Source organism: Falco biarmicus, chromosome 2 (assembly GCF_023638135.1).
Source record: "Falco biarmicus isolate bFalBia1 chromosome 2, bFalBia1.pri, whole genome shotgun sequence".
NCBI classification, from domain to species: Eukaryota; Metazoa; Chordata; class Aves; order Falconiformes; family Falconidae; genus Falco; species Falco biarmicus.
In genome coordinates, this window is record NC_079289.1 from 119,892,496 (window position 1) to 120,180,853 (window position 288,358).

At 43.1% G+C, this 288,358-nt stretch overlaps 2 protein-coding genes across 5 annotated transcripts; one reads left to right on the top strand and one right to left on the bottom strand.

The window, feature by feature from the left end:
* Nucleotides 1–263: 263 nt before the first annotated feature.
* Nucleotides 264–125,205, bottom strand: ALCAM (activated leukocyte cell adhesion molecule). Of its 3 annotated transcripts, none has more exons than XM_056328691.1 (16): nt 124,808–125,205; nt 37,799–37,899; nt 34,866–35,085; nt 30,481–30,545; nt 29,986–30,073; nt 28,957–29,139; nt 23,984–24,111; nt 22,123–22,252; nt 15,515–15,627; nt 14,498–14,633; nt 14,289–14,422; nt 12,680–12,812; nt 11,940–11,978; nt 11,512–11,629; nt 4,400–4,514; nt 264–2,627 (listed from the first exon to the last, which is right to left on the bottom strand). In XM_056328691.1, exons 2-15 carry the CDS (start codon nt 37,850–37,852, stop codon nt 4,427–4,429), a joined length of 1,629 nt encoding a protein of 542 aa, XP_056184666.1. In that variant the 5' UTR covers nt 37,853–37,899; nt 124,808–125,205; the 3' UTR covers nt 264–2,627; nt 4,400–4,426. The 3 variants fall into 3 exon arrangements, with proteins under 3 accessions (XP_056184666.1, XP_056184667.1, XP_056184668.1); XM_056328692.1 differs by having other exon boundaries at nt 12,680–12,808; nt 14,285–14,422; nt 124,808–125,203; XM_056328693.1 differs by lacking the exon at nt 124,808–125,205 and adding an exon at nt 122,103–122,123 and having other exon boundaries at nt 12,680–12,808; nt 14,285–14,422.
* On the top strand, nt 39,228–50,994 carry LOC130144663 (uncharacterized). Of its 2 annotated transcripts, none has more exons than XR_008820203.1 (2): nt 39,228–39,532; nt 40,532–47,855. XR_008820203.1 is itself a non-coding variant. In XM_056328694.1 (2 exons), the coding sequence occupies exons 1-2, from the start codon at nt 39,357–39,359 to the stop codon at nt 49,308–49,310; spliced, it is 708 nt and encodes a 235-aa protein (XP_056184669.1). In that variant the 5' UTR covers nt 39,228–39,356; the 3' UTR covers nt 49,311–50,994. The 2 variants fall into 2 exon arrangements, 1 of the variants encoding a protein (XP_056184669.1); XM_056328694.1 differs by lacking the exon at nt 40,532–47,855 and adding an exon at nt 48,779–50,994.
* Nucleotides 125,206–288,358: the final 163,153 nt, after the last annotated feature.

The window sequence follows — 288,358 nt, forward strand, 5'->3', positions numbered from 1 at the left end:
CCCCCCCGCCCCCGATTCATTGCCAAGTTGTTTTGTTAACCAGGTCGCAAGGAGACACCTGCATGAGGAACTCCTGGAAGGCTTCACGTGCCTGCTGGGCACGTGCTTTGCTCCGAGTGCTTGTGCTCCCCAGGTCCTGAGCCCCCGGCGCAGGAGACAGCCCCTACCCTCCGCCCACCCCCACGGAGCTGCACCAGCGGTAGGTACGTGCCCTCCCTCCTGCTCACACATGCTCTTGCAAACTGAGATTTCAGACAAGCGAGTGAAGACATACTTCGGTTTTATTGTTGTTTAGGCATGGATAGAAACATTAATTCTTTTGCGCTCTTGGTTCTTGAAACGTGCCTATCGTGAACTCGGAGCAGTGAAAAAGCCAGCTCCTAGGACTGACGATTTAAAGTGCATAGGAGATCTAGCAGAATCCCAAAAGGCGAGGAGCTGGGTTTATTCCTTTTTCGTAGCTGTGGAAGTTGAAGGACTTTCTTTTTTTTCTTTTTTTTTTTCATATTTCTCCTCCTCTCCCCTGTATTCCCCAGACAGTGGTATGAAAATTTGCAGCCCTTCCCTATGCTTTCCCTTATGATCCTGGGAGGTTTTCTCTCTGTATTTAAGAACTATCTGTAGTGTTACAAACAAAGACAGGTGATGTTTGCACGCTCCTGCGCAGGACTCTGTTACAACTTTGCCTGTTTAGAGTCGTGCCCACTGCAGTTTGGGTTTTTTGTGTGGTTTTTTTTTAAAAACGTGTATCACTTGGCAGTGTTCTCGCACTAAAAGAAAAAGATATATTTGTATATAAAGTAACTCTTTTGTGTGTTCACGTTTTATTTTGGAAAAACAGGTGTTTAAAAATTTTAGAATTTTTTTAACAAAATTCTAAAAAGAAAAAAATCACAATATTTACAGAGATAACAGAATGGCTTAGCCATGCAAAACAAATTACTTTGGTTTTTTTCCCCCCATTTTACTTTGGTTTAAATATTGACCAAGATTATAATTATTTTTTTTCCTTTTTGCCAAATAAACCAGTAACAAATCAAAGTTTAGAGGCATGTAACAGGATTTCCCTCGAATATTTTATACAGCATAGAGTTTATAGGACATCTTATGTATTTAATCCATGCCAATGCACTACAGGAAGCTTTTATTAAGACATCAGTCACTACTGCCCAGACATTTAACATTTTACAAATTTACAAGTAACAGTGTTTTCTTCCCCCTAAATAATGCAAAAGTGGCAAAATACATTTCCTAACGTCCATCTTTTTCTTCTTTTTATTTATTTATTTATTTATTTATTTATTTTTGCCTACCGGTCTATAAAAACTTACTTTTTCCCTGGATATTTGTAAATGGAAACCTGATGTTCTGCTTGCTCTACCGTCCCTCTCCCTCAAAGCCGCCTGCTACCTTCTTCCCGAAACTAACCTTCCGCGTAAGATGCAACTTCTCTCCCCTAAGTACAACCTTCTGTTGGCCATTTACCCTAAAACGTTTCCTTATCAGTACCATTCTAAAAATTCCCTCAAGCATAAAACATGTTTATAAAGTTACAAACTTGAATGTAACTAAAGATACATAGACATTTCATTGTTACAATTATATGTACTGTTTGATAAATTAGGTACCAGTTAAAAACACTAAAATTATCTCAAGGTGCATTCAATATCTGTAGCATAGTTAACAAAAACACACAAAAAATATATATATATTCTATTTTTGTGGAAAAAAAAATGCAGCTTTGATATGACCACTTTTTAAAAAAAGTTTCCAATTCTGACTGATATCTTTTTGAAATGAAGAAAAGGTACAGTACTTTAAGGCAGCGGATAACATAAAGGAGTTAAAATTAATCCAGAATTCCAGTTCCTTATCCTAATTCTAACATGAAAGACAGCCGATAATGAAATGTGTGTCTTGCTTTAGAAGAAGAGGATTATCAGCCACCTCTGCAGGTAGGCTAGGAATTTCTCATTGTGTTCCTTGCTCAATAGCCAGACTTCTTCCTGGAAACTCTTGAGTCCCTCTCTGGCTGTTGCGCTTTGCATGGTTTTTAAAATGTTCGCTTTTGTTAACAATTTAGTTTATTTCTGTCACAGCTGTCACGCTTTCTCTTTACTGTGATATCAAAGGAGGAGAAAGGGAGTTTGACGTTTTCCTTTAAGACAATCTCACACTCTAGGTACTTGCTACAAAGCAGAGGCTTCACTGATAACAATCAGAATTAGACATGTACCTGCTCAAAGGGTGTCATAAAAACAATGGAAATAAAACCATTACACTATACATCAGATTAACAGCAACTCCCAGAACAAAGCCTTACAGTGTATAAAAATAGCTACGTAAAAAATTTACATAAAGGCAAACAAAAAGAAATCTTCAGTGCAGACATTTACAAAAAAATATTTCAAACAGAACACAACATGGTGACCTATTATCATGGCTGTTGCCAAAATTAGTTTGTGGTGGTGTTTGTTTTTTTTTCAGCTTGAGATAACTGTGTCTAAAATCCTTTGAAAACTTGGTAGTATGATCTGTTTAATACTTGAACCATGAATAGCTGTCACTTCTTTGTATATGTTTAAATACAATCCACGTTCATGCTTCAGTTGGTCTATATGTATTCTCTGAAAACAGGAAAGATAAAGCCAGTTAAAACATTTTAAAATATGTTGCCCAACAGAAGTACTTGGTGTCTAACCTTCCAGCAGCTACCCCAACAGTACTCTGTGCTGCCCTGCCACAGTGAGAATGCTTTCTTTCGTAAGAACAGCCGTGGCAGTATTGTTCCCGGTAAACCCAGTAAGCTTATCTGGTAAGGAATGGATTTATGTCCATTTCATTTATGTAGAGCTGCTGATCTGAAGAAATAAAGTAATTAGAGTAAAAGATTGCACTGGGGGCACACGGTGTTATTTGAACTCCTGTGGCCCGTAAATACCCCCCGCTAACTTCAGCTCCATCTCATCAACCCAATGCTGCAATGTTGCAGAAGGTACCAGGTCCAGGAAAAACCCCACACAAAACAAGCCCCAACCAAAAATATTACATAACTTTCCCATAGAATCAGAGTAGAAATGCTAGGTATTTACCCTGCAACTTTTTCAAAATCTAAATTTACTTATTTTCCACTTTGAAATCATACAGAGGGTATAATTTTGATATTCCCAACTGCATTTTCCAAACTGGTAAAACAGTGATAGTGCTATCAAAGGGCATACAGCAATGCGGCATCTCTTCATATATAATACTATCCCTCTAAATAATTCAGTGACTTCTGAATATCCAGTGCAAAAATGGTGCCTTGTACTTCAAAATCTCAAGACAACACTAACATATTGAAATTATTAATAAGGACAGCTGTCTTCATTTCTATTAGAAACTTTTTAATCTAAATATGGAATGTCATAATTCCACTATATGCCTTAGACCCCTGCTGCCTCAAGTAGGTAGCAATGCTATTTATTTGAGATCACTGAAAGTCAGGTCTGCCTGCGGCTTCCCTCCGGAGGAACCCCCAGCGCAGCTCCGCGGAACACGCGCTCCTCTCGGTTTTAGGAACAGCTGATGGCCAACGCAAGACACCCCTGTACGGTTGGCTGGATTTCATGCTCTTGTGCTACCACAGCGTTGCTGTAAAATGGCCTTCGTTGGGCAGAGAAATGGGCTCAGCCCTACTTTGGGTGCTAAGGGGAGACACGGCAGTGGTGCAAGTCTGTGTGAACACCGGGTGGTGCTCTTGGTGCTTTGTACGGCTCCTCTGGTGCCTCACAGGACTTCTGCCTCCAGCCAGCGAATAGGATGCTGTGTATTTTATACGAGGTAGCAGTCGGGGAAACTTTCATACCGGTTACTAGCTTCAAATACAGTGTCTCTTTCCAGGCTATATTCAATAATAGTGTAAGTATGTGAAATCTTGAGTATAAGAATGATTTTATTCTAAGGAAGGTTCCATGCAGCAATGAATAAAGCTGACCAAGGACTTGGAAACTGTTGCTTTCAGTAAGGGAAGAAGGTTTGTGTGAACATTGCAAGTCATAGCTGAAAACCTTCTAAACTACACCTAAACTTACTCTTCATATACATACATACATGCACACATACACCACAGTGATATATTATACAAATTGGTATTTTCATTTCCCCAAGTACATGGATAAAAATACAGCCAAGTGCTAAGTTATGTCTAAATGTCAGGCTTTTTTAATACGTGCATACGCAGGTACGAATTCTTAACTGGCCAGGGACTTGAGCCTGCCTGTCCTAATATTGCAGCTCTCAAAATCATCCCACTGCCTGCCCCCTGGAAGGTGAGCAACAGACTCGGGGCTAGCACTGCCAGCACCAGAGGGAAGCGGTGGACAAAGGGATGTTACATGCTGCAATATGAAACACTCACCTGGAATGACGACTGACACATTTTCTCTTAAGTTTCAGATTTATGATTGTTTTCTTCTAGTTTTTTGTTTTCTTCTATATTTCCAAGATCTTTGTCTACATGTTTTGATGCTGTCCTATAATGAAAAAAATAAGGTCATTTTTGCACATCTACAGCGATTTGTTCCGGCCTCACATTAACGACACCATCTCCTCCCCTCTCAGAAAGACAGAAAACCCTTACAGCCCTGTTGGGAGTGGAGCAATAGGTTTGCATATGTCTGTGAACAGGCCAACAGCACCAGTTCCCCCACTGGCGTGAGTACCGCAGCGCGCATTGCAGTAGGGCTACGTACATTTGATTTACCTCTTGAGGAATTCGGAATTATTCTGGGCTAGTGGACACCTAGTAAGGTTAAACCAGTTGTGCAGATCGATGTTTCTTGACAAATTGTGCAGCTTGTTTCAAAAAACAAGAGTTTGCTTTAAGGCATGCTAAAATGCTACAGGTGTGGCTAAAGTGTCTCCACGTACATGGCAACCTTTTGTGTGCTTGTAGTAATTGAGTCTCAGAGCCCGTGCCAAAGGGAAGCTCTTTAAATGCAAAGAAATTAATGAAAATTCTGGCAACACCAAAAAAACCCCAACCCCACTCTGCTTCAGATTTGTGCTGGCTATGACTGACAGGCTTTGGGTAAAGAAGAAATTGTGTAAATGTGGGGGGGGGGAGGGAGGGGGGGGGGCGATGCGGGGCGGGGAAATAGAGGTATGCCTCATTTAAAATAGTACGTCTACCTTAATGCAAGTAGTAGAGATGAATTAATGAGTTAAGTGCTTAGTTTAGCTTAGCACAATTTCATTTAACGTGCGAGAAGCCTTGCTGTCTGCCAAGGTGAAAGATTCCTGCAGCGCTGCGATAACATTTTGAAGGCCGCAATTTTTAAAATGTAAATGGGCAAATGTGTTTGAGTGGGACAAAGTAAATCCCTTGTGTCAAAGCAGATTATCATAGACGCGTTTTCTCCATGGATAATTTGTTTCCCCTACAGAAAAGGAATGTCTGTTGTGACAGATCCATGCATATGCTCACCCTTGCTTCAGGGTAAAGACCCGCAGTGACGCTGACTTGCAAAATACAACGAGGACACAGGTTAGCGAGATAGTGTGACATGTCACGCTGACACCATGCAGGTACGTACCTCCCCAAACACCCGACCTGGATTTTTCCTAGTGGAGTGTTGTGCCGTGCGCATCCTCCATCTGAGCAAAGGCCCTGGCAGCGGCGGAGCACCGCCTGTTGCCCGGGGCTGAGGCAGCCCTGAGCGGCTCGGGTAAGAGAGTACAGCTTAGCCCTTGTGTCAGGGGAGCTCCCGAGGGGGTGCCACGGCACCCGCCGCCCCTTGCAGCCCTGCTGAATCTCTGCGCTGGAGGCTGAGGGTGGGACCATGGGCCCCACAACCCATGGATTGCACTGGACGGGACCATTCCAAAACCCTTCTGGCGTTAGAGGAGGTCATTTCCTGATGGCTCGTAAGTTTTAATGCTTCAAAGCTGCATTTACTGTCGGGTTTAGACTGCCTCTGTCACCTCTGTGTGGCTGATGGGGCGACACCTGTGCTGAAAACCCACTAACTGCAAAGAGCTGATCTCTTGCTTACAGCAGGTAAATTTCATTTTGAAAATGCTGAGATTGTATCACGAAGTAACTTGTTCGACAGGGGTAAATTTCTATTGTACAGTAACCTTCTCTTTTTCTTCTGGTAATCAAAACCTGAAACACGTGACGTGCATAGAAGCAAAGGATATGAGATGCAATGAAGAAGAAAACCCAATGCTTTGGTAGAGATTGACCTGTGATCTTCATAACCTTTTGCAAATCTCTTTAATCCTAGTAAAAAAAAGAAGCAACTGCCCCAAACAAATAAATACCTTAAAAAATAAAAAAATGTAAAAAAAAAAAAAAAGAAATAGGTTTAAGTAGAGCACAACATTTGGCTCATCATGTGGGTAATGAGTCTGTTCCATAAATAAGTCTTACAGAATTGGAGGCAGTAGGGAAAGAGATGAAAGGCTGAGAGAACCAGGACTTGGGCAGTTAGCTGAGCCAGAGGTGAGAAAGCAGCACGGCACACGTCTGCCCCACGTAACTGCTCACGCCTGCTTCTGGAGACAGCAGAGCGGGCTGATAGACCACTGGCATGGCCCCACGATCCTTTTCTGGTCTCTTACGAAGAGTTTTAGAGTGCCCCAAGCAGCCTGAGTCCCACGTGAGCTGGCGCTTGCCAGGCAGGGCGCTGTCACCAGCGGCGCCGGCCTTTGTTCCATGGCTGAGGCAGCTCCATGGCCGAAGGAGGCCCTGCGGCGCCAGCAGGCTGCAGTTGTAGTGTGCTGTTTCAGTTCTGCCTTCGGTGAAACTCTTCCCCTCACTAAATGTCACCTCTGGCTTCCTAAAGCCAGAATGGGTGAAAACGGGAGATTTAAAAGGCAGCACCGTGACTTTGAAGGAGGCAGGCGATCCAGCGCTCGCTCTTTCAGAGGATGGTATATATCGCTTGCTCGAAATGAGAGCAGCAGCCGTTCCTCACGTCTGACAAGCAGATGGATTTAGATTCTCCGTGCCTGAGACTGAAATACAGCAGCTTAATTCTGGTGGTTCAGTGATCTTGCTGGAATTTTTCTTTTTGTTTTGCTTTTTTTTGTTTTGTTTTGTTCCCCAAGTACTGATACCTGGGCAGGTTCACCACCTCCTCAGCACAGCCATACTGCTGCCTATTTTAGTGCTCTCTAACTAGTGTCATTAAGAGACAGAAGAGCAGTTTTGCAGTGAGCTGCAGCGGTGTGACCTGCTGGTAAAGCGCTGCCAGCAGCCAGGGAACCACCGACCCTGGCACGGCACCAGCCCTCGGCGTCTGACAGGGATGGCCTTTGTAGCAGAGAAATAGCTCAGAACATGATTTCCATTCCTTCCTGAGGTGACTTGAGGCACAGGACAAAGGGTCCTTTGCCAGCTTAATGCTCAGCAACAATTGTTCCTTGCTGTTTTTTGGTGTGTTAACTCTATTTGCAATTCAGGAGTGACTTCTCGATGATATCTGAGCAACTGGGCAGCGTGGTCCGACTGGGCAGAGACATTCCCCAGGATTTGCCCAAAAGGGCTAAAGAGCCCACACTTTGCCCAGGCCATCTCACACGCTTCAACATTATCTCCAGCTCCACAAAGGCCGGCCCTTAGCACGCTCTGGCCACCTTGTTCTGAAGAGGGAGAAGCTGGCTGTATGGATACGAGTTTACTTTTGTCCCTCAACTGTTGGTTGCTTTGGTTTTTTTATAATAATAATTCATTTGTAAAACATGGATCATTCTGAACTCTTTCTAAAATTATGACTCATATTTTACATTTATTTATGCTTGCTCTTCAGGAAAATAATTATCCTCAGGGAATCCTAATCAAAACCTCTCTGTAAGCACTGCCCCAGTGAGGTTTTTAGTTTTCTTTAGAGTATGTGCATGTGTGCTGAGGGGCTGTTATTGTCATAGATTCAGTTGTGATACTGTTGGTAGCGTTGTTTTTAATACAAGACACCATCTTCCATCTGAGTGTTTTGCCTGCTGTACAGTAAATACAAGCTGTACATGGATGACCCAGAAATTGTTGGGCTTTAATTCCTGATTTCTTTCAATCTCACCAGCCTAGGCCTCACCCTCTTGAACACTGTTCAAGGGAGAAAACCTGCAGTGCTCGTTGCCCTTGTTACCCAAGCTTGCCATAATGATGGGAAAGAAAATACACATCAGTGCAGTTCTGAGTGCTGAAGCCTGAGCCATGGATGCCATTAAAGCTTGCATTACGTTTGAAAGGCACGTTAGACACTCAAATGCGCTGTTGCAAAAGATTTTCTAGGAACTAATGGTTTTATGCATCCAAATCTGGACTATCTGCAACCTCGTTCCATTCACCCAAATCTTGCCTTCCACGTCCTTCAATTGTTCTCAAGTATCCATCAGAAGGAAAAAAGGCAGAGATATTAGAAAAAGATTCCAGTCATCGAGAAACGACGATTGAGTTGAGTGATCATTTTTTAATTTGTGCCACTTCCATAGCAGATCTGGGACCTGAACTGACACTTTCAGAGATGTCTGTAACTTTGCCTTTTCTCTGGAAGGGAACTGCACAAAAACCAACACAAATGCTGAGTCTTGTTCAAAACATGCAGCAAGTGTCCCACACACCTGGCCTGCCATGTTTGGATTCGTATGCTTATTTCCCATAAAGCATCAGAAAAGCAGAATTGTTATGCTTCAAGTGTTCAGTTTCAGAGATACTAGCAACATTCTTGATTACCGTGACCCAAGAAGAATTTCAAGAGTTTGGTGTGCTCTGAGTATGAATAATCTTTAAGACTGCTGCTGCGCCTCCATTTGCCCAGCTGAATTTTCCTTCACTGCATTTTAAACCACTTTAACCTTGATCTAGCCTCACGTGACTCAAGATCTATGCACCTCCAAACCCAAGGAGAAAAAATGGGATGAAGGTCTAATATACCTACAAAGCTTCAATGCCTAGAGAACGGGAGATAAAGGGTGCTGGGTGCGTTATTTTCTTTCTAAACCTTTAATTTCTGCTGTACTCTCAGCTGTTTCTGGCAAGGTGAAAATTTCCTATATGACAGATTAACTGAAGACAGGTGGCCTAGAATCACTCAGCTGAGGTCTGAAGCAAAAATTTAAGAAGATTCTGAAGTGCTAAGTTATATTCTGCTCGGTGCAAATTAATTTTAAATACCCTGTTTGGAAAAAGGAGAAATCTGTAGAAAACCAGTCTTTGGCCTTCTGCTCAGATGAAGGAGAAACATGGCATGCTGGGGTAGGCAGCCACAACTCTTTACTTGAGGGGGCTGGCTGCAGGATGTGGAATACAGATGAGTCTCTGATTTATGGGGTAATATTCATAGTGAAAAGAATATGTGGCAATAATCAGCTTTTGCATCAAGTGGAGCTGAGGCAGTGAATAACTATGTAAGTGATTTACTGTGAATATATTCCAAGGCTACAAGTATAATTCCTACTTAGTGTGGATGACAAGACAATAGAAGATTATACAAACCACAACACCAACAATGAAAAAAAAGTAATGATTTTCTTGCCTCGGCAGACCTGGAAAGCTCTGTGCTGCTGCCTTCTCAGACTTTCCTTTGGCGTCACTTTGGGGATAGAGATGAGGTGAGTTACCGTTCAAGGGTGGGTTCAAAAAATAACTACTAACTGGTGGCCTGTAGGGGGATGTTGTGATTGGACAGGGGTTGTGTCTAAAGGTGCGAGGTCCTTTTTGCAAGGTCCACGTTGATTTCTAGGCTCTAATTTGTAATGAAAACTTTTGTCAGAATAGGCACTGACGCTCTGCTTGCTCTTGCAAGTATGGCATGCAGGCAGCAGGGAGGGTAACAACGGATCAACTCATACATATACTGAGAACAGAGGATTGTCAAGGAATGATGCATCAATTCAGAGACCAGCAACCATGTGTCAAATATGGAGGCTATTTAACTATAAAGGGATTTTCATTTTGTTCCCAGTGAACCTAATCAATTCTAGCTCTAATTTTTACTCTAAACTTGTAGAAGAGAGGCTGAGCATGAGGAAAAGAAGTGTTGCCTGTTTAGAATATGCTTTGTCCTATCTTTGAAGCTGAAAACATTACCTTAAGTCATGAACTCATCTCAGCAAAGGACATGCTACGTCCTACAATTCTTGCTAGTTCTCCCCACGCTACACAACGGTACAAGAAAGGATACGTTACCTTCTCTGTCCGTCTAATACCCAAACCACCTCTTCCAAAAAAACCCCAAACCCAAACCAATGAATGAGTTTCATGATTCCACATTCTCATATTTAAAAAGGAAAGACAAAAGAAAATTATTCTAGACATTACTTACTATGCTAGTAGCAAAGTGTGGGAGGAGCTTAACATTATTATTACTTTTTAATTTCTACCAAAAGAAGCATAAGCTTTGCAAAAAGTATTTTCTTTTTCCCACGTAATATCTTAATGTGATTCTGTGCTTGGGTAATTTATAGCAATTCTTTCTTTGAAAAACTTCCAAAACCTGCTCAGTTATGGCTGTAGTAAAATCCTTATGTATTACCCAAAAAGAGTATTTTGAAACAGATGGAGGATTCCTTGTTGTACTTTCACATCAATGAAACACGTTTTGTTCATAGTAAAATCCCACTGGTATATTTTAGTCTCATTTGATCTAATTTTAATGAAAGGTCACAGAAAGAACAACTGAACTTTAAGATTGCTTCTGTACCTGTATTGATTTGTGCATGTTACGTGTGACTACCTTAATCTTCCCTGTCACGAAGCAGCTGTAAGGAACCCCTAAGAGAGAAGCCTGCCCTCAGTTCTCCCTGGAGACAAATGTGTGAGGATAAGGCCACATGGCATACAGTCATGGACACCTCTAAAAGGATGGGAAATCATGCTTTCCTTTTGAGATCATCCAGTTTCTTTTCTAAAGTGAGCCTGTGTGACCATAAAGAAACTTGAAAGCAAGCAGCTCTCACTGGCAAACCCCATTCTACGCCTGGTGTGGCTAAAACATGCCAATCGGGATGATAGCTCCTAGGGTTTGCAGCAGCCCAGGACTACCTTTATCGATTTCACTTCAGAGATCTCAAAGCATGTATGAACAAATGAATTAAGGATCTCTCTTCTCCCTGAGATAGTTGACTTATTCTGCAATTTATTCCATGTTTACAGCACACGAGCTACCCTAAACGAAGGCAGTTTCTAGTAAAGCCACACAGACCTAACGCCCCACAATGAAGTAGCAGGTGCTATATTTAAATGCAAGAATCAGCACAGGCTTAGCTGTCAGGGAGGAGAACCTCATGACAGGTGATGATCTATGAAGCCTTGGAAGCCCACCTCCAGGAGATGTGTCCTGTTAAGCATGAGGACAAGCCCACCAGAGGTACCAAGTTTCCTTTCTCTATCAAATGCCCCTACTGCAACAACCTTTCCCCACTCAAACTACGGGAATGCTGCATGAAGAAAAACAGGTGAACATACATTTCTGCTTATTATTAATATTTTTTCCATTTAGTGTCAAGTTTTACATAAATGCTTACTTTGATTTCTTCACATAGAGCCAGTAGACCACGCCTGCAACCAGAGCAGCCAGCAGAAGACCAACCACAATCCCCACTATTAGCTTTGCCTGGTCATTAACCTTTTCGCTATTGTCATCTGAAGCAAAGAAGAAAAGTTAATGAGGTGACCTATGATAAAGTAAAGCATTAAAACATTTCTAAAAAATTTCTATCAGAAACAAGAAAAGAGTCAGAAAGTCAAAATTTTTAAAAAATAAAAAGGAGGCATTGTCCTTAAAAACACATTTAAAGCTTCAAGAAGATCACATTCTTACTCAATCGTGGCACCAGCTACTTCAAATTAAGTCCCGCTTTGAGGGACTGTGGCAATTGTTCAGTGACACTACAGAGGTCTTGAACTGAGACAATCAACAGCAAGGGTTATGGAGACAGAAAACCATACATACCGTTTCTATCCTCTGGCTCATCGTATTCTGGAATACTTACTGAAATGAAAAACGTTAAAATTAAAGACAAAACGTGTTATACCTGAACATCACCTTTAATCGCAACAAGGCAATTAACCTTATCTTTAAGCAGAAGTCTTTCCTTTGTAACTATAATATATCCAGTTGAAGGTTCCTATTCAAAGCCTGTAATAATACTCTCAGAAATGTTTCTGACTGAGTATTCCTGTGCTACCCTTCCACAAATCGTAGTTTCTCACCACCTTTCATCATTGAAAAGCGACATCCAATTAAAGCCCAGTATGGCTCATTTCTGTCCTGAGACAAGTCCTACCAGTGATAATCAATGGGAATCTTGAGGCTGAAAAATAATGTTAATTTAGTAATAAATAAAGACTTTTGCCTCGTAAAGAATGTATTATTTTGCAATGGTTTTGTACTATTATGCTGTAATGTTACTCTGTAATATTATTTACTTCTGTAAACAATATAAAGCGTACATGAGCTAGCTAACCAAGAAAGCCATGAAGACTAAGTGACATCACCCAGAAAGCTATAAATAAATTTTATGTATTCTGATCCAGAATGGATTTACAGTTGCTTAACTTAAGATAAAAAAAGGTTAAATATCTTAGTATCAACGTTACTATGCAGACTACTCTTCATATGAGTGTGAAGTGTATCGGATGCTTTATATAAGACTATAACTTTTAAGAAAATGGGCTTTAGAAGGCACTCACTAGCAGAGACATTCAGGGAGGTCACAGTCCTTTCTAGCTGATTTTCTGCAATGCAAGTTAAAGTCACATTTTCCTCAGGAGCAATTACAATTTTACTGGAAAATTTCCCATTAACATATTTCGTCTCCTCTGTCTGAAAAGGTAAAAAATGAGTATTAGTCTCCTTGAAAAATGCAAAGAACAATACATGCATCACCCATATTACGCACTGAAACTGCTCAGAGGGAAATAACTTTCAACCAATATTTCAGGTTTCCAAACAATAGCAATAGAAATAATGCATTATTTTATTAAATGGTCATTTGAAAGAAAACACTTCGGCCAAGGCATCCAGTTACAGCTACGTTTTGTACAGTGCGCACTGTCAGACCACTGACAAAGAGGCATTTTTAAGAAAGTCACCCACATGCTGTATTTGCTTCTGTTTCTTTCTACTATTTCAAAAATATTCCAAGTGACCAAATTCTTAAAGAAAAAGCCAAAATCAAAACTCCTACGGTCTCATTTTTTCCCATCTTGCTGTTTTTCATTTATGTCTTTGTAAGGAAAACAATCACTGGAAGTTTTCCACTTTCTAGCTTTTCCAAGCTGTTTCCACACTACGTGTTATTTTGCCAAACTGCTTGTATTTAGTACCTGCAGCACCTGCACTGCAAAAATAGTGATGTGAAGGTGTTCCTTACGTTTGCTGTACATCATTCTTAGATTAATACAATGCCTAGAGAAAATTATTTTCAATCATTTATATAGCTTCAAGACAATTCCTGCGCTATAGCTTGGAGTAAATAAGACAAATTTTGACAGCTATACGTAATTTCTGTAGGCTTAAAGCAAAACCGAATGGAGTAACGAAATCTACAGGAGCACTGTGCATTGTACTTCCAGTCTCTGACTGTATGTATGTCTCATTTATTTTTCCTGCCAAGGCAAAACGTGGCAATGCCTTGCATGTGATTTGGTAATCAATATGAAAATACTGCAGTTTGTTTATTTTCCAGATATTTTTCCTGCTGCATATGGGTACTCCTCATTTCTCCCCCAGGATGACTGCATTATGCTACTGTTGCCAGTGAGAAACTACAGGTATAACCATACAAAAGCAACTATAAAAATTAGGATGAAAACTGCAAAGCCCATAAGGAACTGCATTGTCTGTATTTTCTGTCTTGTACTTGCCACATTTCATTACATTTCACCCAGTTAATGCCTACATCAAGTACCCATTTGCTTTCTAATGCAGGTTCTATAGTTAAATCATTATTTGTAAATTCTTTATGCAATGGGAAAATCACCATATTACCCAGATAAGATGACTAAGTGCCTTAGCTTAAAAATGCGTATTTCATTTGTAAACTTTGCTTTTTCCTTCCAGCTTCGGCTTGTAGCCAGCGGGTGTTCTGTGCCTTCCCCTGCTCTATTCAAAAGACCTTTATCATCAGAAATCATCCATGTGAGTACTATGTAGCATCAGCTACCACTTAACCTTCGCTTAGGTAAATGAAAAGGCTTAGTTTCTTCAGTCTCACTACCTGGAAAACGTTTCTTGATTTTAAATTGTACCTCCTATGCACTATCTTTTGGTGAATAAAGGAGTAAGGTAGATACTTGCTTTATTTATGATGCTTCCAGTGCCGGTAACTGTCCATTGCACTGCTGGTTTGGGGAAACCTTCCACATGGCAGATAATTGTTTTAGACATTTTATTTGTGTTGGTTTTCTTTGTCATTTTGATTTGAGGTTTTCCTACAAGAACAATATTAGTGTTAACCATTTTGTTTGAAAAGGACAATTAATAATCATAGCTATCTGCTCCCTTACCTTCCACAATAAGTTTAAGTGTCTTTCTTTTCTTTAACCCTTCAACCTCCTGTAGAGTAGTTTCGCAGATGTAGTTTCCAGCATCTTGATACTGAAGGCTTGAAAATGATGGACTTGTTTGCATTCTGGTATTGTCCTGATAAAGTAAGGAGTTAACGCCTGTGAATCCTAACTCAGAATACATTAACTGCTAAATTACAAACATGACTGCTATCAACAGAATTTTTCATGTGCTTGGGTAGATTAAAGCCTAATTCTTAAAGTGTTCCCTCCTTAGTAACTACATTGGAGTAGCTGACTGCAATGTAACGGCGTGAGAAGTGGGAACTACCAGAGATTTATAAAAGCCACCTCTCTACTTCTCGAACAACGTCACTGGCAGATCAAGGACATGGATGGGAGCAGTTATTAGTTCTGAGCTTTTATAGTAGGCTGGCCAAAACCCCTGATGGTACAAACTGCTTGAGACACAACCTGTTCTCTAGGACACGCTTTTGAGATCAACATATGCTACTGAATGCCCATCAGGTATCGCTATTTTTCATTAATTGAAATCTACCATCTGTGATAGCTACCTTCGCCACCAGCCACTGAACACCGATTGCTAATACCTGATCGCTCAGCCTGCCTTGCCCTTTTATTATGTTTATGGGACCCAAGACCAAGCTTGCCTCTGAGAAAACATCTCAGGGATCCGAATTCCACCAAAGCGGCTTTCCTTCTCAGAGGGACCTGATTCCCAAAGGGCCTGGTACAGACCTTTTCAAAAGTTTTATTTGTGTTACACTAGGCATTACTTCTCTCCCTTTGAACAACTGAGTCGGTAATTACAGTAACTGATTTTCAGTCATCAGCTGGAGTCAGTAGCTCTCATTTTAGCCATGTGCTAAATGCGTTTTAACAATATTCTGTAAAAAGCCCATCGAAGGACTTCATCCCTTCCTAAGCAGTGAGGCAGCAGCAGTAATAAGCAGAGGCGAACACTCAGTTGAAGTGTGAAGTAGATGAATTACCAACCTTTATCCAAAACACAGTTGCATTTCTACTAGAAGAAATCGTGCACGATACAGGCAGGGCCTCTCCGATCTGTTTTGTGACTTCTCCACTAGGAGTAAGCTGCAAATCCAAATCTGGGATAGAAAGAACATTTGTCAAAAGTTAATCTCAGAAAGCCTGGCCCATTTCAAAGGCTTACCGAGGAAAGAAAATGTGACTAATTGCACTCATTAAATTCAAGATACCATTTCTTCATTAAAATGTAAGTCGATTTCACAAGTAAGGGAGAAGAGAGAATTATTCTACAACAGGCACTGCAGAACATCAACGTTTTTGCTGTAATTCTAGGCTAAAAGGAAAAGCACAAACTCACAAACCACGAAGCAAATGGGTAATTTTTTTTTCACCTTGTATTGCGGAAAGAAGGATAGAGGAGGTACAAGAAGCCGCAGGAGAACTTCATGTAGCACCATGTGCATCTTGGTGCATCTTGCAGGGGGAAGCACAGGCTGCTACGGTGGCAGCTCGCTACGGGCCAGGCAGAACTGTATCTGCAGGGGAGGGCTTGTGCGGGGGGGCAGATTAACCTGAAATCCATGTGTGGAGAAGCAGACAGGAGGACAAGGGGTAACTCCTAGAATCTGATAAACCAAGTTGATGTTTAACCCCAGCATCTAAAGAGGATAAGGACAGTCAAATACAGGGTGTGTATTATATATATTAAATAAATCATATATATCTCTCAAATAAATAAATAAATAAATAAATAAATAAAATTTTATATATAGATATCTCAATTACAGGCATGATACTGACTGAAGGGGTGAGAAGTCTGAATTGTAGGGTTGGAGGGGCCACACATGAGGCCCTTTGATTTATTTTTTTCATTCGTAACTTCAAAAGCCATTTTTGTGTAACTCGGAGTCCAGGCTTTGCCTGACCTGTTTTGGCTCCAGGGGAATTGCAGTCCGCGATGGCTGCGTTTGACACCAGGCAGGGTGACAGCCGCTAACAGAAAGATCAGGAAACACTGCTCTAGATTTTGTAACTATATAGATTTGGCAGGCTACTGATTTCTTTTTTTTAAAAAAAAAAAAAAAAAAAGAAGAAAAAAAGATCCTACACTAAGAAAGAAGCAGTTTGCCAAGTTAAACCTCTCTTTTGCTTCCCCTCTGAGCGCCTTGCTTGTACGCCAAGTTGCCTGGTCGAATGCCTACCCCAGATGCACCCACGCACACGCTTTCAAACAGCAAGTGCACATCATTTTATCACAAATATAGTACTTGCTCGGAAAGTACTGTAAAACATCCTTTCAGCTTTTTAGCAGTGTTTAAAAAAAGCTTGAGGCAAAGCCACAGTCAGTAGAGGACAGGGCAAAGTGTGAGTCTTCCTTAACAAAACAGGGAACTCGGCTCCCGGCTGCATTCAGTGGTTGCCCTGGGAACACCGTTGTACTTAAAGGCAGAACCCAGGGAGCTACTGGGGTCCATCCTGTACTGTTAGCCTGCACTATTATCTGTGGTACAAGCCTAATGCCTCGTCCCAGAGCTCACACGGACTGTAATTTCATCTCTGCATGCGTAAAGCAAAGTTCTTACCAAAGAGATAAAATGGCATTTTGTTTCTGTATGCCTACAGGGATTTCTTCCCCTGCCTCCCCAAAGTCGAAAATGCAACCAAACTAACAAGGTTCCCCAGATTTTACCATTGCTTAAAAAAAAAGAAAGAAAAACAAAAAGAAAAACGAAAAAGAAAAAAACAAAAACAAAACAAAAAAAAGAAATAGAAGACTCAACCAGTGAGCATTTGTATCATGCTGGTTTTGGCTGGGGTAGAATTAATGTTTTTTCACAGTAGCTGGTACAGGGCTATGTTTTAGATTTGTGCTGGAAACAGTGTGGGTAAGTCAGGGATGTTTTCATAACTGCTGATCAGAGCCTGCACGGAGCCTCTTCTGCCTTTCCTCCCCAGCAGCGAGCCGGCCGGGGGGCACAAGGGGCTGGGGGGCACGGCCGGGACAGCTGCCCCCCGCTGCCCAAGGGGATATCCCAGACCATGTAACACCACGCTCCGCACATAAAGCTGGGCAAGCAGGAGGGGGGACACGCTGGGAGCGATGGCGTTTGCCTTCCCCAGCCCCGTCCCGCGTGCTGAGCCCTGCTGCCCTGGGGGGGCTGAGCCCCTGCCTGCCGTGGCAGGGGGAAGGGATTCCTCGGGTGGCTCTGCTTGGGCACGCCGCTTTGGCTTTGCCCGTTGAACTGTCCTTATCCCAGCCCACGAGTTTTCTCATTTACCCTTCCCTTTCTCTCCCCATCCCACCCAGGGCAAGCGAGCGGCTGGGGGGGCTGAGCCGCCGGCTGTTATACAGATTCAGATGGTGTATGGGATGTTTCTTCTTGCTCTGTTACTCTAGAGCACAATACTACCAAGGCAGAGAGGTGGCTGAAGAAGAAGCTAAGATTTTATTTTATTTTTTTCCTCAGGGTGACCTTCCTTTATCATCTACTTAAAATTGTTGTTCTCTGAAGCAAGATTGCACCTCAGACCCCAGAAATCACCAAAGACCCTACAGGAGGGATTTCTCTCACATATGCCCCAGGAAGCAGAAACTCATTAAATTTTTGGCCTTCATCTCGGTCAAGACTGACACTGAGCCCAGAGCGATGCTCCAGCCCAGCCTGCCTCCAGGGCAGCACGCCTGTGCCCCCCTCCCCTTGCCGTGGTGTCACTGAGGCTGATCCCTCTCACACTGCGGTCCGGGTTGTTATAGAAGTTCAGGAATATTTACAGTATGCGAGATGAACTGCACAGCTCAGAGCAGTATTTGCAAGGTGATTTATAAAGCAAGTACCAAATTAAGCTACTGCTTAACACGGCATCCCCTCTAGGAACTTTACATAGAGCAATTTGATTGGGATTCATATTCTGCCAGTTTATCTGTAGTGTCCACAAAGAAATGCGATGTAGCTACTTTTACCTCTTGACTTATATGCTCCGTTAGTAAATAATTTCTTCTTGGTACAGAAGTATAAGGAGAAAATATTTCCTGCATACGGAAAACTGTCAGAATTAATTTTCCTTGCCATTGAAAGAAAAATTTTGTTGCAAGAATTTCCCACACATTTCCTGTTTGGCTTTGAAATGATCTTCATAAACAAACTTTTCATCAGGCACCATTTTCAATATGTGCTAGCTCTTCATGTGGTCTCACTTGAAGCCTTGCATTGATTTCAGTGCTGTCTTTGCATACCAAGTAGCACAGGGAAGAGACAAAGAGCGCGTTCTGCATGTATTACCACATCATGTGAGAAAGGTATGGAATTAATGTGGGGAAGACTTGAGCAAAGGTTTCCATTTTGAAACCCTATTGCACATACAAGGACAGGCTCTCGGCATTTCAAGGAGGCCTCCAATGGAATACTGGGCTACAACTGGGAGAACTATGCACAGCTCCTGCCTGTAGTCTGAACTGCCTAAAGATACTGGCAGAAAATCAGAAACTTCTCCTGGTATAATGAGAATAGATTATTTTTTCTATGCAACATTCAAAAGGTGATTTTCCCCGTATTTGCAATGAGGCTGTAGCACAAGGAAAGGCTACAAAAAAAAACCCCTAAATACATAAAATGCTAAACTTCTAAAACCTTTAATTCACTCGAAGGTTTGCAAACCTATCTCCCCAGAAAACACGTTTTAGCAGAAAAGAAAGCATCACCAAGAGGAAGTCCCACAGCCCTACTCCACGCTGGGTTTTACGTGCGGAAATAATTTTAGCAAGGGACAAAGGAAAGGGGACGTGGGCTGAACCAGCCGCCTGCTCCTTCCTAGCTGAGGGAAGCAGCGCCCGTCCTCCACTGCCAGTCGCTCTCCTTGCCTCGCTCAGGGTGTGCTTCTCCAGCAGTTTAAGCGCTTGTAAACAAGGTTTTGCTCCGGCTCGCTCGCTTTTCCTTCCTGGCCCTGATCCTTGCTAATCTGGTCCTCGGCCAGCTCACTCAAGGAACAGTGCTGGCAGAAAATTAACAACCTAGTGTAAAAAACCCCCAAAGCCACAACACAAATCGTGTTGGGTCTCTCCTGCTGTCGAGGGGCAGATCACGCCTGCCGTGAGCACTCGGTTCTGCCGCTTCCAGCCGGGACCCTGCGCACGGAGCTGGAGCTGGAGCTGCCCTGAGGGGCCAGGGCTCCGCTTCTCCCTGGTGCCCGGCGGGGAACGGGGCGCCTCTCTCCTTCCCCCTCAACTTGCTTTACAAATCATTTCCCTAAACATTATGGGTAACTTGGATGCTTTAAAGTCAACTTCCAGCTCTCTGAGACTCTCATAATTTACATTCATCTCAAAAAAAAAAAAAAAAAAAAGCTTGGTCTTGAGCCAGAGTACTTTGTTGCAAATATATTTAAGGGCTATAATGTGTGCTATAATGTGCTAATGAATTTTCATACCAGCAAGAAGCTTTCCCTACCTAGACACTGAAAGGAACCAGTGTAATTATAATGCTCAATAAAATCTGTTTGGGAAAAAAAAGCACTACAGTCGAAGTGTAAATTAAATAGTTTCACAAATTTAAACTAAAATTATTATATTGCCTGTTTCTTGTTGTGTTTTTGTGGTTGTTTGTTTTGTTTTGTTTTGTTTTGTTTTTTTTAATGAAAATAATAAAAAGCCAAAAGCTAAAGTTCCAAGACTAGATGTCAAGAAGCGAAAAGCCCGGACTCAGAATGAAGGCTTCTTCAGTGTAACAGCATAGACAGGAATGTTCATCCGTATGTGAAAAGGTAAGCAATAAAAATAAGAGGGAGGTAAAAATAGGATTTGATAGGCATCAATAAATATTTGAAGGACAAAAAACATCATGGAGGCATAATAAAAACCCAAAAATATAAAGTACACGAGAAGGAGAAAGCACTAAAAATTACTGAGTTATGCTGGAAAATTAATATAAAGTTAGCAATTGAGAGATGAAAGAGGACATTATAAAGCATCTGTGAGTTTTATAACTTTTTGAGAGGAGTCCTCACAAGAAAACACATTACAGAAATGCTTTAGCCCAGCATAAGGCAAGGCATCGAAGTAGCTAAAAAGCCAGGGCATGGCCCGGGCATTTCAGAACTGCTCCCAGCCACCGCACCTCACTCGGGCAAAGGCTTTATCGCAGACGGAGGTGGGGTGTAAGAGAAACAAACCAAAGCAACGTGAACCCCAAGGGAAGCAAAGCAGCAAGGTACTAGATTGTACCTATGAGTTCTGAGTAGGTGCACCAGCCGCCAACCCTGGAAAGCCTTCTGTCAAGAAAACACATGCTTCTCTTGTGTAGTAAAGCTCTTCTCACATGCAGACAAAATAGCAAAGAAAGGAAAACTGGTTGTTATATATAACTTGGAGCTGAGGAAGCCATTCTTTAGAGTAACTATTTATGGAAGTACAAGAGACACGCAATCCACTTGGAGCAAAATAAAAGGGTCAGTTATACCACAGCATTCTACCAGCAAGCTACCTTTGATACTGGGCAGCTAGTGGCAGCAGCACAGAGCTCTCTTCAGATCTTACATACCCTAATCTTGGCAAAGAGAAGGGATGGGCAGGAAAACAGCAAATGAACTTATTAAATGAAAATTATTCATTAAATGCGATAGTGTAATTATTCGTGTACAGGTATATTCTGCATGCATTGTACCCTTTCCAAGAAAAAAAATATTATCAAAACCAAGCATTCAAACACGAAGTCTCTTTTCATGTGCGGTATAACTCCTGTGCAAGCCTTTAAATTTCATTATCCATCATGTCCCTCTGAATGTGTAAACTCTTAAGGGTATTTATGCTACTCGGAAGACTAGGGACCATCGGTGCTTTTAGGGGAAAGCTGATCCCACTGGCCTGAGTCCCCTTTCGCAGCCTGCGGTGGTACAGCGAAGTCCGAAAGAGTTTCTGCTCTTGTCTTCTCACATAAAGACGTTAAAAGCAACCACTGAAAAGCAGCCATTGCTTCAATGGTTCAACCAATTAAATGGCTGATTTTAAAGTGTTGCTGATAAAAGTGTGAGTAAATACTCCTGGTATCCAGCTAAAGCCACTTTACTGCACTCTGCAGCTCTCGTGATTCTGGGTGAAGTTAAAAGGAGCAACCCCTCTGATGTGGACATAAGGAATCCCTAAGGCTCTTCCCTAGGCTCCGTACACATCAACCTCGCTGAGATAAGATGAAAGGATATTAGACTAATGTGAATTTGACTGTGAAGAATGACCTTCAGTGATAGCACTGTTGGCCAGCTTGCGTGTTTGAATATGTTCTAAGGCACAGCTGGAGGAGAATAATTTGCCACATACGTCCACGAGTGAAACGTAAAATACCAGTTTTCACTGTATGCAACAGTGCAATAATATTGTATACTGTACAAAGGTTGCATAAAGTGAATCTTTATCTAAGCCAGTGAATTGAGAAAGTTAAAGTTTTCAAACAGAAATACATTAGAAAAACCAAAAATGACCCGACAGTGCTTCAAACCAACCCCACCGCCCCGTTCTGCCATAGGTTGACTGGACTGATCTGCCCAAGTGAGGCAGAGAGGGACCACCCCAGAGCGTCCAAGCCAGGCTTGTACCTTAACCAGCAGTGCAAAATGCAGTGACTCACAGTGCACGGTGATGGTGGTCGAGTCCATCATGCTTTTGTCAGTCAGAGAGCACTTGTATTCCCCTGTCGCATTTCGCCTCACATCTGTCATTACATAGGTATCTGAGCTTCTTATACCTTCTGTTTCTCCCTGGGGATGGAAAACAAAACATTTATTGTATACGGGCCTGCTGAAAACATGAGTTTTTGATGAGACTGTTTTTTTAAAAAATTATTATAAGGATGGTAAAATACTCCAAAATAGGTATAGACACAGCATCGCCTAAGTGTAATTACCTATTAATAGCACTAAGATTTATTTTCTGCATAACACCATAGTTTTAAAACCACCTACAATTACTCCTTTAACTGAATGACTCACTTGTTTGAAGCAGATATTAAAAATCAAAATTTGAAAGTTTAGCAGAAAAAGGGAGAAAACAAAAGACTGAAACAGTCTACGAATAAGAGTGTTGCAGCAAAACAAATCTTGTTTCTGAATCTGCATCTGGAACGATGCATTCCGTTTAGGAACAACCATGACATGACGTGTGCTGCATTACACACCTCTGAACAGCACCAGCAAACCTTGCTCTGTCCACAGCATGGTATGGAGCCTGTTAGGGTATAGGCTATCTTATACACAGTTATCCATGGAAACTGGTGTGTTGAATTAGCCACCCAGCATTGCTTTCTGGCTGCCCAGTTCCCCAGTTTCCCTGGGGTTACAACCAACTCACTTAGATCAGCTTTGAAGCAAGCACAGAAGGAAACCCTAACTGGTATCTCTGAATCCAGCAAGAGATTGATGATACCCACGAGCCTTGCAAAGAAATCACTAATTCCAGCACTCCTTGAGAGAAAGGACCAGTATCAGGAAGCAGGGAGACTGGAGATAAGACAAACCCAGGTGTTTAGCTGGCTCGCTGTGATAGGGGAGCGGGGACAGACACCACAGACTTTTTCCCTGGCATCTAGTGCGTTCCTAGGATGACTCGCTGAATCTAAATGGCTGTTCCGAGATAAGAGGACTTCAGCTCCCACTTTCTCTGGCTGCTTCTTCAGCAATTGAGACATGCCAGGAGCCACCCAAAGCAGATGAGGATTACGTTCAAAGGGCAACATGCAGTTTTTGAAATAACTGAAAGCATGCCACTGCTTTTGGCCTCTCTCAAGATCAGCTCTGCTCACGACTGCAGCAGGAACAAAAAAAATGGGATGTGACATAGAAGAGACAAGCAGGACTGGGAATCTTGGACTATAAAACCACATCTGTCTGTGGATTTGACCAATACTAAGATTAATGGTACCCAAGACTTTATTTTTCTCAATCTGCATCCTATGCGTTTGACAGATTTGTTCTACGCTTTCTCCTGTGCTGTCACACTTGTTCTTTTTTGTGTTGTTATGCCATTAAACAATTAATTAACTAAAGAAAAGAAATTGCACAAAATGTTTCATCTGTGAAGTCAAGAAAATGGCTGCATTAATTTCCTGTACTTTCACTGCTAGATCTTTGACTGTTATGACAACATATGAGATGGTTTTATTCAAGACACTAAACTGGTTTAGTCAAAACTGCTTCCTATCAAAATATCTGATGACGGGAAATGAAACCTGGCAATTTTTAGTAGGTCCTAACCCCAGAAAACTTGAGGTGGGGTGGGGGAAAGAAGAGTTTCTTTCTCAAAACATTTTGCCAGCTCAGGTGAGGCGCCCTCGGAGTCTGACATGATGGCTGATGTCTGCCCTCAGGTTTAGTCGCATCGAATCGCTTCCTTCATCTGTTACAAAATCACGGCTACACTGACATGTAGCAATGTCTGCGGGAAGGGATGATACAGAATATTTCACCGTGCAGTGACAGCAAGGCAGGCCTTACCGGAATGTAGAACAGGAACTCCTGCGGAGGAGGGTTGCCGTTCCCCAAGCACTTCAGAGTGATGTTATCACCTTCTTTAATGGTACTGCTTTGTGGCAGCACTTGAATGGTCACCTTCTCTGTTGGATCTGTGAAAATAACGTATATGTTCAATAGCTTCTGCCAAAACCCCACACAGTAACACTATGCATATGTATGCATGGCTGAAGAGTATGTGATGTTATCATCAAGCAGGTGAAGGTATTTGCATGCACAGATCTTTTAATAAAAGAACTGAAGTTAATCACACTTTCTACATTTTTTTCAATGAAGTGCAAAGAATCCATATGGTATAAAATTCATTCTTCTTCACCAAAATACCTGTAGCTGAAACAGCAATGAGTACAACCACGTCACGTGCTTAAAAAAACCCAACCTGATCAGTATGAAGAGTTTCATGGTGCGATTTCATTATGACGGATTAACTTGTCCTCTGCAAAGCTCACTGTTTGGAGGACTGCAGCAATCAGAAAAATAACTGAAGCTGTCAACGCTTCGCATTAGTACTAGATAATAGCCGCCTTGCATTAAAAAGAAAGAAATACGAACTAAGCGACTACGTTCAGCCTATTCTATATGCTGATCACTACAGGCTTTCAGAAAGATGAATTTGGTGAACATAATGGGACCCTTAACATAGTCAACAGAACTGTAAATGTAACATACTTCTGTCATGTTCAGTGAAGTTGAACTATAACTTATATTTTACTTTGGTGATTTTTTTTAAGGTGAAGACAGAGTGTACTTTAATAGATGCTATTCTTTCTAAGTAGAAGCCTAAATATAATTTTTCAAAAACAAAGTGAAATGAACAAAATTAAAGGAAATAATATGGGCAGATAACTCTCACTGTTTTAATTTCAATGAATAAATAAAATTCCATCAAAGATGCCAGTCTTGCATTAAGACACAGTACAGTGCACCTTATTAGACACTAAAAAAATCTACACGGCAGAGAAACCCTTGCCCGACAGTTGATTTTGTGTGTTTAGCGAAGCGTGTGCTCTACAGCCCTTCCAGCCCTCAAGGCATTCATCATCTCTGTCTTCTGCGACAAGATTTCTCAATCACAGGAGCTGCATTCTGCTGTGGCCTCTCGGTGTCTGAGAGCCCTATCACAGCACCTCGCTCCTCCTTGTTGGAGGAGGGGTACTGGGCTTCAACAAGCCCCCTCCTCCCTCCTCAGATGCACCAGCCTCGGCTCCCTCCCACCTCCGAACAGCTCCCATCTCCGTAGCTTCAGAGCTGAAGCACAACTTTGCTGGCCTAGGAAATGGAAGCCCAGCATCGCTGCTGGTGTGGGATGCCACGGATGCGATGAAGCAGCTGGCCAGGAAGCACACGCATGCCTCTTGGCTGCTGCTGCGCCACAAAAAAAAACATTTTCAGGGGCTTTGTGGAGAGCGAGCCTACTGCAGAAACCCATCTCTACTTCTCTTGAGTTTATGTGAAGACCAAATGCAAAAAAGTTATCATAAAGGATGTCTAGATATACCCTGGCATTGCTTAGGCTTTGTCTCAAGACTGAAGAGGGATGAATTATAATGAGGAAGCCTTTAGGACTTTCATTTGGAACAGGTTTTTACCACAGAGATGAACAGAACTGGATTAAAAATGGACACAGTTAAACAAGAATGACGCTCCTGCAAACCCTCAGTCTCATGTCGGAATACCTTACCCTTTTATCTACTGCAATCAACCAGAAGCAAATTTTTAGTATCATTCTCTAAACTGGGGAGGGGGGCGGGAAATAAAATCCACAGCAGTAAATAGCAAAAGACTAATTACATTGTTCTCCAAGGTGAAGAGGTCACCCTTCTGAGGAAGACATGACCTGATGACAGGAAGACACAGCATTCAGTGCAAGGCTGCGCGCTGCTCGGCGTGCAGAATGCGCTCCCCTGCCATCGCCAATACGGGGAGCAGCACAGAGAAGGTGTATCTTCCCTCTCAGGGGCACACATCCCTGGCTTGGCCCATCCTACCTTCAGTCAGCCTGAGATTCTGTTTTCTGCAAGAGTAAAATCCTGGCAGCCAGCACCAAAAGGCTGCTACTCAGTAAACCTGCTATCCCAGACCCAGCCATGACTGCGTCGTTTCAAGGAAAACACCACTGCTGGAAGAAGCATGAGTACAAACTGGTTTTGACTCTAACCTGTTACGAAAAGAAGTTTATCCATGACGAGACAGAGACTTCACAACAGGGCGCAACTGGGAATTCTGCCTCACAGACATGACCTGGGATCGCTGATCCATGCTGAGCAGAACCCGGCATAACAGGTTCTAAATAACTTAGATATCTGAGATCTACCTAACTGCCCAGCTCCAAGCATCCTCCTGTCTTACTCCTGCTACTCTTTGTAGTTTGCTTGCTACAGCTGCAACGCAGAGCTGGTAACTACCGCTAGCTGAGCTAGAGTTATCCAATTCCAACTAGCATCCAGCTCTTCTCACACTAGGTTACAGCAGCTGGCTGCTTCCACAACGTCAGCTAGCTGTTAAACACCTCGGTACTACAGACTGCACCAACCCAGAGCTGACCCCCACCAAACAGTCAAACTGAATAGGTGTATCTTCAAAAAATACCTTGTGCAGGCATAGTTTTAAACATGCTCTCCCCATTTCTTTAAGACAAATGGGTAAGTTGCAAAGAATGAACAGCAGGTCTTCTTTATGATTTTTTTTCTACTTGCTTCACAGATACAAAACACAATAGTTTTGACAGACAACCTGAAAAAAAAGGCGGAAAAACTTCCATTTCTTAGAGTTAGAGTCTGGTGGTTTTTTTTCATCTCCATTATATTTGACTCATTAAAAAATCACATTTATTAAGAAAGAAACTAATTAGGACCACTCAACTAAATTAAAACCCAAAACCAAATCAGACATGTTGTTATCATCAACTAACATCAATCACAAAATTCATCTGTCGAAGCTCTGGACGTCTGCTAATAAAGAGTTTCACAAATTCATTTGGAGAGGCATTTGAGCAGAGTAAGGAATTGAAGTTACTGCAAATGAAAATACTCAGAAGGGAAATTGGGTTAGCCCGTACTCGACAGGCGAAGTTCACACTGGAGGACTCTTCAGCACTGAGGGTGTGCCTGTCCCCCGGCGCTGCCAGAGCAGCAGCACAAGGATACTGCCTGTCTCTGGAGGAAGAACGGTCTTAATTAAGTTGTTACTAGACCAGGCTTAAAAGAACCAGTCTAGCAATCATTAAGTCTTTAACACGGAGCGCACATGCTATCTGGTGCGATTCTGCAGTGCTGTGCAACCTTCTTCTTCCCTCGCATTGGGCAGTCCACGACCGCAGGTGCACGAAGTACGTGCATCACAGAAATCTGCAAGAGCCACATCCTCAGCAGGTGAAGTAGCCGAATGCGTGAAATGAGGACAGCAAAGCATCTCTCAGCAAGTGATAGCAAAAAATGCTTTCTGGTCATTACACTTCTTCCCTGTGAACATCTGCCATACACAGCAGGAGTTATTCATGGCCATGGGGCTCCACAGATGACAGAAAAAAGAAAAGAAACGCAACAGTGATATTTGGTACCCAACTTTAAACTAAAAAAAAAAAATAAAAAAATCTCTAGCTTTAAAGTCCACAGGCTTGAAATCTGTATGTTATTTCCAAGGATAATGGCTGCTGTTCCAAAGGTTTTCTTCCCCATTAGGAGTGACAGTTGTCATTCTGGAGAAACAGCTAGTGAAAAGAAGACCTTCATTTACTCCAGCTTCTCCAGGTGAAACCAAGGAGCAGCTGCTCCAAGGTTTGATTTCATCTGACCAAGGTCAAAACCGATCCCCTGTTCTGCAGCCCAACAAACATTACCTGTGAAGAAGCAAGCAACCACCTAGGTAGAGCATACCCTGCCACTGCAAGCCAGAGGATTTAATTTTCAAGCCCATGGGGCACATGTGCTAGCTGGAGAAATCCATTGCCTTAGCAATCTTTTTTGTTTTCAGCTGGATCACAGAGCTGTCACACCATGTCTATTAAAACCCTATTAGATGCCCAACTGTATACTTAGAGCCTATCACTCCCAAAACAGAGGCTTTTCTGTTGTAAGCTGAGGTAATACCTGAAGTGTGCAGAACGAGAACATGGGGCTGGCCATATTGCCTATCTCCTCTGCATTCCACTGTGACCTTCTGCCTCCTACAGTCCTTCACAAGCATCATTTGACAAGACTGAAATGCTTCTTCCCCCCTTTCTCCCTGCTACCACCCCCTTTCCCTGCCCCCTGCCTGTTGTGGCCACTCAAAGGAGAATTACGATTTTCACATTTTCACATGGGTCAATAGCACAGTAAGGAAGTTCCTTTAAGGCTTAGGCCAGTTGGAAGGAATTATTTACAGAAACACTCTGCTTAAAAGTCTACCAATACTCCAATGATACATTTTAAATGTAAAAATCTGCACCTTACAGCTGTAGAGAAGGTGCTGTGCTCTGCGCAAGGCAGCCTGCCGGCATTAGCTGTTTGGTGCTGACTTGGGAAAAATGAAAAACATTTGACTGTACTGAAACCTGCGTTGTGTGTTCATTGCATATTTCAGGGGGCACAGGAAGTCAACTCGGTCAACCACTCTAACTTCTGTTTGAGTTCTGAAAAGCCCCTTGCACTGCAACTTTTTGTGGTTACCCCCTTCCCCTTGCCAATGTAATCTCAACATTCAGTGTTTGACTGTTAGAAAGAAAGAAATCGCAGGTAAATCTGAAGATTCAAATTTAAAATTACACAGACAACGTACTCTGACCATCTTGCTGCAAATGAGCTCTGAAGAAACCAGCTTGGCAGCCAAGCAGCAATGTCTCTGTAATTTTTTAAACTGTCTCCGATTTTGGTCTGTGTGTCCCCGTCCCTGTCCCCCCCCCCCCCCCCGCCCTGCGGCAGACCTCCTACAGCAATAGATGCTTTTTAATAACTTACAGTGAACGTCAAAGACAACTGGTTCAGACTGTATTGTCTTCTGGCCTGACGGTCCGTAATACGTCACAATGCAAGAAAACTTGGCATTTGCATCTTCCTTTGTGGGCATGTACTGAAGAGATGATGTCATGGTGAAGAGCCCAGTTGCTTTGTCCACAATCTTTTGCAAATTTATGACCACAACTGAAAAGGAAATACTGGTTCAGCGTCACACAGGCAGAATTTGCAACCTTTTTCCAACATTTTGTTGCCTGCTCTGCATTTGTTATCAGGCTGCAAACACGCAAGCAACATGACAAATTACCCAAGAGACTGCACAAACAGTTTTCCTTTAGTATTGCCACGGACATATACCAGCAACGTTTTAGCAACAACATACCCCTAACATACTGTACATTTTAAATCAACTCAAAACAAAAAACTAATTGCAAACTAGTGTTTTTTTAAATACAAATCGCAGCTTAATTTGTAAGACAGAAAGAAGGCCTCAAAGACGCTGGCAAAAAAAATTTGTAGGATTGTATTTATGACTTAACTTTGTAAGCATTCTCTGGTTTATAGACGGTAAAATACTGTGGTCTGATCAGCCTGTCAAAATGAAAGGTGAAAGGGAGGGAAAAACACAGTTCTTAAATATCCTGGAGAAAATATACCTGTATAAGGAGATGATGAATACATGATCCACAACACAATACCGGACAGGTACGAAACCGAGACAGCTAATACACGAGCAGAAGCTGGAAATCAGATACAGGTTTCCACTAGCTACACAGACTCGAGAAGAGCTTTGCACTAGCACCACCAAAGGCACCCCTCCTCCCCATGATGCGGTTGTAAAGCTGGAACTGAAAGAGGTGATACGGCATAGCTTGGGTGCTCCTCAAAGCCCCAAACTTTCCTTCCAGTTTCATCTTTCCACGTGAGTAGTTTCCTCAATGGAACAACACCTCTGACCAAAGTAGAGCAGCCCCTCTGAACACAGCTCTTGGGGCATACCCCTGCCTGTGCCTGGCCACTACAGAAACGTACCTTCATCCACAGGCTGCAGAACTCTCCCATTTTTGTACCATGTAACATTGCCTTCAGGATAACTGTCCCTTGCAACGCACTCTCCGAGCTGCAAAACAGAAAGGAATTGCTCTTTTTCTCCACTATGTTTTAATATAATTCTATTTTCGTTTATGCTGCTTTGGGTAAAAATTGCCAGAAAGTTCAAATCCTTAACCCCAATTGTTTTTCTTAAATAGGACACATCCCACCAGCGAGGCTCAGGCATGCTTTGGAAGAGGGTTCAGTGGTGGCTCTAAGCCCAGGACGGCCGTTGTTTGCAGAGCCGGGCAGGGCTAACGCAGCAGCAGCAAGGGAGCTGCTGTGCTCAGCCTGGCCACGGACCACAGCCGCGCAGAGGCAGGTGGGCACGCAGCACACGCACCCCCCGAGCCTCAGCCCGCCGCCTCTCTGTCTTGGCTGTGAACTTCAGGCAACCATCAGGCACGTAACTCGGGAGGAGAATGCTGCTCTTACCATTTGTAGCTTCTCTGTTTCTAAGAAGTCTGCTTGATGTAAGATTTCTGGTTGAGAGGGTTGTTCTAAAACACAAACAGGATAAAAGTACTAGTGAAGGGAGCACAGACAGCTGTTTGAAAAGCAGAAAGTTACTACAAGATACATAGACCTTGAGGCTAAATGGTACCATCTGGCCTGGCATAGTCTTACCTACGCTTTGCCACTAAAAGAAGAAAAAGCGAGATACTTCTACCTCAATATTAGCAAATGGATTGAAAAGGAAAAGCCATCACCTTAAAATGTGTCATACCTCCTGTCATGAGTTCCATGAGTTCCATGCATTCTGACAATACGTATTTTAGCCAGGCAGACTAGTTCAGCAGCTGGGATGAGAGAACCTGATCTGATCTATCTGATTTATGTGATACACATGCTGGAGGAGGAACCAGTGGTACAGAAACTATAGCAACAGAAAAGCGGCCTTACTGTGGGTAGTACTGTGGCTGAGCTGCCACATATAAAGGAACAAAATCAACCTAATCATTCTTCTAATGTTTATTTTTCCTAACTGGGATTGTTACGTTTCAGAAATCCAGATGATAGAGATAAGTGTAATTACTTCAACTGATTCTGAGTTAGTTATGACTCTCTTAAAAAAAAATATTTTTTTCTTCAGTGTCAGTATGTCTTCTTGTTTACCTTTATTATGGTAGATGGACCTCTTAGCTTGCCAAAGTGGAGGATCTATCAGTGTTTCCATCATAAAAGGCTACTTTCTAGAGACTATATAACTTGTCTGTTAAAATAGTTTGGCCTGAAGCCCGGAATGCAAATCTTCATCTCCAAAAGAGACAGTTTTCCCCACACTTTTAAAAGAAGAGCGGAAGAGTGTGTGGGGGGAATCAATGTTTATACAGCCAAAGAAGCCTCTCCACCCTAGCTATACTGCTTAAGTAAGTGTACTTTATACTTTTACAGACTGAAACATCCTTAACCATGCCAGCTTACAGGACCTTTTTCCCAAATCAAGCTCCCTATGAAATAATGTGCTGGGATGTCAGTAACCCCAGCCCAAAGCCAACTTCACGCTATCTGGCCAAGATCTCCGCACCCTGCTGAAGTTGCTAACGCACAGGTGCACCACGCCAGCTGCGGCAGGGGTGGCAAGCCTCCCGTTTCCAAAAGAATCCCTTTGCTCTGTGCGCATCTGCAGGTATGTGTATGTGTCGGGATATGTGCGAATGCACAGATATTCTTCGCTTGGAAGATTATGCCACGATGCAGCAACAACAGCTCAAAAGGGAAATGAAAGGCAACAAAAGCCATTCATTCGACATTTGCAAACAACTTTGCTTGTGGCAAAAATCAAAAAGAAACAAAAGAAATAGCCAAAGCTATACACCAAAACCATTGCAATTTCTTCAAAGGGCTAATAAAGGGTATTTGTTTTTTTAAAGATATGTGCATTTTTATTTGTCCTTTGTTAGTTTTAAAGGAAAAAGGGTAACCTATTTTCTCTAAGAACCTGTCCAGGGCAAATAATTTCTTGTCAATTCAAGCAAATGTGGTTTTACAAGACCATTAACAGGCCCCTCTGGTTCAGATCTTTGGGTCGCATAAACAGGCACAGTTGGCTGCCTGTCACACTCACCCACTGATCGAAACCACAAACCACACCACCATCCTCCCCCCTCCTCTGCTTTGCTTCCTTTCCCTCCCTTCATCTCCCCCAGGACTGGTTTGAGAACACAGACCTTTCGGTGCTGGGGACCCCCTGCAGGGCTGTGACCAACGGGAGGACCCCCAGCTCCATGGTCCCTGTGTGGTTTTTTGCATGCTGTGGTGACGATGCCGCAGTTGGGAGCTCACCACCTGCTCTCCCAGAGCCGCTCTGAAGGGAACCGCCTGCTGCCAGACCCCCTGGCCACAGCAGGGGCTCCAAGGTAATTTACTACAAAAGACATATCTGGCATTTACTAGCTCTGCGAGAAGAAATTGTAAACTTGGCAGCAGTGGAGCTCACTTTGGTGGGTTTGCAGCTTCAGCACACTGCTTGTCTCTCAGCTTAAGGGCTTGCCAAAGTACTTTGCAACTCCATATAGGCCCTACAATACAGAGGAATAGAGCTCACTGCCTGCAAAAGCCAGGCATCGGTGTGGCTGGACCACAGCTCCTGTCCGCTGGGCTGCTCCACGCTGGAAACTAGCCATTGATTTTCAGCAAAAAGATGCTGACAGGATCCATCTGGAAAGCTGGTAGAGCTTGTTTGAGTGGTCCGGTGAGTGAGACTAGCAGGTGGTACCTGTGCAATGAGCCATTGCAGCTCGTTAGTTCTGAGTTAATCAGGTAGCACAGCTGAGGACATGGCAAGCTCCAGCGAAACAGAGCCTCCCTCACCACTTCGGGGATGCAGCTGAGTTTCAGGGGCGCAAGACTTTGGTTTATGAGGGTTCACACCTGCTGCAGCCCTGCTCTCTACCTGTGCTTCAACAAGTTAAATAAACTCCACAGGTTAAATAGACAAAGCTTGCAGGCTGCTCTGAACTCTTTTGTAATTAGAACAAGCAAAAAAAAACCCCAAGAAAACCCAAAAAGCAGGCTCAAGGAAGTTAAATGCGAAGAAATGTTCAGAGAACCCTACATAATGTTGTGAATTCAAAATGAAGAACTGCAAAGGTAACCTCTTCTTGCAGTGCTCAGCTGGCCTGTAAGGAGCAGCTGGGGGAGCTGGGGGTGCTCAGCCCAGGGAAAAGGGGGCTCAGGGGGGACCTTCTCGCTCCCTACAGCTGCCTGACAGGAGGTGGTGGCGAGGGGGGGTTGGTCTCTTCTACCACGTAAAGAAGCAACAAGACAAGAGGAACCAGGGGAGGTTTATGTTGGATATTAGGAACGTCTTCACCGAAAGGGTGGCCAGGCACTGGCACAAGCTGCCCAGGGAGGTGGCGTCTTAGGTGGCGGAGTCACGTCCCCGCCATGCAGCCATGGCACTCAGGGACATGGTTCAGTGGTGGCCTTGGCAGTGCCGGGTTAACAGCTGGACTTGATGGTCTTAAAGGTCTTTTCCAATCAAATCAATTCTATGATATTGCATGTGTGGCATCCTCCATTCTTATCTTCCTCAGTAAACAGAAGCTTTCTCTATTAGTATTAATGCATAAAATAAAATATACAAGCTGTGCTCCACGGCTGAGTTAGCACTGTGTTAATATTTAGTACAGTACACAGTAATTCAAGCAGTTAGCATTTCATTTCACCATATACCACTGTCTCATCTACATATTTACTGCTGTGCAATAAGTAAACATGATAATTCTTTATCATTTCCTCCGAAGCACTGTGTTTACTATGCGTGCTCCCAGCACACTCCTCCCTGTTGTCACTAATTCGATTGTTCTTGCAGACAAATTGAAAGTGAAAAGAGGGAAAGGAATTACTGTTGACTCCTAATCTAGCTTCAAACTCATTTCTGCCACTGACAGACTCCTGCCGTGACACCACCGATGGCTCCCTGACACCTTCTCCCCGGGAAAAGCGTAGGGCTGCCCTTCCAAAGCGTGCAGCCGGGTTTTCCAAGCACAAATGTGGTCTCTGAAATGCCCAACCCTGCAGTCAGCACGTTCCCACCACAAAGGCTTACTTTGACTGCGTAAACCAGCATCTGAAGAGTGACAAAGGCCAAAAAAAAAAAAAAAAAAAAAAAAAAAAGACATATAAAACAATCAAGCTGAAGAAGACAGCCACTGCCGTCACTGGGCAGCATCAGTGCTAGCCAAGGGCTGAGGGCCACCTCTGCGAGGGGCTGCATCTCTGCTCGGAAGTGGCCAGGTTTGTCCACGTTTCCATCGCATCGCCTCGAACGCCACTAAACTTTGCCGCGGATTGCTGTTCCTCCTGGTGGTTCAAGCAGGGGACAACATCAACATTTGGCGCTGGCAACTGGTTTGCCAGCCCCTCGCTGCCTCCCTCCCCGCTCATACTGCTGCATACTGGCTGCTCGGAGATGCTTTAAACCTCGCCTCGATCTAATCCTGCAGACCGCACACAGTTAATGCTTCCCTCCTGCAGAAAAATTCGCTCGGAGAACAAATGGAAAATAATCAGTGCTAATTTTACATTTTTCATTTCCAAGGCCAAATGACATCACATAAGTGAGTCATTATCAAAGCCTAAAATTCTCTTTGAGCCAGCACTTATCATGAATAAACTGCAAGTGCAGGCAGTCCTGTTACACAAATGCCACCAGTAGATTACATTTTTGAAAGCCGCAGAAATTGCTAGTCTTAGTAATTTACTCAGCCAAACTTACTTTCTTGGCTTTAATCTTTCCCTTAAACAAAAGTTCCTGTAATTTACGATTCAGATGCTGATGAATGTTAACAGTAATAACAACTAGATTTACTTACTGAAGACTTTGACTATCGTTGGCTCTTCAGAAACATCATCTTCTGTAACTAGCATACACACAAATCTCTTTTCATCGCTGATCCGTGCGTTCCTGATGGATAATGTATAGTTTTCTGAGAGACTCAACCTGTCTTTGTAGTCTGGTACATCATCATACTGTACATTTTTTTTTGTTGATGATCTGAAGGCAATAAATACTGGAGATCCATTTGGCATTTCCTATAATAAAAGGATAAACACCTCTGTTTTGCATAAATATTCATTTACAAGTTCCTGAAGATCTGCAATTGGTACGAGCCCATAATTAAAACAAAATCTGAAAACTACATCAGATGGTGGGGTTTTTTCCTGATTAATTTCTGCTGCACAAACAAGAAATACAGTGTAATACGAGAGGTAGTTTAAGACTGCCGTGGCACATATTGAGAACATCATCAATAGAAATAATTTCAATCCTTTGGCTCAATCTCAGCATAGCACAAGACTTTCTCTGATGAAGGCTGGTAGTTCTGGCACCACATGCCTCTGTCTTTATGAAAAAGTGTTTGAAACAGAAGCATCTGTGATCTAGGCTCAAAAGCCTCAGTTCCCTATTTTTTTCCCATCATTGTTTTACATATTCATATTGTTTGTCTGGGATATTCCGACTTCATTCCAAATGCAAGATTTAATCAGGCATAACTGCCTATTTCATTCTAAATTAGTTTTAAGATTCTTTTTCTCCCCTTTGTTTTTAAAGGACCCAAGAGTTTGTGGCATAGGAATATACATACAATCAAATATTGTTATTTATGCATGTCAGGATAATCTGCAAAATATTTTCTAGACAACCTCCTTATATTAATCAGTGTGCAGGTGCCATCCTAAGAAGGAATACAAAGCTGATGGCCTCACACACACCTCCCGCAGCTAAAATTTGTATTTACGAGAGACAAAGTTATGGGTGGAGTTCTGTGGGACTTGGTTCCCCACTCCTTACACACACCCGCAGCAGGGACAGGCAGTGCTTGCCTTTGTTTAAAGTGAGGTGAAAGGCTGGCTCCACCTTCACCTTCAGTGTTGTGCTGGGGGCTGGAAGGGGGTTTCATTCCCTTTCATCCCCTGCACCTCGCAGCACTGATGCGAGCAGTGTTCCCAGCACAATACTGCAGCTTGACTGTGGAGCCCACAAAAAGCATGATGATGCTGTGACAAGAGATGAGTGGTGTTAGAGCTGGGCAGAGAGCAGGAGGCAACAGCTAACGTGCAGTTTAAATTCCCTTATAGTATTTCTCCTTCTCGCACTTTTAACTCTTGGATTACTCTAGATGTCCGTCACACAGGAAAGAAAGCGTTGCCTTGGCTCGATACACAAGAAGTCGGATGTCAAGTGCAAACCAGCCCTTAACTCCGTGGGGTTATGCCTGCTCCTGCCATGGGGGGCAAGCCTCCCAGTACCCCTGGGCTCCCTGCCAGGAACCCCAACCATACTCCCAAGGCAGCAGAGCAGACCATAGAGTGCCTCCTTCCAATAAAATAATCACCCAATGAAAAAAACCAACCCCTAAACCAACCCTCCTTCCCCCAGTACAAACAAGCATTGCTATGCTGGGGGCTCTCCTGGGAGAACGAGTATCACTTCTTGTGTAGGCTGTGTCAACAATTTCATACAACAGCAACTACACAGGGGTTTTTTTTGCATGTTAGCTTTTGTGTCCCTTTCCAGTTAGAAGAAGCTGTAACACCTCCATTTGCTGCTTGGTACTTGTCTGAGATGAGCAATCCAAATGAACGAGGAAGAGATAATGCATTTCTTTTTCCCAAAACAGCTTTGCATCTTCATAGAGATGGACTTGTGTCTTTCCAAGAAAAGTCAGCAGCCTGCACACTGCACAATGTAGGGACTGCATCTTCTGAACGCTTATGTGACACAGTTTCGCCTTCCCTTTTTGAAGAAACGTTCTCTGCAGACTTCTGAGTTCATTTCCCAAAGCATGTTTGTGGAGGAGGAACTCCTGAGCAGACGAGGGCTGCAAAAGCTGCGAACCTCCAGGTACGAAGGAAGGAGCTGAGTGGGATTACGGACCCTCCCAGAAGCAGACCCACCGGCTGTAGGCTGGTGCATGCCATTTACAGAGAGAGAGAGAACTACATATTTTTTAATCCACTGTTGTAGTAACAATCACCTGCTATTGCTGGTAACGTTTTGGTTTGAGGATGAGAGAAGGTTTAGATCAACTTCACAGAAACAGGCAAACCAGCTGTCCCGATGGCAGTCTAAGAAGCAAAAGGGTTTTGACGTTGCAGTGGGTTTTTTCCATGTATGTTTGCAGGTTTCATTTGACTTTGATATGTTTATTCCCCTTTTGGCCTGGGATACGGATGGCATACAGAAGTGGCACATCCCACGGTGTTTCTCCCACAGGCTGACCAAGGCGACCAGGCGAGCACCCAAGTTTCTGCCTTTGTTCTCTGAGCGCCGGAAATATCAGAGAGAAACCACCAGCAACTCTGTTCAGGTCAGCTCTGCCCTCTTCTTCGGGGTGTGTTAAACACAGCGACGCACAAAACGCTGCCGAATGACTGACAGAACTCAGGGACGGTGCCTGCCCGGGGATGGAGGCAGCCCACTGCAGAAGTACGCACACGTACAAGGACAGCTCTGTCCAGTCAGCCAGGCACCGCCGGGTAACATGCCAGGTCCCTAATACCGGTTGGCAGAGAACTCCCGGATAATTATTTCTCTTAAACAATGAGATTAATTCCTCAAACCTCTAATCTAGGCTTGGCAGAAATTATGCGGATTGGGATCTTGCAGTTTTACAAACACAGGAATAAAAGCCTTTGTATCTGAAGCAGAAATCCTACCGATCGGAATCTGACAATCTCATACACAAAAAATACATACCTTCTTATACCAGCTCTAATGAATGTAAAGATAAGCTATACTTACATATTTCCATTTTCCAAACATAAGACCATCTGGTACTTCTAGACGACAAGGCATAGTGATGGTATCTCCATATACCGCGTTTACTGTGTACAATCCCAGAGCTAGAGCAGAAAGGGAAAGAGAGGGAACAATTGTAAGTGTTTGCTTGAATTCCCGAGTGCCAGCTAATGTTTGGTTCACAGCTGTTACAAAAGAAGAGCCACCACCCTTGCCAGGGGTTATTTCACAGCACGCAGGATTTATCCCCAAACCTCGGACAAAACAGGATCCTGCCACTGCACTTGTGCACTCCAACATTGTGACCTTTCTGGACCCACGTTTCCCACAGCAGGCAACAGGAGCCTGGTGGATTTCCCAACTTGGATTGCACTCACTCAGCTGGATGACCACGTACCCTACAATCAGTATCCACATCTATTGTCTCACAACTTGTGAAGAAAAATCCCTAAACCTTTATTTTCTTCATCCACAAAACCAGCAGCATCTGCCTGGAGAGATTACACTGCAGTGCAATACTGCGAGGAGGCCAGCAGGCAAGCCATGTCCTGACCGCTGCACGACATTAAAAAACTTAGAGAAGAAAGAAAGAAAAACGAATGTTATCTAAATGCTGGGTTCCCTTAAACTTGGGAAACAAACTAGTCTGCACATTCAGAATTTGGAAAAATGAAGTCAAATGCTTCTATGAATTATTTAAGAACAGCTTTTTTGGAAACCTCAGCACAATGTTGTTGTGCTAATGCATACAGATTTACAGAATAAAACTGACCCACTTATTTTTGGTATCCAAAACATGTGAACTGAACAAAAACAACAGACCCTAAAGTGATGAAATGTTAAAACAGAAGAAAGTTTAAAGGAGAAGATGCTACAAGTTGGTGCATTCGCTATAACGCAACTTTGCTTTGCTCCTGTTTTCCCTAGTTGCCCCTGCTCCAGGTGATGCTCACTGCTCCTTACACCAGAGGGATGTTTGCCCTCTGGTGCTTGCCCAGCACCACTGAGCGAGCGTGCTGGCTGCCTGCTCTCACTCACATGCCTGCGGCTCTTGCCAGGGTTTTCTGCCCAGAGGCTCAGCATCTCCCCCTTCATTTGCAACTGGAGCTGCAACATCAAGGGCTTGCTGCCAAGGAAGCCTTACTTAGGAGAGCACAGGATGCTGGTGATGTAGCCAGGGCCGCAGAAACACCCACTCCTAGAGACATTCATTTTTCTGGAGAGTCAGACTTTCCTGCTAGAGCTGGAGAAAGCAAACCTGTTCCCACATGCCCCCGAAGACCTGAGCCACAGACCCCTTAACCTTTTCCAAGTCCTGAGGCAGCCGCTGGCGTGACTGACAATGCCATTGAGTGTATATGTGCACTATATAAGGAGGTTTTCCCAAGGGATTTTATTTTTTTTTAAAAAAACAAAATCATGTCTTTTCAAAGAGCCAGACACTGAATTCCTTGCCTACAATTTCAATTAGAAAGACTCCAGAGCGTTTTCCTCAGGTGAGGACTTTGGAGCCCACTGTTTGCACCAGCTCGTATTTATCATTTGTACCACACAGCGACAAATGAGGCTGTGCCTTGGGCTGTGTGGTACTGCACCAAGAAAAAGTAGTCCCAAATCGTTCCACAGGGATGCTTCCAGCCTGGATGACATCACATGGCAAGGCAGAGAAGCAGGCAAGCAGGCTGGAGCTCAGTGGACCAAAGGAGCGCAGGAGATAACAAGCAGCACAACCCACAGGTATCTTCAACATCCTTTCTTTTTCACCGCTCCTTTTCAACTGAACAACTGCTAATCTTCTTCTCTTCTGTTACAGAGTCACAAACGTACTTTAGGTACATTATTCACACTATAAGGACTGCACGCTCTAGTTTGCTGCATGGGTTATGAAGACCAGCTCTTTTCTAAATGACAATAGCAGCTGGTCCACTAGATGGTGCTGAGGAAGTGCAAGCTTCAAAAATTAAACTTTTTTTTTTTTTTTTTTAAGAAATGGGTAAACTTCAATTTTCTAGAAATAGGACCAATGTTTTAATAAATCAAACTATAAACAAAAGTAAAATTCAAAGCTGGAACAAATTTTCCCCTTGGCCCTCTCTTGCACTGATCCTCATTCCGACCTCCAGGAGAGGGATAACACAACTTTGGCTTTGCAGGTTGGATCCTAATTTCCATTTCTGCTAGAGCTCAGTCCTTTTGGGGTCCTCCCTCCCATCGGTTCAAAACTGCAAGAAACCTGCGAATATATATTCAATTAGCAAGCTGGTTAGTAGCCATTAAAATTCCAGTCAAATGTCATTTAGTAATTTGAAATTCTGTAATGGTATTTGGCATTGCACATGGAAAACCAGAAACTGCTGCTCCAGCTAGGAGATACTCCTTGTCATTAGTATCTGGTAGCTACTAGTATTAGCAGAAACCAAAATGACCCTGGGGGAACTGTAACGTTATGCTGTCTAGACACCAGTTTAACCCCTGCAAGTCACTACGGTAGCAATCTACACTTCCAAAGACCTGACAAATAGCCTCATGAGGGTGCACGAAACTCTTTCTGGAAAGGATTTTACATTTATAGCATTCAGAGCAGGTAATCAATGAATGGCCTGACAAAAGGAAAGACCAGCCTCTGATTTTAAAAGAACTCTTTCATCTCAAAGGCGTTCCTTCAGTTGGACAAACCAACCCAAAATCATGTATTGCCACAAATTCTGCCTAAACTAAAATCATTCCTTTTTCTAGGGATTTGTTAACACAGAACCAGAAAGATGCAGGTTTTATTTAGATACAGATAAGTGGTCCTCAGAAGAATACAAAAGGTCCTGCTGTAATATTTTCTCTTCCTACTTCTGGAGCAACAAATCTAGGAGGTTTAAGGAGTGCAAACTGGTTGAGTAACTGAAAACTTTCACTGTGGGAACTGCAGTAATCTCCACAAAACAACTCTGCAAACCTATCCATTTAAGAAACAAGCAAACAAACCACCACCTCAACAAATTTGGGAACTCCTCTCTCTGTTACTATTAGACATATTTGTAGAATGGTGGGATGAAATAGAAAATAGAAGAAAATGATTGCTTAATGATATGACAGTGCTTATTACCATCAACCACTGTTTTCTGAGAGCCCTGTACATAGTTTCCAGCTCATTTTAACAAAAAGAAAATGAAAGCAGGATCTACAAATACATAACAAATCGCTCCATGTCCTAACACAACCCAGGGTCAATGTCAAGGCCCTTGTATCTCATTAACTGCGGGAGGGCACAAAGACAACAGTAGGGAATAACGCTACAAGAAGTCATGGGATGGCACGCCCTGCCTTGCTGTATTCCTGATGCATTTTCTGTAGCTAATTAAGAGCTCAGCCAGCCCCCCTGCATGGCTCTCAGATGTCACCTTCTCAAGCCGAGCCAGCGCTGTTAATAACAACGCTAATTCAGGGGCAGGATCTTGCCCCGCGGACGCCGGGAGAAGCTCTGCTTGAAGTAGCTGCGAATTGCACCTACATCCCAGGTTAATCCAGCTCACTCTGCTTCCACGTCTTTACGTGCAAGTCCGAGCAGCTGGAGGTTTAACTCATTTCCCCCTCCTTCATCCAGCGCTAACGGAATTCTGAGCCAGATGAAACCTTTCCACTGATGTCTGGACACCGAGGAAGAAAGCAGCAGCAGCGGGAGGTGACGACACAGAGAGATGCCAGCAGGACAGTGCTAAACTGAGATGATGTTTGCTGTTGATGGTTTTAATTACAGGACTTTCCACATGCCCACGGCAGTGCTAACAGGCATCCTTCTTTCCCCCGCTCTTTGCCTGTATCTCACATGGGAAGAACCAAACAGTACCCACATATTTGGGTGACAAAACAAAACAAAACAAAAGTAATCTGACTACTTGATCAGAGGCTTAAAGGCAGAGGAGGTGCTGTTGTTAGGTCCTCACCAAGACTATGTGATGCAGGTCATAATTTAGACTAATTATTTTTAAATCAATGGGATCACAGAAGAGGAATGGATAGAAGGTGAGTATCTAAAATTCAGGAAGCTGATGTTTCTCCAAGGAACTAACAAAAGCTGTAGGAAGTGTGTGGAAAGCAGCCCTGTTTTCTACCTCTGCCTTCCATTTGAAACACTGAATATTCTTCATGTTGCAAACACCCTTTTTAAGTGCCTAAGAGTAACACTTTCGTGACAAATGTAGAACAGAACAAGGGCTGTTCAAGCACCCTTTAGATGCAAGATCCAGGGGATACTATGACCCTGTATCTGAAAAGTATGACTAGCAGAGGTACTGCCTGAAACCCACCCTCGGTGCTCGCCCAGCTGCTCCCTCCAATTCCTAAAGCAGCGGAAAACCAGGTGGCCGAACCTGCCTCCATACCCTGCAGTTGGCTCATTTAAATTATGTTTCACACCTATGAAGATGTCCTGTACTTCCCTTCTGCACTGAATTTTTTACTGCTGATGCCCGTGCCCCGGCAGATTCAGCAATGATGCTTCCTATTACGCTTCCTGGACCCACGGAGCAAGGTCTCGTTACCAGGGAGCAGCGGGACGCGCTGGCTGCCACAGTTCTTTGCAGCAATCAGCAGCAGCAAGCCGGGGAGGTCAATTAGCAGCTTCTGGAATGGAAGTATACAAACCCAAGAGCTATTATGTCTATTTAGCACCTACTTCAGAAACTGTAGTTAAGTACTTTGGAAACCCTAAGTTAGGATGAGCACTTCAAATCTTTACTTGAAGTTTCTGGTCCTCCCATTTGATGTCCAGGTAGCCAAGATCAGGTTGTACTTAACACGGTGCGGGAGGTTAAAAAGCTTTGCCTCATGAAATAAACGTATTAATAAGCTGCTTGCTATTAGCCCTGAAGTATCAACAGGTGCATTTTCCTTTCTGCCCTCCACTTCCTACAGGGATTTCAGCTATATAGGTACACACATAGATCCTCTTGAGCATCTGCTTACGTATCAGCTTAAATTATTTCCTTTAGGAAACACCAGTATTTGACAAACCCAAAAATTACATGTTCTTAAGATCAGGAAGTTGCTTTTTAGAATCATACAATCATTTATGTTGGAAAAGACCCTCAAGACCATCGAGTCCAACTGTTAACCCAGGACTGCCAAGCCCACCACTTAACTACATACCTAAGCACCCATAGGTGATTTTTTTTTTTTTAAACAGCAGACCTTTTTTAACCACCTCCAGGGATGCTGATGCCACCACCTGCCTGGGCAGCCTGTGCCGATGCTTCACCACCCTTTCAGGGAAGAAATTTTTCCTAATATCCAACTAAATCTCCCCTGGTGCAACCTGAGGCTGGCTCCTCTCATCCTGCCGCTTGTTATCTGGGAGCAGAGACCAACCGCCCCCTCACCACCACCTCCTGTCAGGTGGCTGTAGGGAGTGAGAAGTTTCCTGCTGAGTCTCCTCTCCACGCTAAACACCCCCAGCTCCCCCTCACAGGGCTTGTTCTCCAGACCCTTCACCAGCTTTTCCACTCCTCACTGGTCATGCTTTTATTAAAAGTAACTTTTTTTATTTATTTTTTAAAGACAAAGCAGTACATGAATGACAGCTGGGTGTAGGTACAATGCAAAACACATTAGTAAAAACCTCCTGCTTTGAACAAGAATTGACAGCAAGTACTTACTGTCCTAGCTGTTGATATTGATACGCCTTAAAGTGGATTTTAACACTGACAAGTAATTTCCATTAATTAAAAGCACTATTCAGAGAAAAAATTAAGAGAGTTCACAGGCTCACACGAGGGTTGAGGTTGGAAGGGAGATCTGGACATCACCTGGTCCAGCCCCTGCTCCAGCAGGGCCATCTACAGCCAGGTGCCCAGGTCCATGGCCAGATGGCTTTTGTCTATCCCCAGGGATGGAGACTCCACCACCTCTCTGGGCAACCTGTGCCAGGGCTCGGTCACCCTCACAGGAAAAAGTGTTTCCTGATGTTCGGAGTTATGTCTTGCATTGCATTTTGTGCCAACCGAATCTCGTCCTATTGCTGGGCACCACTGAGACGAGCCTCGCTCCATCTTCTTTGCATCCTCCATCAGCCATTTGTACACATTGATGGGATCCCCCCGAGCCTTCTCTTCTCCAGACTGAACAGTTCCAGCTCAGTCAGCTTCTCCTTATAGGAAAGATGCTCCCACCCATCATCTTCACGGCACTTCACTGGACTCTCTCCAACATGCCCATGTCTCTCTCGTAGTGAGGAGCCCATGAATGGACACTCTGCTCCAGACTGGCCTCCCCAGTGTTGACTAGAAGGGAAGGATCATCTCATTCAACCTGCTGGCAACACCCTCCCTGCTGCAGCCCGGGCTACCATTAGCCTTCTCTGCTGCAAGGGCACTGCTGGCTCACCTTCAGCTTGGTCTCCAGCAGGACCCCCAGGACCTTTTCTCCAAAGCCGCTTCCCCGCTGGCTGTCCCCCTGCCGTGCTGCATGGAAGCTGGGCTCCTCAGACAGGAGTCAACATTTAACTGCTGCTTCTCCCTCTCTTTTCCTTGCCCGGCAGAAAGTTGCTTTTTCAATGAGATGCTTAGTAGGCTTTCAAGACTTCCACAACACTGAACACGGGTGCAGAGAGAGCAAACACAGCAAACTTGTCATGAATCTCATGTTTCCCCACTTGGGCCCGACAGTCAGCTGAAAGGGAACGCCAAGTCCTGTATGGACAGAACGAGCCTTTAATCATCCTTTTTGCTGAGCCACCACAGCCTGGGAGCCAAACACGGCTCCGTCTCAAGTCTGCGGAGCTCTGCAACAGAGGCCCCGGTGCCATTTCTCCAACGATCCCACCCTGCGATCCCGCTTGCTCTGCTGAAAACAAGGCTCTTCACACCTGCTGCAACGGGCACTCTTAGCACAGCTCACACAAGCCGCGCCAGGGACACTCATCTTCTGACACAGCACAAGAAAATACAAGGCACACTTCAGGATGCCCCAAAAGGCTGGTTAAAGCAAGCGAAAAAACAAGGCTTGTGCTATCAAAATTCATGCACGTGATAGCCCCCATTTCGGTTTGGTGCCTACAGTGATTCCTGGTTTCATATGCTGGGCATCAAAATAGGGAAGCAGGGCAAACACTTCCAAGAAAAATCAAACATTGATTAGCGTCATTGTACAAATATGATTAAAAACAAAGGACTGTGTGTTTGTGGATATGTTATATGATACAGGTTCTATAAACAGTATATTGTTTCTTATCTCCACCTGTTTAAATAGAGAAGTGAATCCACATGTGGGTGACTAAGACTTTAAAAGGACTATTAGTTACAAAAGCACCATCAGCATTATCCAAGAGGGAAAATAACTGCAGATAAACATATCCAACACTATTTAGTATTACAAACACTTGTAAAACAACATAACAGAACTTGCTGAAGGATTTCTTATACTTTGTCACAGTATCCCTTCAGTGAATTTTAAAACCTGAATAATATCAGAGCCCAGGCAATTTTAACACCCAAGGAAAAAACAATCCTTTATCCTCTTATAAGCACTGACACAGTGGACAGCAATTACCCTTTGGAATCATTGCTGCTAACTTGAGCTCTTTGAAGATGTGAAGTAACTGAATGGGAATGCACATTTGGGGTTGGTTGGGGGTTTTTGTTCTGGTTTTGGTTTTTTTGTTTTTCTTAAGACCCAATTAAAAGCATGTTTACGACTCTGGAAGATGCTGAGGTCCATTTGACAAGTTGGTCAAAGAAACACCTACTTAACTCCAAAGACACAAGCAGCCAAACCCACACATGCAGGAGCACTTGTGTGTTTAACTCTGACTTGGGCAAGTACTCAGGCAGGTTAGGGACACGGGGCTTGGCACCCAGCAGCGACGAGGCATCAGGCAGTGTGCATCAGGAAACAGGCAGGGCATTTAAAGCTACAGAGATACTGCAAACACCAGAGAGCAGGTATTAAATGCCAGTAGAATTCAGCTATCACTACCCTACATGAAGCGTTATGCTTGTTTAAAACACACGGCTTTCCTTTAAGAATGAGGAAAAAATCCTGGAGGAAACAAGTCAGCACTTCAGAAATCCTCTCTCCTACGAACACTAACAACTTATATGCTCCTACTCCTTTCGAACTCCATATAAATCAAATTTTTGCTTTACAGTACAAAGAAATGAGCTATAATTAGAAATCAGCTGAGACAACTTGTCCCATCTGGCCAGGGCTGCAGGGGCTCCACCACCTAATCAATACAGGAGCCCTGAGCCCCCTCCTGCACAGGGGCCGAGGTCACTGCAAGCATCTCCCCGGAGCTCTGCCCTGTAGTTCAGCCATGCACGGCACGGGACGTCCAGCTCTCCAACACGTGCACATCGCTTGGCTTTCTGTGTAACCCTAAGTGTGACTCAAGGTTGGGACCTCCACACATTTGGGTCCAAAACCCCACGGAGCACTTCAGCCACAGTCTTCAAAGCCCTACAACGTGACCAAATAAAACTCCGGGTGCTGTGTGCCTGCTTGCAAGCCAGACTACTCAACTGCCATCCGTTTCACTGACGGCTATTTCTGCTTCAAGATTTCAAAACATCCAGCTGTTGCAGTATTTTGGTGGTTATTTTCCCTGCTTCCCGCAGCAGAACACAACTTTTGCATCTGTACGCTTCCCTCCTGTAAGCTTTGCTTGTAGCTTGATTTCAGACGATTTTAGCACAAGCTTTTGAAAAGACTGAAGGAAATTTCAGCCTGCAAGACAGAAGTCTTAGAAAGTTATGTCCTTCCAAGAGCAGGTGGGGTTGTGCTACAGGGTGTAGTTTACAGGGGTTATCAGCACTGTAAGCTTTACCCTAGGGAGGTTTCACACCAAGCATTTCTCCGAACATTTTCTATCACCGTCATTGCTAAAGCAGTACACAGGAGAGCATGCAGAAGAAAAGCAGCATCAGTCTGAAGGTACCAAAACACCTACACAGCATCTGAATAACAGCAACAACCTTTTGTCAGAGTAGGAACTTCAAACGTTATGTCTAAAGCAATAATCATTACAGTAACCATAACCATCAAAAGTTTCTAGAATTTCTGATAGGTATGCAAAAGGAATTTGTACATAGCCATGCTGCTCTAAAATTTGACTGTCCACCATTAAATACATTACGGTGGTCACAAAATAAAATGGAGAGCGCTTTCCAAGTCAGCAAAGCTTTCAAACTACATAAAAAAGCTGTTCCCAGCATTAGCTTCTGCAAAGCTTAAGACCAAATAAGCAGTTCAAAGCTCAGTAACTGATACAAAACGCTACCACAAAATAAGTTGCTTGTGTCAGCACATCAACCTTCCCACCTCCCCACCTCAGCCTCTGTTCCAACACCTGGTTCCAAGAAGACAAAGGAAACCACTAAGACCAATAGCTCTGAAGCAGGACCAGCAAAGCTCTGGTTTGCTTGGCAGCAGCAAGCGCGTCTCTGCTCTGTGATCTGGTCCCTTTCAAATCAGGAAGGCTGCAAAATCTGCTGGAAGGAAAACCCATGAAAGCCACCAGTGCCTTTGTGCTGCACAGGTTTTGTTATTGCAGCGTTTCCCTTCAAAGGGAAAGCCCTAAGCTTCTTTCCACAAGCCACCACCCCAAAACATCACCTGTGATCTCAATGGCCTCCTAATCACGCTATTTTATGGAAAGCCTAGCTTTTGGCTCAGAATGACGTAACTCTGTTTCTGGATTCAGTGCTAATCCAAAAACAGTCAGATTCGCATTGCAGGCTGATTTGTGGGTTTAAATTTTTAAGACCTTTGAGTAAATCTTACTGCTTTTAAAAAGTTACATATGCAGCGGTGCTGTTCTAAGTAAGAAAAAATGTAGAGTAATTCCATGCAAATATCTAAAAATAGGACTTAGGGGGAAAAAAAAAATCCACCTCCTTAAAAATGCTTGAATTAGTATAAGACTAGTAGAGACAATGTTTCCTCAAGATATGAGTGGAACCACATCAGAAGACACGTCCAATATTGGCAAGCTGCGGTCAGCATCCGAAAACCCAGCCATGACTTTTATGAGTGCCGTACAGTGGGAAAAGGCTCTTTCCCACAGTTGATGCTGCAATTGAAAGGCCGCTGTTAGTGATTTACTTTGGTGCAAATTTTTACAAAACATTGCTTAGGATAGTACTCATAATTCAGAGTAGGAGCTAAGATGGCTAGCATATCTTCTTATAAATGCTTCTGTTCAAGATGTAGCCATGACTAAAGGAACTATGATTAACTTCTTTTTTAACATACTAGAAAACTGAAAATAACTTATTAAAATAGTTACCAACATATGATGAGATTTTTTTCACAAGTGGTCTGGCACATCTGCCAGGGAAGTGAGTGGTAGCTCACACATCATAGTTTGACAATACAAGCTATTGCCAAGAGATGAGCAGCAAATGTGGGAAAACAGTGTCTGAGTCAGTACTGCAATGAGTTTCAGCTTTAAAGGGTATATACCTAATTAGGCAAAATGGCATCAACAAAGCCTTTGTAGCTTGGTGAACTGCTCACCCTGGCTGAGGTTAGCCTCTCGCTGCTCCTGCACCATACTTCTGTTACGCTTCCCGGTTGCCCTTCCAAAGCACTTTGCCATTTGCTAGAACAGCTCCAATTGTTTTTTATCTTCTCATTATGCTAGTCAGTATCCAATAGCTTAAAGGGACTTAAACATTTCTATTAAGTCAAATAAAACCCGTAGCTCAAAAATAATTATCTAAAATCCCCTATTATATTTTGCTACAAATCTCTTTTTTCCTTTTTCTTTTTCTTTTTTTTTTGTTTAAAAAAAAAGTCAATAGACAGCATGCTAAAAAAAGAGCTGGCTCTCTTGCTTTTTCATAACTTGATATTGACAGTGTGGATCAATATACCCCACAGGCTAATAGTGCAGAAAAAACACGTAATTTATACATAAATGCTGAATAAAAGACTCAATAGTGTATGTTTTTGATATCAGAACTATGACAGATTCTGTTTTGGTTCTCTGAGCAGAGTATACTGCCCCGCCAGCCTAGATCTGAAGCCAATGCCAAGCTGGCAGAGCATCACGGGAGAAGCCTTCCCGACAAAGGAGGATGAACTTGTGCCGCTTGTGTCCCTCCCCTTGCAAGGGAGCCCTGGGACACCGGGCTGCACCCATGCTGGCATCACAGCGGAGATGACTGTGGGGACCCGAACCTGTTGGCTCCTTTCAGGGCACCAAGAAGCGAATGGACTGTTTCCTACCCCAGCCACGAACCTCTTCTCACCAGCCTGCACGGAGTTAAACCAACGAGAAACCAGAGGCGAGGTGACAGGGAGGAGGGAGGTCGATGCATCCCACTTGGTCGGCTGCGGTTTCTGGGGAGGCACAACCACAGCATCATGGAAAAGTTCACTGTTATCACCGTTTCATAAAAAAAGAGTCGCACACCTCTGCCCCTGCCACAGGGTGCTCCTCTCCAACTATGGAAAACACAGGGGAAACTCCAAGTTTTCCTTCACACACATTATGATCCACATACGCCAGCAAAGTACGCGCTAGCTTGGCTATATACACGTGTCCCTTCTAAGCACATCCCTTTAGGTTTTGGTCTGTGAGGATCCACAAGCAGGTTAAGGGGACAGGGAGCAGACGGACCTTCCACATACATTTTTAGGAGCTGGGCACTACCCAAGAAATGTAGTTTTGATCTATGTTTGAATCTATTGATCAATGCTCTAACACACGTGTCAAAACAAAGGAAAAATAGTTCAAGCAAGCCCCTAGCTTTGGAAAAGCGGCTGGTAAAGCAGCGTCTGCTTCCCTCTGGCATCGGCCAGATGCAAGGACACGCACAGAAAGAGACCACGGCATCACAGGAGGGTCTGACTCTGAACCCAGCTGCTCCCACTCTAACACACGGAGGGGCTCTGCGGCCACGTGGGCAGAGCCAGCAGCAGCATTGAAGCTACCTGGGTTTCCTCACCTGCCTTCTGCACCTTTCCTACTTCCAGTTACTGCAAATTGTGTGCTTAGCGTGCCTAAGTATAGTAACAGATAGGAATTATCCACACCTCCCACTGCAAAGGTAAGCAAAAAACCCACTGAATTTCTTGGTAAATGAAAACTTAGTATATTTTACAAAAGCTGTACTTCCCAAAATGCATATGGATTCCTTACATTTCTTTAAGCATGAAGGAGTCTCAAGAGAAAAATCAAGGTACAAGCAAATCAGAGGATCATTTTGCAAAGTGGGGGAAAGAAATAAAAAATATCACCGATCATTCTAGTTAAAAGTAAATAAGCGCAGTGGAAAAAAAAAAAATCAGCAATTAGGAAAAACAAGGTAATGCAAAAACAATTTTTTTTTTTCAGAAAAAGAAACTAACGTAGTTAAATCAATGCCACCGCAGCCTCCTGTGCAAAGGAATCTCAACAGCAGACACCGCTCTAACCCCTTCCCTCTGGGGAGCGTGCCCGCACGCTGCCTGCAGCCCTCTCTGCAGGGGCGGCACTGCCCCCCTGCCTGGCAGGACCCTTCTAACTCGAAAATTAGTGCCTGACAATTTCTGCATCATGTAATTTTTTGAACCGTGCTGCTTGTTTTTCTACTTTGAATCGTGATCTGCTCTGTCAAGAAATCCTAAAACAAAGAAAAAGCCTCGCTCCCTACTGCTGAGCGTGCTCAAAGCCCCTTCGCCCAGGCACTTGCTTTCTCATGCAAAACCATCGTGGGGTTCAGCTCCCCAGCTCCTGCCACAGCCTCGCTACCCACCACCAGCACCCCCCACTGCAGCCACCAGGCTTTCCAGCAAGCAGGGAGGAATCCGTGGGGAGAAGGTGTCATTTCGCTTCTCTTTCTGTATCAGTGCTCTGGAACAGCTGCAAGAAGCCCCAGCCGTGTTCCTGTACCGACCCCGTACACCCCAGTAAGTGACAAAGGAAGTGTTTAGTGGATGCCAGTTTGATGGGTGACTCGGAGAAGTGGGCAAAGCAGCTTCCAAGGCACTCTGCTGAGAGGGGGCACCCGAAACCTGCATCCAGTGGTGCAGCACAGAACCGTGCTTTTCCCACCTGCCCCTCGCCACGGCACCCACAGCCCCGTCCTGCCCCGCTGCCATGCTGCACACACCTGCCGCCTCCAGCAGCATTTGTTCCCAAAGAAAGCAGCTACATTCCAACAACGGAGCAAATCCCAGCCTCGGACTGTAACAGGTATAGTGTGTACAGAATATTATTTTCAGTGAATGAGCTTCATTTACTTGTGGGGAAAACCATGTGCTAATCACCTCAGAAAACAAAACAAAACAAAAAAAAGCCTTACAGAAGATACAACTCTGAAGGGCACAGATGAAGGGCAGATATAGCCTTCTGTAATGCCAAGTAGGTGGAAAAATGCTTTCAGCAGAAAACATCCAGCCGTTCTAAGTTAGGGAAGGGGGCTGGTACAGGGAAACCCCCAGCCTGACGAACCGTCAGGCGGCTCTGGCTGGCTGGACACCCCCCATGGACACCCCCCAGCCGGTGACTGCTTTGGGTGCTCCATTTTCCAGCAGCCTTCTCTACTGGTAAGGGAGAGGACAAAGTGAGGGAGGTGAGATGAATGCAGCCTCCCCAAATCATCGACAGGTCTTTGTTACCTGGAGACAAGACCCACCATTTCACTGACAGCACAACAGCACAGGTGTGAGGGGGGGAAGCTCTTTGGAAGCATAATGCTATACATCCTTATGATTTATGCTAAAATAAGTGACTGACAGCTCCTCTGAGGCTCTCTTGAGATTTAATGGGTCCTCGCAGACATGGCTTTTTAAATTTCAGCCCTGGTAGCCGCACCTGTCTCCTGCTGCAGGAGGATGCCCTGAAGCAGCTGTGCGCCTCCACCAGCGGGAGAAACCAGCACCACCTTTGCTTCGGAGAGTTTCATCTCTGCCTGCCTCCCTTCAGCAGCACGCTGAAAACGAACAGGTGTGCCAGCAGCACAAGCTGCACACTACCTGTAAGAAGAGTTAACGTTACAGAGACTCTGATTCAGCGGTGAAACCTAGCTACATGATATGGAAATAGGTACGGCTGGTGTGACTTCAGCGCCCATCATTTCTACTCGTGGATATCACTGACATGTGCAACGGTGTGAAACGCTGCCAGATATCCGGCTCTGTTTCCACCTTGTATGCATTTACATATGCATGTGCATACATAAGCTAGCATCGGATATGCTATTACTTTTCTTTGCATGAATTCTTTAACGTTTTTACAAAAATAATTGCTTAAAATAATGTTGCATATATAAAACAATGCTGGAAAGGACCATACAGCTGCAGCTCAAATCTGGTGGATGGGCTCCCGGTTACAATGATTTTCCAATATAACACCAGACCATATAGGTACCGTGCAGTTATTGAGCACATTGCTGTAAGTCTCAGCTGCCCTCTGGAAAAAAACATGGAGGGTTAGAATATGCAAAGTACAGTTCCTATTCAGTTTTTAATTGAACATACACCTTACTTCCTAGAGTTTTAAACTGTAGGCATTGCTCTCTGCAAATACAGTGCTGCTATAAAGTTTAACAGCAGCAGCATATATTGTAAGGCCTCTCTACAGTCCCCAAAAGGGAACCACAGTTACCGCAAGCGTGTGCAAAGAGAAGCAATACATAAGTTCAATCTTTCAAACATTTATGCACATAATTTATCTTCAAGAACAAACAGTCCCACAGCAGGAGGGCACAAAACATCAGCATTACTACTAGAAGACAGTTATGCTGACCCAGGCATCCCTCCCTGTCACACATATTGCGGTAGCTCCCTGGCAGTCCAGGACCCCATTTATCAGGTAATAACGAGGCACGATCAACCGACTGCCCAGGGACTGAGCCCAGCCCACCCTCAGGGGAGCACTTCAGGACTCCTGCAGTGCCCCCCCTGCCCCGTGAGCCCCCCGACTCCAGGCACGCAGCACGCACCTCTGCCAGGAACAAAACCCGGCACCTGCTTTGCAGGAACAGAGAAAGTTTGACCCCCCGGCTAACACAGCATGCCGGCTTTAAGGGAAGGCAGGCGCGACATGCCGCTTGTCCCGACAGCCCTGAACGGCAGCATCAGGAATGACAGCAGCCGCACGGACCCACGTGCTTGCAAGTTCAGATGTCGAGGTGAACGGCCGAGTGCACAGCGATTCCTTTGAGCAGCCCGCCCCAGTTAGATGCGCGGCTCCCAGCGCAGTGGCCGCAGTCACGCTGTCATTGGAACTCCGCAAACATGTATCTTAGCATCCCCTTATACCCATCAGAAACACTCTGCGGAGAAGGCTTTAGCTAGCGTGACAGCTTCTGCAGCACGTTATGCTACTGTAAACTGCATTAATGCCCAGCTGCACTTTTAAGTGCAGTTCAACACGCTGTTTTGACCTATCTATTTGCGCCATAACTACCCATTTCCTTATCTAGGTGCTGCTGCTGCCTGCATTGCCGCTTCTCCCCGAGCAGGAACACAGCAGACGGGCTCCCCCGTTGTTCTGATTTGTGGCAGGAGCTTTTACCTGTACGCGGCTAGTTACCTGTTTTCTGACACTAACCACCTACTCAGAGCATTAGTGTTTTGCAACAGCCATCGAAGACGAGGCATTTGCCATGCAGCCCACACACTGGCCAAGCAGGCAAGCTACTGCCAGGCTGAAGCAGAGCAGCGAGGGAAGGGCAGAGGCTTCGTGAGCATCCTTATACCGCAGCACCGCAAAGTAAACAAGAGGGACCTTCTTTCCTAAGAGCCATCTTGTGTTTTTTGCAGAAACAGCATTCACACAGCACCCAGCGAGGTGCCACTTAGCTTTTGGTGAGCACAAACCATCCCCCAGTCAGTCTGGCACAAGCTGTCCCGTTGTGCTGTGGCTCTCGGAGCCATCGCTGCCCCCAGCCCCCCCTGGTCACTGCTCTGCACCAAGAGGGACGTGACCACGCCGGGTACCTGGCAAGAGACACTTCCAAAAGGCCAAAACAACCTCTCAGCAACTTCAGGCCACCCCTTACCCTCAGGAGGGGCGCGAGGATGGCTCAGTGGGGCAAAAGATCTGGCCCCCAAAGGCAAAAACTTGTTCTGTCTTGTGAGGAAGCAGACGGTTTTTAAAGTGTCTCCAGTTTCTGTAAAAACTTGCACTAATTAGCACACATATTTTTAAAAACGCTCCTATGCCCAATTATTCTAAAGAACGCCTGAAACCTAATTATTAGTTCTGGAATCCTTTTTCTATCTTGGAGCCAGATGGTGCCCTTCCTAAAATACCAAGGCTAGAGAATTATTTATGTGAGCTTTGACCACGTCTGAACAGCTCTGGGAATGATGTATGTTTTTAATGCCCTGATACTGACAACAAGCCTTTTTACTCTAAATTAATGGGAAACAAGTGTTGCCCAGTAAAGATAAAAGTGACTTTGCAAAGTTTTATTCTTTAGAAGTTGCCTTTTTTAGGAGACCCGTGTCCTTGAGAAACATCAGCATTGGCTTGCCTGCCAGAACAGAGGGATGCCACGGCACGCATGTGCGCCCACGCCGCGTGGGACGGGCTGTCTGCGTGGGGGGAATCAATGGTGTTTGGGATAGTGCATCTCATTTTAGGCTGGACTTAATCGGGTCTTGCAGAAAACCAAAAAACCATCAAACCCAGCCCCACCACATACGCATGCAGACAAAACCCCAGAGTAACCTGTGCCACCCTCCTGCAAAGCAGCAGCTGCCTTTGGCTCCTCATGGGTACAAATCTGCTTTTTAGGCTGACTGGCTTTGTTTAATGTTTATGTGCTTTTCTTTTTCTGACATGCATTCAATAAGCAAAGTCAGTCTGGAAAATAGATGTTCACAGCCTAAACCGAGCTACAGAAGAGGGAAGGGGCTGGGTTTTGAGACCCGATGCGGATGTCAGGTGTAGCCCCCCACCCCGAAGAGGGCTTCAGCGCTCCCCCCGCTCACCAGCCAGTCCCCTGTCACTCCTTCCTGGGAAGAGCAGGATGGGTCCCTCTGAGCAGGAGCCTGCAGCTCCTGCACATGAGGGCTGTGAACCTGGACCTTCAGAAGCAGCGCTCAAAAGTATCTTTTAAAAAGAAGGCACTCAGAGCCTAGAAATTCCAAGCCTTCCCCTTTCAGACTGCTGTTTTCACCAGCGAATCGCAATGCATTTTCCCATGGACATGACTGCTTTTATTCTTGCTTTAAACCAGCACAAAAGAAAGGTCTGCAGGCATGCAACGCCTTGCTCACTATAGTGTGGAAGGCTGCCAGCTGCAGCAGAGCCAGAATGGGTAAAAAGAAGCGATGACATTTGGCAGGAAGAAACTTTGAATGGGGTGACAGACCACCAGGCTGCAGGGCTGTAAGAGGGTTTCTGCAGCACCATTCACGTTACACCCTTGGCGCTACCCTAAAGCACCGTTTAATAAGCATCATGCCTCTGCTCTGAGGCTGAAGCACCAACAAGTCCCTAAAAGTAGCTTCACACCTGAACCTGCCTTCTGTGCACCAACAGCTGCTCCAAGAATTAATTTTTCCTCTCTCGACAGTCCATATAAGTACCTGAAATTGGCTGCTGCAAAATTGAAATGAGTCCAACATAAAATTAATACCCATCATAGCTATTTAAAAAAAAAAAAAAGCCCCTCAACATATTAACTACTTTACAATCAAAACAAGGACACCTTAAGTCAAGCTGAATGCATCTGAGTAGGTTTTCATTATCTTGATTTATCTTAGGTACATGTCATTTCTTTCTCATTAAATTGCAATGTGAGCCATTTTGTATATAAAAAATAATAAAACATATTTTCTTCTCCAAATGACTAAAATGTGGTAAAAGCCCACACAATACTTCCCTTGCCTTGATGTTTTCCAGAGTACCATATGGCTTGTCTGAATCCCTCAGCAAGAGTTTTCCTGAATTCAAAACTAATTTGATTTGGCAGCTTCTTCTTTAGAAAATGTAAATTCCCATAACATATTTTAAATTATATTCTATTTAACAAAACATTGTTTTCTTGTCATAAGTATGAGCAAGCTTTTACACATTTTTCATTTTCATTGTAAAGGTAAATGCTTCAGCTTTTAAGAACTGGCAGTAGTGTTATTTCCAAACAGTTCCTCTGCACATTACTAATAAAGGGATATTTTATAGCGGAGGCACGGAGGCACATACATCTCACAAATTAGGCACCCCAAAGATCTGGAGTACGTGGTAATCTCTTGCTTAAATAGCTGTGCAATCTAAGAAAGAAAGAAAAACAAAGGAAAAGAGCCTTATTGAGAACCCTTTTCTTCTGCAGGCAAGCTGCAGCACCAGGCTCCACTTCCAGCAGGGGCAAGGTGATCAGTCTGGGCTGGGCTCGCCCAAGTCCTGCTACAGAACAACAGCCTTCCTACGACTTGTCTCACAAACCAACCGAAGTAAGAATATCAACAACTAAAGGCTTTCTGAAGCTTATGGGCCGAAGTGAAATGCAGTAAAATATTCTGGTTTTGCCTTGGATTTCACACCAGGCTGAAATCACTCCTTTATTTCTCAGGACGGATACAATAGCTACAAGAGAAATTGCTTTCAGAGAATGAAACAGTTTGTCATCATAGAGTGCTTCTGTACTCCTAAAAGTAACGGGCACACAGTTAGTACGATACACCCTCTTCAGAGCTGTGTTAGAGGCTTTTCTTCCCACCTCAGGCAGAGGAAGCTCAGGCGCTCATGCTGCTGACGGGGTCCCCGCAGGAAGGCAGCGCGTTACCAACTCGACAATTTCCATTAAAGTTTCACAGGGAAATACGAGCCATCCAGCAGCATCGTGAAGTTGGGGAGAACAAAGGGGGAGAAAACCAACCCAAAAAGAAAGAAACAACCAAAAAGGTTGTTTCTCAGCGGCCAGCTGAGAAAAACTCCCCAAAACAAGCTTACATTGACAGGCTGCCAGAGCATCCCTCCCGGAGCAGCTCGCAGGGCTCCCGGGAGAGGACAAGCTCCCACGGGAACCTCCACTGGCTCCAGAGGACACACTGATGGGCACGAAGCCGCAGCAAAAGCAGCCGTTATTAGCTCCACTGCCCCTCATTTCCTTAATTACCTCCCCACACTCCCGTGCCCAACCGTTTCTGTGCAGAAGGGTAAGCTGGCTGCTGGCGCGGGGCTGCTCAGCACCAGCTCTTGGGAGGCAGGCACCCGGCAGCATCGGTCCCAGCAGGATGCAGACAGCGGGAGAGCACAGGGGAGCATCACCCCCCTCCCTGGCATTTGAAGAAGACGTCCAGCTGAAATGATCCTCAACAGACAGGGTGAGCTACGACTGTAGACCTGTTTTTTCTAGCCCCAGCTATTACGGGATAAGACAGCGGCATCCTGTTCTAGCAGCAGCATCGCTTCATTAATGCTATTATTTGAAAAGCAGGAAAACAACAGGAAAAAAGGTCTTCAACCCCAAAACTGACATCCAGGGAATTCAGCGGGTGCAGCAGCCTTGGTGTATCAAGGCACAATCCCAACCAATCTTGCAGAAGCAATTCTAATTAGGCAGGAAATGAAGAAGGGTTCCTTTCAGGCTGGCTGAAAGAACGGTGGATTGATTTAAATCAAATCACTGATTTTAATCATGGATTTAAATCAACGAAGCAGGACACCTTGATTTAGCTCATCAACTTTAATCTTGTACTTTTTACTTTTTTCCTAATGAAAGCTCATTCATTTTGTTAAGATAATGTGGGGAGTTGTAAAAAGCACACACTTCATGTTGAAATGGATTAAAATTTTTATTCTCACTCAACATTGATGACTTGTGACTACAAAGCCTGAGCTAATTTTTTAACAGTTAAAAAGCATCACTTTTAAAAATCATTCAAATTTGAATGCTCGCACATGAAACACATTGCAAATTATTTTAGAGACTGTAATAAATCTCGGCCTTGATAAATACAAAGGATTTCTGCTTAGTTTTCTTCTAAAGCCACATAGGTAAAACCTCCAACTTGCAACAGCCTAGACTTCAATCTGTTTGTGTCAAAGAACATTAGAGCCCAGTAAAAGTAATGCATTGCGTTATTTAGGGACACCTACTGATAGTATGAAACCTGATATTACTCATATATTACTCATATAACTGATATTTAAAAAAGCTGTCAGGATACTACTGCAGCCTCCATTAATTAAAAAAAAAAAAAAAAAAAAGGGAGAGGAATGTGATGGTGGTGCTATCACAAATACTTCAAATATGAGAGAAATTCTGTCTAGAAGCTACCCAGAAAAAAAGCAAAAAAAAAAAAGGCAAAAAAAAAAAGCTTTGTAACATATGAGAAAAATAATCCAAAGCAAGTGTCAGCAAAAGGAAGAGGACATGTACAGACAGTACTTGTGCTGGAAAAGAGCTGAGGGTGACAGAAGACCAGAGTGCATTTGGTGTGCAGATACTTGTAATCCAGCGTGGCAGCTGTGTAGGGAACAACCAAGTTATTCATAAGAAGGAAAAAACCAGACTTTAAAATAATTTAAGGGATGTCTCAGGAGAGTGGGCTGACAGACACGTTGTATCTGGCACACCCAAGCATTACCTGTGTACGGCGTTAAGGTTTCATTTAATATTTTTTGCCTTTTTTCCTTTATTTAGAGTCTTGACAGAGCCAAAAGTTGTGGAAAACACTCACTTTGTGCTGGCACGCAGCAAGACATACTTCTTTGTATAACGCTCTGCAAACAAGGTACCAAGTTCCACGAGCTAGATAAAAGCGCACAAATCTTGTCGCCGAGCAATATCTCATTTTAATTGTATGTACAATGCTGGCTGGTTTTATTAGCGAAAAGCTCCCGATGAAAAATACCAACTCTTAAGCCTTGTGAGCTACTATTTAAATCTCCACCAAAGTGCTAAGGCTCTGCTAAAAATGAGCCAGCAAAACCCGGGGAGGCTTTACTCAGCAGCCCTGCCCTCCACAGGCACCCGGAGCTGCCGTTTCCCACGTCCATGTCCCAGGTGCCTTCCCCCACCCCGCCCAGCTCTGCAAAGCGTCGCAGAGAGACAGGGATGGAGCCCGTCCTGACTCATTCCGAGCCAAAGCAAACCTACACAGAACTTACAATCCACCCCCAGAAGATTAAGTATGTTTGATTTGCTCAGCCATATTCTACCTCAGCAATCTCTGAGGATAATTTTTTTCCCCTTTTATTGACAGTGTTTTTGAATAAGAAAAGATTTACATTTCGATTTGAAATGTTCAGGTACTTTTCCTTAGAAACTATGGGAACCCAAAGCACTAAGTGGCAATCTGCTAACCAAGACAGATACAGTCATTCCACCTATTTTTTTTCTCCTCCTCCTTTTGACACAGGAAAGAAAAGAAGGATTCTTTAAACACCACTTGAAAGCACACAAGTGATAAGAACAGTCAACCCAGAAGGAACATTCAGAAGAAGAAAAAACCCCAGCTATGGTGGGTAAATGATGGAGATTTAACAAAACCTCCAGATTGTTGGCCTTCGGAGAGTATGGGTCAGATAAAGTACAGCTTAAACGGTAACGCAGAATTTCTTCTGCTTTACGATTAGGAGATTCAGCTATTCTGTTTTGTGTATTTGCTCGGGAGACAATTTTCTGAGGGCTGAGCTACATACTCTATGCGCTAGCAGGACTCTGAGTAATTGAAGTTGTCTACTTGCAGCTCCAAGAGGTTAACAGCACACCGCTGCGGGATGGCTTGCTGGGTACCACGGCCTCGGAGCGCTGGAGACGATGCGGATGTGCAGCAGCCTTTGCAACGTCTTGGCCTGGCCTTTCACATAGCAGCAGCACGTAACTGCGGCACAAGAAACATGCTCCAAAATCACGGGCGCAAGGCCAGTTACGAGTGGAAGCGGTGGCATCAGGAGGTAAAACAGGCTGTGTAACTACGGACAGTGCTAGTGTATCAGCCTGCACACGTCTTTTGCAACGCTATCTCCCCTCCCACGCATCCCAGCAGGATCAGATAGAGCAGTTTACACCACGGAGCAGACATATTTTTCAATATTGGATTTGTTTACGTCACCCTCCAAAGTCATACACCAAAGCTGATGTAATTCGGTGTGGCTCATTCAACCTTGGTTTCCCCTTCCAGCAGATGGGAGGGAGAGGAGGCAGAAAAGCACTCTCAGTGTCAGCACTTCACTTTCTCCTCTCAGTCTTCACATCTGCATCTTTTAAAATTACGGGTTTCAACTGCAAGTAAATCCTCAATGCATTCCAAATCTTGAAAAACCCCACATGCTATCTATCAAGAGAGAGCTTCCATAAATCACGCTATTAGAGCAGGACAATGAAATTGGTTCAACTGCTGTTTCTCAGAGCATTGAAGATGCCTCATGGGATACTCTATCATCTCATCTTAAACACAAATTTATCATACAAATGAGAAGAAAAATAACAGTCAGCATGCACATCCACACCGCTTGCGAACCTCCGCCTGCAGCAGCTCCTCTGATAGCAGGACAGCTGCACAGCCTTATAGCCCACGAATGCATCTTTTAGCCCCTGTGTTTATTTTTTGAAAATCATTAAGCTTGCTAAAATTATCTACTACAGAGAAAAAACATTAAACCTTTTGGTAACCGATAAAGCTCCAAAAGATAAAAAGCATCTATTCAGTGAAATAATCGCTGCTCCATCCGGTTTGGGCATCCCCAGTGGATGCTCCTGTATCTGCTCGCTGCTGTACTCAGCACAAACCAAGGACAGACTTTTCCCGGTTTTCCATCACAGCCAGAACCACTATGCATAGTCACTTATCATAACAGAAACACATGCTTAGGAATAATTACTTAAAAACACCTTACTCTGTACTTTTCACCAGATATTACTTTGCAGATTAATTCGAAGCAGAAAAGCTAATGATAAGATAAACTAGGGACTTTGCCGTTTTCCCTTGGGAAGGAGGCTCACTGTGTGCTGACACACCTGCTCCTGCCTCTTCCTCATTTCTTCTACTCATCTGCCCCAGGAACAAACCCACCTTCTCCTCCAGATGCAGCCACTGGAGAGGAGCCAAGCATATTAGCACGCAGCCTCGTGGCCCGGCCGCATTCAAAGGAGCAATGCGCCAAGGACCACACGCGCACCATTTTCTTTTCTACCTCACTTCACATTGTAATAGCAGCAACGATCACATGTAAACAGGTATCTTCGGTCCTATGGCTTTTTAATCCTAGGTGGTGGTTTGTTTTGTTGTTGGGGGTTTTTTTATATGTCTTCTTGTTTATGCCTTAGTACCTGAAGCTAAGAAAACAAAACAAAAAGCTTCTGAATAATACTTTCCTCAGAATTATGGTTCATCACCTTAGCTGGCAGTCTGCCTTTCACCAAACACAGAATGCAGCAGTTCTTATCTTCATCATCTATAGAGGATACGCCATCTTAAAGAGTTTACACTCTCCCGTGATAACAGTTGCTTTTAAACAAGTGGATAAAATTGTTTCCATTTATAACTAGTTTCGCTGATATGAAAAAAAAAAAAAAAAAAAAAAGGAAAAATCCACATGAAAGAAGCTGTATAAATGTGAAATTATGTTAAAGCACTCATTATTCCTAGCAGGAAAAACAAAAACAAACCCAAAAGAAAAATTCAACTAGAGCTTATTAGTGTTACACTGAATATTTTAGGCCAAATAATGGATTTTTAATAGTTGATTGCCTAAAGAAAAATATTTCAAATATTTTTTTTTTAATTGTAAGATTTACACATTCAGTGTTAAAAGAAATGCATGTGTAATCTTTTTCAGACATTGAAGTTCTAGCTATCATCTTTCTGGAGGGATAACTTTAAAATTTATAAGTGGTATGAGCTGAAGCCAACAAACCTTATTTTAAAATAAACTCACATTGCAAATAATAAGTTCAACATTTCACAGATACATATGACATATTCCCAGATGCTGAATGATTTAAATACGCATGCCATTAAGTGTACTCTTCCTTCCCTGGTTACAACATTTTATAAGCTTACTATCCTGGGGAGAAAAAACAAAAACAAAACAAAAAAAAAAGTGTTGCAAAGACTTGAAAATCTACTTTTTGGCATATTTTGGTACTTGTGGGCTGGAAACCTACCGGCACTTACAGGTATTCTGTAACTTGCTTTTGCTGCTGTTGAAAAAACCCGTTGGTGACCAGGTTGTGACTTCTCCCCTCCCTGTCACCAGTCTAAAACAACAAAGGGATCCACTTCAGCTGGTCCAAGGCAACCAGTCACCAGTCCGGCAAGTGGAAATCCGGACTTACAGAGAACTTTGTGCAGTTCTGCAGAAACCTACGTGTAACTAGGCAGATGCCTATGACGATGTCAAATCTGTGGTCTACTAGGATTTAGCCTCTGCATTATTCTATCAGGTACAAATTCCTGTAAGATATCATGGAAGAAGGAACAAATAATATGAAATATTGACACCAGCAGATGAAGATGGGAGTCTTCAAAATATTACAAAGCTGTTATATGCGCTCAACTGAAGAAAAAAAAAATAGCTGGAGATTTTCTATTTAGGATTTCTAGAAAAAGTGGGTTAAATGTAGGTTATGTACGTAAATGTAGGATATGTATGTACCTACACACTGTTTATGTATATATACAATCACACCATAAATATGGACTGATTTCACTGGAAATTTTCTTTTCTACCTCACACTCACGTATTACTGAAGCTCCAAATACAATTTAAAAAAAAAAAAAGGAACACATTAGTGTACTCATTACCATTTCTTCAGATTTCAGCCTTCAAGTTTCCCCTCCTTAAATGCACGAAGAAAAGATGAAATGCAGCAGTTGTGGCTTGGCTTCTGATTTTGGTTGCAGCTGCATAAATCGCTGAAATTTAAGAGTTATTCCAGGTCCATCCTAGAATAACTAAGATCAGGCTCGACATTTTGAATGTTGTCATGGTTGTTTTTAAAATCATAGTGGAAAACTTTGTTATGGTCACCAAAACAAAACATTAAAAGCCAATTATCTCAAATCCATATGTCCTTGCCCCACTCCCTGCTCTAACCAGTCAACCCAACCCAGCATTATCTTTCATGCTGCTTTTAAATTAATTCTTTTAAACGCGCCAGTCAGTTTTCATGTATAGCAAGGCAAAAAGACTTTATGTAAGCTGGATACCTTAATTTAAAAGATTTACTGCCAGGAAAATTGTGTGTTCCATATCTAAAGTAACAAGCAGAGCATCAACAGAAAGCCACATCCAATCTATGAATACTACAGAAAGGAAGGTCTTTTGGCTAAGGATCTGAGCAAGGAACAAGGGCACTAGTGTTTTTATTTTTTGGTGGCAGAACAAGATATTGTGCATGCAGCACTTGGGGAAAATTGGCAAATTGCTTGCAAACCTTTTTTTTCTTTTTTTTTTTCCTTCTTTTTAACCAACTGTAGAATTTTTGATTAAATAATAATAATACATTCTATTAAAAATCATTATTCTGTTAGCACAGTAAAATGATCTAATGCTTGATTACTGATATGCTGTTCAGGTTTTAATGCAAGATCTAGTTTGAAACTCTGCTAGGTTAAACACTGAGGTTGCATACCCTATAAATGATGACTACCTCTATTCTGGCATAAGGGCAAACACTCGTGTTTCATTAATGTAAAACAAATTATTTTCTAAATCATTAGAGTCTCAGTATTAAACTATAAAAACAACTCTTAACAAAACATCCATAAAGTAGACCCAAGTTAGCATGCAGAAAACAACACATCCCCCCCAAAAAAAGCTTAGCAGTAGTAGTTTTGTGCTACAAAAAATGAAGGAGAAATAAAAAAAAAAAAAACCAACCAAAAAAACCACCACCAAAAATAAGTGTCATATGTGAGAATGTTTTAATAGGATTAGGGAAAATGGTGAAGCTCCTCAACAGGGAATCTCTGCTCTACATTTAAGAAAACAACTTTTTAATTGCTATCCGTGCAGAGTTTGCTGCAGCTCAGTACATCGGCCTAATGGAGTCACCTGTGCCTTGGGTCTGCCTGCACGCGCCCCCGGGGAGGGGGGCAGCCAGGGGGGCAGCCCGTTGTACAGCCCTCCAGGCTCCCACCACTGCACCTCAGGGGTTAAAACTCAAGATCTTCCTTCACAGCTTGCTTTAGTTACCCAAACAACATATGGAGTTAAAAGACTACTCAGCTGTATAACGAAAAAAAAAAAAACAAAAAACCCAACAAAAACCAAAAAACAAACCACTACATTTTTTACAATAAGAAATTAGGTGAACCAAGACACAGAACCAATTTTATTTACCGTATGAGTATTTCTAAAATACAGCTAAAATTCACACAGATAACTCTGCCTTCATATGGCTATTTGATTATTATTTTTTTTTAATTATACTAATCCCTAACCCAGGTGCCAAGTTAGAAGATGGAAGGTGGACAGAAGTTATCTGACATTTTCCTCAGACATATATAGTGCACTTACATATATTTATTGGTTGCTGAGTGTCAGCTTTACCTATAGATCACGGAGCAGGTTGGACCTGTCCTGTAACATCCTTGAAGATCAAAATGAACTCTATAATAGGCCGGGTTTAAAACATAATGTCTACCTAAACTTACACCAATAAATAACTTGCTCATGCCCACGTGCTTTGGGAACAAAAGAAACCTGGACAAACCCATGTGGTTTTGCCCAAAAGTTTCTCTTCTCATGCCCTCAGTCGTCACCAAGCACCTCCCATACCCTCCGTCCAGCCCCTTTCAGAGTAACGCACCGCTGGCTTCACCACAAACTAAAAGAGATATAAGGGATTCGGTTGACTTTTACCAAAACACGCCAACACCCCCAGGTTTAAGACGGACCAACGCAGGAGGCAATGTCAGAGGCCCAGGGCCACCCAGGCACATCAAGCTTCACCCACCCCTTCGCTGCGGGATTACAGCACACGCGCTCCTGGGGCCGACCCTCCTGCCACCCTAGGGATGGATGCTACCCGAGCAGCCGCCTCGGGAGTAACCGCAAAGCACGGTATTTAATCCAGCTCCAACCGGCGTTGCAAAATAACCTCCTGTCAATGCACAGTTAATATTAAAATTCACCAACTACCACAGAAAAATCTGATAGTGATGACTCCGTGAGATTTTCTGGGGTTTTATGACATGTCAGCATTATATATCTGGGGAATAAATAAACTGAACAAACAGGATAATAATTTTTTGAGTGATTCTTTAAGTCATTCTATATGCATTATAAGTTGAAATACGGATTTATAAACTGCTTCTGAGATTCTAGCCTCTAGGTTTAATTGCAATCAGTGGGGAAAAAATATTGTTATAATTTGGTGCCCAACTGTGAAAACAAAATGCCATTTTCTGTTTTGGAAAAACAAAAGAGATTTTGCTTTCAGCTCATTCTTCATGAAACATGAAGTCGGAAGAAGCAGCTTTAAACCGTTGCTTGTAAGTGTCACTTGGAAGCATGGCTACTTAGAAAATTAAACCCATAATATATTATATTACAAATGCAATTCCAGGTCCCCTAGGTATTAACCCCATGTTCTAAAGACAATTTAATTTGATTGGGCTGCCTGTCACAAAACTATGGAAAGCAAGATTTCATAACTTTTCCACACTGATCAGTTCTTCCAACAACTTAACTGCTATTCCACTTACACATAAAATCGCTGTGTGCAAATATCAGAATTACTCCTTTTCAGTCGCTTTTATATTTTCTGTTCAAAAATTATGTGACAGCAAAAAGCAGTCAGCAGAGTAAGCATTAAAACACACGTATAATCTACTTAATTTTACAGAGATGTCTTTTTTTTTATCTGGTATCACAGATTTGCAATCTTCCACACTGCTCAGATAAAAGACAGTCCCATTTCTCTCTGCGTTTCAAACGCCGGCATCAGTAGGAATGTCTATTCTAGTGGGACGAAGCAACGTGAAGACTCAGCCTCCAGCGCACGCGCAGCTCCAGGGCAGACTGCCACATCACCTTGCTAACAGCACAGGGGAGAGATGAAGGTAAGACATTGCTCTTGCCATCTCTCCTCCTCATTGCCCTTAGAGCAGCTGTGGGAAGTGGCATCCAGCGGGCACTGGAAGCGGGAATGGCATGCCACGTGCCACCGTGCTGGGGCTCCTCTGTGTGCCCAGGGACCTCCGGTGGCACACGTGCCACTGCACAGGAGGTGTCACCTGCAGAGAGGAAGCTGGAAACCTCACTCTACAGTGGTCTTCCTCATGAAATTCCAGAAAGGGGCAAATCCACCTACTAAAAGGGGCCAAAGACTGAAATCACCTTCTCCAGCAAGACTAACCCAGGGGAGGTGGTAAGAGCCAAGAGATGGGAAGGGGTAAGAGCCAAGAGATGGGAAGGGGTAAGAGCCAAGAGATGGGAAGGGGTAAGAGCCAAGAGATGGGAAGGGGTAAGAGCCAAGAGATGGGAAGGGGTAAGAGCCAAGAGATGGGAAGGGGTAAGAGCCAAGAGATGGGAAGGGGTAAGAGCCAAGAGATGGGAAGGGGTAAGAGCCAAGAGATGGGAAGGGGTAAGAGCCAAGAGATGGGAAGGGGTAAGAGCCAAGAGATGGGAAGGGGTAAGAGCCAAGAGATGGGAAGGGGTAAGAGCCAAGAGATGGGAAGGGGTAAGAGCCAAGAGATGGGAAGGGGTAAGAGCCAAGAGATGGGAAGGGGTAAGAGCCAAGAGATGGGAAGGGGTAAGAGCCAAGAGATGGGAAGGGGTAAGAGCCAAGAGATGGGAAGGGGTAAGAGCCAAGAGATGGGAAGGGGTAAGAGCCAAGAGATGGGAAGGGGTAAGAGCCAAGAGATGGGAAGGGGTAAGAGCCAAGAGATGGGAAGGGGTAAGAGCCAAGAGATGGGAAGGGGTAAGAGCCAAGAGATGGGAAGGGGTAAGAGCCAAGAGATGGGAAGGGGTAAGAGCCAAGAGATGGGAAGGGGTAAGAGCCAAGAGATGGGAAGGGGTAAGAGCCAAGAGATGGGAAGGGGTAAGAGCCAAGGACAGCTTTCTACTTCGGGACAGCACATTTCACAGATTCAAAAAATCCTGAACCCCTTCACATCCAGAGTTTGCAGCAACCAGCCAGAAGCCAGCGCTGGAAGAGTCTGGTCAGAGAAAAGAGACACCAAGAGACACAGCATATTTCATGCTTCTCTGGGTCTAGCTTACACCAATGAACCCCCCCTGCAAGGTCTCCTGTTAGCAAAGCCCCACCGATGTTACCACCACGCTGCAGAAAAATGAAGCGTTAGGAAGGATGCCCGGTCTGTATCCTCTGGTGCGGGATGATCAGCCATAAGCAAGCGATCCCACTGAACACCCAGTGACGTGCTGTTTTGCTCAAAAGGTCCAAAGACTTACCAAAGTCTTTTTTCTCCTTTTCTACTACAAAGCTGCTTTTAGGCCACATTTGTCTCACCTTTGGGCTTTCCATCAGAAAAGTGTACAAAAAAGCAGCACAGCTGGTAAAGCTGTTCCTAGACAATAACTGTATTATTTTTTAATAGAGAGGAATAAATAAAAAGTAGCAGAAACTATGGAACAGTAAGCCTTAATAAGCCATAGATATATTTTAGTTCAGCTCATTGTTAACAATGAACATTTATAAATCAGACTCGTCAAAATGGCAATTCAATCAGAGATGTTTTCTGTACGAGCATGACAGCACAGCCACTACTATAAATTTTGGAAGTTAGTATTACTTTTTGGGTGATCAAAGTGACATATAATGGAGAAATCTCATTTCCTGCAGTTGCCCCTCAATCCCACTGAGAAGGTCCAGCTCAGCATCCCAAGGCTAAGCACAACCAATTGCATAGCTACTTAGGATTATTATGTCCCCACGCAATAGAACCTCCCTCAAAATTCTGTTCTCATGGATAAGTGATATTCTGCAATTTGGTGCAAACTCCTAGAATCCTCTATTAATTAAAAGTTGCAATTAATGTGTTTAGAGAAAGGAAAAAACCACACCCAACGAACCAAACCAAGATCCACCCCAACTCAGTAAATTCAAAGCTGCAATTGTCAAAATAATAATAATAAAAAAAACACAACAAAAAACCAAAACATCTCTTTCTCACTATAAGAAGATATCTTTTCCTTATTATATGATATAGGATATTCCTAGAGAGAAAAGAAAACCTTTCTACACATTTAAAAATTCCATTTTTGGAATCAAAACTTTTGAACACGGATTTGCGATAAGATACTGAAAACACAGATTAACCTTAGCTGTGGATTTCTTCAGCTTGCTCCAGGGATTCAGGCCCCTCACCTCAGAACACGAGGCGACGGGAGCCAGCTGGAGGGCACAGCCCTGCGGGACTCTGCCAGGCAGACACACGTGCTGTAATTCAAGAGCATTTTCCCCAGCCTTGGTAAGGTGTCCTCGGGGAATTCCCCACCCACTGCGGGATCCCCAAGACAAGTTGTTGATGGCTCCAGTCCCCACCGTTCTCTCACTCTCTTTTTTCCTGCCCGGTTGTGGAAAACTGCAGAGCACCAAGTGTTCCCTCTTTGTGTACATAAACCAGGAGCTGAGGATGCAACTCAGCCCCCATTTCTCCAGCTACAATCAAACTGGGACCAGACTCCTCTCTGTCTGGAAGGAACACGTGACATTAGCAGGGGGAAAAAAGCACAGGGGACTCATTACAGACCCAACCCATGTGCTTCTTCATTAATATCAGCCTCCCCACATCTCACTGCACTCTAAAAACAGCGTTAGAAACATAAGCTATATAAATACATATATTGTTTTTTGCTGTTAAACATGCCTGAAGTCCTCTGTGACATAATAAACAGTCTTACTAAGGCCCACCACACAATTTTTAAAAAGAGCAAAGCAATGAATTATTTCTTTACTTCACTTAGCTGTACTGTCACGTCTGTCAGGAGCTCCATTGATGCTCCCAGTGCTCCTTTGGTTTTCTGCTTGTTGCTCACAGGCCTAAAACACTAACAGTAAGGAGCTCCGAAAAGCTAGCTCTTGCCAAGTACAGAAGCAGCACTCCCAGTTCCTCTGGTGTGCATCACCTACGACTTTGTTTTATCCTGAACTTTTTGGAAGAGGTGGGAATACAAAGAAACATGAGCAGAAAGTCAGTCCAAGATGCACCTTTGGGGTTAGGCAGCTCTGGGTGCAGCCATACCCGCTGTGCACCTGAGGATACTGCAGCATCACGGACCCGTAGAAAAATCTGGGTTGAAGGGACCTTTGGAGATCATCAAGCCCCTTCTGTTCAAAGGAGGGCCCAGGTGATGTTATTCACGGCCCTGTGAAACCAATTCTTAAATATTTATAGTGAAATACTACGTTTTTATCTAATTCTCCTTTTCAAATTAGGTAACAAGTGTAAGAACATTCAAACACCAGATGGGTGTTGACTTTAATGGAGACCTTTCATTTGCACTGATTTTCATTTATTAAGTCTTTTCACTTAATAAATGAAACGAATTTACTTCTAGCATAATTTCAAAACAGAAAGTAAAAGCAAGGTTAAAAAGTTGCTTCAAACCCACCCAGTACCTCCCTGCTCTACAGTTTTACAGTAGCGTGCAGATAACAGTGCCAATGAAGACACGGCTGTAGAGACCTGAGCAAAGCATCCCAGAGACCCGGTGTTCCAGGTGCCATATGCTGCAGAACCCAAGCCACCGCACTGTTTTCCCACTGGGGACAGAAAGTAGCTGCTGAGCTGTTTGATAATTATTGTGAGACGGCAGAGACGGAACTCGAATACCTCTTTTGTGTTAGACTTGGGTCTGCCTAAAGCTTGCTGCCATCAATCAGGTTCAATGAGCGCTGGATCACATCCACACCTGAGAATTTAAGCAATTTAATTAAGGCTTTGTCAATCTCAGAGTTTGCTCAAGAAGCAGCTGGCCATTAACTGCAGAGGACAGGTTGTTCTTTTACACTTGTAAGGCTCTCCCTCCAGGACACCAGAACAAACATTTTAGGTCCTTAATCTACAGTTAAGGTTAATCTGTTTTAACAATTTCCTAATCAGCTAAGATGCGCCGGGTATCGATGAGAACAGAAGCAGAACACAGCCTTGATTAACTGAAGGGCAAATTAACTTTTCATCTGAATCCCGGGACACTAGAAAAAGAACAGTTGGTAGAAGTGGGAAAATTTGCCTCCCAAAGAGTAAGGAAAGATCTGAACCGCCAACTCTGAGCAGAACAAACAACTACAGGAAAGGCACTTGGAAAGAGAAGAATTACAACCAATCAAGGCTGGAAGGCTCAAGGGGTGGTTCCATTAAGAAACTCAATGTCAGATTAAGACCACGGGGAAGAAAGATCTTCTGAATGTCAGTTTTGTTAAAAAGAGTATTTTAGGGAAAAAAAAAAAAAGAGACCAGAAAGAAATGTGACTTCAAGTTGTGAAAGAAGGCTTTTTTTTCCCCCTGAACTCTGCACCTGATTGCTGAAATAGGTGCTATTTGCACTTTAAGTAGCCACCTCCACAGGTTTTATCAAAGCCTTTTAGTGGAAAACCAGGTTCACCATCTACTTGTTAGGAAGAATTATGCCAGTAGTGTAAGAGATGCCTGGACACGTGAGCAACAGCTGGGAGGGCCTTGCATCTGCTCAGGTTGTGATTAACTATGCTGAGCTTGATGCTGGGGAGCAAGAGAAAAAGACACTGCAGCCAAAAGATGAAGTCAAGAACATAACACTTGATCATGAAAGAAATTGTTCTGTAGCATGTACACAGGCAGGATGCAACCTATACCATCAGGTGTGTATGAAGAAATGCCTCACTCCGTTGGTGTCGTAACCTGCCACCAGCCACAGCATCTATTATACTGACAAGCAGCATTTCTTGTAACATGATCTGCAACAAATCAAATGGAACATCTCCAGAATAATTATGAGGGGGGAAAAAAATGCTGATTCACTATTTAAGTCATGTCACTCTAGAGCAATCTGAAATTTGCTGTTCTTGTTACTGAAGGTTCCTCTCATAAATACCACTGAAAGAAGCAGACACGAGTATAGCATTGGCAAGAAAAATGTCAGTACAAAAGCTGAGGAAGTAGAAGCAACTGAATAACAAGAGGTTAGATGGCAAAAAAAAATCCTTCAAATGATGAATTTTTAACTGAATGTGATTCGATACCAAACACTAGCAAAATTAACAGAAGCCATGAAAAATTGTTTCATGCTATAAAATAAAATTTCAAGGAACACTGGAAAAGCTTAAGAACCCTAATTTCTTCTCACTGTATTAAAATTGCTAAATATTTGGAGGATTTTAGGCTCCCTAATCTTTAAAGAGACTTCTGGGTACTGTAAGTCATTACAAAATTCTGTATTAAGTTTTTTTAAGAAAATTCTTGAGACCAGCATCTTTCGCGTATCTACTGAAACTGTGGTTTAGTAAGTTGAGTTTTGTGAATGTTGTTGCCTGTGTGTCTTAGCAATCTCAAAATCCTCTTTTTTTTTTAGTGTACAAATTAATTCTGATTCATGAACAGTCGTCTTGAGCCATACAAATAAGTTGTTTCTACCAGCATCTGACGCATACAGAAAATCTACAACAAAAATGCAGCTGAACACACTACCACTCTTGCTGTTTTTATTCACGTCGTAAAATTACCATTTCAGCTCCTCAAAAACTGCTTTAAGCTACACTTTTCTCACTTTAAAAGGTAAGTATTAACAGGGCATTTAAAAAATCCATTGATTTTTCAATATGCCGATATGGAGTTTACCAACTAGTTTGTCATTAAAACAGAGTCATGAACTCATAAACTCAGGATATTTATCACACTGTATTTTTGTAACCCCCAACAGAACCATCAACAACCATTTTTCTATTCTAACAAAATTAATAGAGCAGTAATCTCAGGTACGACTAATCTCACCTAACTGTCATTACCTTCAATACGGGCTTTTACACCACTCCAGTATCACCTTTGAGCTCAGATGAGACAAAAACAGACTTCTAGGGAGCTAATAATGAACTGCCTTCCTTACAGCGACTGGTGCCCTCTTTGCTGTGAGCAAACACTCTTCAGACAGAGCTGCCTCAGATGACACGTCCCCAAGCGGTCCCATAAATCCCCCTGACTACTCTACTCAAACCATTTGTAAAAAACCCAACAACCCCCCCGAAACAGACAACAGTCACGCAGTGACTTATAAAGCAGTGCTCAACAGGAGCTAACAGCCGAATACACCGTGTGTAAGCTAGCCGCTCCTCCCAGCCCTGCCTCGCACGGTGACACTTGCACGCCCGAGGCTCCCACAAGCCCTCCCCAAGAGCATCTCTAAGCCATCCCTGAGTAGCTACGCAGCACATCCACGCTCGCCACTGCTACTCAGGCACCAGATCTCCCTCAGCGTGACACCAAGTGACTCTGGGCATCCCGGGAGGTCCACGTACACAGAACGACAGCACAGTACTACGGAGCCTGAAATATTGCTCACGTATTTACCACTTTTTGGTTCACATGCTTATAAAAATGCATCCTCACTTCTATCACACTGGTACAAATAAGATGATTTTGTACGGTCACTTGTTTGCAAGCTGAAATGCTGAATACGCAGTTTCATTATTTTGCAATTTTTGCAGAGAAAAAATAAAGGTTTCCAGTAAAAATGCTGTTAACTTGCTGCAAGCACTATCAATATCTTTAAAGTTATACAACTAGAAAAAGAAAAAAAAAACCCCAAACATTTGCTAAATCATGTAATAGATCAGTGTTGAGAATATTACTTTTCACAAAAAAATTAAGTGATGGATTTCTTTCCCTAAAGACCAGCAGGTATTTCACAGCTGTTGGATACAGAAGAAAGCACTACACACGCATCTCAACTAGTCCGTGGTATTAAAACATTTATGTCATTGAGACATCCATATATAGCAAACTATAAAGATTCTCTAGATAAGTTAAAGATCTCTACGTAATTTTTGAAATATATTGTTACTGTAAATCACCAAGATTAAAAAAAACAAAACATGCAATGGTTTATGTTGCTGCTTCTAATTAATTTAATAGCTTCAATTAATAATAACTAGAATTAGTAACACAATTTTGCTGTTAGAAAATACCAAAGAAATTTCCCAGTGAACTTTTGTGACCCTGCAGATTTGGCCCTTATAATACGTAAATAAACGTTGTAAAGTAAATGAGGAAAAAAAAAATCTGTTTACAGTTTTAAGACTGCAATAATTACATACTTATAAATGGCTGATTTTGCAATTTCTTCATGATCTTCTCTTCCTGATCTAAGCTCTCTTTCCGCTACACGTGATTTTAAAAATTTGCTAGCATTTCTTAAAGAAAAAAAACAAACAAAAAACCATCACCCAAACTGATCCTGACTGAAGACTATCTCCCAAAGTGGTGAAGCGCTGAGGGAACTTGCTTTGAGACACAGCCAAGAAACCTCCAGTTCCAGCATTTGTTCCGCTAGTGAATTGGCGGTACTTGGATCAGTATCCATTCTCTGCCCTTTGGCAGGGGGGCAGATCTGCATTATTTACTACCCAGCTATTCTGCCCCCCCCCCCCCCCCCCCCCCCATCATCAAGATCAGGTATTTGGATGGATGCAGATTCGCAGTACTGAACAGGGGAATCAGCCGTTCCCCACTAATTTGGGGGACGCTTCAGGAATTTCATTTTCTCACACATCCGCACAGACTGAATGATTGTTGTCACTGATATCAGTAACTTGATGAACTTGATTAACCAATATGTGACCCTTCACATGGAAGGGTAAGTGCTGCCATTCTTTTTCTTTCGGGAGCTGTGGTGGGTTGGTCCTGGCTGGGAGACAGGTGCCCACCCAGCCGCTCAGTCACTGCCCTCCTCTAGCGGGATTGGTGGGGGGAAGAAAATAAGATGGAAAAAATAACTTGTGGGTCAAGATAAAGGCAGTTTAACAAAGCAACAGCAAAGGTCACACATGCAGAAGTGAAGGAAAACAAAAGATGTTATTCCCTACTTCCCATCAGCAGGTGATGCTTGGCCACTCCCCGGGAAGCGGGGCTTCAGCACACGTAGTGGTTGCTCCAGAAGACAAATGTAAATAACAAAAGCCCCCCCCCGCCCTTCCTCCTCCTTCCCCTAAGCTTTTATATCTGAGCTTGCATCATACAGTACACAATATGCCTTTGGTCTCTTGGGGCCAGCTGTCCTGGCTGTGCCCCCTCCCGAGACCTTGCCCCCCAGCCCACTGGTGATGGGGGAAGGCTGGAGACAGCCCTTGCCATGCGAGCGCTGCCCAGCCGCAGCCAGCGCCCTGCCGTGCTGCTGGCACCTTCCCTGCTGCCAGCGCGAGCACCGCACCGCCAGGGCTGCGGGGGGCTCGGCCAGACCCCACACAGGAGGTCACAAAAGTAACATATAGAAATTATCGTCTTTCTCCCCCATATAACCATGGATAACTTCTGTGGTACCACACATTTTCACTCTGTTTAACCTGATGGTAGGGAATAATACCGATGATATGAAAATGGAGACCCTGACCTACACCTGCATTTTCCTCCTACAGCAGAAGAAGGAACAACTGAACATGATTATTTAAGCATAATCTGTACTGCCTTCCAAGAATCAAGGCTGGGAAAAAAGCAGAGCCGGTGCAGATGACATCAACGTGCTGTATTAAGTTTGCTGGACATGTACTCCCTCCAGAGTTTTATTTCCCTCTGCCCTATACTGTTGCAGTCATTTTGGGAGAGCTGCGCGTAAGCCAAGAGCAAACAAATCCTTGTTATGGCCATTGTATTTCACATCCCTCCTGCACTATGAAAGCTGTCCCTGTCAGGTACATGACAACAGACTGTAAAGGTTTGGGGCGTGACTTTACCCTGGATGTCTTCCACCGCCACATTCGGACATTAAACTTGGTAGCCGAGTTGCAGCATAAAAGCAGTTTCTCCCAGAAGGGCTGGATGCGTGGAGAGGAGTTGGCTTTTTCTTCCGTGTCTTGGACAAAACCCGAGTGCACGACAGAAGGCAATCACAAAGCCAATAGGCTGCGATACAAAGGGTTTGCATAGGATTTTATTTTTTTATTTGGGTAGATATTTCTTTTGTAGCCAATTCTTTGTGTCATTAAAATGAAACATCCTATTTCAAAATCAAGATCTGTGCTCTTGAACACGAAATGGGAGCAAACAGACCAGGAGCTGCCTCTGTCACCCCCCTGCCCTTCCATTCCAGTTGATGGGAAATGCTTCAAGAAGTCAGAGGGGAGAAGAGACAGGACTTTATGGAGACTCAGGACACAGCTGACTTCCCTTGTAAGAACTCTGGACTAGAAAGAAGTTAACTTTGTGCGGCAATTAAAAAAAAAATTTAAAAAAATGTTTGGGGGCAATTTTAAGTGCACTGGTTGCACCTTGAGAGATGCCAAAAAAGCAGATTAAGACAAAACATAGCATACTTACTGGCTCACTAGTATGTCACCTGGTCAGAATTAATTTTCTTATGCAGTGGGGCTGCCTAAGAGATGAATTCCCAAAGAGACAGCTGTCCAAAAGCCCAAAGAGTCTCCTGCTGGTGAACTTTAAAAGCATGAACTAATCCCCACCCTGGTTCTGGCCAGGACACCTCCCAGCTCTGTCTGGCAGGAGACAGAGGCAAAGCTCCAGGTCACAGAAGCATCAAGAGCTTCAGCAGGGAGTCCTTTGTTCCCAGTCTTGCTTTCCAACACTGTACATCATATCAAACTGACCGCTACCTCTTCTCTTCTCTGTAGGTGAGCCCAGACCGTACTTCCTCACTATCAAGTTTCCAAAACTAAAGTGGGAAAGGGAAGGAACCCAGACAGCACAGCCAGCCACATGTTGCTCTTTCTCCTGCCCTTTGCCCTCCCCAAGCAACAAACTAGATGCTCTGTACAAAATGAATGCCAACGAGCTTTCTGTAGATGCATCTGTTCCACCCACCAAAAGTGGATACGCACAGTCATAGCAGAGGACAAGACCAGAGGTTTCACCTGATCTGGAAACTAGCTATGGAGAGATATATATTAATTAATTACACCCTGCTTTATAAATCCAGCAGACAGCATGACACGTGCTACGCTGGTTTCGACGATGCTGGAGAAAAACAAATTAGCTGACAAAGGGAAAAAATTGCCTTTTCATCCTTTTTTCTATTTGAAATTAATTGCAAAACATGTACCAGTGTATTGCAAAAGTGCTTAAGTCAATATAAAAATTTGCACATGTAAGGACCCCCATGTATTTGATATATATTTCATACCATTTTATTTTTTAAATAATAAAAATCTTTTGAATGAATCTGTTTACAGGCATTTTTGCTACATCTATATAAGCTACCTAGAAAGAGCAATATTACCATTTCTATTTTTTAAGCGTAGAAGCTGAACAAAATAAAAAAGAAAAACGAACTGTTCAGCAGAGGTTTGAGCTTCGAGAGTCTGGACTTCATACCCAGCAGTGATGAACTTGCTGGAATAAGAATATGGAATGTTCAAGGTCACATGAGACCACAGTTCAGGGTGTTCATGCACAGGGTCACCAGCCTGACAGACACATAAACACTTCTGCAAACATCTTAGGTCGCCAGCCCGACATCCGTGGGACCAGCAGGTGGGAGCGGGAGGGGAGGTGTGACCAAGGCCCACGCCACAGGAAGGCAGCACCTCCCGCAGCCGAGGTAGCCCCAGCTCTTCTCATTTCCAGAGTAGCTGGAAAAGCAATGCAAATACTGACTCCCTCTGTTTGTAATTAACAAAAGCTAAGTGTTAAGGATGTTACTTAACAGACTGAAACTCACAAGGTGAAGGTAATGGGACCTGACCTCCCTGCGTTAATTCCAGCAGTTATCAGGTCCTTCAACTTCACGCTCCATTTCAGACCTAGCGAGCCATCCATTGCTTTCTGAAGAGGCACAACAGGCAGCCCAGGGTGTGCAACACTTCATTTCAAAAAGGAGAAACAAAATGACAACCCAGAATATTTAGTTAATACATTCAGATCACATAATCCCTAGATTAAAGCCCACAAATTTGAGAACACAGACATATTTATGATAAACTACAGATCTCTGAAAGCAAGGTGTAAGACTCTCTGGACTATAGGTGTCCATGTGGCAATAAATCTATTTACAGTGCCAAATAATTTTTCCAATTTACACTGCTGAGCCCTCGGGAAAATCTTGCTCCAGTTATTCCAAATCATCATGACCCAGCTTTGGCAGATGTTTAGGAATTAAGTACAACGCTCGTTATCTTATTTTGATGTTGAATCCAGATGAAAGTGGGATATAGCAACCGAAATACAGAACTTCTTCAAAGTAACACCACTGAACAATGAAATAAAAATTACTGGCATATTTAGAGAATGTTGAGCACTATTGTCTTTAGTGATGATATTTGTTCTTGTGATTGCCAACAACTTCTCAGGAAAATCCTGACATAACAAAAATTTCAGGAGTGGGAACAGAACATTTGCAAAATTACAAATTTGCAAGTAAGACCTATCAAGCTTCCTAGCATAAAGACTTTCAAACTCTATACTCTGAATCATTTTTTCCCAAAGAAGCGAAGTCCAAAGACAGAAATCTCTGGTCACAAGCCCACAGGAAAAAAAAAAAAAGAAACAAAAAAAACCCCAGACAATTCACTATACTCTTTGCTCCCCCTGCCCCCCCACCCTGGAAGGACAAAGCGCACAATACCTGCCAGCATAATGGCTTATTTCAATGCAACCACTTAGACAGTCTATTTGTCAGTGAAAGTAAGGGCTTTTAAAGACCCCTACAAACTAAATACATCAAAAGGTGTACACTGTTTTGCTTATATTGATGTTTTCATACAACGTTGTTGGAGGGAGGCACAAAGAACTCATGGCCGGCTAGGAGCGACAACCTTAAGATTACACATTGCTATGTAAAATAGAGGCCACGCTGGAAAATCATCAACAATTTAGAGCATTCTCCTGACAAAACACAACTGTCCAACATAGTATATAAGTATATACAGTATGCAGGAATTCTCCACCTTGTCTGCTTTAAACGATTCAAGTGACCTGGCTGAAGTCATTCCTCTTCTGAAAAACACACAACTGAGAAATGGTTCCCAGTAAACAGGGGGGAGGAAACGCTGAACGTCACGTTCCAGTGCTTTGCATTGTCGTTCGTACCAAACGGCCTCGTTATTATGAACGTAGGCTTGTCTATACCGAGCACTCAAGAGTCACGTTACCGCTCCCTGCACAGAGGGCACCCTTGGAGGTTTGATTTCAAAAGCCAGGCACCACAGTGTGTATTCCCTGCTGACAAGAAGTCAGTCAGAGCCTATTACATGACTCCTCAAAGAGTGGTAAAGCAAATGCAGGAAAACCCCCAAAGTGATCAGATAAAGGATTTTGTTTGTTAGTTTGGCACCAGTGTGTCTGGTACCGAACGCTGACAATACGCAACCTACCGACTACACAGTATCTGATTCCTCCTGTTTTGTGTCAACAAGAAACGTCTGCCGTGACACAGGCACACTTGGTAGTAAAGTATGGTAGAAGAGAGAAAGTCGGGGGGAATGCAACACATTTCCCAAAGGCATAAGGGAACCCCTGAGCTGTGCCGGGATTGCACATGGCCAGCAGGCTGCCGCTCGGAACAGAAAGTCACAGCTCAGACCAGCTCCGAGTGTATCACCCTGCACCAGCATAACCTAGTTTTCAAACACAACTTGTCAGACAACCCCCCAAACCAGGGCTTCTTCAAAAAGTCTTTTTCTCCCTTACAATACATTTCACATAATCTTCACATATATCCAATATCAAGACTACGAATGAAGAAGGGAAGCAAAGAAAGGAAAATAATCCAGAGATTAACCTATTTCACAGAATCATCCCAGAGTAGTTCAGGGTGGACAGGATCCCAGGAGGTCTCCAGCCCAGCTCCCTGCTCAAAGCAGGGCCAGCCAGGAGATCAAAGCAGGCTACTCAAGGTCCTACTCAGGCAGAAGCCTCCAAGGATGGAGCCCGCACAATCTCTCCAGGCAACCCGCTCCTTCCCAGTGAAACTTTCCTACCCTCCCAGTGAAAGTATTTGTTGTCTTTGCTGCCCCATTTCAATTTAAGACCGCTGCCTCTCATTCGGCCCCTCGGCACCTCAGTGCTGAGCCCAGCTGCCTTGTCTGCAACCTCCCCGTCGGGAGGCTGCTGCCGGGTGCCCCAAAGCCCCCTCTCCTGTGCCCCGGGGCTGTACGAGCCCCACTCCCTCGCTCACACACACACCCCCCGACCGCTCCAGTTTATCCATGTCTGTCCTGTACCAGCAGGTCCAAACTCAGGCGCAGTATTGTAGGCGTAGCCTAGTGAGGACCAGGTGAAGGGAACCAGCACTTCACTTGACCTGGTGCTGTTCTCCTGTTACTGCAGCCCAGGACACCACCCTCTGCTTCAGGGGTGCAGCTTGTGGTCAGCTTCTCTGTCAAGATCTCTGAGAGATCCTGGTGAAAACTGAGGGAAAGAAGGCTTTGGGGACTTATTGTGCCTGACGACTTCTTATCTGTGTCCATTAACTTCTCCTTTGCAGCCTGCCCCTTCCCCCACCTCCCCAGCACCACCCTTTCAAACTGAAACCCTGATGTGATCTACCTACTTGTTTCCCTGAATAACTGGTAGAAGCATTTTCATGCTTGTAGGAGGAGGTGTGGGGGAAGGGAACATCAGTTTAAGGACCTGTTAAGGTCACTTGAGATCCCCTCAAGATCTTGAGCTCCATCACGTCGTGGTTGCTACAGTCACCGATTACATCACCAGTCAGTTTCCCCTTGCTCATGAGCACTATTACCCCAGCTGGTCCATTAGCATCCACATTAACAGAGAAAAGTAATTCTAAGTCTACTTCAATACCAATTTTAGAATTTTAGGGTATTAAATCTTGTGTAAACAATGGATTTTGTGAAAAATGCATTTAAGCTGCCTTTAGACATTAAAGTCTTTTAGTATTTGGAGTGATTTGTTTTAGCTACTTTGCTCAGTCATATACTTGGGGCCATAAGAATTCAGATACAGAGCTGCACTCGATAGCAGTGGTCACTGTATCCAGACTTACGGCAGTAATGAGCCTTTCAACATCTTGAGATTAGTCCACGTATTAGAAAAATAATGTAATATGAACTTCCAGACTAAGAAACACTTTGGTATCGAAGCTCGTGGCAAAGCACAGGGAAATAAAGACTAAGCTGGAAAATACTATCATCGGTATTTCACCTCTTTTTCTTTAGTTTATCTAAAGCAACCAGATGCATACCATGAATAAAAAAAGGCTATTTTGCAGCATTTCAGTGAGTATTAGAAAAATATACACTTGAGCCCACAAATAAAATATAGGCAGAGGAATCCGGCGTTTGAATATATGGTAGTTTTGTAGGTCACACTAAACCCCTAAGAACACAAAAAGTGTCTGAGTCTTCTTCCTTATATTAATAGCACACTTGGGAATGAGGAAGGGTAAAGGAGACTATTTCCTTCACAGTTAAAACATTCTATAACTAGATTACTATTAGCAAAAGGCTTTTAGCCCCCCACCCCCCACCCCAGACAGCATTGTTTTTTGTGTGACAGAGAGCAACCTTCCCACCCAGCCCAAACTAACCATCAGGTAGAAGCAATAACACTGCTCTTTTATAGTGGTGCCGTCCTCGATACTTTTTTTGGATGAGGCTTCCATTCAACATATTCAGCTGTACCTGATGTAGATGACTGTCTGTTAGGACAACGGCAGATGACCCCTCTCTTTTACCCTGCGATGGGGCTGCATCGATTCTGCAATACCACCTTAGCACAGTTTCAGTTCACAGCCTGGCATTTTTGTCAGTACTGCCACTTCTCATTCTCTTTATCGTCCCACTGGATGAAAGCCACAATGGGTTTTGCTCATCTACAACAAACACTGTCATATATGGAGCCTGGTGTCCTATGGAAACAAAGCTTATGGAATCACACTGAGCCGTGTACCTGTCCATCCGTCATCTGAGCTTTAATTTGGACTGAAAGCATCTCAGAGTTGAGACACAGCTACCAGCCTCAAGGATCTTACGTACATACAATCTTCTCACTAACAGAGGACTATATTAAGCCCATATACATTTTAATTTGTTCCCCTTCAGAGAAATTAAGTCACATCTGGCTGATTCTACTTGGAAGTGGGTCAGGGTTATCATGGAGAGGACTGCAGGGCTTCAGCGGCTGGAGGAGGCAGAAGCGGGGTGTAGGACAGAGAATATGAAGGTGTTTGAAAAGAGACTACATTCTGCCTACAGATGAACATGTTGAATTGGGAATACACATTAACTAGCATATTCTAACCAACACGACCAAGATCTACAGCAGCATGTCCTGAGTTGTATCTTCTGGGAAAGATCACCCTTAACAAATGATCAGAAAGTTTTTGTAAGAGAACTCCATGGAAGAACACATGGGAAGGGGAAGTGATACTTATTTATCAGATCTCCAAGTTGTTCTTACCTGCTCCATTCTCCTATAGATTTCGTCCACTTACGCTCTTGCAATCGAAGACTTGGAAGCACCAAAGCACATGTGCCCAAGCGCTCTGGGCAGCACCTCTTGTGCGCAACACCAATCTGAACGCACTCTCATGTAAGTGGCTGGGGTCAACATGTGCTATGGCACCATCCTTTGTTTCAAAGTGTTGCTTGCTTCAGCCTCCATAAATCTTAGGACTGGTTGTTGTTCACTAGTCGTTTCTTCTTGTTTGTTTGAAATATGTTTGGTTTTCATGATTAATAGAAAAGAAAAATCACATAGGTGATAGGCTGCAACCTCATCGTCATCTTCCTCTTGCCAGCAGAAGACACTGTGTTCTAAGTAGTTCTCTGTACTGTGCTCCTAGCAGAATGCAAGCCTTCTGGTCTCAATAGAAACCATATGTTCTTCAATTTTACTACTAGAAATGGTGTCCTGGGTAGAGTACCCTCACACTGGCTCCATTGTCACCCAGATACAGCCCTCGTCCTGCTCCTTCTTCTGGCAGTTTCACAGAAACACAAACATGTGCATACAGCGCTTCCACTCATGCTTCATTCATCCAATCTTCATAAATTTGACTAAATTCAAAGCATTAAGACTTGAATGCGCAGTTCTCCTTCCATGTTCACCTAACTGTTACAAAGTAATCAAGACTTGTCACTTTTGAAACCAGTATTTGTTACAATCGTGGTATTTTGAGGGTCTGAATAAGAAAGTAGGCATAAAATCCCAGAACCAGCCTCTTCACTCTCGCCCAGACATCCCTGGAAGAACTTCAAAATCTCTTTCACACAGGGGCACATACAAAGACCCCACACCCAAAATGCCTCAGTAGCTGTCTTTACTGTAATCACCCGCAGCGCCAGGTAGCTTTTCTGTGTCTAGAAATGGTAAAAATCAAGCCTCCCATTGTACAGTGTTAATGAACTATACAACTATTATGACATAACTGATTTCACTTTGGTCTTTACCCTTGTACTGGTACTCCATAAACATGTGATCATCAGTACACTTGAAAAGACTTATGATAACGGTTAAGGCACAAAACCTTTCCACTATTTATACGACACACCGTTTCCATGTTTTTTGTCCACTTTTTAGAATTGCCCCTAGACCTTGCACCTAGACCCTAAAAGGCTAATTAGTTCAATTAAGCTAATAAAGAAGAAAAAAAAAAAATAAAGCCTATCTCAACCTTCACTTGACATTAACGAAAGTGTTTACATGGCACAGCTCCTGGCTTTCCTAGCCAGCAGAGCCTCTGCAACACAACCGATTAATTAAACAGTGCTGAGAAGTTAACACCGAGGGTTACTAATTAATTGTATGTTAGAGCTGTCTAATCAAGTACCCAAGGCACTAAACAAATACAAAGATAAATTATACACTGATTAACACAATTATTTATAGTTTTATTTTTAACTGCTTGCTTGCCACATAGTAGACTTCAACCTGAATAAACAAGCGGGGAGGGTGATCAGGATCACTTACTGTACTTCCCAGCCGGCTATTATGTCTGTTTTCCCTTGAAGTGAAATATATTATTATAAATCCTACTTTGTGCATGGCCATCACATATGCATATACGCTGCATAAGCAGCCATACCCCATTCATTTATCACGTATTTTTGAGTACTACTGCTTGCTAATGCATGTCTCCAAGGGCTTAAATTCCGCATTGCAAACAGCTGCTAGCCTTCATTAAGAGAAAGCAAGCAATCTCCTCTAAACACTACAGCCTTATAAGAGGACAAGATTCAGACCCAGAGATGATCAACAGCTTTTTCTTTAATTCACAAGCTCTCCTGTCTAACAGTGAATCTCTCGTTTCCAGGATCTTCGCTTCAGTGTTTGAATTTCCAGTCCCAGAACTGCAACACTTCTCCATCTGGTAAGGCTATTTTCATAGCGTCCTCTAAACCATCACGTAACTCCTTTCTCCATTTGACAATACCAAGAGATGAATACTAAACTGTGCCATCACTCCATGGCCTCTGTGTTGTCCTTATACACCACAAAATAAATCTTTTTACTTGTAAGCACTGCGACAAGTTTATTCACCCTTATCATGGTTCAGACAGGTCTTTTGAAGAAAATGTTTCAGGAAAGGCTCTGAAAGAAGGAAGTTGCAGAATCATTATTTTCCCCCCATGTCACTGAAAACAGAAGTTTGACTCCGGCAGATGCATCATCAGTTCTCCCAGATCTGCCAACCCTGTCTGACTCAAGAGGCCAAGGAGAAGGCTCTGCCCCTTCTGTGTCCAGCACCCACCTCTCTCCTCTGACAGGGAGGGGAAATAAATCTGTGCCTCACAAAAGACAACAGTTACTCAGAAAGTCCAATGGCTTTTACCCATCCCCTAGTACTTTCCCTGGGATATCCACTGTTTCATAGAAAGATTTATTAGTCATTTTAATGGGGGAAGCCCTTTGTCAGTCTGTTCTTAATACAGTCAGCACAACCACCCAAGTACAAACGTTTATTCTTGTCCTGTACTTCTCTTTTCTTATAAGCCCCCGTATAGCCAATGTGACCACAATCAAACCGCCCATTAAACTTCTTAACAGTGAGACAGTTCAAGCCTTCCTTCTGCATCTAAACAGACCCGTTTCCCACCTATATTGTGCTAGTTTTAAAGGACTCCCTGCCACAAGACCGGTTTCAGAGGCTCAAGCACATTGTGGCAGGCAGCCCTGTGTCCTCCAACAAGACCCGCAGCGAACTATGCGTCGCCTTTTTTCCCCGTAGAGCTGGTATGCATGAGATTAACAGCTCCAGCACGCTCGCTTCCCCTACCCTCACATAACTACTATTTGAAGCTGCTCGGGGGGGGGGGGGCAAAAATACGACAGCCTCAGGAAGAGTGGATCAGCATGAAGTAAAAGAGAAGGTCAATGGCTGATTGATGTCACCACCGAACATTGTAATACAATATTAAGATTTTGTCAATTTACATTGATAAAAGTCATGAATGTCATAATAGTGCCACGGTCTATTTTTTCTTCATGTTAAAATTACCTTTAGAATTCATCTTTGCCCTTTTTTTTTTCTTTTTTAAATCTGGTTGCAATTACAATCAATTGAGAACAAACAACCCCATCCCTTATCTCCTGAATTATGGATTCTGTGACATCAGTGTAAATTATACATTCAAAAAATCTGTCTTTCCTTGTTTCCAAAAGTGGTTAATTATACAACATTGGAGAACTGTCTTTTGGAAGGCTAATTTTCATAAGAATCTTTAAATGCGCAATAGCTTGTGTCGTTTAGAAAGCAATTTTCACACAGCAGAACAGTGGGAACATCCAAAGAACACTCAGCTTCGTGCATGTATTTACCACCCCTGTACAGATGGAGCTCACACTCACGTACCACCACCATTTCTCCAGCCACACACTCCCAACCCCCGTGAGCACAGCTCTCTCCGGCACCCTGCATTTCCAAGCATTACACGAGTGTGTGCCCTCCCATGAAATTTTAGATTCAACTTTAACCTGTAACGCTTGTTCTGCACATGCTAACATACATGCAACATGCTGAATGCAGGCCGCCCACCTTCAAGAGCTGCTACCGCTCTCCAAAAGCCCCATATTTAATTCACCAAAAGGCAGGCAGCAGCTACTTGTAAAAGATGTTGGGTGGCCATCACTGTTACAACAGAAATGTGTCAATCCTCTGCCATTAAGAAAAAATAAACGTCTCATTGTGTATTTGCTTTATGTCCAGATGAAGAGATTATATAGGGGGGGTTCTAACTTTTTCTCCTAGACTGGTTTAGCATAGGTATTTATTGTCTCACACTGTTAGTGTCACGGCTGCAAGTTTAACTGGTTTCCTTCATTTTGACACAGAAAGGTAAGCTAATTTTATGGTAATCCAACACATTTGTGCCTTCCTTTAATCACATAGCACCTTTTATTCCACTTCTTTAAAACACACTAAGGAAAAAAGAACATTGTTACTTATCTTCCAGGTTTCTGTGGCTAATAATGCTCTCTACCACCTTCTCCCATTTTCCACACGATGCTGTGTTGCAACACCACAGATCTCCCATGTAGCTTTCTGCTTAATTTGTCACAGTGTATTTCCAAAAGCTAAAAGTAAATGGCCTTCAGGTCATCATTTAAACTGTTTGTGCGACCAAGGCACTTTTAAAAGCCTATGCGGATTTGCCCTGCGGCTGATGACAGCCCTGGCAGCACACATGCCCAACCAAGAGCATCACAGAGCAGCCAGGTAAATGCTCCCAGCTGCAGCCAACAACACCCAGGCACTGCAGAAGGGCACAACCTGCAGCCAGGAGACTAAGTTTAGAGCAGAGCTCTTTCCTCCGTCAGTACAGCCCCTGGAAAATGTGTCAGATCATGTGTCATTCCTATTTCAAATGCCTTTCAAATGCTCCATGGTTTCAAAACACTTTTTAAGGGCTTATTTCCCAGGGGCTGCTGCTCTCCCGGAAAAAATACAGTGAAACAACTGAACGAGTGCACTTGATACAGACAACTGCAAACCTCCACGTATTTTTCCCATTCTGGGGTAAGGAATGACTCCGAGCTCTTTAGCTAACCCGCTCAACTGACTTGCCGTAAATTTCCCCCGCAAACCTGCCTGGACAAGCCTTTAACAAGAAACAAGTTGTGTGCACGTTTTACGATGCCATGAGTCAGAGCTGTGCTGTAAGCGTTAAGCAGCTATACATTGCTTCTTGACTAAGTGTCTGAAAAGGTTATTACCCCTGTAGCACATCAGGAGGGGGAAAAAAAAAGGAAGGTAAAATAATCCCCTGCTTAGGGGTTTGTATGAAGGCGGCAGCCTGGTATTTAAGCAGCAACACAAGGCACACAGCATAAGTAACCTAACAATCTTCACAGCACACACAGGCTCTTCCCAATCCTCATTTGAGGGACAGCTATGAAGCTGTCACTGCTCTTCACCAAAGCCATACCTTCTTAAGAGTCTCCAACAGCAAAGCCCAAATATTAAATCCAAAAAACATTCATATGGATCAAAAGGCAGAATTTTGCATAAGGCTGTTTATGCTAAAGCATTTAAGTTTTGACGTTTCCACGCAGGAATTTCATAAGAGCGTATCTGTGGGTGGTTTTTGATGGATTATGTATCATAAAGAGCAGAGTTATTAAGAAAAAGCTACAGGTGAGCTCAAGATTTGTGTTTTTCATTAACCAAAAATGACCTGAAACTTAAAATTATTGAATTCAGCATACTGCAACCTGGCACTACCCTCACAACCTTCCTCCTACAATAACAGATCTAATTACATGTCTTGCTATGAAATTTAGTTACAATACCCTTTGAACACAAAATTAGCTTCATTGTTATCCTTATTGTATCATCGCTAAATTGCACCTGTGCAAGTGCCCAAGTGCTCTGACTGAAGGTTTATAGGATGAATGCCTCGGAAAGTAACTGCCTGAACTACATAAAGATGATTGGGGCAATTATTCTTGGGTAAAAGTGTTTAACACAATGTCAAAATCATACAGCATTTGTGCATTTAAGTACGCCGTCCCTGCTGTTGCCTACAACTGTCTTCCATCCAAACAGTGAGGTTATTGTCAGGGAAAACAAAGTCTTCTAGCTTTCCTAGCTTTTTTTTTTTTTTTTTTTTTTTTGCCCCCTCCCCTTCTTTTCATGCTGGTGCTAGACTCTCACTACAAGTTAGTAGGCACTTGCAATTTGCAAAATAACTTGTAAACAGGACTTGCAAAAAAATAAAAAAAGCACGGCACCTTCTGTAATGGAGAGCTGAAATTGTAGCAAAAATCCTGCTATTCCAAATAAAATTTGCTTTGGTTTGAACTTTGAACTCAGTACTTGTAAGCAAGAAACTTCTGTTCGTAAAGGAAACCTTTGCAAACCTCCTAACGCCCTAGATACAGGCACGTTAATGAGAAAATGATGTTGTTTACATACTTAGAAATTTCAAGTTTATCTGATTTTCCTTTTTGTTATGTAACAGGACTGTATACCAATGGGTCTGTACGAATAAAAGGAAAAAAATAGATAGTGTTTGACACCAGTGTCACTACTGCAAACACACACCAGTAAGCTTACATACTTGTACTCAAAGGTCACACTGAGAATTCAGAACCTTGCCCTGTTTATTAACCAGAAGGTTTTCCTGAATAGCAGCTTACTGTTCACGCGTGTGAGGTTAAATACTGGGACGGCGGAACAAAGCAATATCTAAAGTAGATAGTCTAAAAACACTGGGTTTGCAAAAGTAAAATTACTTTCTAGTTCAATCTACCGAAAATGAAATGCTTCTATTTCCGAACAGGTTAAGGGAGAGGTATCCTCCCGCATTTGATCCCCAGATGTAACCATCTAATGATAGATAAGGATGGGGTGGGGTAAGATCCCACAGGCTGTGCCTCTATCAGCAATCAAAGCAGGGCAAGGGCACAGGCTCCCCGTGTCTATGTGCCAGTTGAGTTTCGCATGTGCTGCAGCACAATGTGGCCGTGCCAAGGAACAATTCAGGCAAAACTGTCCCAGCAGGATGCCTAGCCGTTGGATGTACCCCATGCCCTGCTGCCTGCCCTTTTCGCTGGCTAGTATGGATGCTGCTGCATGAGGGAGGGCAGGGAGACTAGGGATGACTGCAACAAGCCTAATGGGGAGGAGGGAGAAGAAGCAGAAAGGCAGATGGTAGGAAACACCATGGTTCTAGGGAAAGGAGGAGCATAAAAAAGAAGTGGAAAAGCAGGGAACTGCTGCATAGGAGAGTTCAAATATTTAGTCTTTGAGATTAAAGCTCATTAACAGCCTCCCCTCCTTCCCCACCTATGCACATTAATGCTTTAACCTAGTTTCCAGAAGAAAAAAACCACCCCAAATCTTACAGACTTTTACTCAAGGTCATATGAACCATCCAGGTCTTTGAGTTTTAAAATGGAAAAGTAGGTGTTATCCAATTTCAGAACACTACCACAGCAACCCTCTGTCTTCATGTGACTATGACATGGCTTCGATTCTGGTCAGTTCAGACTTGGGGTGGGAGAAGTCAATAAAGAGAAAACAAAAAAGTGAAGTGTAGATGCATTGAACTATACTTTTTCTAATAAACCATAAACTAAACCTGTGTATTTACTTTGCAATTTAAATTATTGCTTCGTAAGTACAACAGTAAGAACTTCTTAGCAGGACCACTTTATCCTTTGTGTATTCCCATAAGTAGGGCTTATCGAACTTCTAGACTTGGCATAAATTATTATGGAGAAGATTTACAGGCTTAAGAGGTATTTTTTTTTCTAATTTATACAGACTTGATAATAATTGTACTTCACTTTTTAGTACATGGCATTTTTATTTATGTTTCTTCTACAACACAATTCAAAAAATGGAAATACAAAACACTTTGCTGGGCTGAGATTAAAAACTCAGAAGTATCAAAGGAGCTAAGCAAAAAATATAACGTGACCCCATATTTTCCAGAGTTACACAAAATTGCCAGCATGTTCCAACACACAGTTCACATATTATTACCTTCAAATGTTTAACAATTCATATTAAATCTTATGTTGCTTGAGTGCTTCTCTTTGTAGCTATACTAATTACTGTATACTTTTTAACAAGGGAATCACAAAAAACACATTTACACCTTTACCAAACAGCAAGAACTCTCAGACCTACTGTAATTTGAATCATACAGTGAAAAAAAACCAAGTCTGCTTATTACCAGCCTATCTTTCTTAATAGACCAAGCGCTTTCATATTAGCCAATTGCTATCACACACAGCATTCTAGCAACTAAACCCAGACATCTGAAAACGCTAAACTAGAAACGTTCCCTCCCAGCGCCCAGAGTAGTCCATGCCATTATGCAAGAATTCTCATTTCAGATGTTATGCAAAAAAGCACTCAATTCTTCAGAGCAACAACACGAACATATATTTTAAGTTTTACCATGCTAGTTTACATGAAGTCCAACAATCAAGAAGCCCACAAGAATTTATTCTGGAGCATGGTTTTTTGCATCACAAGACATACCGCTAAATTGGAATTTTAGTTTTGCTCAAATCCTAAGCTGATGTTATACAAATGGTTTAGCTGTACAAGTTCTCTGCCACGTTCTTGTGAAGTCAAGTAAAGTTGACTGGCATTTCACCATGGTTACCATCAAAAAGAACAGATCTATTGTTAGAAACACACAAACTGTTCAAATAGATGGTTATTCACAGTCGTTTGTAGTACGGTATAAAAATCACAGCTCCTTTTAGGAAAGTCAGCCCCATCTTAAACAGTGGGTTTGGTTTTATTTTGGTGGAGGGTTCTTAACAGGTGGCAGGATGGTTTAAATCCAAGATTTATTTATAGCTTGTGAATTTAACAGAGAAACCATCTGGGATGGAAAAGTTAGAGGGAGCAAGAACAGCACTTCATCATGTCGTAAGTCCAGCAACAGCATTTGAGTTTGCTCCCCTGGTTCTGTGTTCCAAGTGACATCTCTCACTACCCAAAAATTTTGCTCCAGCCCATCTGACCTGGGCCAAGAGAGGGCACAACAGCTGTCACACTTTTATGCCAGAAAAGCTGCTTCTAAGTGAGTGAAAGTATTTCTCTGTTGGCGTCTGCCACAAAGTTTGCTCGACTCTGGACATGCTCATTTTCAGCAAGAAAAACCATGTCCCCGTCTGTTTCTGCTGCCCCTGCCCTCCATGAGGGCTAACCCCTCCTGCCGCCAGCATCAGCCACACCGCCACGTGCTCTGCGGGGCAGGGAACGCCGACTGCCACATGAAGATTGATGAAATTCTGAGGGCAACATTTCCAAGAAGGATTTTTGCTAATCAAATTAGGCATTGTGCACATAAATGATAATTTATTTTTTATCACTCTTACACATCTGCATTCTAAAATCCCCCCCCTTTTTTTTTTGCACAGCCCTAGAGAAGAAATCGCAGGTAGTTACTGGAATACACTAGGTGAATAGCGACATAAAACATGTTAAACCACAGCTTCTCAAATGTCCTGCAGGGTTGTCAGGAGTCACTATTCACATTCTCTGTTTTTCTCCCCCCCCCCCCCCCTTTTTTTTTTCCTTAAACCAGAATTATTGCGGTTTTCAGCACATTCTGCTCAAGACAGCCAGCTTTAGATATCTGTCAGTCTTAGTTGCTTTTGTTGATCCTGCACATTCACGTGGTAAGAAAAATTCTGGAAGATCAATAATGGCAATAATAGCTAGAATCAGCCTGATTTTTCACGGGTATGTAATTAAAAGAAAAAAACCAACCAAACCCTTAACTATAAAGTTGCACATTTCTTAACATAAGGAGCTTAGGTGACAGAAGCCAGAATTCCTCATCTTCGTCCAAGGTCACAGCTCATCCCTAAGGAACCCCCCCTGGCAACCCCCAACAACTCATCCTTAGAAAGAAAACGTGCAAGGAACTGCTGAGATACACAAATATCTCCTCACCAGCCAGATGTTATGTGCCTTCTTTAATTCCTTGCTAATTCTAAAGTCATTCACGAGTGGAACGCACCAAGGCAGTCCCTGTTCAGCCCTACGGCTGCCAAGGGACAGGAGGGCACCTTCCAGCAGGCTGCCAGGGTACACCTGTGCTCTCCACCTCCCTCACCATTTTTCATTGACCTAACGTGCAAGGTTTCAAGTATTTTCATTTATAGCCCACAGATCTATTTGCTACCAGTGTCCATTTCGTCTATTCAAAAAAATATATTTTAGTTTTATAGTAAAAATGGGAGAAACTGTTTATTGAGAAAAAATTACATTTCACTGTTTTGGTCATTGGTCAGAAAAGATCCATTCAGATTCAGTATCTTTCACTACACTAACATTTTAGATGGTACTAGAGAATTCAAAATGCATTTGTAACCTAAGCACACACAACTTTTAGAAAGCTATAAAACTTAACCTTTGTAGGATATGAATAGTGCTTCACAATAGCTTTTAAAATGGCTATTAAAACTTCACACTTCAGATAAAAAACAGTCTAAAGCTTTGGATCCTGACATTGCCTTTATACAACGGATTTCTTCCTGCAATTCAGCTGTGTAAAAAACACCCACCTACATTCTAAAGGTTACATCTTTGGACCTTCAAAAAGTAATCTAAGCAACTCCTGAATGCGAAGTCTGTCGAAGACAGGAAGAAAATCCCCAGCAGTAAGAAAATAACTTCAATTCCTGCCTTCTCTGCTCACTAATAGAGATGGAAGCCAATCAATTAAGACTTTAGTGGTGTTTTTAATTTCATGAAAAGCTTTTTCTGCAGCTTTCAGATGGCAGAGAAGGAAACATCCTCCCATTGCTTCATTGATTTGTAACAGCATCCAAAAACCAGTCTTTGCCTCCCCACCGAGAAGAGATTAGGAAAAATTAACGAACAGAGATTTCTTTTGATACAGTTGTGAGCTAGACTTCCAAAAGCTTTTCGTTTATAAAAGCACAGCCTAGACAATTAACTGACACTGCACCAAAAGATCAGAATATCATAGCAATCAGTTAATCTAATAACATTCACTTTTTCGGTCAGACCACGTTTCCACATGGGAACACAGAGGGTTCTTGGGCTCTCCTAGGGGCAAAAGAGCCTCACATTGTACCGTCCGTGCAGCAAGCAAGGGCTCAGGCTTTTCTCTTCATACAGAAAAGCATTAATAAAAAAAAATAAACCCAAGACATAGGGTTCATGTCTCCAAGGATCCTGCCTTCCAGCAGAAATCTCTTTTCTTATGTGAGATTCACGCAGGTGTGCTGCACCACCACCGCAATCTACTGTTCAGAAACAGGAACAGTATGTGCGTTGACACAAACCGAAGGTTTGAAAGAGAAGAGCTATGGCAGGGCAGAAACTGTTTTATGATTTGACAATTCTCTAAGCAGAAGCCCATTCTAGAAGTAACCCCCACACACAACCAAATTTGCTGGTTTTGCTGAATGAAAGAGAAAAAAAACCAAACTAAAACCACAACCAAAACCCCCACTACCCACCAATTTTTTAGACCTATCACAAAGAATACCAACCACCAAACAGGTAAAGTCGTACACTTCTGTTCCTCAACTCTTGGAGGTGTTTCAGGCACTCGGGTTCAGTTTCTTCAGCTGTCTGGAGCAATGCTAGGGCATCACAGTAGCTGCAAGACCAGAAAGCCACAAAAAGCCACGATCCATTCAGTGTCTCTCCTTGATGTTCTGTTTCTGTTTGAAAACGACTTCTGGGGGTCGAGATGCTTCCTAGGACTTGACACATGCAGGCTCCACTGGTGCTGCAGCAAATGCTAACGAATACAGAAGGAATGGCTGTTCAGCTCTCTCCCTGCCCCACAGGCTGGGTACCAGCCAAGGGGATGTGGGCTCCCATCTCCAGCTCCCCAGAAAGTTAAACCATGGCTCCCACACGAAACAGCAATCACTCGATTTGCCAGGCTGAGCATCTTTACCTGCTTTAGGAAGTTATTTTTGTTTTACTCACATTTTGGAAGCATTTCATTTCTAGTACATCGGCTTATTTTCACAAAAGACTAATTTATTATTATTTTTTTTTTAGTTTCTGGGTTACACAGCTGAAGTCCAAAGTCTTCATCCAGATATATTCCTCTTAGCAGAAAGATCTCTAACCCGATCATGTTACATATACTTTCTGGCAGCTTTATTTGATCACTTTATCTGTCCTTTCCTTCCACGTCCTTCCCACACAAGTTGGGAGTGGGGAAAAAGGTGACAAGAGATCCTATTTATTCTTGTAACAGTCTCTTCCCCTACAACCATAACAGCACGATTTATAATCTCAGTATTTGAGAAAGACTTCTCAAAAATTTTTGCAATCATGTTAAACATGAAAGATATGTCCAGTTTCATCCCTTCAGGTTTTTAAGCTCTATTTCAACATAATTTTGGAAGCTGGAGATATTAACATTACACTTATTTTACAGCTAGATGCTATTTCAGCATAAACTTCGTCTTTCCACCTTCTCATTAACATTTACTTCAGCATAAGGGAAAATGCCAGAACTGAATTTATCAGCTAGCCCCAAAAAGTGAAAAGTCATATTATATAGCTCATGTAATAGCCCAAAGCCTAAACCTAAACCAGAGATTTACAGATAATTTTTTTCTTTCTTTAATAGCCTAATTTCCTGACTTTTGTCTTAAACTGTTAGTGGGGCAAACAAAACCATCCCCCACACTGTATAGTTTTTACTCATGAAGAGTGATATTTACTACTCCCCAGGAAAGTCAGTGCAGCAATTTTCAAAATATTTCTATACTACTTTATTATTTAAAAAGAAAAAAACACCTTAAGCAACGAAAAACCTAAACTGAATAGGCAAGTTGAAATAAAACCAGTTTAGCACTTCAAACCTGCACATTCTCTGTTTTATAAGAGAAACACTGTCTGCACAGGCTGCCGCTGCCTGCTGCTGCAGGAAACTGGCTGTCATAACCAAGGAGGCTGGGATTCCAGCAGGACCAGCCATCACTGGTTGCCTTATAATTTATCATTTCACCACCAATTTGCTTCTACTGGGAAGAAATGAATACCAAAGCAGAACACTCTACTTACCCTGGTTTATCTCCCGCATTGCTTTGTTTTAGCAATCAAAACTCTTGGGGTTTTGTATTTTCAAAGTCAAGCATCAAACTCCAAAGCAGTAAGCCTTAGAACTATTACAGTATTGTTTGGGTTGTAGCTTTTTTTTTTTTGTTTTTAAATCTAGAAATCTGAAAGAAGCAATTGCTTCCTCTGCAATTTATTAAGTCACTGAAACAGCCAGGGTCAGCTAATGTTTCACAGAAAAAATATGTAATAACAAATATTTTGCAATAAGCTATAGAAAGGCAAACCTAAAGCCAGCATGAGTCTCGTTACAATGTCATTTTTGAAAGTCCAGCCATGTGTCACTTCAAAGAATTATGCATATTCCCTATTTACATCAATTTGTGGACAGGATTTCCCCTCTCCCCTCCGTGATGATAAAATTTTTCATTTTTATCATTGCATTCACACTAACTGTGCGGGTAGTGGCAAGAAATGATGCATCTTAAGAACAGGAAAGGCATTAGTCCTGATTTCATAATTACAAGGGAGTAGACCCCGGCTGTTTGAAATCAGCTCTTCACATCAGTTCACAAGTGCACAAGATGAGAACCTTTCTTTCAGCTAAGTGAGAAATAGCACAGCATTGCTTTACTGGCACTCAGCGAAATGACTGCTTATTTTCAGTAACACTGAGGACAAAATACTCGGTGAATACACAGAGTATCAGGGGAAATACGTTCAGGATCATTCTGCTCACAAGATGCTGCTTGGGGATCAATAGCCTTCCACAGTCTTTCAGTTGTTTTACTTCCCCAAATATTCTCCATCTTTGAAAGAGTAGCAGCTGTTACAAATGCCTGTATCCTGAAATTTGTAAAATATATATATATATAAAATATATATTTTATGGCATCCTTCAGTCTCCTTGCAGTGAATGCAGCCACCCTACCTCACATCACTACTTCATTCCTTTGGTCCCTCAAGGTCTAGTTAGTTATTCAGCAGCAAAAGGAGCAACTCATTTATGTTTTTAAATGTGTGGGTGGGGAAAATCTGGATGTGTACAAAAAAAAAAGTGTGTCTTCTCACAGAAGTGTTACTGGGACACTGGAAATACCAATTTTGGTTTCTTCACTCAAGTCAGAAGTTTGCAATGAGTCAGATTCCAGACGCCTTAGACTCCTCCTGTCCTACCAAAATGCTGTATGTGTGACTGAAGTTAGCAGATCTGACATTCATAAAAGAATATAGGAAACTATATCGTACTGATTTCTCATGTGGTATTTCTCACTATTCTCACATACCTTCCTTTCTCATTTACCTCCTACCTCTCTCACTGCATTACTTTTTCTGAGTTTACACTCCATAAATTTTTCATGCATTAATTTTATCCCTTAATATAACTGCTATTTTAAAATATCAAAAATTAGTTTTAACGATACAGAGCAATAAAAATATTTTCTACTTCTGGAATGCTGTAAAAAGTGGTTACATGTTTACCTTAAAAATTCCTTTTTGTTCTTTGTCTTAAAAAACTTCTCCAGACTCTGTACCTCCAACTACATGAATTCTTCTCCTATTTTCATAGAACAGAAGGCCAGAGGGGTGGGATGTCACCTTGGACATTGTAACATCACAAAGACAGTGAGCTAAATTATGTCCTAAGGTGTCAGGTATTGATTCCGTGATCTAGGACATCCTAGATCTCAGGATGTGTTTGGGTAGGGAGACAGACACCCTTTCTTCCTACCTGAAGCCAGTTGTACATGTGTAGGTTCCTTCTGATCAGCTCTAGTAAGCATATATTCTTGCATGCATGCAAACTAACAGAAAAAAAATCACCGATGACCAACAGAAGGGAAAGAATATACACAGTAACATCTGAATTAGGTTTAATTCGGCAGAGCTGTAAGAAAAATCATGTGTAAGCAGACACAACTAAGTCATTGGAACAGAAGTCCAACACTTTAATGTGCCTCAAATACCCATGAAGTTTCCTGTGCACATCTGTCTTGTTATATTCATGATATTTTCAAAGCTCAGTCATTTTTTTCCTTTAATAAAATGTTCTGTCTGTCCCATCCCCCCCAAAATAAATGAAAAAACCCACAACCCACGAACCACTGTATTTGTGCTTATAAAAACATTTAGGTTGCAAAAGACCTTTGAGGTCGTCGAGTCCAACTGTTAACCCAACACTGCCAAGACCACCACTAACCCATGTCCCTAAGCTCTTCATCTACACATTTCACACTCATTAAACATCTCCAGGGATGGTGATGCCACCACCTGCCTGGGCAGCCTGGGCCAATGCTCAACACCCTTTCGGTGAAGACATTTTTCCTAATATGCAATTTAAACCTCCCCTGGTGCAACTTGAGGTGCCTTCCCCTTGTCCTGTCACTTGTTATCTGGGAGAAGAGACTGACCCCCCCCTCGCTACCACCCGCTGTCAGGCGGCTGTAGGGAGCAATCAGGTCCCCCCCGAGCCCCCTCCTCCCCATGCTGAGCACCCCCAGCCGTGTGCCCCAGCCCCTGCCCCAGCCCCCTGCCTGGCTCTGGACACGCTCCAGCCCCCCTACGTCCCTCTGGGCCTGAGGGGCCCGAAACTGAACCCAGGGCTCGAGGTGCGGCCCCACCAGCGCCGAGCACAGGGGCACGGGCACTGCCCTGGCCCTGCTGGCCACACCGTTTCGGATCCGAGCCAGGGTGCTGTTGGCCTCCTGGGCCACCTGGGCACACTGGGGGCTCATGTCCAGCCGGCTGCTGACCAGCACCCCCGGGCCCTTTCCATGGGGCAGCTTTGAGCCGCTCTGCCCCCAGCCCGCAGCACTGCGTGGGGTTCTTACATTAGTGTCTGATACTAGACAGATGAACTAACCCAAAGTTAAGCATGTTTCAGGTAAGATGTGAGGAAAATACTGCACCAATTACCCAGCGTTAGTCAAGACAACAGCACCGTACATCTCATAGCCAAGTCAACAGCTCTACTACTCCTGTCGCTACATTCATTCTCAAAGCAAAGTTCAACAAGGATGAATACTAAGTTAACCACATAGGAAATGAAGCCTAACCACAAATGGGAGGTTATCAGTAAACTGCTTGAAATACCTGTCTCGACACCAAAATTCTTTATTGCAATTCTCACCAATGGTCTTTGCAGTGTGTTAATGAGACCCGCAGGCTAAGCAGGGTGGGAGAGATGTTGTCATCAGAAAAAAGGAGAGCTGCACTTGGAAAGACCTGGGATTGCCTTAGGAGTGGAGGAATAGAAATGGGATGAAAGTTAACAGAAACGTTAGGTCTCCAAGGGCATCTCTCTTGTAAGCACTGTACAAGTAGACAACCCTAGGTGTGCCAGATAGTGACACAGCAACTATGGGCTGACAGCTCAATGGAAACAGAAGAACCTAAATTAATACTTTATGTCCCTAGGTGTAATGTCACTGTACAATAACCACAGTGAAGCCTCATCTCAACAGCACTTTTCTGATCATATACTTTCAAGAAAACCTGTTTTAACTTGAATAAGTAAAAAAAGACTGTTGACTTGCAGGAATGGAGAGTCTGTCATATGAGAGAAGACTAAGAGAGACGACTTTGTTTTCTAAACATATTGGGGGCAGAACTGTTTAAGCCACAGTTCAAATACTGCCAAAAAACTAATGTATTACCACTGCATTCTGACAAGCCAAAGTTTTTTAGCCTCTGAAGGGAAGAAGCAATAGCAGAAAACTTCATTTTTAAAAGGAGTCACTGAATTCATAGATGGAATTTATACTATTGTCTGTGACTATACGCGCACTGATTTAGTGATCCAAGATGCTCCTTCCCATCTTAAGCACGCACCTCTTTCATGCTAACACCGCTATAAATCTTCCCGAAGGAAACTCTAGTGTAGGCTTCACCCAAACACACCATGCCCTCTGGCCTGAAATTAGCAGTGAACGCTTGAACTGAAAACGTAAGACTCCTCTGAGTCTACTTCCATTTTCCAGTCTGCTGAATATTTAAACAAATTTCCCTATAAGGAACTTCTCACTGCCCAGCCACTTATACATTTAATATAGCTCTATCAAAACTTGGTTTCTGTATCTCCCTGCTCTCCTACTCCTCACTGTTTTCTTGCTTAAAATACCTATTTGTCCCTTCTGAATTTACTGGACCATAACAACATGCTCCAGCTTCAAGCAGCAGTTTCAGAGGCTGCCAGCAACACATGAAGTGCCCGGCACCCTGGCACTTCTCCACGCCGCACTAGGGATGGACACACCACCAGCCCGAGAGGGCGTAGATTCATCTCAGCTCATACTTCACACTCTGCCTTCTCCCCCTTTCCTGTTCTTCCCTCATAATCTCGAAATACATTGCTGGAAGAAAGGTTTTCTGAAATGATGTTTTAGAAGCGATATGCTGCTGTTTTTCTAGTATTCAATAAGCCAGTCAAACAGCAAGTATTTATTTGTCTGCATCTGATACATGCAATGCATTAGTGATGATGATGTTGCTGCTGCCAAGCTGTAAGGTTTCTCCCCAAAAAGTGGTATTAAACTAACTTCCAAATTACATGCTTAATTTTACATATCTTCTCCTACATGTTCTAAAAATATACAGAAATACCTTTTTTTGCTCAGTTGGAGTAAATTCAATCTAATTTGATTCTGTAGATTTAGGCTTGTTAGTGCATTGTCGCTGCTTAACTCACATCTCATACCAGATATTGCCGTTTTTCAAGATCACTACAAGTAAAATACAAAACCTGTTCCTCTCCACATCAAAGCAAAAAAAAAAAACCAAAAAAAAAAAAAACACCCAACACTTCTGAAACAAAGTCCTTATTCAAATCTGGAAATTCTAGATTTGAGAGGGGTAGAGAAAACCCAAACCCCAACAGCACCTTTTAAATAGAAACCTAAATTTTGAACAAGAAACCTAGAACTTGGCCTTATTATAAATAGCGTGTCTCTGGAGGCTGCAGTACAGAAGAATGTACCTGCATACCATTTTTCTAATTGGGTATCCAATGCAAAGTTTCTACTTGTTCATTCAAATGCAAATTAAACTAGCTAAAGCACAAATGCCCAGTCTGAGACACAAATCCAATTCTAACAAGGCAGTCACTGAATTCTTAATACAGACGATTCTCTATACTTACATATTTACATTTTAATCTAGACAGAAAAAGCAACCCTGACGAGGCATATGCAAATTAGACTTCGTGGTCCTTGATGTGTATGATAAATTAAAATAAACCACAAAACCAGCAGACAAATAGGAGCTCTGGGATTTTTTTTTTTATTTCTGTTTTTAAACACAGAAATACTTTAAGAACATCTTTAAGAGACAAGCATGACCGTTTTTGTCACTTTCTGTGAAGGATTTTCCTCCCAGTGAAAGAATTGCAACCCCAAAGCGATGATCTCAGACTGGTGTTCCTGGTGTGACCAGAGGCAGGTGAAAGGAGAGAAGAGGTCCTTGATCTGAACTAGGGCAGCTTCCTACTCACAAATTACTTCATGCTTTCAGCTTCTGGAAACACTTCTCAAACTTCAACTAATTAAGAGCTGAAGTCCTTCAAATGATCACTCCCACAGACATCCAAGTAGAAGGGCTTTGGGAGGCTTGTTCCCTGCACAGAACCCAGCCGCCTCTGCAGTAGCCTGACATGCTGAGCCACCCCAGCAGCTACACCCCACGCTCAAGGGCTCCAGGCACTGAGGAGTGCAACCCATACCTCCATTTCCAGCAGATGCCCACAGCTCACGAGTAAGCAGATCCTTCCCACAGGTTATGTGGCTGCTTGTGGTGGGCTGACCCCGGCTGGACGGCAGGTGCCCACCCAAGCTGCTCCATCACCGCCCTGCTCAGCGGGACGGGGAGAGAGAAGGTAACGAAAGGCTGGGGATGGAGATAAGGGCAGGGAGAGCACTTGGCAGCTACCAGCATGGGTAAACCAGAATTGACTTGGGCAAAATAAATCTAATTTACTGCTAATCAAATCAGAGTCAGATAATACAAAAATAATAATAATAAAAATCTTAAAATACTTTCCCCTCACTCCTCCCTTCTTCCCAGGCTAAACTCTAGCCTCGAATTCTCTTCCTCCTCCTCCGCAGTGGTGCAGGGGGACGGGGATGGGGCCATGGCTGGTCCCTCACACGTGGTTTCTGCTGCTCCTTGCCCCCATGGTGAGGGTCCTCGCCCCCTGCCCCAGCCTGGGGCCCTCCCAGGGGCACAGCCCCTCTGGGCAGCCAGCTCCAGGGGGACCCCACTGGGTCCGCAGCCCAGCCCCAGCCCGGGCTCCTCTCCTCACGGGGCCACAGGCCCTGCCAGGAGCTGCGCCAGCGCCCTGCGGGCACCCCCTGCCCCGGGGGTCCTGCCCGGGCTGCCGGGGGGAGCTGCTCCCCCGGGGGCTCCATGGGCTGGGGGCACAGCCCGCCTGGCTGGGGGCTCCCCAGGGCTGCCGGGGGGGCTCTGCTCTGCACCTGGAGCTGCTCAGGCCTCACTCCTCCCTCCTAGCTGCTGTTGCTCCAGGGGGAGTGTATGTTTCCCCCCCCCTTCTTAAATACGCCATCCCAGAGGTGCAACCACCATCACCAGCTGGCTTGGCCTTGGCCAGTGTTGGCTCTGTCTCAGCACCAGCTGGCACTGACTCCATCAGACACAGGGGAAGCTTCTGGCATCTTCTCACAGAAGCCACCCCTGTAGCCCCCCTACTACCAAACCCTTGCCACGCAAACCCAATCTACTGGTCACAGAAAGCCAGCCCTCTCCAGGGGAACACTTCTCACCCCGCTTAAACCAGCACTTCACAGGTGTGTGCATCAGCACTCCGACCTGGCCCACCAGTAGCCCACTTCGGTGACAGGCAGCGCAGCTCTCACACAGCACAGTGTGCTTTGACAGCAACAAGCCTAGGCAATGCAGTAGCTTAAATAATCCACCGTTGCCTTGTGTCTCAAAAATCTGTGTATCCTGTTTGATGCCTTGTGCTCACAGGTCAGTAAACTTCACCAGGTCCCCACAGACATGCTCTGATCTTGTGTTGGAAGCATACAGATGTCATGTCACTTTGTTTCAGAAAGGGCATCTAAATCAAAAGCAAAATACATATGTCTCTTCCCTTCACACACACATACTCATCTTTGTCCTGCTTACAGACTGCTGAATGTAAAGGACTTCAAATACAGTGGTCTCAGCTGACCTGTAGCCATGGAAACCTAATGATCTTTGGAAATCTGTCAAACTAACAAGTGTTAAACCTAAAACAGAAAAACAAGGAAGGAATTCCATACAGCACTGGAATGGATCACATTTGACCATCCACCATGAGTCTAAATTTAGCTTTACACCATCCAAAAATCTATCAATAGACTTGCATAAAGATTAATAAGGTAAACACAGCCTTCCATTTAAGCAAACACCATCACAAGCTAAACGCAACCCTGTACTGAACACATGCTTTTAATAAATTATAGTTTGATGGAAGAGAGTTTTATATGGTCCAGATTTCCCATTAAACAGCCATATATACTTTGTCCTATAAATTTGCACTTAGGTAAATAGTTTCATGAGTACACTTTGAGATATTTTCTCCTGGTCTCCATACTTTATTTATTTGTACCCCCACCACCCCACCCCCCTTATTGCTGTTCTTTTATCACAAATCTTCCCGTATAGTGATTTGTAATTCACCACTACACCCTCTGCCCCCCCCGCCCCCCCCCCCGTAGCTCCATGATCTGCTCAGACCTTTTTGGCATTAAAAATCAGCAGAAACACTGGACATGCTGTGATATATGTAATTCAAAGTGGAGGAGAGAAAGTGATTAACCAAAGTTTGTTGCATCGTATCTTTTGCTTGGGTGCTTTCTGGAGAATTAAAGCATGCATTAAACTAAGCATAACATTTTTGAAAGCATACAATTATCCATAAAGATCTCGTGCTTAGCTTTATTTTTTTTCCCTAACAATATTTAGTCCAACTTGCAAACATCAATAAAGAAAACAGCACCTATGAGTATCTAACACACCCACTTAAGGTACTATATCCTCACTTACAAACTAGCCTAGTAAAACTTCTGAAGGGCAAAACTAAAACAAATGCTCACCAGAACACAAGAGCAAGAGCAAAGTACAGCGATCAATCTTAAACATATCAAGCCTTCATAGTCACCAAAACATTGTCTTGAATGTATCAGAGCAGGTCACTGCTAAGTACTAAAAAAGCTAAAGGAGAGCTTTCATTCCAAACTAGAAGAGATGGAAACACCTATACTAATTTAGAGTCATTTTGCATGTACAATATACTAGTCCAGAACTATTAAAACAAAACATTAAACTAGTGAAGAAGTTACACACGCAACACACAAAGCAGGCATCCAGCCACAGCAATCTCAGAGGCAGAGTTGCCACCTTATAATGGGTCAGAATTAGTTCTCCAGCATTAGAAATCCTTAGGGACCTCCCTGTTTATTTAGCACACCTAATAACAATAGCAAATACAAAGAAGCCTCACTATTTGCAATGGCAAAACTTAACTGACACGTTTGCATGAGTTATTCCTCTGTGAGGATTCACACTGCTACAAAAATGAAATAGTTCTTAAGACCAGCAAAAGAAATTAAGACAAAGATAAGCTTTAAGATAGGATTAAAAAAAACCAAAACAAAACACCACCACCACACACACCACACAAAAAAACCCAACCAAAAATACCCCCCCAAAAAAACAGAGCAAGCAAGCAAAACCTCAGCAGGAAAGTTGATTTGATTTCAGTTGACAGAAGCTACACATCACTTAACTTCCACTAAGGACACCACTGCCTATAATAAACCAACTCTGCAATTTGACAACAACGTAGTTTTGAAAGAACAGTACATTACGTGAAGAAACCAGTATTTTTCTTCAGTTCCTGAAGTTTTACAAGGACTACCAAAGGGATACAAGAGACTTCAGTCCCTCAAATGAAAATCTGGGGGAAAAAATAAATCCTGTTTTACTGATGTAGACAACTTAATTGGAAGTGCTGCTGAAGTGACCTTCCAAGTGATGAAAGGTAATTAGGTTGCTCCACTTTCACAGCATGTAAATGAACTAAAGCAAGAGAAGGTACTGGACAGCTTCCTCAGTGCTTAAAACACCCAAAGGTGTTTTTGAAACTGGCGGTGAAGGGACATATAGTCCGTCTCTGAAAAAAGTCTCTTTAAGAGGACAATTCAAGAGCACACAATTAGCTGGAAACTCTGCATCCTTAGAGCAGCTTGATGTGCCTCTTCATTACCTTGCCTGATGAGGCAAGGCTGTGAGAGCGCCGTACTGAAACAGGGGAATAAACAGCAAGATTGTAAGCGACTAGAATGGGAGAAAGGGAAGCGAGGAGAAGAAAAGGAAAAAACAGTCAGGCACCAGTCTCCTCAAACTGTGGAAAACAGCAAAAAGTCTGAAGCAGCAGTGTGCTCTTAAGGACAAGTGTCTTCAAAGTGGCAGGTCCAACTTTGGCAACAAGTCACTCGGTAGGAAGAAAAAAGGCTCAGGATGTCGAGAGACAGACTATGCTGGTGCAGAAACCATTGCTGTGCCGTGTATGCTCTGCTTCATCAAGTTCCAGTTCAAAACATCATCTAACTTGTATTTACAATACAAAAAATGCAGATAGTAACAGTAAACTGTAAGCCATATCAGGCAAGCAGGAAACAAGTCACACACTATATGAAAATACAGTGATCAGGAGTCCACACATACCACTCTGACTTTCTCCTCCTTTAATATGTATCTACTGTATGTTAATAGACACAGGAGAATTTCATTGATACGCCACGAACACCACTGCTTCATTGAAGGCTGTGGAGGTGCTAGATGAAGAGCACAACAAAAGAGGACCGTTTCTTTGTACATGTCTTGTTATTAGCATATAAAAAACCCAGCTCAAACGTATTGTTATCCCACATAAAACTACCCACTGGACAACAGCAGGTAACAGTGAAATTAATGAACTTTTGTAACAGTCTTGCCTCTCTCCCCAGGCATTTATGTACATTATCTTTAGAAGGAAAAAAAACTCTAGGGGAAACGAAATGTCTTCTCCTCCAGTCATTTTCTTGCAATAGACCCTTATCATACATCTATAGGTAGCTGACACTACTCCTATACAGGTAAATCAAAAAGAAATCACCCACAACTGGCTTTTGATTTGATCAAAAGTAGGTTTTGACTCTGACATCTTTTGAGTAGAAATAGAGGGGCAACATCTAAAACTGAAGACAAAGCAACATCCTCACTATTTACCCAGAAGTGAGAAATTACTTAAGGAGCTTTTCCCAAGAGGCCTATCCCAAACGTGGCACTTGCAAAGACCTTTGAGAAGCTGCACCGACAGCTGAAGCAGAATTTAAGCTTGTCTTTCCACGGTTTGTGCAATCACTCACGTATGATCACAGAAATAATCCTCCAGCTCTCTCTGAGCTGGTAGAGAACTGTCCAAGCATGTTGTCACTGTGCCTTACTACTTCTGACTGATCACCATCAACTAAGAAATCCAAAGAGCTACAGGAGAAGGAGTACAGGTTTTCTAGAAAGAAGCCACCTGTAACTGCCGGCAAAGGCCAACTCAACAAGCCCCTACACGCATTCACACAGATGCTCTCCAGCCAAGGGACAGGCTGCTCCACCTGCTTGAGCAAGGCAGACATGGACTCCTTCGTGCCCTCTGCCCTCACACACCGAGATGAAAACACAACTGACAGATGAGGTTTTCAGTCAATCGTGATGCAATATGCAGCACCACAGACCTGGCTGTTTTGTCCAAGGAAGACTATGAAACTGCTGAGAGCAGCTCCCACCTGCAACACCATCCTACATCCCCGCCAGCTGTAGCCTGGCTGCCAGCCACTTGCTTCTGACCAGAGTGAACCAACAGTCTGCCGTTTGTGGCTCAAAACGTTCAAGCCACTGTACTTTTGGCCAGACTCTGACAGAAGGTAACAGAAGTCATCCCTGAAGGACGAAGCATGGCTATACCTGGGGGAAAGCTCCAGCAGGACGCGAGCTGCACAGTTCTTCCCCCACACCCTCCAGCGTGTAAAGTCAACCCCAGAGAGCAGGTCGCAAGGCACACTGCATCCAGTGCAGATCGGAGACTGTGAGCACAGCTGTAGCAAATGCTCCCCACTGGAGACAATTATATATTTGAAATGGTACCGGGTATAACACCAGAAAAACCTTTCACAACAGCAGGCACACCAAATGCTTTTCCTCATAGAGCTCTTGAGCTTAAGCATGTAGGTTTTCCCATCAGTCATTCGGACTTTGCTATGCTGTGCAAACATTCCAGTGCAAATTAGGCAAATGGATCAGAAAGTTCAACAGTAACAGAGAGATCAGAGGATAAATTTCTGTGGTATAACTTACTACTATTTTACCTCCCAGTTCCAACTTGTCTTTCAACAATGACATCAAAACTATTTCAGTACTATTCAAAAAGCAACCTTATACTGAACAAAAAATTATATATTAAAGTATCTCCATTTCTGTTATGCTTACTTGTAACACACTGGGGCTTTTAAGTGTAAAATAGGTTTCCCTCCCCTGCCAAGATTATTTTTCTTCCAATTGCATCTTCTTTATTCCAACTCTTTTCTAATGACAGTGATTCAGAAATTATTTCGAGTCAAACCATCAACATTAGACCATAACCACATTTTTCTTGCCAACCAGTTGGCTGCTGTTTTAATACCCTGAGAAAGGTAGGTAAGTATAGCCGTGTCTATTTCACAAACCTGTGGAGAAATTGAAAAGTATGAGAAGCAGCAAAACTCTGGAAAAAATAACTATGTATTTTAATACCTGTTAGAACATTAATGTTAAAAGAAATGGAAAGCCTGGAAAAATATATATATCAGCAACCAGAGAATATTTTTATTGAATCGTCCTCTTAAGGTGCATGACTGCCTTCCTAAGCAGTTTGCTTGGCCATTCAGTTGTTTGATCACTCCTTCCCATACAAGATACCCTGCATCCCAAAGCAAGGGCAAGAAAAAAAGGCACCTGTGGAAGTACCTGCTAACCTGTAGGGACCAGTTTACAAAATGCTCTAGTACCACTTGCTTTCCTTGCATTTAACTTGTGCAGCTTTTAAGGATAAAGCAAACCAAAGAATTTACATGTAGCACATTAGAGTATTTAAAACACATTCTAGTCAGCATGCCTAAACCCATACCACATTGAAGGTGTAAAAATGTTTCCTTAGTGAGACAAAAGAATGGAGATGGCAATGTTTGGATCATCATCTCTGCTGTATTGCTCTCTTCTACTCTGGGAAAAAAATAATTGCCAAGCAAATGCTTTTGCCAATGATTTTTAAATTAAAAAAATACTTTCATAACTGATCATTAGGAGAAATTCATAATGAAAAATAGGCTTTAATAATATTCAGTAGACAGAATCACAAGGGTTTATTGGTAATAAAAGCCTTAATTACAGACTCAATTATTGATAGACATATAAATGAAGCACAGTTATATCACTTTTATAAGCTGTGCAAAATACAAACTAGAAAGCAAAGAAATCATTCCTGGGCTTTACTGCCTAATGCCGGTAAGAGGTTTTTTGTGGTTTGGTTTGCCTTTTTTATTATTATTTATTTATGGGGAAAAACAAAATAAAAAGTTCTACAACAGCTCTCACTCCCTCTGCTCTTCCTTTCCTTCACCTTTCACTTAGCTTTTCCATCTCCATCCAATCTGCCCTTTCATCCAGTAACAGAGTCCTTCACAGGCTCCTGAATTTCTTTCATTCTGTCATTTTAGATGATGACAGGAACGACTTCCATCAAGTTTTCTCTGTGGCCAGACGTGAGCCAGTGGGTTACTGCTTCTGCAGCCCACCCTGTAGCAGCACTGCTTCAGGTGCAGCAGCAGCATCTGCCAGTGGGACAACCCCACCTGGCCAGGACACGGATGAGGAGATTGTGCTGCTGGTGCTGAACTGCTGTAAAATCCAAAAGCCTCCCCTCGTCTCTATGAAGAGCAGACCTGACTCTTACGTCCTCCAGTCCACACAGGACTTTCAGAAAGTGTCTTGCAAGTCTCCAACCACTTCTGTACAGCTCGGATGTTCAATAAGGCAGCAACAAATCTTGAAGGAAAATCACTTCATTTCCAACGCAGCTGTGCAGCACCTCCAAAAATCAACTCCTAGCACAGCCTTACACACACGCAGCTACCATCTCACCACACCAGAGTGCTGTGCTCATTTGAGGATCTCTGCACAGCCCCAGGCAGCGCTTAGCACCCCAGAAAGCCACTGCCAGGAGAAACCTGCCCTACCCTGTAATCCTCTGCTCAAAGAGTTTGTTAAACCCTCCGTGTGATCTAGATTCCCTGACGTAATTTCCTGCAAGAAGCTGGTGCAACTGGATAAGACTTGCACAGTCTTGGAAAACAGCGGGAAACAACCCCAATAGAGATATTGAAACCTGAATAAGAACCGAGGCAGTCAGGCTGGCAGAGGTTGCTATTCTTAGCATTGCTTCCCGCTAAATAAAGATTTCCAGATAATAAAGGTATCAAGTGTACCTAGAAAATACTTTGTTTCACTGCTGCCACAATGTGCAGCTGTCAGTCAAGTTTCCCAGTAAGTACTTAGGACACAAAAAACAAGAAAATTCTGCAGCCTTAGAACAACTGATCATTGCCACAGATTCAAATAAGCGTTATACATCACTTCAAAAACAGAGGCGCAGTCAGGCCACTGTAAGTCAGATAAAAAAAAAAAAAATCATACCAAGACAGAAAATCCAGTTCACAAGAGCCTGACTAGTGCCAATGACATGCTCTTTGAAACACAGGAAGCCAAAATACACTGTGATTCAGAAACTAACTGGTCTATAAAAGCTAGCCTTGAATAAGAAGTAACAAATAGTTGTGGTAAGTAACTATAAAATTAACTTAGAGCAGGAATTTTTTTTCTTATTATTCAAAAGAAAGTTGAAAATAAGCAAAAAATCAGGTACAATAAGCAGTTGCAGTAGAGCCTACAGTGCTCGTGGAGAAACAAATAAAAATGAACATTAAAAGTGGTACAAGACCACCAGTTCTACCAAAAATTACTTTTACCCTAAGCAAAATAACTGAGAAATATAATCAAATCAAATATCCTATTGGTAAATAATGCCAGCCCCATGTGACCTGGCTAGCAGAACAACTTGATCCAACCATTTCTGATAGCTGCAATTTCAGGTATTAGGCACTTTAAAAAACCCAGATGATTACATTACACACAAGATCTTTTTTTAAAAATCCTTCAGTGAAAGCAAGCTATCCAGAGGTGCACAACTGACAGGATATGCTGCCAGCCAGGAGAAGAGCAATTGCAACAAAGCCTGCAGAAGCCTCCAGAAATACAATCGTAGGAGAGAGTCAATAAGCAGACAACAATGCTACAACATTTGAACAAAAATAAAGGAGTGTTTGATAAGAAGGTACTTCAAGAATAGGGATATGAAAGCTTGCATATGAACAGTGAACACTGGCTGGAATGGACTAGCAGGACTGGAAGATTAGCAGTTTTCTGGCACAGGGCATTCATAGCCAGTCACCAGCTACAAATAACTTTCCCAACAGGGACCCAAACTTCTCTTGAGTGCAGAAGTCAGAGGAAAATAGAAATAACAAAAAAAGAAGCACGTTACCTTATGTTACTGTCCCACTTATCTGTAAATTCTGAGTGACGATGTGGATAAATGAACCATGCAGGGTTGCAAACCTCCTTTAAATTCACAAAGCTGAAAGTAAAAATTAATTTATGCATACAACTGGGGGAAAAAAAGAAGTGTTTGACTAATGAGAAAGTATATGCCATCATCTGTCATGGGATGAATGCAAATCGTGCTTAGATATTGAAGAGCTTGATCCTCATCTTTCACAAGCCAGTTTAAAAGACTTCAGGGAAGAGAAACATTTCTCCCTCATCTCCCTAAAACCCAGTGTGTAGAAATCCACTGAGATAATGTGTAGGCATTTACTGAAAATTATTACAGCTTCTAACCTTTGCTAACAAGTTCCAGGCCTAGGTAATTGATTATAAAAATGAAACTGCATTTACCATTTGCTAACTTCTGATAAGCAGCAGCTATATAATTGATTCTCAATTTCACTACGCATCCAATTGCACCGATACAAAAGCCTGTATGTGAAACATTGATATTTTATCTAACAGTTCATCTGTTTCACGGTCTACTCTCCCTCCATGAATGAAGATTGAACTAAAATCACCACAAAAAAATGATACTGACTACTTCAGTGTACTCGGCATCATTACTGGGTAAATGACCCAAGACAAAATTAGATGCAAGGTTATCAGAAGTTACTACGTTTCTAGGAGGGAATCTAGGAGTCAGGAGCAATCATTAGTCATTGTCCCACAGGTCTCCTGAGCACATCTGTGTGTCAGAAATCTTGCAAATACCATAATCCTGTGTTTCTCCTGGCATCGTCACTGAAAAGAACACCCAGGGAATGGGCATGCTACTCCCACAGCTCCAAAGATACAGACAGACATCCACCTCCCCACTACCTTCCAATGACTTCATGACTTTCTCTCAGAAGACAGGCAAAAAATACTCCAACCTTTATTTCTTCCACTTATTCTCATAAAAAAATTCTGCTTTCCCTTCTCATTTCTTCTTTCAACTCCCATTCTCATTTTTCTCCACGTGCTTATGGAAAAAAAAAAAGCCACAACCCATTCAACACATTTCCTCTCTTAAACATCAGCAACAGTGAGGCTCCACTCATTCTCAGTTTTCTCCTTCAACACCTGCAAAAGGACTATAATCTCTGAGGCACAGGTTGGTAGACAAATTCTGATTAATTAGCTGTAGCAGAATAGTTTGTTAATATAAACACAACTCGCATCAGCACGTATACTCCTGCCAGCATAACAAATAATGCTCCCTCCTCCTCCCCCCTTTGCTTTGCTTTTGACAGTGCAGTCTGCTCACATAGGTGCACCCATGCTAGCGCCTGGGCTAGTAGAGAAGCATCAGGGAAACATACATTATATTCCTGAGCAATGTGATCCTCTAATAAAATACTCCCTTTAAAGTCTGTAAGATAATTAGCCCTGATCATTCTACCTGATATTTTATCTGACATGTTTCCTCTCTAGATCTTCCCAAAAAAACCAAAGCTTGTGTTTAATGACCTACAGGGATAAAAGAGCAGCATCCTTTTCTCCTTTACATCATCTCCTGCTGGCCTAGAGCACAAGGCTCTCCACATGGACAATCTCACAAATAGGTCAAGGCAAAGGACTTACAATCCTCATCACATTCACTTCTGATGGACTCTGACTTCCTTCACAATTTACAGCTGATCACTCTTCTCCATGCCTTAATTATTCCTAGGCTGGGAAATTCTGCAATCAAAGAACTCTGAAGTGTTGTTTGAGATGACAGATGAGCCTGTGATTAAGAAATTCAGGTTGTCAGGCTATTACAGGCATGGTTAGAGCTTGGCCAAAAAAAAAAAAAAAAAGTTTGTTTAGCTCTGTTCAGATCTTCACTCCAGTTCTTTCTCTAGCCTGAGCCCAAGTTCAAGTAGAAAGCACCATGCCTAAAAATCAATCTTCCACTGATGGGCTAGTTGTCCAGTGCAAAGAGAAAACAGGGTACACACCAGTGTTTTAATTACCACCACTTTCTCCCAGTAAATTTTCTATAGGTCTTGATTTCTAACTCAATTTCATGTACTGTGAGCCAAGATTTTACAGGCTTCCACTTACGTGAAGACAATTTTTTAATGATTTAAGTCTCTTGTAAGTAGTCATGGTAATCCTTCCTTCATTTATATTTTACAGTCCTCCAGCCTGATGAAAATGGAATTCCAGGAATTTGAACAACCTAAATAGTCAGTCATTATTCACAATAATCTAACAAAATATGCTTCACTGAAAGTTAATATTAAAAAAAATTCAAGTTCAAATTAAAACTATTCTGGAAGTTTATTTGAAATAGCAATGACAATAAAGCACTACAATATCTCATTGAAAATTAGGGCACAAACAACACATGAATGGGACCATAACTGAATTAGTCTACACTGCAAAATAAAGAAGTAATCATCACAGGATTTGATAGCCATGCATTTAAACATATTCTAATCTCAAAACTAATAAGAAGGCATAACTATAAAAATAGATCTCTCATGTTAAGTCTCATAAAAGACCCAAAACTGCAAATCTGCTCTAAAGGATTTCCTCACATTTTAATTAACAATCATAAAAATACTGTGATGAGATAATCTCAGTTTATATAGAAGCATTTTCTCCATTTAAAATTATACTCAAGAAAGCTTAGTAAGCTGCATATTCCTTGCTGACAGGCACAAAAAAACCCCGTATCTTTTCTCATATATTATATATATGAAAAAACCACATGTGCGCAATTTAAAAGCGAAGGCTTAAAAAATCAGCCGAAGAGGTGAACTTGCATCATACTCAGGAAGACTGAATTAGATCAGCCCCCTACCTAAACTGTTTCTTCGCAAGCTGTGCTAGCCAGGAGTCCTCTGCAAGGAGCAGAAAGATGCTATGACTCACAGACGGTACCCAGCATCTTCTGCAGCCTCTACACCATCACTTACGGCTTACTGAGTCCTCCTGGGCCCCCTCTGTAGGGACCCTGCTACCTTCAGCCTAAAAATTAGGTCCCTAAGAATATATATGAATACTTGAATAAATTAGAAGCTGGGTATTCAAACAGATGCTGGATCACGGCCCAGAACTATTGTGTCATTTTCTGCATTTTGTGACTTGGCACAATTGCTGTGGTAGGTTGACGCTGTCTGTCAGCTACCACAGCCTGATGCTCCCACTTCAGTCGGAGGCAGCATGAAAAGGCTCAGACTAGAAAAAATGGTTGGCAGCTGCAATTCCAGCAGCAGTGGGTCACGCAGCTACATTACACTGTTCATATTAAATAACTAATGTTCCAGTCTGGTTTTATGTGTTCTGAAGAAACTAAGGAATATGGGCTGCTCCGTCCTAGAGATGAGTTCCTCAGCCACGTTGAACGAGGGCAGCATAAGGCGCACGCTACTCCAGAGAACATCTGGAATATGTGGAGATGGCTCCACAGGACACGTAGGTCACCCAGTGCTTACACTCGGTGTACAGCACTCTTTCCCTGACACATCACCTTGTACATCAAGCCTCTTACAGGAACTAGAAGAATATGGAGGGTTTTTCCTGTACAAAAAAAGACAGCGTGAACAGCTTCTCAGGCCATCCATACTGACCAGGAGCGGAGATGGAGGCTGCCCAGAAGACACACGTTACTCCAGGCGGTTGCCCTACGAGCACAGGCTGTGCAAGCCCAGAGTAGGAGCACTTGAGCTTTGAGGAATCTCTGTGGGGAAGCAAATGTCTCAAGGCAGGGACTAACGCCACATTGTATGGCTGACATGGGGAACACAAAGGGCCGAGTGGGGCGGCCTGGTGGGGGGGGGGGCTGCCCGAGGGGCCGGCCTGCTGCTTATGGCAGGTGGGGGAAAGGGAACCCACCGAACCCAGGAGCATGTGGCGATACAAACGGCAAAGCAGGCGCTGTGTCTCTTGAAATGGGGTTTCCCTGGTGCCCCCACCTGCTCTGCTCCTCTCCCTCAAAACACTTCTAGCAACAGTTCTCTCCCGTTTTCCAGAAAGCTCTCTGCTCATTTCACTCACGAGCAAAACTCCACCTGCCCCGGCAGCCGCTTCCCCGCCAGCCACAAGGGCAAGGGCAGCGCACGCCGGCCCTGCGGAGCCACGGCCGGGCCCGGGGCCCCTTCCCCGAGGGCCCGCTCCCGGACCCCCGCCTCCCCACCACCCTCCAGCGGCAGCGCAGCCCGATCCCAAAGCCGGGGTCCCTTCGGCCCAGCGTTCCTCCACAAGCTCGCGCTCACCACGTACGCAAGCCTCACACACACCAGCCACAGCTCCTCCTGGCCACCAAAATGGCCATCCCCCGCCCAGGCAGCATCCTTCTGCAGGCCTTCCCAAGCGATGCTCCGTCCTTCCCCGTCTCTGCTGCGAAGACCATTTTCCATATTACTTCTTTTCACAGGCTTTAGGGACATGCCTGGTTTAACATGCTGGAAGTAAGCTCTTTGCCATTTATTTGCACATGCCATCCCCTGCAGAGGTGCTGCGCTGCCTCTTTGGCCCAATTCACCAGCTACAGACAGCAAACTTCTCCTTCAGCTGGTTCGTATGTGCTCCAGTCAAAAACATTTGCTTCGAGCAGTGGGAGAAAACTGAACTTTTAAGTATAAAGCCAGTCCATCTTCTTTCTCACATTAATACACCCTGCCAAAGATTCAAAGTGCTGCTCTTGCAATTCTAAATACTCTAGCTTTCCTTAATTGTTCTCACCTCTAAAGCCTTCACCCTCCTAAACCTACAGATCAGAGACATACACTGCCAGTGACACAGTGAAGTTTAGCAAAAAATATGTTCCATTTCTCAGCCTCAAATGTTCCCAAATATCTTTTAAAGTCCAAGTGCAGTTTATAAATCAAAACCACCTCTATTGTGTTATTTTGTTTCCCTTAAACCAAAGAAAGAACTTACACTTTTTTTTCCTTAAACATTTGCTGCTAAAAGAATAAAAATCTGTGGGTAAAATTTCGAGTATTCCATTTCTGTATCTTTTTCCAATTCCTACGATCTTGGAACAACAAGTTTAGACTCCCCTCCAAATAAAATGGCAGAAAAGCAGCAGCTTTTCCAGTGTGAATCTGCATGCCAATGCACTCCACAAAATTTTAAGCTTCCAGTTGCATGTGCCATCAGTAGAAGAGATCACACCTGGGTACATACAAAATACAGCACCTAGAAGGCATAGCTAGAGCCCACACAAGGGCTTGGTCCCAGGGCTAAATCATATAAACCCACTAATGCTCCTCAGCTGCAGCAGTGGCCGCTGGTGGGGGCTGACTCTGCCAGGCTGCCTCGAGAGTCACTCATCACCTTAGTGCTTCCCTGCAACAGAGGGAAGAAGTGCCATCTCTGAGGAATCACTGCTCCTGCCCCAAGTCCTGGTGGAAGCTGAACCTCCTTAGGCTTTCTGACCTGGACACGTGCTGTTCAAGGTCAGGTCACACAGCAACTCCCACCCTCCAAGTCTTGCAGGGCAAAGCTTGGCTACCCCTGACATGGGGAGAACTCTTGAGCATACAACTCTCATCAGGTATAGCTGCAAATACAATTTGGACAAGGTTAAGCATTATGGACTCACCAACAGCGTGTTGGCAATAGCAATTATCGAGGATGTGCGACTATTGCAGAATTAGCCCACATAAAATTTTCTAGCCTTGTAATTGCAACTAAAGTTTTACCGAGCAGCCAAAGGCCACAAAGCATTCACTGTTTGAGGCGTAGCTCAAGCAAATGACACGATGCCACAAGAGACCTAAAGCTCAGATTATTTTTCCGCCACTGAAGTACCAGAGTTTAGGTTAGACTTCTCAAATCCTCTTAAAAGGCATGCTGTGGTACTTCCAAACTGGCTTAAGAGCCCAGGATTGCTGACATGTCCTAGGGAAAAGTGGCTCTCCTAAGCCGCTGTCAGTCCCGATTGTAGACAGAAGGAAACTGTTGTCAAACTTCACTGTTTGAAAAGGCTGGCACACAGTACCACTTACTCCAGAGACCATGATTACTTTCCTCTTTCATTAAATGATATTTAAAAAAAAAAAACCAAACTCCAACCTTCAACCCACATGCAGTCCTCCATCTTCCCTGAATAGAAGGAATCAAAGCAACTTTATAGGTTTTTTCCTTTAAAGTTGCCATTGAGAAAGCTAATGGGAAACTGCCAAGCTGAACATTTTATTAGCAGATGGAAGTTTTAGGTCTTAACCTCATACCTGGAATTAACACAAGCCTGGATAAAGCTGTTTGTCTAGTATCTATCCTTACTGCCTTTCCTAAAGAAAGAGTAATGGTCCACCTTTATAGAAAGAACAGAAGAAGAAAAAACCCACCAACACACCCCCACTAAATAAACCATCCAGACTTTATGAAAAGTTTTACTAAGAAAATAAAGAATTTCATTGCAATAGTCCTCTTAAAGCATCTATTACCATTTTCAATTAACTGGGTCCCTCAAGTTTTATGTAGTTTACTACACAGTCACAGAACTTGCAGACCATGAGCCACCAATCTCCTTGTGTGGTTATGAAAAAAGTCAGTGCTGTACAGTATGTCCAAAAAAGTAACAAATATTTACTCCACTGCACAAAGAGAGCCTCCTCCCAAGGAGCTACGGCACCCACCACACTCACCACTCTGCTCTTCCACACCTACAAGAAAAGCTTCTCAGAACAATCATCACTGTTTAGGGATGGTGACACCTCGAAGATTAGCACAGTTGAAAAGCAAGGAAAAGCAAGCTATTTACGGGGGATTTGTGAATTTGAATCCACACCTAAGACAAGGCACCCCACCATAGCAAGAGGGCTAGGTTTTATATATGCTTACACAAAACTTCCAGATGTGAAGCTCATACATGGCCCTCAGGAGCAACCATATATAAAGCTGTAACAGTAATTCACTTCAAAAAACAGTTTAAAAGCACTACTTCCATCCAGAAAAATGAACAAGCTTTCTGGGCTGAACCATCAACTTCAGTCTTCAAAATAACTCCCACATTTTATAAAACTGGACTGCGAATTCCAGCTAAAACCAATTTACCTTCTTCTTCTCCTCCAGGTGCGGGTATGACCCCTCATGACACCCTGCTGCTTTCTGGACGAAGCTTCTGGCAGCTCACGCTCACCCATTCAGCATTCATTAAAGAAACACACTGCATTATTCATTCCTCTGTGCCCTGTGCCACTGATGCAATGGAAAGAGAGCCAAAGATCACCAGCATACCGAGTATGCTGAAGCCCATCCTTCCTTATCACTGCTGTACTTGCAGATGGACATAATGATTAAAAAGTGACCTACTGAGTGCTTTGCACACCATTCAGAGCAGGAGGAAAAAGAAAATAATAAATGGGACGCTCCTAAAGCCAGCAGATGCCTTTCTGCAGCAGTTCAGAGGGTTAGCGTGCCCCCAGCAAAAGCGGGTAATTTCTCACGGCTGGGAGGAACACAGACTCTTCCCTTCCCCTCCCACACAGCGGAAAGGAAGCGGCCACCACGGTCACTATAGGCGACCACCATTACAGAGAGTTTCTGACCTCTGGCTCCTGAGTGGCACGCTGCCCAAGAGCGACTCCGAAGCTGCCATCACCCAGCTGTGCTGCATGGTGGCTGCGGCAGTGCTCCAAGCCCCAGTCCGTGGCTGTGTCCAGCAGGCTCTGCAGAGCCTAACGCCACCAGCATGCCCCAACACCCTGCTACATCCCCACTCTCACAACAAGACCTCTGAAAAAACACATTCCTCCCTGCCAATCCTACCCCTCTGGCTCTCAGGCAGACATGATACACCTCTTATGGCCCTCTGATATACCAGAATTTTGATATATAGGCCGGAAAGGTTACCTTCCCCAGTCCTACAGCAGCTTCCTTGTGGCTGCAGACAACAAGGGCTTACGGCTCTTTTGAGATAAAGAACTTTGTTTCTTACAAAGCAGGCATATGCTATGTTAAGATGCATAGAAGATGCCAAATACATTCCGTGAACCTAAACTAGAAAAACTGTCAGCATGCTTTTTTCCACATCCATGGTTATCAGCTTTGCAACTTGCCACTTACTCTCCACTATCTCAAAAGCTTTAGACTCCTCCCCCTGCCACCCTTGGAAGCTGTGCAGAAGTTTTGGATTTAACACTGCGGGGCACTTAAAATGATAAGCAATGACAAGAAATGACCTGCAGACACAACTGAATCTGGCTGAAATACCAGGACCTGAACCTTGGCAAACCTGCAGGTGAACTTCCAGCAGCCCCAAGCCGACATCAGAGAGTCAGGCAGACACTGAGGAATTTGCTGCTGTAGGGCAGCACACATTAACCGGGGTTAAACCTTTTGGGTAAAGGTCATACTAAGGACTTAAACTTCAAAGCTAAGACAGAACCTGTTGCATCATTCAACAGTAGTGTGATGAGCAAGGTCAAACTAAGCCGTGGAACAGCTACCCCTCCAAAAGGCAAAGCCCTGGTACAGAAACCATGTCAAGAGCTAAATCACTACAGCAAAAACATTGAAAGCTTCCAGAAAACATTAACAAAAAAAAACCCCACTTATAATGGCAACAAAGATGCAAAATGTAAATTTATGCAAGTCACCATCATTATTTGCTTATATATTAGCAACTGTTTCAAATCATAGAACAGTCTGCACAGCAAGCTCTGCATTACCAAGAGTTCTTGTCTGTACAGAAACCTGATAGTAAGAAACATAAATCACTCATATAAACTGGAACCTGGTGGGACATTCATATTACTGACTTCCTTATTGCTTCTGTGGGTAAGTAGGGTTCAAGACTAGCAGTAAGTTGTGCAGTAGTTTGAGAACTGAGGAGTAATATTACACAAACGATAAGTCTCAGTCATGAATTAAAGTTGGAAAAATTATCCCCTTGCTAACCTTTCAAGCTGTCAAGTGTAAGATGCAAATGTTTTCTTGATTTACATCACCAGTTGTCAGCACACTACTTCGTTGGCAGTGTCAGAAACTTTCAACTTCCCCAATCTGAGAAAACAAATCCCACAATGCTATGTGAATGAGTTGTAAGATAACACTTCCCCTATTGTCTTCTCCATATGCAAGCACTTAATATACAACTTGATGTGCAGTATCGAGAATGAAGGAATCTACTCAGAAACCTTCTCTCTTCTGATGTTACACAGCTACACTGAAGTTCCCCAAATCCCGCCTAAACATTCCATTCTTTGTCCCTCTTCTTCTGTTCCATGTATAGCTTTGTAGGTAAAAGCCATTAAGCTCATCTCTGCTCTTCAAAACAAGTAGAATAAACTAACAAACAGATATGATTTTATCTGGATGAGTCACAGAACTCATTTTGCTAATCTACATTTCATGAAACAAAATTCCATGCCAAAAGGGAATAATACCCAGGCTAAAACTCTAGACAATCAACAGCAAAATAATTCAGGCACTGCAATTAAAGAACCACATCTCACAACTAACATTAAGACCTCACACCTGCATCTAACTGCTATTTTTAAGCCCAGTTCAAACTGGGTGTTCTCTGTAAGCTACCTAGTTACAGAGGCTTATGTGAACACTTACCATTCCACTGCACAGATAAACCACATCAGCCCTCTCTTGCCTCTCAGCCTTAGCAATTCTTCCTGGCCAGCATGATAAACTCACTCAATTCAACACCAAGTTCTTTAAAAGTAAGTTCTTCCACTTTGATTTGAAAAAAAAAAAACCCCAAAAAAAACAAAACAAAACCTAACCAACCCTAAACCCACCCACAAAAAAACCCCACAGAACCCCAAAAACTCAGAGAAAAAAAACACAACAAAAACTTAACATGTCAATCGGTTGTGTGAAATGCCCCATTTAACTCTAGACGTATACAAGCTACATCTATTTTGTTATCCAGTATCTAAAGTTATTTTCTTTAGTTCAATCAAAAATATGCAACTTCTGTGCACTGTATTTGTGCAGGATTCATCTGACTGAAGAATAATGCTGAGTTCATTACAAGTTTAATTGAAGGTGACCCAATTTAAAGGACTTGTTGTTGTTGTTGTTTTTTAGAAGGGCTTGTCCTTAATGGGGCTTCATAATTAGTTTCAAAATAGTCTGATAAGAAATGAAATTTAAAAAATAAAGGATCCAAGAAAAATGTAAAATCCTAATTTTGCAGAACAGTTATCAGCTTTCTGTATGTACCTGTTTCTGCGTTAGAGACACGGAACGGGTCAAAAGTATACCAGCACATACCTGAACTGGCTTTCTTTTACAATAGCTTAGAATCCAGACTCCTTTTACAGAACAAAATACATATTCCAGTTCTCCTTTACGAGCCTAAAAGAACTTACTGAAGGAGTCCATTTTGTTAAACAAAGGTCCTATGTGATACATCTTCTAGCTTTCTCTCACCGCAACAGTCTATCTGGTGCAATCATCCTATTTGTACCCTATTTCATGCAACACCACTCTTGGCCCATTTCATCTTTAGAAAGTACCCTCTTTTTATTCTATTTCTTTTTGAGCTTCTCCAGGAATCTCCCCCCCCCCCGAAGACATGAAGAGGTCATTTTAAAACCCGATTCTGTGACGCACCCATTTAAAACACACAGTGCCTTGCTGCAAAAGAGAAGTATCTCCAACTGAGTCATCGTTTGGGGGTTGCCTGTTACATGACTGGGATTTGTCCTTCCTTCCCCTTCACACAACAGGAAGCCTGTGGTGAAAGTAAGACGCCTGCAGAAACAAAGCCTGGTACCACAGAACACCGCAAAGAAACAAAGACTTTTAATACAACTTTTAAGCTGAAACCAGAGGTCTGCAAAATGCGGAGACACACTGCTAACAGTAAGGTAGTGGAGCTCCCTCTATTGAACTAGCTGCCATAGCTCTTCAAGCTTAAAAGATGCCAACTCTGCTCAGAATCAATGTTTTGTTAAAATGAAAAACCGAAACTCCCCAGCCCAGACAGCTGGGATGCACCCATCAGGTACACTGTACGAGAGAGCTAGCCGAGGGAAGGGGACAGCCACCGCCCAGAGCTTCGGCCACATGTCGAAATATCACCAACCTGCCAGGGCTCCAGCCCGGAGGACTTCTGCTCTCCATGAGATGGGAGGAGATGTTTAAAACGTGCCTGCTGTTTCAGTGCTTTCCCTCAGGACCAAAACTGCTGTGACCGATAGCCATGTCTACTGATGCCGGGAGGTGCTGCAGATGGGGCTACTGCAGCACAAAATGCAATGCGTCAACGCGGTTCAAGCATCTGAAGTTTTTCTTCACAATAAGGGGTTAACCATCCGGAGTACAATTTAATTGAAAACAGATGATACGGATATATAGACTGCTGAAACACTCATTAAATCACCAAATGCACTTTTTGCTTGTTATCAAGGGAACAGATCAGTATTTCCACTGCTATTGAAGGCACTTCAAATGCTTTCTAACCAAACATTACAGAACTGTTCTAACCCCTGATAACCTCTAAAAATCATACCCTAAAGCTGCAGGCACTCTCTCTACGGTTTTATCACTTTCTCCCTTTTTTTTGCCTCCAAAAAGAGGCATATTTCTTAACAGCAAAAATACCAGTTCAGTAGAAGCAGCAGTTGTTTTAATAAGTAAATATTTATTTGCCTTTCTGGAGACCTAGATGCATGATAAGAAAAGCAATTTAATCTAAAGGCAGGCAGGTATCCTCAAAAGAGTTGCCACTTTGGAGCAGAAGATTAACATCCACAGGCGTAGGACTGCCTGTGATTCAAGCCATCCTCAATAAAACACATGGGGGGAAGAATGAAAACAAAACCAGAAAAAAGGAAGAAACTCGATCCAATGGCTGCCAGTAGTAGATTGTCAGCATACTAGTTATACTGCAATCTCCTCTCTAAAAGATAAAATTAATTTTCAAGTGTATTAAAGACAGGAACATAGAGCCTCTTTTAATATCCATCCTGTTCTTATTAAAGAAAAGATACCAGGATAAAGAATGTGTAGGTCAAAGCCCTGTCTTCAGGGAAGATAAGGCTCAACAATTTCAAATCAAGGGGAGTTGTTAATACTCAGTTTTTCCTGGATAAATCACGTTCTGCTCAAGTCAATTCTAATTATCACCCTACAGCATTTGCAGTTCTTGAAGAGTCTCTCATTTGAGCATCGGTGCATGGAAGCGTAACTATTTTTCTTGAAAGGAGAGGAACTCAAGAGAAATCAGCACAGTGCAACAGGTCCTCAATTCTTTTACAAGTGTGGCCTTGCAGTTTACATGCATTTTCTATTAAAAAAAAATAAAATTATTGTATGACCAGAGGAATGAGCTATACGCTAGTCAACCAATAGGAACTTTGAGGAGCACTGAACAGAGAGTATGTAGATCACAGTTTTTGGATATTGTACTCTTTCTCAAAAAACAACATGTAAAAGTCTAGCCCTGTATCAGTTTGCTGAACTAAACAAGACCATACTAGAAAAACCATATTGTTAGTGATGTGAAAAAACTGTTTCCACAATCAGCATGGTAGTATTAAAAAAAAAAAAAAAAAAACAAACAACCTCCCACATGTGAAACAGCAGTGGAACAAGTGCTGCAGACCAACCCTTGAGCCAGCTTATCTGTAGCCATCACACCTAGGGTCATGTAGTGCAGCTCACAGAAAGAGAAACGGAATATTGATCATCTAGCATTAGGAGGTCTTGTTACAAATTATAGCTCCTACAAAGTTAGCACATTCAGTCTCTCAAGTGGTAATAAGCTCAAAGTATATACAGGTAGACTTGGCTCCTCCGTAGCTGTTTCTTACTCAGCAGTCTGCTTTTCTTTCACTCAATCAGTCCAAAACTACCCTCCAGCAGTTTTAGCAAAAGTTTAGCAAAAACTACCCTCCAGTATGTCCCTGTGTCAGGAACCTAAGAAAAGCCCACAGTGGTGTGATGTGGTATGACTAGCCAACACGCTAAAGCTATTGCCACCACAGTAGTGCTTATTTATGTAGGAGGTCCTTCTGCACCATACGTAATCAGGTGTGACGTCATGGAAATCTGCAGTGAGGACCCTGACAGCTTAAGACTATAAAACGCACTACAGAAGTAGGCTATTTGTAAGAAAATAGAAAGATAATTTTATCCTGATCGCAGATGTAATCTGCATTATGTAAAACACAACGCTATTTTCTTTGGTTTCCCCTTCATGTGTCATCGTGCATAAATATTTAGAGATTCTGCTCCCCAAAACTTTCTGCTGGAAATAAGCCAACAAATAGCTTAACTTCTAATACAAAGACAGCTGGAACTGTTTACCCTGGGATTACACATTAGCATCCTAGGTTACCTTCAGGAAGGAGTATGGATGGTACTGTAAGAAAGGGTATTACTCTTACAAAGGTTGGAAAGTGGAAATAAGATATCTGTGGTAAGTCATATTTAATCCCAAGATAATTATTTCATGAACATAATAATTTCTCCAGTAAAAATCAATGGGCTGAAATTTCAGAGATTTACAGACCTGAATGATTTCTGCTGTTGCCCTCTGCCTTATGAGAATTGCTAAGAAACCCAGCAGAGCAAGGGAGGAGCACAAGAAGGAAAAAATAATTTATGTTGAGAGACTTTTCTAGCACATTCAAAACAAAAAAGAAAGAACAAAAAAGATTGCAAACACTTCCCAAAGCAAAGAATTTAACAACTTACTGTTTTGCTACCTGTGCGTTGGATACATAATATATCAAAACATATATACATGGTGTAGACATTTCCTGACTTCGCATTCAGAAAATCCATGTGCACTTCAGGTCTTAATACAGAAAGCCAGTTTCTGCAGGTCAGCATCGCACCACATGTACTAGGGGAAAAACCCCTTAGTCAGGAGGGAGAACACATGTCATGTGAATGAGAAGACCACACATTACAGCCTCACTACCCTTACACAATGTGGGGATATGTAACAAGTCTTCACTAATAAAACATAGTACCAGAGACACCGAGCTTGGTACTTGTAATTCACCAGAAAGCAGGGGGAGAGGGAAGCTTTACAAAAGGTCACGATTAGCTCCTGATTAAGAGTTAACTTCCTTTTCACATAGTCATTTCCTCTAGAAAAGTATGAAATTTTAATTGGTGTTCTCGTTTAGTCTGACCTAGACTCAGTCTCCTAGCACCAAATGCAGACTTGGACACCACACACACACACACCCTTTTTTTTTTTCTCTCTCAAGTGTGTATTTTCCTCAGCAGTTTACCTTGTCAAAAAAGAACCTCAAAATTTCTCATGGGGATCTACAGTCAGCTTGAATATTGCTGGAGATATCTACACCTGACGCACATAAACTTTTAATATGCTTTTAACAGCTTATCTATTGCTTTCAATACACAAACTTGAAATGGCACTCCCAAAAGCCAAGCAACATGATAGAGTAATATATCCAGAATTTGTTGTAGATGATAGCAAATTAGCTATCACCTAAAATAGCTGAGATAGCAAGGAGAAAGAAACGTGAAGTCTACAGTCATATCAAGAGCTTTTTATGGATATTTTAATATTTAAGTACCTTTTACACACAGAATAAACAGGGAACTAGAGGCTTAAATCTTGTATTAGGCTTCCCAGGCATTTTCAGTACTGCAGAGAAAGTTTCTGAGCCGAGGTGGGGCTGGTTCCTCCCCCTAGGTCTTTGCTCACACCGTTAGCCCGAGCTTCTCCTTGAGAGGGCAAGGAAGAAATGGAGAGCAGAAAGAACCAGGCAGATGGTTTTACCTCCAACCAATTATTTAGATCGTAGTGGTCACATCCCACCTTTTTATACATCTCCATCAACACAACTCCCGAGATAAAATATTTTATGGCTTCACGTTTCATTCAATGGGAGAATGTAGACAGTCACACAATCTGTGAGATCATTTTGTATTTCCTAGGATAAACCTCTCCGGGGGGGGGGGGGGGGGGGGGGGGGGAGAGGGGGGCAAGTCATGCTGCTTAGAAGCCGAGGTGCTTATCTCTCCTGGATACTCCACATGCCTTTCAGATCTCATAAACCAAACAATCTCTCCTGAAGACTTTCTCTATATTACAGAAACCAGTATCTTCTGTAAGTTCTGCCACCGAGACTGATAATTTTTATGTCCTACGGTGATTACACGCTGTAGTTGCCAAAGCAAAAGCCTAGCAGAACAGCCTGCCATATTGCTTATGGTTCCAACATCGCTTTGGGTTCTGTTTGGAGCTTTTTTCTTTTTACTATTCTAATTGAAATTAAAGCTTTGGCAGCCTTACTTTATGGCTGTAGCTCATTTCCTACTGAACTAGAGCCTGCAGAAAAGAAACATTAATAAATGCAGCAAAAAAAAGCTCTGTTCTGATCTTCCCTTTGGATGAGAAGATGCTGCCTGTAAATGGTTAACGGGAAAGCACACAGTAACAGGGCAGAGGCCAGGAATGAAAAACCACCAACTCGACACTTCTGCAAACCCTTCGCGGCAGCGAAGGCAGGCGCAGAAAGGCAAAGCCATTCCTTAAAGCAATACAGAACGTTACCACAGGCTGACGCTCTTTCTACAAGAATAATGAGCCGGGCTCCGCGCTGAATGCAGCACTCCGCACTTCACAGCTTCTCCCTCAGACTTCACTTTCACGCTCAATATTTACAAAATAAAGCCTACAAGCACCTCATGGCCAAAATATTCCCGCAACAATCAGGGTATTTAGCACTCCCCGCGCCTTCCCACTTCCCCAACGCCTCAAGAGCGCTTTCACAGGGGCGGCGGGGAGGGGGGTAAGTGACCCACGCCAGCCCGATCCATCCTCACCCCACGCAGCGCGACCGCCAGGCGTGGGACCCGCGCTGCCCCCGCGTGCCCCCAGCATCGCGCCCCGGGTAGCCCCCGGCATCGCGCCCGGCAGCCCGCCCCCGGGTACCCCGGTACCGAAGCCGGGGAGGGAAGGAGCGGCCGAAGCGCCCAAGTTGGAGGCGGCTGGCCACGGGGACGTGCCGCTCCGAGCCGCGGCTCTCCCGCCCGCCGCGCGCTGCCAACGCCCCGGAGGGACCCCGCCGCCGCCGCTCCCCACGGGGGGAGGCGAAACAGCCCCCCCCCCCCCGCCGCCCCCCCGGCTGGGGCAGCCCCTGCCTTCCCCTCGGGAGAGGCGGCAGCAGCGCGCCCCGGGGGCGGGGGGCAGGAGGGGACCAGCCCCGGCCGCTCCCCGCCGAGGCGAAAGGGGCTGCGGGGGCCGGGAGCGACCCCCGGCGCAGAGCCCCCGGCTGACGAAGGGCGGCCCCGCGGGCGGCAGCGAGCGGCGGGCGGGCACGGCCACCCGCGGCCCCGGCCTCCCCCCCCGGCAAGTTCGGTGCGGCCGGGACAGCGCGGGCCGCGGGTGCCGCTGCTCGCGGCGGGCGGGCGCTCACCGGGCGGCAGGCAGAGCGCTGCCAGCAGCAGGCACAGCAGCGGCGGCGGCGGGCGGCGGCAGGAGGCGCAGGCGGCGGCGGCGGCGGCGGGGGGGCTCCATCATCCCGCCTGCCCGCGGCGGGACCGGCAGGCAGCGGCGGAGCGGGGCGGTGCGCGGCGCCCGCGGGGGGCTCTTCCCTCTCGGAGCGGAGCGGGACGGTGGTTTCTCCCCCTCCGAGGCGGGGAGGCGGCAGCTTTCCCGGGGCGGCGGGAGGAGGCGGGAACTTGCGGGGCGGCTGACTCTCCGTCTCGGCGAGGAGCGACTCCGCACCGGAGCAGGTGGCGGCTTCCCTCTGGCAGCCGAGCGGCGCTCCAGGACTGGGAGCTGCGGCGGCAGAGGCGGAGCCGGGCGGCGGCAGCGGCAGCGCTGGGTCCGCCCCCCCTGCTCCCGCCCCCGCCGTCGGGCGGGCAGGGCCAGCCGCCGCCCCGCCGCTGCCGCCGCCACTACGCCGGGCCTGCCCCGGGGGGGACGGGGCCGCTGCTGACCGCGGGGGGGACGGGGCCGCTGCTGCCCCCCGGGGGCACCGTGGAAGCAGCGGGGCGGGGGCAGTGGGGCTGGTGGGGTGCGGGTCAGCCGGCCCCCCTTGGCCCAGCCATCCTCTGCATCTGCCCGGTTGGCTTGGCTGGTTCTGTGCGCAGGATGTGTGCTGGATGGCAGTGTTTCAAATAAAAAGCTAACTATTATTATTAATAATAATAATGATGATAATAATAATAATAATAATAGTAGTAGTAATAATAATAGTAATAGTAGTGATGCCTGATGCCTGTTATGTTCTGTCTTTAGAAGTGTGATGGAGGCCCTTGTTATCCCCTCCCTAGCCACAACAGAAAAAGTAAAAGGAACCAGAGATGATAATAACCAGTTTAATCTGATTTAACTAATTTATCATAGGAGTCGGGTAAAGGGAAGGGAAAGGAGCTCACAACACATCATTTTGTGAAGAAATGTGCTGAAGGGCAAAGGAGGGGATCGTTCATCACTCTAGAAGTCGGCTGCCCTAAAGGTCAAAGAGATCCCTGGCAGAAGGAATGTCACCCAGGAGCACTTCACTGCCCCTCGCTGCCTTCCCCCACCCCCGGGCCAGAGCAAGGGGTGCTGTTTGAGGGGGGTAATGGGCGCCCCAAGCACTCAGCCAGCCACAGCCAACGGTAACGGCACGGGGTGCCCAACATATCTCCCACGCTGCCACATGAACTAAGCCTGATGTCCGAAATCTAAAAATATGAATCATCGCTGGCCCCTCCAGAGGGACTTTCTGGTAGTGAAATCCAAAGTGTCAAGTGCTTTATCTCACTTGACCATGTGATGATGTGAATTCTTAGACAGGAACTTCCCCAAAACTCCTGGAAATCAAAGACAAACTTACCCGGTCTGTTCTGCAAATAATATCTTCACTGTTCTCAAAACAAGTTTCATGATGGCTAACAACTAAGAACACTCAAGCATTACTGTGATACAGAGTAGGTTTAGAATAACTCAGCCTGCGTCTTTTTTTCCTGATTAATCACGCTTGTTTTCTGTGAAGTGGGGTAAGAATATTTTGCTTTTAGAACTTCAAGTCTAAAGCATCCACTTTAAAATGTTCTTCTGTTCTCCCACATTATTATTATTATTGTTATTATTATTATCTTTTATTGTGTAAGGCATGCTATGCAATCATTTAAAAAATATTTTACTTTCTAGGCTTACTGCTCAGCAGAGCTCTGTCATCCTTTGTTTTCTCAGCAGATTTCTCTCTATGGGCACATTACTGAGCAGATTAAAAAAAAAAAGTACTACTTTTAAGATCAAATAAGCTTTTTGTCTTCCTGTTGAAGCTGATTAGTATTTCCCATTCAGTCTTTTTGACTTCCATGTTTAAAAGCAGTGGAGTACTCATTACTAGGGATATTTAGTACTTTTATTGCAGTCGAGCCTGGAGTCCCCCTCAAAATCTTGAGCAAGACATCAGATAGAATTGCACTGAGATGACCACCTAATCCAGTTCCAAGTTGTATTCCTACTAGAGTTTTTTAACTCCTAGTGCTTTTAATAGCATGTGCTGGTTTTGCAACAACTTGGTCTCCATTATGAATTAACGGCCTAATCCTGCCTTCTTTATTGGTACGGGCAAACCTGTTGAAGCTAGCAGGATTGTGGCTGGGAAAAAAAAGATGGAAAAGTCAGTCTAAAAATTACCTGAATGCAAACAAACATAGAAGAAGAAAGGCATTACAAGCCAGAATTCACTGGGCATTCAGTATACATTTCCTTTCAAACATGGCAATGGCAAGATCAGTTTGTATAAATACAAATAGATGCTTTGCTGGCTTAGGGTATTAAATAATGCTCAAGCACCTTGCTTTTAAAGCAGATGATTAACTGCTCCCTCATTTGCATCCAAATAATTAAAAGCATATATTTTCCATCAGTGGGAGCGGGGATGAGGAAGTCTTTGTGAATATTGCAAATAATTTCCAACAGCATGGTGGAGAGGCTAGAAGGCAAGCTGTACGGCTACACGTTTAAACAGGCAAAACATACAAAGTCATTTTACAATTTATGCTTTAAAAGAGTATTCATAAAAATTATTTGATGACTATTTTGCTCTCATGTCTGTACTGAATGTGTGGTTTAAACTCTGTAAGAAATACGAGAAATGCGGAAGATTACATTAAGGACGTAATACTTAAATCAGAAGTATGATTTGTTTAGGGTTTCCCTCACTCCTTTGTCATTTCTCTTCAAAGCTGTTTCTACCTTTCACTTGAAAGGAGCTCTTTGAATTTTGAGTAAATAGAAAACATCTCAAGCTCAGATTACTCGAGTGTTTTGATAACTTTGCAGGAAATTTAAATGAGATTAGAAATTGTCAAGATAATTATTAAAGATATCTTTATGTGCTATGTCATTTCAACTGTCCTTAATTCTGAGATTTGTAGTTAATTCTTTTAATGGCTGTTGGGTTGACAGAATATAGATTTGGTTTTTTACAGATTATTTTCTTGGGCCATGCTCCTCTTCCCCTTGAAGTTAATGGGAGTGTGAGTGAATCATGTTTGGAAAGCAGCAAACTGCCTGGCTTTAAAGTCCAAAATACACTTTTTTTTTTTCTTTTTTTCTTTTTTTTTTTTTGAAGGAGTTAAAACACTTACTAGTACAAAAAAAATCTGGAGAAAATAACTTTGTGTTTGAAAAGCACTAATAATAATAGTAGTAGTAGTAGTAGTAATAATAATAATAATAATAATATCTTTGATAAATGCTTAATCCTATCAAACCATAGATTTTCTATTTATGTGACAAAGTGGATTAAAAGTGTAATCCATTAATAATGGTTGTGCATCAGAACAAAGGTTTTGTTAAACTGAAATACAATTTCCCATTTACAACAGATGCATAAAATGGTTACTTTGGAAGCAAATTTCTAGCAAGTCTGTTAGAGAATACTTTTGACTAGAGCACTGCTCAACACTCCTGGTAATTTAATCTGTTGTTAATAGTGAGTGAAGATTTAGTCTTGGGCGATAGTTAATACCATGTCAATGAAACTGTGCGTGCCATTTGGACTCGGTGTTCCCTAGTACACTCTGCAAAACGGGAGCTGCCTGTTGTTGCAGCTGCCCTGGAATTGTGAGACAACTACTGAATGCAATGTCCAGCCTTGCAGGTCTGTAAATCTGGTTCTGTTAGTGTAGCTGGAGACTGCTGAGTTAAAGGTGTTAATTCAGAAGATACCTACGTGGGTATAGGTTCTTGGCATTTGCATTAATACTTGTTGCATCATGATCTAACACGAAGGGTTAAGCATGACTGTAATCCATTCCGCCAGTTACAGCATTACTAAAGGAACTGTTAGTGAGTCATATGCGACTTGAGTCGTATTTTATGACAATTGGGAAATCCACACAGCACTGCCCGCTCCCCTGGGCGCCTAAATAGCTTTAAGCACCAAAGTCTGCAAACATGAGCCAAAGCACACTGAAGTCATGCAGAGTCTTTCACTGACTTTGTTTGATTAAGGTACAAGCCACGGTAGAAGAATGCCGTGTTTGTCAGGAATTATTTTGCATTCCTCAGTATTGGCACATGAGGATAACTGGTAGCAAAGTCTTTCTGAATGAGATCAGCTGTGTGTGCTGGAGTGTCTCTGGGTTTTCAGGTATTTCAAACAGAACATGAAGGACACAAATAGAAAATGTTCAAAAAACAGTCTAAAAATGAACTGTGACCAGGAGTAGCAAAGAAGAAAGCCTACTTCCTGGGTTTTCTGCACCTATCTGCAGATTTGGCTGTCTCTGATCTAAGTAAGTGAGACACGTGCATTTGGAATAAATATCTACATGAATTAAAAAAAAAAAAAAAAAAAAAAAATACCAAACCAAAAACCCAAGAAACTGCAGTGGAGGAATACCTGGGATCTGTGTTTCCAGTATATCTTCACTGCAAAAATGATCCCACTCAAAAAAATCAGCGAATGCCTGCCAGTATTGTCATTATAGTCATCAGCACAGCAATTAAGCTCCTGAAAGAAACTTATTTTCCTATTACCCGTGTCCAATGCACCTGTTTTTTACATAATTTAACTAAAGGACCAGTACTGTACAAACACTCATTAAAATAACATTACACTTGCATTATATACAAAATGTCCAGAATGCCTTCAGCTGAGATGAAATTCCCGTAAAATATAAGTGGAAGATGGGAGGAAGGAGTTTGAAGAATAGATGATGGTTATTGTCTTTAAAAGTTTGTGATCTGCCTTAAAAAACAACCAAAAAAAACCCCACCCAAAACCAAACCACAACCAACCCTCCCTGCCCCCCCCCCCCCCCCCAACAATCAAAGAAGAACAAAAGAAGAATAAAAGAAAAAAATACTAGACTAGAAGATGCACAAAAAATACAAAAGCTACAGTGGCTTAACTGAGAAGTGCATAAAGAGCAAAACTAGTCCAGTTCTTTAGATCGGACCAATATGTATCAACTTTGCTGGCCACCTGCTTGCCTTTTGTGAAGGCCCAGTTGCCTTTCCCCCTGCCTTTACTGAAGACACGTTTTAGGTGGGTAAAAGTAAACAGGTTTCAGATTTCAGGTCTCTTTTTTTCATTACAGAAGCTGCTTTTGAGGGCAAATAATTGGTTTCATATGAAAATCCAGTGGGATAAACAATGACAGAGTGTGAAGAGTAGGACTGATAACATATTGGAGCCATAAGATAGCTGTGATACAAAGAATGAGTTTGTTAGCACTGCTAAAATGGTTACACTGTGTTTCCCTGTTTCTCAGCATGCCTAAGACCAAATTCTTTGACTTTCTGTGCTTTCTAGTCCTTGGTGGTACTTGAATGTAGCAGGAAAACACTGTAATGCCATAGGAAGTGACGGCCCCCCTGTACCAAGGAGCATCCTTGACAAGACATGTCGCATTCTGCCAGGAATATCCTTCAAGCCCTTCCGTAACATTGGGCTCGCAATGCTGGCCTGCTGTGAAGGACCAAGGAAGAGCACAGTGTTGTGTGTTTTTATTATGATGGGTTTCTCTGCCCGCTATGGTGGGTCCAGCCAGCTCCTGACACTTGCCGCAGGCTGGATTTCCACGTGTCTCGGGCAGTGTGGTGCACATTTCGCAGAAGGGCTCAGCCAACGCCTGACTTGAGGAATTGCTTCTTGGGCTGAGGAGCCTTTCCAGCGGGCTGTCATAACTGAGTACGGTGGGGTTGGTCTTGGCATCAGCCTTACCTGGAAGCATCGCCCCATCTGTTCCATTGCTGTCACTGGCGGCTAAAATTTGGACTAACTTGATTCCTGCAAGGTCAGCTCTGGCACAATCTGGGCCAGCTGCCAAATCTGTTGCCTGGTTCTACCCATGCTGCCAGTGCAAGAGCAGACAGCGTCCTGGCAGAGCTACGGAGGAGACGGGAGGCCCTTTCGGGCCAGCATCCTCCTTTTATCTCTGCTACCATGCTGTCAGTCAGGAAGCAATCCTGACTTGTTCTGAATTGTTCTGGGATTCTGTGGCACCAGATGAGCTGGTGCAGGAGCCAGTGTTGGCACAGCATTAGGAGTGCCAGACAGCTTCTGGAATGGGGGATAGTGCGAATGGGGGCTCTGGAGGCACCCAGAGGTGGGTCCTTGCTCATGGAGTGCCCTTGCTGGGGAGCTGGCAGGAAGCAATCCAGCACAGCAGCACTGGATGTGGCCACAGGTACCCCCAGCTGCATCAACAACGAAAGACCATTTAAATATCACTGTATTCAAAATTAATTTTAACTTCCTTTTTATAGAGGCCATGCCTGAGTTTGGTGAAAAATTTCAAATTCTTACTTGGATCGCTGATTTCTGTATGAGCTATGTAATTTTAAAAATCTGCTTGATCAAATCTAATCAGAATACTGATACTGAGCAATTTTTCATCTGAGGGTCTTACACTGATTAAGCCTCAAATCATGACACCTTTGTAAGGTAGGGACTCAAATAGCTTTCCCTTTCATTTGAGGAATTCAGATTCTTATGAAAGCATTAAGTGCTTGGCAGCATGTGACATTAGAGAAGATACTCAGCCCTAGAGAGATGAACAAATTTACCCAGATCTATTTTTTAAAAAAATGGTAATCTAAGGACAAAACTCAGAGCTCCTGAGTTTCCAACCTCAACCCCAAAACTAAAACCACTCCCTTTATATTTGTGTTAGATAGAGGAAGATAATAAAAACAAGTTTAAAGGTCAGAAGCAAGGCTGGTGGTCAAACCAGTGACGGTGAAACACATCTGCCTGTAGTGGTTAGTGTGCTCGTGTTCAGTTTTCAAACCTAGTTGAGGGGAGGAGAGTGGAGGCACCTCATTCAGAGCAGTCATGCGTCAGAGCATGTTGTGGATTTTCTCCTTTGCATTATGAAAACAACAATGCTATGGAAAGAAATGAGGTATATTTAATAGCAAGTTTGGAAGGCAAGAAGTGAAAGATTGAAGCAGTCTGGTTTATAGCTCATGCTGACTAGCAGACTATGCCACATCCACAAGGGAAAGCAAGAAAAAAATCCTGCAGTCCCACCTCATCTCCACAAAATCCTTAGGTATGATAAAGGAGAAAGTACACATGGACCTAGTAATAAGAGAAGCAAGATCCAAGAGTAAAAATCTGAAAAGGAAAGCAGGAGAAAGGGAATAAAAGAGGAAGGGTAAGCTTAGAAAAAGGTTTTTTTAAGGGCTACTTATTGTCACTTATTCTCAGTGTGTTCCAGCTTCTTGCATTACAAATAGTGCAGTTGACATAAGTGGGATCCTTGACACAATATAATTTTATAGTGATGGAAATCTAGGTGACCTGGGACAAATCCTTGGCTGGTATGCACCTGCACTTTATCCACTTAAGTGGAGACCAAGTGGTTTTAGGTCTGCCGGTGGCTGAAAAGGACAGTGAAATTTGGAGTCACTCGTAGGTCTCTGTGTGGAAGATGGACAGGACAGCAGGCAGCTCGGAGCCTTTCATGTCTACTCAGGAGTTACTTGAACCAAAGGGATTTGGTTATCCCTTCTTCAGAAGCAATTTTCTTCCCTTCTTGTCTTGGGTGAACCCAAGAACCTGGATCAAGCACTGAAGATGGACGAGTTAATGTTGAGTAGTGCAGGTGTGTTTGCTGCACCACTCTGCAGGGCTTCTCTGAGCAATGCAACAAAACAAGACTTGAAAAGAAGGAATTAAAATAAAGAGATGCTACAGGATTCACACTGGGTTGCAATGCTAGCACACTGGACTCTGTACATCCCAAACCTGGCAGTTGCTTTATGTGACGGGTATTGCCTCACACCTTGCTCACCAGTTTTTCCTTACAGTCTTGAATGGTAGTAGCAGACCTTCTTGTGCTGCATGCCTTTTAACATGAGTAGCTTTCATTCATTAACTTGGAGGAGAGGGTCAGCAGGAAATCAATGATGCTTTTTTTATCTAGCCATATGCAGAACCATTAAAATTAATCCACTGACTACGTTCCAGCATTGCAATTTCTTCCTTGCAACCTTTATTGCGGTGTGTCTGCCCCTGATTGTGCTACATCAGCACTTGCAGATTCGAAAGAGCAATTCCTAAGTAAATGAAAGGAGTTGCTTCTTCCCAGTCTGCCGGTTACCTGGGGTAGGAATGGGCCTGCCCCAAGGGGTGGAAAGTCCATCAGTCAATCATGTGTTCCTTAGAGCCGTGTTGTGTTCAGATCCTTGGAAAAATGTATTTGATCTTCTGCCCTTTCACTGGAAACCTGTGCCAAGCTAGATTTTTAAATTATTTTTTAAATGCAAGAAGATGGAAAGACTTTTAAGACCAGACTGTTTGGATTGCAGCACAACTTAGGGGGGAAGTATTGGAATATCTCCCTTATATACAGAGTGCCGGTTCCTCAGAAGGTAAAAATAACCCTTGAGAAGGGCACAGTGATTAAAAATGTTGAAAACAGCGGGGGTTATCAACAGGGCCAACATATTTGAAGGTGAAGAGGGATGGGACATGGAGTGTGATAATTTGCCATGTAGGAATGATGATTTTTATCTATATCTATAGATAGATAGATAGATAGATAGATAGATAGATAGATAGATAGATAGATCTGTTGCATTAGAACAAAAGGCTCTGAAGTACTTGGGCTGCCTTTAAATAGCTTTGCTATTCCAGAGAAAGGAAGAGCTCCTGCTACACGGAGTTTACAGATGAAGTAGACAGGATGAGCAAAGGGTGGTTTAAGGGAAAAGGAAAACATTATTCTTGTTTTACAAATGGGGCAATGAGGCATTGTGAGATTGACATGATTCTCTGGAGAATTAAATTTTTAAACTTAAATGGCCCTAAACTCTGCATTTTTGCATATGTCAAAAATCACAGGAAAGATATTCTATACAAATTTGCAGAACAGTTCATCCTTAAAAAAGAAGAAAATTGTAGGATCCATCTAGAAAGATTTCTTTAAGACATTGCCAATCTACTATAGCAAATATTTCAGGATTAAATAAAAGCGCATCCACATTAAAATATGGCAAATAATATATCATCCTGGTTCAGTTTAATAGTTTACAGTATTGTGGACATTACAGTTTTACATTAAAGCAAAAAACAATCGTAGAAAAAAATCAAATAAAACTTGGCACTTTTGATTTGCAGAAATTAAAGTAGGAGATGTATTGTCATAAAAATGACCTTACCATTATCTTCAAGAAACTGTGAAGATTTCTTTGGGAGGGAGATCTATGGCACTGAATGTATTGGCAGAAGATGTAACCGCAGGTTGTTAGATTAGGGACTGGTGTTGAGAAGGTAACACCAGAGGCTGGTGCATCCTTATTAGCAGAGGCTAACTGGGGTAGGTGCCCCATGTGTTCGCTGGGGCTAAAATAATCAGTGCAATTGTAGAAGCAATGCTGCAACAACTTTTTTTCATATAGACTGCTGAGAGTTTCTGATACGGACGGATAACTAATAAAGATATTTTGCCAATTCTATTTAGTAGCACTCTGCAACTCAAAGGCTGAAAGACAATTCTTATCAGCTGTCTCGGGATCTTGTTCTGTAAGAGGTGGCACATTGTGGTTTCAAGGTCAGATTCACATTCTGTCAGTATGTGTGAAATGGTTCTTTGCTAGGGATGGCAGTCAGAGGGGTTCAGACCTTCCTGGCACTAATGTTCTGAAAATTTGCAGTTAGTAACAAGAAAAGGGCTCTACCTGTTTTGCTAAGGGCAGGATTATCAGCACCTCTCTGCTTTTCTGGCTTGCATTTGAACTAACTTTTCTAGTCCATGACATTTTCCAGAGGGCATTTTATTCCCCTGATTCTGCTACCCAGAGTTCAAGTTTGTTTTCAGACTTGCTGTTCACCCTGTTGTCCCATTGTCAAACAGTCTCTCGTGTCTCATATGTACGAGATGTTCTTCCTGCATCCCATTATTTCTCTTGCTGTTCTCTGCCACTCTCAGTTCATATGTGTGCCTATTTCTTGGCTTCTCTCCATACTTCATTTGTCTTAGTCCACAGGTAGGTTTCTACCTGTCTGCTTGTCCACAGCCCAGCACCCTTCCAACTTGCCAGGCAGTTCGTCTCCCCACTCCGTTCTGTGCACCTTCCTCTGGCTTTCACCATGAGCAATAACCCCTTTACTCTGGTTTTCATTCCCACCATGTCACCTCCTCACTGGATAATGAGCTCAGCACCACGGGATTTTTCTGTTACTTGGAAATTCACCTATATTCTTGTACTGGTTTTGGCTGGGGTGGAGTTCCTATGGTCCTATATTTTGGATTGGTGACCAAACAGTTCTGATAATGGAAGGATGTTCCCATCACTGCTGGCAGCGCCTGCACGGAGCCAAGGGCTGTTCTGCCTCCCCCCAGCAGCGAGCCGGCCGGGGGGCACAAGGGGCTGGGGGGCACGGCCGGGACAGCTGCCCCCCGCTGCCCAAGGGGATATCCCAGACCATGTAACACCACGCTCCGCACATAAAGCTGGGCAAGCAGGAGGGGGGACACGCTGGGAGCGATGGCGTTTGCCTTCCCCAGCCCCGTCCCGCGTGCTGAGCCCTGCTGCCCTGGGGGGGCTGAGCCCCTGCCTGCCGTGGCAGGGGGAAGGGATTCCTCGGGTGGCTCTGCTTGGGCACGCCGCTTTGCCTTTGCCCGTTGAACTGTCCTTATCCCAGCCCACGAGTTTTCGCATTTACCCTTCCCTTTCTCTCCCCATCCCACCAGGTGGGAGCTAGCAAGGGAGCAGCTGGTGGGGCTGAGCTGCCTTCCAGGGCTATCCCACAACAAGTCTTGTTCCTTCTAGAGTTACTTCTGGCCCATCATTTGATTTTCTTTTCTGTTTTGGACTTTTTTTCATTCACTCTATGCTAAAGGTGCTATATAGTCACTACAAGTAAATAGGCTTATTATGGCTTTATATAGTTTTATTAATAGACAATGATGTACACAGAGTAACAGTTATGCCACATATTCACCGACAAAATTGTATATTCAATATGCATTCCAGGATATGAAAATGCATTTGTACATGGATAAGGACATTTACAAGTATAAGATGTGTGGTGAAGATCCATTTGATCCTCAAACTAAACTTCTGCTCACTGTTCTTTGTAAGACAGTTGTAAAATCTATTTAAACAAACAAAGGCACAGCAGAAAACTGATGCATTAATCACAGTTCTTCTGCACCTTGCACATATTCACTCACTGTTCTTCAAGTATAAATCATTGTGCATTATTGTTTTCTCACATGAAGATAAGGTCAAAACAAAAGAAAAAGAAGTTGGAACTGGAAAGAGGACGTAGACATTTAATAACAGTCCTTTTATGGGTTAGATGGGGAAGGAAATTAGAATTTCCTTCAGTGCAACAGTGCAGCAGTGTACAAAATTTCAGTTTTCTGGGAACCAAGGTGAGGTTTCAGAGAGGCGTAAATGCAGCAGTAGATTACTGGAGTGAATGCTGCTGTTAAGTGGAAAGGTTTCTGCTGTCTTTTGAACACTGCAACTAATCTTTGCATACATTGTGGGCTCTTTTTAGCAAATCATATCACTTTGGAGAGGGATGAGCCCCCTGAAAAGCAAAATCCTCTAACAAGGCAACCGAAAGGATTTGAGTCTCTGATGAAGCTCATGCTGAATTAATGTTACATTTTCAAATGCTGCTTGATGGCATGGGGGGTGGCACAGCCATGTCATTCTTATAGTGTATGAACCAAATTCTGATGTCTTAAGAGGTTCTTAGAGATGGCATCTATATCACTTAGATTTGAGTGCCTCTCAGATTAAAAAAAATTATAATAATGGTACTTACACGTGGCTTCTATGAAGTGCTCATCATATGCAGTTCCAACAGCACTTTAAGAAAGGATGTTGGTACTGTTATTCACACTTTGAAGATTGGGAAACTGAGGCAGGGGATGCACTGTGATTTCCTAATCTGGCCAGTAGGTCTCTAGCAGACTCGGGAACAGCTACAAGGTCCCATAAATGCCAATACTGCCCCGTAATATTTACCATCTTGTTTCTTCCTCTGAATGTTGTCTGAGAATAAGCTGTCCTTGAAAGAAACTCTTGAAGTGGGCCACTTGACTTCTTTGAGAAACCTTAATAAGTCTCAATTTGAAAATTTTTTAATCCAAGACTTCTCTGATACTGAATCCTTCATACCCTTCCCAAAGTGTATGTGAAGACTTCGTGGAAGCCATGGATAATCTGGAAAACAGTATTGTTAGGAGGTAGGCAGCATGCTGATTTATTTCTTTGCATTCAAGTCATATACTGTGGTTTCTGTTACTTCAATAGCTGCCAACCACAAGGACCAGAATGAAGAGCAGGGCGAAAGCTGAGCCAGAGATGACAGAAGGAGAGCTAATATATTGGCACAAGGTCTTTGTAATGGGTGCATTATCCTCCTGCGACGGCAGATTGCCCTCTCAAGGTATCTGTTCAAAGGCATTACTTGAAGATAGTCCTGTCGAAACCTGAAGTTTTAGATGGTGGTGCTTAAATGTGATTTTTATCTGTGTGTAATGGAAGAAACTATGATTAGGTGATTTGGATTTATTTTTATTTCAATAAAAACATCTTTGAGATCTTACAGATGCACTCTCTAGGACACGCTATTAACCTGTAAACAACCTGAACATAGACAAAGCTATCTGGAAACCGTGGGGGACAGAGGTTCTCTCCTTGGCCCAGTACTCGTTGGGTGACTATTGCAGTTAACGTAACAGTGAGTATAATTGCTCACACTTGTTCTGACCTTTGCATCCCGAGGCCCTCAGTCCGGCTGAGCAGATGGGCAGTATGATCATCCTGGTTGAACAGTCACGGGACGAGGTGGGTGGAAGTGTGTGACTCCTGGTGCAATTGATTGCGCTGAAGCTGTTCATGGATGAGGGTCTGTAGGAACTGGGTCTTGGTTTTTCAGGAGAATACCATCTTCCCCACGCAGAGCAGCTGCTGCTACTGATGACTCCTACTGTTTGAACACATGGAACACAGCAGCAGTGGCTACCTGTGAATGTATATATGTGTATGTAAAGAAAAGAGTAGATTGGAACTCACTTTGGAAATTCCTTCCCCTCCTGATCAGCAATACATTAACTTCAGAGCTAATCTACTCTTTAACAAGTTGGGAAAATGATTCAGTTACAGCTGGTAGGAGGCTGAACATAAAAACACAATAGTGAGAATGAATTGCAGGGATACATTCTATGCCTTTTGACGCACATTCTTGCTTTTGGTCTTTTTTGTTATTAGCTTTAGAACTAACTTATTTAGCATAGTGAGTTTGAGAAAACTCATCATTTAACATAAAACTTTGCTCCGTAAGACAATCTTTGTGTAACTGCTGTCCAGGGCTAATTTGTTTTGGTTATTCAAATTTACTCCAGTGGCATGTTCAAGGGGCAACCCTAATCATAACACTCTTGCGCAGTGTATGCAAGCTGGTCTGCATAAACATATTATTATAGAGTTTAATATGAAATTGAGATTTTTATTTGTCATTAATTTATCTATATCAGAACTTTCCTAGACTGTTAAAAGGCACCAGTATTTTTACATAAGTTACTGCTGATCTGAGGAATTATTTATGTGCTGACTTAAATCCACCCTGTTTGTCTTAAAGTGAGAAAACAGTCTTAACAGCTAATTCAGGGCAATCACTTTTTGGAAGAATACGTAGTGTGTCTTCACTGCCTTTTAGCCTAGATCAGCTAGAACAGGCTGCAAATTTCTTTGTGAAATTCTGTAAGTACCTGGTGAATGAACCTGCTCTGAGCTATTATTATACTACTGTCAGTACCCCGACTGGTATCAGCCGTTGCTGTTGTAGACACACACTGTGTAACAGCGTTGGTTTCCTTTCACCGGAGTCCTGTTGGTGGCAAGATGCTCTTCGTCCAGACGGTACTCACTTACTTTAAAGAGATGTCCTTTTGGCAGTACTGTCAGCAGGCCCCAAGCAAGTTCTCGTGGAAGTTTTCTGTTGCACAGGTTACTCATCGTGCCTCCGCTACTCTGGAAGCAATGGCTATGTTTTGCTGGGTTTTAACCAAGTAAAATTCCTGTTAAACGAGATTACGGCATAAGGCTTAATTAAGATGCAAAGAATTTCATCCAGTATTCATTTCAGTAACATTTCTGGTTTCACCCCCCACCCCCCCCACCCCCCCACCCCCCCAGTTTTCCTATGCTATCACTTTATTTTTGGAAAAAAAAGTAGCTAAAGAGTATAAGCAAAGCAAAGGACTTAGAGGAGTCTATGTCCTAGTAACCAAATAAAAACTCAATTTTCCATTGAGACCGAAACTTTATTTGAACTCTCCGCTAATGCTAAATCCATGGTTATCAAACTGTTCCACAATACTGTGGGAGTGAATAAGGCAACTATTTTTCTGAGATATTGCTTGTAATTACTGGAAAAGGTAGGGATATTAGTAACAACATTCAGAAGATTTATAGCTTGTTTGCTGCTGCATAGGAGAGTAAGCGCAGATCACTGAGGGTTCTCAGTTATGAGGTCTATGAATTAAAGTTGTTATCCATAATTTATTATTCTCCATGTGCTTCTAGTCCACATTTAGTTGAAGACAAAAAGTAGACAGATGGAGTAGGGAGGAGTAACCTTGAAAGTGTAAGACTTGCTTCATGTAATTTCACCCTGTCCCTGAAAACAAATAGAGAATCCTATTGTTGAAATACTTCATTGCTATTTCTCTTCAAGAGCTGGAGACCCATTCATTAAAACAAAAACTGCAGCAGCCCCCTTGCCCCGGTCCTGTGCCTTCACCATGGAGCTCCTGTGGAGATTTTGGAAGATTAGGAAAAGCAACAATGAACTTCAGGAAAAGTTCAAATCCAGCTGCCAGCTCAGTGGGATCAGCTGCTTCTGGCTTTGCAAGTATTTGCACATGCTTTTGGTTAAGTGGTGCTCCTCGGATCTGGTGCACAGGTCAGATCTAGTGCGCTTCCACATGCATTTCTAAAGTTGAATGAGAAGGAAAAGATAGCATTAGTTTGATAAATACACTTTTGTTTGTCAAATCCTAGTACGTTTTACTCACTGATTATATCTACACTGATATAGAAGTACGTGTGAGAGAGCAAGAGGAAATTGTACGGTGCTTCTCAAAAGAGTAGAAAGCAAATGTCTATAATTTATTTTAAACTGAGTTTGAGTGAACTTGATTTTCAGAATACATCTTTTAATGCTCTACCATGTATACCTTATATTAGCAGCACATCAGCTTCAATCCAGTACATCTTTCGTTCCCACAAATTTTAAACAAGTAGTAGTTTAATAATTGAAAGAAAATGTTTCCTGTGCATCTTCTTCTTTCAGTGTCTCCAAATTAGCTTCTGAACTCCTGCCCTTGTATTACATCATGCAAGTTCTGCAGAAAATCAGTAACTTCATCCTCATATAGACGTGTTGGCTGGCTGATTTTGTAGGTAATCAGGATTTAATTAGGTAACAGAATTGTTAAGTTAGAGTCTGCCTTGGTGGATTGAACCTCAACATTTTTTAAATTGCCATTAATGTTCAGAAAATGATATCGTATTTTATGGCCTGGCAGTAATTTGCTTTGCATTTATTTACTGGTTATCAATTCTTAAGTTTATAAAGCCAAAGTAACAGGAAGGGACCTGTCTGATCATTCTAGATCCTTCTGACATATATATGAAAACGTAATAAATCCCTGCCAAAAGCAGCATCCTTGTAACAGGAGAGGAAATCATCAGATAGGTAAAAAAATCAACCAAAAGGCTCCTTTTCTGTTTCAGAAAGATTCCCAAAGCTTCTACAGCAATTGTTCTAATAATTCAAATCTTGTGTCAAGACGTGGCGCACAAAGGAAAGGGACGGCTTTGACTACCGTTGAGGGACTCATTCAAAAGCGACCCTGAGCGCCACTGCTAGTGTAATGCCAAAGGGCAGGGTTCAGCTCCAGGTGCTTAGAAGTCAGGCAGCCAGGAGAGCTAAGATCCAGTTTTCCAGCTGGTGGCTGGAGAAGGACTTCTCCAGAGCAATTTGACTTGTATATTGCTTAACACAATGCAATCACAGCAGTGTTGACATCGCTTCTTGATTTAGTCTTGAAATTTAAAAATGGAGTTTCTCACCATCACATTAGTGAGATTCATTTGGCAGACCTGTTAACACACTAAAAATTAAAATAGCTGGGTTTATTATTAAAATGTATTCCTGAGCATCACATAACGCATCCTTTATCCCTGGTTTGTTTGGGTTTTTTTCTGTCTTGCCCTATCTTTCTTTAGGTACTAGTCTGAAAATACTTAGGCATGTGCTCACTGCAGGTGTGACAGTATTCCAGACATGGCTGCTCGCATACCTGCAGTAATTGTTGTGCTCGCTGGACCTTTAAGGGCTCAGGTTGTGATGACAATAATGTGTTTTCTTACAGTGTCATGCCTGCATATCTGAAACTATCTAGATAGATGGCTTCCACCAAATCTAATGGAAATTAGCTACTTGATGTAGCTTCGAAAATCTGCACTTTGGTTCATCTTGGTGTTGAAACAGTTTCCCCTGCTGAACGATGGAACAGTGTGCCAAGTTACGGCTGTGTTTTGGTGGCAGTAGTGTAACTGCCTGCACTTGCTGTTATTGGGTTTGTATGTATGTAAAACCTTTTTTGTTTTATGTTATTACTCTTTGACTTGTTCAGTCTGGAGAAAAGGAGGCCTGGGGCAGCCTAACAGCAGCTTTATACGGAGAGGAGGGGAGGTGATAAAGAATTTAGACCCAGGTTCCTAAGGGTGGTGCATGGTGGGAGGGCAAGTGATGGTGGAGAGAAGTCTGAACAAGGGAAAAAAGATTCAATCTGGTTACCAGGACAACCATCTTCCCCAGGAGGACAGCGAGGCAGTGGAAGCAGGTTCCCCAACCAGGCAATGCTGCCTCTGTCCTTGAAGAATTTCCAGACCTGACTGAACAAAGTCATGAGCAGCCTGCCTGGCCCTCAGTAGAGTTCCTGCTTTTGACTTCCCGGTCCCTTACAACTGGATCTTTGTAATCGCAGAAGTTTTAAAATAATACTACTGGATCAGCTAAAAATGGCTATTGCATTTAGATCGCGAATGAATTAGTCTGATCAAGCAGTTCTGTATGAACTGCAGAATCAGACTCTTCCTTGATACTGTAAGTATGTTTCCTCATAGCTTCTGAGTCACTGTAGTGATGCCACATCTGACAGCGTGCAGGTGCTTGAATATATTTGCTGGCAAGACAGGTTGATTTTGTTTTTGCTGTCCAGCTGTTGAGATAAAGAGGTTGGCGATGCCTTCATAAACCATAAGAGAGAGAAGCTTAGGGTTGCAAGGGCTTTAGCTGTTAATAAATTCTTCCATTTCTGGCAACCCGCAAATTTTGTTGGAAAAGCAGAACTTAGTCAATATTGTTTTCCAAATGAGACTTCTAACACCCGAGATGTATTGTACTACAACACTTTTTTCCACATGGGGTTTTCTTTAAATCACGTATCATGGCAAAAGCCAGCTATACCTTTATTCCACAGTATAAAGCAGTGTGTGTTTATATGCTACCTTGAAAAAAATCTGCTTCTATCTTTCAATTCAAAAAGGCCCATTAAAATGTGCTTGGTTTTGCTTTAGATAAAAATAGTGAGAGAGATGGAGAGAAGCTACAGCTTTTAGGGTTTTTTTAAAGATTCTGATTTCAACAGCTGCAGAGAGTAATTATTATAAAGGCTGTAGTCCCAATTGTTTTGAGTTGATGTTGTAGCCATACTGTAGCAGATACTCAGCAGATGCAGACTGAAGCACACAACTTGAAACATATGGCAAGATAAAATCTGAAAGCTATGCTAGCTAGCTACCATAAAGATTTTGTGAGGGAAGAGAACCTTAAATCAACATAGACTTTTAAGGAGGGACAGCAAAAACATTATAGGATAGGAATGATGATACGTCTCTATCACTTCCGCATCTGTAGCTGAAATCACTGGAAATTGGAGTTACTGTGTTTTATTCTAATTGAGGGAAGCTAACAATAATTTTTTTCAAGACTTCCAAATAACACTCATAATTCCAAGCTCAATTATTGCACATTCTATTATTTCAAAGTCTTTCTTACTGTAACGATATTCCCAAGAAGGCAGAATAAAATTCCAGATAGTAGCAACAAGAAAATAGATTTCCAGTGAAATAGATCTTATTAGCTGGATAAACTGCTGAAGAAAATTTCTGCCTTTTGGAAATTGTTTAGGTGATTTCCACTTGAAGCATGATGTAAATAGCATAGCACCTGCCTTTTTTGCTGATGGACATGCTTAGTTTTAATTTCTGTGGTAGAATACATTACTGAAATGTAATTGTCATTCCTTTCATTTTAAGCATTCTGGGGCAGAAACAATCACGTGCATCTTAGAAGGCTTTTAAAAAATATGTTTTATAAACAATGCATATTTTAACATTGATGGATATAATGCCTTAAAACTGAGAACATTGCTTTCACTTGTATGTATATGCCTCCGCCATGCACAGACATTAAAAACATGCACAGACAGTAAGAATTTGTTATCCGTACTTGCCTGCCTACTATCTTGCTTTTCCATTGGCAACTACTTCATACTCTGCTCTGCTAACCATCATTATTACCCCAGTTTTCCATCTTTCCCCCTTCCACCACCCATCTTCTGTAAAATACTTCCCCGAGGTGCCTTTTCATATTGAAGCTGGTCTGACGAGCAGCAGCGGACATCATCGAACTACCTTAACATGTGGATGGCACTTTACTGTAAACTACGCATTTATGTTTTCTTCCATATATTTAGTGAACGTATTTCTTGTTTCAATAAAATGTTCACATATATAAAGGAAGTGCCAACAAAATGGATGCTCTTGTAGACAGTACAATATTTTTTTTCTGTCTCAGTACTGTTTGTGCATCACACTGATGCTTGTAGGACCGTGTAGGTTGTCTAGCATGTGGTTTGCAGCAAGATCTTCCTTTTGCGTCTGAGCCTTTATGATCTCACTTTTCTGGTTAATATTAATGGCATGTGAGTGGGAAAGACCTTATAATGCAACGTGCTGTCCCTGTCTGTATATATTAGGTGCCTGATTGCATCTTCTCTTTACCGCAACAGTTCTTACAGAAAATAATAATTTTGCTATCCATTGACCTGCTATCTTTTGCCCTTTTCAGAAACTCACCCCCAGCAGATAGCAGGGTGTGACTTTATACATCTGAAACACATGTTCACATCTTCAGAGATAAGAAACGGCATGCATCGTGACCAGCAGATATTTCATTTTGGCAAAGAATGATTTTATGTCAGATTGCAAACTGCTAGATGCTATGAATGGCAACTTTCCCTTAGAATAGAAAAAAATAAAAAAATAAAAAGGGAAAGTATACACGCTATGTCAGAAACACTTACAACATGCTGGCTATGTGTGTAATTCGAATGAAGGGCACCTCACACCTGCTGTTTGTTCAGCCGAGAGAAATACCACAAGATAACTATGACATGGCAGAATGTGACAGCATGTGGAAAGCCTTTACATCAATATATTAGAGTCTGTATTGCTTACCCTTTGAAGCCCTTGATGGCGGGGAGTGTGGTTGGACCGAGACATTGTCTAATCTTTGACCTGGGTGGGATATCTGCCTTTTTAGGAACAGGTAGTCAAGGATTTTGGATGAATCATTCAGATGTTCTGTTGACTTTTTTTTAATCTGAGCAGGAAAACCAAATGTGCTTCCAGAAGTCCTGTGATAAAGTACGAAGGAATGGTCTTTGCAAATATAGGTAGGAAAACTGGTGAGAACTCTGCTCTGTGCTTGATTGAGTCCAGAGAGGACAATTTGGGTTAAATAAATGTATGCATATTGTCATTATTAATATTATTTTTGTAACTATTAGTACATTCATTATAATAATTTTACGGTTACTAGTAGACACATTACTCTAGATATATTTACCAAGACATCCTGTTTGTTAAGAGTTTCCCTACTGTACGGTTTTATAGGGGGAATAAAGCTTGTAAAGCAGATGAAAAAGCAGCTGGAGAAAAGTGAAATGAATATGGATTTTTTCCTTTGTTGGACCCAGGTTGCCTCCTCCATGGAATTTACCGAGGCTGCAGATGTCACATCTGACTGACAATTCAGTTCAAACTGTCGTGGAAGGCTGGATCAAGTCTTTTACGAAACTGCAGTCCTACATGAGTACTGGCTGTGGTTGGGAGCTGACTACACGGTGTTCCAGGGCAGAAAGCTGAATCCAGCACTTCCTATTTCTCATTTCTTGTCATTTGCATCCATCTATGAATTTGAGAGGAGAGCCCATGTGTTTTCAGGGTTGTGCCTTTCTATGCTCTTTTGCAATTCTACCCTTGATGTAGCTGCAGTATTAAAGGGTTTTGGAAGAAGGATTAGTGCCCCATCCTGCACAATTAACATAATTTACATATCTGGCCCTGGTTCATGGTCTGTGGGAGTGAATGGGTAGTGTCCCAGCAACTTCAATGGGTGTTTGAATCAGGCTCAGAGTAGTAATGGTAACTGCATGTGCCTTTGCAGAATTGAGAGCTATATGCCATAGTCAGTGAACCATTAGTTAACACACGCATACAGAAAATATACAAGTAGTCGACGTTAAGAGCAGTGTTCACCTTTTCTCTTCCTGAAAGTCTTTCTTTCTTCATGTCTTAGAGAAAAATGTCACTCAATTAAAATTGAAATCAGTAAGTCTTATTGGAGTGGTCATCTTAACCAATGCGTGCATTTTACATATATTTTTAAAAGAGCAAGATCTTCTTTGTTTACATAAATGGATAATTTCTGTGTTATTTGTGTCCTTATTTTCCGTCATGGTGAAGACAATGCAGCCTTGGTGCTCAGACCTCATTTTTCAGAAGGAAGTTCAGGCATAGCAACATCAAATCTAGTCATGTAATCAGCATACCCTGCAATATTACTTTAGGGACAGTGAAGTTCATAAATAAGAAAAACGTAGTAGTAAGAAGCAGCATTTTTAAAAGGGAAGCACTGTTTAGAAGAGTAATGATTAAGTGAGTTGGAAATTATGTTACTCTTAACAAAACAATTTGCTGAAATGCTTTGAAAATTGAAATGCCAGCAGGCAATTTGCTTTGTTTTGAAATAGGCTTCAACATTGCCTTCTGCCACTGTGACGGCAGGAGGAGGGAGGCGTGTATACAAACACATGCATATGTACAGACAAATAAAGGCACACACACGCACACATCTACATATTGCTTATGTGCACACACATTTGTGTGTAGAGATAATAATGCTTTCCTTTGTATCATTTATGTTCAGCTCTTCAAACCTGATCTGTGGTGTAGTAGCGACTCTACCTTGGAGCCTCAAGGCAATTGCATAAAGGAAGCAAGGCTCTTCTTACAAAAAAAAAGATATCTTAAAACATGGTGTTAAAGAATTTCAGTAGGCCTGAATGTAGTTTGACGGAGCCTCTTCCAAGCTCTTTGTCTACATATGGAACATCTCAGGCAAATAGCAACAGCAAACAAACCACTTTTGTTGAGTTGTACTACAGGGGCTAGTCCAGAGTTTTAGTCAAGAGATCTGATAAATTCATTATTGAGGTGGGAAGAAGATGTGGAATGGAGAATAAAGGACATATAGCATAAAACTGTATGAGTTTCAGAGGAAAACTGTCAAGAGTCAGGTTTTCCAGCCTAGAACTTAGGATCCTGTAGATCCACCATTGTCTGCGCCTCCCTTTCTTCCTCTGGCTAGATTAAATTCTCACATACCATTAGTGGTAAATACTGGAATCCTTTACTATCAGTTTCTCCAGTTTCTCCTGTTATGTTCATGTTTATAGGCTTTGGACATGCTGAATTGGGCTCAGCCCTGCGGCTCGAAAGGTGTTCAGAGTATTTGGAAAGAAACCAAAACACATGGGAAAATGCATTTATGTGCAACACACACGTGAAAAGGATCCCAAGTGTAGTGAGGAGGCTCCAGCAGGGGAAGTGGAGGAATGGGACCGGTTGGGGATGGCTCCTGTCCTTGCAGGGGCATTTGGCAACTGACCTTCTCTAGATGTCAAAACCATTCTTCCTGCTCTTCCTCTCAAAGCTCAGACTCGGGTGCTCTCTGAGCTTCTCTCAGCGCTGGTATTTTGGACTTTGGGTGAGCGATTGTGGCGTCTTGTTCATAACCACCCGAGCTAACACTCTGGGGGCTTATCCCCACGTGTGGACATCTGAAAATCAGATCTCAGAAGCACACAAGTGAGGTGGAAGCAAGTTGGCCAAATGTGTGTCATAGGCTTCCAGGCCCTAGGAAAGAAGAAACATTGTGTGCTGCCTTGCTAGCACATACGCAGCTCACGCAGCAGAGGATGTCCCTCCAGAAAGGCTACGCTTCCTCATGCCTTCAGGAGAATCGCTGCAGTCTAAACTTATGCAAAGCCCCTAAAATCTGTCTCTTTTTCTTATTGTTTGGGATCTAGTAGTACATTAGTAGGTTAACATCAGTAAGTTAAGGCCAGAGGTGGTGGTCCAAGTGTGGGGTTGTTTTAATGAGAGGTGCCAAAGTGGTGGGAGCAGTACAAGGAGGAAGACTGTTGCTTATGTGCTGCCTTGGCTGATGGTTTACCTGATAGAGAAGTAGCCAAAATAATCCCACCATGCTTCCTCCTCTGACACTCGGTTAGACAAGATAATCTACACCTTGATTAAAGAAAACCTATATTAAGATAAGGTAATAGGACATCTTGCAGAATATTTGTGAATATCATGCTGCCTTTATGGCATATAAACAACTTATCAAAAATGCTTAATTTCAGTGGCTGTCTGTACATCTTCAAAGAACTGGGAAAACATTAAATCTCATAACCTGGCTGGGAGCAGGAAGGGTATATATTATTTTTATAATCTCTTGCTTTTATGAGTGAAAATATTAAAGCAGGTTGCAACCCTTTGTGCTCAAGAGGTGTAACTTGTCACTTCGTACCTTTTGCTGTTGGAATTGATATAAGGCTGCTTGCAGACTAAGGGGCTATGCAGCATGAATCCGGGTGGTATAACTTGGTGCTGCCTTATTGCCTTGCCAAGGGCAGAAAAGGAATCGATGTCAGAGCCAAAATGGGAATTCAGACGTTCCAGGTGATAGTTGCAGAAGTATTGATGTGGTATGTTTATTCTGCCCTTCCAGAGGCTTCATATAAGCCAGTTCAGACAGAGGGACTAGGATAATATCTTTGGGTCTCATCCTACGCACCTCACCCACTCCTGGCCGAAACCCTCACCTCTGTACTTTGTCCCATTTAATGCAAAGTGTTTGTATGTGTGGTTCAGATGCTACCTACAGAGTCCAGAGTATGCGCCTCCTGCCAGCGCCGGCTGCCCCGTTACTGTGCTGTGCGACTGCCACAGCCCATCCTTTGTCAGCAGCAGCTCGGAGGGACAGTCCTTCCTAATTTCAGCAGTTAGGGGCAGGAAGGACCAGAAGATTAGCTATGAAATCAGGACACCAAGCATGGGTCCCCCTGACGCTAACTCCTCTGGGGTTTTCCTAGCTGATGCATGCGTGTCGGTTGGTTGGATTCACCTACACCTTCAGCAGCTTGAGCTTTCTTCCGGACTAGAAGATTCCAGAGCCACATTGTGGGGAAGTGGCTGCTTATGGCATAGTTCCCCTGAAATTAGGACATTAATTCTGGTTAGGAAGCCCAGGCTGCTCCCTGACAATGCCGTGCAGAGCATCTGTGCAAGCTGAGGCTTCTGCCTGCAGCATTTCAGTGATGGGAACAAATTTACCTCACCAAGAAATGACCCTTGGGACAACAGGAATCTGTCAGAACCTCCTCACACAGCTGTTTCTGATGCAGACATCATATTTTGCCTCAGAAAGTGAAGTTCTTTATCAGTTCGTAGGCAGCTTGCTCTAGCTTTATGAACTTACTGGAAAATTCAGGAAGTTATTCAAAGATGTGAGCAATTTTGATACTGCGCTCAAGGCAATAATTGGCTCTGTACCAACTTGTTCTTTTATATTTTATTGAAACAGTGAGACACCCTATATGATAGACTTTGGAGATATTTCTTGATTTATTTTTTCTCCTATTATTCTATCAATACTTTTAGCGTGGCTTTTTTGTCAAAGTATGGAATAGATCCTCATCTTTCACTTCTTTCTGTAGGTCTCTGATTTAAAACAGAAATAACACATGATGGGCTGAAAGACATTTTTGGTAAATCCTATTACTATTCAAAAATACCTAGTTATCTGCTGCCAGCACAGAACAGACATTAAAAAGAGTTGGAGGGGATTTGTAGTAAACCAGAATAAGAAGCCTTTCCTATAACATCTCATTAGAAGTCTTTGTTACAACATCAAATTACGTTTACACTATAATTTAGCTTACATATCATCCTTACCTTACATATCATACATAAAATAGGTTGAATGCAAATTCCTTTTGTCCATGAGGAAATGGCTTCAAATGCGCGTTGCAAAAAGCACAGAGATGTCTGAGCTAGTTTTAAACCCTCTTGTCAGGGTAGACACCTGTACTACCGTAGTTGGATTGCTTCTGTACTAATTCACATAGCTCTACAGTACATAGATTTATTCAACAGTGTCCCCGAGTAATAGACTGCATGCATGGACACACCGTACCAGATGTATTTCTTATATTGTAATAGTTTTCTCATCTGGTCACAAATGTTATTGTGTAGATTTTGATATTTTCCCCCAAACAATGACCCAAATTATAGCGCGAGCCAGAAAACTAATACCAGACAAGTTTCATCAAAATACTTGGGAGTTTTTGCCATTAGCATCAGTTTCTGTCCGCCATGCTTTTTAGGAAAGATACCTTTGGACAAAGCATGAGGGCAAGCAGGGGCACGTCTGGTGGGAGTGCTGACCAAGTCATGCTGCTCAGAAGGAAGAGGATAAGTTTTCTTAATCCTCTGAGACACTGCACATCTCACCTTGCTCCCAGAAGGTAAGGGGAAAGGTCTTTGGCCCCAAGTTACGAATGGATACCAAAAACCCGGGAAGCCCCCTTAAGCCTTACCCTGGGCCAGCCACACAGATCCTCCTCGTTATTAAAATCCCTCCCTCGGAGTAATTTTGGGGATTAGGAGAACAAGTTTTCAAATATGTTTAATTTTTTTCTCAGATCAAATGGTATGAAGTATGGAATTACTGTCAATGTTGAACACTTTATTCAGTGTTCCAGCTGCTCTAGCTACATGTTGGAGCATCGGCTTTCATTTTAAATTAAAGTTTTCATTTTGCATGTTTTTCTTTGCGGATGTTACCTGATGGCTTTTTTAAATGGCAAGGCCAAACCGTGAAAAACTTCTCTCGTAGGGAAGCCCTTGTAGGGCTTTTAAGGCTTCCAGAGCCGTTTTTGGTGGGGGTTCAGCAGCTCTGTACATTTTCTGGTGCTTAACTCACTTTCGAGATCTGAACAGATAACGCTGAGTAACATAAAAGGAGAGAGAGACAGGCTGGAGAGATGCTTCAAAGCGCAGCTCTAAACAAAAGAAGTATGGGGTCCTCAGCCTGTCCGCTTCGCATTCCTGTTGTAACGATTTCAGTTCCTTCTGCTTTCCTTATCTTGGAAAAAGAGATAGCAGTGCTTGCTTACCGCACACAAAGGCTGCAAGAATTAATTGATTTAGACATACAGGCTGCTTTTGAAAGCCTGGAACATTATTAATATGAACCACTACCTGCCGAAGGCATGACCAGCTAACCACTGCGCCCTCCATGACAGTGCTTTACGGAATCACTGCAATTACTTCCAACCTGCAAGGATTAAGGAGGCCAAACAGAGCTTTCTATTCAGCCAATTCTTTTTCCACTTTATCCCCAAACTGCGCCTCTCTTCTTGCTTTTGCTCATCAGCATTCAGCTTCTAGCCAGGGTGCCTGTGGGATCTGCCTGGCTGGCGCAGGGTGAGACTGTAAGGGGCTTCCCAGGTTTTTAGTATCCCTTTGTAGCTTACTCAGGGCAAAAGACCTTCCCATTAGCTGCATTGTCAAAGCAGAAATTCACACTGCTATTTTTAATATCTGTAGAGCAGTTGTATTTCCCTGGGGCTCCTGGAGACATTTACCCATCTTGGGCTTCCTTCCACAAACCACTGTGGCAGCACCGCGGTGGCCGTGGCAGCTTCACTGGCCTCGAGTCCTGACGGTTGCTTCACACTTGTAAGTAGCACTGTACCAGTGTCAGGGGGTTGGGATTTTTTTTACCCCTAATTGCTTCCAGCTCACCCCTGCACAGCAAGAAAATATTTCTGCGGCTTGCTGATCTTCTGGATTGTGCAGATATTGTGCCATTGGCTTTAGTACCATATTTTCTGTGCCTTCAAGCTATTTTAGTATTTTTCGTTCCTCTCTTTCCTTCCGCTTCAAAGCTCTGCAGTTCTGCTTTGTTGGACAAGTCACATTCCAAGTGGAGTTAAAGTTAAGAAATAAGTCGCTGACAAAGATGTGTATCTTTTATATGAAGTAAGTGTAGCAAGCCAGCACGTTGCTTTAGCTTTCGCGTATACGTTCACTGTAAGCAGCAGTTAAAATAGTTTGGGATGGATGATTTCAAGTGTTTATGTGGTTGAATAGAAACACTTTGTAGGGAAAAGTAGTTTAATCAATGTTCTGAATGGAAAAAAAAAAAAACATTTTGTTGTTTTGTTTTCGGAACACTTTTGCTGTATTTTCTCTCAATGTTAACATTTTGATTCTGTATTGTAGTATGCACATTTTATAGATTATTGTGTGTATGTATTTGATAGAAATTTGAACAAATTGGTTTGATAAGCTTGTGCTACTGTTCCATGAATGCATTTTTCTTCTTTTTATATTATTTTGGGTGGGAGGAAACCCCCAAACTGTCATCCTTCAGTCCGAAGGCACAGCAGGCGAAGCACCGTGGTGCTATTTCTCATGGATTAGGAGACATAGTGGACCAGCGCGTCCTGGCACACAGCTTTTGAAGAGTATTTCAGATTTACTTCATTTCGTTGAAATCTCTAGAAAATTCCTGTCCTTTTCTCCATTAACCAAGACTTTACAATTTCAAAACACCACAATATTCTAGAAAGGTCTAGCAATTTATAAAAATGTGCGGTTATTTTATTTATCAGCAACGTGGCTTGGGGACAGACTGGTGTAAGTCAGCCGATATGAGTCTAGCGCTCCAGTACTCTATGACATTTAAGCTCTGATAATTTATATTTTTCTTGCCATAGTCCAAAGTGAGAGGCGTTTCAGGGATTCAGTCATACTCGGTTGTGGACTACAGCTTTATATTTTTGCTTTTCACTCGGTAAACGCTGGAGAAGGGATTTTATGACGAAACTCAGTCTGGGCTTTTCTTCTGGGGAAAATATTTCCATATTTTTTTCACGCTCGTGGATATAATAACTCATCCAAAATTCAGGAAGAATAGGATGCAGGTCACAATCTTCAAGCAGAACTGTTGCTGCAGTTGCCAGCACACCTTTTGGTATACGAGAGGAAGCGAAATGTGGTGACGAACTTCAGTTCTGCTTTACCCCCCAGGGGCTGTCGCAGGCTGGCCCCACACACAAACCTGGACGAGTTTAATCACACCTAAACTTTTGCAACGTGTTAACTCAACAAGCATACTTGTGTTCACAATTACTCCTCTGTCACTCTGAACATGAACGGCCTCAGCTTAGATTTCCACACATAAAAATCAATTATCTCCAATTTTGTCTGCAATTCCACATAATGATTCAAACCTTTTCAGAGGAATTTCAGGCATTTGATTCAAAATCAGTTTATCTGGCTGAATTTTTAAATGGAGAGGAAGGGATGGAATTGTGATTTTTTTTACACTCCACAGAGTTGTAGGAAGAACTCAGGCATTTCACAGTCAAAATATTACGTTGAAATACTGCAGATATTACAATATTTTGATGAGACCTTTATTAAAATGTGCAGTGGCTTTTAAACTCTGCTTAGATATTTAACTGGATTCCAAAGTATCATTTCACTTGAAGCTTTCAATAAAATCCTAGAAATGTTATTTCATCATTTTGTCATGTTTAGGAATTTTTAATTAAAGATTTCTTCAAATTACTTTTTGACATTGTTAATACAGCTCTTGTTCTGTGAATAATAAGATAGAGATAAGGGAAAGATAGTAGTGTTATATTGATTGCTTACATTTTGTTGCAAGTAAATGCTCTGCAGCTTTTATTTCAATCCTTAGTGCTTATCAAGAACTTCTGGTTGAGTCTGATACACATGTGAATTCAATATCCTTTTTTGGGGGGTGGGGGTGTCTGCTATATCAAAATACCGCGTGTAGCCTTTGAATCCTTTTAAAAACAAGAAGGCAATTTTCTTTTGGACATTTTGACTAAGGTTTCAGGGTCTGATAATTGTTCGCAATTGCATCTTTTATAATAAGTTAAATATAGCAGCTTTCACTTGGGAGTTTAGAAATGCTTCACGAATTGCTTGCTCTGGCACAGTTTGGTGGGGGTTGTTACCGTGTTTGTGGGCAAAACGTGGCAGCACACTGCTTCCGCGGCCTTTGTCACACGTGCTGTCACCCCTAAATATTCCTTCTCCTCCAATCGGTTTCTGACCTGAAATAGTTGTTGGTTCAGAAAATCAAAGTATTTTGCACGGAGAGGTCAATGATGAAGAGCACGCATGCTTTTGAAGGCCACAGGAGGCCATGTGAGTGGCCACGTTCATTGCTGCTGTGGTCGCTGCCATCAAAATTTGGGCGCCAAGGGTCTGGAGCCCCGGCTCGGTGGCCAGGCTCCCAGGGGCTGGGTGCTGGGTGCTGGATGCTGAGTGCTGAGGGCTGGGGGCTGGGTGCCAGGGGCTGGCTGCTGGGGGCTGGGGGCTGGTTGCGAGGGGCTGGCTGCTGGGCCATGGGGGCCAGGGCCTGGGTGCTGGCTTCTGGGTGCCGGGTGCTGGGTGCCAGGGGTTGGGTACTGGGTTCTGGGTACCAGAGATTGGGTGCTGGGTGTCAGGGGCTAGGTGCCAGGGGCTGGGTGCCAGGGGCTGAGTGCTGTGTACCGGTACTGGGTGCCAGGGGCTGGGTGCTGGGTTCTGGGTACCAGGGGGTGGGTAGTGGGTTCTGGGTACCAGAGGTTGGGTGCTGGGTGCTGGGTGCTGTGTTCTGGGTGCCAGGGGCTGGGGGCTGGGTGCTGGGTGCCGGGGGTGCTCCACGCCTGCCCCATGCCCAACGAATGGCTAGCTAGGGGTGCCAGCGGGCAGGGCTCAGCCTGCAAACCACAGGTGTCTCCTTCCACACTGTGCTCCTCGTCTCGGTTTCATGGGCCGCACGGAGGTCAGGTGTTCTTGAACTGATAAAGGAGCTCTTGAGAGAGAATTTGCTTGACCATCCATATGATGAATGGCTGAAAAGAAATCAAGAAAAGCTGAGCTTCAGCTTGGCATTCAGTAAAAACACAAATGTACGTTTTGTGCCAGACATCTGTGTTTGTTCCAAGGAAAGCCCTAGGAAAGAGGCTCTGGCCTTTCTCCACCTGGAAGCTATGAAAAAGGCATGAATGCTCCATTTGCTTTTTACTTAGTGTGTACTGTGTTATGTCCCAGGATACTGGAAGCTTTTAAAAGTGGAGCAGTGTGTTGCTGTTCAGACCCTGAGCTTTGCTGATCACCAGGTGCACTGTGTGGGTTCCAAACCTCTATCCCAAAGTGTGCCCTGGCCAGTGTTGCTTTCAGTATTTCTTGCCTTCTGGCTGGAAATAGGGAGGGTATGCCCTCATGGCAGTACGTTTTAGAATGTTGATGTATACATGCCATTACAGTGTTCTGAAGGAGTGTGTAACGCTCTCGGTATATGCAACTAAAGGTTCTCTGTGAATTCTGCCACTCCTTTAAAATCTGCAGCCCTTTGGTGTGATACGCGTCATGATCCATGTTCACTGGAACATGGGTGAATCTTTGCTTCCAGTCCCTTTGTGCTTTGTTGTTCTCTTGCAGATGAGCATCACCTTCCTCTTCTTGTATAAAGAAGACCTCCAGGCTGGCTGCTTTATTTGCTTGCTTGTGTTACAGTCTAAAAATCCAGATCTTGCCTATTCTGAAAGACTTCTCGACTGAGTGAGAGCATAGCAAAATTCACATCACATCACAGGGTGTTCACTTTAAAGAACACTTTGGTTTGTTTTTTCCAGCCTCTTGTAAAGAAGTAGAAGAAAAATTGTCTTTGTTAAAGCATTCCTTTCTTCAATTATCTCTTGTAGGAATTCCCAGTTCGCATCTCTTTATCATCCAAATGATTCTTCTACAAGAAAGGTTTCAAGCTCATTTTTTGTCTTTCTTAAATCACATTTAATTCCCAATGATATGAATGGAACCTCGAGACCTGGCTCATGTTTTGGCAGACTGAGATGTTACAACACCTCTGGACAAAACAGGAAAATACCATAAAGATGATTCATTTAACCATTTTTAGGGCATCTATAACAGTTTGCTTAATCTTGAACATACAGAACCTAAAGTAAAGATGAGCATGTATTAATCAGGTTGCTAGAAGAGGAGCAAGATTATAATCAAATGATAACCGCCCTTAGGAAAGAAAGAAAAAAAAAAAAGACCAGCCTGATATATGAAAAAAAAAATGGTGGGGCAGAGGCAGGAGGAAACAAAGCAGATGGTATTCCTAGTATTTTCTTGCATATGGCACTTCAGTAGATTCCCTTTAAAGAAAGCGATAAATTTGAGAAGTGAGGATGCTCCCTGCATTCCAGCTGGGCTCTTGCAGCCCCCCATAAGGAGGGGGTTGTGGTTGAAGACAGCAACAGAAACACAGATGCAGCTGAGCAGGCCTTGGTTTCTGGTTTTAATGTACTCTGTGAAAAACTACCAGCCTATTTCCCCAAATATCCTTAATTAAGTGAAAAATGGAATTTTCCAGAAATTGTTATACCAGCCCAGATTCTGCTGATCAGGTGTGTATGGGTTGTTGCATAAGAAATCAGTACTTATGCTGCACCATGGAACTGCTCCATGCATAGACATCTGCATTTGTTTTCTGAAATCCAGAACTAAAATAGGGGATGGAGACTGAGGCCAAAGGGGCCAGTGAGCAATGGGACCGCACTAGAGTTTCCTAAAATTGTAACCTGTTTTGATGGATGTTTCAGGTGTTAATTTAGAGGGGAGTTAGATGTATAAGTTCAAATGATCTTGTAATATTGGAGAAAAAATTACACACCTGCCCCGGGGAGCTGCTGCAGGGGGAGTCTTGGGTATGAAAACCATGTGTTTGATGGAGAACTTGGGTATGAAAGCCATGTGTTTGATGGAGAACTTCAGCTGAAGACCAACCTGAGTCTTGGGTGGCCAAACCTGGCTCATTGGTGTTTGTTGGCTTCTGTCAGCTGTCTGTGGCACTGACGTAAACGTAGCTATGTCAAGGTATAAACATAGCTCTGCATCGTTAGTTCAGCTAATTTATCTCTGGGAATGGCCAGGCAATGATAGCTGGAACAAACTAGGTCCTGGCATAGTCTTTTAAATACATTTTACAGTAGTTTGAATATCTTGTCTATTCAAAGGCCTTTTTGTCTTGATACAATTTTTAGTCAGGTTAGGAGCTACTAATTAGCTAACTTAAAAAAGAAAAACAACTAAAAACTGCAACCAACCAACCTACCTCCTAAAATTCCAGGTGTCAATGACGCATTTCAAGGATGTTTAGGCCAAATTCTTGAAATTTTCTGAACCCATACCCCAGGTGTGTGCCTGGGCATCCATTCAGCATGCACAGAAATTGCATGTCTAGCTACAGTTCTGGCACTGGCCAAGGTCTCTCCTGGGTCACCGCGGTGCGGTGTGGAGTAGCTCTCTAGCACCTTTGGTACCAAATCTAAAGCAGTGCAAAACAGGTGGGCACAGATTCAGAGCTGTGTTTGAGTCAGAATGCTACCGTTTTGAGTGTAAAGGTGTTTTATTTGAAGGAAAGCTGATATTTCTTAGAAAAAAATAAGGCTTCATTTTAAACAAAATTATTATTAGAAATAATTACATCAGAAATATTACCTTTGCCTGTGTAGAGACAAGTATATGTATTTTAGTGATAAAATTTAAATTATGTCAGAAAGCATATTTTTGTAATGATTATGAGGGGTTACATGACAGTAGTTATTTCATTATTCATCTTCAATATTAACAATTTATTAAACTGTAATAAAAGTACTCAGCCTCATCCTTTGCAGGCTGAAAGTTAGGACAGTGAAATGTTATCCTTGAGACCTATTAAAGATGCAGAGTTAGGAGAGTGTAAAAAAGAGGAGAAAGTTAGGATATTTCTGAGAATGTAATGATGACAAAAGAAGACTATTCGTTAGACAGTATTTTTATTTGATCTTCTGTCTGATTCATTAAAAGTGCCTATCTGGTCTTTATACTACACCTGAGTTTGTGCTAAAATACAGCGCGGGAAGGCAAGAAGCATTCTCCAGACACGCTGCTAGAGTGAGATGTGCGTCTTTTGTCTGGCCTGTGCCCTTGCCAGCTGGGTGACACACCGCCCCTCATGCCTGCGCTGAGCTCAAGCTCTGGCTGCTTCGCCTGTTTGGCTGTCAGCTCTTCAGGGCAGGACCTTCTGCTGGCGTGCAAGAAAACAGCCGGGTTATGTGCTTGGTAACCGCAGCTCTTGTTTCTTGAATACTTCTGCAACACAAATAAAAATACTCATGTTACTAAGTATAAAAATTAGATATTCAGAAAAACACAAATCCCAGCAAGACCACCTCATCTCCAGCTGGTGTCCTCCTGCATCTCAGCTCAACATCAGTGGCATCCTTCTGCAGTCCTGTGTTCTTCAGGATACTGCTTCCCAACAAAAGCTGGAGTTTCCTGGGCTTTGAGCCTGCGGAGCAGAGCAGAGCAGGAGGGCTGAGCTCTTCGGAAATGGAGTCCTCTATTCTGCACCATGCCTACTTGTAGAGTTGGTAAAAGCAACGTTTGTTGGACTGAGCAAAGACAGGAATCTGCTGGTCAGGGTCTGGTGTTGGCAGCGTCAGCTTAGCTCCCTCACTACTCACATTAAAATAAAAGGTGATCAAAAGGGTGGCCGTAGTCTCTGCAAAGGCCAGACTAAATATGAGTGCATGTGTTTGAGCTAGAGAGCAATTGGTCCTTCCAGGATATTGTTCAAACAAAAATGTTGACTTCATTTTTTTTAATGTGTGTAAATTCTTCAATAGTGCCTAACTTTTCTGCAGCTGTTTGGAGGGGGAGGGGGGTGGAAATCTCAGTGCTTCACAAAGGAGTTTTAACTTTACCTTAATTTTGCAGCCAGTCACCACAGTGTGCAGAAGGGACGTGACACACCTTAAGGGTTACATGACCTTACAAGGGGAAATGTGTCGGGTTTGTCTGGGACAGAATTAATTTTCTTCATAGCACCTTGTACGGGGCTACGTTTCGGTTTTGTGCTGGAAACAGTGTGGGTAAGTCAGGGATGTTTTCATAACTGCTGATCAGAGCCTGCATGGAGCCTCTTCTGCCTTTCCTCCCCAGCAGCGAGCCGGCCGGGGGGCACAAGGGGCTGGGGGGCACGGCCGGGACAGCTGCCCCCCGCTGCCCAAGGGGATATCCCAGACCATGTAACACCACGCTCCGCACATAAAGCTGGGCAAGCAGGAGGGGGGACACGCTGGGAGCGATGGCGTTTGCCTTCCCCAGCCCCGTCCCGCGTGCTGAGCCCTGCTGCCCTGGGGGGGCTGAGCCCCTGCCTGCCGTGGCAGGGGGAAGGGATTCCTCGGGTGGCTCTGCTTGGGCACGCCGCTTTGCCTTTGCCCGTTGAACTGTCCTTATCCCAGCCCACGAGTTTTCGCATTTACCCTTCCCTTTCTCTCCCCATCCCACTGGGGGGGAGCGTGCGGCTGGGGGGGCTGAGCTGCCGGTTGGGGCAACATGATGGGGAAACAGAGCACAGATCCCGGGGGTCCCAGCCCCTTGCGCTATCCCTTAGATCAGACAAGAGATGTGATTTGAGGGTCAGTTATGTCTAAACCACAGTGCATTGCTTTGAAAAAATCATTTGCCACGCTGGAAATTTCCCAGGCTGGCTCTTTAGAACAAAGGCTAAAACTCTACCATGTTATAAAGTCGCTTTTATGTCGAGTAGCTTCCAAAATTTAGGGGGCACTTTGTCTTGTTTTTATTTTATGAGATTGTGTGACAATGAGGAACTCACAAACTAAGAGGCATTGATATTTATTCCTGGAGGCAGCATTGCAACCACCTCACGGGGGCATAGCCCAGGGCAGGGGGAAGCCAGGAAGGCTGGTGGTGCCACGAACCCAGCGTAGCTGTGCCTGTGCCCAGGATCTTGCTGCGACCTGTGGTACATCTGCTTCTCAGAAGGAACAGGGAGAGTGAACACCCTGACATTTCTGAAAGTACTGTGGGTAGGAAAATTAGATTCATTTCATTTCCATCTCTATTAAGCTATGTTGACAAACCAGACTATTGGCCATTTTTGTAGAAGATTAGTAATTAATTAGGTAGCCTAATTATCAGAACTACTTTAGCCTCCCAAGAGAAAATTATTAGAAATCCATTTCCACATATTATTTAAAATAAAAATACTGAGCAAAGATTTTATTGTCTTGGCCAATGGTTTGCAAATGAATCACAGAGTACAATGCATTGCTGTTTGAAGTTGTATTTGGTGGCTTTTAATAAGATCCTGCTGTTTATGGATCAGATGGAGCATAATCTGTTTATTTACTTTTTCCTGCGCAAAGCATCACTTTAATGCCGCTCTGCTGAGACTGGCAGGGACTGGCAGAGAGACAGTTGCATCATTAGAGCAAAGGTGCCAAAAGGCCTGTTTGGCTCTTTCAAATCTCTAGTTCTTCAGCCCCGTTTATGCCAGCAGGCAATATTTATTAAATACTCTGAAAACCAATTCAGTCGATTTAAATTACACTGGCAGCATAAAATTGTGTGTGATTAGCGGGGAGAGCTGCTGGTCTGAGCACAGGGCAGGCTGCAGGACTCCTTAAAGTCTGATTGCTGGGCTAACTGCAGGTCTCAGCGCCTTGCTTTAGACTTGCCAACACGAATGGGCACAGGGAGATCAGAGCCTGTGGTCCTCTGCATTGCCTGGATGGAAACCAGCCCTGGTTCCGACCTTGTGGAGACGTCCTGCTTGGGTGTACCAGTCTGAAGGGCTAAGGACAGCTACCCACTTGGCTGCAGCGGTGCTCCAGGGTTATTGCAGGGCCATGGGGGTTGGGGGGTTCTCTTGTAAGTCTGTGTTCTCCTGTAAGTGTTCAGCTACTGGATAGGACCTTTACTACCGTGCAACAGAGATTATCTTCCTCTCCCTCCTGCCGTGGAGTAGGTGATGGGGCTTTGTACCCCTTGGAGTTCCAGCCGCCGTTCAGTGTGCTCGTAATGATGGGCAAAATCACGCTGGAAATATTTCTCAAGGGCTTGAAAGAGAAATGGCTCTCTGTGTTGCTTCATGTCCTTTAAAACTGTTGCTTTTCACTTTTAAGGATGAAAATGCAGCTTGTTGCTGCTCTTGAGAGCACCATTAATCAGGTCTGACTGAATGCTCATCGGTTTGGTAGATTTATGTGTATTTATTGTCATTGTAACATTTGTGGTGCAGTTACATCCATTACACAGAGTCCGTGCAAACCTAGGCAGATGCGGATTCAAGGCTCGTCAGGTGTATTTTTCCTTTGCTGACTCAGGGGCAGATTTTACCCAGCTAGACCAGACACTGGGCTGGTTTTACAGGCGAAGATATATCGATATTGATAATGTTTGAAATAACAGGTGAGGGCACAAACGGGATTAAGAATACGGTTCTGCTCAGCATTGCATGAGTACATAGTAAGAACAGTCTTACAGTCTAAACAGATACCTAGAGGGGAATGTTTGTCTGGGAAAATTCAGAGAATAATGAAGTGATGTGTGCAGGATCTCACAACCAATCGGTCGCAGATCTTGGCGTGAACCCGTAACTCCTGCTTTCTGGGGCTGTTCCCTTGTTTCTCTCCAGCTTTTCCTGCCAATGCAGAGTTATCATCCATACATGGATACACAGATGCCACAGCGGACCACAAAGCCAGATCTTCAGCTCATTAAAAAGCAATGATTTTCCATGATGCCTGTAGGGCTATGCTGATTTACTGTATATGAGGATTTGTCACTATGTTTATGTTCAAGTTTTCTAGTATTTTCAAGATACAGAATTCTAAAGTCAGGATCTTCAGAATTCTCTGCCTAATTTAAGCACTGAATCTATACATGGGCTGAGAAGGGTGTGGCGTGGCTGTTGATGGGTGATTCCACTGGTTGCCTGAATCCTTCGTAGCCTCAATCACTCATGTCATTGCCTACATATAAACGTGGGTGCCTAACTTCAGGCCACCTTGCTTGAAAAATTTGTCTCAAGCATTGCTGTTGGCTGCTAGACATTGCAATGCAGACAAACATTCCTGTTGCCTTTGTTCAGTTCAGCTGTCTATCCTCCTAATTTTTCCTTGCATTCTGCATAGCTCTTACATTAGTTTGACCTTGTGTAAACAGATAACCTCTGCAAAATGCCATTTAGCCTTTCCCTGCGTTCAGAATAGGAGTGGGTCAGTTTCTGTATTTGGGTCTTTATCCCACTGGATAAACGTTGCTAACTTAAATGGTAGAGGACAAATCACTTATAAAAGTAAATTGGCAAAAATGCCCTCATTGAATGAGGCATAATGTTCTCAGGTTAGTTCTCATTCTCAAGTTGGCTTACTTCTAAAATCAGCCTATTTTGAGGATGGTTACTTCCAGCTCCGTGGCCAACATCCTCTAATTTTCAGAAGTGCTTTGAAGTGACCTCACAAGGTGATACAATAACTTTTTACAAGGAGATCTGGAGACTGTAGGAACATGTCAGGCCGTTATTTCACTTTCATCTGGATGTACTGTGTGACATATTAACACTGCAGACACATCTGCTATTCCTAAGGGGCTGAGGAAACTTCAGTCGCGGGCAGATGCAATACGGAGGGTTGACAGAGCAGACAAGGAATCACTGCAAGTTACTATAGCAGTGAGAGATGGATACCAGGGAATTGCGATGGGCTTATCGTGGTGCTGCGTGATGTGCAAAGTAACTTAAAGCATGTGGCTCTGTTTAGTGACTTAGAAATAAGGCAGAGACGATGATGCACTAAATACATATCCTGAATATAAAGGAGTGACTGTTTATGGCTTACTGCCACTTGCCCCATAGCCTGAAGTGGGGTTCACAGTGACAGTACCTCTGTAAATACCGCTATAATTCCACTAAGATTATCTCATCTATGAGTCCAAAAGGGTCACTAAAAACACAAGTGGATGCTAGCCAAGTCTCAGTTTTACCTAGAAGTTCTCTAACACTAAAGCCACAGAATCCATTATATAGTGGTGGTGGTGGGGGGGGTAATTTGTTTTGGTTTTAACCCTTCAAGCGGCTGTTGCATGCAGCTGACAGATCAGGCAAGGCTTGGAACTCCACAGCTTTTAATGTCCATCTTTCATAGTCATGTAACTCATCAGTATTACCTGCCTTATTGTTTTAATAAACAACTTGCTCCTCCTTTCTGAAAACTTCTTTAGGGTTTTATTTTCTGTTTGAGATATAAGTTATCTGAGGTAGAGCCTCATCTTTCTGTCCTCTGCCCTTGTCATGCTTTCTAGTACCCTTCATAACCAATAAAATAAGACTGTATGCTCCCTTGTTCTCCTCTTTCTTGGTCTTGTGTAAAATTCTTAATTTGTACCATATGATTTAAATTTTATTTGACCATTTGCTTGCTTTATTTTGATCATTATCTTCCTGCTGTGTTCTGTCTCCATTTTTCTTTTGTTTCAAAGCTGCCTGGCATTGAATTTAAAGAATCAGAGCAGTTAACAATGGCAAGTGCATTATCACTTACAGCAAATCGAATTGTTCATTCCAGCGGTTTTGGTGGCCACCACTTCGGCACCCCTGTACCTGCAAAGCATTCCTTGCTAACACCTGAATGCCGACCTGTCTGTAGGTAGAGGAAAAAATATGTGCCTGAGACAGCAGATTGCTCTGGAGCAGCCGTGTGATCGTGCCCTTCTGATAGCTCTGCCTGTGCCAGAGCGCTGCAAAGCCAGGCTGGCTGCTGCTTCGCGTGAAGCTGAGAATCGGTGGTTGTAGGCTGGGGGGCAGCCGCTGTTGCTGGGGGTGAGAACAAGGTTTCTCCCTCTTCCATGGGTAGCAAAAAGATCACCAAAAAAAAATCTGCAGAGCTGTGATGCTGGCACTCTCACCCAGTTCTGTCTTCATCTTTTTTCCTCCCATTCCAGTTCTTGGGAATTACGGCTTTGTCTTGATCCAGACACTCCTTTCGTTCAGCTTTGCTTATGCTGCGTAGCAGCCTTAAGTTTGAGGAGAAGACTTTCCAAAGCTCCTCAGAAACCCAAGATCATAAAACCCGCAGCTGCTTTCAGTGTAATGAGCCCCCAAATCCTTCAGTCTTTTGAAATCTTCTCCCTAATACGTAAATTCAGTTAAACCACAGCAATACAGCCCTGTGGCTTTGGCAGTGTGCTTTTAAAGTTCAACCACTGCTGAGTGGTGGTTTCTTACGGGAGAAGTCCCTGACATGACAGCAGGTTGGACCATGGTGTCTGCAATTTAGGGAAATTATTCATAGAATAAAACTAGGTGTGCTGTGAGCTAACTCCATCCCCCCTGAAGGCAACAACGCAAGCGGCTGAATGGAGCACCTCTGCCTGTCCTGAGGCACGGGAGATATAAAGGCACTAACAAAGTGAGGGTTTGCAAATAAAGCAAATCCCTCAGCCCTTGCTCAGATGGTTGGCCTCAGCAGGCAGGAGATGGTCTTCTCAAGCGCCGTGTAGGAGAGCTGAAGCATAACTGGGGTAGGCATTGGCAGCCACCAGTTGCAGCGTCAAGGATGTGCTGGAGGCTGGATCCCGCAGGGCTTTGCGGGAGGAAGCGCTTTGGGTGCTGTATCTTCTGTTTGACTTACTGCAGCGGGAATTGCCTCCTCATGCTGGTGTTAGGACATTTTCCTTTCTTTAGAGGTGGCATAGCCTCAAAAGCTTCATTCTTCCTGTGGTCCAGGGACTGTTTTCTGTCTCCTAGCCCACACGACAAAACTTGCTCGGTTTGGACTCACGTTGGGCAATATCGGCAGGACTGCTGCTGCTGCATGTGCCGGGTCTACACTCAGTGATAGATTTTTATTTTTGATGACTGCCAATCTGGCACATTGTAAAAACCTAAATTTAAATAAAAAGAAGAAAGAATTATCTTGGAGAACTCACCAATAAAGAGACATTGCTCTGCATTTCTTGCATTTGGGGGGGTATGCCTGCTAGCGTGTGGCGGCATATTACCTATGAGGCAGTAGCAAAATATGGGTGAGCTTTCAGCTATGCAAAGCATAGCAGGTTTTGTAGAAAATGAGAGAAAGCAAGGGACTGGAGGTGGTTTTAACATCAACTGTCTAGAGGCAACAGGGTAATGTTTGATTTCCTAAACTACATTGATCCAGCTTACTGAAAATGAGTCAAAGAAGGGATAATTTTCACATTTCATTTAAATTACAGGAAGACCTTGTAAATTAAATTATTGGTAGTCAGGTAAAGTTTAATTACACTTTGCAAAGAGAAGGTGGCATTTTTCTCAGTACTGCTCCCCTGTGGGTAACTGTTCAGAAACAGATCCAGAACATCTTTAAATCATAGACTCTGGAGACTGAATTGGCTCTGTGACCATTTATAATCCAATTAACAAGAAAAAAATAAACAAACACACAAAAAATCCCAAGACCCATCCAAATTGTCAACACAGACAAAAAAAAATGCATTGAAGACTAACTCCCATAAAGTTTTCTTTAATGAAGAGGGTGCACTAAAGCAAATGCCACAAAATTGCTTCTTTTAGCAGACTGTAGGTATTACCATATTTAGGATTTGAATTTTTTTGCTGAAGCGCCTGATAGTCCCCAATATCTTTCTGATCAAGTCCCTGTTATTGTTCTCCTGTTTTTTTTTCAAAACACAAACAAGAAAATGAAAAACATTAGAGCATTTCATCATATGCAGCAGGATTTAAAGCTGCTTTGAAGAAATTGCACCTCATTATCTGGGAATACAGCTATTCAGTCTGAAAACAGCCCAAGATGATGGAATGCAGCAACTTGCCTCTTTAGAAACACAAGCAACTGTAAGTTTATTTCCCTAGTGCTCTGTTCTCCATTGGTTCCCCCCTGAATACAGAATGAACCTCAAGATTTCTGCTTCATGTTCAAAACCCTACAGAGGATTTGCTGGGTTTTCTGTTGGTTTTTGTTGGTGGTGGTTTGAGGTTTTTCCTTAGCTGTAATAGGGACCTACTATATTAGGTAGTTTGCAAAGTCATATGTGGACAGTCCCTCCCCTGGCACCACTGAGGAAATAAAACAAGAGGACTAGATTGAGTGATGACTTTTGGGCAAGTTCACAAAACAGGCTGGGAGCAGAGCCAAATCCTCTGACATTCACACTAGTTTCATAGCAGCCAAATCACACTGGCTGCCAAAGCTACTCAAGTAAGCACATCTTTCTCTACAAGCATCATCTTTTTAAGATCTTCTACTGTAATAGTGAAATTTCTAATCTCCAGACGCAAACCTGGATACTCTTCTATGTCAGTTGCAAAATTTATTTTAGCAAACAATTAGAATATCAGTCCAGGAAGATCTGGCTGCTTCTTCCTTTGATTTAGGTTTCCAACAGCCAATGCATTTTTCCACATCTCAAGCCTAAGAAGGAGAAGAAAGAAGGAGAAAAGATGTAGGAGAAAGTTGTTATTTCCTTAAAAAACATCCAGCATCTGGACAACACGGAGTTGAAGGTAGTATGCACAGCTAGATTAATATGAAGGAACCTGTGGGACAAAACTTTATTAAATATTATTTATCCTTCCTAGAATGTGTCATTTGGTCATCTTGAAACTGTTTTACTTCCTATCTTCTCCAATTTGAAACTTGAACCTGGAAAGACTCCTATTTACCTCTCGGTTTTGCATTCCCATTTGCTGTGTGCACCCCCCTGGCATGCCCACCTGGGCTGGTGACCACTCGCAAACCTGCTTTCCCAGATAGGGTCCCAGCTAAATGGATACATACACAAACTTGTGCAGCTGTACTTCTAGAAGATCTGGGAGGTCAACTTCTTAGCTGCTATCCGTTTGGTCAGCAAAGGCTTACTGAACAGATGCCGGGCACCCTTCCCGTGTGCCCTGGGCAGCACACAGAATCCAGCGCATGTGCCGCAGCCTTCGCCATCGACACAGGGGCTGCATCTATCTCAGTGACGGTAGAGAAGTATAAACATTTGTCTTCCGTAAACTGCATTAAGGAGGTAAATGTTTCCCTTAATTATGAATGAAGCACAGCAGCTGCGTGTCTGGGCAGAGGGGATGTATATTTTAAAGGGATATACATTTGAATGTGTCTTTGTTTGAAGCTTCAACCCAAATCCTATTTATTTTCTTTTATTAACCAGCTACCTATGTTGCCTAGGTGTGTTGATGAGCTAGTACTTCAAAAATAAAAGAACTGTGATTGTAATCCGTATTGTTATAAATGAAACCACATTTGAGTGAGACAAAGCTTGGATCACATGAATATGTAACTGTATTATAACACATCTACCAAGAGGCTTGCAGGGTTGTAGACAGAAGATTAAGTAATTAATTAAGGAATTACATCCACAAGGTGAAAAGTCCCTAAAGATAAGTATGTCAATAGCTATTTTAGGGAAAGGATCTAGGGTTTCTGCATCTGAACAGTTTTTTGCAAGTCTTCAGTGGCAATGCTTGCGTGCCTGTGACTATTTCGCCTCTTGCGTAAGTGCTCTCAGTTCTGGGGTCTCAAGTTTTTTTTGACAGCCAGAGGCTTTCCCTACATGATGCTCTTCATCGAAGTAGCCTCGTAGACACCAACAGAGCGCCGGTAGCCAATGTGCCTAGAAGTTACAGGAGCAGAGCTGCTGGGTGGTGACGGTGAGGGTGAATGTTTGCCCAGGGACGGCATGTAGGATAACGGAGTGTAGGATACGGAGCCCGTCGCTAATGCTGAGGAAGATAATCTCCTTCCTAAGCTCTGCTTAAAGACCCCTTCAAATTACTAGAGCAGTGTAGATTAAAAAAAACCTAACCAAAGCTGACAGAGAGTAAGACCTGCCAGACTGTGGCTTTCCGGACCTGTGCAATGACCAGATCCCCTGTGACGGTGACAGTCCGACACAGGTTCGGTGTCAGTTCCGTGTGATGTTTTCCAGTCTTCATTTCTGCCGGAGTGAGAAAAAGGGACTAAAACTAATTTCTTTAGTATGTAGGTATCCTTTCTTCCTGTAAGTTATTTTGAAACATGCTATCTGTACTTTTCACATGATTAAATGTGTGGCTGAAGACGCCTGAAATACCCTGTAGTCTGCTCACACTCACAAACGCACAGTGTCATCTCTTGTAATACATATACAAACATTCTCATTATTCTTTCTATTTTTAATAGCTTCCATTGTGTTATTAGGAAAAATCTGTATTGCATAAGCAGTTGTGTGCTTAGTGTATTTATTTTGTAAACACTTCTCTTTTGTTTATTTATTTTGATTTTTAGAAGAGAAACAGATTTTTTTTTTTTTATTTTATGACCTCTCTATTATATTCAACATGCATCTTTCCACTCTTTTTTTCATAGTAGAGAGTAACTTTTAGCCACCAAATTAGAATAATTCCACATTCCAGTCTATTTTAAGTGACATTAACAGTGATCTATGGTTTGGTTTAGATAATGAGCAGGTTGAGAGGAACATTTAAAGGGGATTTTATACCATTTGTGAAGCAAGCAAGGAAACAAACAAACAAATTAAACAGAACAAAAGATAAACAGAAACAATTTCCTGTTTTCCTTTCACTGATTTCTGGCAAGATGAAATACTTTATGCTGCTGTGAGTATTTCAGTGAAGTCTTCTGCTTGTTCAGGAAATAACTTTCTCCTGCTCCTGAGACGGAAGACGATGGACGACAAGGATGTTGGATGTTGCTTAAACATAGTAGATGAAAGAACATATAGTAGCAACCAAGCTTTGCAACACCAGAAAGCAGGAAAAAATAAAAAATTGCAATTCTTACAGGTATCTCTTTTGATGATCAAGGACGTTAAAACATTTGCCTATCATGCGTCTTCTGTGTGAGATGTTTCTGGAGCACTGCTGCTGTTGGAAGTTGTTTAATATTTTGGAATTTGCAGCACGCCCAGGTGTGAACCAGGCAGTGCTGCTGTGTAGTAGGTCACAAACTGCTGGGAAACACCTTCCTGGTGGGTGCTCAGTCACCTGATACCTGTGACCAAACCCAAGCAAAACGCTTCTATTAACAGAAAATTACATTGATTATAATCTGCATTTTCACACATTTTTAAAGGAAGTTCCCACCATCATCTGTACCTAATTCGTTCAGTAAGTTCTGGCCTTTTCCCATTGATAAGGGTGAAACAATCCACTCTAAATCTCAGCTATGCAGCTCAGGTAGGAATGGGTGAATATTAAAATCCAAGTCAACAGCCACTGTCAGAAAGTTTAAGGAGGCATTCTACAGTCAAAATAAATAGGTATCAAACTACCCAGGCAGGTCTTTTCCAACAGCCTGGAAAGCCACGCCAGAAGAACAGCCAGCGCTGCAAAAGGAGAGCATGAACTTCTGCAGACAGTCACCCAGGCACGTTTTGTTCACCAGGCTGTCGTATCTAAATCCACATCAGCTCTGTACACAACAGTGAGCTGTGCTGCCTCCTAACACCAATTGTAAATGGAGCTATTACGGACCCGGGGAAGTCATTATGACAGCTCTTTGTCTAAGTCATCAGGCAGCCTGTAAAACATGCCATGTTTATGATGGGAAGTGTTGTATGGCTGTGAGAGCTGTATATCATGCCTGTCGCTCTGGAGAGGCACCTGCTGACTGTTCATATGCCAGCTTGTAAAGAAGGTACGCGAGCAGCTCAGCTACAAAACCTTCCTTCTATGTTTAATTAAACCAATTTGAACTTCAGTCTGGAAGTAATAGTTAAAGAGGCTGTCGGTTTAAAACCATACGCAGAAAAAAGAAATCCTTTGCCCAATGCATAACTGGTTCAAGGACAAAAAAAAAAAGGTAGGTCCATGCTAATCTTAAAAGGGTCATGCTGTATTTAGTTGTAAACCACCTTTTGGTGCTTTGAGCTCCAGACGGAACCCTATGGAACAGAAATACTCCTCCAAGCATGCGTGTAATGAGAAGAGGCGATGCAGAAAACCAAAGATGTATATGCCCTGGCACAGCATCATCAGTAGCGGTTCCCAGCCGCCTGCCTGATCCGCTTGCGTCTCAGCCCTGTGGTGGGTCAGTGGATGGGTGACAGCCTGGCCGGTCCATACCTCCCATCCTGTGCCTGGGTTGTGTGGCACCATGGAACAGCTGCTCCACCTGGGATCTCTACCCTGCCAGCGTGCTGCTGGTGTTGCCCACCTTGGTTTCTGGGGTCGTGGCAGGATTCAGACCTAAGAGACTCAACACTTGGCAAATGTCTTTTAGGAAAAGCAGTAAGTGTCCTTGAATCCCGTATTTCATGCAGAGGTGCTTGAGGACACATATCAAGGACATCTGCAAGGACTGTTTATGGGATGCATGAAGCTCTGTCCCTGGCTTTCACGCTCACTCATCCTTAACCCCTCTAGAATTAAGAGATATACATAATAAATGATTCATTATGAGCGATTATCTCTGGAGATTTTTTTAATCTTATCAAAGCATAGACTATGTCAATATATGCAAAGTCTCAAATGGAATTACTTCTCGTAATCAACAGCTCTTAAGTTTGTTTCTCATTTTTACCATGTTGTTTTAAAAGGAGACCTGATTCTCGATGCCTCTTTTGCCAACTGAAAGAAAGAATAGTGTATTTTTAAATCCACCTTCAGGACTCAGAACCATCAGATGAACAGCCTCTGGAGTCTTAGGATTTCCAATAAACTTTCATCAACAGAAAATCAATCATTTCAGGGAATGATATATGTACCCCAGCGGTTGCGTACAAACAGAAGAGAGGTAACACAAATTATATGCCTTATCATGTGGCACAGTAAGAATGATGCTAATCTACATAACCCATTGCAATAATAGCCTGTGACACAGCAAACTGCACTAATAACTTTAATAAATAATATTTCTGAATGTACAATGGATTACCAGACAGCCTTCGAGAAAAAGTAAGTACAAAAAAAAAAAAGTCAAACTTTTGAGACTAAAAATGGAAAAGACACCCAATAATTATCAAGGTTCATGGAAAATGACTTGAAAGTTTCCATTGTGAATTTCTAATATGCATGTGGGGACCCTACTGTTGAAAACTTGACGAAAAGTAGACAAAAAGGATTTTCTAAAACAACATTAGGGAGTTAAGTATGCAGCCTGAATTGCGCAGCTTCCATTAAAAGTAATGGGTGTTTCAGTGTGCATTTATTGCATTGAAAATTTCCCCTTGATGGTCTCATTTAATCTCACCAAAATTGCAGGCTTCAGACAGAAACGTGCTAAATATTATGCTGTGCAAGAACAACTGGGCACAGCCTTAATTCTGTTCCCCTGCTCAGCACGTGAGGCTGCTGTGGAGCACAGCTTCCCAGGTCCTCAAGTCCCTGCAGAATAGAAACATTTTTCTCCTAGCAAAATTCAGATATCATTGTAGTTTAATATATATTTCTGCTCAACCTATAGCATGTTATTATGATTGGAAAACCTCCTGCTGATCTGGCAGGACTTTGAAACCAAATGTTTTGAAGGTTTTATTCCTGTGCAAAACCATAGGCATTCTATGTGCATTCACAAGACACTGTGTTTACAGCCGGGTCCTACCTACAGCAAGACCCTCATTCACAAGCACATGCAATGAAAACATTTGTAATTGTTCTAGCTTTATGTCTTTCTGGTGCCAGAACTCATAAAAACGGCACAAATTATATATATATATATATTTATTTATTAATGAGCAAAGAGTTAATTTTCTCGTTGTGTCCATTCTCCCTGTAGTAAAGCCATTTGAAACATTCCTATTCATGATGTCATGATGTCAAAAAAATAAAATACAAAACCGAAATGGGCATGCAAAAGGTCACCAAATCTGGAAAATTTTCATTCAAAATGTGTTTCCTTGGGAATGTATGAGCAGATCAAAACAAGGTGTCAGAATGACAATACACGTGGGCCATTAACTTTCAGTATAGTAATGGTGTTATAGCTAGAATTGCATCCCATTTTTCAGTAGTTCACTTAAGCCTTGGCACTTTAAATAATTAAATCACAAAATGAAGAAACTAAGGCAGATGTGATTTTGACCTATTTTAAAAAAAGAAAAAAAAATATTTCTTCTATACTGTATGAGTGTGCCAGCAAGCAGATGAACCCCACTCAGCCTGTTCTCAACGCACACGGCGCGCTCAGACGTGCGCAAGAGCAACATCCAGCCCTGTGTCTTTTTAACAGATGTGGTCGTGGTCCGGAGCCAAGAGCCCGAGTAATGCAGGTGCAACTGGAATATCCATTGATGATTTGGCCACATGTATATGAATTGCCAGAACCTAATACTGGCAAGAGGCAAGGAAAAGTCCTACCTACATTTTGTATGTGACAGGTGCAACTCAACCCTGTGACTCAAATCAGCGAACGTAGCACCATTATAAACTCTGCTAGGCTCTTCGTTAGGAGTTGCCATGCAGTGCAGGCAGGGCAGGGTGCGATGCACATGCTTTTGCCGTTTTCCCATGTACCAAATGCCCTCAGTTCTATTCCAGCAAAGGCAGAATGCCAGGGGGTGGGAGATGAAAGATAGCAGCAAGGATTTAGATCACAAAGTCCTGCATGTGGATACATCCTCTTAAGTCCTAGGATGACCAGCTTCCATTTCTACACGTGTAGGAGCCTTTTAAGGGGTCATAACCTGGAAATGTTAGGGACCAGTGCTTCCAGGAGGCCTTTGGGGATCCCTTTGTAAGGACAGTGCAAAACTCACTGCAGCTGGTGGTCAGGGGAGTGGAGCCTGAGGCATTAAGGAAATGAAGTGATATTAAAAAGCCACTGTCTTGATAACTGCTGTTCATCAAAGGTCAGACTGGGTGGGGAAGCCTCTGACTTACGGACCGTGCAGAGCTTTGCTTGCCAGCGCAAGGGTGAAGCGAGACAGGCGCTTAGCAGTCCTTCTTGAAGAGTCGTACTTTCACATCACAGAGAAGAGGCATCCCACGGCCCTGGCACTTTTCCATTCTTTTTCCAATATCAGGGTACGGAGAAACAGCAAGACCCATCTCAAAGAAAGCCAGATGCTTCCCAGAGCCTGGGTGGCTTCACAGCGTTCGCCGCAGAGACGGCTGCCTCGGACGTGCATGTTAACTCGCTGTGTTCTGCTTGTGCTGCTCTTAATCTTGAAATTCTGGTCTCACCTCTGGTGGGTGATTATATTTCGACCTGCAAATTGCCCATTCAGTTCTAGTTTTCTGTGTGATAAGGCTGTCAAGCAGTTGCCAAATTTCATGCCAGAGGTGTCTGAACTGTAGTGGTAGATTAAATAATCCCTGCAAACCACCTCGCTATAAAGGCTTCTAAAACTTACCAGGACTTTTTAGGGATGAAAAGCAATTGTGAGCTGCAGTTATGATTATCATCCAGCACTTAGGTGTTATTGTAACAGAACGAAGGGGAAAAAAAAGAAAAAAGCTATATAATGGCAACTGACATGATTATGTGATGTGTTGGTCCTTGGTAACAAACACAGCTACTTTTTCATGTGTGAAGGTACAGAAATAGCGTCTGAATCGAGATTTAGTCAAATTTCATTGTCATCCTCTAGAGGTACTAGCCTCTCTTTCCTATTTACATTTAATATTAATAAGGATCCAGAAGGAGAGCAAGTGAGAAAGTAGTATCCCACAAGATACTCTGGAGTTTCAAAGTGTACCTTTTTCTCTATTACCTTGAAAATCTCAGTTAGACTTGAAATTCTGGTCTATTTTATTCTGAAACTCTGAACAACATTATTTTAATAGTGCTGAAGCAGAATATTATATTAAACCAGAAGTCTTAGGAATAATATGTAATGAATATGAAAACTTCTAAATCAAAGGTAATAACATGAAATCAAACACTTCCAACTTTTCAAAACATGAGGTATCAATACAACTGAATTAAAGCGAAAGGTAAAACACGGTTCAATCTAGTAATTTTCTCTCAGTTTCATGATGAAAATTGGCACATGTCTATTTTAATTCAGTGTTACCCAATGTGAAACAGTTATCTTGAAAATGCTTTTGACCATATATTATTTGCTAATTATTTGTATATACATTGGACTCATTCTTTGCTTGGTTCCTTCACTTTAAGTAGCAGTGACTGTTTGACTCTCCTGGCTGTCACTGCAAAGCATTACAGTTGGCAGGTCTTCCTTACAGCAGAGGAGACACCCCTATATCAGGTTCCTGTAAAGCGATGTAGCAACCAAGCTCTTTTCTCATCCTTAGGTGTTGTCTTCATACAATGTTAGCGCTCTGCAAAGCTCCAGCATGAGGTTACAGTGTGGTGGTGCACAGAAGTCCATCTGCACTGAGGAAGAGGAAGGACGTGGTTGTGCAGCCGTGTCCATGTGTTCTGGAAATGCGAGTACCACACGGAGTGAGATTAGTAGAATGGGAGTACAGAATCATGAGTAATAGTACAGATGCATTTTCTCACCAGTAAATCCAACCTTAAGCTAGGTACTCCAAACCACCTTCTTGTGTAGACATTTTTATGAGCAATAAGAAAGGTAGCTTACTTAGAAATGTGCTTTCTAAGCTGCTTGGCTCTCAAAGCTATTTTGAAAGCTTAATGTCTTTGAAGATGGGTTCAGGTACTTCAGTCGTATTTGTGGCATTAATAAACATCTCACAGAGAGCCATTGTGGAATGGCATGTGTTCAAACCCATACTAACTCCCTAACTTGTGCAGCCTACTCTTTAGACCCAATTCCCTCAGCTCAGGGCTGATGACGGGCCGCTGGCAATAATATCTCGTGGCTACATGTCCCCTAACACTTAACATGCCATCCCTCTGCCAGTCTCAATACAGACTAGCATCAAGCAGCTGCCACCAGCAGCTGTGGGCATTCAGCACCTCTGAAAATTAGCTGCAGGGTATCTTAAGTCTGGTATTCCAAAAGTGGTGAATCATAAATCAGAAGCTGCAGTTGAAAAAATAGCTGTAGTTCTTGAATTTTTCATAAGAACTACTACAATTAAAGCCTTATAGCAGATAAAAATAAGTGGGGAAAATCAAAAGACTTGCTCTACCCACTTGAAAAGGAGAATTCATGTGAATGATACTCACTCTAATTGTTTCAAGTAACATCTTAGAAGTAATGTTGATAATTTTGAAATAATAAATAAGATTAGAAAATCACCAGTTATGTGAAGCCACAGTGCAAGGCCAACAGCTAGTGTGGTAGCACACTGAACAGCAAAATGAGCGAATCTGTGGGTTAAAAGTTTGATAAACCTACTGGGGGCTTGGCAAGAAAAGCAGAACATCAGTAGTAGTTAAATTGGGATGGAAATACCTGAAACAAAAATGAATGCAGAAAACTAAGAACCTAAATGCCTCATTTACCCAATTTCACTTTACAGTTTCTTGCCCAAGATCCCACATGCTTATCACATTTTTTACAGCCAAGAAGATATCTGATTCTACTCAATAACACAGTTTAAACAGGCAGTGAGACACAGACCCCCTTTCTAAATTGTTATTGGTACTTAACTTGGTGTCAGATATCACCGAGAGTATTGCTAGAGTCACCTCGTGTGTCACCAACTATGCCATGCAATCTGCAAAACAACAGCTCTAGGTCTAGGAAACCCACTTTCCTCCAATCAGGCGTTGTAAAGAAGTACTTAAGCTGCCAGTCAACCTCCACATCACTTCACATCACTGAGCTGTCATAAAGATCCCTGACTTTTCTTCAAAAAACTTAATGGATATGTCCACATTAGCACTTCACTTGGCACTGGTTTTGGAGGTAATCTCCTCACTGTCCTCACTTAGCAAGCTTTCACATCATAGACTCGTCTCAGGGTGTTCGCAGCAGATTTCTTTTGAATGAAAGCAAACCAGGGGACGTGCTCCAGCCACACTGCAGATGCAGCAGGCTCAGTGCATGGGGCCAGCCTAGCGCTGGTCTGAAGCACAAGCTCTCTGAAGTGCAGCTAGTGAGAACAGCGGTTCCTAAGCACCAGGTGTTTCTGTCTACCGGTCTTGTCTTATCTGCCTGAATTACTCAATAAGGTAGACATAGCTTGTCCATCCATCTGCATTGCTGGCTGGAGCTGGCCCATGAGCCAGTCCGCCCACAATTCCTGTGCTGCCTGGCTACTTGCAGCATTAAGACCCTTCTAAGACTTGTTTTCTTCTGCGGGGTTTGAAGAGGACAAAATGAGCTTTGCAATAGTCTTCCCTTGAGCCCACGTGGATAGAAGGCAAGCTGGGGCTTGAAAGGTGCCAGACTTAAGAGCTAGAGTCTTTGTTCTGCTTCTACGTGGAGTTGCACCAAGCTTCAGAGCCCACATGTTCCTCTTGCCCACTGGAGCTGAAGCAAAGGAATAGGAGCAATTACGGGTTGCCTGATGCACATCCCAAAAGAGGTGTAAAATATAACGCAGCTGTTCCTCATCTGTGTCTTTTACAGGGTGCACAACAGCACAGGCTTTGGGTTGGAAGGACTTTTTAGGAATGATTTGGGTTGGAAAGGATATTCCTGGGGTCATTCTTCCGGTTCTTCTCATTCCTGAGCCCAGTTTCATCCTTTTCCATCTTCTTCATGGAAACAGTGCTTTGCATTGACTCATAGTGTCCCAGAAACGGTGGAGCACTCTTTTTTCTCTTAATAAAAATTTTAATGTCTATAGCAAGCTTTATCAGTTCTAAAAAATATCCATATATGTTCTAAAAAATCCATATGCTGTTCCTATATCTGAACCAGTATGTGGAATTCACAGAAAGCATCCACCCAGCAGCTTCAGAATGCAAGAGGTCCTCAATAACCAAACAAATACTACAATCGTCTGTGTACTTCTGCGGAGGGAGGTGGCAGCTCCTCCTCTGAGTGCTGGCTGAAGGCAGAGGGAGGTGCTGTGCACGCCCATCACCAGGAGGAACGAGCTTCACCCTTCGCACACTGGTGCTGCAAGTGTGCAAGGTCTCTGTAGGTACCTGACTAGCGGAGATGATGACTGTGTGCAAGCTCAGTGCATCTGCTGAACTCCTTTGGATATGTGTAGAGGAGTGAAGGCAGTGGGCTGATCAGCATTGATAACATACAGCTGTGGGCTTGCCTCAGCAGCAGTGGGTTGATTGACATGGATGATGTGCAGCTGTAGCTTGTTCCCACTAAGTAGTTAAATAGCCCTGAGGAGTGTGGTCTGGTCTCTGGAAGAGGGAGAAGCAGTATGGACAGTAGAGTCTGACTGATGGTAAAAACCTTGTTGCAGTCTGATAGCTTGTTTGTGCTGCGTCAATTGGTGCCCTATGTGAGGCTGACTGAGTTGGACTCTGACTACAACAGATACGTGCTATTTGTTTTGTGATTCTTGCTAGCAAAGAGATTTCTGGGAAAGTTTTTCTCTTGTGTTCTTACTGCATCTTTCTGGGACCTGCTACCTACAAGCAGCTGCTGGCTGGTGCAAAAGTTGTGTGGGCTTGATAAGAAGAGTGTTTCTGGGAACTGACTGTCAGACTGTTTCTGTCCCTACAGCCCATATGTCAGTTGTGCACGTTTAAAACATGGTGGTGGCTTCTGCCTGGTGCCCATGGATTCTGAGAAATGTGAGTGACTGACTGACTGTTTTTGTTACTTTATTTCTTTTAGATCCTTAAATCTTGGTTTTTCTTGTAAGATGGTTACATTAACAGACTGTACCTCCTCCTAGCAGCCCATGAATGTTAATATTTTAATGTTTATTTTCATATCTCACTTGACTGTCAAAAACGTAGTATTTAGCAGTACACTTGATTTAGTGTGATGTATTAAAGTAATACTGTCTCAGAATAAATACATTATGCCTTTCATGCATGATATGAAATTTAGAAAGGAACCACATGCCATAAAGAAAGAGAGAAAAAAAAAAGAGAAGAAACAAATAGCCATGGATACCCAGCAACCAGGCTGATGCAAATTGGTGTAAGCTTCAGTGGAACAAGAGGAAAAGAAAATCAGTTTGCATAAATAATACACCTTCTACTTGCATGTTGATATTGTTTAGATGGGTGTTTATGGGACTTGATGGAGGTGCCTTTCATTTCTTTGGGGAGGGAGAGTTGTGCACATGCTGATGAAGAGCAGAAGATTAAAAAAATAAAACAGCCTTAACAGAGTATCAGGGCCTATGCTAGTACTCTCTCAGCCCAGGGAAACTGTAAGCAAGTGTATGAGAACAAACGCACAGTGTTTGCAAGCTTGCTTTCTGCATTTCTCAGAGTCGGGGAACAGTGGGTTAGGCAGGACCTCAAAAGGTCAGACTGAGAAATTTGCAGCTAAGAATATTTGGTGGTTCCTGCAACAGAGAATTAAAAATAAGGGAATAGATTAAAAGCAAAACTGCTCATGCACTATTTGGGTGTGCTGGACCCCTGACACCGGCAAGTCAGTGCCACACCAGTACTTGCCCCTTTCCTTTTTGCAGGGGGAGACAGCCCAGTAAAGCAAGAAGCACCAATGTGGACAATTAGTGGACAAGTTAGCTTGTTGTGTTTGACTGATCTAGTTCTTTTTAAGAGAGTAGAGTGCCACATTTATTGCCATGCAGTGTGCAGAAGTTTCTTTCGCTTTCTAATGTCAAAAAGCCAAAGACAGAATATTTGATTTTATTTATGACATCATAGCAGAAAATGACATGACACTAATATTATCCTCCTGCAATCAGTTTGGTTTACACTGAAGAGACCAGCTGTATGTATGAACAGGTAGAGCAAGCTGTGACTCCTTTTTAGGCTAATAATTTTTTTTTTCAATTTTCTTCTAAGGAATCTTTACCCATAACATTTTTTCCTCAGAAGAACACTGATGGCAAAACCATCACGCTATACTTACAGATTTGCTATTGTTTTATTTTGGAATTCATAATAACCGGGACTCTCAGAAGCACTCTGTGTTGACCTCATTCAAATCCTGTTGGCATTACATGGCTGCAAGAACACGCCACTTTGGAAAAAATCCACCTCAGAATCACTTAAGCTCTATTTCCACATGACAGTAAATCTAATTTTAAGGCGCACTGTAGAGAATCAAAACGCCACAGCCACATGACATAAAGCACTGAACCTGTACAAGGTCTCCCTGTCAATCCAAGTTGCTCAAAAATATTAAAGGGGAACCTTTGTTCCAGCAGGCTTTATCTCAGAAAGCACCCTTGGTCTGTCAATAACTGGGATAAAGCTGAAACGCAGCTCCAGCTGTAAGCCCCACGTGGGCAGGGTTTGTGTTGGTGGTTCTGGATAAGCGGTAGAAGCGTGGCCGAGTCCTTGGGTCTGCTCCTGTGGGACCCCCGCAGCAGGGTGAGCGTGTCCCGCAGCCAGCCGTACGGGCAGCTGTGGGGCCGTGCCTCCCGCAGCGGGAACAGAGGCATCCTTGTGATCCACACAGTGCCCTGCGTTCCCCTGGTGCCTCACCCAGCAAAAGGAGGGGGGTCTTCACGGGTTTATGGCAGTGTCACGTGCATGACGGAGTGCCTTTTGGGGATTTCATTTTGGGTCAAAACTGAGAAGAATCACACTGTGGCTCCAGTGCCGTGTTGCTGTAGATGCTGAGCTCATCTTTAGGATTTAATCTACTTTACCAACTACAAAAGAATCCTCTAATGCCGTAGACTCATGCCAACTGTCAAAAAATAATCTGAGCAGCAGAGTATGATCTGCTCCGTTTGTCAAATTTGTGAAGTTAGGGCCCTTTCTCGCATTCCCTCTGCCTAGTTTCATTGTAATAAATTCGGATTGCATGTCAATTACTGCAATTTATGACTGCCCATCTCTCCGTTCTGAATATGTATGTGATTTTAATTTAAGGCTTCCTTACTGTACAATATTTATTATCAGTTCTCTATTTTAACTGGCATCGAGATAACTGCTATTTTACACTATTCTAATGTCTTCTCTTTTCAAGGTCATCAGTTTTGCAACATCGCTGAAAATGAAGTAGGACGTATGGTTCTGTTTAATCAAATTTCATGCTCCGTTGCCTCCTTCTTATGGCCTCTGTGCTAATTGATCAAGTTTTCAATTAAAGTCCTCCATCTTTATTTTAATTCTTTGTTAAGGTTTTTATTCCATTACATGGTTTCATGAGATCGAAGTTGTTACAAGTGCAAACCGTCTCTGCCTTTCCAACTGTCTAGTTACTATGATTTAGCTATATATAGTTCTTCACATTTCCCCTTTCTTATTATTAAAACCCTCAGTGGACTAGCTTAATCTGTTGGATTTAGACTTAAAGTCCAGAAATTTGATTCATCCATCAAGGAGAGATTAGTTTACCTCATGAATTGTCGTGGCTAAAAATCTCTCTGTATCTCAGCACCTTCCAGGCATCGTGCTCAGCCACAATTAAGCAGATCGCTCTTCCTAAGAAATATTGAAATGATTCTCACTAATAAATGGGGCCATGTCAAGCGTGTGCAGAAGATGCTGCCTTATGGAGAGGTTTCCCTAACTAGCAGTGATTCTGTTTCCATTCTTTTATTGTGTTTATATGGATCAAGTAAATATTAATACGGCAAATATATATTGATGCACGGGGTTGATTACTCGTTCTGTAGTTTATAAGTCTATGTTTCAGAGCCTAAGTAGGAATTTATGAAATGTGTTTTGAAATCCACTAGCATGTTCATTTTTAAAAATCAAATAATCTCTTGAATCAAATGGATTTTAAAAGGCCAAAGAAATTATGCTGACAGAATCCATATAAACACAATACTTTCCAGGGAGGCTTTGCTAAATTAGGGACAGTTCTTCATTTTAAAAGGTGGACTTTTTACTTACATGCTGATAGTTTCAATTCTGATGAAAATATAGACCAGATCATTCTCTGAAAAAAAATGCAATGACTGTCAGCAGTCTTAAAAGGTTTATGGTTTACAGTCTTCACAATATGAAACATCGCACTTTATGATAATCTTCAAATAAAGTGTGAAAGCCTATAAAACATTTTCCATTCCCCTGTTTAAGATGCAAAATCAGTTTTGGTTTCCAGTCTCAGCTATCTGAATGTTAAAGCAGAGCCAATGCGCTGACGAAGTGTCTGTAGCAGACCCATTCCACAGCCACTGTGCTCCCACAGTTTTGTATGCTGTTGGAGTATAAAACTCTGTAATTCTTCAACTCTTCCCCCCATGTTGTGTTGAAGAGCATGACACAAAGCTCTGTGCTTTACAACTCTCTTTATCGTTTCATGCTGAATATTCAGGCAGTCACCAGGAGGAAGCCTGATGTGCCGGGATGCTTGAACCTTGGGGCTCAGGTAGCACGAGGTGAGACCCTGCTTCCATTGCAGGCGGTGCCAAAATTCCTGTGGATTTCAAGACAGTCACAATGTCATCCTTCCACTCAAGATGACATCATTCATAGATGATGGCATTGTCTGTGGCACCAAACTCTGTCGGAGGTGCACTGGGATTCTTCGGGCAAGCCCACTGACCACAATAAACAGCACAAGTACCTAGATCAGCATGAACAGTCCTATTTGGAGACGCCTTCTTCAGACCTCTGGGGCATTTTTTGAGGGATGGTGGGATCCACCTAGCTTGTATCTGGTTTTCAACAGTAGTCAAGTACTGAATGCCTGGGGAAGATGTAGGAACAGGGCAGGTATACAATGGTGCTTCCCCAGCTTCCAGCAATCCATAGATTAGCAAATTCCTTGGTTATAAATGTTATTTCTGGGTTTAGCAGCCTTGGTGGGCTGGCTTCCCTGAATTGGCCCTGTTGCTTTGTGACCCGGTAAGAATTGACAGTTTTTATCCTTCTCTAAGGAATTTCTCAGTTTAATCATGCTGCTTGATAAAGCGCCGCCTTTTTTTTTTTTGAGCGGGTCACCTGATAATTTCACCTGTTGCCCCTACTTTTTGCACTGTGAAAATAAAAGTAATAATTTCTTAATGATATTCTCAATGTAATTGAGTTTACTAGTCATTTGTGTCACATCTACCCTTGGTTGCCTCTTTTTTTTCTGCGAAAGAGCCTTGCTCTGGCTGTTTCTCCTTTGGATGCTATTCTTTACTGCTTGACATCTTTATCTGGATGGTTCCTCATCCTCATGCAGCCTTTCTGACCAGATATCCAGAACTGCAGGTGGTGTTGAACTATGGGCACGCTACGGGTTTACACAAAGCCGTAATTACATTTTCAGCACAGTTCTCCGTTTCCTTCCTGATTGTTCCTAGCACCCTGCTTGTTTTTCTTGGGCTGACGGATGTTTTCATGGAATGAGCTGCTGTAATGACAGTGGCATGTAATGAGAGTTGCTCTCTCTCCTTCTGGAGATGCAGAGATGGTAGTTCAGAGCCCATCCTTGCACACATCTAGTTGTGTCTCCCCGATGCACCGCTGCACCTTCACCAACGTTGCGTTTCAGCTTCCATTTTATCCTCCACTATTGTTCCATCTTTCTGTACGTCTTTACAGCATCGTTTCATTCCCACTCTTCTGAATAATTTAGCATTAACAAATCTGTTATTTCTCCCCCTTGCTTTTTCTGGGACATTTTGGCATATGTTTATTAAAAGCCTTTTGAGAGGAAGCTTGTTGAAAGCTTTTTGAAAGCCCCTTCGCTGTGCTGTGCAGAGCCGTTGGAAAGGCCCCTGCTCCCCACGTACAGCTCCTGCAAGGGGAACCACCTCAGACGGGTGAGCGCTTTTGCCTGAACATCCTTCACTTCCCCTCCTCACAGCAACACAGGTCAATAATGCCCCTCTTTTGCTAACCACTCCAGTTCTTTTTTTGGGGGAAGTAAGGATCATGTAAGTACTACCCATTAGTATTTCTTAATTCAGCTGTTTCGATAATGTCTTACGGGGTGAGTGGTTGAAGAAAGCCATAGAAGAGCACAAACTGTTCTTTAATTGTATCTGGCAGCCACAATAATTAATAATTGTAAAGTAAACATTGTCTACATTTGAAGTATGCAACTACAACAGTGAAAGATTATCATGTCCCCTTGCTTTTAAAAATCCCTCAAAGCCATTATGTTCTTTATTAAGCATATTCTGGAGTGTATTTTCTTATGCAAGTGGGCAATTTAAGAAGTGCAGGGATTAATACACTGCTATACACATTTAAATCAAGATTAACATAAATTCAAAGACAACTCAAATTATTATTAAAGTTAGTAAAGCAAATTCCTGTACCCTTCCCGTGGTTATTCAACACTGCTGAGCTTGCAAGAGAAAGATTAAAAAAATCCATTTCCCATCCCAACAAATAAAGAAGGCAACAATAAACCTCTTTTATTGAATTCTTGATTATTTTAAGAAAACCTGCTTGTTTTTTAAAATGTATGCTGTGTTCTGTCTTGACACGGTGAGTCACAACATGTAATAAATTTTAAAGCAATTTTGTCTGTGACTGCACAATATTGATTGAAATAGCATTTACTCACGTTGGATGGTTTTAAAGGACAGTAGCTCAGCAAGTAGGAAACTTGGTGAGCCTCCACTTGCCAGCTGCTGAATGCTGGAGCAAACCAGAGCCAGTCTGGCTTTTCTCCGCCTGGCCTGAGGGAAAGGGAAAGTTCAGCTGCTTCAGAAGCAATTTGGACCCAGTCTGACATGGGAGGCATGACCTGGAGGGTGCTCCCCAGCAGCCATCCCCTACCGGGCATGGCAGAGCCAGTGGGCGTTGCTTTCAGTCCTACCTTATTTCTTTACCCATGTGAGCTGGAAGGCGCTCGCCGCTACTGTTCTGAGCCATCCACCCTACAAATCATAAGCAAAGCTCTCCTTGAGTCTGCCTTGCCAAACTTTAACATCAATACGAGTTCTGATGCAGCTGTACAGAGCTTGAGCTTGGACAAACTCATGTTTACTTCTTGGTTTCACCCCTAACTCTGCCATCACTCTGCATTCCGTGTCATCTAGATCTGGCAGGCATTCTGCTCCTATCGTGATCAACCAAAGCCTTAAGTAGAACACAGGGAATGAAGATGTAAATTATACTTTATTGCTAGTACATCCACAAAATAGGTAGGAAATTCAGTTGGCAAGGAGATGAAGGAGAATAATGTGTGAGATGTCCAATTTCATATCTGTTTTCCAGGCATTATAGTCAATGTAAGTCAAGTTTGGTCAACCCAAGAAAAATTTTAATTCATCCAGGTCTTGATATGATGGCTCCTTGTAGACTGCTTTAAATTTTTATTTTCAACAGACACTTAATCTGCTGTGTGCTAGGTCACGTCTTCCAGACCATGTGCTGCATGTGCCTGCATGACAGAGGCTGGAAGGTGGAAGGAGCCACAGGGCTCCTTAAGCTGTCGCTTGTTGGGTGGAGAGGCCACCGGGTTCCTGCCCCAGGGAGCACACCTTACACTGCTCAGCCTGGGGCAGCACACCAAGGGCTTGTCCTCTGCTGCAGTGCTTCTCAGTGTGCACAGATGGATTTATTTCTTGCTAGAAAAGTGGAATTTATTTATTCCTTCCCCTTTTCATTGTGCACGCTTCTCTTACCACCTGAGTTTCTTACCTTCTTTGCAAGATAATGACAGAGTCATTAACCTTTCAGTCCCCTTGTCCTTTAAGGGTTTGGTTGGTGGCCAGAGTGCAGTGCCTGCAGGTCTTAGATGACGCAGAAGGCACAGGTCTGTGGGATCTAGCCCAGTGGTAACACCAAATGCCATGCACCTGGTGACTTTGTATGTGGGCAAGAACTCTTATTTAAGGTTAATGCTGTTATTTAACCTAATAAACACATTTAGCACAGGCTACCCTACATTATCCATTTAAGGTGACTCTTTTAAGCCAATTTGTGACTACTAAACTAACAGGAGGAACCATAATTCTTATTAACAGCTGAACAATGTGCTTGTAATCTCTATTTCAAAAGTTGCTGTGGGAAGCAGCCTCCAAGCTTGCTGTTTCTTCTGCAATCCAGCTGGCTCGCACTAAGCTGATGGTTGCTGTGTAGAAAGCCTAAAATTGCTATTCTTAAATTTAGGTTTTATTGAATTTAATCATTCTATTTTTAAAACTGCACTGCAGTTAATGACCCAAACAGATCAATATTTACAGCCGGAGTTGTACAAACTAAATACATTAATAAGTAAAATAGATAATACTCATACTTTCACATAAAACTTAATCTGATGTGAATTGGAGACATTTTTAATTGGAATTATCAGCTAAGGAAAAGAAAGTGTCTGTCTCTTTTTGCAAAGAAAGAGAAATTCTGGTTATTTCCAAAGAACAGGTAGCAGATTCTGATCTAGTACGGTGTTTAAACAAGTGAATTAAGCTCAATTCCTTCAAGCAATACCTTCATTTTAAAGAAGTGAAAGAACGAGATCACGCATGTAGGGGACAGTATCACTGAAGCTGGTCCTCTGGTAAGGGTTGGCAAAGAATCAGGTGAAAGTACAGTAACTTTGCTTCCAAAAGCAGTATATTACACTGTGCATGAGAAAGCAAGCCTAACCACTCAAAAAATTAATTAGCCAAGACTCAAGCCCTTGGTGGGTGTGAGTACTTTGGTTCTGGAGTTAGGTAGGTCACCCTTGGCTCTGCACCCTTCACATGGTGCTCCTCTGAGCTGTGTAAAAACTACTCCACAACAAAAATGCCCTAGATGCATTTGTGCAGTCACCCTCTGCGTGAAGATACATCAAGGTCTTCCATAGACGTGACAAAAGTGTCAGTAGACTTTGCAATCTAAAATAAGTGAATATTTGCCGTATGCATTTGCTTCTTCAGATGTATGTAGAAAATGTGCCTATACTTTTGTCTAGGTGGGCAAGAATGTATTTCTGTCACCTTTCTAGTCCTTCTTCATTTTGGCTTCTGAAGCAAGTTTGTCTAACCCCTGGGCTGCTTTATTTACAACACTGATGGCTGGATCACAGATGGATCCCTGATTATCCCAGACTGTCAGAGCTCTCCATGTACCTTGATAAGGGGTGGGGGGGAAATTCAGGTACACAGTGTCGGGTCATCAACACTGGCTTTATATGGTCAGAAAATCTCCTATCAAGTGTAAAGTGTGCTTGGGAGGAGGATCTGATCCCGTAAATAGGAGAGGAATAAAATATCTCTATTCTGTATAACCAGTATTACATAAGAGCACAGTTCATTCACTTTTGTGCCCAGGAAAAAAAAATAATCTCAAAGTCCTTTTTTTTTTTTTTTTTTCACTTCAATTGTTAGATCAAGAACCTGAACTAGCAGCTGCCACATTGTACTTGTGCATAGATACTACTAGGTCAAGACTGATAATTTTCTAAATTGCAAGTACAAGTGTGTGTATGGAGAGGTTTCATTTCTTCCTAACTGTTTCACTTGCACTTTGATCCATGTTAAGTTGGTTCCACAACAACAAAAAAATCTATTGTCAACAATAATTTCCAGGAAGAGATTCCCTCTCTCCTCACCTGTCCCCAGATTTGGTATTAAAAATGGTTGGACTGCTAATGAAGATGAGACAAACCCCTGACAACACTTCTGAGAATACATTTGTCAAGTAGAATTTTGGTCAAGCCTTTTCATGAAGGACCTAATGAGTATACAAGGACTTGCTGCTGTAAAAAAAAAATAATAAATATCTATGCTTGTCTCTTGCCTGCAGACCTATCAAAACATGTTTCTGTGCAAGAGGGCATATGGACCCCACACACTGTTTTCCTGCAACAATAAAGCAGTGGTAGGTTATCATCTTAATTAAGTTTTAGATTTCCCAGGCAGGATAAATCCATGCATTCTCAAATTCACCCTCATTCAACTCGAATTCATTTCTGAAAAAGCCATGCCTGGGATGCTGGTAGCTGGCTGGGCACTATAAGGCTTTTTGCAGTTCTGAATGATGCAGCTGGTGGTGGTTTTCGGTTTAGACAATTTTAAAATACCTGAGAATCCCTGGGGGAAGTTGTTTTGTGGTTCAGTAGGTTTGGCAGGGGTGGCAGTCCTGCCCAGGTTGCCAAATTCCTTCCTTTTGCTTACTCGTGGGGAAAGCGATGCCCATGTGTGAGCAGTAGCGCTGGATTTTCCCCGTAGTGGCTGGCTGAGGCGGCAGTTCCAGACGGACCCTGCAACGCGCTTCTCCTCCCTGTGTCCAGCTTTGCCCTGGGACCGCCGGCTCAACGCCTTCTGCTGAGTGGCTCATCCCTGTTTCCCGGGCTGAACCCAGGAGCCAAAAAGTCTGTTCATGAAATCCTGCAGTTTTCAAGATTTCATGTCCAGCTCTCACACTCTCTTCAGGAAAGCCTGACTCCAAGGCTTCCCTGGCTCTGCTTCTAATTCCTCCTTCCTGTTGTACTGAAATCCAGAGGAACCTGTGGATGTGGGTGTGACTCTGGCTTAGATGGCATAGGGGCAAGGAGGGATGGCATCTCTGTGGCTGGTCCTTCGTAAGGGTTACTGCTTGTGTTGGGAAATGAGGAACAGGTGAAGAAGCAAAGAGGTGTGGAGGGGCCCACGTCTCCTGCTTAGTGCAGATGTTGGTGAAAAGTTTGTGAAGACCTGCAATGCACTGCTCTGTGCATGGCTGTCTGTCTTCTGGGCGTCTTCAGCTACCCAGTGACACGGAGATCTGACCCTGTTGCAAAATTTAGCTTCAGAAATTAAACTTTTGTGGTTTTCCTTAGTTTTCCCCGTTTCCTGCTTGCACAGTACCCGAGCTTTGTGTAACCCCGTGCTGCGTTATGCTCCCCAGCCTACACCCTGACAGCATTGAAGAGGTGTGAATTTTCTCTGTTCATCTCTGTGGGATGTGTAATTCCCCACACCTAAAATTCAGCTTGCTAATCGCTTCGCTCCTGCTCATTTCAGCTAATAGAGCCAGCTAACAAGATTCTTTTACTGCACGTTCCCAACATATGCTACATTGCCTGCACTAGAGTCTGCAGAATTGTTTGATGCACTAACAGGTACTGGGAGAGTGGGAGTGAAAGAGCGGGCTAGGAACTGCAGTTTATTTAACAAGCTGCTTCTGCCTTTGCCCAACAAAGGAGGGAGGAGAGGCTGTATCACAGCTGCTTCATGAAGATCAGGTGACCTACCTTGTTCTGGTTTGATGTGACTGATCCAATGTTTCAGTTTCTGGCTGCTAAAATTGATTTACCTATTTTTCATATGTGGTTCTGCAGCACAGTGGTGACAGAAAATAGATTGTGCTGAAATTCTGAAGTTTACTCCATTTTGTAGCAAAATAAAGAGAGAGCAGATGACTAATTAGAGGCCCTTTCTAAGAATATTTCTAGAAGACGCCACAAATGTCACTGTTGCTCCTGACAGGTTCTTCTCCCAGAATTCAAGTCCAAAGACTCGGGAGACACCACCTGCATTTCCCATACTGTAAAAGCCTGCAGGTTTCTATTGCCATATTAGACGTTGGTCTTGGCTTTGACTCATTCAGATGTGGTAATAAATAGTACAATGATACAATAAAATAATGGTTACTGCTGCCCATGGGTGTCACGGATGGGTGTACTCTTGTTGCTACAACCAAAATAAATCATAGCAAACCCTACAGCTCTCTAATCTCATTATACTTGGTGTTAACACTGGGAAAACCCCAGGACCCCACAGAGTTTTTACAAGTGAAGGAAGGCCCAGTTTGCTATTTCCACCCCTTTTTCTTTTTTTTTTTCCTAGAGACACCCAACCCAAGAATCAATTGGTTTTTAGGTGAGTTAGGTTCCAAATCACCACATCAGTTGTAGCAGAGTTTCTTGAGATGTGAAGATGCATGCTTTCTTTTTAACTTAAACAGTCCTTGTATGCAAGGAATTCTCAAAGGTCCAAATTGAGGACAAGGGTTGCAGTGTACTACCTACAGGTACCAGGAATTAATATGTACTTTCGGTTGGTGGGCAGAGCTGCAACAGGGACCCTTCAGAGCTCAACTGATTCTCAACTTAAGCTACCAGTCAACTCAACCAGTTGACTGGTAGCCTAAGTAAATAAAGTCATTTTCCTCCAGGAGGCCTTAGGAGATTAATTTGATTTCATTACCATTGTAAGGACTTCTGAGGACATGCACAGCCCATGTTCTTTTTACATCACCTCTGATCATCATCTCTTTCCAGGAAAATGAGAAGAATTTGTATTTTATTGTGTTAACTGTATCATCAAGTGACTGAGAATGCAGAGCATGCCTTTGCTTTTGTTTTTTCTTGCTTGGAAATTTTCTTTGTAATGAGACGCTTGCTCTCATTGACTGTAATGGAAGGAAAACAGTACTTGGCACACCAGAAAGGACTAATGAGAAAGGTCAGGTGAACGAAAAGTTCTTTGGAGCAGAAGCTGGATTTAAGAAACAGGATAAGGCAAGCTACAAAGCCAGGGCAAGGTGAGCACCCCAAGTGGGATCTGGCATCAGGCTGGAGGCTGGTGCTGCACTGTTCACTCCTGCAGGTAACGCGTGGCTGGTTGCACAAAGGAAAGATGCCCAGCCAAGTGATCCCACGCTTGGTACAGAGGCCTTCTGAGTCAAAGGACTGAGAGACTTTTATTTCATCTTGAAGGGGAGGACTCATAGCAGAAACAACGTGGCTTCATCTCCTGATTCCTGTAGTTGTGTCTTCAAGGTCCTAAAAAATGAGTGAACATCCTTTACCCAGCCTGAGCATCCTCAGGGTAAGGAACGGACTGACTCAGCCATGTATCAACTTGCAGCATGTATATCCCTGCGATACCAGTCAGCAGGCATTTGTTTTCTGTACCATGAAAGACCAAACAAACATATCATTATTATTGCTATTATTTTTATTGGTTTTTTATTTTAGGCTTGTACTGGGGGACTGTGATTTTTTTTTTTTTTTTTTTTTTTTTTTTAAGAAGGAACTGGCAAAGAAGATAAAGTGATCTAATAATTTGTAATAATGAGTACTGCATTTTTGAGTACTGCAGTTCTGGCTTCTGGGACCATGCAGGCATTTTATAGGAGAATAAATAAATAATCATTTGTGACTTCAAAATGTAACAGTCTTCAGAAGGGAAGGGAAGAGAAACGAATGTTGATTCAGAAGGGAGCTACTGTTCCAACTTGTCATAATTTTAACAAGAAGAGATCTGTTGAGTGCTTACAGGAGAACAATGTGTAGTTAATACTTCAAGTTAAGTACTGGCTTGATTTTTTTCCCTCTTTATTCTTGGATTCAGTTATAAGCAATCTACAGAAATAATGAGAAATTATTGAAAGTTTTCCAAATTTCAGACCTTTTTTAAGGTAATGAGAAGGAGCCTTAGTTTTTAATACCTTTATATCTTGCTTCACTTTTCAAAACTGGATGAACTTCCCCCTGCAGTTCACCTCTGAACTATCACTGTAAAATCTATCTATTACTACAATTTATGGCCAACTGGATATTGATTTACTCACACCAAATGATAACGTATGCTAAGAGCAGTCCCATAGGATCAGTGGAAACACTTGGGCAGTAAAATGCAACTTAAATTTTCAAAGTCTGGCCTTACAGCAATAAAATGGGTTAATTTGAAAAGCTTTCCAAAGTTTGAGAATTATTGATATTCCCCATTTTGAGGAAAACCAGGTTGAATTATTCATAATGAAAATATGGTTGGAACTTTTGTTGGATATGAGAGCTTGCTATTTGCTTTGGATGTGAAAAGGAATTGTAAGTGCTTTACCTCCCTTACTGAGAAGCAGTAATTCACTTGAATAGTCAGTGATACTGCTCACAAAGGGGAGTTGAATCCTCTTCTGGCCTTTAATAATTATAGGTCATATTGTGCCCCTGGCTGTGAAACAGATCTTCTCACTTCAGGAGGTACACTGCTGACTACTGGTATGAAATTCAGCTTTTAGCTGGTGTAGTAAGCTGTGTAAGGAGTGACTGCAATTATAAAACTGTCCTAAAGGATTTTCATGGCTTTTTCTAGACATGGAAGACCCAGCCTGCCATGCAGGGTATTTCTGGACTTCCAGGATGAAGCCTAGTCTAAATGCTTTGGTGCAAAGCTTGTTCCTAAGACAACTAGAAAATCATAGCAGAGTCTACAAAAATTGTATTGCCACCTTTCTAGTTCACACTAACGAGACACTGCCTTTCAGTGAAGTTAATAAGGCAGGTTGAACAGCAAATCGGTACACAGCTGCAGCCAGTCGGCTCCACCACGAAAGGACCAAATTACACTCAGGTGTGGTGGATGGAGAAGACATTCCCTGGGAAAGGGAGTTGTTGGGTGTAGAAGTGTCTGGGTGCTGCTGTGGTGAGGAGAGTTACTGGTGTTACAGCCACGGAGCCTTGCCTGTGCCGCAGGCAGGGGAGCGCGGGGGTACCCTGCTGCAGGGCAGTGTCAGGGGCTGCACCGTGTTCTGCCTCCCTTGGTAAAAACACCTGCGGGTCTGAGCTAGGGGAGAGCCAGTATGTCCTGCAAAGGGTCCTCTTGTGTGAAGAATGAAGGAGGTGTGCAGTGTGTGCTCAGGTAAGCCCGCCCTGCATTTGGGACCAAGACAGAATTGCTGTAGGTGCCATTCTCTTTCTGAGCGCCTGCAGGCTGTGCTCTGAAGCGTGCGTGCAGCCAGCCTGCTCGGGGAGGAAAGTCATCTGCAGGGGGCACACGGGCCAGCCTGCGTTACTTGGCCGGGGATCCATGGGTTAGTCTGAGGTGGGTACCTGCAGCAGTGTGGATGAAACCTTTGGCATGTCCACTGATGTGGCATGTCCACTGATGCGGCATTTCACGTGCCTGGAAAGCATGTTAGCAAAGGTTCTTTATTAACACTGTGGAAAACTACTCCCGTTTGGAGAAAAAACTGATGACAATTGAGCAGATACAAGGAGTTTCTACCACTGGTGGCTTAAGTGTAGCTTATGTTTAGTGGTTTAGCTAGTGCCTTGTTGTAGGGTTGGTCTGTATGATGACACTGGCATTTTGTGTTTAAAGATTAGTTCACTCTAAGGCTGGACTTGCACATGTCCTTCCCTCTTTAGAATTCTGTCTGGAATGTTTATTTCCCACTTCTGAAGTTTTATGTCAGATTTTAAGAGAGAAGTGCTGGGCAGGAACTGGTGGGTGCAGCCTCCAGGTGACATGTTTATCACTCCAGGGTATAGAGAGTGAGGGCAACATCCACTGAAAGTACCAGATACAAGCCATTGAAGAAGAAAATAGCAGCGGCACTTCCAGTGGGGTAGGTGTACCAGAAATAAAAATATTTTGTGGCACCCCGTCCACTGAAATGAGAGTCCCAGCCTTTGGCTAGTACCAGAGTCCATGGCTCTTCCAAGGTATCCGAAGTATAAGGGAGTCAGTGGAGATGTATATCGCACAGCAAGAGACAAATGGCCAAATTCAGCTGTTCCGTGTGCTCCAGCTGAGAGCAGTTCCACTCACACCAAGGGAAATATTCTTGTCGGTATCATTAGTATCAATGTTTGACTCAAACTTTGGAAAGTTAGGTTAGTCCTTGATACAGTAAATATTCAGTTTTTTGTTTACCTTCTTTGTGTTAATGTTTTAAAGTTTATGCTGTAGTAAATAATAGTATACTTTTATTAGATTGAGTAGATGCTTTTACATTCAGTTAGTAGCTGTTTAGACACTGCTAAGTGGGCTGTTCTCAGAGATGCTGATCTTTGGATGTTCCTTTTCTCTCCAAATGCGCATTACAAAGCACAGACCATTTCCCTTATTTAAATCTTACTTTTTCAGTCCTCTTCCCTTTTAATTTTTTTTTTAAACCAAACAGCAGATTTTATTTGTATCTGCAGTTTTTCAGTGTTTATTTTTTGCTGGGGATGGTATGCATGGATATTTTATTAATATTCAGAAGCAGCACTCTTTAAGATTCATTATGACTCTCCCTACCCTCAGAACAAGGTATATAAATTAGTGCAAAGTGATATATAAGGAACTTTTTTTAGTGGTTTATGTGATCGGTGCAGAGCTAACACAAAGCCTTCCAGAAACTCTTGGCAGGACCCTGAAATGATCATCACAGATGAGTGGCTGATTGCAGAGCTGAATCAATCTGTGATTACATTACAATATAAGGGCCAGTTTCTGCAACCCCTTATCCATGCAAGCAATTCTAATGGAGGCAAAATTAAGGAGAAGACAGCTGAAATCATCAAATTCCTTTCAAGCATAACAAATGTCCTGAGGAGTGAAGGGGTTAATGCCTCAAAGACTGCCTTTCCCACACATTTTCCATCAGCTGTGTACAATGTGAAATGAAGAGAATTAATTTAATAGTTGCTAATGGCTTAAGCTAAAGCAACCTCTGTGAAGCCCAGTCCCGAAAAACCCTGTAGGTATTGCTGACTCATTCTGCAATTCAGAGAGGATATTTCTTCCAGTAATCCATTTAACTTTGAAAGACTAGTGAAAAGTTCCTTAACCAGGAGTGGCTCCTACAGATGGATAATTTGTGCATACCCATCTGAAGCTTTCAGTGGAAAACCAGTGTACTCTGCTGCTAGATTCTGAATGCTATAAAAACTGTAATTGCAATTAGCCCATGTTTCCATCATTATCCCTAGCCCAGATTAAAAATATGGAAACATGACATGATGTGTTCGAAAGGAGGGATAAATCATACAAATGTAGGTACAAGACCACATAGTGCGTTGGGTAATATGCCTCCAGCATAGCTTGTTCCATTATTCCAAAAAAACATTTAAGAATCTGCTTAAATTTCAACCGGGGGTTTAACAAAGCCTGTCCCTACACAAAGCATTTAAGCTTATGCTCAACCTGAAAGGCTTTGGTCAGTTGTACTGATGTGAATAGAAAAGGTGCATCCAAACTGATCAGCACGAGCAAATATGGGCTGATGCAAATCCCACCCATCCCCGAGCAGATATGTGTCAGACCCTTATTAGAGCATTTGCTAGAATGGGGGCGTCTGTTTGTTTGTGCCACCGTGCTTGAACGTACCCCTGCGGCAGATGGGGCTGTGTTTGGGTGAAAGGAATGCAGGGGGGCAGCCTCTGCCCTACCTCACCTGAGGTTTTGCACGGGGATTGGAAAAAGCTTCTGAAGTACATTTCAGCAGAAGTATCTGTCATTCCCCCCTTTCTTGGTCCTACAGCACAGAGCATCTTGTTCCTCTCCCGGTTCTCTGCGTTTTGGGAGACTCTCCAGCACTGCTAACCGCTGCCACCAGCAAGCTCCGTGTGTAGAGCTAGGAAGTGATTTCGGGAGCATCCTTGGGGCTCATGAAACGTACTGAACAATGAAGAGGTGGGAAGAGGCTGTCGGAAAAGCAAGTTAGTTTAAAATGTCTACTTTTTGTTGTTGTTGTTGATAGAATCTGTACACGCAAGTATGGAGAGATTCCATTTCAGCTATTGTCAGTTCCCCCACACGTAACAGAGCTGCCATGAGTGCGAGGAAGAGCGTGGCGCTCAGCCTGTCCAGGGCCCTTTTGTTTTGGGAACAGGTGAGAAATGATTCTTTAGGCACCCCTCCTAGGGCGCGAGGGGGATGTGTGCATTTAGAGATGTGTACGGTAAGTATACCTGAGGCTGTGTGTGGTCCCAGCATTGGTCCTGCACGTTTTAAGACTAAAACATTATGAAGCTTCCAGTCTGCTTTTCAAAGAGGCTTTAAAGCAAGCTTTTGAGTTTTTCACTCAAAATTTATTAGCATCTGAATTAATTTCCTGGGCCAAGGTTACTACGTTTCAAGCACAGCGCTAGCACATCTTTGCTTGACCATCCCCCATCACTGGCCCATGACAGAAAATCGTACAAACCTAAGGAGCAGCCTGTTCCTGTGACATTTTCCACAGTTTTTTCACTACTTTTGAGTAGTGAAGCCTTTCTTGCTGGGTATGGGGGGAACAGCAGGTGATTCAGGGGTGCGGGGTTATCCTATAGATGGTGGTTTTTTGCACCAGAGTATAAGGAGGTAAAGAGCAGTGGAATGTTTAAAGTAGTTTCACACTGGAATGTTGCAAATCCTGATGTTTGTCTCAAGGTCTTGCACACAGAGACAGGCAGGAGATGCACGAGCTGGTACAGAGCCAGGCAGCCTGGCTGAAGTTTGGCAGCCTGGGGGCTGGGTTCATGTGCTGTTTTGCATTTCTGGTCAGATACGTTCTCCTAAAGCTTTAGGCATTCCTGAAAGGCACAGTGAAGGGACAGCGTGTCTCCCGCAGGCTGCATGGCTCTACGGGAGAGCTGAGCATGCAGCCCATCTAGCGTGGAGTCTGCCATGAGTCGGGAGGAAAAGGGGAAAGCTCACTTGGGAAAATGTCACAGGAACAGGCTGCTCCTTAGGTTTGTACGATTTTCTGTCATGGGCCAGTGATGGGGGATGGCCGAGCAAAATGTGCTAGCGCTGTGCTTGAAATGTGGTAACCTTGGCCCAGGAAATTAACTTAGATGTTAATAAAAATGGAGAACTGTGAAATCGTGGTGTTTGCAGGATAGGAGGGGGGCTTTGTCTTTCTTCCTAGAATTCACCCTCCTTCATTGCTGAGGCCCGATGACAACGTGCACAAATAGCTACTGTCGCAGGACCTGCCTCCGTGCGCCTGGTGCCATGGTAGGAGGAAACACAGAAGCAACCACCTGATGAAAACGGCTGTGACAACAGCCATTGTAGAGTGCTGCATCCTAAACCAGCTCTCACTAGATGTGTACAATCGTCTATCTGTGGCTAAGTGAGAGACGATCTTGTTTACTGTATGATTTCATCAGCTCCTACAGCTTGAAACACCACAAGGCACCCTGTGCTCTGACACCCAAAAGCTGATGGATTCTCAGGGTAGAGGGATTGCACAAGATCCCTTCCACATCCCCCCAAAAAACAACCCCAACCCCCTCAGGCTTCTGGAGTACCTGATGTTTCTTCTTTGATTTCATCTCGGGGGCGGGAAGGATGTGCAGCTGAAAATGACGCAGAAAAGAGAGGGGGGTGGGGGGAAATATGCTCCTAAAATGTTTTGAAGGATAAAAATTACCTGCTTTTTCTGAGCTGTGTGCAATAAATTCATTCTAGGCATTAGTTATCCAAATTACCTCGTCCTTTTATCTAACATAAAAAACCCACTGTCACACTCTTAACTAATCTTTCATTTTTGTGTGTAGATGCAATATTGGATGCTTAATTAGTCCAATAATTATTCATGCATTACTGTGAACTTTTTGAAGTATAATGGTAACTTGTTAAATGTATAATTATTACCACTGATAATTAACAACCTTTTTTTTTTTTTTTTTTTTTAAATGTGCATCACTGGTCCTGTAGAAAAAAAAAATGTTTGCAACACTGAATGGTGGAATTCAACAGCATTCACATCTCGTGCAGCCTGAGTTAAGGCCGAAGACTTGCCCTTGCTCTGGTAGAGTCCCAATGTATTGTAGTCTTAGAAACTTAGTTGCACTCTACATTTTTGAGGAGCTGCTATTTTTAATTTCCTGCTAATTTAACGCCTTTCTGTTGTCTTTGCAACAAGAAAATTGCATCCTTTGTGTTATCATTATGAAAACCTTTAAGCCTTCTTTGACACAACTAATTCTATGTGCAATTCTTACTTTGTGGTGTGGTTGTTTTTTTTTTCCTTTGGAAATTCAAACAGCAAGCATTCGATTCCACAGCTGAAATTCTCTGTGAGGGAGTTTATTTTTAAAGACCCAAGTCTAATGCATATTTTCTATTTCAATTTAGAAATTTGAATGATAAAATACAGTGGCAAACTTGAAGATAAAATGCCCATTCCTGCTAAACGCTTTGGAAGTGCTTCTCTAGCCTGACCTATTCTTTAGGCATTCCTGTGCATGAGTGTGTTGCATAGAAATTTTTATGTGGGTGTGTCCATATATAGAGGTAGGTATCCATATATATGCTCCCTATAGATAAACAATTTATGCGCGCACACATTCTTTAATACAACATTAAATGCAGAACCGTATGTTATACAACATTACGGCTTCACTGTTATTCACTCAGCTTCTGCAGTGTTGAACTTCTGAGGTATGTCACGTCATTTTGTTGTCTTTAACTGGGTGATCATGCATTACTTCTCAAATAATGCATCCATGCGAAGCTTTATCAGTATGCTCAGAAGTTGCAGTATTTTAAAAACGGACATTTCTCCACTCCCTCCCTCAGGAGCTTGATCTTACGTGCTCAAAGTCGGTGAAAGCATCCTTACTGACTTTGGTGCTGCAGGATGTGGAGCTCCACTCCCCGAGCTGGTCCATCCTCTGTGCAAATGTAACTTGGATATGGTACTTCAAACCCTGAGCTGTCAGACTTGCCCTTCGCTGTTTCAAAGATACAGCAGCATTTGCATGACTTTTTTTGGAACCCGTTTTTCTTTTTTCTCTATTTTTACTAAATTAATTATGAAAAACATTTACTGGGACTACTGATCACTTCCTTTCTGATGCTACGTAAGACTTCTATATGTACTCAGCTTTACACGTAGTAAAGGGTCACAGTAATAAAAATTACTATCTAATTTTTACAGGAAGTTTAGGTTTTTATTATTCTTTAAGATAAAAATTCTGAAGAAAATTTTTTTTAAATTAAAAAGAGAAAAGCACAATGGCAAATGGTTCCAAATAAAAATATTTTTATTGGACTGCTTCACCTTGGTCCTCAGTAGCAGTTTTAAATGAACCAAACCATTTACACACACCATTCTCGTCTCTGGGCTTCTCTGACCATTCAGATTACAGTTTCACATAGTCTTTCGCTTTTTCACAAAGAGAATCTATAGCATGCTGAAAAATGAGTGTCCAGCTAGAGAGGTCCCGATGCTTGAAGCTACCTAGATTCAAAAAACGATTCAAAAATCACCAGTTGTAACTTTTGGATCAAGTTTCATATTTGAATTGCTCATTTGAATAAAATTTAAAGGGCTTTAAAGGTGGCATCTAGATATAGTTTTTCCCTAACCAACTGACAAAGCAGATGAAAAGAAATAAACCAAAAGAGAATGATCAAGAAGAGCAATCAAAAGCTGAATAGTTCCCTGCTGTATTAGAGTGGCAATAACTTTTTGTTCTCTTGATTTACTGCTTTGTAAATTGGGAATATCATGGCTGTTTCTGATGTTGACACAGCACTTAAGGGATAATTAGGATTGTCTACATGCTAAGTATTTCAGCCATACGTGATATTTTAATGGCAATACTCAGTCCTGCATATCAAAGCAGTGTAAGACCGCAGTTTTTGCATGCATCATCTGGGACAAGAAAGGCTCTTCTCCCATAACCCGTTTCCTTTCCTCTCCTTGCAATGTATGGGCTTAGAAGAGCTGCTACCTGGAGCCATGATGTAGTGGAGAGTTTGGGTGTAAAGATATTCCTGCAAGGTATTGCTTGCTTTCTGTAACAACTGGATAGAGATCCTGATGGTCAGCGGATTCAGCCCATTAGGAGGATTGTCAGTATCCCCAGTAAAGACTGGTCTGGACAAGAAAATTGTTGAGTCTGCTGCTCCTTTGATCTCCATTTGCATAGATTGCTCAATAAAACTAAATGCACAGAACAGGTCTGGAATACTAAATACTGTGCATGACCACTGGGCTGTACTTTGCTTTTTTATTCGTGTGAGGGTGATACACAAGAGCTGAGAGAATAGAACCCTTCTCTTAACTCCGTCAGCCTTGCCTGTTCCCTGGCTGCTGGCTCCTCCGGAAGGCTTTGTGCTTTAGGAGATTATTCTCTGCGCAGGCTTGGCTGGAAGCACGTAGCCCTATCGCCATGCTGAGCTCAAGTTAACGTATGCTGCTGCTTGGTAAACCTTGCTAATTTGGGTTCAGCGCTGTGCTAACTTTAATTAAATGGCTTCTAATTCAGAGCTGGCTCATATCTTGGCTCCTATCCCCATTCATGGGAAGAATGAAATTTGTCTGCCCACGGTCATGTGACAAATCCCCACAGTTATCCCTGAAGCACTTAACTGAGTTGGTACAACTTGGCACTGTGGCTGTAGTGGCCTGACTTACTCGGATCAGCGTGAATGTTTTATTAGTATTTGCCATCAGATGTTCAGGGAGTCAGGGAAATGTACATTAAAACGTTGCATCCTTCAATCAGAAACATAAAGGAAAATATCTTATCTGTTCCATCTTTTACCTCCAGAAAGTTGCCACAACAGCAATGGAAACTTTCTGAGTAAATAAAGTAAACAACATGAGAAAACCAGCCAACAGTGTCATAAAGCTACTCAATAATATATTTTGATTTGGATTGGAAATGATGTAATCTTCCTTTTTGTTTCTGTAGTTATAATTTCTTTTCTGATTTAAAAAAATGATGAGAGCAATCAACATCTGCCAGAAGCAAATGATGTGTCAGCTTACCATAAATTCCTTGTGAAGTCTGGGCAAGTGTAAAAATCTAAATGTAACATTAATTGATCAATTTAACATACCAGAAAAGCTAAATTGCTCTATATGATGAAAAAAAATATCTCATTTTTGCCATGTTCAGAATATCCTTTTCAAGTGCAGCTACTTTACCACTGATCAATGACCATGCAAGGAGATGAATTTCATATTCCTTCTCCGTTGTTGCAAATTATTTTAATTACTTCTGCAAAGGGTAATTGGCACAATCAGCAGAGGCTAGCAGATCATCTGGGAACATTCATTTTGCCAATTTATCCATTCTTGAAATGTCAATATTATTTTATTTTTTGTTACAGATTTCATATACATATACATCTATAGTAAATGTGTTTGCTAGGGGAACTTTTGACCTCGGTGTTCACAAGTTTATACTTTTTTTCTGGCTACTAAAGCTAACCTGAATGTTAATGCAACTTTTCAAACACCATCATCAGAAGTCTTTTGTAAAAACAATATGTTTGTATTGTAGCACAGGACTGTATTTATGTAATGAGAAAGCATGATGTACTCAATAAATATTGAAGTTCTTGGCCTCCTGCTGAGCATTTGATATTGAAGCGTACTGAGTTATAGACTTCGAAATTGATGCCCCTTTTCATTCTGGGCTGAATTTGCACCTTTGCTACAGTAATTTCTGTTTGCATCTCTGCACATAATTATTGTGAGACTGATTCAACAGGGGAACAATAAAGAGAGATAGAGAGAGTTCTGCCAGAACAGCAGGCAGTGTTGTATTATTTTGATGAAACTGGAAAGTTTGAGGAAGTAAACCAGTAAACATTGCACAATGCCCAAAACAGGACTTCAGGCAGTGGTTTTCTGGACCTCTGTTACCCTCACAGTATTTGGAGCTAAATTTCTGTGAAGTGAGTTGTAACTGGAAAAGAGAGCAGACCCTTGGCTTTTGTGGTCTCTTCCCCAGCAGAGCGGGGGATCCTGTATGAAGCATCCATCCCCTGTAGCCTCCAAACCCTTGGGTGTTGGTATGGATATCTGAGCAAGGAAATGCAACAAGGGTGTAAGAGGGGCTTGTATCTTCCCAACCCTAAACTCAGTATCAGTTCCTCCTTATTTATTAACTGCTCTGAGAACTCTTAATTAGCTCCCAAGGCAAGGGGACTCAGGAAGATGACTGGCTCTTTTCATTCTGCACTGAGTCATCGTAATTTTAAGTCAGAAGTGACTGTAATCTTTTGTTCTGTGAATGTGTGTATATTTTTGATGTTTATGTTGGTGCTGAAATGCCCTCAAACCATGATTACCTTGCATTGAGATAACGAGCATCTCAAGGAGACATTTCTGGGGGTCAGTCTCTTCTGCCAAGTAACAAGTGATAGGACAAGAAGAAACAGCCTCAAGTTGCACCAGGGGAGGTTTAAATTGGATATTAGGAAAAACATCTTCCCTGAAAGGGTGGTCAGGCACTGGCACAGGCTGCCCAGGGACGTGATGGAGTCACCATCCCTGAAGGGATTTAAAAGCTGTGTAGATGTGGTGCTCAGGGACGTGGTTTAGTGATGGGTTTGGCAGTCCTGGTTTAATGGCTGGGCTCAATGGTCTTAAAGTTCTTTTCAAACCTCTGTGATGCTGTGATTCTACAAGCTTAGCCCCTTGGAAAGTATTGCAATACAAGCATTCTGGGGACATAGTAATTTAGCAAGACTCCGAGATTTGGGACAATGGTGCTGGTCCTGCAGAGGGCATTTCATTTTGCTGGCATCCTCTGAGACCAGTCTGTATAGACTGTGCCCACAGTAGAGTCAGACCTTAGGCATGGTCCTACTGAGAGAGTCATTGACATGAAGCAGGTTTTTTCAATCAAGTTAAGAGCAGTGCATTTCTCATTCATGAAATTGTGGCCTCCTTTGAAGCCAATAAGAGTTCTGCTGTCATCTTCAGTGTGGATGGTGTTTAAGCTCCAAATCGGCAATAAGCTAAGTAGTTGAGGTCAGAAAGAAGTATGAGAACTGACTATTCCACACAAATCAGTGGGCACATGGGAGTAGTCTGGGGTTTGGGGAGGGAGGTTTTCCAAGACACTTAGGAAGTCACCCCCATTTCAGCTGAAACTAGCTACTGAATTTCTCCTTTGTGTAATAGCAGATCTCTCCCAGTGTCCTTATTATAGTTCATTCAATATAAGAACAATAAAAGTGTACACAGAGGCCCAGCTACTCAGGCACTGTAGATTCATTGACTTCAGGATTTGCTGAAAAATCAAAACAAAAGCATGCACAGAGGGGTCTTCAAACTTGATCTATAATTAATTTAAAAAAAAAGGCTGTGCTGGTTCAAATCCTCATACTATACAGTGTGATGTGAACAGACATACCGCCACTGCCATTGCCAGACTTGCATCAGTCACAACCTGATTATCTAATGCATTGGGCCACTGGTGCCAGGGATGTAAAACGAAATTCCAGACAGCGCAGTTTTCCAGTGTAGTGAAACCAAAGCCTTTTCAATTCTCATGAGCTGACTTTCTTAGGACACATCACCTTCTACAATTTAACTTTGATTTTACTACTTGGCTCAGTAAAGAAGTGGAATGGCCAATGCGATGGTGCAAGACATTACCAGTAAGTTGGTATCACTTATGGTTATCAATGAGTCTCTCCCATCACTTGAGATATTCAGGTTTCCTACATGCATGTCTCTGGGATGTTTCTTCTTTAGACATTAACACTCTCAATGGTCTTTCACAAAATACATTTCCAGTTTCTTTTTCCCAAGCAGCAGAAGTGTTGCAATCAAATTTCTATGGAAAAACACTATGGGCTACATTAATTTCGGATGTTGTACTGCAGCAACTACAGCTGTGCTGCGTCTTGTTAGTGGGAGAGCAGGTTGTTCCACTCAGTAGTAGTTAGTCCTCCTTTGGTCCTCTAACCCATAAGGAAGTTTTGTTGCGGTTGTTTTCAAATTGCCATCTTCCTCTGCCCGCTGCCATTTCTGTACATTTGCCTATTGACTTGTTTCTCTTTGATAATTTTCCTTCTGCTGTACAAATAAGGGTTTGTATTCCTGACTCGTTTTTCCTGAGTTCACACCACTGTCTTTACTGCCCTTCACTTTATTGAACTCATTTACATCTCTGTAAGGAGTGGGAGAAAAATAGCACTCTTCAGTGCTCCATTTGCTCCTCTCATTGCACAGGTGTAAATGACAAGATACGAGATTGTCGGGAATTAGGTCTGTCTCGCACTACTCGGGCACTGAGCTATGCTCGCAATTTGAGGTTCAGTAAACACTGGGAACCATCAATTTTCATGTTGCACAGTGGTGTAATGGTATGGAATAGCCTAAAATCTTTGATCCACAGTTACCACATATTTGTGTGCTGTAGCAAACTCTGAACAAACCTGAATTTAAATGCAAGTTTATAACTCCTGAATTGGTCAATGTTGTCTTCGAGATATCAGGGTGTGCTGCAACCAATTCATGCTATTCTGCACATACCCTTTGGCTTGTAAACGATTTGGTCCTCTGTAGGTTCCTAGGCATAGGTTAGTATTGCTGATGTGAAAAAGGTTTCACTTCAGCCGGCCATTCTTCCCTCGTAATAAGGGCATTCGTTTGCTCACCTACCAGTTTCTGAGCTATGGAAATAACACCCTGACCTATTAAGAAAAGTGCAGCTGGCTTAGAAACTGAGGTCACCCAGCAACTGCTTCAAGAGCAGCTAAGTTCTGTGTGGCCATGGAGGATTGGGACCTCAGAGAGAAGGTGGGCAGCTAAGGACGGCAAGCACCACAGCTCTTACCTGGTAAACCATCCTATTTGTGCACCAGATCCCTACACGTGGGTATATTTTGAGTTCATTAGTTATTCTGCCCATTTATCCGGGCTTCCATTCGCAAAGCCAGTACATCTCAACATTTTGGTTTGATACTAGTTTATAAATAGTAAAGTTATTACCAACTCTCAGAACTTTAACAATTTTCTTTAACCATGCACTTCTCGGAATAAGCCTGCTCAGTGACCTGAATGACATGCAATGCTTTACTCCGGTTTTAAAATACATTGATCTGCATTCTGTCTTTGGAGACACATTCTGACCTAGCTCCTACGGAGCTCACAAAATCACATAACAGTTGAGGATGGAAGGGACCTCTGGAGGTCATCTGGTCCAACCTCTGCTCAAGCAGGGTCGCCTGAAGCCCTCTGCCCAAAACCATGTCTCCCTCATCCTTCCAAGGAGGGAGACTCTACCAACTCTCTGGGCAACCTGTGCTTAGTCACCCTCACAGGTGAAAGGCAATTCCTGATGTTCAGAGGGAGTTTCCTGCATGTAGGTTTGTGTCCATCACTTCTGGTCCTGTCACTGGGCACCACTGAGAAGAGCCTGGCTCTGCCCTCTTTGCACCCCCTCCAAGTATTTGTACACATTGATGAGATCCCCTGAGCCTTCTCTTCTCCGGGCTGAACAGTCCCGGCTCGCTCAGCCCTTCCTCGCAGGAGAGGTGCTCCAGCACCTTTGTCATCTACATGGCCCTTCGCTGGACCCTTTCCAGTAGCTCCAAATTCACAGCCATCCATACATTTTTAAGAGTAAAATTTAGCCCTGTGGCTTTTTTGTTTGTTGTTTGTTTGTTTTAATCATTCTGGCTATTTGAGGAACACTTAAAGTGGAAAAGTAATGAGAAAATAAGAATATCTAATTTACTCTCAATTTCTTTTTTCCTGCTAGATCTGCTTAAGAGGCTGTGGTCTTGATCTAAACCATCTAAGAAATGAACAAAAGAACAATTTATACGTGAGATTAATGAGTGTGAGGGGCTTTGGTAATATGGCAGTAAGTACCATAGAAATGTTATAAATACCTAAAAATTCAGCACATAGAGGTATGGGCAAAACTCCAAATGGTTGTCGCTATTGTAAGATGGAAAATAAAACCCTTAATGGGCAAAACCTCTGCCTGTTATTGGTAAGAAGCACTAAAAGTAGCCATTCTTAGGAGCACTTGTGGTTGACTAGCACTTGTTATGCTGCAGGAGAGGAGTAGCAGTCCTGAGGAAGAGGTTTTTCTTTGTCATATCAGCAGTTTTAAGTAGAGCGCAGATGCTTTATGCTTCCAGGCTTGGTTGCATTAGAAGATGTATTGAGCACAGCGCAGAAGATTTTTTTTAAAAAAAGCAAGTGATGTGCTAGGAATTAATGGTGAGACTAGTGAAATTTTACTTCTCTCACTTGTAGATACTACAGACACTTTTCACTTTTGCATGTGTTTTTAATTGAGATAGGTGTAAAGTCAGACATTTTCACAGAAGTCACGCAGGCCAGAGTGTACAATAGCAATTAAGTATCAAGTGTGCATATGACTAATTAATTAGTGCCATAAGGAAACATATGTTTTAGCTCCTTCCTGGAGCCAATTACCACATGCCTGTGTTAGAAGGCAGAATGAGAAGCAGCCCCATGCTGAAATAGGAGTTCATTACAAAACAACATGACAAAGAAGGAAGCAAGTATATGCTGACCAAGCCAACTAGTACAGAGCCACAGCAAAGGAAAAAAAGGATCAGGGAAACTTCTGCAATGGAAAGAAAAAGAAAGCTCAGGCTGCCTTCAAGGGGCAACTTCAGCTCATAGGTGCACTTGCACAACTTTTTTTTTTTAAATTAATGTACAATGCATAAACATATGTAGGGCTGAGTATGGCCCATGGCTGAAAAAGGCATATAACTTCCTTCTGATGACCCCATCAAGGTTGGAACGCAGATAGGTTTTGGTACTCCCTTATTTTCCTTGGGTTGGGTTCATATTTATGTACTTACTATGTCACTTTGATTCACTCCATGCTCATTGCTGAGCCATGATTCCCTTGGTTGTCTTTCCAGCCTCAAAACAGCTCATTCCTCTTGAGAAGGAATCTGAGCTAAATGGAGCAAATAGTTTGCTTCAGAATCAGAATAAGGATAGGCAATGGGGTTTTGGCCAGGATGCTTCTAAAGAGTCAGTAAGGACACCAGCCCAGGCTCACCAGCTGACCCATGGGCTGGGGTTTGCTCCCTTCTGCACTTCCCAAAAGCAGCAGGGACTTCCCAATTCTTCCTCACTTTTAGAGGCTACAGGGGGGGGGTCCCTTCCCCAGTCTCTAATCTGCTGGCAACTCATTATCTTCAGAAGATTGTCTCCTTGAAAGATGCTTCTTCAAATGATGCAACTGGTCTTTAGGGTACAGTTGCAGAAGTCAGGTACAATTATACGACTTGGTTTAATCTGCCATACAAATTGTTTTTCAAGCAGCATTAAATATAGCGTGCTGTCAGTCACTGAGAGCGTGGACAGAGTTCAGCTGCAGCTTGGCAACTGAGTGTTGGCAGAAACTTTATACCATATTCATTGAATTTTTGCACAAGCAAGGATCACATCAGTGATAATAGTACAAATTTGTAGGTTAAATACAGGAGTGCCTTCGAGCAAAATGACAGAGTGACTGGTAATTCCATCTGACCCTGTGATTTGCTTCAAACATAGCTTAGATATAATTTTACCCAACTCCTGAAACAAAGTGTGGCAAGCACAGGTACGTTTAAAATAAATCTTTTCAGTGTTTGTCATGCTTCCATTCCCACCTTGCATGAATACAACTCACATTGCTGCTCTGATATTTCTGTTGGACCTAACTGAACAGGTTTTAAAATCTTTAGCGTGGCTTTATGGTGAGAATATTCATGACTACAAATCCACAGTTTGCTCACCCTTAACATAATCCAGGTACACATTTTTCCTGTGCAGTCATTCACGGGAACTGTAACACAGACAAAAAAGCCATATAGATTCGTGTTTTTTATATTTGACCATCTGTGCTTCTTGTTGCCAAGAAAAAGTCCTTTGCCTTTGCTCCTGTCATTTCATTGACACTCTTGGCAAGTGGGGGTTTTATTGGCATTTTATTATTTTACCTAGTTTTAGCCCTAGTCTCCCCTCTTTAGGTCCATGGCAGTGTTTTATGAATATGCCCCTTTCTTTCTTGCCGTTTTCTTGCCACTGAAGATCCTGTTCAGTCATTTTATTTCACATCTTGACAGTTTGCCATCCCCTCTGCCTTTTCTGCTTCCACCCTGTGGCTTGTTAAGACTGCTGCTTTAAACTTGAGCACTCCTCATTTCTCCCCTGCCTCCTCCCCAAAAACTGTAGGGATCTGTGCCTCCCGCGGCAGCCCTGCCAAAGCCACTGGTCCCCAGGAACCACCCTGCTGCATCAGCCATCCTCTTGGCATTTGCTCATCGCAGCCATGCTGCTTACAACTTGAAGGTGACTCTGCCTCCCGCGTCCGGGCCAAAGTCTGGGTGGGGGTGACTCTTCCCCAGAGGAGGATTCTCTGGATCTGCCCTGAGCAGCATGGCATGGTGTGCCTCCTGGTCACCTCCTGCTTCGAGGGCAGCCAGGGGTGCCTGTGAGCAGGCTGATGACGGGGGCTGTGCCAGGGCTCAGCCCAGCTGTGCTGCTGGCCACGCTTGAGTCCGCCAAGCTGCTCTTGGTAGGGTCAGCACTCGCCTGGGTGCCCGGTGCTGAAGGTCAGGCTCTGGGGCATCCCCTGCACCTTGGATTTCATGTGCCAAGTGCTGCTAATTGTGCTTTTCACTTCTCATTATTATGTCAGAGCTCCTCTGGCAGGGCACTGTCTTGTAGGGTTTAAGATGAGCCTCAAGGCACTCTTAGTGTATTAATAATACCACATGAAGGTGCTGGACATAAACAGGAAAGGCCTTGGCATTCTTTCAAAGAGCAAAAAATTCAGTTCTTCATCCAGAAACACAGTTGGTACTCACAAGATCATCATTAAAAAAATCCACAAAGTTTTCTTAAAAATTTTTGTTGTCCAGGCTCTGACACACTTACCTGCCCGTACTGTTTCTTGGCACATCTCTAATCAGAGGGATGTAACAAATAGGTGAACATTTATCACGTCTTTAATAAACTGGGCTAAAAAAAAAAAAATGGAATCATGTTCAAAATTCATTTGACAAAACCTCATCAAATAAAATTATTTACTATAATTGTGGTCTCCTGGATTTTGATTTGTTGCCAGACAGTATTATTTAATGTGCTCAGAAAAGAATAATTGGTATTCCAGTGGCACAATATATCGGAGCAACATCAAAGCCATTTATAGCCTGTGTGGCTGAGTTGCACATGAGGTTTAAGAAAATATTCTGTTTAAACACACTTAGTTGTGGGTTTTTTTTATGTTAAGCGTTATCAGGGATAACAATATTTCATTGAAGGCAGATGACTATCCAGAAACATAATTAATCATGATTATTTATGTCATACCTAATTATCAGGGAATAGCCCCAGGGATACACTTCGGTTATGTTTCAGAACCTTCAGACTATAATTACTTTGCTTTGTATTAAATATTCTTTCCATACTCTTGAAGAAGTTTAGAACATATTTATGAGAAATAAGGTCAAAGGGATGGAAATAAGTAATGTACAATCAAATAATGAAAATATGTGCATTTGGGGAAGTGCTGAGTTATTATGAGAAAGTATAATAATTTCATTCTCTTCATAATCAGGTAAAAGGAATGGCTTTCTGCTGTAGTTTTTAATATGTGAGCGCACTAGCATAACAGCAAGGGCTTTAAAACCTAGGCCTTTTAAATTTCTGTTAATGTAGAATAAAGTGGATTAAAAGTTGGGGAAAAAAAAAACCCATGAAAAAACCAATCCTACTTAAGGGTCTGAATTCTCAAAGACTTCTCATTTGTAAATTTTGAAAGCTATTTTTCAGTGAAGACCTTTCATAGTCTAAGGAATTTCATAGCTTCTGGTGTTGTTGTAAAAATATTTATATACATTTCTGGCTTATTATTTATAACTCATTGTATGTAATTAAAGCATTTAATAGTAGATGTAAAATTAGGTAACCAAGGTACGTGAGTATGTACGTGTGTAATTTACATTCCTGGTTGTTAACGATAGTGAATACCTTTATAATGAAGAAAGGCTAAGACTGAATATAAGACCTCAAAACTTGCACACACTGGTGGAACTAAGCTATAATTTTATTGAAGGGCATACCACACAACAAAGTCATTCCTCTATAAATGAAAACCCGGACATTTATTTTTACAAATACAGTTTTTTCCCCTTGTTTTTGTTGATAAAAAAGACAATAACATATTTTCAGCACCGCTATAGCCAGAGGCTGTGTTTGGGAACATGGTTCTTGCATAAGAGATTTGCAGAACTATGCTGGAATGCATGTCATTACACTGTCTGGGAAAGTAGGTTGGGGGGTGGGTTGGCTTTGGGGATTTTTTTGGTTTGGGTTGTGCTTAGGAAAGTTATGTATGAGCAGGCCCAAAATTCACAATATATTTGGTTATTTTATGAGCTGACATAATACGAGCTTAGAGGTACTCATTCAGCACAGCGCTTTGCTGTGTGCTTAATGCTGACATAAAGTTGGAATCTACTGACCCTGACTGGCGTGGTTACCACGATGTGTATGGTTACAGACAGTCTGTACCAGGACCAGAGTCCTTAGTGCAGCTCTCGTTAACAGCCTCATCCTGGCTTCAGCGAACTGCCCTGGGACTCGGTGCTTCCATCCAGCTGTCACGCAGTGAGTGCCCAATTCCCTCTTGGTTTTGGCAGGCATGCTTTAGGATCTGCGTAGTTTCACTCTTCAGACCTAATCTTACATAGGTCCCATTGATTTTGGAACTGTGTTTCACTAAAGCTCTTGTTGTGACTTGTCCGTGATTTAGTTAACCAAGAGTGAAGTGCCTTGGCAGCCACGTCGTTGCTGTATTTAATGCCCATGCCCTGGTTTTAATGGCTGTGTATTTCATGACACAGTTTTGAAACCTCTGCAGGGCTTGACTTTACAAAACCCTCATTAAAGTGAAATTAGAGGATTTTTCTCTTCGCTAAATTATTCAACCTGCTTAAATATGAAGAAAAAAATAATAAGGGTGCTATTTTAAAATGCTAAAAAGGAATGCCTTGTGTTAAGGTTCAAAGTCAACAGTCTCCTCTTAACACTGGGGCAGACAAACACAGAAATTGTTTGCTAGTGTTTAAAGTAGAGACAGCCCTCAGACGGAGTCCATTACGCTTTAATGACAGTGCACTGTTTATTTAAAGCAGTGATGAAAAACAATGTGTACATTGGAACTGCCACCCTATGTCTTCTGTGAATAATCATATGTGAAAATGAATGTTACCTGGGGAAATATTTCCTTCACAAATGTCTGATTTTTTTCTACGTCTTATCCCAAAAAGTATTTTTCTTCTCTGTTTCCTTCCTAGCCTTAGCTGGACATATATATATATATATATATATATATATATATATATATATATATAAAATTCCTTTTCCCCCACCCATTATTTGAAACATCATTAGAACAGAAGGCAAAGTGTTTGGGTAATTGAACATTCAATTAATTAAACCAACTAATATTGAAAGCCAGCGTTATGAATTGACTACTTTCACCTGGCATTTTCCCCCTCTGTTTTTATCCATCCCTGAGATTTCTGAGCACTAGTGTCTGAGTGGTGCCCAGCTTGTTGCTGCTGATGGACAGGGGCAGCCTTCCCTTAATAAAGCACCAAATGGAAACAATCATCTAGTGACTTCATAGAGAATATTAAATGTTTCATTTAATTTTTTTCTCCCAGCGTACTGGCCTCTAAAGGCAACCCACATGTAAGACGCGGTGAAGCTTATATATCTGATGTTGATTCAGCTTGCACTGAGGGGAGCTGGGGCACTTCCCCGAGCAAATCTTCCCAATGCGGTGGGCGGCTGGGGTGAGAAGCTACCCATCCCCAAAAGCCTTAGGGGAATTCAGCTACCGGCAGCACCTGGGAAATAAGAAAAGAAAAATAAAAAACGAAAATAATTCTAGAAAAGGGAAAGTGTTCTACATTTAAGCTAAACATGCCAGTTTTTTTCCAAGACAGAGCAGTCTTGTGCCTGGGTCTAAACCTCCTCCTCACGTCCCAGTGGCTGACGAGCCATGGGTTCTGCAGGACCTCCTGGGCCAGGCCACCACGGCAGCTGCTCCCCAGGCCCAACGCTCTTCCTTCCCTCAGCACCCACCACCAACGTGCCACGTGCCACAGGCAGTGGGAAGCTGTGGCTCGGTTCTGGCTGGCAAGGGGTGCTGAGCAGGATGGCTGCGAGGGAGGGGGGCTGCCCAGCTGGGAAAAGACACCGGAGAGCTGAATTTTCTGTAATTTTCATCTGGGGAAAATGGGAGAGGTCAGGGCTACCTTTCCCGAGGACACAAAATGGAAGAAGGGGGATTATACTCTTGTGTGTGGCGCACGCGAAATGATCCACAACAGAAGTTTCTGATGAAGTGGACGTAGAATGCTTTAAATAAACCCATTCTTCAAAGAGAAATGCTCAGGATTGTTGTAGTTGTGCTGGTAGGAGCCTAAGGCACATCCTCAAGTGTAGGCGAATGCGCGCTGCCTTCCACTGAAGGCTTTGGGAGAAACGAGGCGCGTTTATCCCCAGAAGCTTTGCTTGCCTGCATGCGGCATTGTGAAGGCTGTGCAACTTCTGCGCTGTTAGGAGAAATTATCCCTTGACCATTTATTCTTCACAGTGCTTATCTACATCTTCCATTTATTATTTTACATCTTCTCTGCCTCCCCAGGTTGTTCTGCAGGCAGAGAGATGTGGCTCGAGGCATCCATCCTGTGTTATTGGTCTCGGTGGTTGTACACTCTGGAGTGTGACTTCAGTGAGAAATCCGCTCCAAGCATAAGCTGGGAAAATAATCTCATTTCTTACTAAAAACTGCAACCTCAGTAGGGAAAAAACACAAAATGCTGGCAAATAATCTGTTGTTTGCATACGTATTGTTTCCCGCCTTTTTATTTCAAGTTTTCCCAGAGTGGAAACCCATCTTTGATCAGACAGTTCTCTCCTGCAGCCTTCCCAAGCCCCAGCAGAACAGAGGAACTATTTTAGGATTGCCATCTATTCGGATTGTTTGAAAACCTATTAAAACACTACATAGACAACTTGGAGATAATTTTAAACTCTTCCTGGAACCCATTTGCAGTTGCTGAAGCTCAGAAGCAATCCAGGTGAAAAATGGTTGTATATGGTACCAACTTACATATTTTTTACAACCAAATTAGCTGCTATAGATCATCCCCAAGTATTGGGATATTCATTTGCATGGTAGACACATCTGTACAGGTATGTAGCTGTTCATCCTTCCCAAAGGAGGGAAATAGGGAAGGTTATATAAATGAGCACCTATGTACCATTTTCCTGTTATTCTGCCTCACCTTAAATTATTTTAGGATAATCTTGATTAGATTATGATTATGACCTTAGTTTATTTGCATCAGTCTAGGGAAGCAATGACCTTGAACTCAGATTCTTCCCAGCTACCCTGGGTCATTTGAAACATGTAGGTTTTCTCTGTATTCAGTGTGGGGAGCCAGTGATGTCCAGAAGCTCTGCTGGCTGAGAAACCATTGCTACAGGGCATGGTGGGGGCAGGGGGTGGGGGGGGTGGGGGGGCAGACATTTTTCAACTTCTTTGCCCAGCACTCCCCCAGTCACCTGGCCACTCCAGGCACCTCTGCTGTGAAGAGAGAGGAGCAACAGTAATCTCTACTAACGGCTGAAGCTTTCTACAGGAAATTAGCAGGTGACAGCGCTGTGCATAATGACATCAGAGGCAGTTTTCTCCTCTGTATCCCACTGGAAGTCCAGCCTAGAAGGTAATTATGGGTGACCTCTATGTACATGCTACATGTATGCATGCACAGAGGAGACACAGGTGACATCCATCAGCACCATGCCTCTTACTTGGAGGAAATTGGTCAAAAAGCCTGTCCGGTGTTTTTCAGTTGATAACCGATTCAAGCTGACTTGAGTATTCTGCTGAGGTAAGTAATATTTTCCATCCTCTATTTTTTTTTTTCCAGTGGGGGAGGCTCATGACAACAAAAATATTTGGATTTTTTGGTTATTTCAATTATGAAAATAAGCATATTGGAAAAATCTAAACATTTATTTATGACATTTTTAAATTAGTGTTTCCCTTTCTTTAAATGTAGATACTGTTAATTTCCATTAAACTTTGATTTAGAAATATTTTTCTGATTTACATAGAAAGAATAACAGCTTTTTATAAAGTTATCAGAACAGAATTTAAACATCCTGGTTTGGGTAAAATGAAATATTTTGTTCAGTGTAAATTTTTATTTTTGAACTTGTTGATTCACTACAAATTGTCATCAAAATGGCAAGAACAAGCAGCTAGGAGAGTTATCCACCAACTGTTACTGCCGACAGCTGTTTAAAGACAGGAAAGTGTCATTTATTTCTAAGACATCTAGACAAGTTTTTCACTTTCTCTCCTTTTTCGTGCCTTTTATACACTCGTTAATAGTCGGATATTTTGCTAAAGAACTCCAAATGGGTAGTTTTGTTATTCTTAAATGCAAAACAGAACCAATCAATAATTCTGTCTGCTGTTAAATAGACCTAGACTCCTGGTGGTGTTAACAGCAGAGTAAATGAACAATACAGGATTAACAAGTATTTTGATTGCATTGCTTGTTTAATTCCACTAAAATACAATAGTATTTTGTAGGATTAAACAGGAATCTTTATTTAAGAAAATACACATCAAAGGGTTGGTCTCTGCTTGTTGCCTTTTTTTTCCCTTAACCTTCTGTCTGTTTTATTTCAAACTCTTTGCAGGTGTCACACTCTTTTTTCCATGCTGCTATTGCATTCATCCATTTTCTGTATTTACTCAGCGTTAGATGCAGCGGGTACTCGGGTAGCCAGTGCAATAATTCTGCAGAGTGTCACCAGAACCCATCGAAGTCAAGAGAACATCCTTCAGTCACCTCAGCAAACATGTTTAGAAGGAATTTTCAGATGTCAATTGAGCATTGCGATAAAGTCTTTCAAGTGTAAACTTGGTAGCTGCATATCCCCCTCTCTTTATGTCACTTCATTACATCTCATTGCAAAAGGTCAAAGCAATAGATAGTGATACATTTCCTTTTATTAAGGAGCAGTGGCAAGGAGCTGGTGCTTAGGTTTCGTTTGTCCTGTTTGTTACTCTCAATGTCACTGAAACACAGGCTGGAAATTAAAACATCGAAAGGAGATGCAATAATTATGAGTTGCCATCCTTATCTACTGAATAATGGGATCTTTCCTGGAGGCTGTGTTCCCTGTGTCTGGTGACAAGCTCTGGCTGAACCTCAGAAATGTCATTTATTTCAATCTGGATCTTTATATCAGAGTAATTATTAAATCTCCAGAGCAGGGAACTCTTCAAATCAAACATATGCATTGGAGCAAAATATTAATTCAGCAAACATGACACAAGATAGCACATCAGTCAGCTGGTAACGAGCTCCTTTATAACTCTACAGTTATTCTTCTCCTGACCCATAAATGTCACTCACGAACAGAAAGTATTTTACACTTCCTAAAACGCAGAAACTTTACATCCCTATATCGAAAAGCCTGAAGTTTTATTATTCTATTCCAAACTGCAGTAAAATGCTGAAAATTCAAAATACCTGATGAAAAGGGGCACCTGCATGAAGTTTAATGTTGGTGGGCATGACACCATTCTTTTTGCTAACACTGAAGCACTGTGCAGGCACGCGGACCTTTTTATTTTACCTTATGTTACACTTTTCTAATATATGGTACTACATAATATCATTTGAAATACAACTTATTGTGACACCAGGCACCAAAACATTAAATTCTGGGAAAACTGAAACCCTCTACTTTTACTGTGCCAAAAAAATATTTTTTTTGCAAAATCAAAGCTCTTCTTCAGAACCTGTCAGGCTGAAGGGATCAGCATGTTCCCTCAGGATAGTTACTTGTAGCTCCAGGTTTTTGGCTGCAAGGGTCTTGCTTAGCAGTCGCCCCTATCCCACTTTGGGTTTTAGATTCTGCCACAGTATAAACAGGGAATAATAACAAATAATAATCATACATGGAGAAAGAAAGAAGAAACAAGGGAAGTATGAGTTAGCTTTGGAGGCAGCAGCATGCCTCCGAACTTTCAATTCCCCTGTGGTCAGGTTCTGTTTAACACCAAGAGTGCTTTCATACATGTTTTTCACGAGCTAACAAATATTTCTTCTCCTTAAGGATGAATCTTAGGTGTCAGTGAACATGAAGACAGCGTGTGAGAGGTCTGACTTTGGGGGTCGCTGATCCTTTTAAAAACACTTTAAAAGTAGCTTAGATAAAGAGGTAAAAAAGCTGGGAAAGTGATGTGACCCTGGCAGGAGAGGTGGCTTTGGGGGCCTCAGCTCAAAAGGAACAGTAAGCTAAAATTCGCTGTTGAACTAGTGGGGGAATAATGCTAATGAGAAAGAACAAACCAGCCCCAGCTGGTTGCTAATGTCCTGGTTTATGTCCTGCATCAGGGCGTGCTTTTTGCTTCCCCTCACCTCTCCAGATCTGCTGCTGCAAATGAAGTTTTCTATAGAGGAAGCAAGCAGCTGGAATTAACCTTGTGCGCACGAATTAAGCAAGCATTTCACTGAACAGGGAGGGGAAAAATAAAAAAAGACAGAGGTAAAGCGCAAGAGAGGCAAGTGAAACAACTTGCTAAGTCAGTTGGTAGGCCGTGGTCTTCATTAGCCAGAAAGAGCGACGATCGCTTGGCTGCTGGTATTTGGAATGGAACAAACAAGTCCTCTCCAGATCAAAGCACCAAGGGGCGAAAAGCTGCAAGGAGAAGTGTTCGTCCTGCCTAGCCAGTTAAAATGCCTGCGTTATTGGAGCAGCTACCTGCAGGCTGAAACCGGCAGCATTACAAAAGCGGCAATAGGGTGGGTTTCTCATTTGAAATAGCCACGGGTCTTTCCCACCACACATACGTGTTCCTGCGGGCAGTGGCGGGCAGCAGCCCCTCCCCTTGCATATGCCCACGGGAACCCACGGCATGGCCCTGCGGTGATGCTCGGCGGCACCGTCTCATGTGGCTCCCCCACGCTCTGTCATCGTGCCAACCCGCCAGTATCCCTGAGCTGTAAATTGATTTAAAAACACTCATAATGACCTGCTTGCATCAGATCAATCAAAATTCATTACAGCCATAATAAAGGTATGTTAAAAACTGTCATAGATTTTCTTAATCGCTCCCTCGGATTCCCAGTTCTTTGGTATTCAGACATGTTTTTAAGCAGCCAAGTAGATGCCAATATCTGGGCGAAGTGAGTCGGCGGAGGTGTGCCCTGAAAAGGCGCAGAAACATTTCACACTGACTGTTCAACAGGCTGCTTCTAGATTAAAAAACAGCTGGCTGAAAACAGACTATGTCGTGCTATGCTACGTATGAATACATCTTTAAATGTCCTAGAAAGCCAGGCTGAAAAATCATGTACACAGGTGCCTCCGGAACATGCTGGGGCCAGGGGCTGCTGACCTGACTTCAGGACGTGGTCCCTGTCCACATCACATTGACCACTATTGACACAGTGATGTGCCTGTCTTCCTTGTGTTTCTTCCTGGACCTAGTGATGCTGCTGTCTTCAGCTCTACTGAAGGGAGCAGGGAAAAAAAGATCCAGGAGCTTATCCCACTTCTTTCATTGAATCCAGCTTGAGTCATCTTTCCTTATAGCCAGTGGCTGTTGCCAGCAAGGTGTTCAGCTTACCGAGGTCCCAGTGCTCACAGGGCCTGGAAAAGCTGCGCTTTTCTTTCTGGCCCAACACCGAGCTCCCTGCACTAGACTGAGCTGTTACTGGATGCTTGTGGTAGTATAAGAAAGCTGAAAGTGAGAAGCGAGGTCTAGAAATTGGAAGTGAGTTTGGGAAGGCACTCAAAAATATGGAGGAACATGAATAAAGGAAAGAACAAGCAGCAGGGAAGAGTTTAGGGAAGAGAGGTGTGTGTAGGGATGAGCAAAGGAATCTGTATGTGTTTGAGGAGTGTAGAGCTACATGTCTTCCCGAGAAAAACAGGACATTGCTGCTTGTGTCCAAAGATCAGGACCGCACGGAGAGAGCTGGAGAAGGTTTGCATGGCCTCAGGTGGGAGGCAGTGAGGAGGGACAGCCGGGCAAAGCAGCAGAGAGGAGCTGAGTTCCTGGGTCGCTTATAGGCTCTTGGCATGGCCTAAGACACATCACTCAGTTTTCCCATTACTTTCCCACTTGTAATGACCCTATTTTGTGGAGTTGTTGGGCCAAGAAATATTCATCCAAGATTATGAGATCTTCAGAGGGCTTTGATGGTAAGACTCATGTGCAGAGCAAGTTGGGTAAGAGCTGCCTGCCTGCCCGTTCCTGCAGCACCTGTTCCGTGTGTATCTCTGGGAAGGAGCAGGACACGGGGGGCTGTGTGCCTCATGTCTTGGCTGTCAGACCTGGAGCCTGTAGCTCTGGCAGCAGAGCCTCGGATGCTCAGGATAGAAATCTCCAATTCTGAGGCTCTAACCTGGGTCTGGAATTGCAATAGCAGAAGACAGGATATATTTCTATTTGTAGACAGAGGGGAAAAGGGTTTGAGTCTGAGTATGTACATGCCATGTACCTGCATGAGTAAACTGGGTGGAAAGGCGGTTTGCAATCTTGAGTAGATTGTGGGGCAAGGCAGTAATGTGTTCAGGGGAGATTTAAAGAAGCAAAGGCTGCCGAGAGAGGAGAGTCTGCCCGATGGGAGGCTGGAATCAGCATTGTTGTGGCTACGGTGTGGCTACGGAAAGGGATTATGGGAGAATTTTGGTGGAAGAGGAGATAGACTAATCGAGAAGATGGAGTGGGACAGAAAGTGAGCAAGTACAGGGAGACACAAAATGGGAAACATGAAAGCAAGAAAAAAGCTTTCTAAAAGGAAGGAGAAGAAGTGCCAAAAAACCCAGGGAAGAAAGGAAGGGAAAAGGTAAAATGGGAAATAGTAAGATAGGAAAAGAAAGAAGAAACTAAGAAAAAAGAAAGGGCAACCTCTTCTGTACTGCATAGGCAAAAAAACCCCAACCTTAAGGAAAAATTAATTTAAATGGTATTTGGAAAGATAAAAGATGACAGAGGAAAAAAGAACAGAACAGAGCGAATTAGCAAAGAGAAAGAGGGAGACAAAGTACATGTAAATGAAATTTTTAATTAGTGCAAAGGATAGAGATATCTACAGAAAAGGAAAAAAAAAAAAAGCAAATGGATGAAATATCAGAGACACTCATTTATGTAGGTCCCTTCAGGCTCAGGGTTTTACGCCTCTTTTTCACTTCTGACATTTTAAAGCTGAACACTGTTCTCCTCTCTTGGTCGTTCTGGCCATTTCCCCTCTATGACTATGTATATCATTGCTCCAGTAACACAGAATGATGTAATACACATTCTTCATGTTTATATTTATGTCTTTGCTCATTTTTTTCCATTGTTTCCTAGTGACACTGATTTCCTTCTTAAAACAATCTTTAGCTGTACTGAATGAGAGTTTCTGGATGACAACTTTTTTTTGGTTTTGGTTTTTGTTTTTTTTTTTATCTGAGGAATTTTGTTTGGTAGAACTGTTGGCACCTGGTTACCGTGCATTTGCTCTGCGGCTCTCAGCACCACTTGCCATGCGTACTTCTCCAGCAATGACACAACTTTCTAAGGAAACAACAGTGGTGAAAACTTACCCAGGCTGCATCTGCCATGAGTTTGTACATGGACAATATGTTTTATGAATACTGTCACGTTTATTTTTCACACAGAAGAGTCCTACGAGTTAGCTTTTGTCAGACAGACACAGAGTCATCAGTTCCCATTCCAGCACCTGACACTGGCACAATCTGTGGGTTTGAACTCTTCATTAAAGATGCTGGATGATAAAATATATTTGTCTTAGAAGCAGACTTAGTTAACGGTGGTGAAATACAATGAAAATCTGAAAGCCCTGATAACTTATTCTTTGCTGTTTTGAAAAGCTTGACATGCTGGTTTGTATTGTAGCTTTTTCCAATTCCCAGTTCTTGTTAGGGAAGCCAGTGCAATGAGGGGGGCAGGCAGGTGAGTAATGGTCCTGCCTTCAGCACCTGGATGTCAGCAGGGGTCTAAGCGTACCTTTAAAAGGGGGCCACAGGTCTGCTGTGTGGTTGTACGTTCTGCTTTTGCAGGCTCTGAATGAATTTGACATGCACTATGAAAAAAGTCTAAAGTAAACTTTGCATGGAAAGGATATAATGAAGGGACCATTTGTCCCACCTCGTTAAACCAAATGGTAAACTTGGAATCATAACAGTGTGAATTTTAGATGTTGCAACTGAAGGGATGACCCCAGATTGGGCATGTGCACTTGAACAAACTTCAGTCTTGCTAGCAGGGGAGCAAACAGCAGTGGAGACGTGGTAGTCCACACCTGGGCACCAAATGGTCTCAGAAAATTTGCCCAGCTCATAGCAAAGCTCATGTCCTCACTGTGTGTGTCCTGTGGGTGATCACACATGGGGCAGAAGCTGTAAATAGGAGACAGGGTGTCTGAGTGTCCTGACTCGGTGTGCATTTTCCCTTCACCCTCAGAGGCAGTGAAATGACACTAACCCAAAGCGCATGTCACACAGGGCAGACCCTGCTTCTGCCTGGGGACGCTGCCTCTGAAAGTACAGTGGGAAGAAACAGTCAAGACCTAGATTTTTGAAGGCATGTGAGAAACTGGGCATCCAGCTTCCATTGCGTTTTAACAAAAATTAGTACCTAAGACTTCAGTTGTGAGAGGTGCTGAGCTTATGCCAATGCCAAGGTCTTCACTCAGAGCAGCAGGTCCTTCTCACTTGACAGGGTCACCCAGGATGTCCGATGGGAAGACCTTGGCTGTAAGACCTACTGTCACCACCAGCAACCTTCATGCATTACTTTTTTATGTGATGCTGCTAGAGTTTTCTTCCATACAGGTTCAATAGCCAAACTACACCTGCCAGACCAAGAGGAAGGAGCTCCTGGACTGCAGTGAGCTGTGGACAAAGCTTGCAAGGAGTGACGGATCTCTTTTGAATGAAAGAAAAGGACCAGGCGGATGGAGAGTAGATGGAAAGGGAGACCTCCAACCAGCCAGCTCACAGTGCAGGGTTTGAAGCATTATCAGCCAAAATAAAAGCCTGGGAACACCATCTCCCATCAAAGCTCTCCTGCAGAAACACGGTTTCAGACTTCCTTGTCAAACCACAAGGTCGGCGTGTCTGGAAGGACATCATGCTTTCTCTGCTAGTAGGCTTGTTCTGTATGGGACTGGTGAGAGAGGGAAATAGAGTAGGGGTTGGAAAGGAGTGTGTCAAAACCTGTAACAGATGGATGCTCTTTCTGTTTAGGCTTTAGTTACTGACTGTACTAGGTACTGTTGGATTTGCGAGGAAATATGCACTTGCTTATCATCATCACAGGCAAGATGACACATGAAAGCTGCTTGAAGACTGTGAAGGTCTGTGAAGGTAGTTATCCACACAGATGACACTCTTACATGGCTGTGTAAATCCCATTGAGTTAAAGGAATAATTTTTTTCCTGTTTCCACTCTGCTAACTATGTAATTATATTTCAGTATAAAGGCAACAGTTGGTAAAGGGAAAAATAAATGTGGCTGGTTTTATGTATACACATACACATATATGTGTGTGCATGTGTGTGTATATATACATAAAGACTTCTACCTCAACAAAGCCAGCCTGGCCAAACTGTTTGTCTGCCTCTGGGAGATTTTGTATTAAGCCTTGTGTTCTTACCAGCCTCACAATGATCTCAGATAAGCAAACTGCACCTTTGTGAACAGAACAGAAGAAAATCTATTGTTCTGATGTTTATCTATTTGCATATTTAGAAAGAAGTGTGATCTCATTCTCCATTCATTGCCCTGTTTTATTCTTCAGTTTATCTCTGAATATATTTTCTTTGACCATCTCTCTGATGCAGATGCTTAAAGTAATCTTAATGAGTGGAAACCCACTGGTTATTATTAAAGCTGTTTAAGCAATGTAAGGTTTCATTTTCTTATGTAGGCTCCTCTTATTCTTAATTGTAATGATCTCATTCCCTAAAGTGTCTGTGCTTCCATTATTAACTTCTATTAATAACTTGTATTAATTATACACCATACAAGTCCCAGTCTGTGCTGAAGCACTGCAAAACAAACCTCGGACAGGGACGGAACAGTTTTCATGCTTTGTTTCAAAAGGAAGCAGAAACATTCCACTTAAAGGTAAAGCCAAAACCAATTATTTCACTGGATTCTTCATTATGCTGGTACCTTACGCTCCTTGTCCTACCTGGAAGCACTGAACAGGTTCTGAATAAACACTGGACAGGTCCTGCCTTGAAAGGCTGAGATACTTGTGGCATGAATTGGGAGTTAATGTCATACTGCCCTTGTGCAGCGCGATGCCAAAGCTGGAACCTTGACTGTGGTATCTTTAGTTGGAAAAATTGTAAATCTGCCCTAAGTTTCCCGAAAATCACTGCAAAGCAGAATGAATTCATAGAGACGCAATACAAACCCAGCAATTACACCATAAGGGTCTGAATCAAGCTGTCACTGCCACGCTGCCGCAGACAGAATCACTGGTGCAGTGAGAGGCATCACCAAGCTGGCACCCGTCTCACTGCAGCTGATGTAAAAATATCTATTACTGCATATATGCATCTGTGACAAGGTGACCTGCTTAGTGGATGAGGGAAAGCCTGTGGATGTTGTCCACCTAGACTTCAGTAAAGCCTTTGAAACCATGTCGCACGGCATTAGCATCCTCCTGGAGAAACCGGTTGCTCATGGCTGGGATGGGCGTACTGTTCGCTGGGTAAAAAGCTGGCTGGGTGGCCGGGCCTGAAGAGGGGTGGGGAGAGGAGTTACACGCAGCTGGTGGCTGGTCACACGTGGTGTCACCAGGGCTCGGTGCTGGGCCGGTCCTGTTTCAAATCTTTATCAATGACTGGAATGAGGGGATAGAGCGCTCCCTCAGTAAGGTCGCAGATGACACCAAGCTGGAGGGGAGTGTTGATCTGTTTGAGGGCAGGAGGCTATACAGGGGGGTCTGGGCAGGCTGGGCGGATGGACCAAGGCCAGTTGTGTGAGGTTCAACATGGCCAAGTGCCGGGTCCTGCCCGTGGGTCACAGCAGCCCCACAGCGCTGCGGGCTGGGGGCAGAGCGGCTCAAAGCTGCCCCATGGAAAGGGCCCGGGGGTGCTGGTCAGCAGCCGGCTGGACATGAGCCCCCAGTGTGCCCAGGTGGCCCAGGAGGCCAACAGCACCCTGGCTCGGATCCGAAACGGTGTGGCCGGCAGGGCCAGGGCAGTGCCCGTGCCCCTGTGCTCGGCGCTGGCGGGGCCGCACCTCGAGCCCTGGGTTCAGTTTCGGGCCCCTCAGGCCCAGAGGGACGTAGGGGGGCTGGAGCGTGTCCAGAGCCGGGCCGGGGGCTGGGGAAGGGGCTGGGGCACACGGCTGGGGGTGCTCAGCATGGGGAGGAGGGGGCTCGGGGGGGACCTGATCGCTCCCTACAGCCGCCTGACAGCGGGTGGTAGCGAGGGGGGGGTCGGTCTCTGCTCCCAGATAACAAGTGACAGGTCAAGGGGAAGGCGCCTCAAGTTGCACCAGGGGAGGTTTATATCGGATATTAGGAAAAATGTCTTCACCGAAAGGGTGGTCAAGCACTGTCACAGGCTGCCCAGGGAGGTGGCTGAGTCACCACCCCTGGGGGTATTTAAGACATTTAAACCTGCAGACATGGCACTTGGGGACATGGTTGAGTGGGGGATGTGGCAGTGCTAGTTTAATGGCTGGACTCAATGATCTTGAAGGTCTTTTCCAACCTAAATGATCTGACGATTCTATGTGAAGCGCACTATGGGGCAGCCTGCGTAGTCCTCATGGATGGGCTGGAAAAAAGAGGATAGGAAAGGAGAAAGCAGAAAGAAGCATGGAAGCAGCCACAAACTCGCTCCATCAGCCATGCCTCCAGCCCCCATCCAGGCGTTCGTGGCTGGGCAGGGAGGCCAGGCAGAGCTCTCACCATGGGCAGGGAGAGCATTGCTGGCCTTCGCCCTGCAGCCCCCAGCGCTGCCCAGCCCCTCGGAGCAGCCTGGCCAGCGGTGGAGACTGGGGCAGCGAAGAAGGACTGAAGTCAGGTGTCCAGGGGACACAGTAGCAGGAGGAGAGCTGTGCTTAAATCCTCTGGAGCGCGTGGGCTAAGTTTTTTGCTTAACTAGGACATAACAATTCTGTTTATCATTGTCTCTAAAATTAATGTTTTGTTCTTTCCCCATGGAGTAATTTGCTGTTTTCAAATACGTGGGCTGACCACTTCAACGTTGCCTTTTTTGTAGGACACTTGGTAGTGCCTGACTTTCCCATGCTTCTTGTAAGGACTCGAGCCTGCATCTTAATTAATTTTAAGCAGCACCTTCTAGACACCTGACCCTTCCATCATCGCTGCGGGTGCTGCTGGGCAGAGAGAAGCAGGCACTGCGCCCACGCAGAATTACCATGGAGGAGCTGAGCCCTTGTTGTGGTGCGAGCTGAGCTGCAGCCTCTCGCTGGGGAAGGGTGTCCCTGCTGTGTCGGGGAGCCTGGCTGGGCGGCATGTCCTGCGGGATGTGTCCCAGCACACTGCCTCTGCTTCCACTTCTAGCAGCGAGGGCAGGGATGAGCAAAATGCTCGAGTCTGTGCCTGCTGCAGAGATGATCCTCTTGGTTCTCCTACTAAATATTTTATTTGGAACGAGTTCGTGGCTCAGTCAGACTGGCTCCAGAGCCCCTGAATACATGAGAGAGAGGACAGACTCGGCTCAGCTCATCCTTCCCATGTAAGCCACCTCGTGCTACCACAGCCCGTGGGCAGCGGGGAACATGCATGCAAGGGAGCGCTTGCTGGCTTTAGCGGTGCCCCCAACAAGGCGCTTCCTTCCATGGTATCAGCTCTTCCTTCTCCCGCTAGGTCTTTCCCCCTCCCCTCCAGCTTTTCTATCTTGCTTCCTCTTGTGGCTTTAATAAGAAATGAGGCTGAGGGAGGCAGAAGCCAGAACAGTTGCGCAAAGGGATATCAGGTGTCTGAATTCTCCCTGGGTAGAGAAGTACTGCTTAGTAGGTATGGTCACAAATTTCTGGTGGAAGCTGCTCTGAGTTAGATAGTATCAGGTTGCTATAACCAGGATACTTTGCAGGAAATATTGATTATAATGATGTTTCATTTTGACAAAATGGAAAGTAATGAAGCCACCTCCTCACTTTCTGTAACGCTGTGCTTTGAAGAGACTGAAGCTGATCGGACTGGAACCTCTTGGCTCCATTTTGGAGTGGCTTTCAATGAAAATTTTGTAAATGAAAAATTATAAATGACAAACATCAAAATAGAAAGTTACATTTTAATTAAAAGCATTTGTAGGGCGAATTCTGAAAATAAACATTCTGTTCTGATCTAATATGGAAAGATTCAAAATCCTGGGCTGTCTCTGGGACAGAAATTCTGGCTCCTGCATAGCTCTGATGATATCCAGAGCTCAAGTGTTGCATTGATCCTGGATTCCTTGACCAGTAAAACTGCTTTTGTCTATGTGTCTGTGTGTCTGTGTGCCTGTGTGTATGTTTTCTGCAGATGGCTTCCATCCCTCTTTATTATCGCAGTTTTCAATATCAGCCAAAAATATCTGCACAAAAGCCTCTGTTATGTCTCCGGGCTTGAATAATGGCCAGCGTTACATATATGGAGAATAGTAACTCAGTATCTTGAATGGCCCTCTCTTGCATTGTACTGTCATAGCCTGAGCTGGATAAAATTCAGTGTGTAAACTGAAATTGAATGAGCCATAAAGACTTAAATTATTCATTTGGGCAGTATGTTCTGAGTGTCACCGAAACCCTAGAGATCAGAGAAAAATAAATAAAAGTATTTTCTCTTTTGCTATTGGCTTGTATCTTTGCTTACTGAACCCTGTGCTGGGCAGCCAGAAAGGTCCTGCAAGGGGCAGAGGCCTTGAAATTTCCATTATGCTGTTGCCCTGTGGCAGTGTTTGGTATAGGTGAAGTGCCTTCTGAAAGCAGCCTCTGCACAGGTCATGCAAAATTTGCAGCAGCTCAAAAGCTACATGGCTTTGCCTCTCATTACTGAAGAAATAAAGCATCCTTTTAGGCTTTGCCACAATAGGGGTTCCAGATGCAGTTTTCTATTACAGACCAGTGACAACAAAGATATGTATTTTCTAGAAGCAAGAGCCTTTTTCCATTCCAATAACCCTGTGTAATTCTATGGCTCTACTACATTTCCCTTATTTTAGGATTAATATATCTGATAAGAGGACTGCTTGTTTGGATCCCCTACAGAGCAAGGGAAAAAGGGTGCTGGTTTTTAGAATAAGATGCCAATTGAAGTACTTAGACTACTCTAAAGTACACGCATAGTATTTTATAAAGACTGCTATCTGGTAGTCACCATTTACTTTCCATTGCCTGTAGTTCACAAAGCTGGAGAATATACAGCTTGAGAAAGCAAAGCTGAAACCACCTACTCATTATTCTACTGATTTTTACTGCCTTTCCTTACAACACAAAGAGGTTTCCCGTGGCATATATCTCAGGAGTCTCTGCTAAGCCATGCAGGAGCGTTCCTGCCCAGTGCTGGGAGGTGGGCCGCTCACAACGATAGTGCAGCCTGACCAACACAAGGCTTCCCTGAATGGCTGGGGACCCTCATGCTGCAGGATCTGGCCACATGTCAGGGGTCCCCTGACCACCAAAGCTGTCCTTGCAGCTCAGACAGGTTCTCCTTGCTACAGCCCGGGCAGCAGGATATGGCTAGCGGAAGGGTTATCAAGTGTTGCATTGGTGTTTAGTAACGACTATCAATTAAAACAAACTCCATGCAGTATTCGGAGCACGTGCAGGCTCCAGTTAGGAGATGCTCATTGCTCCCGTTCAGTTAAGCCCAAGGGCTCCCTGACCATGCAAGGACTGCTTTAAAAGCATTGTCACACCTCTGGGGTACGCTTGAAAGAGGCCTGAAAGCTTCAGACCAGCACAGAAGAGGGCAGTTTGGGTCTGGTGGTGGGTGGGCGGGGGGGATGGCATTAGAAATCCATCCACCAGCTGCAGAGTGACCCCTTCTCCTCCAGCCAGATTGCAATGCCGGCACCCTGGGAGCACCATGCAGGGTAGTGCATGGACATTCCCACCAGCCGAGATGGCTTATCTCTGTGCTCCAGCACCAGGAGCGAGAGGCTGAAGTGGGAAGGGATGGGGATGGGACTAGGCAGGGTTGTCAGACATAGCGTTTCAAACACTCTGTAGTGACAGGGAATTTTTCTCTGTCATGGGATCATGCGAGCAGCCCTTTTCCACCCACCTGTATCATTACTGAAACAATGGGTGGCATATCTCGCCTGCTATTGTCTGGGTGGCAAACACACTTTAGGGAGGGAGTGAAAGGTGGGTGTGAAAAAGCTTGACTGCTGTAATTGTCTCCTATTAGCTTAAACATTTCTCCCTTTTGCTGCATGTCGATCCAGCCTTAAGACAAGGGAGAGAGTAAGGAAGATGTTACCTGGGCTTGATTCACTTCCTTGTTTTGTATGTCGTTTGTTGTTTTATTTTTTAATCTGGAAATTAATAGTCAGACTACCCAAGATTATATGTAGGTTTAATGAAACAAAATCATTCAACCCTTTTCTCCTTTTAATTTCAACCAGTCCCTAGAAAGCTCCCCTCAACAGGCTAAATGCTTAGATTTAAATGACATTTCCCTGTTCACAAAGGCAATGATTTCTCATGTGATCCATGTCACTGGGAAAAGTGACATAATTCTTGGGAGGGATAGGATCTTGTAGGTTAGGTTATATGAGTCTTGAGTTACCACAAGAATTTTATTATTCTGGGTAGGTTCCTCATCTTTTTTTTTTTTTTTATGTTTTCATCATATTCCACCAAAGACTTTGACGCACATTCAGCAGCAGATTGAACTGCGACAGGCAAAGCAATTTTCATCTCTAATTCTGCCTTGTCCCTTTCTGGGAGACTTCTGCCCCCGCATATAGGCTGGGGGCCCCCACCTAAACCTGTGCAGTTAGGAGCCAGGCTTATTAAAGTAAATCCTAACCCTTTTTGATTCATGGCAACAAACTATCCTGCAAAATGCGATGGTCAAGAGGTAACTCAAAAGCCACCCCAGTCAACTACAGGGACAGCAGCAGCTTTTGGGAGATGATAGAGTGGACAATGAGGGAGTAGAGATCACTTTAGCAGCAGGATTTTAATCCAACAGCAAATGTGTGGCAAGACCCTGAAAGCCTCCCAAGGAACAGAAGCTGCGCAGCAAAATATCTGTGTACTTGTTCCCCCATAGTTGTAATGTTCCTTTCCCTCTTACACCTGCGTAAGTTCTTGGACTGATGATGAGAATGGTGTTGAAAGCTTATGTCATCTTCAGCGCTTTCTTGAATTTTCCAATAACATTCCAGCGTGATATCTGAAGGAGGGATAGCAGCACTGTCTGTCATATTTAGCTGCTGTGAAATTGTATGACATTAAAGCACAGAGAGGAAAACAAAATCTTGAAATCTGATAATCCCCACACTTTGTTGGCTACAGAAAAACCAGGTTAATCCCAAAATATTGATGCTGTTTCTGGTGCTGACATACCATCTGCTCTTCTTCATGCTAGACGTGACCAGATGTGAACTTTAAAGCCCTTCTTGTAGGTGACACTTACTTGTGTCTTCAGACATTTTACCTTCAGGTAAACGTGCTTTTCCTCTCCCTTGGAGAAAGCCATTTGCTTTAGTGATGTTGTAATTAGCGGACGGCAGCAGACGCTAGGGCCTGGCCTGGGCTTTTTGCATTCTTCCGTCTGGAAGGGTTTTGGTGGCCCCTGTTGCCCCGTTCTCAGGTGCAGCAGGAGGCTCTCCCGCTGTTCTGGCAGTCCCTTTGCCTTGCTCCCAAGTGGCAGGCAAAGCAAGCATGGCTCCATTTTGGCAGCTGTGAGTAGGAAGGGGAGAAAAAGTCTGGCTGAAAACTGGCTAACGCGCTTGGAGAAGCTGACCCAAGAGCCAAGGGGTAAATCCCCAGCAGAGGTTTGCCTTTTAACAGAAAAATTTGTAGAGGATGGTACACTGACATTTTGAACAAAAGCTAATATTAAGCGTAGCCAGACTGCAAGCAACTCATAAATTCCTCTATTTCTGTAGAAGGACACATTTTGAATGCAGCTACCTGACCAAAGAAGAATGGAATTAAAAAAAAAAAAATTATTTTGGCTTGGAGAAAAAAAAATTAAATTACTTCCTGAGAGCAGTGCTACACCTCGCTTTAGAAAGCATCTTACTTTTGAAATTTTCAGTACCAATAAAACAAATTATTTAAACTCCTTCTAGCATCCCACAACCCAATTTTCCTTTCTTATTACAAGTGTTTATGACAAACACATCATCCAGGAATTTTCTGTGTATGGAGACATAAATACAGCTTCCTTAACTAATGCGATTGCCTGTTTTATGCTAGATACACATTTAAAACATACATTTGTAATACAATTATTGATGCAATGGATTAAATATGGGAATTACAAAACCATACAAGAAATTAATTCCCAGTCACTGATAAGGCTGGAAGGATTTATGTGTACTAGGAGGAACCAGTACAACAAATAGAAAATGTAAACTGTGACAATATTTCCCGCTTTATCAACATTTTGGGAATAAGACTGTACGTCAACAATGGACTTGTTTTGGAGCTGTGTTAAATCACACTGTTTTAAATAAATTTACATACAAGTGTGTGCAGAAATGGTGTTAAAAGAGCTGTTTTATGATTGCAGAGTCACTTTACCAAAAAGCCAGGAAATGTCAGAATTAAAATCATCTGGGAGATAAATCTGTCCCCTCCACCACGCCACGTCTATGTGTTATGACATAGCTGTTAATGATGCAGCCACATATAGATATTTTTTTTCCAAAGGACCATACCTCATTCATCACGCAGGATGGATGCTGCTCACTTCATCAGCAGTTATTCAATCCCTTGTTTACTCCTTATTATGAGATGAGAGGCCCCAAGCCTTATTTACTGCATGCTATTCAAACCCTTCTCTAAATACAGAATTTTCGGTTGCCTCCTGGGCTTTTCTACTGAGCTTATCCCTGTGGTATCTGAGCACTTTGCAATGAATGCATTTATTTATACAAGACCCTTGTGAGAATAAGGGTTATTATTAGCCCTATTTTACAGAGTCACAGACAAAATTTTGGTTTTCCAGTCTGAGGCACCTACGGCCAGATTTTTCCAGTGTGCTCAGCTTTATCTGTTTAAAGCAGAGTTCAGGTCCTATTCAGCTCAGTTGCAGCTGGAATACTCAGCATTTCAGCAAGTCAGGCCCCAGGGTATGAAGTCAGATACCCAGAAAATAACATACGGGGAATTACTTTCTGCTTAGAGAAAGTTGTTTTTTCGCTGTTTCTGACTCCCTGTCCAACCCCCCCTTGTCTCCAACCCCCCCTCCCACCTCTGACAGCTGCCCTGTCGCCAGCCGGGGTCAGGCACAGCGGTGAGATGCTTGGGCAAGGCAGGAAGGCAGCAGGCAGAGGGTGGGCAGCAGGCGGGGGGCAATGGAGGGATTTAGGAACTTTGCCTGCACAGGCAGGCGCGGTGTTAGGGACGGAGCTGGTACCTGTGAGGGATGGCAAGGAAAACAAAAGGAGCTTCTGTGCTGTGTTAGCAGTAAAAGGCTGAACGAGAAAAAATGTGGGACTGTTGCTGAGTGGGGCAGGTGATTTAGTGAAAGCAGACAGAGATCAGCCTGGATATAAGGAAAAATGTATTTCCCAGGGAGAACAGTCAGTTTGTGGAGCTGGTTGCTGAGAGAGGCTGAGCAGGCTCCATCCTTGGAGGTTTAAAGGAGGGTAACTGATAACCTTGCTCTGACTTCTTGACTGACCCTGCTTTCATCAGGAGGTTGGACTGGGGATCTCCCTAGGTTTCATTCCCACTGAGTCATCCTCTGGTCCTGCTGTTTCTCTGGTTTACGAGCATGTTTTTCCCAAACAACAGCTCATCCAAGGTTTGCCAGTGGTCTTTTTGACATTTGAACCACACTGCTCTCTCAGCAATTTCCCTGCAGGGCAGGCACCTCCACGCGGGCTGGCTCACGGGGGGCTGGGGGGCGGCTCAGACACCCACTGCTGGGACCTGGCAGGTTACTTGCCTTTTCCTCACCCATATGAATGGAGAGATTCCCTTCTTCTCTTCCAACGGACTACAGTGAGGTGAAATCTGGGAGATGTATTCACAGGGAGAGGAAAAGGTACATTCCTGATGTAAGAAGAAACTCCACAGTTTCTTTGAAACATGAGGATGCTGGTGCTTTTCAAAGTGAGGCTGGGAGAAAGTGCCAAAGAAAGAAAGGGGGAAAAAAAGGAGAAAATGTTGTGTTTTCCCCTAACTTCATTCTCAGATAAAGAGTGATTATATTTCCCCAAAATAAAGAAAACCAATGACAACAACAAAAGGCAAACAATGCATATTTCCACCCAGACAGCTGTAGTCTGGCAAAGCTGTAAGCAGTACAGGTACAGCCTGGTAGGGAGAAGAGCCTTAAAGCAGTTCATGATCTCCAAATCACCTGGAACAAGGCGGTCTCCAGAAATGCTTCTGCATGTTACCTTCCCACGATAGAGATAAAGCAAGCAGGAAATGAACTTCCAGAAAAGAATGACAAATCTATACTGGCCTCAACTGCTGTTCTCTTGGGTGCACAGCCTGAAGCGTCGCCCTCTTCTCACTCAATAAATTTCTGAATATTCTCTTTTTGTGAGCAATACTGTGGATCACATGAAAGTCCTCAAGAGCTTTTCCATCTATAAATGGATTTCAGACATTTCAAAGTGCATTGCCAATGAAGATGTAGTTTCGAGGTTGCAAAATACAAAAACATTGCCTATGTGTAAAGTTGCACCCTCGATTTTTTGTTCATTTGCTTTCAACCAATAGAATAGTTTTAAGGTTCCATGATGGCAGAGGACATATTATTTCTGTGTGAGAGCAATTTTCTTCCGTTATGTATACCTTTACGTACACACACACAGAAACATGAGTGGAGAAGCAGTTTGGACTAAACTCAGAAAAGCCACATCTGACCTGAGAAAAGGAATTACATGCACACACAGATCTGCATCATTAATTAAGTCAATTTTAAACCCTGGAAGGCTTTGCATCCCTCACTAGATGCAGTGATATAAACATTATTTCCTTAGCTGCATGCTTATTGAGGCCAGCACTGAAATTCCAGCTAGGCAGTGCCTCACCCCCAGAGCAGAGGGCTCTGCAGAACTGGTGGCAGTGCTGGAAAGCTGCAATGCTGCTGTAGCATCAGGAACCTGCACACCCTCTCTGCATGCCCCTTCTAACAGGAAACACCCTAACATTAAAAATCCTTTGCACAAGCAAATGGGCTGCGATGCTCTCGAAGTGTACAGTGCGTGAGTCCAGTGAGATTGCTGGGATCCAGATGGGGCTATTTAACCTGAGCTGCTCCCCAAACAGCCAAAGCAATCAAGTTGTGAGCAATACAATCTTCTCCAACAGCCTCAGGTTTTAACATTTTCATCTCTGGTCACCATGAGCGGTGCTGGTACCCCTTGTAGCCCCATGATGCCCACAGGTAATAAACTGGGAAATCATTTTGCCCCCTTCTCAGCCTGGCTCCCAACTTTATGCCAAGCTGTGCCCTGCAGCACAACTGAAGTTCAATCGGGAGGTGAATGAATGCATAGCTGGCACAGCAGGCTTAATCCCTGTAACTTTAATTTCCTTCACCTTTATAGACTGTCAAAAGGAAGAGGTAACTTTTTTTTTCTTTTTTTTTTTTTTTAAGGGAATGAATGCTGTGGCTGTAGGGGATGGGCTTCATTGAAGTAACTTTCTATTTACTATCGAAAAAAGAAAGCTTTAGGTTTATTGGAATCATTCAGTGAAAAAGCACAGAAAAAGCAGGTCATCCTCCTATCTCTCATTTCCTCTGCTTCTTTCCTACCTCTTCATACAGTTTGAGGGGGACTTTTTGACATCTGCACTTCAATTTGGGGCTGTTCTCGGTACTAATTTTTAGTTTCACTGGGAGCATGTGAACTCCTGAATAGTGCTTCTCTTATCATTGCCACACCAAGCGGTTATTGCTACAAAAGAGGTGAGCGATAGAGAGAGGCGCCTGATACTTCCCAGCTGAGGCAACTGCTGCTACTAACCTGCTTTTTTTTTTTTTTTTTTACAGAACAGTGAGTCATGCATTAGGGTCGAAACAAGATTTATTATCTGAGTTAGAGGAAATAAATAAAAATTGAGAACAAACAAATAGTAGTCATTGACAGACAGTTGGTACCTAATGAATCATATTCCTGGGTTTGCAGAGATTCGTATGTTTACCGATTAATTTTTTTGCAGAGTGCAGTCGCTCTTGGAGACTTCTGTGCCGGTACTAATTCTGTGATTACAACCCTTTCTCTTAATCCTCTTTGTTTCCTGCTTGTTAATTTTTGCTTCCTTAGAGAAGCCAAAGAAAAATGCCTTTTTTTTTTTTACAACAAGAAGGAAGCATCACGTGTATGGTGAGTCCCTCACTGACATGTGGCTTCCTAAAGCTGTGGCCTCATAGCCAGCTCATGAGTCTGGGTGGGACACGCTTATGGCTGGGCAGACCTGGCCGGTGAATGGGTACAGACATTCTTCCTGATTTTTGGTTGCTAAAGTGCACTGAAAAGATGAAAGCATTTAGTGAATAATCATCTGGCACAAATTTGCTGTGCTGTGTGTTGCTCCACTCGGTCCCAGGCTGTTACCCCAGGGAGAGGGCAGGTGTGAGTTGTCACTGCAAAGATGAAGGGACTGGAAAGTCACTTGGCTCAGTGATGCTGCCGAGCCCATGGTGGGGAAGAAAAAGGAAAAAGCACTGGTTAGGAAGCTACTGTTTCTTTAAATGGGAGATGGAAAGTGGAGGAGACACTTTCGGCAAAGGCTGTGCAGCGAAGGGAAGAAAGGTTCACAGTATTTTTTAGTTGTAAGCTTGTTCTCCTTTTTCTAACACACTCTTTTGTTCAGTTCAGAAGAAAAGATGAATACGAAGGGGCAGGATGGAAGTATAGAAAGCAACGAATGCTAGAGAAATGGTAAATCAGTTATGCTACTTACTGTAGTACAAACATGCAAGATAACAGGATATTGGGAATGTGTCTGTCAAAGCAAAGGATCCAGGGAGAAAGGGCAGATACGAGTGAGAGTTGCCTGTTTTCTGACTTCAATGTCCACAACGGGCATTCATGAACGAGCCCGGACTGTTATTTTTAAGGTCTGCAACACAGTTGTTGCATTTCACATTGATGCCAGGGCAGAGGTGACTGGGATTTGTAAAGGGACAACGGTACACCAGCTCAAGGAGACAAATCAGTTGTCTAGAGCCATTCAAAGCCCACACAGGCTACAAAGGCAAGGAGAATATGAGTGACATCTTTGTAACCCGGTAATCCAAGGCCCCTCCACCAGCTCTTGCAAGTGCACAGGGAAGCCCTGGGCTGTGGCCCTGGGAGAAGCGTGTGCTTCAAGGGGGGCTGCTGTAGGAGCTGGAAACCCACCCCGTGCAGTCAGCAGACCCACAGGTCCTCGTGCAAGGCTGCTCTTGGGCAGAGGTGCCTGAGGGTGCAAAAGGGAGGGAAGGAAGCCGTGTTGAGACCGCTGGCTTGGGCTCTATCCCCACGCTACCTAACGGGTCACTGTAGCCCTCGTGGGTGCAGCCCCCAGCATCCCCAAGGTCCTTGTCCATCTTGGCAATGGCAGCTGATGGAGTGCGAAGGCTGCTGAGGGGTTACTGCTCCTGCAGACCCTCAGTCTGAAGGGGAGTGAGCAAGATGCTGCCCCGAGGGCCAGACGGAAATGGAAGTTTATAGCGATGACATTTCAGTTTATGGCAAGCATAAGGAAGGACATGGTGTAACCACTCTGGGATGTTTTCTTAAAGGCTCCTGGCCTCTAGCTGAATATGGATAAATGTATAGCGTTAGTGGTACGGCTGTGGCATTTATGGTACTCACTGCTGAGTATGGCTGGGGAACGGATCAGCACAGGCACTGTTTCTTGAAAACCTTGACCCAAGTTTTAGGATGTTCTTGAAATGGACACTCAAAGATGTGAAAGAGCACAGAAATGATGCTACCTGGGAGCTTTGATTACAATAAATTATAATCAGTAACATACCCTCTCGTAAGACAATCTCCTCTTCTTTTGGTTCGAACCCCTCCTGCTACTTGCGAATCATCAGAGGGCAGTAGAAGTACTTTGGTGCAAAGTTATTTACTTCCAGACTTCTGGTAGGCTGCAGTGAATTATAGTTACTGAATAAGCTTTTATCTAAGGTTCCTGCAACTGAGCAATTAACTTTCTGACTCTTACACTAAAGCAATTAATGTAAACGGATTGTGGTTATGAAGCAAAATGCTTAACAAGTCATAAATTGTGAATCAGTTGTTGATTTGTCCTTTTTTGTTTCTTTTATTTTCTGAACAAAACATAAATTTTCTGTCTGTAATGGGGTGTTTTTTTCTAAACTATTTAAATGTGTTTGGGGTATAGAAGGATCTCTAGGAAGAGTCACAACCCCTGGCAGTTTACCATGCAGGGTGAGAGGATTCCTCTAAGGAACAGGCATTTGGGGAATCATTACAAACAAGACTCCATCAGTTATAATGGAATGTGAATTTATAAATTTATAAGCAGGGAAAAATTACATTGCATTTACCATGAGTAGGAAAATGTAGCTGTGCGGCTAATGTGAGGTAGGTCACGCTATATAAATTAATCACCTTTCTTACCCTTCCTGCTCGGTGACCAGCCAAGCCTACAGGATAAGGAATGTAGCTCCTTTGCATGATGATACTTCTAGCGCTTTGTCCTTGCTTTGCAGAGCTAAGCGGTGTTGCCGTATAAAGTATTATCAATATCACAGAAGCTTGCCCTATTTGAATGCACAGGACAGCTTCAGCCTCTCTGCAGATTCAGACCTGGTTTAACGTAGACTCCTTTGGCTCACAGCTGCAAGAGCTACCTAGATGGTAACTTCTGGAGAGCAATGATATGCCTTTTTCCTTTAAGAGTAGTCCTTGCACCTTCCCTGGAAGATACTGCACTATGAAGATTATGGAGTAGAACATGATAAGAAAGGACTTCTATGACTCCTTCAACTGCTTAATAATTAACTATATGACCTCTGTTTAGAAGTAAAGCCAAGCTAATTAATGCATACTTCAATAGATTATATTGCCTATTATATGACTATGATGTATAATGTAAATGTAGGAAATATGAAGATTGAGTATGGACAAAATTCTCCATGTACACCATGACAAGGACTGTAAAAGCACTTCTTCGCAAATGTCTTTTCTCATTCATTTTATGGCACTTTGCATCACTATGTAATTATCTATAATTGCTTGAAAAAACACTTAGACTTCTGGCCCCTTGGGGTGCGACTTAGTCAGAGAGAGACAAAAAAAGGGTCAGTTTTTGAGTAAGGAATGAAATTTTCTGCACTAGTACAGCATGTTCCCTGGAAGTGGAAACATTTCTGCAACACCTCCCGCAGGAGGGCTCATCCTAGTGGTCTACATGCTATGTATTTTAATCCAAACGTGAAACATTTTCTGCCACCTACTGCTTTTGCATCATCGTTGTCCTGTTACTTGAAAAAAAAAATCCTGTTTCTGATCAATTAAAACCCAGAAATGTGTTCTGTCAGGTTTCTGAAAGTGATGCTTTAAAAAACCCTTCACAATGTCCAAGTTGGTAAAACAAGTGCAGTTATCTCCCTTTTCAAGAGATCTGGAGGAAAAAGTGGAGTTAGGCTCCTCTGGATGCAGGGTTAGAGGTCTGAGGATGGTCTGGTGTTCTTGAATCCAGCTGTGGTGGGTTAGACAGACAGATGTGTGCTTAACCTTTCTTGCAAGCTTATACATTGCCTAATGGCAGGTTGGGCTTTCTTGCTTTAGGTAAACTCACATGCACAGAATTGACTTTCTGTGATGGCCAGCAATTAACTGAAAGGTTAGTGTAGGAAGAGAAGACAGAGTCCTTTCTCTTTACGAACCCCTTCTGCAGGTATGCACTGTTTCATTAGTTAACTTTGTTATTTGACATCTGCAGAAAGTGTCATGAAGTCTGAATAACTGCAATTACTGCTCACCTTGTCCTCTGTGCCTTGACTTAAATACCTTTAGGTATTTTGCAAAATCCTAAGATAAAGACGGATACGCAAACAACATCCCTGAGATAAATGGCAACAAATGTTCTGCATGACATGCTTTATTTGTGAGGTGCTTGGATGACACAGTGATTGGTGCCTGGTTAGACAGGTGGGGTTTTATTGTTTTTCTCTGATCCTTATAAGTTGGATCTTATATTTTGAAAACCGACTTGACATCCAGGAGGATTGCTCAAACTGAAGGCTGGAGACAGGTTGCTCTAATCCAGCGTTACAAAGGCAGGCAAAATGCAGAAGAGCAGTGAGGGTTAAACTACACTCGCCCTTGAGGGATGGGAAGTAGCATAGCAAGTCTAGACCAGATAGGGGCTGAAAATGTCCCGTCTGGGTGCCTGGGTAGTTAAAGGTGTCTGCTTCTGCACTGCAGGAGCCATCAGCTGTGGTCAGGGCTTTGGGCTATTGGCTTTTGCCTGCAGCAGCTGCAGGAGCCTCTGGGTCTGCAGCCCGGCAGCATTAAGATGCTGACAGTGACCCTGAGGAACCATCCTGGCAGCTGCAGAAAGGAAGGGAAAATCAACACTAACACAGCCAAGCCTGACGTCTGGCCAAGTTGTGATGTGCAGTCCCAAATCAGAGCAAATATGGAGGTTGTTTCAAGGCCAAATCTTAGTTGCTGGTGTTACTCACGAGCATGTCATTCACGTCAGCGTGGTGGTGAGAGTTAGCTGGATCACGGGTCTAACTTCTTTGCCTTTCTTCTTCACCCAGCTTTGGAAGGCATCTCTAGACATGTCATTTCTGTCGTGAATTTGGGTTCACCTTTGCAGTAACTTACCAACATGAGGAAACCACCTCTGAACTTACTCCTGGTTAGCGCTTGCTTTTCTTTCCAGGTTAGCAGCAACCCTCAATTCACCCCTCTTCTTCTTTTCCCCACCCTCAAAGAAGAGTAGCCTCTGAGTCTGTGGTTGCAAATCCAAATCTGAAATCTTTAACAAAATCCTCCCTGCCCCAGGCAGCACTTGGCCCTGTCATAATTCAGACCAGAATTGAAACTCCGCGTTGCACGATTTGGAGAAGCATATTTCCTTTCATGCACAAGATTTAATAACCTGCAGATATCCATGCTAGGCCAGCAGCAGTCAGAATCTTGGAGCCATCATCTGTTTTGTTTTTGGCAAAACATTCAGTGGTGTCAACCTAGATGTGAGGGGACAGCATACTATGTGCTAAAATTACAAAGGGAGATTAGAACTATGCTGTAAGTACCTTTTTTTTTAATTTATTTTGGTGTCAAATGAAAAGAAATATTTGTGTTGAACAGAATACTTTTATCATTTCAGTGAGACTTTTTTTTTTTTTTTAATATCAGCCTACAGTGTTTAATTCAAGCAGATCGGCACATTTTGGGAGGTCACACCACTGAATTTCAGGCAGCTGAGAAATGTCTGATTTAGCTGGTCTGTCTACACAGGCCTCCTGAACAAACAGTGGAGGCAGAGAGGTTTTTGCAGGGTCACTCGAAATTTGGGTCACCTCCTGAAGAAGTTGTCTCTGTGTTGGCTAAGTTGAGGGTTATAAATGCTCAGTGCTGGACAACACAGCAGTAGCCCAAATTCAGCTGACAAAAACCACACTTCTAAGACTTTTATTGCAGTTACTTGACCTTTTTTCAGCCTTTTCTAACACATTAGTCAAAGGGAAAAGCAAACTGTGGTAGTTCAGAAATACTGATAGACAATATTTTGATTTTTCTGCGTTTTGCTCTTCCCTCTATTCTTCTGGCAAAAATTATTTGCTGTATTTGATGAAATTTGTGAAGGGCTTTTTGTTGCCTTGGAACAGTATTTTGTAGCAAAATAACCATTCTGCTGGAAAAACATTCAAGGCTAAAGCCGGCTATAGATTAAAGCAGATAGCTTCTGTTCTTCCCATAGTCTTTGGATAAACATGAATTCCAGTCTCCCAGGCTGTTAACTTGGCACCCTTCACTAGTGTGTAATTCAGAGACCATATGAAAAATATTTCAAATAAATAGAGGAGTATCTTCCCCCGTTTAGGATGCTGACTCCACCTTCCTCAGTCTCCTTCTGCCGATCCCCTCTGGGGGAAGAGGATCGAGTACACTAATGATGAAATTGCAAATGTGCAAACTCGCTCAAGAAGTGCTTAAAAAGCTGCTTCGTCACAGCAGAATCTGTCGGGACATGGACAGGGGATTGATCCCTTCAGATTCCAAGCAGCCATCGACTTTATTACATACTTTCACCTATGTGAGTTACAAATTAGTGACAAATAGGTTTGAAAGCTAGTCATTACCTCAATCAGTCAATTATTCAAAAGATGTATGTGTGATTAGTTACTCTCAGTTAATTATAGGAACAATAATTAGCTAATAAAGGAATGCCATCATTCATATAATGCCAATTTTCATTGGTTTAGTGACTCTAATTTAAAAAACTCCCTCAAATCTATAAATTGAGAAAACACCCAAGATTACTTTTTAAAACAATGTTATCAAGCTGCAGGGAGCGTTTTACTCTTTCTAGCTCTTTTAGCCAAACTCATGCTTCTGCCATCTCCTCAGCACTGGGTTCTGTTGAAGCTTAATGAATTTACCTTCAAATGGAGCCTTAGTAGTGAATTGCCTTGCGAAGGCTGACTGTCACAGAGATGATTAGACAACTTGCTGCTTTTAATCACTTCACCCCTGGACAAATCAAAAGTGATGCCAAATGCCAGCAAAGACGGGTATGTCAAAGACACTATATCTCATTCTTATAAAGACACAATTTGATCTGAAATTACAGATGCAAGACTGCAAGATTTCATACTTCTCCTCCCCAAAATTAGTACCAAAGGGACAATGGATGGTGCAGGCATTTTGTTTAAACAAGATTCTGCCTATTTGTTCCTTATATTTGCACTTCTTTCTCAGGACCTTCAGCCCCAACCTGTTAAACCTTTATAGCTCAGTCATGTTCCCAGGTTCTAAAAATGAAGAGAAAAGGCCCAGATCCGCATGGGTAGATCCGGACCTAACTCACCGTGACACCCCAAGAGGCATTTGCAATTCCAGCCCCGCGTGCCTGGCTCGCTCCACAGGGTCAGGCCGAGGGTGGTAACCCAGCATTTGGGGCTGAAGCCACCAGATACCCTTCCCGTGGCCAGGGTGGATAAATAGAGTCTGAAAGGAGCTGAGAGTTTTCCAGCGGCTAGGGGGGTGACTGTAAAGCGAAGAGTAGAGGTCTCTACTTGTGATTAAGAAGAGCAGCGCCAAATTTTTTCCATCTCCAGAGGCCGTACTGGCCTGACCGTGGCTAGCTGGCAGAGGCAGCTGAACCACCAAAGCCCAGACCCACCAACCCATGCAGGGTGAGGGGAGCACAGCCCTGCAGGGACATGGAGAGTGGGGAAGTTGGGGTCATTGCTTTTGTCTGCTGCGAGCTGCTGCTTCTGCTTGCCCATATCATCCATCGGAACCGTTAGTGCAGGCTATTTCACCTCTACAGAGCAGCTGGCAACTGTTCAGCCACTCCAAGATAGTAATCTCGGAGTGTAGTACCCTCTTCTTCCTACTTACCTCTAGCTCGTAGTCAAACAGGACCTTGGAAGGTTGTCTTGCAGCCACCTGTAGGCTTTCCCCAATGCACTTACCTGGGAATGCCCTAAATGTTTTTATCACATGCTAGAGACAAGCTTTTAGAAGATTGCCCTTTCTCCCCATCTCTCTTGATATTTTAAAAAACGTGTGATTACCTAAGGCTTTTGGTTTTAATCTTTTTCATTTTCATTTCACCTCTACTCTGAAGGTCTCGATCCCTGTCCCAGTTCTAGCTGCCCTGGGCAACAATTCCATTAACATATCATTAATACACTCCATTTATTTATTTAAAGTATTAATAATAAAAAAGGTTGATAAAGACCAGTTAGATCTCAGTAGAATATGATCATCTTTAACTTAGCATAGCCTAGTGGTCAAAGCAATAGAATAGAAGCCAGGAAAATCTGCTTCTGAGACAAATTCCCTCAGAAAATCATGTATGCTCTGTATCACAGCTTCTTGATACGTGATGTAGGATTTATACCTGACAAGCTGTTGTGAGACAGCTATATATGGTATGCAGTATTTTGCAGCTCTCCATTTCCTTATCATGGCTCCTAAATGCTAGTTACATGACTTGGACTCACAGTTTTGGCGAGCTCCCTTGCACGCTTTCCAAACAAAACCACCCTTCATTATCTGTTTTTCTTTGTCATACTGGGTAAATAAAAAAAGGTTAGGGGAGCACAGAAATCCTGTTGTATTAAACTTATGGTACCTAGTCCTGTTTAATGCTTTAATCAACAAAAATGTAGTTTATATATAGTTTTCAGGCTGATTTTAAAGAGCTCTTCAGATAGTGAGAGGAGTAAGAGCCCTTGACCATTCAAACCAATGTTCTTAATGCATAGAACAAACCATGGAATTGCACTGGTTTTTTTGCAAATATGTGTAAAGGTCTGCAAGATTCATCTGCATGTAACACTGCAGAAAGGTAAAGATTGTAGGACTGAATTATCTGAGCATTTCTGATTACTTTGTCCATACGCATGGGACACTCTCTAGCCAAACCGCACCACCTCCGATTCCTCCTGACTGCTGTTGTTTCTTTGCAAGACAGCTGCAGAGCCCTTTCTCAGCTCCAGTATTGAAAGAGATCCCACCCTTCCTGGTGCAACTTCACTTGACAACCTGATCACTATTTTGTCCTTTCCCAGGCTCTGCTGCCTTCCCTGTCTCTTCCTTCTACTTCAATCCGGACAGCTTCTGACTCATCCTTCAGACCTTCTGCTTTCTGTTGTGAACATTTTCCCCTTCTTTCCTCATTTTTTTTTTTTTTTTTGTCTTCTATTTCATGCAGCAGGCATGGAAAGAAGACTGATGGGAGGCATTAGTCCATGGAGGTATTACTGCCGCGAAAGGGAGAAAGTAAAATAGGTGTCACTGCTGAAAAGAGGGACTGAGATAGATGTTGTGAGTGGATACATCACCGTCTCTGGCACTTGGCAGATGGAGGGGTGAAAAACAAGATGATTAACTGTGTCAGCCACAACAACTATGGAAAAAGCTGTATCAGTAAGAGCGGAAAAGACTAAATTAATTTTTCTGGAAAATTGATGCACTATGGATATGGAAAAATTGGGGTAGCCACAGCCAAATACACCCCTATTGCCATTCCCTTGATACAGCACTTCAGGAATAAAGAGGTCCTTGATGGACCTACAATGACGAGAATCAACAGCTTCTTCATGGCTTCAAAAAAGTCCCTTTTCAGGCCAAATTTAACATCTCCTCACACTCCTTCCTACTGGCACATTTCTGAGGCAGGGGTAAATCATGTCTGAGTAAACATAAAGCTCAGTCAGTGCATTTATTTGATAGCCAGGTGGCCGGGCTGTGTGCCTGTGCGTGACCAAGAACCTCCACCCACGTCACTTGCCCTTCCCTTAGTGCTGCAGGATGGACATCAGGCACCTGGGGCACCCCAAGACCCTTCCTCAGAGGCCAAACATCATCTGCTGAAAAACCACATGGGTTTTCCAGGGAAATCTGAAGAGGAAGTAGTGTGTCTTGGGCATGCCTTCACATCCCTGCAGCCCTGGGAGGTGTAGACAGCCCGTTTCACCAGTGCACAGTGCTGGCAGGGAGCTACTGATGCTCTGCAGGATAGTGGGAGCCGCAGGTGTTTTAAGAAATCAATCCAATAAAACCAACCCAATAAATTTTGAAACCTCTCATTTGGAGATCATTGCTTACAGAAGACATCCAGCTGTAGAAGGCATTGCCAGGACTGGAAATGGGGAGTGAGTTGTCACCTATCTGTAGAGGAATTATAGAGGAATGAAGGTAGGTTAATGAACATTGATATACAGCTGTGGGCTTGCTTGGGGCAGCGGGTTGGCTGGTGTGGATAAGGTGCAGCTCCTGGATGAGGAGAGGTTGGCTGGAAGAGGAGCAAGGAGAAGGAAGAATCTGGATGCATCAGAAGCAAGAGGCAGGGTGGACTGGCCTGAAGAGGATGAAGAAACAGCCCGGTCAGCAGATAAAGTTTTGAAACCTTGTGGGGGATTGGTGGCTGTACCGGGGCAAGGTGTGGGAACTGCTTATTGAAGTTAACCTGGGATGGGATGGTAAAAGCCTTGTTGCAGCTTGATAGTTTGGATAGTGCTGTGACACCTATCTACATCTAGTAAGGTCTAAGATGCTGAATGTTACAGCCTTTGAGAGTTGAAGCCTGGGCTGGAAGAACATGTCCAGCCTTGGCATAAAGTGGGGTCCAAGGGAAATACAGTGCGTGAGGGGATTGCCTGTATGGATGGAGGGAGAGGAGGAGAATATACAGAGCATTTCAGCGAAGAAACACTCAGACTTGTCGTGATAGTAACCCAGTGGGATTGGGAATGATGGCAGATCCTGAGCTCCTTGAGCATTCTCCTTGCATAGGTACAGCAACCTTGCCCAGGCTGGTCCTACTCACTGATCTTACTGTTCTTTGCCCAGTTCTTGAAAACTTTGCACCTGTATGATTGAATGAACTATTTATTTCCCCTTCTGGAAAGGCACACCTTCTCGTGCCAGACAACAGAAGCAGTTGCAAATGTTACTGGATCCATCTGATTAAATTACTTTGTGTAATTTTGGATTTAATCTCATTGATAATAATTCAGAGAAATATTCTGAATGGCCTTTCCTTCTTTCTTCCTATGCTCAGCATTATTGTAACAGACACTGGAAAGCACTAATTTTGCCCCTTTCCTCCAACAGCTATAGCAAAACCCCCTTAAATTACTTTAAATGTATTTATTGTGTTTTCAGAAGCTCCTCTTCTCCTCTCCAGAAGCATACACAATTACATACAAAACCACATGCAGTTATGGACTAGACAAATACTTGCAACATAATGTTCTTGTGTAAAAGATTCCCTGCAAAACTGGTCCTTCCTGGACATTAGAACAGGCTCTCCAATAATCAGAAAAGAAAGTAAGAAAGTTGCATGGCAATAAGGAACTGACTAAACAAACTGTAGCATGCTAAAAGGCAGAGGGGTGAGGACAAAGCAAGTCAAAGGCCTGTCTCGAGACCTCTCCTAATCGGCAAATGTTTTCATCACCATGGCGCTGCAGCACCATGAGAAGACAGATGCTCCCTAAAGCAGTCAGCATCCAAATAATTTGATATGTTCCAGGTCAAAGCAAAAAAAGGAATTATTCTTGTAGAAAACTACCCAAACCCCAGAATATTTCATGGTAAACATGTCATCTGCTTCTTCTGGGGAGCACTATGAAACAGGCAGGAGAAAGAGAGAATTTTGCCACTTTTCAGGGAAGAACTGTATAAAATGCAGGAGATAATCAACTCACAGGCTTGGTCTGAAAGAAAATTTTCCTCTGACAGAGAACATGCTGTAAGTGCTCTTGGTCCCTGCTAGCTGTGACCTACCAGGTAGCAAAGGAGCGATGCTCCTCCACATCATTACAGTGTGCACTTGCGCAGCAAAGGTCCGTCAGCTGAGGAGTCTGGAACAACTGTGGCTGTTTCATTCCCAGATACCAGCACTTCTTCAGTCTTAATTCAGCTTTGTATGGCAAAGAAAATGCATATTTTTCAAATACGGGACATTTCCTGTCCTGAAGTTTGACTAGAAGAATTTCAGGGAGTGCAAGACACCTTTGGAGCTACAGTCAGTAGCATTCATGTGTTTCTCCCTGCTATTTAAATTACTGCAGTTATCTAAATGCTTTAGTCATCCTGGGAATATTTCTGTGTATTGATAAATTTTGGTGGTTGTAATAATTGCCTGCTGAATAAAAGGTGTGTCTATGAAGTGCTACATGTTTTTGTGCAGGTAGCTGCATATAGATACAACCACAGGCATTCAATAGTCATAAAAAAAAAAGTATGAATGCTGAATTCAGACCCAATACACCTATTGATTAAAATGCCAATAACAGCTATGTATTGTAAAAATCAGGGGCATATTGCAAGATGATATACAAAGCACACAAGTAAATTACTTGCTTAGATTATGTTATTATCCCTAGTGAAAATAGTTCACATAATTGTTCTGTCATGTAAGATTTTCCATTGCGAGTTAGAAAAATGTGGGGAAACCTGTTAACCCCACTTGCCTGACCTGTTCCTGTTAGAACTACCTTTAGTTGGAGCTTCAGAAGCAACAAACTGCATAAAGTCTACGCCCCCTTTCCAACATTATTATCCCCCCTGCTGTTTTAATTTATGTGTTTAATTTTGGTTTTCTGGATGCAATATGGCTAATTGCTAGAGAACTGTGCAATCTTACAAGCAAAATTTTGCTTTTATAATTTGTAGCACATCAAGTGTAATAATGTACATTTAATTTCTCAAAAAGATAATTATGCTAATAGAATTATTTGAATAAAAATTCACACTTTATGCAGGATAATGTCCTCTACCTCTTAATTTATACTAATGTAGGTCTGTAAGGAATTTCTAATAAGCTACTTCAACCTGGGGCCAGGAAGGGATAGACAGAAGCAAAACGCTGACAGGCCTTAAATGGGACAAAAAGGCTTCAGAGGTCTTTGTAGCAAAAGTTGTCAGAAGTGATGCAGGTATTGGATATGGAGAGATGCTACAAGATGCCGTAACCAGCCCTGGTCATGTGAGAGGATGTGGTCTTGCTATGTTCAGCTTATGGAGGAAAAATAAGGAAGAAAAAGACACGGCAAGTGAGCAGCTACATTACACGCAAGCTGGGCTTGCAAGGTGCAAGCCCTCATGCAGGCAGCCCACCACCTCCACAATATGTGCACGTGAGAAGGGCCAGCACCCTGTGGGACTGACCCTGGAGGAGCCAGCACCCAAAGGGACAGGGCACCTGCCTCTCCCAGCAGCCTGGAGAGGCACCTGGAGGGAAAGCACAATGGCAGGAGAGGAACAGCACCTCCCTCAGCCTCGGGGAAATGCAATTTATTTTTACAGCCATCCATTAAGCACCAGTTAGGCGTGAGGGCTTGGAATTGGCTCCAGAGAGATAAGGCACCACATGTACTGCGCTCTGATGCCCAGACATCCTCTGTGCCAGACAAACTCTGTTTCAGCATTTGATCAGTGACTGCAGGAGCATTTCTGGCCAGTAATGAAGCTTTTGGAGCTGGGAGGTGACATGCCGAGGCCGGACTACCCAGGGGGGCTGCTAACTGTAGCTGGGCCAGCATTTCTTCCCACCATCGCCATCCTGGGCGATGCATGTTCATGCTATTCCATGCCCCTGAGTCCCCCGCACACAGCTGAAGTGCCCCGAGAGGTACCCTGGGGACTTTGATTTTCAAGGGCGGACTTCACATTAACTTTCCTGGAGACCTTAGGCTTCCTGCTGCATTGAGCAACTCTTTGCTTGGAAAGCCATGCCTTCAGCTAGCCCTCTTTGCATCCAGTCTGTAGGAGCCCTATGCAAATGAGGCATTAAAGAAGTGTAGCACTGTTTTCTGTATTTCATTTTGGAAGAAACCAATTATCAGTGTGGCCAGAGTTAAAAATATGTGTGTGATGCCCGTCTCTTCTCAGAGTAAACCACCACTCCCTGCCTCTCACATGCATTGCTCAGCGAAGGGCTGACTGCTGGTCTCTGTGGGCATCAAAACACACTGAAACCTTGTGCAGCAGTACACAGTTGCTTTTAAAATTGCACTGTTGGGGGTTTCCGATGTTGATTATTGCATTCATAGTAATTCCCTAGCCTTGGAATGAGGAAACTATTGCAAATCCTTTGTGAACTTCTTGAACAGGGGAGTATGATAAATTAAAGTTTCTAAAGGTGGTGACTTTCATACTAGATTAATATAAAATACCATGATTAATGCCCAGACTGTCAGTTCATATTTTCTCCCTTAATTATTTCAGGACTTTTTTTTTATATGCCATAAGTGTATTTATAGGTGATAAAAGAGCAGGACTGACAGCCTAAGAGCTTGAAAAAACTATTTATCCATGGAAAGGGTGTAGTTATGAGAAGCAGGTTTTGCAAAACTCTTCTGTGTTTCTTCCCTTTACCAATGTACTTGTCTGTCTTCTCCCTCTGCACTAAGTTAATCATCCATAGGGCTGGTGATTTCAAGGTCACAAATAAAGAGACAGGTTTTGCAGCACCTCCTTTTTGCTAGAAAAGAAGAGGGACTGAGGTCAAGCCTATTCATTTCACAAACACTGGCCAACATTAATATCTGAATACCTTCTTGATTTCCTCTTTTAGCTATGGGAAGTAGCTTTAGTATCTTGGACATCACAATGCGGTAGCTATTGCCTTTTAATGCTGATCCCTACAGGCCATCAATCCCTAACCAGTGTTACTACTTACTGAAACTGAGATGGTTTCACTCTGAGATTTATAGGTAAAAGATTCCCTGTCTCATGACTAATTCCTAGAGTTGTATGGTTCCACTTCATTTTTTAAATTCCTTGGGCCATCGACCACCACTGATTTGTAGGTAAAACTCTTCACTGATTTGATTGGGGAGTACTTATAAACATTATTGGATGATACGGCCTCATATTTTTATGGAGTTGAGTTACTTAATGATGTCAGAACATTATTTTTTTTTTTGAGACTTGCTCTTTTTTCGGTTTTGTTTTCCTTTGATAGCTTTAAATCTAAAGTGCCTTATAACTGGGGAAGAGAGAACAAGTTTGTATGAAATAAAAATGGCTATGGATCGTCACTGAAAACACATATCAAGGCTATTTTTACTTTCATTGCTGAGTTTTGCAGAATAAACAGATTATAATAAACAGAATACAGAGAGGTGATAGCATTATTACTATTATTTATACAGCACCATAAATGTGCATTCTGCTTAACAGACAAATAAAAACATCTCAGGAGATCACTTGAAGTTCAACTTCAGCATAAAGTACAACTTTCTCCTGAACATTTCCTTTTTTCACAGTTGCAAAGACCAAATGTTTCAGACTGGAGTGCATTAAACTAAGGAACTCAAATCCTTATCTAGGCTCCAAAAGAAAGTGGTTTGATAGCACTGTTTAAACGTATAGTCCAAAACTCCCTTGCTGATAAACTCCTGACTGCAGTGGAGGCCAGAGCTGACCCAACGTTCCCCTCAGAGCTGCTGGAGTCTGGGAGCGCCCTGAAGTCTGGAAAAATTAAGAATTTTTTTATGTTTTGAAAGGTGATGCCTCACTGTAGGTCATAACACCTCGTGAAAATTGCTGCAACGTATCAAACTCTGCATTAAGCACAGCACTGCCTTTCAACTAAACCCTTATTCTTTTTAAAAATGCTATTTAATTTTTTTAAAGAGCATAAACACTTGAAGTGGCCCAGGCCTACAGAAGCTCTGTGGGGAAGGAAAATCTTGGAGGTTGAATTGATTTAGAAACCCCAGCTGGAGCACCAATCTGCGTGATGAAAGACAACTGTGCAAGCCTATCTCCCAAGCTGTTGAGAAGATGTACGTGCACTGCTGTCTCCCATAGGCGTGAGCTGGGAGCCACAGGAGAAGGGAAGAACCCACTCCAGAGGAACAAAATATTCCAAATGAACAGCTTCAAAGGAAATTCACTGACAATATTAATCAAGTAGCACAACAAATTAATTAAAAATAATGCATTAAAAATAATAATTAAAACAAGTGCCTATCTAGTGTAAGGTTTACATATTTCAGTGGGAAGAAAGAAGTTTGTCAGAAACATTTGTAAATTGCAAGGCAATAAGAAACACTGGCAGGTGCCAAGTCTGTTAGGGATAAATCACGGCCAAACTTCAGATGTTAACTCGGGGACGAACATGGATTTCAGTGTATCGGCAACTAAGATCTTTGGCAAGATGCAAAGTTTTTGTGTGCCAGAGGGACACCTCCTCAGAGTGAAGTCTTCATTTTATAGCTTAATTGCTAATGTAAAACCACATTAATACAGACATGGCAAGCAGATTTATCTTAATTTAATTTCTGGGCAAACTGGGTAGTACTTGTAGGCAGCCTTTTTCAATACCTATGAGAATTCACCCCACCAAAAGAAACAACTTCCATGCCCTTTTCACAGTCAACGGGGAGAAATAGTCAGCTTTATCGTACAGTTTGTCTCCTCTTGAAGTCAACATCTGATCAAATTAATTATGTGAAGATGTCTCCCTCGTGCCATTGTTGGGGCACTGAACACTTACTGCGGCAACAAGCAATGAGAAATAGTGCCCCAATAAGAACATCACCCTAATCATTCAGCTTTTTGTCCTCACACAAAGATAAACCCAAGGCAAAACCTTTCCCCTGAATACAAATATCCAGAGTAGTCCTGAGAGCCACACTTCATCTGTTGTCCCTGTCTACTTCCATCGATGCCACAGGAACACTGAGGCATGCTGCCCAGACTTCTGTGGCTCCCCTAAACATGAAATAACGCTACTCTTTCTAATCTTCACTGTCATTTACCTAAGGACTCCCAAAGTCCCAGCTAAACGGTGACAGAGGGTAGACTTCACTATATTGTAAATCTCTACCAGAGAATGGGAGTACTGTGGGTTTTAATGTGCAAAAGTGTGTCCTGAGCATATGCACCACCCATGTCCTGAACTCTCCATAAAAATGCAGGAGCAAACAGAGGCTGCTATATTGCAGCACTGAAAAAGTCTTCCAGAAACCTGTACTTGGCTTTGACATGACCAAAAATCGATTTGTGAAGTCTGTATCGAATGCTTTGTTTTCGGTAGGAACATGCAAAAGCCTTAAAAATTTAAGGAAATGAAAGAAAAAAGGGCAAAACTCATATACTACTTACTTCCAGCCAGGTAAGACCTTCATGCTTTCAGGTAAATATGAACAGTAACAAAGATGTTCTAACATTGCATTATATTCTCAAGATGCAAAAGGTAGTAGATTGGAAACGTGTCATTCCAGACCCGGAGGGATAACAGGGCCTTTTGGTTTTCAACTGTTTCTCCACTCCAATTTAGACCACTTCAGAGTTTGGGAATTCTTCCTTTTCTGTTGGTTTGAGCCAGGGGTTAGGAAATGACCCTACTGGAAAAAAAACCCCAAAACTTCACTCTTGAGAATTCAGTAGGACTTTTGTAGTCAACCATGGCTGAAATGGGATTTCCCTGATTGTTGAAAACAGCTAGAAGCAAACAGCATCAGCCTGATAGAACGTTGCTTAAAGGAGAAAGGAGAAAATGTCTCTTCCAGGGATTAGAAAACACTGAAGCCAATTCTGTTGAATTGGAGCCCACCTTCTGACATACTTTACAGTCCTTCCCAGTGTGATAATTGATTTCAAATACCTCCTGAAAACACTGTGGGATGGCATCCAAAAAAAGGGGGGGACCTGGTATACCTGGCTGACATTTATTATTACAATCCAGTTTCTGAGCAAATGGGTTTGGACACAGCCTTTTTTCTGACCTGAAAAAAGAAGATCAGGAAGATTATAAATCCAATGATGAAAATAAAAATTGACCCGGATATTTTGTTTTAAAAGTCTCAATCCACAAATAGCCTCTAAATCAACAAACAGTCCCTAAAGCTGTTTGAAAGCCCAATACAAAATTTCTGTTTAAGGGCTAAAGGAAACTCCCCCGTTGTCTATGGAAAGGGGTTCAATGAATCTCTCAAGTTCTGTTCCAGCCAGTTTTAAAACTGACTATTTTAGATCTGCTTTACCTTTATAATCCTTCTGAAGACTACCCAGGGAGAGGTCTGTGTGCTCTGACGATTCCGGGATAAAAAGAAGTCTCCAAAGTGGTCTTAGTGCTAACTTCAGCTGCCTCTGGCCCTCTTCCAGCAAAGCACTTAAGTCTGTTCTTTGCTTTGAAATTGGCTTGGTGATGTCAACGTGGCTTCTCATGTATCTGCAGTTAAATACCAGCACAAATGATTATTTAGATCCAACCCCTCTGCACCAGGCCTGAAGTACCCACAGCAGTCGCCGTAAGAGCGGGTGTCTTGTTTTATGTTTCTGGTGAGCACGTTAAGTTACTTCTCTCTTCGAACAAATGTCCTGGCAACTGGCTTGTCACACAGCACTCTGGTTTGGGCTCAAAAACTTCTCTGGCCCAGACTCTTCCTACTCAGTCTTGCCCCTGAACAGCCCCACTCAACCCAACCAAGCACCTTCTTGGTACTCACACAGATTTACTGTAAAAGCCTGTGCCCACTGCTGGGGAGAGCTGGCCCTCGGTGAAGCCAGTGTGGCTGTTACTAATTAAAGAACAACTCACCTTCTCTAGCTTTGCCCTTCGTTTTCTCCTAGAAATCCTTTTCTCCTTAATAAAGAAACGTCTACATGATGAAACAAAGCACAATCTTCTGGTGACCCTTGGTTGAGTAGAAATCTAATAACTGTCTCGCAAGCTGGAGAACCACCTTTTCTTTTCTTTTTTTTTTTTCCCCCTTAGAACTTTGTAAAAGCTAATTGGAAAGCAATCACAGCCCAGCACTTAATAGACTTCCACATTTCAATAGCAAACAATTTTTTTTCTGTGCTCAACGGGCACGTCCTGGGCAATTTGCTTCCTTTCCTAGAAGGTGGGTAGTTTGATCTTGATTAGAGAGAAGGCTACAGTATATCACTTTTATTACCTACTTTATATGAGAATAAATGTTTTATAAAAGTTCTGAAAATAATTTCTTATGTCAGGGAGGGTGAGACTTAGTTCTAGTACTCAAGATGCTTTAATTAGTTTTCCCTGAGTCTGTTTTCTCAGTTATCTCACTACAACTGGATCAGCTTTATTACCCTGAAGAAATAATTTGCTCTTATTAAGACCAAGTACTCTGTTCAATAATTTAATATGTTACATTCATCTTTAATGCCAACAGGCCTGAGCCAAAGTTCACTGAAATCAATAGAAAGTCTGCTAGGGACACCAGAAGGCTTTGGGTCCTTTTAAGGGAGTTTTAGTCCAAAGAAGCATCTCTACTGCAGCTATTATGTGCAGCATATCTAACTTGAGTATTATTAGAGGTGTAACTATGGTAGTACAGGGCTCTGCGGGGCCAAACGGTAAGTATTTATGCAACTCCTTGAGCAGGTGGGGGTTTTTTGAGTCTGAGCTGTGTTTCATGCTGCTATGGTTACATTACTGGAAATACCTGCCCCAGTTAACTTAAATTTAGCTTACGTATGGTTACACAAGTTGAGGTCACTCCAGTATAGATATATTTACTCTCCCTAGAGGTTTCTTGTGTTATAGTTATATGATTTAATCCCTTAAATCAGATATATATCTGTCTGGTTTTGCTTTATCACTGGCTGGATCATGCTCCTGCTCATCAGCAGTCACCCGTAACAGACAGCCTTCTCTAGCGGTATTGTCATTTTCAGTTACAATCTATTTTCTACTTTCGTTACTTGAAAAGGTTTTGATACTCCTCCTAGGTAAATTTTTTCCTAGGCACCTATGTTTCCCTGGTGGATCTGCTAATAGCAATAAATTAATCCCTAGATGCATTATAGCATGGTTGAACACATTATATTGACAAGTGAGCCAGAAAAACCCTTCTAGCTCAGTTCCTTAGAGACTGAATAAAAAAGCCATCCTAGAACTACATTGATATTAGACAGTATAAAAATTGTGTTGTGTGCTGGAAGCACTATTTCCCTGCAAGTCATAGTCAAGCCTAAAGCTTAGCAAATGTATTTTAGAAACGTCCACTATGCTCACTTATCAATCCAAGAGTCCTGAGGATTTATTCTAATTTCAGAAGAACAGTTAAAATCCCACAATAGGCACCTTGGACATTCATATAGCAAGAGAAAAAGTCCGTTATCAGGTTCATTGATATACAACAAGAGAAAATCTGATGTCTGTCAGCAATCTGATGTACTCGGGTGTAGTTTGTTTTTGTTACGGTTTGTCTTGTATGTCCCCTTGAAAATCCTTTGCCGTATCCTAATGTGTCATTGTGGGCCAGGTGCGAAGATGACTCAGACCAAGAAGGAGATGCCGGATATTTTTAGTCTCTTTTGCCTTGTACCAACCAGATGGACCTAAACACCTAAAAATCTCTCTCTAACGTGTCTGTAATGCTCATTTTTTCAAAATGTAATGGAGCTTCCTTAAGGCAGGCAATTTTGTGTCCTCGTTTTCTGTTGTTTCAATTTTTGTTGTTTTTTTTGAAGTTTGTGAGATTTTAGGGGAGACAAAAGTAATTTCTTCTAAGTTTCTTCACAAGTGTGACAGCCACAAGTTTTTCAGTAATGCCCTGAATCAAGTGAGTGAGGCATGGAGTACTCTGGCTGCAACAACAGATACCATGAACCCTGCAATTAATTTTCAAGTCATGGTACTGGAACACTTCCACCTTCTGTGTCCTCACTGCATGGACTTCATGAGAAGGATTACTATGACTTCTAAATGGAAGGAAAAATGAGGGAACAAATGGAGCAGTTATTAAGAATGGAGCTATTTTCCTGATGAAACATGACTCATGCTGACAATGGAGATTCAAAGTACTCTGTAGATTTAATAGTCATAAGTGATATAGTCATACTAGTGATAAGTGATGCTTGAGAAAGATAAATCTTGAAGGCAAAGAAAATCTGCCTCAGTTTGTTCAGACACTTTTGTATCTTTTTTCTTGAATACCTTTACCACAACATCTATACAGAACCAATGCCTATGCTCTGAATCCAGCTGAAACAGCTGAACCTAATTTCTAAGCCTAAAACACGTGCGTCCATAAGCACTGGAGTTTTATCCCATACCGCTTGTAATTTTATCTTTTTACATCAGAACAGAGGCTGTTTCTATTGATATACGTGAACTGATGAAATGAACCACCCTGATACAACCAACTAATAATATATATTCTCACTTATCTTGATGGGTTAAAGAAGACAACTCTTGGCAGGCAGATTTATAACATTCAAAATACCTGGTATGAAGGCATGAATGAGCTCAGAAGCCAAAGGAGGCGCAGGCAGATTTCATGCCTTATTGTCTTTTTGTCTTCGGGAGGTTCAGAAATACAAAGGTTCAAAAAAGCCCTCTTCCTCAATGTGCGTGGGTGGCAACAGGACTTAATACATATTAATTATAATCTATCACAAGCCCATCAGAATGCTGTTGCTGGACCAAAGAAAAATACCTCTTCACTGTAATCTTGATGGCGTATAGAGCTATCATAGTTCCTTCTATGCATGTGAGAATGAGCGTATTATGGTATAACTGTATTAAAATTGCTCTGGCAAAAATTCTCAGCTTTTCCAGTGAGTTTTAGAAGCTAATATCAGCATTGATGCAATACAAAAGAAAGATTTTGTTCTTACACTTTTTTAAATGTGAAGTGCATGTTTGATATTCTTCGTACAGTACTGGTTTTTAAGGAGGTTAAAGGCTGCGCGAGATGTCTGTTTCTTGACTGATAGGAAGGCAGAAGGAGAAATTAGTACTGGGAAAGAACATTATTTGCTTCTCTCAGCACGATCTTTTTGTCTTCAAATCTGAACCCTTGATTATTTTCACCCTTGCTCTGTTGAAATTTGGGGTCAGGGGTTACTCAGGTAGCTGGACGTCCCTCCAAGCACATTCAGGTGAACTAAAAAGTCTCATGTGTGTGCTCCTGCTGTGATTCTCTAAATCCTTTAGCTCATCTATTGTCCATCTCCTTTATACTCAATGCTCTGTTCTTCTTTTTCTCTGTTTTCAAGCTGGACAATTCTATTTTCCGCTTCACCGAAATAAGAGTCAAAAGCCTTTGATTTATACCCTCAGTTCTCTCATTTACAGGTAGTACCATTACAGAGATTTTTGACTATCCATTCTGCTTTCAGGTAAGGTTAAAAGTGCTCTGGATCTTGACAGATATGCAGCAGCAGTGGGCTCAGGAGAGCTGCAAGGATGAGTCATGTGTGCTCCAGTGGCAAGCAGGGAGGAATTGGTATTCTCAAGCTGCAAGAGGTGGTTTTCTCCTCTTCTATTTCAAAAACAAGAGTTATTCCTAGGTGTTCTGGCCAACTAAATTGATCAGCAAAACCATCAGTTTCAGGTCAAGAAGAAAGGAAATATGTTTTCAAGCTCAACCAAACGCATCACATCCTTTCCGCTGTGAGGGTAGCCCTATGTCTGCCAGTGTTTCTCATGGGCGGCTTCTCTTCCCTCCACCTCCCCAGGGCCTGACGGAAGAAGGTGCTGGTAGCTGGGGTGCCCAGAAGAAAGTGGCCATGCCCCTTCACTTATCTGCTCCTTGGCCAGCCAACTTCTTTTGGCTGGAGGACCCCAGAAGCGTAGAGTGCAAGCTGCCCGCTGACAGCAGGTATTTGTGCTGTACTTGTGCAAGCGCCTTATTGCAAAGCTGAGAGCCTTTGGGGGACCAGGCTTTCCTAGCAGTGGGCAGCAGAACAGTTGCAGTCAGGGAGGAGAGTCAGGCCATGCAGACAGGGAGAAACATTCAAAGAGATGCCCAGATCTTACTGGAAGTTGATAGGCATTAGGTACTTAACAGACCCTTTCTACCCCTTCATGCCTTGTCCTGAGACAGAGATGTATTACTCATGCAGGATTCAGTGCTTCTAATATGTTGGGGGTTTATTTTTGCTTTGGTTTTTTTGGTTGCTTTCCCTGCCCCGCTCCCCCCGCCCCTCCCTCCCCCCTTCTTGTTAAGAATGAAAGCACTGTGGTTTAACCACCAGGACAGAGAGAAAGGAAACAATCAACAGCATTACCTTCCAATGAGTTTATAAGTGTAAGTGCCAGAGGGGTTCAGGTTCCCCATCTATATTCTTTCCTAGCTAGAGTCTTAAATATATTGAGTTATAACATAAACTACAACAGAGAAGATCAAGGGCTTTTATTTCCATTTTCTGACAACCCCTGATTTAAATTCATTGCACTAATACATTTAAAAAACAAATTCCCTGTATTTAAAAGGGTTAAAATAAGTAGTAAAAGTGACTACACTTTACAGAAGTCAACCACAGCATTTTCTTTGCCTCAAATATAGTACTATGTCAGGCCACTGTGAATGATATTTTACGGGAAGTACATGATAGGTGAGCTTGTAATGTTGGAGATGAGCCATCAAAAAACCTGAATCTACGTGGTTTTGACCAAAAAGATCAGGCTAGGTGTCTAAGAACAGCCTAACGGAGAAGCAACAGGGAGAGGAATCCTTATACATTCATGTATACACACATGGATGGATAGCAGAAAGAAATACGTACTGAGGGAAAAAAGGGGATAGTTCTGTTATGTTTGACAGTCACACACTTACGGATGCATAAGCAAAAAAGCTGAGGTATTAGTCGAAGACAGATGTCGAACAGGACATCAATCTGATCCAGACCCAGCACAAATTGAAACAATTTCAGATAACGGTAATGCTCGGCAAATAGAGCTGGGGGGTGGGGTGGGTGTTTGCACGCACGTGCACATGTGTGTGCATGTGTGTGATACACTCAAGAAGTGCCAGACTGGTGTTAAACTGCAGGCCAGTTGTTTATAGCTTAGAAAATACTTAGCACAACATCAACAAGAAGCCTGCAGAATTATCCATATAAGCACAGTCCTGGGGGCATCACAAACATCTTTGCATAAAGCAAGACCAGCTGGCAGAAAGGAAGAATCATTTTCTCTAATATTTGAAGTTATTAGCCATAAAGAAAGCCTGACTAGAAATGTAAGGCATGACTGCGTGCAACAGGAGGCAGAGGTCAAATAAATGCTGCATATTCTGAATTCCATAGGAAACACCCCTCCAGAGGACACCGCTCACAAGCTGCAGGGACAGTGCTGACTAAAATGAAAGAAGAAAATACAAAGACAGAAGCAGTATCAGAGAAAGACAACCTATTCTGAGCTGGCTGCTACAAATCAAGTTGGTGCGTTGTCCCTTATCAGCTGGAAATTCAGTTTTCTTTCAGCAGAGCTGACTATATGCACTTTCCCAGTCTACTGCAATGGGAAATTCAATCAGCTCAGCTCCAGAAAGCAAGTTGCAATCCCAGATAAATGATATATTAATGAAATACCCCAATCATTTTAAGAGCACCGTGCGAACTTGTTTGAGACACAGCTTTATTGAAATCTTTGTCTCAAGGCATTTTTAGGCTCCCAATGAGGTCTAGGTGGTTATTTAAAAATACAGATGTTAGAGACCTTGTGAATACGGCAGATATTCTGTAACGTCTGTCCTAAGGCTACAAACCACCAGGCTATTCCATCTGGCAAAAAATTATAAAAAAGCCATGAAACTCAGACCTCACTGAAGTAAAAAATAAGACAGGAAAAACTCCAACTGCTGATGTATTCAGTGAGGTTGGAATGACCGCATTTTGTACAGAGTACAGTTACATTCTAAAGCATGCATAAAAAAGAAACACAAGGAAAAGAGAAGAGAGTGAAAAGACCTGAGGGCCAAATGCAGAACAGCTTAGTCTGGGGATCTCAAAGACACAGTGGTGAGATCCAGATACGCAGCGCTGAAGGAGGTCTTCACAGTCGGTGTAGGAAACCCACTTTCTTTCCACCCAAGACGATACTGTCCACAAACCTACCACGCGTTTTCTCACGTCCACAGACCAGACCCTGGCCAGCTGAGCTGGGGGAGGGGGCATCCCTGGCAGACTGGCTGCCGGAGCACACCGACTGACTAGCAGCAGTTCACTCACCTGCCACCTGCAATACCCTCCACCCAGGAGGTACTTCACATGAAAGCAAATGAGGTGTTGGCTGACTTCAGCATTGCAGAGGTCAGTGCTGATGAACGACTAGTGAGCAGGAATGCAAAGGAACAGCTTGACAGGAATGCAATGGCCTGACAGGAGCACGAGAAGCTGAGCATGCCACCTGCATCTATTCCTGAAAAACAGTACGGAGGGAGGTGAAGGGGCTCAGCTGTTTTGCATATAACCTAAGGAAAGAGGACTCGGTGAAGGAGGACCAAAGAAATCAAAAGCAGTTTGTCCAAAAGCGATGACAGTGGCAATGAGCTTTCTGCTGAGCTTCATACCACCACTTGCCAAGGTCGCGTGGTCCCAGGGCGGCTGCCCCATGGCTGTGGTCCCACACATGTGGCTGTGGTCTCACACAGTGCCTTGCGCGCTGGTACCGGTGGCCCATCGCACCCATGACCACAGCTCACGAGAAGAGAAACCACGTGCCCTGGGCAGGGAGCGTGCTGCCCAAACACACATGCTTCCCGGGAAACAGCGGGCTGGCAGGGCAGCCCGAAGGGTAAGAAGGAAACTGCAGGCCGAGGAAAGGCTTAGGTCTGCTCCAAAGTTTTCTGTCACTTTTATTTAATGACAGAAAACAGGGGGTTTGGCTAGTTTATATATTCATGAAAAGAGCTGATTCCTGTCAAAAAGCTTCATATTTTTAGGAAGGGGATTAGAAGAAGATGAAATTTTTCGTGTGACTGAAAAGACTGCAAACACATCTTGATTGCTCTTAATGTTGTCTCAGTGTAAAGAGCTGCCAAAATGTTCTCTATCACCTCCATAATTGAGTACAGAAATGAACCACAAGCCAATGAAATCTATTTTAAACAAAGCCTTGTAGTCAGCATTGCCAAAATACATCTTTATCGTTAAAATAATAAATAACATTGACAAAATATGCAAAAATAGGAAAGATCTCTCTGTTATGGACTACCTCAAGAAAAATAAGTGTCAAAATACCTGAGTGACCTTTTGAAAATATTTTGTGCTAAAAAAAATATGAAGCATGAAATTGAACTCATATCCTGCTCCTTAGTTAGTGTCACTGTGTAGAGATAAGAATGAAACCACTTGTTTTGAGGTCTGCTAAAGAATGCAGGCAATAAATATCAGCTTCAGTTGTTTCTCCTTAAACAAGCAGAGCAGTATTTCAACCTACAACTCTCAAGTCACCTTCAATTGTTGCTAACAGCCAAATCCAGTCTAGCGATGGATGTGGATGAAAGTAGGATATAATCTCTGCCTAATCCTGAAGTCTATACCAAGAATAGCCTTCGCCTGATCCAGAACAGCTTACGGCTCCAGGACGTGAATGCCTTCCCTGTTGCTCACTTACATCCCCTGCTTGCGGGGAATCGGGTTCCTGCTGCCAATTAGGCTCGTCATCATCATTCATCCACAGAGTCTTACTAATCTGAGAGGCTCTTGTTGCTCTGTGTGTGTGTGTCTACCCCAAGCTGGTGTTTAACCTCATCTCTGCCAGGTCATGGCGTGCGGTAGAAGAGCACAGATAACTCTCGGGGTATGCAGGGGCAGGTAGCTGATGGGAGAGTCGATCAGCAGGTGATGCTGCTTCTGTGCTCCATTTATGTCATGCCTGCTGCTGAGAGATCTGTGTGTCAAGTTGGTTTTTGTTCTTGAACAGCACCCTTAGTTTCCAGTCCTAACATGAACAAATCTATTTCATTTCTTGGTTACAGACAACAGAGTTTACCTGCTGCTGCTATACTAGATCGCTGTTGTACTGCCCAGCTCATGCCTTGGTCCTACACTGATGTTTACTGATGGGTCAGAAGCAGCAGGCTGCCATAGGAAGACACTGCATTATGCATGGCTGAACGTAGGCTCTTTAATCTTGGAGCCTGGCTCCTTTGAACTCCCCTGCTGGTATCTCTTCTGCTGTCAAACTTCCCTTTCCGAATAGAAATGTGCAACATCTTAACTCAAGACTGTATTTCCTTCTTTGCTGAAACAAGGGCATGGAACTAGGAGGGAAGGATTCATCCTGCCTTGTTTTGAGTCACAGCAGCATGATGCTTCCAAGCAGCTTTTGCTCACTGGGCCCAAATAACTCTTTCATCAGGATGAGGGGGCCCCATGCAAAGGGGAAATAAGATGCAGATCTTCTCAGGTGCATGAAGTAGTTCTTTCCTTATGCTCAGCAGGCCTCAGAGGCATTCTTTGTAAGAAGCAAATATCAATTTCTATGTAGATACCCAACCCCCCCAGACAACCTGCATGAGGTATTTGCTGAAACGTGTAAGCCCCTTTCAGTTACCTCCCTTGTCCTGTTCAGATTTTTCTAAAGATTTGTGGTTGCTTCATCATTTTTTTAATGTGCTTGTCATTGTGCTTGGATTTGCTAACCCATTTGCAGGCCTGGCTAAGCTGGTTTTGGTTCTGTTGCCGTTGGACATTAACATATATAAAATTATTCAGATACAGAAATGTTTTCAGAAAAAGAGGCTGTTGCCATCAGATGACTGTGACAATTTACAGGGAGGGAGTTCTCACATGGGAGACGATGCCTTGAAAGAACAGAAAAAAGCAAGAAAGGAACATTGCAGTAACTCAAAGAGCAGAGCTGGGCCTTGTTGAGGAAAAGAGAACTAAATGAAACCCCTGTTAAGAACAGAGCTTGGTACATTCATTTCGGTATCTCTTCAGTTCTGCTGCACACCAGCATTCCCTGCAAAGAGTGATACTTAAATGAAACGTACAATTTTGTCCTTTTCTGTTTGCCAAGATCCAGCCACTGCCCTGTCGCCACAAAATGATATAAAAAATAATCTGGCTCTGAGGCTTCCCAAGGACAACAGATCCATTTAGCTGCCAGAATACCATGTGCAGTGTCCAGTCCCCCAATTTCTGTCTCTGTTTCCAGTTATTGCATTAAAGTGACAAGGTCTGTCAGGGTGATGATGCTGAGCTGGCTAGCTGAGGATGGTGATGCACCACACAGTCCCTTTTTTCCCCTATAATCAGCCATCTGCAAATTTGAGATCCTCATTTTTTATGTGGACTTGCTATCTGGAAAGTTAACTTGTTTCAGAAAGAAAAAGTCACACTTTTCTGCAGGTGTAGGAGGTGTATTTTCCTATGCCACAGGTAGTGTCAAAACTGGTGTTGGTTATTTGGGCAGCACCTTGATGGCTCACGTGTTTTGCCACTCTCACCTTCTGCTGTTATTCTGCCTCTCAGGTTTTCATTACACTGCACCACTGACCACAAGTCTATAGGCCAGCCTGGGGAACCCAGGGAAAAAGAAATAGCCCTTGGAAGCCTGGGCTTGGATTCTTCCTGCAGACCGTGCAGCTGTTCCCATGCGGCTTTCCTTCTCTATATTCTTTCCCTGTACTTTTCGTTTACGGATTTGCATTTACTTCTGTTTTGCTCTGATTGGCAGCAGATACCTGGGTCTGTTCACTGGCATTTGAATGAGAGAATCGCTTCTATCTTGGATTATTCCCATTGCTGAGTGCACTGGAGTCTACTGCCTGGGTCGTTTCCTTTGCTTTGGCCATGTAACAGTTAGTCAACGTATTTTGCTTTGGCTGCCTCATTTCTGGAAGCTTGCTTCAGACTTCATTGAGTTTATTGCCTTCACTGTGTCAAACTACAGTTCATTATTGTCGTCATTTTATTAAAATGGTCCCTAAGTGCGCCAGATTCTGAATGCTTGACTGCAATATTCCACGGAGATCTACTTTATTTTTATATTGGTCAAAGCCAACAGTAAAGCTGCCATTAGCAGCCAAGCTAACGCCTTCTGAAATGCTGCCATGCTTTCCCAGTGCCTGGCATTTCGTCGTTGGCTCTTGAATGCTGTATCTCGACACTGGGCACATATAAGGGCAAAATGCACTTCCATTGCACCGGAAGCAACATTGAGACTAGCTGAGATCTAGTTCTATATTTAGAGTTTCATGAATTCTTTATAAGTTTTGTGTTATCTTTTCTGATCTGAAAAGGAAAGCAATGTTTTTGGCCTTTATGCTATATATTAAACTCTGGAGTGAGCTTTAATATGTAAAACATGCTGCTTACATTCCTCAGATCTATAGCAGAGATATCGTCTGGTTTAAGTGTAGTGCAACAATTCGAAAGTCTGTGTATTTTAATGTCAAGCTCATAGGGATGCTATAATGAAATGCAGATTCCTGAAAACTTTATAGCAAAGTAGGAGAAAGTCAAAAAGAAAGTGGAAACGGCATTTGTGATTCTTAAGGTGGGGCAATTTGCAGGGCTCTTGTGGTTCTAGGGCAGTGTTGTGAAGAAGCAGCCAAATGCAGAAGTCTTGGCACTTGTGTTCTGACAGTATTTTATTGTTTCCTACAGGCTCAGCAATAACACCATGGAGCATTTTAGACTTCGTCGTGCCTTTATGTCGAGCTTTTCCTGGCAAAGTGGGAAAACATGTGTACAGTAGTGTTTATCTTGTGAGTGAATGACTGTTCTTGAAGTATAGCCATACTGAGAATCTCGCTTCAGTGCAAGTGAAGCTCTTCAGATAATCATGTCTGGGTATTTTTAATAGCCCTTGGTAATATCTTATCCCCTTCCACTCTAAGTACCTTTGAAATCCCTCCAAGTTCTCCAGGAAAATGCTTTGGAGCAGGGCTATATGTGTAACAACTTCAGGTATTATCGAGAAAAACTTTAGATAATAAAAGAAGTTCAAACCTTGGACTTCCCAGTCTTCTACCATTAAGACCCACTGGTTTAATTACAAAACTTTTATGGAGGACTGATAATATGCAACCTTCTTACCAAACTCAGTGTAAAGGAATTCGTTTTGTTAGCTTTTCAAGACAAAGTACAGCAGATTAATCATTGCGTAGGGCTAGTGAGCCAAGTGTGAGGAAACCAAATCATGACCTCAATCATATTAGCACCATCCAAGCGAATAAAATGGCCAAATCTAGTGTTTGAGCCTTGCCTCAAGCAAACAGAATCAAACGATTAACATAAACAAAAAAGTTAAATTTAACAGGTTAGCACTGAGACTAATCAAAGAACAGAACCTTATAAGCATAATTTTGCTTCCATATCTTGTAAAAAAATTACAGTCATATTAATAGATTCTTTTCCCAGAGACTGATTTTGCAGCAGCCCTAAGTGATTACACACATCTGGTGATGTAAGTTAAAAACTGCAGTTATAAAAGGAGATAAACTAAAGACTACAGATTCCCTGTGCTATAATAGATCAGGTTTGGATCCATATCCATTGTCACACCCTTTAAGGGACAAATGCTGCTGCAAATTTGGAAGGACTCAACTGTAAACTTATTTATAACATTGTTATTATTAACATCTGTGTTACAGAGATATTAATTTCCCCACTGGTGGAAAAGCAGCGTGAAAGATTTTGCTGCACCTCTAAGTTTAACCCAAATACAAGCGGTGTTGTATGGCAGAAATTTCACATCTCAGCGTCCTTGACTGGACCGATAGTTAATCATCACAGATGAATTTTTACAGTAGTTTTCCAAAGCCCCCTCTCCCCTACCCCAAAGCAGTAATATACATTGCAAAAATGTGTAAAGTATACAATTTTTATCATATAGCTCAGAAATATGTCACACGCTTTTGGCTGGCTTATCAAACCCTGACCACTAATCCATCTCTGCTCAGCTGAAACATCCCAGACACCTTGGCAGTATCATCCAGCTGTCATTTTTCAAGCTCTCCAGCAGCGAAAAGTTTCCTTTCTTTCCCAAAACAGACATTCCCTCCTCCCCCTACCATTTCAAGGCAATGTTTAGTGGCAGAATTAGCATTTGATCCTTCTCAAGGCAGCACACAGAGCAACGGGGACCTCGGGAGCTGTGTGCTTCCACCACATAGTGAGGGCTTGGCAGAGCTCGTGTTTATTCCCAGCTATTTATCTTGCCATTACGCTCTTATCTGAACGCCTCACAATCTTTTGGGTCCTCAGAGCAACCCTGTGAGATAAAGGACTATTCCCCTGTTGCAGCTTGGGCAACTAGAGCCAAAATGTGCAAAGGTTTTTAGTACATTGTATGCTGGGTCAGAGGCGGACGGGGAGCGATGGAAGGAGGAAAAGGTTACCCATTTTAAATGCTTTAACAGTTCAAATGCAATCCTGGGCCTGACCTCATTATATTATGAAGCTGTAGGTTTCCGAGTAGTGGATGCTGCTTAATCTATACACCTGGCAGTGAGAGGGATGGAGTCATCAGGGGCTCCCAAGGGCACCATCGCTACCTTGCCCAGGTACTCAGGCCTACGGGCTTGAATCATTTCCATCCTGTGTTGGAAATCTGGGTTCCTGAGCAACCAGCAACATCTTCTGGAGCTCCTCCTGTCTTGGCTCACCAAGGTGTGCTCTACGCCTCTTGTGCCTCTTACCTGTAGGAATTGTGTTTGTAGTTGACAGAGTTAGCATCTCACGGCTTAGTCAGTTCCCTCATTCAAGAGACCCGGAACCGAAGTGGTGAAGCAGGGGCTCCCAGATGAGCATTTCTGGCTGTGCTTTAGTTTCTTGCACAAAGTAGTCCTTCTCTGCTGATGCCCATGAGATTAGACTTCCCCTTCTACAGCCGGCATGTTTAGGAAGAGGAGGGGAGGGTGGCAGGGCACGGCATTGCCACTGAGCTAAACCTCAGCCCTTGGTACCACTGGGATCTAGGCAGCTTCACACAGAGCCTCACTGGGGATCTCCAGCAGCTGGATCTTCACCACCGTAGTGACTTGGCCCTCAAAGCATCATCATCAGACACTGGGAAGCATGACAGTTCTGCATGATGGTTACAAGTTTTTTGGGGAAAATACCTCTTGTGGCCCATGGGCACAGAGTCACACACGAAAATACCATAACAGAGTGCTGGGGAGCCCAGGCTAGACAACCCCCCAGCTTTTGGGCTTGTTTATATTTTTCTCACTTGAGTGCAGAGGTGACTGAACATACTATATAATTAGTTACAAGTGAGGCAGGTGAGTTTTTTTGTGTATTTCCAAAAGTTACCAGAAATCATCTGGAAAGGCGAACAGAAAGGGAATCTGTATGCCTTTGGGGCTGTCCACTGAATTGTGCTTGAGGCATTGGGCTTTGTAAGTAGAAGGAGAGGCAGATCAGCCAGGCAAAATGTCTGACTTAAGATGCAGGCACACATGGTTATGGTCTGTGCAGAACAGAAAATGATCTTGTTTATGAGTCTGTGTGTGTGTATGTTGGGGGATCTGGCATTTGAGAAGACCTGCATAAAAATTCAGTCTTTGTGTTTTACCTGACAAGTAATAAACCCGTTCCCAAGTCAGGACAAAATCCTCTTGCCATACAGTAAACTCCAGCTTCTCTGGGGTCATAGTGGTGGGGTAATAAAAAAGAAAATAATTAAAAACACATTTTAAAAATCTTGCTAGACTATTTCTTCTGAAGTACCTTCCTGAAAAGCCAGGCACCTTACTAGCATCAGTCCAGTTACAGGACCCGGAAGGAAGGGAAATTACAAGCAATCATTTCAGAAATAGCCCCAGGATGCACTGTGTGTGCCTCTGAGCCAGGAAAACCCCAAAGGACATAAGTCTGGAATATAGTAGCTGGCTCATTCCCAGGCAGAGATCTGCAGTCTCACTGAAAGCCTGACAGACACACCGCAATGCATATATCTATAACGCAGCACCAGTGGCACTTAGCCATTCGGATCTGGTTCTCAAAAATAATTTGGGTTCCGGAGAGAAAAAACAGCAGACATTTTGGGGATAAATCCTGAGTATCACTGGGGCTCTGGTCCCACATCCCATTGGAATGATTTCTTTGTTATTATCATTCCATGTAATGATCCATATCCTGTTCTTTCAATGACTAAAGAGCCATGTAAGTTCGTAGAATGAGTGTCCTGGGCAAAGCACCAGACTTGTACAGTCCGCATGATCACAAGCAGACAGAGATTTTTTGTAGGATGCAGTCCTAGGAGCAGCACTCGTCTGTAATGACTGTGGTGACTATCATTATGAAAGAGGATATTGTTTAATGAATGTTCTCTGTGATGCTACCAGCCAGGGCAACACATACTTGTCTGTTTATGCTCATGCTTTCAACTCTATTCACAAATCGATACTGGAGGAGCTTTCTTCTTCCATTTTAATTCTTAACTTTCTTTGCTCCACTTGAAAGTATCGTGGAGGGGAGAGAAGGAGTTACTTAGCATTTGAGTTTTGGAACCAGCACTTGTAAATCTCAGCAGCCAGCCAGCAGCTGACATCTTCTAATGAGAATGATCCTTTTCTGCAAACAGCCAAATTCCTTCTTCTGGGTTCTGCCCTTGCCAGCACACTTCTATAGAAAGACTCTCAGGGACAAAAATACTTTGGAAAGTAGTAGCAGGAAGGGAAATAGCATTGGCTGCAAACCTGTCAACCCAAATCAGACATTAGCTTCCCTTCTTGCTTCCAATGTAGTACAAATATGCTAAGGATTTGAAAATGTGACTTTTGATCAAATATGATCCTATTTTTCACTCCCTGAGTTAAAAAGTGCCATTATATTAGCGGTCTGTCTCTTTCGAGCTTATAAAGTGAAAGAAGAATGTCTTGTTTTTAAAAGGCTGGAAATGTAACAGCGTGACAGTCATTTGCACCTGAACCTTCCTTTTCCTCTCACTCCCCTCCCCACGCCCCATTCAAATCCACAAAGGCCTTTTCCACATCAAGCACATGAGAGCTCTTTGTGTGGTCACATTGTTTTTTGCAGGCACTAATAATTCTGCCTGCTGTTAAGCTTTCAACACAAAAAAGCAGGACATATGCTTTATATGCCTGATTTTTTTATTTCTTTTTTTTTATTATTTTATTTTTAGATAAAAGAACAAAACCGAAAGCTCCATAGGGGGCAAGGAGAGAAGAAGTTGTCTGTATAGATACATTGCTCTTGCTTCTTCCGTGAAATCCTCCGTCTCAGGGCTCCCTTCAGCCCTGCAGACATTATGGGAGCACACGGCACAACTTACTTAGGCTCCAGCTGTGAGAAGCAAGCAACTTGAGTGGGAAATGCAGCTCACTTTCCCTTTTACTCAAAGCGAGTTACAAGTGCTTCAGGTCTCAGAGAACAGCCTAAAACAATGACACAGGTGCAGCCCTCTTGGCCGGAGACAGAAGGCAGATTAAAAATATAATTTAAAAACTCTTGCAATCTTTAACCTAATGTCTTGTTGTCTTTCTGGGAAGTGAGTGAGCCAAAAAGAGTCCACAAATTGTTTTGGAGTGCTTGGGTTTGGCAGTCCTGAGCAGACAGGTAGGCAGACATCTGATGTTTAAAAGACACGATACACAACTACGTACACACTGCACAGAGAGGGAAGCTGGCTGGAGGCCCTGTGCTCTCTCTGTAAATTGCCAAAGGGAATGCAATTCAGAGTAAATGCTCAGACTTTTTGATTAAATCAATCCATTGCCACTACCCAATGCATCTTGTGTTCTTTTTTATTGCAGCACATTACCCAGCAATAGTTGATACCATAAATGATATATACAGTCTTCTGGAGCTCTGGGTGAAATAAGGACAAGCTGGTCTCATTATCTTCAAATTTCCCTACTTTTTAAACTTCAATCAGGCCTTTAACATCCTCTTAAGTGTCTTTATATATATATATATATATATATATATATATTTATTGTATGAGAAGATAAAGGAATTCGTTCCGGAGATGCTAAAATAATTGTGAATGAGGTAGGTGTAGAGTCAAGCTGAGCTGCATTCCTTGTTAAAATGAAAATGCTGTGCAGGGGACCCACCTGTGGTGGGGGAACCAGCAAAGGATGGACAGCAAGATTCCTATGTACTTTTAGTCTTCTGTGCCCTTCTCTCTGTTCATCAATTTGCCTGGTGGGGAGCAGGCCATTGTTTAATTTACTGATGTAGCCTCCTAGCCCTGCTGCCAGGGCCTGTGGACAGCATCATAAATTGTAACCTGCATTTGGGGAATTGGTGCAACAGGCCACAGGGTTGCTTCAGGCTCTTCAGGCAACAAGAGGAAACCTGAGAAACCAAGTCATACTCAATCTTTCCCCCTTTCAAAGGAACACAAAACGTTCTTAATATTGTCCTGGTAAGTTTGTCACATTGCTTTAATGCAGCAAAAAAAACCCCCAATAATCAATCCTATATATCTGGCACACGAGGTAGTATATGCAGGCAGTCAGGGCTGGCCAAATCCTTGCTTCTCTGGAGGTCTCTGGAGTTGCATAGGCAGACTGTCCACTTCCCTCATCCCCAAAACGTCAGTGGAAAATGTTTCATAAAGTTATAAGCTCATTTAGGTTGGAGGCAGACAGTCTTCCTGGCCCAGCGCCCATCACAAAAGTAAACAAGAGACGCTGCAGAAAATTGCTGGCCATAAAATACCACACACAGGCCCGCACGCATGCACTCTTGGAAGTGGCAGCTGGACCTTTCAGCCTGTCTTTATCAGTTCAGTAGTTCTAAAGAAAACCAGGCAAGACTCTGAGCATCAACAGCTGAACGCCAAACCCCGAGAGCTCGTGTAGCAATTGCACGGAGCGTTCCGTGTGGATGGATGTACTGGGGAGACAAAACACAGAACTACAAAGGACATATATGAACGTGTATACGTGTGCAAGCCTGCGTGTACCTGCAAGGCCTTTGTATTCCTGCCTTCTCCCTGGGACCTAAATAGCTGTGTGGCTGATAACCACAGCACATGCACTAACTGAAACTACATCCCAGAGATGCTCACAGCATTGCCCTCTCACCGGTGTTTCCCAATATCTGCATATGAAACAGACGACCTCAGCCTGGCCTTTCCCAGGTGTCCAACCAGTCACAATGCTAGATGAATTCCACTCCTAAATCTCAACAGTGAAGATTTTCATCACCCTAGCTGTGAATTGTTGCCTTTCCTGTTAAGGTGGGCTTGGCGTGGCCAAGAGGAGTCTGCACAACGCTGTGCCGTGGCTGCCCGGCTGGGGCACAGCACTGGGCGCAGCTCAGCATAGCTCCTTCATGCTGAGAAGTTCAGGGCATGGTCCTGCTCCTAACCCCTGAGAGGCAAGTGGAGGGAGCAGTGTCAGCCTTAGAGGGAGGAGTGAGAACATGACAAGGTGCAGCACCAAGACCTGCCAGGACCCCGCTATGTGACCTGATGTCTGCTGAAGGCTTTCTCAGCCCACTGTGCTGCCTGGAGCAGTTCGGTGAGGCTCGAGTTTTTCCAGAGGAAGGTCAGAGGAGAGCTTTCAGTCCCCCAAGACCCCTGCCCTCTTCATTGTGTTGTGGGCTATATATTCGTATTCCTGACTGGTGGAACTCAGGACCGTTTGTGACTCCATACCAGCAATAATGCAAGGAAGAAAAACAGCAGGCTTGTCTGGGATGACAGTAAAGCAGGGTCAAGTACGAAAGAAAAACACTTATAGGACCCTTTGCAAAGAATAGTGCTTCAGCCTTTATTTTGCAAAGATTCATGCCCACACGACTCCCTCTTCTGAGCAGTAGCTGACATTTCTGGAATAGAAACTTCTTTCCAGCTTTGCAGAAAGTGTGCCCTGGGGGACACCAAGCTGAAGGTGAGCCAGCAGTGCCCTTGCAGCAGAGAAGGCTAATGGTAGCCCAGGCTGCACCAGGGAGGGTGTTGCCAATGAGATGATCCTTCCCCTCTAGTCAACACTGGTGAGGCCAAATCTGGAGTCCTGTGTCCAGTTCTGGGCTCCCCAGCACAAGAGAGAAATGGACACGCTTGAGACAGTCCAGCAAAGGGCCACAAAGATGATTAAGAGTATCTTGTATGAGGACAGGCTCAGACTGTTCAGCCCAGAGAAGAGAAGGCTCAGGGGATCCCATCAATGTGTACAAATGCCTGGAGGGAGGGAGCAAAGAGGACAGAGCCAGGCTCTTCTCAGTGGTGCCCAGTGACAGGACCAGAGGGGATGGGCACAAAGCAAAGCACAAGAGGTTCCCTCCAAACATCAGGAAACACTTTTTCCTGTGAGGGTGACCGAGCCCTGGCACAGGTTGCCCAGAGAGGTGGTGGAGTCTCCATCCCTGGAGGTACTGAAAAGCCATCTGGCCATGGACCTGGGCCACCAGCTGCAGGTGGCCCTGCTTGAGCAGGGGCAGGACCAGATGACCTCCAGAGGCCCCTTCCAACCTCAACCTTTCTGTGGTTCAGTGATTCTATGAAAACCTTTGTTTTGGCTATAGTTTGCTTTTTTCTCTAACCTTTTAGCTTTCAGCCCCACTCAGAATTAAAAAAAAAAATAAAAGGAAAGCAAACTTAAACATGGAGGAAGATGTCAAAGGGACCTCTCCCATGTGAACCTGTTCCTTCCCTTCCCCTATTGTCTTTTTCTCTCAAAAAGGGCTCGATCAAGGAAAAGATGCTGAACATAGGCCACTAACCCACTAATGGTCAGCACCTCTCACTCAACCCCAACGTTCATGACCCAATAACACTGTTCTCTCTGCCTCATGCAAAACCACATACACACACACACACACACACACATTATCTTCCCCGGTCCAGCCACATCTTCCAGAGAAACAATGCTGATGTGTAGTGCACATCACTTCTAATTTTGTTTCAAATAGACATATAAAAAAAGACTCAGTCATTTTTAATTCCCCCCACTGGCCCTTTCCCTGACTGTCACTGGGAGGCATATCACATGTGCATGAAAGCAAGCCAGTGGGCCACTAGTTTCCAGCCCTCATTAGCAAAGATTTGGATGATGAAAAACTTTGACCATATCTGAACATCTTATAAGAGGTAGTCTGAAAGCAGAAGAAACAGTCAATATTTCTCTGCCCACTGCCTTTCTGCTTCACACAGCTAGATGCTGCTGCTATTAGCACCCTGACCAAAAGTAGCCTCTGGTATCTGTATGGAGCTTTAAATACTGGTTTACCTGCTCAGAGTGGAAAAAATAAAGTGCTGTTTAGACCAGAGGGGGTTCTAGGCCTTCGTCTTTACATAACAAGGATTTGTTTTCCCCCTCTGCGTAGGGTAAGGAAAACTTTGTGCTACCATTGCTTTGCAGATGGCATCAGGAAATGTTTCTTTCAGGAGTTTTCGCTTGGCTTCCTGTACTGGGGATAATCCTTAGTCTGCATCGAGCCCTTTGCTCTGCTCTCGCTGGCAAAGCAGCCCGTGGTACACCTTCACCAGAGTGGCTGCGATGGGACAGCTCAGCCTAGCATCACCTGAAGCGACCGTGACAGCCAAATGGAATTGTGGCAGCAGCACAGGCCAAATGCTAAATAACATTTACAAAACCTAAATAAAGTGGCTGGGCCCAAAGGCAATGTGGAAGACAGCATTTGGCAATTGCTCTTTTTAAGGAGGTGTATTTTTAATGGTATTTTTATATCATGCAGATATTGCAAATATGAATTGCTCACCAGTGAACACTCATCTTGCAAAGATTCCAGCACTAACTGGATCTTACTTTCTCACATAAAAGGAATATATCACAGAAAAAATAGGACTATCTCCCACATGCTCAGGTTTTAGCAGAAATTAAAATCTTAAATATCTCCCATTTATTGCTCTGTTGTTAACCAGTGAAGTTAGAGAGCCTGGAAAGATGCCAGCTGACAACTAGTGTACAGGAGAGTCACTGCTTATTCTTGTTTTTAAAAAGACAGATTTCTTTAGCTAGGTAGCTGTGCTCATGCAGGATTATCTTGAACTGGACAGAAAACCATTTTACCATGTCTTTATCATATTCAGGAATGTCTTGGGGTCTCAGCAAGACTGGGGCTCTGTTGCATAAGGCCCAGTGCAGACAGGGAGTCTATGAGCAGTCACAGGCTTTGCAGTTATAGTTGGAACATTTTTTTTTCTGAAAACCATAGCTGCCACATAGAGATTACTGCCTGAAAATCTCACTTTATTTTTAAAGGAGTATGTTTCTCGCCCACAGTGCCTGGAAATGAAAGTCCTAAATGCTTCAGCACCAGAACACATATAAAAAGACTGTAAAATGAAATTGTCTGCTTTCATGGTGTTAAGTCAGTGCTGTGATTGATTGGGGAAAGAAGAGGGTGCGAGGAAGGGAGGGTGTTATTCAGGGTTTCTGAATGCTGGAGTTGGGCAGAACTGCAGGTCCTTGTTCCTTCTCCCCATTCCAAAACTTAGCAATTTTAAACAGAGAGCATCTTAACCAGAGCATCTGCAACCAGAGCATAGGCCACTAAACGCTGGTTCTCCAAGACCAGCATCTGTAGGCTGCTGTGTCATGACATAAGAGAACACTGGTTCTCTTATGAACAAGGACAGTCAGCAATCCTTCACATGCTGAAAAATGCAACTCACACCACACCATACCGGTACGTTCCCACTGTGCTGGTCTTTCTGAGAGTCATTTCTTCAATGTCCATCCTATTTTACTGTGGCTTGTGCTACAGCTTCGTGTTGCCGCTCACCCAGAACTCACAACAGATCTAGGCAGAACCATTGCAGTTCACCATGTGGAACATTAACCCCTGTTCCTAGCATAATCAAGACACAAATTAGCTCACAGTTGCTCATCGTCCCCTTCATTTCAGCAGCCTGGCCTTTTGAGTGTACAAACCAGGTTGATACCAGTGAATTGCTGCATGGCTGCAAAGTTCCTGATGCTCTTTCTCCACGTTATTGCTACCACAGTGGTTCTCAGGTATGATGAGGGACACTTTTATTTCTTTTACTGCTTTGAAGCTGTGCCATGTTGGTGTCTGCTGGACCTCTTGCTTCAGTGTTCCAGTCCCACAGTTCAGAAGGAAAAGGCTTCCATGTGTTTTGCTTTCTGACAGACTCCTTTGGCCACTGCTCAGAAACACGCGAGTTATAGCCAGGCACCACACCAGTACAGCCTCCAGGACAGCTGGGATGGACTCTCCATGACTAAGTTAGAGCTGGGGCAGGCTCTGGTGCTAGAAAAGTTATTTTTCACACAAATCCGCTTGTGGGGCTTATCTTGGAGTTAAACTTTGCTATCTGAGCAACAAGGTTAATCCATTAAATTGGGCTTGAAAAGATAATATTTAGGTAATGATAAGACAAAAAAGGCTTTGTCTAGCAAATGGGACAAAAAGGAGGGAAAATTCATGTAATTTTCTTTTGGAATTTATGGGTCATTTTTTTGAAATGAAAGAAATTTTTGAAAGTCTTTGAGATTTTCCTTAGTTTCTCTTCTAAAGAAAATCACATCATAGTTTGCATTTTTAATGAGATCACATTTGGGGCTTTTAAGATTTCAGAGCCCTTGTTCAGTTTTTTTGTTGGTTGGATGGGTGGGTTGTTTAGTTTGGGTTCCCCCCCCCCCCCTCCCCCTTTATAACTTTCTGTTGCATTTCTCTGATTTTTCACTCATCTTTCCACATTTCCTCCTGGGCTGGAGAGCAAGTACCGTCCATCAATTTCATCAGCCAGTATCTCAAACATTGATCTCAGGCTCTGACTTTAAGGGTTCTTCAGTACTGGCCTGAACATTGTGTCTATGAGAATGGTCCCATGATATTGCTTTCCCCTGAGGAGCCACCTGTGGTCTCCTCCAACGGTGCACTGAAAGAGCCATGAGCTTTTGTTCTGAGCAGCTCAGCGTTCGTGGGACCAGGACACTGCAAACAGCGTGAGGGAACTGTGGAGCTGGAAGCGGTGACATTTCTGTTTGCCCATCAGAATGAAAACCAGGAACACCCAACACCTGCAGCAAGAAAGATGGACTGGAAAATATTTTATTCATGTCCTTTTGTTCCAAGTTTCTGTTTGCTCTCCACCGTTTCATTACCTATGTTATTCCTTATTGTCTTTTTGGATCAGCAAACCAAGTTAAATATTGATCAGTGAACCTGATTTTTCACTCTCTTTCTTCTTACACTGGTAGGACTAGAGTTACAGTGACCAAAAGGACTGTTGTAGCTGCACAATCACCTGATTCGTGTAGTTTTGATTAGGGGGTTGTAGGAATGGCATACTGGGTCCTGCCCTGCATCATGTCCTTGATGTTAGACCAGCTTAATCACAAGCCATGAGAGGGAGAGCACAACAAAGCATTCCTTCCTCTGGCATTCACTTCCCTTTGCTGTCATTCAGTGGTTTAGGGACTTCGAGTCGCAGAATGACAAAGTCATTAAAAATTGACAATTTTCAACTTCCTGCAGTGGAGGCTGTGCTCGGTTTAATAGCCAGGAAACCAGAACAGTGCTGGGATCTAAGCAAAAGCCCCTGGTTTTCAGCGCACTTCTGTGGATGCTTAGCTTACACAGGCAGGGGTGAAAGCCGCCCTGCTTGTTTGTAAAATGACCTGGAGATCTACAAAAGCCTGCTCTCTCAAATCCATCACCTGGTGTCAAAGTGGGATTACGTCCCCTGGCCACAGCACACCCGCACCCGTGGGTGAGTCATTCCTGTTTGCTCTCACACGCCCATAGGCTGCTGCTGCAGCCTTTTCCCCTTTCACGGGGCAAGGAGTGGCTGTTTGGTTTCTTAGCAGCATGTTCGGATAGAAAGGGGAGCTGCCTGTAGAAAAAGGTGCTTATTGTAGCTTGTGTTTGCACTGGAAATTTTGAAAGCGCAATGCAAACAGGGACATCAAATATAAGCTATATCTCAAATATGGTCTTAAGTCTGAGAAGTGTGAGACAGAGATGACCTCTACCTTGCTGAATGTTAGCGTTGCTAACAGGGCTAGCATAATGTCTGCAGTTGTGCATAGACATCATGATGGATGGTACATTTTCTAGTTCAAAAGTTGTTTTTTTCCCCAACTTAAAATACTGCATCATTTAATCTCTGATTATACCAGATGTTTATCCACAGTACCAAATGGACCCAACTGTTCACTGTGGATGCTTTTTCTGTTTCCTAAGGAAACCATAAAAGACATACGAGAAGCAAGCAAGAATATAAATAATCTAAAATTTAGAAGGTTAATTCCTTCGCTCTGAAGACATGCCTGGTAAATATTAGAAACATGCTGTGTGACTATATACTGTGTAACTTCCATGGAAGCAGAGCAACAGAAAGGCTAAATCATAGTGAAGTTAGGGTGGGACAGGACAAATATCTGAGAAATGGCAGCAGGAAAATTAATCTCTGTTAAAACTGCAGGTGTAAACCCAGGAATCAAAGTAAGAAAATGTCATGAGACAGAGCAAGATGCTAAAGAGATACATGAAGTGAATAATAGAATAATCTCAAAAGGATGGTAGTCTAACTTTACATGACCTGCACCTAGGTGCTTCAGTGACTGTGACATTGGTTGTAGGGTTCTTCAGTCAAGTAGCAGGGGTTAGCAGGTGCTTCCAAAGCACACAGGAAATAAATGTGAAGACTTGCTGTAGTGGTTGTCCTAAGTGAAAGAGTTAAAGAAGCAGGCTTTGGCTAGGTTTGAATCTGTCCCTTGTACATCTCTCCCAAGAAGAGCTTCTGGTTCCTCGTGTCATGTCCCTTGAAGCAAACTGTTCATTTTCTTAGCAGCCTCTAGCTGCTGAGCATCGACTGGTGGTGTTTGTCTCAGGGAACTGTGAACCTACAAATTGTACAGCTGGTGATTTTGAGGAAGGAGCATCTAAAATGAATAATTGCTTGGACATGGGCCCCAGACCTCTCCACTTGCAGTGTGCCACAAGATCATCCTCTACGTCAGCAAAGAAATTAAGTTTAAAATGAGAGAGCTAACTAGGAAGGGGGCTAAAAGCAATACAGAGAGTCTGTTCAACTGCAGATAAACAGATCCAAGGTAAAGGTCCTTTTTGAACTAGCGACACTTCTGAAATTTCTGTGAAAAAAATTATGGCAGAACTGATCAGTCAAACCTGAAACGCCATAAACCTCTTTGTTTTGGGTGCCAATCTCTATTTCGGTACTTCTGTGTTTAGGTGACCAGAAGTAAAGAGGCACAAAGAGCAAAAGCCTTTGAAAGCTTCTCAGTTTTACCTAAGATAAGCAGATACAGCTGTCTCAGGGTTTTCAGTATCATTTGTACTTGTCTGTGCCTACTACAGGAAATTCCTTGAATGTTACAAACACGGGAGTTATTTAACTGCAAATAGCAGCTACCGTTGGTAACTAGGTTTTTAAGAGTCTCTGCTGCACAACTTTTCCAAACCTTAACCAGAACCCCATTCAGATTCAAATTGTGGTCAAATGAGCAAAGCCAGTTCTTTATGGCAAACAAATGAGCATTTCTCATCCTGTTCTCCCTTAACCTCAACCTGGCAGGATCGTTGTTCAGCCGCTCCTGAGTTCCGAGAAATGCCTCGGTAATTTGGACATCCCCATCCCAGACTGTTACGAAGTTCTGACAGATGCGGGCTGCCAGTCAAATGCAGATGAAAGCTGCATCGTTGCTGACTTCACACGGGAAGAACCACAGTTTCATTTTGGGATGTTCTCGAAGCACTTCCACATCTCTGAAAATGCAGAGAGCCTCGCGCCAAGGGCAGCAGGGCTGCGCATCGCCCCCAAGCCATGCACCTCCTCCAGGCATGTGTTGGGCTGCTGCACCAGACCTGCCCGCGCTTGTTTGCTGTTTCAGGGAAGTGCCCTGGAGTCAGAGAAGGTGCAGACAAACCGTGGAGAGGTTGAAATCTGTTTTGGGTGTTGTTTTGTTTCATGTTTTACTTGTGCACACTCCGAGATTTCTTCCCTCTTGCTGCAGTGAGGGCCTCAGTTTATAACAACATGGGAAGGCAATCATCTAGACCTGCCCCAGTTGGATTACACACTATGGAAAGTGTGTTTAATTATGAAAAATTAAAAGACAAGGGGGATATGTTTAGACTAAGAATGTAGACAGTTTCTTGGCTAGAAGCAACGATGAACAAGAAGGGTAAGAATTCTAGAACAATTGCAAAAGATTTATTTACTTTTTTAGAAAATCTACATATGTTTTCACTTACAGATCTTGGGAGGGTCATTTCAAAGATTAGGACTGCTGGCTGCTCACATTTATTTCTACCTCTATTCGCTCTGCTTGCAACTTCAACCTTAATATACAGATCGCAGCAAAAGGAAATACATGTCAGGTATGACATATCAAGTGACACAAAAGCTCAGTCACAAGAAACAAATTTTAAATTGATCAAGTGCTGTGAGGCTTTTTAGTAACATTTGTTGGTGCATTTTGCACAGTTCAGGCCACAGGAGTTTCCCAGAGAGTTTCTGGTCTTGATGCCAATGAGAAGTAAAACTTATAATCCTAAGGTGTATTCCTTTTAAGCCCTCCTGAGTCACAAAATAAAATAAAATAAAATAAAATAAAATAAAATAAAATAAAATCCAAACTTTTTTCTCAATAAGTTTTCTTCAAGGTTTTTCCATTGTTTTGTTTCTGCTTTCTTCACTATACATTTCACGTGGGTTATACTTAATCTCCTCTTTAACTCTCTAAAGCCTCAATAATCCTTACCCTACCTTTCTGGGACACCAAAAACCAGCAGTGCAGTTGATCTACAGATCTGAAAATGGGTCATTAGAGCTATTCATCACAAACGACACAGCACAGTTTAAACAAGAAGAGAGTGCAAATATATGCCATCCTGAGTCAGATTAAATGTCTGTCTGCCATAATATTCTGTTTCAGTAACAAATGCTCCGTGACCAATTTTCCTGATAACATGGGAAAAAATCAGCAGAGATGATAATGATGGCAAGGGAAAGGACGCTCTGGATTTCTCCAGCAAAATCTTCCTCCTTTAGGAAGGATGATGCTCATGTCACGGAGCTCTCAGGCTGCAGCTCACCCATGCAGCGGGGACAGGGGTCAGCCTAGCCGTAGTTTACCTTCCCTAAAGAGCTATTATTACCGTATAGCCACCTCAAGCTCTCAATACAAAGGTCAAAGCTCTTATCCATAGCTGGGCGTCTGGACTGCAGGGCAAGGTGGCCGGAGGCTCTGATTATAGCCTGAGAGCTCCGCAACAGCCAGAGGAAGAGGGACCAAGAGAGGGGGCAGAGCCCTGACGTGCAGCTGATTTTGCCACTCTGGACCTCAGGAGAAAAACAAGGTCCAAAGGCTTCAAACTCCTTTCTGGGTGTTTTGAAATTTCAGTGCTAAGAAAGCGTGGTATGTCATTAAAGAGAAATAAATGCAAACTTTCCTGAGCAACTTGCTGCTTGGCGCACGATGTGTGCAGACCCAAGACAGCCACAGCGAATTTCACTGGAATTTCAAATGCAAAAGGAGGATTCACAAAGTCACGGAAAAACACGTGGCTTGCAGCCATTGCGAGATCTCAGGTTTGTGGCAGCTTTTTAAACAGCAGACCTTCACCTCCGCGCACACACCCCTGTATGCACTTGTAGGGGGTGAAGGAAACAAGCATTACCAGGGCAGTTGTACTGATGACTGTAGCAGATACAGACACCTTCGGCTGCTTGAAGTTCTACACTTCAAGCCCCATGGAGCCAGGTAGGTCACCTGCCCTCAGCTCAAGGATAATTTTTGCCATCTGTGCGCTTAGTGCTGCAACTACACCACGTAGTGATGCTGGGGGTTAAGAATGGAGCGCATGGCACACCCCTAATTGCTAAGGAGAAACAATGGCCATGAAGAACTACCTGAGTGTTGGTGTTGTCAGCCACACCTAGACAATCCCAACCCGTGAACTTTCTGTCCCTTCTCCAGGAATGTGTGGCTCTAAGACAGAAAGCAAGCGGCCAAAACAGGCAGGCAGGCACTTGGCAGGAGGCTCCTCTGGCTGAAGCTTTGAGCCAGAAAATGGACATTTTCATGATAGTGGCATACAGACAGAGGATTCCTGGAGGGAAATAAAACTTGTTCTCAATCTCTTCACAGGTGACAACCCCATCTGCTTTGTGCTCCACGTGATCGTGTCGGTTGCATCTTCAGAAAGTGAAAATTTAATGTAATAATGGTTTCCTAGGTATGATCGGAGGAAAAAGAAATAAGCCTTCCGCTAAATAATGGATCGACTGATTATAAACTGCATGACAGCAGACATTAATGCTTGTGATTCAATGCCACACAGAAAATGGAACTATAAAGAACGCATTTAATTTTGGGGGACTGAGGAGAAGAAACATGAATGACTCCATTGAAAAAAATGTCGTATTATTGTTTCCATCCTTGCTTGCTTTGTACTAGACAGGAATCCATTAACATCAAGTAAGGCCTATTTCTAATCCCCTTGCTAAGCCTCAACCCTCGACCCAGGAGAATTTGTGTTGAAGCAGAAACATGTCAATCATTTTGGCCAATTAAGCACAATAATAAACATGAAGCGAGGAAAAAAATGTGGGCGGCATTGCCAGGATAAGGAGAGTAGTGTTTACACATTCTGCAAGCTTGTCTAGATTATGGGGTTAGCTCAATGAAAAATCATCTACAACTTGTCTCCCAGGTCCAGGGGATATTCCTGATCTATAGCTTATTCATTTCCTCTGCCAGTGACACATGCGTTCAGTATGAGGCAAATGGTACCGGCATTACATTTCACACATACTTCCCTGAGTTTCTGCTTCCTGAGTGCTCCCCATGCCTCTGTAGCATGTTTCAGGCTAACGGCAACCCAAATGATCACCGGCTTTATCTGGAAGCTTGTGAAATAAATCAAGCGCTTTTTGCATGCAGCCAGCTTGCTAGATATGCTGGTAACAATGGTGTTGGTGATGCTCTTAGCTGACGAGGAGATAGTTAAGAAATTCCTGTTTGATTTTTAGCTGTTCTCTAAGCTTATCTTGTAAACGGTAACACATTTTCTTCTGACAGCCAGAAGAACAATGTCACTGATTTGCAGAGGGTATCAGAAGTTCCACCAAATTTTTATTATTTATATTGATGGCCTACTTTTCCTCCTTCTGCCTGCTCCGTGACCCTTCTACATTAATTGAGTGGGCCTGCGGCAGGAATTTATGCCTGGCTCTGCTACAGGTGAAGCAAACGACAGCAAACAGAAGCTGGGCAAATTGCCTCTGAAGGCGATGCACACACCCCCTAGAACGTACCAGCTTATCGTGCCATGCAATTAGGAAAGGAAAGGTAAATTTTGGTTAAATATAGTAGCCATAAAATGTAAAACCACTCTGTGATTAGCTGAAGGCTAGTGTCTCTCTCCAGCAGTAGCCCGGCTCCTGTGATGATCGAAATTCTGGGAGGAAAAGCCCACGTGCAGCGTGTGCACAGCCGTGGCGTCTCTCGGGGGTCAGAAAGCAAGCATGGGGGAGGAGGGGGGGAAGCCTGGCTTGCTGCCAGCTCACATTTTCATTTCGAACAAATGTGTGTAAAGAGTTTAGACAGGGTCCCTGCAGAGGGTGTTTATCTGCTCAGCTTCAAAGCAAGCCGCCACAGAAGGGCTGTGATGAAATCTGGTGCAATTGTCCCTTTCAAAGCCAAGAAAAAAAAATATTATTTTTCTTCTGCTGGAAAAGACTGATGGCTAGGTGAGTGTGGGCCTGAACAGTCCTTATATTGAGGCATAATAAGCCATTTATCATTTCCATTTAGGGGAACTCTGATCTGTCCTTTGCTTTCCAACCACGAGCCGTAGGTACAGCCATTTCGCTGGAGGAGTTGATCTGCACTCCCTCAGCCACAGCTCTTGACATATGCTCGTGCAGGCAGGTTGTAGGCTAGCTCTGATTCATGAATTATGTTTTTATTTTCCTTTTATCATTCCCTTTGGTTGAAGCAGTGTCTATAAATACCATATCACCCAAACACCGAGATGGTGGAAAACAAGTTAGGAATGCTGTATACAGGCAAATCCCTCCTGCTCTCTCCCTGTCTCCCCAGACAAACAGCCCATCTCTGGTTATCCATCCTAAAGTCACCAATGCTTAAGCAAGTGGCTGGCAGGCCCTAAATAATCAGAGGAGCAGGAAAGGCTTTTGGGGATACCAAGTCCCTCCTGCAGGCTGAATAGTACTGTTGTGCATTGTGATGGTCTTGAGCATGGCTGAAGTTTTTTGAGCTCTGGACAAGGCAAGTTTCATAGCTCACACGAGACCCAAGTGAAGCAGACTCTACCTGGGAAGGCTTTATTTATTTTTAACCTTTCTAGCTGTACCATCGGTGATGCTGACATTATGCCAGTAACTTGCTCTTTGCATTTTAATGTTAACTATATATGCATCCTTTGCATAGCTGTTCAATCTACTCTACATTTGTTTCCAGCTTTTTTTTTTTCCCTCTGTCTTGATCTAGCTGATAAATCAATGAGGCCGCTCTTTAGACTTAGAGCCTTTGGAGATTAACATGACCGAAGAAAAGATTATATAAAAAGGGAGGGGGGAATCACTGCACTTTTACAGCGAAATACTGCCAAGAAACAAGCACAAAGAATACAGGGCAGCATATGTTCGGAAACCTTGGGACAGACCTGCACTGCCACTGGCAGTAATATTAACTTTTGTGCAGCTTTAACCTGGGCTGGCTGATAATGTGAAAGGTTTTGCACCATGGGCTGAACATGGGCTGCCAAAGCCAGGCGAGGATGCTAAGGATGCTCATGTCAGCTGAGGCTACTACTCATGGCACCAAAATTAGCCAGACTGAAAGCTACCTGGCATGTGCCACCACAGCAAGATCCCGTAGGCAGGCAGAGGCACAGCCAGCACTGATCTGCTTAAGGAGAACAGCATGACCCACCCCCCCACCAGCTTATTGTAGGTGGATAGGTGACGTACAGTTCAGCCTGGGGAGGGTCTGTGTGGTCTGTAGCCAGACTCTCCAGAGCCGGAGCTGAAGTCCAGCAGTGCTGTCTGGGGAAGCTGGTATTCCTTTTGATTCAGACAAAACCAAGAGCTTCAGCTTTTCCAGTTATCAGCTCTTTAACCTTCTGCTGTACAAGTGTTTACTCAGCATGCAGTCAGTGTTAGCATAAAATTCACTCAGGACCTTAATCAAAGGCCACTGTAATCAAGGTAAAGATGAGGAGGAGAGTCAGCAGATATCATCTTCTAGGGATTTTTCTGTGGAAGTTGGGTTCCAAATTCTTAAGGCTGACTTGAGCTGAGTTTCACCTTTGGGTTAGGTTGAGCCAACTTCTCTAGCTAGCTAGGAAATAGCAAAGCTGTCATCCAAACCAGTCACTTCTGACACCAGCTATAACGATCAGGCATCTGGATGAAGCTGCCTTTTAGCTGAGGTTAGACGTGACCTTAAACAGATGTCCCACCTCTGGAGTCACAAGTCTTAAGTAGTTATCTACCTTCCTGTGCCACATGAAAAGTCCTGCCATGTACTTAGCGTCCATGTGGGAAAGGTTTCCTTATGCACCTGGAGAATGCCTAGCCTGATGGCCACTCATCCCAGCTGATGTCTCATCTCTGAGCTACAGATGAGTTAATGACAATTTCTCACTTGATGCCGGTGGCTGCATTGGCTCTGCAGGGCAACAGTGAATCACAGCTGACATTTGCAAGTGCAGCCCCTGTACCCACAGGACATATGACGCTGCCTGAGAGTCAGGGTCAGCGAGCTTGGCAGCACTCTGACAGTCTGGCTTCGCTGGGCATCCAGATGGGGAGACATGTGCATCACAGCTCTCTGACTGTCCACACAGCAACGCTCCCCTCCACAGGAAACCAGAAGTTATGAGACGTGTGGCACACACCAAACTGGTGCCCACACACCTGCAGGCAGGGTACGGCTGAGACACACGGTATGGGTAGGAGGTGAGGAGGTCGGTATGGGTAGGAGAGGAGGTCGTCATGTGTCTCAGCTTTGACACACCCACTAGTCAGGCTTGGACCACCGAGGCCCAAAAGGTAGGGAAATGTAACTGTTTCTGATGCTTTATACATTTTTGTTCATTCCAGACTTTCAATGTGAGTAAAAATGTCTTTTTTGCGAGCTCATTGTATAGCTGTTCACTTATGCTGCACAGCTGGGTAGAGTTTGGTGGTACGAGCTACTAACAATTTCAATGGCAAAGGGATGAAAATGGTTATCTTACCACTGCAGCAAAAATCCATCAACTGTGATGCAACAGCTCAGAAGTCGAGCTGCTTTCTTATGCTGCACTGGCAAGGACTGCTTTTATAGCACTGTCCAGATGCTTTTGCTTTCAAAAGATGTGCACTGAGCATGTATGGTCTAAAAAGGAAGTGAAAAAAGCTCTGAAGTTAGATAATGCAAGCTTTGAGGGGAAGGTGAAGAGAATAATTCATTGAGCATTCTTAGCATTCTCTCTCAAATTTTAAACAAGAAGAAAATGCCTTTCTAACTGAATAAAGTGACAGGTTTTTTTGCTTTACACACTGGATACCATCCACTATCACCCAGTACCCTTATCCCAGTACCCAAGACACTGTCACCTCATATTCACATCTTCTCAGGTGGTTGGTTGGCTTTATGAAAGTATGGTAGAACGGTTCTTATCTAACTGAGAGCAGGACACCAGTTTTGTCTCTGCTGATCTACAGCATCATTCCTGAGGTTGTCCTCATCTGACTGAAGACTGCAAGCTCTGTACTCTTATTGATGCAGTACCTTGCCCACAGCACCACACCTGCCCATCCTATTGTACTTCTCCTGTAGAGTGAAGTAGAGGGGATCTAGGGGATCTGGGGGTGGGGATGCCTGGATTGGGTGCTCTCAGTTCAACATTTAGTGCAGCTCTTGATGGCTCTGGGCCACCCATATCCACCTAAACACAATAAATACACCCCTAAACACAGCTTAGATTTCCCCAGAGGGTAATTCTGTTTTCAGCAGGGCATCATGAACAGCTGCTCAACACAAGCTCTCCTGGCTTCCCAGACCAACAGCCCTAAGCCATTCCCACTTCCCACTGTGCAGGGTCCCAGTCCCACCCTCTCCTTCTCTAATCTTCTCTTTGTCCAGTAAAACTGAGATGTCCCAGCCCTCAGCCTCTACCCACATTTTGGATGATCCGCTATCTATCCCTACATCATGAACCAGAAGTGCAGCCCCTCAGACACCCCGTGTAACTTTTCAGCATCCCTGAGTTCACAAAAAAGGCAGCTGCCTCCTTCCACCCTGTGGCAGGAGTCTCAAACAGATGCAATAATTATCCTCTGGAAGTGCCAACGTCTTTGGATCAATGGGAGCAGGCTGTGTGCCATGCTGCCGGATCCCAGGACCTTGGGGCAGTAGCTCGCATCCTTTGATCGGATTTGAAGATGTTGCTCTCGATTAAATGTAAGGGCCTGGTCTATTGTTAATCTGTGAAAATGTCCAAGAAACCTGCAGTCTGTTCTTAAGATACCTCTTCCCATTTGAAAGTTCAATGTTATTTTGCTATTTTGATCCAATTATGCATAAATCAATGTCATTGGTGCCTAAGCACATAACTTTTCCCTTAGGAGAGTAAAATGGGTTTCTTTTAATCATTTAAAAATATTTAGTTTGATGAGCACTTCCTGTGCAGTGATAACTCCCCTGATCTATTACCCAAGTCATACAAATGCGCTCTTTTGTTATAGGCCTACATAGAGACTATTTTTTTTTTTTTATAGTAAGATTCATATGAATTTTGATTTGTGTCCCATCTGCCTCTGGTAACAGTTCACAGACAGATACTTACGTTTTGAAAATAGCTTGAGCTGTCTAGTGAATATTTCAAGGCACTCACAAGATGACTCCTTCTAAAAGTCATTGACATTGGTAGGCACCGAGCGTATGATTTTTTTGGTGAGAGACAGATGAGTAAATGGTTCTCAAGAAAGCTGAGAGAAATTTAAAACCTGAACATGGAAGAAAAATAGTTTGCTTTTAAAAGGATCAGTCCATGCCAGTATGAAGGGATATATTACCATTGCAGAATCTTTTTTATCATCCATTCCAGCTAGGGATCCCCTAATATTTTTGAAGTAATTGTGTATTTTTTCTAAGAGTGTCATACTTCAGATATGGGGCAAATGGAACAGCTGAGGGAGTGTCTTTCAAAAAAGTACTTGCAGATCAAGACACGCTGACAATGCATGAAATGCGTGGCTGGATGGTAACCTGTTAAAGGGACAACTCTTTCCTATGCCTTCAGAAATGAAGTGCAAGCTAAATAGACCTTGTTCAGATCAATGGCGCTGATAATGCTCTGCTAGGCAGCATTCAAATAAATTAATATTGAGCAAGAAAAGCATTGAGCTACTTTCAGTTGACACCTGTCTTCCACTGGGATCACTGTTCCATGTAATATCCACATTAAGTACAGCTGATATTTGCCTTTACAACAACGAAAAATAAATATTTTTAAACGGGCATTTGTTAGCCCTTGCAGCCATGCAGATAGGAGCCTACAGCCTACAAAATACGGAACGATTCTACAAAGGTCAGAGCTGCTTCTTTTTTTTTCTTTTTTTTTTTCTCTTTCTTGTAATAGAAGACCGAGGAGATACCCAAGGAAATAAAAAAGGTAATAACTGTCAGACTGATAAAAGGCAAAATTTGTATATTTGCTGACCACAGCAAAATGGAGGCAAAGTAGGATATGGAAAGGAATTAGTCATATCTAAGAATAATAAAAATATCCACTGTCATATTACTCATGGGATGACTTTCTAAAGAAAATCCTTGTTCCTGGTTTGGGCCCTGAGCAACTGCCTGCTTGCTAGGGTTAGAAAGAACTTTCCCTTGAAGGCAAGAGATGTGTATTTATCTATTTTTATAAGCGTGGTAACTTCCAGTGCAGACTCTGATGCTGGCTGCTACTGGACACCAGAAAAGAATGCCTGTTGCTTTGAAACAAATATAAGAATATTTGGAATGGAGTCTTTCCAGTGCTCACTCTATAGACCTTTATGTCTGAGGCAGATCTGTAATCATCATTGAGAAAACTTTCACTGCAAAAAAAAGTATGTTTACTGAACACACTTTAGGCATGATTGGGCTCTCGTTCTAGATTCTGCAGTAGATGGGCCATTGGTAGGTGTTTATGGTAGATGTTAAGTCCAAGTACAAGAAATGTGTTCTCCAGCTCTTTGAGCCCAGAATCACAACTGACACTGCTGTCAGCAATGGCAGGAGAGGGCCTTGAGACTCTCAGCTCCATGTCTATTTAGGTTTTTTTTACAGCTGGTGAAGGCAGCCTGAAAGAAAAATCTGTGGGAGGTTTATTTTGTCACTGACTGTGTTGTGTCTGTTTCTTCAGAAAAACGGAAAACTTCAGTTTGCAGCATCTTCCACAAGAAGTAACTTAATGCCAGAGTTTAAACAGCACGGAAACACTCTGCTGGGATCCTTACTCATACTCTCACCTATGACTCTCTGCTTGCAGTTTCTAGCTACATGAACGCTTACATTTTCCATGTATTACTCAGGTTATGTATGTTATGAATATGAACAAGAAATTGGCAAAACCTCACATCTCTTAAGACAAAATTCAAATGTCCTCTTAAAGAAAAAACCCTGCATTCTATCTTTTAAGTCTAAAATTTCCTTTGCGTACTTCCAATGGACTATTTATTTTACTGTCATATGGATAGCAAGGAAAGCAGAAAAGTTCCCCCAGCTAGTAAATGATGGCAAGCTTTTGGAGTTACTGAAGCGTACTGAAGCGTGCATTAACACAGTAGGATTGGAAAACTAGTCTACATCTTCAGTCCCACAGCAGTACAGACTTGTGCATACTCATGGTAGACACGTGGGTATATGGTATTTGATGAGACAATCAACACCTTGTGTTGAGAGCAACGCAGCACCCATGTTGTTAACCACCTCCAGCACCTATGGGTTATATGATGTCCAAACTAGGGATCTTGGATGCACACAGGAAGAATTCCACACCTCAGAACAGGGTCTGACATGCACAGAAGATTGAGGAGGAAACCTAAAAAAGACAATAAGGAAAAGCTAAGGTGCACCTCAAGTCTTACTGCCTCCTAAGATTTAGCTGCGATTTCATTCATGATTCACAGCCCTTGAACACTTAATCGTGAAGATCACTTCTTTCCTCCCCCATATTCAAGGAGGATAGGCCTTTGTAGCCTTTAGTGAAGGACTTACCATGCTGAGAGTTTAAAGAGCAGTTCCTACATTACAGCCCACGTGTAAATCTACCAGGGCTCAGCTGTAGGGTAGGTGACAAACTCGACAGCCCTGTCCAAAGAGCTGTAATTTTACCTGTGGCTGGAGACAAAACTCCAGTGCCATGTAAATGCCAGGTAATTTTGAGGTTTTATGGTTTGATCAAAGGTGTTGGGGTGACAGAGATGGCCTTCCCTCTCTAAGCTGATCGCACCCTTCATGTCACCCAGCTGGCACTGGCGGAGGGACCCTTGACATCAAAGAAGCCTTAAAGCTGTCGGCTGAGATAAATACCCTATTGGCAATGCCTTACCAAAAATTCTGTAATGATCATTCAGCGATTAGGTCACAGAGAGCTACAAGGTCAAGGGGGGAGGAAAAAAGGTCACCTAGAAATGGAGGAGTGACAGAGCTGAGCATGGACCCTGCTGTGCAGTGTGCTGACCCCCACGCACGGACCCCCAGCGGAGCCCAACCACAGCCGTGCACCCCACTCCGCTGGGCTTCCCGGGTAGGCTGGGAGAGCACACAAATAAAGCTGTAGGCAACAAATGTCTTCATAAAAATCTGCTACATAGAAGAGTCATAAATGTATCTCCCTTTTACACACATGAGCAGGGGCTTGGGGAGAGGGATGCTTTCTCTCAAGGCTTGCAGATTATCAAAGGATGTGTCTGGAGGATAGTCAGTGAATGATAAAAACAGAGAGGAGAGAAACATTCACTCCTTGGCTGGGAAGTTATCAGACTTGTAGAGCCTAGGGGCTATCTTCAGATGCATGAGCAGCTCCTGTTGAAGACAAGAGGAATGGTGTGTCTGTGCCCGTGAACAGGAGTTGATCCTGGCCCCAGGTACTTTAGAATGAAGTATTTTCTTGCCTTTCTCTAAAAAAACCCACCACCACCCCTACACAAACCAAAAAAAATAAAAAAAGAAAAGGATACTTGATTCCTGTTTCAAAAGCAAAAAATAAACATCATAAAACTTGCTATTACAGTCTTGGTGCGGTGCCTCCACCCCCTAGGTTTAGTCTGCCTATCTCCTTGTTATTTAAATAGAAAGTTAGCTGTAGTATCCAACTTTAAAGTAACCTTATATGGTAATTTTGCTGCAACAGTAAAAAATGATCAGTTTCTCTGTCAGACAGCCAAACAACACTTCTGCAGTACTTTTTGCGCTGACTTCCAATCTTATGAACATTTGGTCGAGAAGCATGTTTTTGTTACAGTCCTCATCTCAGCTATGATGTCTGAAGTTTACAACACCCTGAGTGAAAACCAGGCAAGAGCCATCCCCGACAAAAATAGCAACAAGGAGAAAATCCCAGTGAAGGAATTCAAGCCAATCTTTGCAGCATGTCAAGGCTGATATAGGCCCTGCCAATTCAGAAGTAGGCGATGCGTGCTTCACACGCTTAGTACAGAAGCAAGGTGAATGAGAATAAAGTGGCCAGTCGCAAAATGCTCACGAAATCCCGTCCGATAGCATTGTGCACTCAGCCATGCACGGAGACACAGGGAAATGCACCCTTCCTGCGTCGCCTTGGTCCTGCTGATGGGATGGGAGGAGGAGGGCAGTGATGCCACTGCGCGGTGGGAAAGCAACCCAGAGAAGACCCAAATGCCGCAGCAGGACACAAGTCCATTAAGGGGTGCTTACGTAAGGGAGAAAGATAATTTTTTAAACTCTGATACTTCTCACCTTCATCAAAAGGACACCTTAGCCACAAGACCTTCCTGCTGAGCAATGGCAGGCATTCCCTCTGCATGCACCAGGGAAATTAGAGATAGCGGAGCTATGCCACAACCCTCAGAGTGCAGCCCAGCACAGCCAGCTTTTGTTCATTTTCTCCCTAAAGAAAGGTCACACATCAATTACTGTATATGGTGCACTTCATTGAGAGATTACTGAACACATTGAGAGATTACTGAATGCTATCAATAAGGCTATAATAGAAGTCTGCACTGCATCAGGAAAATCCAGAAGTTTGACTTAGCTGATGGATGCGTCATCCGTTCCCCATATCCTGACTGCTATTAGAAATGAAAATACCTCTTCCTTTAACTGCTTCAGACATTTCATCTGTTCTTCTGGGTGAATGTACCACTAAATGTCAGCCTATATACATATCATCTGGGGGGTGTGGGGGGTGTGAGTAATAGGCTAAATTGTTCATATCCGAGTGAGACACACCAACCCGAACATCGGCGCATAAATAAATGGCTCAGCAGTCACAAAGGGCTCAGCAGTCAAAGCCAAGCAGCTGTAATGCCTCTTGGCATCGCAGGGAGCAGCACTTCCAAAATCTGAGTGGGGATCAACTGCTCAGGGATGCAGCACAACTCAGTACAGGACTGTTGGCAGAAGCATTGAAAATGGCCCTGATTTTCTGTAGTAAGTGTTGGTGAATGGAGGTTGCTTTACTTTTTTTCATGGGATGCCCTCCCGCACTCTCCTACCTTCAGAGCCCTGTGAACCGCAGATGGTTTGGGGAGCAGGTCTGGCAGGGGTACCGGCAGGAGAGGAAGAAGAAGAAATGAGTTAATGGCACAGAGACTGCTTGCCTGAGTGACTGCTCTGCAGAGGGTGGCTGGAGAGGGAAGAGCTGCACCATTTTTCTCTTTAAACGTCTGTTGCAAATGTGCAGATGGTACATCAGGGCTCCTGGGGCATTTTCAATGACATCAGAAGAGATCATTTAACCTCAAGAGGTTAACATTTAATAATTAGGTTAGAACCTGCTGTTATCAAACTTGTCAGTCTTCTACCACTAAAAGAAATTTTAAACATCTGTGGAGGCCACACACTGGGGGAAAAAGTTGTCATGCCTTAAACACTGGGCAGAAAAATGTATAAGGAAAATATTTTCAAAAGTATCCTGGGATCATTTACAACTAAAGTGTTTAAAAATGAAGGTTGATACCTAAAATTGAATGCCTAGTGAGATTAAAAATATCTACTGGAACTTTTGTAGGTGATGCTGCATATGAGTTTTAAATACCCAATACTTTTTTTTCAGTCTAGTCTTAAGTTATTTGCATGTTTTGAAAGTTTTTGGTCTTAAGCAGCTAACTCCTTTTACTCACCTGAATTCTCTCAAGTCCCTTGGGTATCTAAGGGAGGCTTAGTCTTCCCCGTTACTAAGGTGCCTTTGAAAATTTAGAGGAATTGCCTTTGCTTTGACACACCTGTCTGAAAGCAAAGGTTGTAAATTCGTTATATACTGGCATTAGACTAGGAGGAAGGAAAGCAGCAGCATGCACATCCTCTGATAGACGGGACATGGTGTTTGCACCAGCCTTCAGTGTACATGCAGAACAGTCACCAGTAGATTAGGGGTTAAAATACAAACTGAAATATAAAAATCACAGAGCAAGACGAGGAAGCACTTGAAAAACAGACACAAAAGTAAAGCTTGCACCACAGCTCGGACCAAATTAAACCAGACCTGCACAACATCTGGTCTGGAGATGGTGTGCTAGCAGCTGAGTGGCAGCATGTCTCACAGGCTGACAGGTAGTCAAGGGAAGGCACAGCTCGGGCTGACTGGGAGGCTCTCCCGCCCAGCTTAGCTAGCTTGGGATCCCTGCTCCACTGCTCAGCCTGCAGTGAAGGCAGCCGGTGAAGAGGAGGCCAGGAGGAAGGCTGCAGGGAGGGAGGGAGGGAGGATAGCAACAGGAGAAGACACAAAGTTATAGGGTAGGAGGCATGGGCATGAGTTGCAGAAGAGAAGGAGGTATGTAGGTCTCATGTAATTACAGGTGGAAATACAGGAGAAGGTGTGGGCATGTAAAGGAGCAGAAAAGTGAGGTCCAAAGCTGGAATGCTGAAGCCTTGCTTTCCACTGAGCTGGGGACCCCTGAAGTAAACCCATGGGTTATGCACAGTGGCTTAGACACCCACAGACCAAAGCAGGATGAGGTGTCCACCCTTCACTGTTCCGTCTTCCACCGGCTCGGATCCGAAACGGTGTGGCCAGCAGGGCCAGGGCAGTGCCCGTGCCCCTGTGCTCGGCGCTGGTGGGGCCGCACCTCGAGCCCTGGGTTCAGTTTCGGGCCCCTCAGGCCCAGAGGGACGTAGGGG

What these genes read in the sequence shown, in the direction of transcription:
- ALCAM (XM_056328691.1), bottom strand. Translation starts at nt 37,852, where the DNA reads ATGCCTTGTCGTCTAGAAGTACCAGATGGTCTTATGTTTGGAAAATGG. An exon ending in AGTTCCTGTTCTACATTCCG is followed by an intron (nt 22,253 to 23,983) that starts GTAAGGCCTGCC and finishes TTCCATCCCCAG; the next exon opens with GGAGAAACAGAAGGTATAAG. An exon ending in CTGGAAGCATCATAAATAAA is followed by an intron (nt 12,813 to 14,288) that starts GCAAGTATCTAC and finishes TTACCTTTTCAG; the next exon opens with ACAGAGGAGACGAAATATGT.
- LOC130144663 (XM_056328694.1), top strand. Translation starts at nt 39,357, where the DNA reads ATGAGGCTGTGCCTTGGGCTGTGTGGTACTGCACCAAGAAAAAGTAGT. An exon ending in ACAAGCAGCACAACCCACAG is followed by an intron (nt 39,533 to 48,778) that starts GTATCTTCAACA and finishes TTCTCTGAGCAG; the next exon opens with AGTATACTGCCCCGCCAGCC.